This window comes from Schistocerca gregaria, chromosome 4, assembly GCF_023897955.1.
Source record: "Schistocerca gregaria isolate iqSchGreg1 chromosome 4, iqSchGreg1.2, whole genome shotgun sequence".
Taxonomy (NCBI): Eukaryota; Metazoa; Arthropoda; class Insecta; order Orthoptera; family Acrididae; genus Schistocerca; species Schistocerca gregaria.
Window position 1 is genome coordinate 32617680 of NC_064923.1, and position 288358 is coordinate 32906037.

General features: G+C 41.9%; 1 protein-coding gene and 1 non-coding gene across 5 annotated transcripts; both read right to left on the reverse strand.

The window, feature by feature from the left end:
• Window positions 1-69300: 69300 nt before the first annotated feature.
• On the reverse strand, window positions 69301-212422 carry LOC126267968 (probable ATP-dependent RNA helicase Dbp73D). Of its 4 annotated transcripts, XM_049973312.1 has the most exons (12): window positions 212028-212341; window positions 200075-200188; window positions 178279-178717; window positions 155065-155215; window positions 154804-154934; window positions 145865-146042; window positions 136136-136327; window positions 123221-123391; window positions 101033-101345; window positions 98817-98982; window positions 86024-86158; window positions 69301-69495 (listed from the first exon to the last, which is right to left on the reverse strand). In XM_049973312.1, exons 1-12 carry the CDS (start codon window positions 212048-212050, stop codon window positions 69370-69372), a joined length of 2139 nt encoding a protein of 712 aa, XP_049829269.1. In that variant the 5' UTR covers window positions 212051-212341; the 3' UTR covers window positions 69301-69369. The 4 variants fall into 4 exon arrangements, with proteins under 4 accessions (XP_049829269.1, XP_049829270.1, XP_049829271.1 ...); XM_049973313.1 differs by lacking the exon at window positions 200075-200188 and having other exon boundaries at window positions 212028-212422; XM_049973314.1 differs by lacking the exon at window positions 200075-200188 and having other exon boundaries at window positions 178279-178762; window positions 211902-212334.
• Window positions 79835-79909, reverse strand: Trnas-cga (transfer RNA serine (anticodon CGA)). Its single transcript has one exon. It is a non-coding gene; the product is annotated as a tRNA-Ser (tRNA).
• Window positions 212423-288358: the final 75936 nt, after the last annotated feature.

A 288358-nucleotide genomic window follows, 5' to 3' on the forward strand; every position in this document is an offset into this window, starting at 1 on the left:
CCTGCTCAACCTACCTGCATTATTTAGTGCTAAAAGTAACAATCTTATTACCTCTGTGACATCTAGTTAGTATTTCAGATGCCTTTCTAACTTCATACGAAGTCTTCGGCTTGTGATTATCCTTTAATTGCGTTGGCTGTGTAGCAAGCTTCTGGCAACAGAGATTTAAGTTGAATAACGCCAGATCTTGATATTTATAAGTAAACCTGCAGTACTGACTTAAGACTATTTGTTTTTATTTCTAATTAACACCTGATTTACTCCTGGCACGATGGAAGTTTACCCAGAGCATCAGATATAGAAAAATTCTTTGTTTTCTTAGACTGGTTGAAAGGTATTCCGAATGACAGTGTAACTTCTTGCCCGCGTTAAAATTGAAATTTTACTTTAAGAAGCCTTTCTCACGGTTTTTTTAACTTTACTAATCATCATCGCTGTAGTAACATCACGATTACTGTCTCTGTACTGACACCGCCGATGAGGCCAGGCCTGTCTGAAGCTACTAGCTCTAAAATATTTGCACTGCGTGTGGGCTGTCGAACCAGAAGCTCAGGGTAGATTTTAGAAAACGTGTTCAAAAGTGCTGAACAAGACTGCCTGTCTGTACCATCTGCAATGAATCCCTAGACGTCGAGTCTACACTCGGTAAGTTGAAGTTGCCTCCAACTGATTGATACTGCAAGATCTCGGTACTTCCGCGCTGCTGAGGATAGGCTTACTTTGAATGATTGTAAAACTGTCACAGCAGAGTCGGGTTGCTGGTAAAAACATCCGAAGTTCACCTAGAGCTGTTACACGCATCCAGATAACTTGGTAATGAGACTCAATTTCGAACTACACAGTCGCAATATTTTTATCGAGTGCAATGAACACTCCCGCTCGTTTGAAATCTAACCTGTATTTTCGCTACACGTTCCATGTCTCGATAAATATTTCAGAGCTTTATGATTTGGTTTTTAAGCCTCTGGGTTCAGAGAGCAATTTGAGCACAACATATTTCCTGGAGGACAGTAAATTGAGGAACTTTTTATGAATACTTGAACAGTTTTCTGTTAAAATTTTAAGTGTTTTTACTTTGTATTTCACTCTTTGTCTAACGACTGGCGAGCGTTCGACAGAGGAACTCAAACTGTAGCCAAGACTGTCACAGAATCAACGGAGCCTTTGGTTGCGAGCCTCCAGTCTGAACCGAACCAAAGAACCCGGATCGAATGAATTCCGCTTGCAACCCACGTGCGTTTGCTCTACTTACACCTGTTCGTATGTACTGAGGATGCCCTCAGAACACAAGCGACATGTCACTGGTGCCGGCGTGTGACCCAAGTCGCAGATGACTGCACCCTGTGCACTCGATAGTTGCAGGCAGGGCCTCCATGGAGGAGGCTCCCTGGAGGACATAAAGATTCCTTCCAGCCTCTGAATGCTATTTCCCTAACACTGGAGTTCCCGATGACTAGCAAATTACTCTTGCCTGTGTGCCTGCTCAAATCTGTCCAATCATAAGGTAAACAGGTTAGCTTCCGTATCGCCTCTCTTCCTCGAATGAGGTGGTCGTTTCCACCCACTATTCACCCTGTGGTGAAGGCAGATCCACCATATGGGGTCACTGCACAGTGCCTCAGCAGAAGAGCCCGTGGCCGAAACGAGAAAGACCTGAGGCGTCCCCTACAATGTGCCAGACTCCCTGTCAATGCTACGCCCCGACGCAGGGAGCTGAATATGGCTGACAGTATGCAAACGTTTCTTCAGCTGTCTGTGAACTGCGGCCACCTCTCCTGCATCTCCACGCAGCATGCACACGTCATACCCCCCCTCATACTACTAACTTAAGTATTAACTATAAAAGCACAAACAAAAAGCTTCCCATCTGCACGTACACAGTGCAGCGCGCACAGCGCCACGAACGCAACTGGCTATCAGCCAACACATACACATACACGCTATTGTTCGCAATGCTGAAAGGTGTGTTTAGTGTACGTAGCACTGCTCAAATTTCCCTGACCATGCGTTTCTGTGCATGCACACAAACGACAGGATATTTGACTACAGAAATGCTGTATTTTGTCATTTTGTCCTCATTCACATTGACATCTTGTCTTGCATTTTATGTTTCGAAAAATGAGTTAGGAATGGTGGTTAGTACCCCATTGTACAAACGTGGTACATCGTATGTCGTATTTAAGTATACGCTGGGACGTGACAGTCAATTCACACATTGTTTTAAGAGAGAAAGCCTTGTTTTGGTCTCAACAAGATGGCAAGGTGCCGGAGTACGCTGCTTCAGTGAGTGACTGTTCTCGGGCAACGCAATCTCCGCTTATTCTAACCTCCTTGGCTGCTGATTTGCACGCAAGCACGAAAGGTGCAGTCGATTTTGACCGGAAAGTCGTTTGTGTGGGGCGTTTTTAACAGTGGCGACCGACACGGCACGAGAGAACTGCTCGTTGGTGTTTACACAGCAATAACCGATAATACTTTGGCAGAAAGTCTCAACGCCGGCGATAACAAGCGCTTGATCAACAGATTAGTCTTTTCAATAACTTTCGAATGCTGTTGAGTAAATATACTGTCCCACATAAAAAAGCACTTGTTTAAATATTTCCGTTCATTCAGGAGGAATAGGTGTTAACCACACAACACAATTACGTGCGTGTAATACCATCTGTTGTAAATCTCGCCTAGTTTATCTACTTATTTATCTACAAAATACCACAGAACCACGACAACCAGAGCTGCTTGGTTCTAGAACGAACCAGTACGTTAGTTTAAAGAATGATGATGAGACAATTTATACATGCAACAATGAATAAAACGCAAAATAACTCTAAGAGAATACGTCAATAAATGATTTGCAGAGAAAAGTTCTCGGTTACTGCGAGGAACTCCAACACGGAACAGAAGGAGTGTGCCACAAGAAAACTTTTCAGCTTCAAATAGAGTGCTTGTCGTTTATCAGTATTTTTTTTTAGTTCAGCAAAAAAGCGAATTAAAAATGAAACCTGTTCAAGTGTGCACACTTTTCGGTACAACGCTCTAGGGACTGCTATTCGAGTGCATATCGCTTTTCCATCTAGTGTTGATTGCATGAATGTTGCAGTTTCTTCTGAATGAGTTAAAACAGGCACTAACGCGTCCTACGATGGAATATTAAGCGCAGCACTGGCCGACACCTGAACACTGGCCGACCCGGAACCGGCGAACTGGCACCCCCTTCCCTTGGTGTACCATTCAAAGTAACAGAGAACGCACGCACAGTGATAAGCTCTTGGAATTTCAGTGTCAGAGACCGTCGAAATTATTCTTATAATCAGATGTTGACCATGATACTTGCAACTATGTCTTCCATCTCCTTTCAGTCGTAAGAATTTAAACTGGTCGCTTTCGCTGACCAGCTGAACAGTTTGGGGCAGTAAAATTTCAGTTTAACAGGAGTTCCTTGTCAGGAAGTGTGCGTATTGCGGTGCTGATCTTACTGCCTACTCTATAAGCTACAACATTTATGTTTCATCCCACGCCTTTCAAACTAACACTTGCCACCTGCAAAGAGAACAATAATTGCGCCATCTCTTATATTTAGTGGCAGATAATTGATGAATAAGAGATGAGTACACTAAGCAGATTCAAAAGGATGTAGGTTGCAGTAGGTACTGGGAGATGAAGCAGCTTGCACAGGATAGAGTAGCATGGAGAGATGCATCAAACCAGTCCCAGGACTGAAGACAACAACAACAATTGATGAATGTCAAGAAAACAACACAGTCAGAGCAGAACGCTGTAGAGCCGACCAGCCTGCATGGTCCCAGCCACATTCACGTTCGAACTTCTTCCCTGCTTATTGACACTGGAAGACAACCTTCCACTTCCTATTTTCCAGGTGAGAAGTGAACACTGTTGAGCTTATTCCCAAGTTTCAAAACGTTCCAAGTTACGCACAAGTGCTGATCACCCACACAATCAAACGCTTTTGCCAGGTCAAAGAAAACACACCTACTGTGTCAAGCTATCGTTTAGCCGTGATAGTGCCTCGCACAGAAGAGAATAAATCGTGTTTTCTGTGGATACCCATTTCCAGAAATCAAAATGCGACTGTCACAGCCAATAATGTGTACTGCCATGTGCTGCTGCTTTCTCAAAAAATCTTTGAAAACACTGCTAGCAAAGAAATTGGCCAGTAAATGTCTACATTGCCTCTTTCACTCATTTATAAAATTCTTTCAGTAATGAGAAACCAACCACTTCTGACAGACGTATTATACACAGCTGACTGAGTACAGGACTAATATATAATGCACTGGTCTTCATACTTCCTCTTCGAATTTCACCCTCTTCGAATTTCACCAAACTCGTGACGTTCTTTACTTTTCAAGGATATAATAACTGATTCAGTTTTATCTTTGCTTGTTTCCTGTCGCTGCGTGTGATGCAGCTGTCCTACAAAAGGAGCTGTAAAGAGTTCTACGTATTTACAGATTTTGATTTAATCTCTAGAATATTGGAAAGACGTGATAATTCGCACACAAGAGAGGTACAATATTTTGAGAACCAATATTTTGGCCCAGTGCCTTTTTTACAATTGACCAGACAGTCTTAATTTCGTTCTGAGAGCTTTGTATTCTCTTGGAACAATGCAATTTTTTCGCCTTTTTGATGGCTTTCCTCAGTCTTTTGCAGTCTTGTCTGGATTAATACTCTGTTACCAGGCTCTGACTGACCTTGATATTACGCTGTTGCTCGCATTTCTTCCTACCTGATATACCGATACCATCAGTTACCCAAATCCGTTGTTTGTTGATACTGCAAGTGCGCCCGTAGTTCCTTTTACATGGGAAAGAGGTATTAAAGAAAGTCATAACAGTCATAAAAACTGTATTGTATTTAGAATGGATTTTCACTGTGCAGCGGAGTGTCCACTGATACGAAACTTCCTGGCAGATTAAAACTGTGTAGCGGACCGAGACTCGAACTCGGGACGTGAAGCTGTGAGGACGGGTCGTGGGAGTCGTGCTTGGGTAGCTTAGCTGGTACTGAGCACTTGCCCTCGAAAGGCAAAGGTGGCGAGTTCGAGTCTCGGTTTTAATCTGCGAGGAAGTTTTGTATTGTATTTGTCGTTCAAATTGTCTGTAATGTAGCCTTTTTACCAGGTTCGAGATTGGCTTTAAATGTCTGCAATGAAGCGGTGTCATACCTCTAGATGTTTTGTTTACTATTTTGAGATATGAAACTACCTAGTTTCCTTTTAATTTTTCTGTGTGTGCGTCATGGCCCGGCGGGCCATTACTAATTTTTTTCACGCTGTGCCCATCAAGCGGAGGACTGTCTACGAACACTTTCTCTATTGTCGTTCTGCTCTTCCCCCTCTTATAATGTCTGTAGCAGGTTGTAAGATTCAAATAAATTTATTTATATTCTTTTCTTTGGAGAATCAGTCTGAAAATTTACATTAAATCGTGGAAACGTTGACGGAACGAGAGGCGGGTTGCGTCTTACGGGACTCATCCTATTCGGTGCACAACAGCGACGCCGCCAACGTCACACTCCCGCTACACGGGATGTGGATGTGGCCGGACACGCCGGTGGGCAGAAGAGGGCGAGGCGGAAGGACAGCCCGCAGTGCACCGGCAGACGGGCTGCCCACGGAGCCTGTGGCACGATGGCTTGTCGGTGACACAAATGGACCACTGACCCGAGAAAAGAGCTTGAATAGTGTCAGCCCCGACGACTGTGCTGCAGGGCCTGTATGCAGGTGCCTGCTCAGACGTCGGCCTGGACACGTATCATGGCGGCGCCCGAGCCAACGGTCCCGTCAAACACTGATCGCTCTGTTCGTGCACGAAAGCCAGAAGGCGGTTTCCTTGACGTCCGGAAAACGTTCCATACAGATAACCGCATTGCCGCCGTGTGAACAAAATAGTTTGTGATGTGAAATCAAGTTTCTCGCGAATAGAACACAAGATGTCATTGTTAACGGAGAAACATCTTCAGACGTAAAAGTAACTTGCGGCGCCATACAACCATACTGTTCACACTATAAGTGAACTAGTGGATGACGTCCAAATCTCCACGAAAATGTTTGTAAATCATTCTGTTGTATACAGAGAAGTGGAAACGTCAGAAAACTGGAGCCAAGTGCAGGAAGACACGCTTTAGTGACGGTTACAAATGTAAACTATCGCACATAAATAGGGGGAAATGCGCATTATTGTATGAATACACGATGCAGAAAAATTACTGAAAGCAGTAACATCCATAAAATATTTAGGAGATGCGTTCGCAGTTATTTAAAGTTGAGCGACCACATAGAAGTAACAGAGGACTGAGACACCCCCATCTTACAAAACTCTCGTTCGACCTACACTTTCGTACTGCTCAACAGTCACGCAACTGTACCGATACCTGTTGATAGACCAAATGGAGAAGATCCAAAGAAAGACATAGCGTTTCGTCACAGGTTCGTTTTGGAGCCGTGAGAGCGTCACGCAGATGTTCAGTCAACTCCGGTGACAGACGTTACGAGAGAAGCGTTGCGCATCACGATGTGGTTCGCTTGTAAGATTCCGTGAGCGAACACGTGTACCTCGCGAAAAGCACGTGGACAGATTTGTGCTCGAGAGGAAGCTTACAGCTAGCCCGCAACTGGAAGGGATGAAGTGACACGAGCACAGGAAGTACATCTACGTCTACGTACATACTCCGCAAGCCAACACGCGGGGCATGACGGTCGGTACTTTCTACCACTACCAGTGTTCACATTTCCTGTTCCAGTGACAAATAGAGCGAGCGAAAAACGACCGTCTTGCTTCTGTGCAGGCCCTGATTTCTCTTACCTTGCCTTCAGGGCGCTTTGGGACATATCCACTACTGGCCATTAAAATTGCTACACCACGTAGTCGACGTGGTTCAGACGCGAAATTTAACCGTCAGGAAGAAAGTGCTGTGATATGCGAATGATTAGCTTTTCAGAGCATTCACACAAGGTTCGCGCCGGTGGTGACACCTACACGTGCTGACATGAGGAAAATTTCCAACCGATTTCTCATAAACAAACAGCACTTGACTGGCGTTGCCTGGTGAAACGTTGTTGTGATGCCTCGTGTAAGGAGGAGAAATGCGAACCATCATGTTCCCGAATTTGATAAAAGGTCGGATTGTGGCTTATCGCGGCTCCAGTTTATCGTATCGCGACATTGCTGCTCGCGTTGGTCGAGATTCAATCAATGTTAGCAGAATATGGAATCGGTAGGTTCAGGAGGGCAATACGGAACCCCGTGCTCGATCCCAGCGGCCTCGTATCACTAGCAGTCGAGATGACAGGCATCTTATCCGCATGGGTGTAACGGATCGTGCAGCCACCTCTCGATCACTGAGTCAACAGATGGGGACGTTTGCAAGACAACAACCACCTGCACTAACAGTTCGACGTTTGCAGCAGCATGGAGTATCAGCTCGGAGACCATGGCTGCGGTTACCCTTGACGCTGCATTACAGACAGGAGCGCCTGCGATGGTGTACTCAACGACGAACCTGCGTGCACGAATGGCAAAACGTCATTTTTTTCGGATGAATCCAGGTTCTGTTTACAGCATCACGATGGTCGCATCCGTGTTTGGCGACATCGCGGTGAACGCACATTGGAAGTGTGTATTCGTCATCGTCATACTAGCGTATCACCCGGTCTGATGGATTGCGGTGCTATTGGTTACACTTCTCGGTCACCTCTTGTTCGCATTCACGGCACTTTGATCAGTGGACGTTACATTCAGATGTTTACGACCAATGGCTCTACCCTTCATTCGATCCCTGCGAAACCCTAGATTTCAGCAGGATAATGCACGACCGCATGTTGCAGGTCCCGTACGGGCCTTCCTGGATACAGAAAATATTCGACTGCTACCCTCTCCATCACATTCTCCAGATCTCTCACCAACTTAAAACGTCTGGTCAATGGTGGCCGAGCAACTGGCTCGTCACATTACGCCAATCACTACTCTTGATGAACTGTGGTATCGTGTTGAAATTTCATGGGCAGCTGTACCTGTACACGCCATCCAAGTTCTGTTGGACTCTATGCCCAGGCGTACCAAGACCGTTATTACGGCCAGAGGTGGTTGTTCTGGGTACTGATTTCTCAGGATCTATAAACCCAAATTGCGTGAAAATGTAATCACATGTCAGTTCTATAAAAGAAATTATTCAGGTAGTGAAGGGAGACGAAAATTTATTGGTCATGGGTGACTGGAATTCGTCAGTAGGAAAAGAGAGAGAAGGAAACATAGTGGGCGAATATGAATTGGGGCTAAGAAATTAAAGAGGAAGCCTTCTGGTAGAATTTCGCACAGAGCACAACTTAATCATAGCTAATACTTGGTTCAAGAATCATAAAAGAAGGTTGTATACATGGAAGAACCCTGGAGATACTAAAAGGTATCAGATAGATTATATAATGGTAAGACAGAGATTTAGGAACCAGGTTTTAAATTGTAAGACATTTCCAGGGGCAGATGTGGACTCTGACCACAATCTATTGGTTATGAACTGTAGATTAAAACTGAAGAAACTGCAAAAAGGTGGGAATTTAAAGAGATAGTACCTGGATAAACTGAAAGAACCAGAGGTTCTACAGAGTTTCAGGGAGAGCATAAGGGAACAATTGACAGGAATGGGGGAAAGAAACACAGTAGAAGAAGAATGGGTAGCTCTGAGGGATGAAGTAGTGAAGGCAGCAGAGGATAAAGTAGGTAAAAAGACGAGGGCTGCTAGAAATCATTGGGTAACAGAAGAAATATTGAATTTAATTGATGAAAGAGGAAAATATAAAAATGCAGTAAATGAAGCAGGCAAAAAGGAATAAAAACGTCTCAAAAATGAGATCGACAAGAAGTGCAAAATGGCTAAGCAGGGATGGCTAGAGGAAAAATGTAAGGATGTAGAAGCTTATCTCACTAGGGGTAAGATAGATACTGCCTACAGGAAAATAAAAGAGACCTTTGGAGAGAAGAGAACCACGTGTATGAATATCAAGAGCTCAGATGGCAACCCAGTTCTAAGCAAAGAAGGGAAGGCAGAAAGGTGGAAGAAGTATATAGAGGGTTTATACAAGGGCGATGTACTTGAGGACAATATTATGGAAATGGAAGAGGATGTAGATGAAGACGAAATGGGAGATAAGATACTGCGTGAAGAGTTGGACAGAGCACTGAAAGACCTGAGTCGAAACAAGGCCCCCGGAGTAGACAACATTCCATTAGAACTATTGATGGCCTGGGAGAGCCAGTCCTGACAAAACTCTACCATCTGGTGAGCAAGATGTATGAGACAGACGAAATTCCCTCAGACTTCAAGAAGAATATAATAATTCCAATCCCAAAGAAAGCAGGTGCTGACAGATGTGAAAATTACCGAACTATCAGTTTAATAAGTCACAGCTGCAAAAGACTAACGCGAATTCTTTACAGACGAATGGAAAAACTGGTAGATGCGGACCTCGGGGACGATCAGTTTGGATTCCGTAGAAATGTTGGAACACGTGAGGCAATACTGACCTTACGACTTATCTTAGAAGAAAGATTAAGAAAAGGCAAACCTACGTTTCTTGCATTTGTAGACTTGGAGAAAGCTTTTGACAATGTTGACTGGAATACTCTCTTTCAAATTCTAAAGGTGGCAGGGGTAAAATACAGGGAGCGAAAGGCTATTTACAATTTGTACAGAAACCAGATGGCAGTCATAAGAGTCGAGGGGCATGAAAGGGAAGCAGTGGTTGGGAAAGGAGTGAGACAGGGTTGTAGCCTCTCGCCGCTGTTATTCAATCTGTATATTTAGCAAGCAGTAAAGGAAACAAAAAGAAAAATTCGGAGTAGGTATTAAAATTCATGGAGAAGAAGTGAAAACTTTGGGGTTTGCCGATGACATTGTAATTCTGTCAGAGACAGCAAAGGACCTGGAAGAGCAGTTGAACGGAATGGACAGTGTCTTGAAAGGAGGATATAAGATGAACATCAACAAAAGCAAAAGAGGATAATGGAATGTAATCAAATTAAATTGGGTGATGCTGAGGGAATTAGATTAGGAAATGAGACACTTAAAGTAGTAAAGGAGTTTTGCTATTTAGGAAGTAAAATAACTGATGATGTTCGAAGTAGAGAGGATATAAAATGTAGACTGGCAATGGCAAGGAAAGCGTTTCTGAAGAAGAGAAATTTGTTAACATCGAATATAGATTTATGTATCAGGAAGTCGTTTCTGAAAGTATTTGTATGGAGTGTAGCCATGTATAGATAACTAGTTTGGACAAGAAGAGAATAGAAGCTTTCGAAATGTGGTGCTACAGAAAAATGCTGAAGATAAGGTGGATAGATCACGTAACTGATGAGGAAGTATTGAATAGGATTGGGGAGAAGAGACGTTTGTGGCACAACTTGACTAGAAGAAGGGCTCGGTTGGTAGGACATGTTCTGAGGCATCAAGGTATCACAAATTTAGCATTGGAGGGCAGCGTGGAGGGTAAAAATCGTAGAGGGAGACCGAGAGATGAATACACTAAGCAGATTCAGAAGGATGTAGGTTGTAGTAGGTACTGGGAGATGAAGAAACTGGCGCAGGACAGAGTAGCATGGAGAGCTGCATCAAACCAGTCTCAGGACTGAAGACAACAACAACATGTCAGTTCTAGTATAATATATTTGTCCAATGAATACCCGTTTGTCACCTATATTTCTTCTTGGTGTAGCAATTTTAATGGCCAGATCCACAAGTGACATGATATTCACCGTGCGCCAACTACAATAGAAGTGCTGCGAACACAGAGTGCCATTGACGTCAACAAAGCCTTTGACACCGTCAGTAGGGAGGGACTCTACAGCACATTGGAAATAATTGGATGTGCCCCAACTTTGCTGTCTTTAATAACATCTTTCCACAATATGCGTGGCTCTGTAATCTTCGATGGCAGTACATCTAAATCATTCAGTATGAACTGTGGCGTAAGGCAAGACTGTGTGTTGGCACCTACACTTTTTGGAATTTCCCTCTCAGGTCTGATCCAAGTGGCTTTCGAGAATTGCAATGTTGGAGTACATCTGCATACTAGGAAAAATGGAAGGCTTTTCAATGTCAGTCTTCTGAGGAGTAAGACAAAGCACGGCGAGACAGTCGGTCGTGGTCTCCTGTATGCTGATGATGCTGCAATTGTTGCGAACTCCGCAGAATAGCTGCAACAGCTAGTATCAAGATTTAGTCACGCATGCCACCTATCCTCGATGGGTGTAAACAACAGTAAGACCGTAATTATGGGTCAGGATGCTAACACAAAGCCGAATATCTTGGATCTACTATAGAATGAAACATGTCTGTTGAGAAGGAAATTGATGCTCGCATTGGAAGAGCTGCGACAACTTTTGGCAAACTCTCTACACGTGTTTGGAAAAACAACAAACTCTCTTTGACCACCAAAATTCTTGTATATCAAACTTGCGTCCTCAGCATCCTTTTGTATGCATCGGAAACATGGACTATCTATGCCAAACAATAACGTCGCCTTAATGCTTTCCACATGCGGTGCTTGAGATCCATCCTCGGAGTAACGTGGAAGGACCGAGTGACCAACGAAGCAGTGCTATCTAAAACTAACTGCAACAGTATTTCAGGTATCTTGAAGCAGAGACGACTGCGCTGGCTGGGACACGTTCACCGTATGGATGCTGACAGATTACACGTGAGGTGATGCTCGGAGAGATCTCTATAGACAAAAGACCTGTAGGACGTCCTGTACTGAGGTTCGAGGACTCCTGTAAACGAGATATGGAGAGCTTTGGAATCGACACAAACAGATGGGAGGCACGGGTTAGCATGATACCAGAGTGGCGTGATGATATAGCATACGGAACGTCGAAGCACGATGAAGGCTTGTTAGACAGATTAAGGCAGAAAAAGCTTCGCAATGCTACCATGGCTCCTGCCTCAGCAGCCAGATACACTTGTGACAATTGCGGCAAAAGATGCCGTGCTGCCATTGGCTTGACAAGTAACATGAAAAAATGCAACCCATAAACACACCGACGCTGCAACAATCATCTACCAAGATGTCGTGGCAAATATATATAGTGTATGTTGGTGGCTGTAAGTTCTTTCTGCAGCGTGTTGCAAACGCCGTTTGTGTACTTTCTTTCAGTCGCGTTTACCGAAAAGAAAGTCTCTTTCTGTCGAAGGATTCCCATCGAAGATGATGGAGTATTTCTTCAATAAACGCCTGCTGATCTAACCTACTGGTTACCTACATAAGGATACCACTCAATTGCTTCCTTGTCTTCCACTATTCCGAATCGGTGGGAATTCCAAACACTCGAGCAGTACTCGAGAATGAGTCGTTTCAAAAGTTCTTCCAAAAATACTCAAGTCGACAACTCGTCTCCCCTACAAGCGTCACCGTTACTTCCCTGACACATCTCAAGGTGCCCTGCGGCTTACAGACGAGTATCTAGAGCAACTGCAGTAATCCTACAACTGGTCTCAAAATCATACACTCGTACGGTCTCTCGTTAATGCCAACAGGCTCCTTGCAATACCGCCAGAAAGCTACAAAACTCCCGGCATTGTCGTTATAAAGAAGCGGTGTGGAGCAGTCAGTTCCGCAAAAGTGAAGCCACCACTCGTCCCTGACGAGACCTGCAAACCGCCGCCTCCTGCCAGTTCTCCACTGTCCATCCCCAACGACTACAAATATTACCGAAGAACAGAAAATTGGTGAAGATTATTACCGTCATTTTGCGCTCCATAGGAAGATACTGACCAATCAGCCGCATATGTTTGTTGGCGAACAGTAGCTTCCCTGAGGAAATAGCGCTCATGTAATCTGGCCTTTCCGTATCTCGATTCGTGTCGGTTCTGCGATACGTCACTCCTATCACCAATGCGAAACGGCCTGCTAAGTGCTACCAGCTAGGTCTCTGTCCGTCAACTGCCTATGAGTTGGCAACAGCTTCAGCCGTTTTATGGTACGCAGATTCTGTAAAATAGAGGAAATTAGGGCGGAACAGGTAGCGCGGCACAGTGGGACTGTTTTCGAGACTGGAGAGTGCTCCAACCGGGCCTCTGAATGAAAGAGAAGGTGCGACCCTATTTTCACTTGATTTTGAGTGCGAGTTGTAAGTAGACTGTTGCCGTTCATGTTTCCAGTCGTATTTTTATAACTTTTGAAGAATTTCAATGCGATATCCACTGATCAGCCAGAACATTATGGCCACCTACCTAATAGCGGGTATCTCCGCCGTCGGCACGGATAACGGCGGCGACGCATTGTGGCACGGAAGCGATGTGGCCTCGACGTATGGCTGGAGGGAGCTGGCACCACGTCCGCACACTAAAGTCACCTAGTCCCCGTACATTCCGGGGAGGGAGCCGCTGAGCTCTGACGCCACATTCCATCACATCCTAGATGTATTCGACCTGATTCAGACCTGGTCAGTTGGGGGGCCAGGAGATCAACTGAAACTCGAGACTGTGTCCCTCGAACCAATCCATCACACTCCTGGACTTGTGAAATGGCGCAATATCTTGTTGAAATGTGCCACTGCAGTGAGGAAACATGATTGTCATGAAGGGGTGCACGTGTAACTATCATACGATACTCCTTGACCATCACAGTAGATGCACGAGCTCCACTGGAAGCCCGCGTGAGTGTTCCACAGAGCAGAACGGAGCTGCCACCAGCTTGTCTCTGCCCCACAGTACAGGTGTCGAGGAGCTGTTCTCCTAGAAGCCGACGGATTCGCGCCCTCCCATCGGCACGATGAACAAGGTATCAGGATTCATCATACGAAGCAACACTCTGTCACACCTAGTACTGATGGTCATAGCCGTAGTTACCGGCTCGTGGTGTTAACACTGGCACATGCAGGGGTCGCTCGCTGGCTGTGGAGGCCCATCATTAGGAGTGTTTGGTGCACTATGTGTTGTTCTCTACGCTGCACTAAAGGCTGATTTCATTTCCGCCACAGTTCGCTGTCTGTCCTGTTTTACCAGTACACCCAGCCTTTCGTAATGGCGGGTGGCAACCCAGCCCGACAACTTCTGCACGTGGTCTCATCTTGGTTCTGCTACGTGTTGAAGATGCTCCTCGGACACCCAATTGATCGTGCCATTTCTGAAATGCTCGTGCTGAGCCTCCAGGCCATCACATTCTGCCCTCGGTCAAATTCAGATAGATCACGCGCGTCCCCCATTCTACACACGGCCAGCGCGCTCACTGATACCACATGCACCGTGCGTGTGTCTGACGAGCAGCCATGCCTCAGTACGTGACGCTGCTATAGCCTGGACAGGTTTATATCAATAGTAGGTCGGTGGTGACAGCGTTCTGGCTGATGAGTGTAAGTCATTAATTGTTGCTTGTACGCTCTTAAATGACATGTACTCTTCAGTATATAATATAGTTACATCTGTCAGTTATTATGCTAAATGAAAGTCGACAACCAGAAATGCGCCGTTGGGGCAGCGTGGGTAGATAAATAGGTAGGTAGGTAAGTAGGTACGTAGGCAGGTACAAGGGGATACTGCACCTTTCTACCCAGTTATTTTTTATCGAGTATAATTTATATCAAATATTTCTTCTATTTCCCAAGCTTTCCCAGATGTCGTGAACTTACATTGGAAAGACTGGTATTAAAACAATGGGAATGGCAGTTTCAGCTATTTCATCTTCTCAAGCATTTAAAGAGTTTATCATCTCCAAATCAACGTTGGAAAAATACTTTCGTAAAGCTGGGAATTATCCCAACTACAGATTTGACAAATCAAATGGGAAATTTAAAAATGTCTTCACTGGCGACATAACTAAAGTCAATGGAGAGCACACTCTTGAGTCCAACGATGGAACGTTTTATCGCCGGATCATCAGCCTGTCGACCAGCGGACACAAATGGCTCAACACACGAGTCTGACGAAGATGCTTGCCTGGCTGGACAGGACTGCATCACACGATTTGTTACTAGACATCCTACATTGCCTATTCGCAAGCCAGGCAATATATCTTGTGCACGAGCGATGGGATTCAATAAAAAAAACAGTAATTTGGTATTAAGCTTTAAAATAATTGTACATTTTTCACAATGGCATACAAATATTTTCTTATTGTTAAAGTCTTTTTCGAAGATATCGTATTCCTTACTCTAAGCTGTTTGTTAAGATCACATTCCTGATCATTTCAACGTTTGTACAGTAATTTCACAAAAAGTTACGGTGCCCCTTTCCGCCCTTTTAGTGGAGCAGAACGGCAAATATGGAAGCATTTCTTCAGAAAAATGTAAAAAATACACAACATACAGTTTTGAGAGATTCTGAAGTCAGCTACACTAGGTTATACAACAGAATGATTTTTTTTCCTATCTTCAGGAAGCGTTTTCTTGTGTTTCTCTATATTAAAAAAATGGTTAAACATTAAATATCCTCTACTAACCTGAGTTCCCCTACATGATGTGGCCGAGAGTCGATGGATAATAACCGTTATTTGTTACAAAGACAAAAGCTAAGTAGCCGTCAGGTATTGCAATAATTACATAAATTTATGGAAAACCAAGGAAACAAACTAGAAGACAACATTATGGAGAGAGAAAAGGATGTAGATGAAGATGAGATGGGAGATATAATAGCGCGGAAAAAAGTCTAATAGAGCATTGAAAGATCTAAGTCGAAAGAAGGCATATTGAGTTGACGACATTCCCTCATAACTGTTAAGATCCTGGGGGTACATTCCATGACAAACTATTCCGCCTAGTACGCAAGATGTTTGAAACAGGAGAAATACCTTTACACTCAAGCAAAATGTAATAATAATCTCAATTCCAAAAAATGGCAGGTGCTACCGAGTTTATTAAGAAAATACTGACTAGAACTATCTACAGAAGAATGGGGGGAAAAAACTGCTAAATGTCAACCTTGTGTAGAAACAGGCGAGTCCATCCTGAACCTACGACTCATCTCGGCCGGAAAAAAAAATAATAAAAACTGAAGGTTGCAGGAATAAAATAAAGGGAGCGGACGGCTATTTAAAACTTGTACAAATGGTTCAAATGGGTCTGAGCACTAGGTGTATTAACTGCTGAGGTCATCAGTCCCCTAGAACTTATAATTACTTAAACCTAACTAACGTAAGGACATCACACACATCCATGCCCGAAGCAGGATTCGAATCTGCGACCGTAGCGGTCGCGCGGTTCCAGACTGAAGCGCCTAGAAGCGCTCGGCCACTTCGGCCGGCAGCAATTCTATGTATATTAATTTAAACTATTAACTTTCCCTGTTTGTGTGTTCGTGCTACGTAAAAGTGATGTTGCTGTTGGCTGACTACATCACGTGTTCTATGCTCTGAATATCCGCTGTCATCGGCTGCCGAGATCACGTTAAATCAGCTGTGACTGGCTTACAGAAACGCATTTTTGCAATCTCGATTTCAGTGATTCGGAAAGTAACATGCGGTGTTTGGTGGAATGTCAATGTATACTATCGTAATACGAAAATATGCAGCGTACATGTTGCTGCAAGTCGGACCTTTTGACGCCCTAACCTCAATTTCTTTATTCCGGCCGTTGGCCGTAGTACATCAGGAACAGCTTGGTGTTGCCTCTCATGTGAGACAATAGATATCCGGCATTGCTAACAGCGCAAAGAGTAGGGCCGAGTGTGATGACACTCTAATGCTGCTGTCAGTGACATCTCCAGCTGCGGCCGTGATGACAGCGTGGAGGTGCAGCTGACGATGGCCATGAGCTTCCTCCAGCAAACAGGTGGCTCTCCCGTGAGTGAGGGCAGGCTGCCCTGTCTCGTCGTCAAACAGCGGACTCCGTACTGCATTCAGAGATGTCACTCTGGGTGTTACAGGCTTGCGTAGGCGGTGAGAATGGTTTAGTACAAAGAGTGGCTGAGTACTTATACATTCGAGACTATGTTTGTTCAGGGCTTAAGGCACGTACTCTAAACACTTCCATGGTGGCAAGTGAGGAAAGGCATCCGTCCTTCTATTAGTGTACTGCAGCATCGCCTTTTTGCTATACCGTGCCGAGCTGGTTCCCCTTCGCAACGTCAGTTGGTCATGTTTTGCTTTGCAACACATAACAGTCTCGCCCGCCTGAAGCTGGCTCTGTTCGACTCACATCTGCTCTGGCGTGTTTTTAATTTGTGTTAAGATCTTATGGGACCAGGTCATCAGTCCCTAAGCTTACGCACTACTTAATCTAACTTTAACACTTATGCGAAGGACAACACACACACACACACACACACACACACACACACACACACACACACACAGTATATACCCGAGCTTTAACATATACCCGAGGAAGAACTCAAACCTCCGAGGGGGCAGTCACGCGGGCCGTGACAAGGCACCCTAGACCGCGTGTCTACCGCGTGCGGCTCTGGCGTATTTTTTGACTGGATACAGTAGGTGCAATGGCAAGGAAAGCGTTTCTGAAGATGAGAACTTTGTCAACATCGAGTATTGATTTAAGTGTCAGGAAGTCGTTTTTGAAAGTATTTGTATGGAGTGTAGCCATGTATGGAAGTGAAACATCGACGATAAATAGTTTAGACAAGAAGAGAATAGAAGCTTTCGAAATGTGGTGCTACAGAAGAATGCTGAAGATTAGATGGGTAGATCACATAACTAATGAGGAGGTATTGAATAGAATTGGGGAGAAGAGGAGTTGGTGGCACAACTTGACTAGAAGAAGGAATCGGTTGGTAGGACATGTTCTGAGTCATCAAGGGACCACCAATTTAGTTCTGGAGGGCAGCGTGGAGGGTAAAAATCGTAGAGGGAGACCAAGAGAGGAATACACTAAGCAGATTCAGAAGGATGTAGGTTGCAGTAGGTACAGAGAGGTGAAGAAGCTTGCACAGGATAGAGTAGCATGGAGAGCTGCATCTAACCAGGCTCAGGACTGAAGAAGACAACAACAACAACAACAACAACAACACTAGGTGCACTACAGGTAGCAAGATTAGTATTCAACATCCCGTCTGTGATGCTATAGCGTCAATATCATAGTTATATTCCACAATTACTAAGTATTACATAAGAGAAACCAACGAGGTCCAAATTAATAAGTACAAAATTTTGAAAATTAAACTGCTTTTCCAAACCAAAGACTGGCGTGATACAGATGTCCCTGCAGCTCGATGCTGTGCAAGCCTCCACATCTCTGCATAACTGGTGCAACCAGCACCCATTTGAGCTTGTTAGTTTATCCATCTCTCTTTACGATTTCCCCCCCCCCCCCCCCCCTCCCCCACACTTCCCTCCTGTTATAACTTGGTGATCCCTTGATGTCTCAGAATGTGTTCTATTAACCATTCCCATCTTCTAGTCAAGTTGTGCCATAAAGTACTTGTGTCCCCTGTTTGAATCCGTACTTCTTCATTAGCTACGCAGTCTACCATCTAATCTTCAGCATTATTCTGTAGTACCTCATTTCAAAATCTTGTATTTTCATGTCTGAACCTTCGACGTTACACTTCCACACAAGGCTGCACTGTAGATATTACATGTCAACAAATTTCTCTTTTTCAGAAATGCTTTTGATGCTATTGCCAGTCTGCATTTTATATCCTCACTGCTTCGACCTTCAGCATTTATTTTGCTGTCCGAATAACAAAACTTTTGTACTGCTTTTACTGTCTCATCTTCTAACCTGATTCCCTTAGCAGCACCTGATACAATTCGACTACATTCCATTACCCTTGTTTTACTTTTGTTGATGCTCATCTTATATACTCAAGTGATTATCCATCCGTAATTAAAAAATTCTGCAACAAGAATCGTCCAATTTATTTAGTTCAAACCATCCGTGAGGAATTGATGTTAGATTTTCAGCTTCAAGAATCAGATCTCCTAGACAAGGAGAACTGGAGCCATCTCAACATGATACGCTAAATATACTTGAAAGTTTATTGTAATCTTCAGTGCTCTCAAATCTTCATAAAAGACATGGCTTATTAATTTCTTGGACTGGAACAATACATGGAAGAAGGGGAGAAATTACAGCAGTAGGGTTGGTCAGTCAACTGTGCCTTCCGCTGAGACACTGTGTGATAATTCGAGTGCTGTGATGTTACAGCACCGCCTGTTTTTGCCTGTGGCCTGCTCGAAGAGTTGTGGTCTCTGCTTGTGATGTTTTTCATGCTCTCGTCGCCATTTTCTTTCTGCATCTGTTTCCGCACAATGGACAAGTCAGCAGTCCAGCTTCAATCATCATGTGGTGCATATTTAGAGAGTATTCCCCATACTAATGGGTATGTATGGGATACGCCGAAAAGCAGGCTATTTGGCATCAGTCTGTAACAGTTGGGACTGATGACCTCAGATGTTAAGTCCCATAGTGCTCAGAGCCATTTTTGTAACAGTTGGCGAGCTGCAGGCTGGTCTTTAAAGGTGCTTTCTCTGGACTCAGACGATGTCTCCGATATTCCTCAAGCATTGCCTCAGTACATCTTGCTAATTTTGATCGTGGATGGGCGACCAACTGAGTTTCAGGTAGACGTGGGAGCAATGGTCAGCCTAATTAACTTAGACACATACGGACTATTGGGCTGCCCTGCGCTGCAACGACCTCTCCATCAAGTAGTATCTTACAGTAAACAGTGTATTCCATTGTGGGGCCAATTATCTGTCTCAGCACATTAAAAGAATGTGAAACGGCAAACTGTTGATAGTCAGTTCACCATGAGCGCAAAATATTTTTGAGTTAGATATCTTTTCTGTTTCGGATTCCAGATCACTGACGAAGTCCTTTTAGTGTCCCAATCAGTCTTCTTTCAAAATTTGAACTCTTCGCTAAGGTCATCTGACAAACTGTTGGAGAGTACCATGAATTCGGCGAAAATTTCGAGGCTCGTATCTGCTTCTCCGTATTTCTTACTGCTCAACACTCCATTTGGGCTTTATGTTTAACTGCTTGCCCTTTCGAGTTAACGTGAGCTCCAACGAATTTATCAACCATATTTGGAGCAACTGATTAAGGACATTTCCTTTTGTGTCAGCAATCTGAATGCATGTGGGTCACAGGTTCCACGTGAGAGCAGCATTAATAAAATCAGCCGTCATGTTTCCAATATTTTCCAGAGAACAGACTTTGTTGGGAGCAGGAAAAACAGGTTTTTTTTGCCCCAAAGGTTCATTTTTTTGGGACATATGATAAGCAAAAAGGCCTCATCTCCTTTTTGAACAAAATTTCTTATTATGCTGACTTTATTCCTCAGGCTGCACACACCTGCTATTCTCTAAACTGGCTTCGTCAAAAGGTCATCGAATTCGTATATCTGCAGATTGTCATTAGCGATATCAGTGCCTCAACCAGTGTCTGAATTCCACTCCCTGTTTAGCTTCTTTTATGGGTTAGCCATTAACATTGGCCATTGACACGTCACAGTCTGGCGTTGGTGTGGTCCTGTCACACTGGAACCCAGATGGAAACGAGCAGCCCATCTTTTACGCAAGGAAGACACTTCCATCAGCGCAAAGTAACTGTTCTTTGTGGGAAAGGAGGTACTAACTGCCATTTTTGGCATTACAATGATTCATTTTTTTGTGTGACGGAAAGTTTCTATTCACCTCCAACCGCAGGCCACTGATTTCAGTATTCGGCCCTTGTTCTAAGCTACAGGATATGATAGCGCACTGACTGCAGAGGTGGGCACTCTTTTTCAGCAATTATTACTATGACATTCATAACTGGTACAGCACACAGCATCTGCACTTCCGCAGTTGCCAGTAGGATCCAATTTGGAGTTCCATTGATAGACTCTCTTTTTTTTGCACTGGGCAATACCTCGCAGCAGACATTGCTGGATTTTCTCTTGATGATGCAAGAGGTTGTGGGCATCACGGCTGCTGATCCACTTTTTCGGAAAACATCTCAGTAGTTCAGACAGGATGAACTGAGTGTGCTTCTCCAGGAGCAGATTCACCTTGATGTACATTATTCCTTATATGAGAATGACCCAGCTTTGTTCAGGGGTCCTCGTGCTTAACATAGACAAGTAAAGCGATCAAGTAATCATCCCTCTGGTGACAGATTCTCGCATACTCCAGATGCCCTATGCGTCGCATTAGGGGTCTAGGATATGTTTCCTATGAAGGCTTTGGCATGGCGACACTATCTATTGGTCAGTGATCGATCTCAACATTGAACATCTTGTGTGGGCTTGCACATCCTGTGCACAGAACTAGGCTGTGCCAGCTTGTCAGTTGTCCTCTGAACCAGCCCCAGAGCACCCTTGAGACGGGTACATGTGAAATTCATGGGCCCTGTTTTGGGTGGCAAGTGATTGTTAGTGATAGATGTGTTGTCCAATTTCCCATAAGTAACCAAACTGTCCTCCACAATGTTGACATCAACTATTTGCATTCTGTCAATTTTTACTAACAAGGGCTTCCCCCTCCCCTCCCTCAGACTTTGTACTCGATAATGGATGGCATCCCCCCATGAACCATGGACATTGCCGTTGGTGGGGAGGCTTGCGTGTCTCAGCGATACAGATGGCCGTACCGTAGGTGCAACCACAACGGAGGGGTATCTGTTGAGAGGCCAGACAAACATGTGGTTCCTGAAGAGGGGGCAGCAGCCTTTTCAGTAGTTGCAGGGGCAACAGTCTGGATGATCGACTGATCTGGCCTTGTAACATTAACCAAAACGGCCTTGCTGTGCTGGTACTGCGAACGGCTGAAAGCAAGGGGAAACTACGGCTGTAACTTTTTCCCGAGGGAAAGCAGCTTTACTGTATGGTTAAATTATGATGGCGTCCTCTTGGGTAAAATATTCCGGAGGTAAAATAGTCCCCCATTCGGATCTCCGGGGACTACTCAAGAGGATGTCGTTATCAGGAGAAAGAAAACTGGCGTTCCTCGGATCGGAGCGTGGTATGTCAGATCCCTTAATTGGGCAGATAGGTTAGAAAATTTAAAAAGGGAAATGGATAGGTTAAAGTTAGATATAGTGGGAATTAGTGAAGTTCGGTGGCAGGAGGAACAAGACTTTAGGTCAAGTGAATACAGGGTTATAAATACAAAATCAAATAGGGGTAATGCAGGAGTAGGTTTAATAATGAATAAAAAAATAGGAGTGCGGGTAAGCTACTACAAACAGCATAGTGAACGCATTATTGTGGCCAAGATAGACACAAAGCCCATGCCTACTACAGTAGTACAAGTTTATATGCCAACTAGCTCTGCAGATGATGAAGAAATTGATGAAATGTATGATGAGATAAAAGAAATTATTCAGGTACTGAAGGGAGACGAAAATTTAATAGTCATGGGTGACTGGAATTCGTCAGTAGGAAAATGGAGAGAAGGAAACATAGTAGGTGATTATGGATTGGGGCTAAGAAATGAAAGAGGAAGCCGTCTGGTAGAATTTTGCACAGAGCATAACTTAATCATAGCTAACACTTGGTTCAAGAATCATAAAAGAAGGTTGTATACATGGAAGAATCCTGGAGATACTAAAAGGTATCAGAGAGATTATATAATGGTAAGACAGAGATTTAGGAATCAATTTTAAATTGTAGGACATTTCCAGGGGCAGATGTGGACTCTGACCACAATCTATTAGTTATGACATGTAGGTTAAAACTGAAGAAACTGCAAAAAGGTGGGAATTTAAGGACATGGGATCTGGATAAGCTGAAAGAACCAGAGGTTGTAGAGAGTTTCAAGGAGAGAATAAGGGAACAATTGACAGGAATGGGGGAAAGAAACACAGTAGAAGAAGAATGGGTAGCTCTGAGGGATGAAGTAGTGAAGGCAGCAGAGGATAAAGTAGGTAAAAAGACAAGGGCTGCTAGAAATCCTTGGGTAACAGAAGAAATATTGCATTGAATTAATGAAAGGAGAAAATATAAAAATGCAGTAAATGAAGCAGGCAAAAAGGAATACTAACGTCTCAAAAATGAGATCGACAGGAAGTGCAAAATGGCTAAGCAGAGATGGCTAGAGTCCTCTAGGATGTAGAAGCTTATCTCACTAGGGGTAAAATAGATACTGCCTACAGGAAAATTAAAGAGACCTTTGGAGAGAAGAGAACCACGTGTATGAATATCAAGAGCTCAGATAGCAACCCAGTTCTAAGCAAAGAAGGGAAGGCAAAAAGGTGGAAGGAGTATATAGAGGGTTTATACAAGGGCGATGTACTTGAGGACAATATTATGGAAATGGAAAATGATGTAGATGAAGACGCAATGGGAGATAAGATACTGCGTGAAGAGTTGGACAGAGCACTGAAAGACCTGAGTCGAAACAAGGCGCCCGGAGTAGACAACATTCCATTAGAACTACTGATGGCCTTGGGAGAGCCAGTCATGACAAAACTCTACCAGCTGGTAAGCAAGATGTATGAGACAGGCGAAATACCCTCAGACTTCAAGAAGAATATAATAATTCCAATCCCAAAGAAAGCAGGTGCTGACAGATGTGAAAATTACTGAACTATCAGTTTAATAAGTCACAGCTGCAAAATACTAACGCGAATTCTTTACAGACGAATGGAAAAACTGGTAGATGCGGACCTCGGGGATGATCAGTTTGGATTCCGTAGAAATGTTGGAACACGTGAGGCAATACTGACCTTACGACTTATCTTAGAAGAAAGATTAAGAAAAGGCAAACCTACGTTTCTAGCATTTGTAGACTCAGAGAAAGTTTTTGACAATGTTGACTGGAATACTCTCTTTCAAATTCTGAAGGTGGCAGGGGTAAAATACAGGGAGCGAAAGGCTATTTACAATTTGTACAGAAACCAGATGGCAGTCATAAGAGTCGAGGGGCATGAAAGGGAAGCAGTGGTTGGGAAAGGAGTGAGACAGGGTTGTAGCCTCTCCCCGATGTTATTCAATCTGTATATTGAGCAAGCAGTAAAGGAAACAAAAGAAAAATTTGTAGTAGGTATTAAAATTCATGGAGAAGAATTAAAACTTTGACGTTCGCCGATGACATTGTAATTCTGTCAGAGACGGCAAAGGACTTGGAAGAGCAGTTGAATGGAATGGACAGTGTCTTGAAAGGAGGATATAAGATGAACATCAAAAAAAGCAAAACGAGGATAATGGAATGTAGTCAAATGAAATCGGGTGATGCTGAGGGAATTAGATTAGGAAATGAGACACTTAAAGTAGTAAAGGAGTTTTGCTATTTAGGAAGTAAAATAACTGATGATGGTCGAAGTAGAGAGGATATAAAATGTAGACTGGCAATGGCCAGGAAAGCGTTTCTGAAGAAGAGAAATTTGTTAACATCGAATATAAATTTATGTATCAAGAAGTCGTTACTGAAAGTACTTGTTTGGAATGTAGCCATGTATGGAAATGAAACATGGACGATAACTAGTTTGGACAAGAAGAGAATAGAAGCTTTCGAAATGTGGTGCTATAGAAGAATGCTGAAGATAAGGTGGATAGATCACGTAACTAATGAGGAGGTATTGAATAGGATTGGGGAGAAGAGAAGTTTGTGGCACAACTTGACTAGAAGAAGGGATTGGTTAGTAGGACATGTTTTGAGGCATCAAGGGATCACAAATTTAGCATTGGAGGGTAGCGTGGAGGGTAAAAATCGTAGAGGGAGACCAAGAGATGAATACACTAAGCAGATTCAGAAGGATGTAGGTTGCAGTAGGTACTGGGAGATGAAGAAGCTTGCACAGGATAGAGTAGCATGGAGAGCTGCATCAAACCAGTCTCAGGACAGAAGACAACAACAACAACAACAACAACAACAACAACAACAACAATGGATGGCAATTTGTGTTACAGAATTTTGAAGATTTTTTCATTCCCAACTATATCCAACATCTGATTGCTGCAAATGGTGGAGTGATTCACACCAACTTACAAGACCTAAAAGTAGTCCATGTCTGCCTCATCACATGACAGTGTACTGTGTAACTTTCTAGTTAATGGGTGCAGTCTGACGGAATGTCTGCATAGGCCCCAGCCATGGGAACTCTTAGATTTGTTACTCCCTGGGTTGCATGGTCTGGAACGTTGTGACCTGCCACGTTTTTCTCACGGGGCTGTCGTTCGGGCCCCATCTTTCAGCTGGCAGCAATGATGGCTGCTGGATACTGTGGTCAGCCAAAAAGGTCAGCAATTTTTTGTAGCGGATGTGGGTCAGAAGCAACTGAGCCATCAAGCCAATCAATTGTGCCCAAGAACCATTGGAGTCGTTCTACCATGGACTCTGCACCAGTTGGGCGATTAGGTCCATTTAGTACCTTTCTGGTAGGAGATTGCCAATTGTGACAGTGTGTGCACCCAACTACTGCCCTCAACACGTCCTCCATCGCAGTAATTTCGCCCTCAGAACAGGGTGCTGGTGACGATTGCTTCTGCGACTTTCAATGCTGAGTCCACAGACTTTACTTGTGCCCTCATTTTGCCACTCGCCCATTGATAAGTCCTCATCACTGGCGATGCAGGACTGACTAGCCATCATGCTAGCTTCAGTAGTCTTCCACCATTTTGGCAGAATCAGCCAAGTTGCCATTGCCTACTTCAGTGGTAGACGCGCTGCTCGGAAAACTCGCGCCCCCGCCAATTTTGCATCCAAGGTCGTGACAAAACCAGATCATTTTAAGGCCTACATGGCCTTCTCAGTAGTATCCCTGCCAGTGGATGCATATGAGCTGGTGTCTGTCTCACAGCAGAGTTGAGCGGGAAGCTATCAAGGACGCCATGCCCAGATCATCGTACAGGCAGAACTACTGTCACTCGCCACTGGCAATAGGCACGACCAGTCAGTCCTTGATCACAGACCTGGCCTTCACATCATGCAGTGCTCAAGGATCACGTGCAAGTTGTTTCTGTCACTCATGTTGGTAACGTTTAGAGCTTTTCTCCATGCCATTCTATATGCTGCCCGTAGACTAACTTGCATATCGAGTGTTTCCTCTTCCAGGCTCCTTCCACATGGCTTCTGGGTTGAGCACCTACCGTCAGCTAGTGACATTTGTGCCAACAGAATGGTTTCATGTCATTTTCATGCCTGTGCAAATACAAAACCCAGAAAATAATTCTCATGACACTTTAGATTAATGTAATGTACACGTAGCTTTAAGCTATGTGATGATGGAAGCATGCTGCTGAAACAAATCATGGTAATAAATATTTGCAAAAAGTGACTGAAACATTAAAAATTATTTCAAAGATTGAACATGTTGAGTAGGTATGGAGAAATTGTCGTGAGTAGTATAAGTGCTGAGAAAGTTGCAAAGAATACTTAGAGACCAGTATCTAGTTACTATACATCATGCTGCCTATGAACTAAAGCTGTGAAGTCATTCATCAGACTGTGAGGATGTGCTATTACTGCAAAAGAAACTCTCTGAACTAAATTCTGTCCAAACTGATCTTGGAAGGCCCAACTGTGCCAACTGATCTTCGTGACATCAGCTGGCTGGCATCATCAGATGCGGATAGTGGGTGGCGGGGGGAGGAGGGAGGTCAGTATAGAGCTCTCTGCGCTGTTGCCAGTTTTCGCGACCTGGAGCCGCTCTACTCGATTGGCACCATTAGGATGAGTACATCCCAGTAGGTCAACAGCATACGGTGGTCCGAATGGGCCTGTCTGAGTGCCAACCATTCCAGACATCGTTTAACTTCAGTGAAATGACGGGAACCGGTATGTCCACCATGCCATACCTGTTCACTACGGTAAAAGAAGGGACTCTGAATTATCAGATCGAGTAGGAAAGGAGCACTGCAGGCCACTATTCATAAATTTGGCAATGATGACTGTTTGCAGCCGTTATATATTATTATGCTTCATTCATGGCAAAGAAAACCTATGTATAGTCACCTAAATACATGAGATACACAACCACAGCTCTCAAAAGAAAGAGAACACGAACTTACCAAGCTGTCCATTGTAGAAAAGAAGAGGTGACTCCTGCTGACCTGAATTTTTCAGCTACATAATAATCAAGCACGAGAAGCTACGAGCTCTGGTATTTCCCTGTTTCCTACCATGTGATGTAAATAATGTAGATGATGTAAGTCTTGCATCATATGACCTCCTTTGTGAATTGTACTGAAGCTCAGTCCTTTGGTTTCCCAGAGTCTTAGCATGTAATGAGCTCCCTTGCTCTCTCTAGTGCAATAGCAGCCCCCTTCTTCCTCCTCTTCAGCTGACTTGGTCGGTGAGTGGACGACGGGCTCCCATCTCTTGCTAAGAACTCTTCACTGACAGGTTCTGCAAACTGAGACATCTCTGCTGATAATTCACATTCACAATATAGTCTGTCCTATTTTCTCACCACATATTATTACTATTGTTTGCCACTTATGTATCAGTTCGTTGATTATAAAAGCAGTAGCATTTAGTGTAATGTCTCTGGACATTCTTCTGTGTTTATAATGACTAACAATAATGCTTTCTATATCGGCAGGATTCATTATCACGTAGTTATGTTCACAGTGAGAGTAATGCGACTCGCTCCGAATTTGGTAACGCCACAAACGATCGGGTTAACTGATGAAGTTGATGCATCACAGACGGAGATTGTGCTCTTGTGATGATTGTGGGTATCACTGCCTCTTGACATATACATAGCCTCTAATTTTCATACTTGACCTTTAATTCTATGACACACTGAAATTTTATTTTGCCCCTGGAGTTCATTAGATAGATAACCTGTTGGTTGGTTGGTTTAAAAGCGTGGGGCAGGGACCAAATTACGATGTCATCGATCAATTGTTCCGAAGGAAACAATGCCACAAGGGTGAGATTAAGACAATGAGACTTACAACACAATAAAGAATGAAAGGAAATCCACAACAAAGACTAAGGGGCAACAAACACTTAAAGAGACAAAAGGGGACAAGAAAACCACAAAGACGTAAGAAAGAGGTAGATGAGGTTAAACAAGAAAGCAGGTTACCATGGCTGGCTGACCATGAGGGTAAAACGGAAAAACCAGCCACTCTGCAAGATAAAGTTATGGTTCCGGATAAACGGTACAACGCCGACAGAAGTGCATAACACACGACTTTGCCGCCGGAAACTGGAAACGTGAGCTGCACCTTGTGGATGGATCCCTGTAGGCGCCGCTCAACAATACCAGTACTGGTAGAGCATTTCGAAATGCAGAAGTCGTCTGCATACAGAGAAGGTGAGACGGAGAGCCCGACAGATGCTTTTAGACCATTAATGGCCACTAAAAATAGAGATACACTCAATACGGAGTCCTGTGGGACCCAATTCTCCTGTATACGGCGGGGGGGGGGGGGGGGGGGGGGGGACTGGGAGGGGGGGGGGGGGGGACTGTGGGAGGCATCACCTTGGACACGGAAAGTACGAAGCGACAGGAAATTGTGGACAAAAATCGGGAATGGGACTCAGAGACCCAACTCGTATAATGTGGCAAGGATATGATGTCGCCAGGTCGTGTCATACGCTTTTAATAAATAAAAAAGGACGGCAACCAGGAGTTGGCGTCTGGAAAAGGTTGTTTGGATGGCAGACTTGAGGGACACAAGGTTATCAGTGGTAGAGCGACCCTGGCGGAGCTGCCTTGACATGGAGCCAGTAGGTCACGTGACTCCAGGACCCTATCCAACCGCCGACACACCATATGTTCCAGCAGCTTACAAAGAACGTTGGTGAGGCTGATAGTAATCTACATCAAGAGGGTTTTTAACGGGTTTAAGCACCGGAATGATAGTACTCTCCAGCCATTGCGATGGGAAGACGCCATCGCACCAGATCCGGTTGAAGATGATGAGGAGATGTCGCTTGTAGTCAGATGAGAGATGTTTAATCATCTGACCATTGAGCCGATCTGGCCGAGGAGCTGTGTCGGGGCAATATTCAAGGGCACTGAAGAGGTCCCACTCAGTAAACAGGGCGTTATAGGGTTCACTGCGGCGTGTAGTGAACGAGAGGACTTTTCTTTCCATCCGCTGTTTGAGGGTGTGGAAGGCTGAGGGGGGGGGGGGGGGGGGTAGTACTCCGACGTAGAGGCTCGAGCATAGTGCTTGGTAATCGCGTTTGCGTCGCTAGATAACACGCCATTGATGTTAATGGGAAGGTGATGTATGGCACCCAATGGTCGAGACACATCTCTCCCAACGCACCAGCTTCCGTCTTTTAGTAAGCTGGCGAATGTGGGCATGGAGCCACTTAAAGGCTATGAGGTGCTCCACGGAAGGGTGCCGCTTATGCCACTGTAGAGCTCGCTGACACTCCTTAATTTCCTCAGCGAATTCCGGTAACCACCAAGGGACCACCTTTCGCCGGGGACGCCCTAAGATCGCGTTTTCCGCCGCAGTAACGACAGTTGTAGTCACCTGCTCAACCATCCACCGATGTTACAATGTGGTGGAGAGTCAATGGTGACCGCCCCAGAGGTGAAAGTTTCCCAGTCTGCCATGTTTAAAGCCCATCTGCACAGACGTCTGTGGTCCTGACGCCGGACAGTGACAGGAAGATGGGTCGTCATGTGCTCTTCAGTGGATAGATGGGAGAATTCTTGGGCTGCAAAGGGATAAATCAGTGGCCGAGTAACTACCACGAGCCATACTGAAATGTGTGGCAGCCCCAATACTTAAGAGGCAGAGGTCGAACTGAGACAGTAAAGTTCCGACATCTCTGCCTCGGCCAGTAAACACGGTGCCATCCCATAAGGGGTTGTGGGCGTTAAAATCTCCCAAAAGTAGGAAAGGTTTAGGGAGTTGATCAATCAGTGCAGCTAATACATTCAGGGGTACTGCACCATCTGGAGGAAGATATACATTGCAGACAGTTATTTCCTGTGTCGTCCTTATTCTGACAGCCACAACTTCAAGAGGGTTTTGAAGGGGCACAGTGTCACTACAGACTTAGGTCACAAACGCAAACTCCACCTGACACTCGATTATAGCCGGTACGGTTCCTGTTAATATCCCTTATAGCTGCAGAGGGCAGGGGTCTGCGCTGCCAGTAACCAGGTTTCCTGGAGGGCAATGCAAAAAGCAGGTGTAAAGCTTAACAGTTGCTGCAGCTCAGCCAGGCGGTGGAAAAAACCGCCGCAATTCCACTGGAGGATGACATCATCGTGAGTCTGGGAAGGTATGGAACATTCAATGAGGCAGTTTTCGCCTCAAGGTCACCTGCTGCCACCGCCTTATTGCCTGAGCACTCTATATCCATTGTATCTGAGGATCCGGCGAGATGTAGGTCCTCAGCAGACGCCAGAATCTCCACATTATCCCCAGACGCAGAGCTTTATGTAGCGGTGGTGTGGGTGCCACTGCAATTTCCTTGGTCTTAGAGGTCTTCTTTTTGGACTTTTCTCGCTGCTCCTTGGGTTTCTCTGGCAGGGAGGGCTTCACTGATTCGTTCTCTGGGGCCGAGGATGACCATGAAGCCTTACGACCAGCTGCTTTTGGGCACTTCAGCCACTGGCGGGCGTCTCTTTCCCATTAGCAGAAACCTGGGTAGGGAGTGACCCAAGGGACCCCTACCTGGCGAGAGGAGCCGAAGACTTACACTTCTCCAGCTGAGAAGTGGGTACTGGTGTCCCCAATGGTTGGGGAGGCAGTGCCCCCGAGGCAGGTGGTGTGGGAGCAACAGGGGAGGGAAGTGCCTCCCACCATCAAGGGAGACGGTGTAGCCTTCTGACTCAGAGAGCAGACTGGAATTTGCGGCACTGATGGGGCTAAAACTGTTTTCGTTGCAGCAGCATATGAGGAGGTCATAGCCACATTATGTAGGCACTCATATTTTCTCTTACCCTCAATATAAGTCAGCCAGTCCAGGGTCTTGTATTCCATGATTTTCCTCTCTCTCTGTAAAATCCTGCAGTCTGGCAAGCAAGGTGAATGATGCTCTCTGCAGCTGACACAGATGGGAGGTGGTGCACTTGGACAATCTCATCATGTAACGCTGGGAGCACAGCGGCAAGACAAATGGCCGAACTTCCAGCACTTAAAGCACAGCATCGGGGGAGGGATATATGGCTTGACATCACAATGGTAGATCATCACCTTGACCATCTTGAGTGAGGTGTCATTCTCGAAGGCCAAGATGAAGGCACCAGTGGCAACCTGATTATCCCTTGGACCCCGACAGACATGCCGCACTAAATGAACACCTGACCACTCTAAAGTGGCGCACAGCTCAGTGTCAGACTGCAAAAGAAGGTCTCTGTGGAAGATAATACCTTGGACCATATTTAAGCTCTTATGTGGCGTGATGGTGACAGAAACATCCCCCAACTTGTTACAGGCGAGTTAAGTCCGTGACTGGGCACAGGATGCTGTTTTTATCAAGAATGATCCAGGTTGCATTTGGGAAAAGCCCTCCATCTCCGCAAACTTATCCTCGAAATGCTGTACAAAAAGAAACGGTGCCGTCATCAAAACTAAGGATTCCCCATCAGTTCTACATACGAGGTATCAGGGTGAATAAGGTTTGCTGCCATCCTTAGTCTGGTGTTCCTCCCATGGTATGGCCATGGAGGGGAAGGGTTTAGGGTTGTACTTTCTTGCATTGTACTGAGACTTGGAACGCTTAGAGACTGCTGGTGTTTGATCACCATGATGACACGGTACACCTCATCACGTGTTATCCAGCCTGATGCCATCCACTCCGATTAGGGGCCCTCCTCACGGGCGCCACCCAGCCGCAGTAAAGGCCACCTGGCAGGATGGCAACTGCTGAGATTCCGATGCCCCAGGATGATGGGTATCTACTCCTTGGCATACATGGGGAGTTAATGGCGCAGGCATCAGCAGAGCGATCTCTGTGTTGTCACAGGGCTACAATCAACAGGGTACTTGGCAGCCCCACCACAACGGACTGGCTACCGAGCTGGATATGAGGTGCAAGGAAGTCCATGGTCATAGTTGGCGCAAAAAGCGACACTGCATAGTGGAAAACACCCAGGAAGGCATCTCACCCAAGAGATGGAGAATGAGCTGGACTGTAGTGCGACGATGAGAAAGTGGGAAAAAGATCTCAAGGCACAATGGACACCATGCACCATGTAATGCCCTTCCCTCTCTTCGGAAAAATTTTGAAAAATTGAAGTAAAACCCTATAGGGGACCATCACATAAAGGCTGAAATGTGAGAGACTCCTTTTAGTCGCCTCTTACGACAGGCAAGAATACCTCGGGGCTACTGTAATCCCCAGACCTGTAGGGGGGGGGGGGGCGGGGGGGAGGTAACTTGTAACAGGACCAGGTTTCCGATTTAGGCATTTAGTAATGCAGATGGTTCCCACAATCAAAATCATTACCCAAGTTACAAAATATTCCCAACCAAGTCACAAAATATTCACAAATGTAGTAATTTCTGCTTACGTTATTGTAGTAAGCAGCATCATGCCTCGAGGTAAATATAGCCAGTTCAGTGACAGCTCTTTTAGATATCCAATCTGTTTGCTACTTTTCCTGTACTGAGTTTTTACAAAGTTTAATGTACATGAGCTTTTCATAAATTCTTCGGAATACTAGCAATATCAGATGAGTCAGTGATTTTTTTACTAGAGTCAGTCAGGTAGGAACTTTCGTTGCTGCCACAGAGAAAGGTGAGTACACCATTTGTTTGTGAATTACAGTTATGAGCTTCAAACAGTAGTGACTTATTTTCATTTATCGCTGTGATTAGTAGAATAGCTTATTTGTGTGCTCACCAGGCACAATACAGTTTTCTAGTAACTGTGCAGTGTGCAGTTTTGCCTAGTTTCGTAAGGATCGTGACTGTGAATGCTGTGAGCTGAGTAGGTCAAACTATGCACACAGGTCCAGGTGGTGTTAGCCTCAGTTGTACAGCTTGAGGCTGTTGGCAATGGGCGTCCATGTGGGGGACCAGGGGAGGGGATCCGTGGGATGTCCAGCACGTCCCATGTGTTCCCTTACTGTGACCACCTCACGTACTGCCCACACTGAAGTTGACTCCTCACCCACAGTTGAGTGGGAGGTCGCTCCCAGTTGTCAGGCAGAGGAAGATTTTCCAGGAAGCTCGTCGGAGGGCCTCCGCAGTTTGTCTGAACAGGTAAGGATACGGCTGCAGAGGAGGTGAAGTGTGCACAATGGGAGAATTCATTCCAGATACGGAAAGGCTGATTCCGGAGGCCGTGAAGAGCACAGGGTGCAACCAACTGCAGGTGCTGGCTCGTATTGGAATTAATGGTGCGTGTTGCTTTGGATCAGAGCAGTCAGCTGAAATGGTCAAGAGTGCAAGTCGTGCTTGCAACATGAAGGCAGAGCTCACCATCTGTAGCCACGTCAACACAGCTGACTGTGGTCATTTGGTACAGGGACATATTAGGAGCTCAGACTAGTCTGCGACCGTGTAAGCTGCAGACTCCTCAGCTTGCACGTTAAGGTGGCGGGTTTCTGGGTTCCTCTTAAAAGATCAGTGGTCTGTCACTCACAGGAAGCGATTACACGTTTACCAGGGGTAGTTACAAAAACATAATTTACCTCTTTGTAACAAATAATCCTGAGCAAATAGGGAGTGTCATGATGATACAGGCACTAGCGGCCACAAGATTCCTGTAGTGGATCTAAATACCGTAACACTGAAACCCACAAAGAAGGCAAAATATAGTTGTTAAAAAAAAAGAAAAAAATTAACTTGACGTTTTCCTAAGAAACAGTTTCGACTCCTTACAATCTGACTAAGTAAGTGTAGACCAGAGACCAGTCAATTTGAAAAATCATGCCCGGCTCATTGATTCATAGTACACTTCTTTGCCCTGAAGCACACACCATAAATCTTGAACACGTATCTTACTGTCATGGTTTGAACCAATGATTAATAAGAGCCTTACATAACAAAATAACTCGTTTTCATCAGCGTGCTGTATAACTAGTCGAAAGCCTCTTTGAGTGTAGTTTTATTAGGGTCATAACATAAAGTCTAAAAAAGAACTCTAAGGCCTCTTTCAGAGATTCAATTTTTCCTTGATCTCTCTACCCTGTTCTTTCGCACACTATATTTTGCACAGAAAGTCGATAGTCTTGAGATGACTCCGTAACATACTTGCATCTACTTCTGGCAATGGATTTATCATATATAGTATTAGCAATCAGAGGAAGGCAATGGCAAACCACCTCCACTAGGACCTTGCCTAGTACGGCGGTGCGGGTCTCCCACATCATTCCTCTACACGCTCTCATGGAGTATGGGACTTCATCGTCGTCGTCGTCGCCATCATCATCCTCATCATCATCATCATCAGCAGCAGCAGCGGGTTCAGCTGAACCTTGTCTTCATTCTCAGGCAGTGAATCAGGTCCAATTTCTTCCACATCATCATCCACTTCACTTTCATCTAAATTTGACTTATTCTAGACTTCTTCAAGAACTCTTTCAATAGAACTACAAACGGTTGAATTCATAAAAATATGTTTGAAGACAACAATGCAAAAGTTAGTTTTGTTTTAAATATTTCAAACGAAAGTCTCAACCACCTGAAATAGTCCTTGGATATTAGCGATGATGGGAGAGTGGGCAGGCTTGTAAAGCTCACGGAGAAAAAAAATCAAATGAATGAATTTTAATTATAATCACTCAGTTTTAAATGCAGTGACATTTACCTCTGACTTCAAGTTCATATATCAAAGGATGTGGATTACAACATACGATCTCTGTCAGCAGGCCTATGAAATCCACTGGTAATGCTGGAGTTAATACTTTACAAAATGTAACTATGTCTCCAAATCTGGCAAAGATCCACAGATATAGTGGTTGAACATCAAGTACACCAGCAAAAACAATCAATACCCTCACTATGCAATGATGATGATGATGATGATGATGATGATGATGATGATGACAATGACAGTTTTCCAATATTCCTTCACCAAAGACGACAAAGTAAATATTCCAGAATTCGAAGCCAGAACAACTGCCAACATGACTAACTTACAAGCAGATATCCTCACTGTAGTGTAGCAGCTTAAATCATTTTATAAAGGTAAGGCCATCCAATCCAGGTTCTTTTGAGAGTACGCCGATACAATAGCTCCATACTTAGCAATCATATACAACTGCTCACTTGTCGAAAGATCCACACATAAAGGCTGGAATGATCAATATCCAAAAGAGGTAATACACGTAATCTGCTGAATTGCAGGCCCATATCACTACCGTGTATTTGCTCTAGGATTTTGGAACGTGTACTGTGCTTGAATATTATGAGTTATCATAATGCATGTTTAAGTCCCTCTGGGGCACTACCATTGTGAAAAAGATTCATTATGTAAGTAACTCAATATGTTGCTAAGTTCAAACAATAGAAACCAGAGGTTGGAATTTTAACAATGCAGAAGATAGATTGCTACTCGCCATAAAGATGACACACTGTATTGCACACAGGCATAATGAAAAATAAACTTACACGGTATTCTCATCCTCTCACCCTCTGTGTGTGTCGCCCTCTGCATATGCAACCACATGTCTGCATGTACACTTTTTAACAACATAAGAAAAAGAGAGATTGCTACTTACCGCAAAGATGGTACATGAAGTTGCAGACAGGCACAACTATAACACACTTCCATATTAGCTTCTGGCCACAGCCTTTGTCAGAAAAAGAAACACACACACGGAAAGCAACTGTCACATACAATGGAACCAACAATTTGGAGGGGCGAGGAATGGGAAGGGATAGCAGAGTAGGGGTAGGGGGAGAAGAAGAGTGCTGCCAAGCAGAACATGCAGGACCAGACTGCCAATGGGAGCAGTGTCAGGAAGCTGTGGCGCAGGGAGTTGGGGATGGGGAAGAAACAGGGACCAAAAAAGAAGAGGAGTGGGAAAATATAGGTGGGTACACTGGCAGAGGATGGCACACAAAGAGGGTGGAAGAGGAGACTACGGAGGAGGTGATTGGACATAAGGGCTGGAAACTATTGAGTGGAGGGTGTGGGGACAGTATGTTACTGCAGGTTGAGGCCGGGATATTTATAGGAGTGGAGAATGTGTTGTGAGGATAACTGCCGTCTCCACATTCCAGAAAAGCTGGTGGTAGCAGGGAGGATCCAGATGTCTCAGGAGTGAAGCAGTCACTGCAATCAAGCATTGTATGTTCCGCTGCATGTCGTGCCACAGAGTGGTCTACTTTGCTCTTGAGCACAGTCTAGCAGTGGCCATTCACCCTTGTGGACAGATGGTTGCTAGTCACAAGAATATAACCAATACAAAAACTGTGCAATGATTGCAACAAACCTGGTATATGACATGGCTGCTTTTACAGGTAGCTTGGCTTCTGACGAGGTAGGATAAGCCAGTGACAGGAATGAAATAGGAAGTGCTTGGCAGGTCAGTTGGGTAGGTCTTGCATCTACATACATACTCTGCAATCCACCATACGGTGCGTCGCAGAGGGTACCTCATACCACAACTAGCATCTTCTCTCCCTGTTCCACTCCCAAACAGAAAGAGGGAAAAATGACTGCCTATATGCCTCTGTACGAGCCCTAATCTCTCTTATCTTATCTTCGTGGTCTTTCCGCGAAATATCAGTTGGTGGCAGTAAAATTGTACTGCAGTCAGCCTGAAATGCTGGTTCTCTAAATTTCCTCAGTAGCGATTCACGAAAAGAACGCCTCCTTTCCCCCAGAGACTCCCACCCGAGTTCCTGAAGTATTTCCGTAACACTCATGTGATGATCAAACCTACCCATAACAAATCTAGCATTCCACCTCCGACTTGCTTCGATGTCCTCCCTCAATCCAATCTGATAGGGATCCGAAACACTCGAGCAGTACTCAAGAATAGGTCATATTAGTGTTTTATAAGCAGTCTCCTTTACAGATGAACTACATCTTCCCAAAATTCTACCAATAAACCGAAGACGACTATCCGCCTTACCCACAACTGCCATTACATGCTTGTCCCACTTCATATAGCTCTGCAATGTTACGCCCAAATATTTAATCGACGTGACTGTGTCAAGTGCTACACTACTAATGGAGTATTCAAACATTACTGGATTCTTTTTCCTATTCATCTGCATTAATTTACATTTATCTATATTTAGAGTTAGCTGCCATTCTTTACACCAATCACAAATCCTGTCCAAGTCATCTTGTATCCTCCTACAGTCACTCAACGACACCTTCCCGTACACTGCAGCATCATCAGCAAACAGCCGCACATTGCTATCCACCCTATCCAAAAGATCATTTATGTAGATAGAAAACAACAGTACATCTACCACACTTCCCTGGGACACTCCAGATGATACCCTCACCTCTGATGAACACTCACCACCGAGGACAATGTATTTGGGTTCTATTACTTAAGAAGTCTTCGAGCCACTCACATATTTGGGAACCAATCCCATATGCTCATACCTTAGTTAGGAGTCGGCAGTGGGGCACAGAGTCAAACACTTTCCGGAAGTAAAGGAATATGGCATCCATCTCATACCCTTTATCCATCCATCCACAGGGATATGATCATTGTGGCAAGGGGTTGGCATCGGGAGTGGCATTGGGGTGAACTATGATATTGTGGAGGTTGGGTAGGTGACAGAACACCACTTTAGGAGTGGGAAGGATCTTAGGTAGGATGTTCCTCATTTCTCAGGACATGATGATAGGTAATCAAAGCCCTGGTGAAGGGTGTGGTACAGTATTTCCAGTCTGTGGTGGTATCGGATGAGAAAGGAGCACTCCTTTGTGGCTGATTCTTGGGGATGATTGGGGGTGTGAGGGGGAAATGGCATGGGAAATCTGTTGGCAGGATAGGTATGGGGGTAGCACCTGTTGGTGAAGGCCTGAGTGGGACCCTCAGTGCACTGGGCAAGGGAGTTCTTGTCACTGCAGATATGCCATCGCTGGGTAGCTACGCTATATGGCAGCGACTTTTTGGTGTGGAGGGGATGACAGCTATCAAAATGTGTGATAGTGTTGGTGGTTGGGGGTTTAATGTGGACAGAGGTGTGGATGGGCCATCAGGGAGGAGGAGGAGGAGGAGGAGGAGGAGGAGGAGGAGGAGGTCCATGTCCAGGAAGGTGGCATGCTGAGTTATGATGACCAGGTGAAGCAAGTGGAAGAGATATTGAGGTTGTGAAGGAATGAAGATAGTGTGCCTCAGGCCCGAGTCCATATCATGAAGATATCGTCAAGGAAACTGAACCAGACTAGGGGTTTTGCATTTTAGGTGATTAAGAAGGTCTCCACTAGATGACTTACAAAAAGGTTAGCATAAGAAGATGCCACATGAGTGTCCATGGCTGTGGGATTTGTTTGCATAACTTCCCTTGAAAGGAGAAGTAATTGTGAGTTAGGACAAAGTTAGTAAGGCATATGAGAAATGAGGTAGTGGGCTTGGAGTCTGAATGACATTGGGAAATAATAGAAAGCCCATGGACATGAGCGATGTTGATGCATAAGGAGGTGGCATCAACAGTGACAAGTATGGATCCAGGAGGTAAAGGGATGGGGATGGTTGAGAGTCGGTGAAGGAAGTAGTTGGTATTTTTGACATGTGGGGCTAGATTATGGGCAATTAGTTGGAGGTGTTGGTCAATGAGGCAGTTCTTTTAGTGCGGGCACAATAACAAGCCACAATGGGGCATCCAAGATTGTTTGGGTTTGCGGATTTTGGGGAGCATGTACAAGGTGGTGCGCAAGGTGCCATGTTGGTGAAGACGAAATGGGTTCAGGCGTTCTGGGAAGGGCCGAAGGCTTTAAGCAAGGATTGAGATTATGTTGGACTTCTGGGATGGGATCACTCTGGCATAGGTGGAGTCAGATACTGGCAAAGACCTTGTGCTAGGTAGTCACTATGATCCACAGCAACAATGTCTGGAGGTAGGATGAATACTTCAGATTTTTTTTGAGGTTGTATATAATTATCTTTTCTTCTGCTGGAAGGTTGGTGTTCTGTGGAAGGGACATGGGAAAGGATGGTGAGGCTAAGTTGGAGGTAAGGAATTCCTGGAAGGTGAACAGCGGGTGATTTGGTGGAAGAGGGTGAGGTGTGTGTGTGTGTGTGTGTGTGTGTGTGTGTGTGTGTGTGTGTGTGTGTGTGTGAGTGTGTGAGTGGGGGGAAGGGGGGGAGGGGGGAGGGGGGGAGGAATCACAGTTGGATGGTGGCATGAAATGGGAGAAGCAGGGTTCAATGTTGGGATTAAGTTGGCTACTGTTGGAGGGATTGGTGGTAAAGAAGTGCTTCCACTTCATGGATTGGCTGAAGGAGAGCAGGTCTTTAACAAGTTCATCATGGTTAAATATGAGTGTAGGGCTAAAGGTAAGGCCTTTGGATAGGACTGAAATTTCTGTGGGGCTGAAGGTTTTTGCGGAATGGTTTACACCAGTGTTATGGTGGCAGTAGGCTGTCAGCATGTTAGATAAGTTGCGGAAGTTGTGTCTGGAATGCTCCTCCTGGTCCCGAAGCACTGAGGTTTCAATTTCAGACATGTGATGTATGGTACCAGATACCATAATCAATGAAATCATAAATGAGGATCTCTTCATGATCTGGAGTCAGGGCCGAGACCCCCTTTCTTCATTCCTTCACAATCTCAACATCTCTCCCACTCGCTTCAGATAATCCTCCTCGAGACAACATGCCACCTCTCTGGATGATGATCTCCTCCTCTCTGATGCCTCCATCCACACCTCTGTCCATATTAAACCCACCAGCCACCAACAGTACTTACATTTTGGCAGCTGTCACCCTCTACACACCAAAAAATCACTACTATACAACCTACCCATCTGAGGATGATGACAAATAATCACTTGTCCAGTCTGCTGAGCATGTCACCAAGGCCTTCAGAGACAGTTGCTATCTCCCCAGATCTAGTCCTCAAAACAGATCTCCCATGCAGTTTCTCCTCACACCCCAATTTTCCTGCCAACCACAATAGAGTGCCTTCTTCATCATCCAATGCCACCCCGGGCTAGAACAACTGAACCACATTCTTCACCAGGGCTTTAACTACTTATCATCATGCCCTGAAACAAGGAACATCCAACCTAAGATCCTTCCCACCCCTGATAAAGTAGTTTTCGGTCACCTACTTAAATCTCCAGAACAACCTAGTCCACCCTTATGACACTCCCAATCCCAGCCCGTTGTCATAAGGATCATATCCCTATGGAAGACAGAGGTGCAACACCTGCCCGATCCACCCACCTTGCATTTACTATTCCAGTCCTGTCACAGGCTTATCTTACACCACCATGGGTCATGCCATCTGTGAAAGTTGCCACATCATATACCAGCTCTGCTGCAATCATTGAACAGCTGTTTGTATTGGTTATATTCTTATGACTACCAACCACCTGTCCACAAGTATGAATGGCCACCGCATAACATAACATAACATAACATAGCAAAGCAGATCACCCTGTGGCACAATATGAGGCTGAACATATAATGCTCGATTTCAATGGCTGCTTCACTACCTGAAACATTTGGACCCTACCCACCAGCACCAGCTTTTCTGAGCTGCAGAGATAGGAGTTGCCCTTACAACACATTCTCCACTCCCATAATTACCCCAGCCTCAACCTACGGTAACATATTGCCCGCACACTCCTCGCCGAACAGATTCCATTGCCTCTGTCCTATCCCCTCCTTCCTATTCTTATCTCCCATCTTCTTTGTGTGCCACCCTCTGCCAATGCACCCACCCATATTTCCCCGTCCTTTTTTGCCCCCTATTCACCCCCCAGCTCCAACTCCCTGCCCCACTGCCTCCCGACACTGCTACCATTGGCAGTTTGATCCCTGCACGCTCCGCCAACAGCACTCGTCTCTCCCCCCACCCATGTCCTACTATTCCTTGCTCTCCCCTGGCCCTCCAAAGTGCTGGTTCCATTCTATTTGACAGCAGCATTCTGGTCTGAGCTGCCAAAGATGGTGGTCATGTGTGCCACATGTGTGCATGCTTGTGAATGGATGTGCGCACATTTCTTTTTCTGATAAAGGCTGTCGTCAAAAGCTAATGTGTAAATGTGCGTTAGTTGTGAATGTCTACAACTTAACGTGTCATATTTATGGTAAGTAGCGATCTATGTTTTCCTTACATTGTTGATATACCAAACTGGAGGTTCCATTGTTTGATTTTGTACTTATACATTTGTACATTATGCATATTTCTTTGTACAACTGTTTCATAATTTCAGAGGAGTTTTCATGACTACATGGAAACTATTTTTTTTTTTTTGATCCTACACTACAAACATAGTTCAGTTTTTGTTTTTGTTTACAATAGAAAATTGGCAAAACAAATACCTGGGCAATGGCAGATTGGTCAACTAGTACATTTACTACTAGTACATTTATTTTTTCATATCAGCGCACACTCCGCTGCAGAGTGAAAATCTCATTCTGGAAACATCCCCCAGGCTGTGGCTAAGCCATGTCTCCGCAGTATCCTTTCTTTCAGGAGTGCTAGTTCTGCAAGGTTCGTAGAAGAGCTTCTGTAAAGTTTGGAAGGTAGAAGACGGATACTGGCAGAAGTAAATCTGTGAGTACCGGACGTGAGTCGTGCTTCGGTAGCTCAGTTGGTAGAGCACTTGCCCGCGAAAGGCAAAGGTCCCGAGTTCGAGTCTCGGTCGGGCACACAGTTTTAATCTGCCAGGAAGTTTCATATCAGCGCACACTCCGCTGCAGAGTGAAAATCTCATTCTAGTACATTTATGTTTTTCGTTAGCAACAGGGCTGTTGTGTACATCTTTAAGGCCTTATTTTACAAATTCCTCAATTCCCTTTTATTTATTACTCTAGCAATTTTGCCACATTTTTTTAAATATTTGTACCATGCATTCTATTATTACTCCAGAGTTGACCATCATGATTTAAGAGAGATTTGTGGTCTTCAGTCTGTTTTGAAGCAGCATCCACACTAGCCTGTCTTGTACAAAGCTCTTCATCTCTACATAACTACAACCCACACCCATTTGAAACCACTTACTGTATTGAAGCATTGGTCTCCATTTAAAACATTTTCACCCCCGCCTGGGGCCCAATCCATTGATGCCTCAGGATGCATCCTGTCAACTGATCCCTTTTTTCAGCCAAGTTGTGCCCAAATTTATTTTTCCTCCAGTTCAATTCAATACATCCTCATTGGTTATTCAATCGACCAATCTGTTTTTTGACATTCTTCTGTTGCACTACATTTCAAAAGCTTCTGTTCTCTTCTGTTCAAGGCTACACTCCATACCAATACATTTAGAGAAGATTTCTTAACATTTATAACTTGTATTCAATGTTAGCTAATTTGTTTTTCTCAGAAACACTTTTCTTGGTATTGCACCTTATATCCCCACTATTTTGAACAACATCAGTTATTTAGTTGCCCGAATAGCAAAATTCATCAACCACTTTAGTGTAGTTTCTGCGTTTTATCCGTGCTACTTTCTGAATTTCAAACAGTCTATTGAAATAAACAAATTCTCTACAACTACAAATTATCTTAAACTACAAGTTCTATGAACATAGGTTTGTCTTTCTTCAGTCTGTCGTCTAAGAGAAGTCATGTGGTCAGAACTGCTTTTTGTGTTCCTGCCTTTCTCTGGAGCCAAAACTGATCTTCCCCCTGGTTGGGTTCTACCAGTTGTTCTATTCTTCTCGTGAGTATACTGCAACCACAACTATTTAAACTGATTGTATACATAATATCCGCATCTGCCACAACTTGCCTTCTCAGGAATACGAATTATTACATTCATTCTGAAGTCTAAAGATACAGTCACTGCAAAATCTAAGGGTATCAATGTTTAAAATCCAGAATGGAACAACAATGCATTTCCATACAGTTTTTTGTATTGATGTTCACAAACACAGATTACATCCCCATGATTTGCAGTCGCAGTTCACCTAAACAATTAGTTACCTAATATTTTGATGCAACAGGTTTAGTTTTAACTTCAAATATTTTAGGCTCAAAACTTTCAGTTGCTACTACTGCTGCTGCTGTTGCTACAAACGTAGATATGTTTGAAACCAATAAAATTAATATAAGGGTCTTTCTTTCATAGCATCGGGATTGAACTGTAGTGATAAAATTTTTGCTCTTCACTTTGGGGTGAAGTTCACTCATTATCTGTTATATGATAATTGTGGATTGTGTATCACTCTAAATGACTCTACTTGTTTTGAAACTTTATCAATTATTGAAAAATAAATCTGACATAAGAATTAAATTTTAATGCTACTTTCGCTCAGAGGACAAAAAATGTGACCATAAATTTGCTTTATATATTAAAACACTCTTCTTTGGCTAATCACTTTGTGTTTTACCCAAACAACTGCGAATCTTGTTTATAAGGGCTGCTTTGTGAGTTCTATACACTTGGCTATCCTAATTAACGTTTGTTTTCCCATCTAAAATTTCTGCGAGGCACAGTTCTAAAACAACCAGGTACATTTTCTCAATTCACCTGACTTACATTTGTACATACATGACATTTTCACACTGGTTACTTTTACGATCTCATCTGTATGATGCAGCAAATAGAACTGTGAAGCAGTATGTCACAAATTCATAGGTTAGCAAACACACACTTGCAACGATGACTTTCTCACTCCCCATTAGACTGTTACACATGACTGCTGCTGCGTGCACTGTGTCACAATGTTGCTGCATACCATTTACGTCACAATGTTGCTGCACTGTGAATGTTTGTACGTAAAAGGGTTGCTCGGGAAACGATGGTCAACTTCACCCTGATTCTATCAAGAATTTGCAAAATTTCCATTTACATGACAATGAATAGGTAAGTATAATAGATTAACTTTTGCTACTGCTATAGATGTTGCCTTGAAGGGCCTATGCATGTCAGACCTCAAATCCAGACACACGAGTTGTATTATGCCAGCACAAGGCTGGCTCCAGTGGGAGAGAGCGCAGTTGGGTAGGGGGGCCAATATGCCATCACCCAGAGTGTCAGGTTTTTTGGGGGCAGTAAATTCTTAAATTTTAATGTGGCTCCAAAAGAATGAATTATACAAGTCCATGCAAATACTGTGAAAAGGATAGATTGCTACTCACCGTCTAATGGAGATGTTGTGTTACATATAGGTACAACAAAAAGACTGTCGACCAACAAGGCCTTCGTCGAAATTAGGCAACCCCCACCCCCCACACACAAATGCAAATCACAATTACATGACTACAGTCTCTGGTTGTTTAGGCCAGAATCTGCCCTCAGAAGCCAGAGATTGTTGTTATGTGTGTGTGTGTGTGTGTGTGTGTGTGTGGTGTGTGTGTGTGTGTTGTGCTTGCATGAGTTTGAGTCTGTATGTTTTGCCTAATTCTAATTAAGGACTTATGACTGAAAGCTTCCTTGGTTGACATCTTTTTGTTGTTCCCATTTGCAACTCATCATCTCTACTATATGGTGAGTAGCAATCTATCCTTTGCATAAAATTGTCTATTCCATTCTGGATTTTCCCCCGTCTGAAAAGATAATGAAAGTTTTGCATAAACAGAGGGACCTGACGATAAGCTGGAAATGCAATTATTTGTAAAATCTATTGTCTTACTGGAAATTATCTATGGGATTGTGAAACAGATGACAAAATGAGGCAATGGAGTTGGTCATATCTCTTTCAAAATAGCAAATCTTAAGAGTGGTATTGCAGCCACCCCAATTTTTACCGCGTGCCTACGCAACCCTTGAAATCTACCTACATCAGCTTGAAAATCCCTACAGAAGTGAGAAACTTTATACTACAGTAATATAGAGAACTGTCAGCATATGGTGGCATAACAGTTCCCATACAACCACCTTAAAACACTGATAGCAATGCTATTGAGAAAAACAATTTGTAAAAAATAAATAAAGAATAAGTAAAACATGCCATAATCTTTTGGACACTACATTGTGATTAAGCAGCATTTAGACTTGATGAAATGCATGCCAACGTTACCCCACCACTCCTTTTAAGTTTTCCATAACTTCCTTTTCTTTCTCAGTGTTGAAGCCACAATCAATAGATATTCAGATCATATGGGAGTGAAGGGGGGCAGAGGTGGGGGGGGGGGGGGGGGGGGGGGGGGACCACTAGCAAACCTTATTTTGGAGCTGAAGCAACTAAACTGCACTACATGAACTGTTTAACCAATTCTGTCATACCTTAAATAGTTGCCATCCGAGAGCTTTATTTAGAAACATTTTTTTCTTTTTCACCACAATAAACGAAATTTCTTTCAAAATGGCTTGTTCCGAGCTATAAATCATGGTCACGCTATGTCGGAATGGTGATTTCCACACTTGTTTCTCCAAAAAATAAAGTATTTATATGTAAGTCACTCGTTGTCCTACGCCCTTTCACTTTGTACAGCAGAAGCACTGACAGTCAATAACGCAATATTTAGCTTTGCTGGTTGCTACAGGCCTTGTGCTCCTTATGGTGTCACAGTACTGCCCCTCCATCTCCATTGGCACTGTTGCAAATTCTCCTCTCCCAGTTGCCAGCATCCAACGGTTGACAGTTTCATCATAGAGAAACAGTGTTCATTTACTTTGTTTGTTAATGGACTACAGCCAATAATTAAGCAGCAAGTGCGATACAGTGGTCGAAATGTGGTTTGTGTCGGTGATATAGGTCTCTACATGCTGTGTTCCTTAGAAATGGATTTCTGTTGCCATAATTAATTTATTTTTGTCTATTAACATCAAACAAGAATCATGTAGGGGAAGAAGATTCTGTCACTGGTCTTATCATTCTTGTTGCAGGCTGTCCAGTAAAGACAACGACAACAATTGTATTAAAAGTGTCCAGGGATTAATGGTTTGATATAAAAAGGCTTTCTCACTGTATCATGGCATGTTTTAATTAGGTTATATTGCGAATGCTACAATCTCTTACAATGCCTGATGGTAGGAAGCATCTCTCAGGCAGTTAAGGCAGGAAAAGATGAACTGAAAGAGAAAATGTAAATAAAAGTGGGAATTTCCATTAGATGACTTTTTAAACCTAAAGAAAGCTTAGATCAAGATGATACATACACGAATGCAGATACAAATATAAATCAGAGTACCTTTGGCTGGTCAAGATGTACCTTCAACGTCAAACAGTAAACTGTACATTGTGTACAAACTCTCCAATAAATGTGAAACTGTTCCAGCTCAGTTTGGCAATTACATATCTCTCAGTCAAATTAGAAGTTATGTAGTTCATACAGATACCGCAAAATGGCCTGACTAAATAGACGATTTTGTTAGGACAATATTAGTCAAAAAGAGACCTGCAGAATAAATAATTAAATTCGATGAATAACAATGGTGAAACTGCTTAGAGAAAATGAATTGTCTATTCAAAAAGAGCAGATGATGGTTTTTGTTTCTGTTGCAAAATCATTTCTAACATTAAAATATTTCTCACTTTCGGTGGTTACAGTAACTGGCAGCACATTTCTGAGACATTAGTTAGCCACAGTAGGTCCTAAGAGCACTTATAATCACACCAAAAGTGGGAAGAGCTCTCCATAGGACTAAAATCTGGCAATAATGTCAATGCAGGAAATCTGTTAGTATATTTCATCAAAATATTGGGGGATTGAAGAATAAAATTGATGAGCTTCTGCTTTGTTTAGAAGATATAGAAACCAAGAATGTAATAGATATACTATGCCTGTCTGAGCATCACATTGTCACTGATATGCAAAAGGTTAGCATCAATGGGTACAAATTAGCTGCACATGTAAGTAGAGATAATATGATGAGAGGAGGAGTTGCCATATATGTCAAAAGCTCCCACAGTGCAAAAAATTTAGAAACTAAAAAATTTTGTGTAGAGCAACATATGGAAGCATGTGCCACTGAACTTAAACTAAATGATGGCACTTTCATAATTGTAACAGTGTATACGTCCCCCTCAGGGAATTTCCAGCTATTTCTAGAAAACTTGGATGCTTTGTTGTGCTATCTGTCAGACAGGGGGAAGCAAATTATCATTTGTGGGGATTTCAATGTTGATTCCCTGAAAGAGTGTAATAGGAAGAATGACCTTTTAGTATTACTCAGTTCTTTCAATTTGAGCTCCGTCATTGATTTTCCTACTCGGTTAACAACGAACAGCAGTACATTGATAGATAACTTTTTTATAGACCAAGATAAGTTTAAGGACATAAATGCTTATCCTGTTCAGAATGGTCTTTCAGATCAGAGTGCACAGCTTGTTACAGTACATGACATAGCTCCATGCAGTATAATAAATCAGACTTTCAAAGCAGTGCGTTCAATTAACAATATAAATATTGCAAACTTTAGGGAAAGCCTACAGCAGCTAGACTGGGATGAAGTGTATAAGGAACCCGATGCAAACTTGAAATATAACTTATTTCACAATACATTTTTAAGGGTATTTGAAAATTGTTTTCCCAAGAAAATAGTTAAACATAATTCCAAGAAAACATATAAAAAACCTTGGCTAACTAAAGGAATAAGAATATCTTGCAACCGTAAAAGAGAACTGTATCTAACAGCAAGAGGGAGTACTGACCCCGAAATTGTTCAATATTATAAAAACTATTGTGCGGTACTAAGAAAAGTTATTAAAAAGTCCAGAAGCATGTGTATCATGTCTGAGATCAGTAACTCTGATAATAAAATTAAAGCAATTTGGAATATTATTGAAAGGGAAACAGGGCAACCAAGAGCACAGGAAGACTTTAGTGCAATAAAACTGAATGACAAGTGCACTAACAAACAATCAGAAATTGAAAATATTTTGAATAATCATTTTTTAAATGTTGTGGAGAAAATAGGATCTAGATCTTCACTAGAAGAGGCAAGGCTATTAATAGAAGAGGCCATACCTGCGCAGTTTGAAACAACTGTAATTCCACCAACCTCTCCCTCTGAAATCAGTAAAATAATAAACTCACTGAAAAGTAAAAGCTCTTACGGAATTGATGGCATTTCCAGCAAAGTACTTAAAGCTTGTTCCCCACAGATAAGTAGGATCCTCAGCCACGTATGTAATAGCTCTTTGGAGCAGGGTGTTTTCCCTGATAGACTGAAATATGCCATTGTAAAACCATTGCATAAAAAGGGGGATACGTTGGATGTCAACAACTACCGCCCAATCTCTCTTCTGACAGCTCTATCAAAAATTTTTGAGAAAGTAATGTATTCAAGAGTAGCCTCCCATATTTGTAAAAATAAAGTACTAACAAAATGTCAGTTTGGTTTTCAGAAAGGCTTTTCAACAGAAAATGCTATATATGCTTTCACTGATCAAATATTAAATGCTCTGAATAACCGGACATCACCCATTGGTATTTTTTGTGATCTCTCAAAGGCCTTTGATTGTGTAAATCATGGAATTCTTTTAGATAAGCTAAATCATTATGGTTTGAGTGGCGCAGTGCACAAATGGTTTAATTCATACTTAACTGGAAGAATGCAGAAAGTTGAAATAAGTGGTTCATGTAATGTTAAAACAACAGCTGATTCCTCAAACTGGGGTGCTATCAAGCACGGGGTCCCACAGGGTTCGGTCTTAGGTCCTTTACTGTTCTTGATATACATTAATGACTTACCATTCCACATTGATGAAGATACAAAGTTAGTTCTTTTTGCTGATGATACAAGTATAGTAATAACATCCAAAAACCAAGAACTAAGTGATGTAATTGTAAATGATGTTTTTTCACAAAATTATTAAGTGGTTCTCAGCAAACGGATTCTCTTTAAATTTTGATAAAACACAGTATATACAGTTCCGTACAGTAAATGGCACAACTCCAGTAATAAATATAGAATTTGAACAGAAGTCTGTAGCTAAGGTAGAATTTTCAAAATTTTTAGGTGTGTCCATTGATGAGAGGTTAAACTGGAAGCAACACATTGATGGTCTGCTGAAATGTCTGAGTTCAGCTACGTATGCTATTAGGGTTATTGCAAATTTTGGTGATAAGAATCTCAGTAAATTAGCTTACTATGCCTACTTTCATTCACTGCTTTCGTATGGCATCATATTCTGGGGTAATTCATCGTTGAGTAGAAAAGTATTCATTGCACAAAAACGTGTAATCAGAATAATTGCTGGAGCCCACCCACGGTCATCCTGCAGACATCTATTTAAGGATCTAGGGATCCCTTATGAAATTTGTTGATAATAATCCAACCCAATTCAAAAGTAATAGCAGTGTGCATACCTATAACACCAGGAGAAAGGATGATCTTCACTATGCAGGGTTAAATCTGACTTTGGCACAGAAAGGGGTAAATTATGCTGCCACAAAAGTCTTTGGGCACCTACCAAACAGCATCAAAAGCCTGACAGATAGCCAACTAACATTTAAAAATAAATTAAAAGAATTTCTAGATGACAACTCCTTCTACTCATTGGCTGAATTTTTAGATGTGTAAAAAAAAAAAAAAAAAAAAAAAAAAAAAAAAAACTTAATCATTAGTGTCATGCAATATTTTGTGTAATGTAATTTCTTGTACTGACATCTTTTATTAACCTGACACGTTCCACATCATTACGAAGTGTTGTATTCATGATCTATGGAACAAGTATTAATCTAATCTAATCTAATCTAATCTGCAGACACTGAATGCAGAAAACTGACACTGGAAAGGTGTAATCGCAACTCTTATAGAAATTATTCATTTTTCGGTTAGAAAGTGACTTCCTTTGACACCAACTTCATACGAACTGTTTAATCACAACAATGGAAATTCCTTAAAGTTCGTTGAATTATTTGGAACATTTGATTCAGTTCTACAAGTGCATATAATGAGTATAACTAGTGGTGAAAGTAAGTCTCACCACTATCTGGGGAAAAATAGGCAACATGAAATAATGGAATATCCAGGCTGCAATAATGACAATATCACCAAAAGGATAGGGTGCTACTCACTGTACAATGGAAATGTTGTCTTTTGTCTAATTAAGAAGAAGGCTTTTTGGCCAAAAGTTTAGTTGTTCAGCAGTCTATTTCTTGAGCCTGTCTGTGACTCAACATTTCCACTATATGGTGAGTAGCAATGTGTCCTTTTCATAATATTGTCACAGAACAAAAAATTCACATACTCCATCAAAAAATTAAAAACAAAATATTGCCTTTACTGTAAGCTTTTAAACATTATACTACAATTTTGGATTGTACAGCAGATGTTTCTGGAGTTGAGCAAATGACAATTATAGTGAATACAGCCGTGTACCGCAAGTCTCTAAAGGAACGGAAGGTTCCAAATGATTGGAAAAGAGCACAGGTAGTCCCAGTCTTCAAAAAGGGTCGTCAAGCAGATGCGCAAAACTATAGACCTATATCTCTGATGTCGATCTGTTGTTGACTTTTAGAACATGTTTTTTGCTCGAGTATCATGTCGTTTTTGGAAACCCAGAATCTACTCTGTAGGAATCAATATGGATTCCGGAAACAGCGATCGTGTGAGACCCAGCTCGCTTTATTTGTTCATGAGACCCAGAAATTATTAGATACAGGCTCCGAGGTAGATGCTATTTTCCTAGACTTCCGGAAAGCGTTCGATACAGTTCCGCACTGTTGCCTGATAAACAAAGTAAGAGCCTACAGAATATCAGACCAGCTGTGTGGCTGGATTGAAGAGTTTTTAGCAAACAGAACACAGCATGTTGTTATCAATGGAGAGACGACTACAGACGTTAAAGTAACCTCTGGCGTGCCACAGGGGAGTGTTATGGGACCATTGCTTTTCACAATATATATAAATGACCTAGTAAATAGTGTCAGAAGTTCCATGCGGCTTTTCGCGGATGATGCTGTAGTATACACAGAAGCTGTAGCATTAGAAAATTGTAGCGAAAAGCAGGAAGATCTGCAGCGGATAGGCACTTGGTGTAGGGAGTGGCAACTGACCCTTAACATAGACAAATGTAATGTATTGCGAATACATAGAAAGAAGGATCCTTTATTGTATGATTATATGATAGCGGAACAAACACTGGTAGCAGTTACTTCTGTTAAATATCTGGGAGTATACGTGCGGAACGATTTGAAATGGAATGATCATATAAAATTAATTGTTGGTAAGGTGGGTAGCAGGTTGAGATTCATTGGGAGAGTCCTTAGAAAATGTAGTCCGTCAACAAAGGAGGTGGCTTACAAAACACTCGTTCGACCTATACTTGAGTACTGCTCATCAGTGTGGGATCCGTACCAGATCGGGTTGACGGAGGAGATAGAGAAGATCCAAAGAAGAGTGGCGAGTTTCGTCACAGGGTTATTTGGTAACCATGATAGCGTTACAGAGATGTTTAGCAAACTCAAGTGTCAGACTCTGCAAGAGAGGCGCTCTGCATCACGGTGTAGCTTGCTCGCCAGGTTTCGAGCGGGTGCGTTTCTGGATGAGGTACCGAATATACTGCTTCCCCCTACTTATACCTCCCGTGGAGATCACAAATGTAAAATTAGAGATTCGAGCGCGCACGGAGGCTTTCAGACAGTCGTTCTTCTCGCGAACCATACGTGACTGGAACAGAAAAGGGAGGTAATGACAGTGGCACGTAAAGTGCCCTCCGCCACACACCGTTGGGTGGCTTGCGGAGTATGGATGTAGATGTAGATAATGTGAATTCTACTGACGTTGACACTTATGACATATACTAGTGAACATTTTTTGGGCTTTGTACTTGTAAGAGATTCATCAGGTTTGGGCCTTAAAACAGTTAGGGGTCATTCCACATCAACTCACTTAAGAATCAAGGCTTGACCATCATGGATTTATGGATTTCAATCAAATTTTATGTGAACATGGTAAAGTTCAATGTTCGTCGAAGCAGTACCAGGTGAGACACAGTCACTGATTTGACTCATGTGGGACTTTGCACAGAGCGAATGTGGATTTCTGGTGACTTTGAACTGTTGTATTTTGGGCAATATTTTGTTGAAGAAATGCAAGTTGAATATATTGCACAACTTTATGCATTCTCTTATGAATAATAATGAAAAGAATTTTACAAGTCATACTTAGGCAGAAGAATTTAGGCTGAATAGTCAGAAAAATATGGTGCCATAGAAAATTTTGAAGTTTGGCTTCTTGTGTCACAGGAACTAAAGGTATGACAAAACATGAAACTTTCCATGTAGTAACCTAATAACACACTATTCTGAAATATATATAAAGTTTATTTTATGGAAGACTTTTCAATAATGAATAAATGAAAAGCAAAGTTGAAGATTTTGCAAAAACATAGAAAATGTGGTATTTTCAATCTATTTTTGCAAAATCCTGTGTTCTATAAAACTTTCCAAACTGGGCTTATTACAAAGATCATGGCTTTAAATGAAGGAAGAAGAAAAAAGATGAAGTATTTTATGATCCAATGTGGTCTAACAATGCCAGCTAATCTGAATCAAATTTTAGTGTGAAAAATGTGGCATGAAAAAGATGTAAATTTCAGATTCTTATACCTCATAGAGTAAACAAGTACTGAACATGGAACTTAATACACAACAGGTTGTTAGCACAAGGATATGGAATACAAAATTACATTCAGCTACTATCTTTCAGTAATCTATAAAATCATCGAAAAGATGATGATTTTTGAGAAAATGTGTTTTAAGAAGGCTAGAACAGTTGGTTTAAATTTATGCCGCGAACTAAAAATGCTACATAAATTGAAGCAAACCAGCCAGAAAAATCGTGCTGTGAATAAAGTTTTAACTTTGGCTGCTCATATCTCTTTCATTAACGGCATTGTGAACATAAATCTTTGTGCAAAACACTATTTACAAACTGCTTCCTAAATTTCTACAAAACAAATTCAAACCTGATATTTTGCATAAACAATTTTATGAATAAATCTCATTCAATTTGCTTTTAGAAAATCTGTTTACCATAACTGACTTCAAGCTAACCATAGTTGCAATGATCATATTTTCAAGCATTCAGAAAATCATGTTCAATTTTGCAATGTGCAGCAACAATACCTGAAAGTGATGGGCAAATTTGAAGGAACACGCTACAGTGCATTGCAGCAACCTGCTGTCCATGTTTTGTTGCACGTGGTTTCCATTTTTAAATTGACACATAATATCTCTCTATTTTGCACTGGTGCGTGGTGACACGAACCGGCAGTGGTTCAAACATTGGTAAAGCAAAGTCGCACGTCAATTGAAACTTATAAACTCAAACAATAATATGATTGACTAAGTGTAACACCTTCAGTGGTTTCAATATTTAACTATATGATGAAATTCCTGCAATAGGCTTTCAAGTCACATACAGTTCATGCAGAAAAATGACCCCAGGTTTAAATTAGGAATTTTCATTCATCAGCTAAGCCTGAGAGCATACTATAATTTCTGTCTGTCCCCTAAGAAGCTTGTGGTACTGCTGCAATTTTGTCGAATATTACTTCATTCGGTTTAAATATTAAATGACAGTCAAAGCTATATTGTTTCTCTGCTCATCTTTTTACTTCTTAACTGCAACCGCTCACACCACAGCCAGTCAGTCAGTCAGACCAGCTGGCTGACCCGTTCGATCTAAGTTAAATACGACGGTAAAGCTGTCGTCCCGTATTACTGCTCAGTCAATGTGCACATAATGCACTGCACAAAATGTATCCCCATTATTGTACTCAACTGTACTCGAGATAACTCAGCTTCCACTTCATGTGAAGTGAAATCCAATGAGATTCCACCAAATACATGGTGTAATGTTTGAATCAGTTTTACTCTTACAATGAATGTAGTACAGCTTTTGACCTCTTGCTCTTTTTCTACTACTAAAAGTATGCATATTCGCACAGCCAACCACACAGACATCCAAATGCGCACTCCCATACCCCTGATGTAACTCCAAAACAAAAGTTCTAATCCGCTATGAAGAAAGCTAGAAATTCTTTTGCAACAACACCAATAATGTCAGGGGATAGTAAAGTGCTCAAAAAGTTGGACACAAAAGTGTGGGCTGAAATTTCAAACTCATCTTGCTTAATCTTGAAAGGCTTTTGTTCTGATTTGCATTGCTAAAATTAAGAACAAGCAATGGGAACTCTGGGCTGGAATATCAACAGTGTAAGGAGAGGACACACGCTGCATCTTACCGTACAGATGACACTTCAAGTTGCAGTTAGGCACAATTAAAAGACACCTACACATTAGCTTCAGACCACAGCCTTTGTCAGAAAAAGGAAGAGAAAAACACATCATTCATTCACAAACATGTTAAAACTAACAACAGGTAAGAAAAATGCTAATGAACAATGCTGTAAACAAATGTCATTTGTTTTAAGCAGCATCTCCTGCCCTTTTCTCTCCTGGTAGTAGTATTGTAACTTACATTTTTAAAATAAATTTAGTATATACATACTTGAAGCATTGAAATTCTTCATTACACATAACTTTATCAGCTGGGAAAAGTCTGAGGTTCTTATTAATATTTTTGGCTTAGTCATTAATTAGGGTTCAAGAACACTTCTTCAGGGCACGCCTGAAATTTATTCTGTGTCCTCCCTACCTTACAATCGTCAGTTTGATCGAAGATTCCATCTGCTACGTCCCCTCCTTTCCCCCTCAATCAATCCTAGATACTTGTGTGTTACTTAGCACTTATTTCACCAGTGTCAATATTTGTCGATGTGAAAAATGCTGAGTTGCAGCATTCTAAACTGTAGATCCCCGTATAAATGTCTGCGTGAGTTAGTTCAATTGTCAGAGAAAGGCAGCAGCGTACCGCCTCCGACACGTCCGTGCCCAATAAGAAGCTGTGGTGTTCGAAACTATCTTTGCATTGATGACTGCTTTCCTTTACCCTATATGGTAATATTTAAAACAAAAAATGGAGTTGTGGTAAGGAGTTAATGCTTTCAAAAAGTCTGTACATGCTGCATCTAATAGATTTCCTCAACGTACTGTTTTCGTGATATCACACGAGAAAAATGCCAGTTAGGTTTCACACGATCGATATTTTCAGAACACTTGCTAGTTGGCATTGAGGACATCATTCAGTTCAAAATATCTGTAAGTTTGAACTCGGAACGTGTTTGAGAGATTCTTTGAGAAATGGATGCCAAGGATTGCGAATGCATGTTTTGTGGATAATTTCTGCTATCCTTCTTATAGATGTATGTAACGTGTGCTTTCACCTAATTCGCGGACACAGCTTTTCGTATTGAGCATCTACAGTATTTTATAGTTAAAAGAGGGGCTAATTCAGCTGCAAAATTGATAAGGAATCTGATAATGATTTCATTGTTTTCTGGAGATTTGTTCAATTTCAACCGTTTCAGCTGTGTCTCAATGTCAACAATGCAGATGTCTATGTCACTCATGTTTCCAGTGGTGCGAGAATTAAACTAGGGCAATACTTGACTCCTGTATTTCCCTTGGGACAGCACCATTTGAAAATGGAGTTCAAGATTTCTGCTTTAGCTTTGTTACTCTCAATTTTAGTTCTTGTCTCATCCACAAGTGTCTGGACACTACATTTGGTGCACTAACAGACTTTATGTGCAAGCACAGTTTCTTTGGTATTTATCAGAGATCTTTCGATAAAATTCTGCTACGGTTGTCATTGGAGGCTTGATGCGTACCCCTCTTGACAGCTAAACACATTTCACTCTGCAACTCTCTATTTATAGCCCTATTCTCTATTTTATATGTATTAAGCAAAATTTGCCGTTTCTTTATGGTGGCTGCATACTATGGAGGGCCCCTCCCATCACTAGGTACATATCTATGAAGTACAAGGTCAACTAGTCTTTTAAACTTGAACTATAGTTCTTCTATATGCTCCTGTGCAGAACTTAATGTTTCAGGTTTCTCACTCAGATATGACACTATCTAGTTTGCTGAACATGTAAGACTTTGCACTTGTTATGCAAAATCTGACATAATTTTACACTTTCTCTGATGTTTCACTCAAAAACTTGATGCAAAATTTCAACTGTTGTAACACTGGTAAATGGTTTATTTTGTTGACAGAATTCCAGGTTGGTATTCATTACGCAATTCACACTTCATTAATTTGAATTAGTTCTAACTTAAATCTCTCTATTTCTTATTTTATTTTCTCTAATCTATTTATCTTATTACTGGCTCTAACATTCGACACTCCGAGCCACAGAACACCCACGTAGTCAACACACATAGATCTGAAAGGGGAGACTATTTTACCTCCTGAATGTTTCACCATCATCATAAAGCCACACAGAGCTGTTTGTAACAGTTATAGCTTCCCACTGCTTTCGGTCATGTGCTGAATCAACACAGTGAGGCCACAGTGTCACAATGCTAGATGACTCAATCATTCAGACCGTTGCCCCTGTAACTCCTTACAAGGCAACTGCCACTATTCAGTGACTACACATTAATCTGGCCTCTATAGGGATACCCTTCTGGTGTGGTTGCACCTACAGCACATTACCCGTATTGTCAAGGCACACACATTGCTTTGCAGTGCCAAGGTCTGTGTGTCTATTTTACCTCTTAAATTACCTATGTTTCTGATTCATTTCATAAGCTATTCAACTTCTTAAAGGAATCTTGGAACATATACAGTTTTTTCTCCTGTCATTAGTTACTGATAATATGTGGTGTTTTTGGGCTGCTGGCCAATACTTACCTCCATGATGCAAAACATAAATAAGGGAGCAGAGAGTATAAAAATGAGGGGCAGGTCACTCAGAGTCTAGCATGAGAAAGACCCAAAGGAAGAACAGGTCACACAAGAGCCCAGCATGAGAAAGACCTGCTAGTAGGGAGGATGGCAGTGGGGGCGGGAGGGGGGAAATAAAGGTGTGTGTGTGTCTATCGGCAGTACCATATATTTCACCTCCTGGTCAGCAATTCTGTCTCTGAAGTAATTAGTTTTCTTGATTGAATTTTACTTTGATATGAGTAGGTTTCTGTTTTTTTAAAATCTTCAATTGTTTCTCATACATTGTTTTCACTAACTTGTCTCTCACCTTCTGAAAGACATTTATGGATGATTTTGAAAAATTCGGTATAATCTATCACATTCCTATTACTGTTTATGTAAAACTCACACTGTCTCTATAATAGTGCCTTCATTTCTCTTGCTCTCTTCATATTGGCAAAATTTGCTGTTATCACGAACACTGTATCTTTGTTAAATAATTACAGCTTTCATGTAGTAGGTATGATCTTCATGATAAACTTCTTGCTTAATTTGACCTATTTTAACTGCCTATTATTAAATAAATTTCATTAATTTGCTTCTTGCCCGAAAAATCTGCTTGTATGTAGTTGTGCTGTGTATCTTATTAAGCCAATGATCACTTGAAATATTGAACTGATTTTGGTCTGTCACACCCTGCATAATTTTTTTACTGTTTCATACAATGTAGCACTTAACATTTAGTTCCATTTGGTTCTTGCTATTCTCCTGGAAGAATTTTTAAGACAAATCTATTGTTCCCCTCAGCAAATTCTACTAACATTTGATATGTCATTACTGTTGATGCAGCAGGAGATTCCTATGGAAGAATCATTTTTTAGTTTTTCTGCTACTTTTTCGTTAAAGTCTCCCATTACTACTCTGTAATTCCTCCTCTGATTTTGTGTTGCTAATTTTGGATCCTAGATTTTTGAAACCCAATGTACTAAAGGGTGCGAAATTCATATTATTACATTTACAATAATGTCTGACATACATCCTAGTAAACCACCATTTGTTGAATGGGGAAGGGTGCCTTGTGCCAGTACTAGTCACTTCCTTTCCTGTTCCACTCAAAATCGTCTGTATGCCCCCACTGTTGTTTTTTGTTATGGTCTTCAGTCCGAAGACTGGTTTAATGCAGCACTTCGTGCTGCTCTATCCAGTTCAAGCCTCTTCATCTACGAATAAGTACTGCAACCTGGTTCCTTCCAAATCTGATTATATTCATCTCTGTCTCCCTCATGATTTTTACTACAAACACTTCCATCCAAAACTAAATTGGTGATCCCTTGATGTCTCAGAATATGTCCTATCAACCAATTTCTTCTTCTAGACAGCCTGTACATAAATTTCTTTCCTCCCTAATTCTGTTCAGTACCCCCACATTAGTTACATGATACGCGCATTTAATCACCAGCACTCTTTTGTAGCAGTACAATTCAAAAGCATCTATTTTCTTCTAGTCTAACCTGTTTATTGTCCATGTTTCATTTCCATACGTGCGTACACTCCATACAAATACTTCCTGAAAAGGCTTGCTAACAATTAAATCTATATTTAATGTTAACAAATTTCTCTTCCTCAGAAACACTTTTCTTACCATTTCCAATATATCCTCTCTACTTCATCCATCATTAGGTATTTTGCTGCCCATATAGCAAGACTCATCTACTACTTTAAGTTCCTAGTTTCCTAATCTAATTCTCTCAGCATCAACTGATTTAATTTGACTACATTTCATAATTGTTGTTTTGATTTTGTTGATGTTCATCTCATATCCTCATTTCACAACACTGCCCCTTATAGTCAACTGCTCTTCAAGCCCCGTCTGTCTTTGACAGAATTACAATGTCATTGGCAAACCTCAAACTTTTTCAATTCCTACTTCACATTTTGCTTTGGTATGCTTTAATGTTTGCTCAATGTACAGACTGAATAATGTTGGGGATACATGCCCCTCAACACATGTAACTGCTGTCTCGTTTCTGTACAAGTTGTAAATAGGCTTTCAACCCTGTATTTTATCTCTGCTATCTTCAGAATTTCAAAGAGACTATGCCAGTCAGCATTGTCAACTGCTTTTCTAAGCATACAAAAGCTATAAATGTAGCTTTGCCTTTCCTTAACCTATCTCTTTAAGCTATACAGTTAGTAATGCCTCGTATGTTCCTACATTTCTCTGCAATCCAGACTGATCTTCCCTGAGGATGTTTTGTACCAATTTTTCCATCCTTCTGTAAAGAATTTGTGTTAGCATTTTGCAATCGTGATTTATTAAACTGTTAGCACTTGCTTTCTTTGGAATTAGATTTATTATATTCTTCTTGAAGTCTGAGGGTATTTTGCCTGTCATATATATTGCACACCAGCTGTCTCTCCCAAGGACTAGTTCTGACAGAAAGTCCTCCACTCTTGGGGCCTTGTTTCGATTTAGGCCTTCTAGTGCTCTGTCAAATTCTTGTCATAGTATCATACCTCCCATCTCATCTTGAACTAACTCCTCTTATGTTTCTATAATATGCCACCACATACATCTGCCTTTTACAGACCCAGTATATACTCCGCCTATCTTTCAGCTTTCCTTGGGAATGTTTTTCCATCTGAGCTCTTGATACTCATATAGCTGCTTTTTTCTTTTCTCCAAAGGCTTCTTTAATTTTCCTGTAGACAGTATCTATCTTTCCCCAACTGATATGTGCTTCTAAATCCTTACATTTTTCCTCTAGTCATTCCTGCTTAGTCATTTTGTCCTTCCTGTCAATCTCATTTTTTTGACATTTGTGTTTAATTTCACCTGATTCATTTACTGCATTTTTGTATTCCCTCATTTCATCAGCTAATTTCTGTATCTCCTGTAGTTGCTACTGACCATATAGCAGAGATGCCGAGTGGCAGATGGACACAACAAAAAGACTGTCACAAAATAAGCTTACCACCAACACGGCCTTTTTCAAAAATAGACAACCCCCCCCCCACACACACACAGAAATGCAACTAATGCACACATGACCACAGTCTTTGGCAGCTGAAGCCAAACTATGAACAGGAACGCGTGATGGGAGAGGCAACCGAGTGGGGGTAAGGAAGAGGTTAGGGTGGCGAGGGGGAGAGATAGCACAGTAAAGGTGGGGGATGGTAAACTGCTTTTCATAATATTGTACATTCCATCCTGGATTTTCCATTGTTCAGTATCTCCTGCGTTATCCAGGGATGTCAATTTAAATTGCTCTGAGCACTATGGGACTTGGCACCTGAGGTCATCAGTCCCCTAGTACTTAGAACTACTTAAACCTAAGGACATCACACACATCCATGCCCGAGGCAGGATTCGAGTCTGCGACCATAGTGTTCGCGCGGTTCCAGACTGAAGCACCTAGAACCGCTCGACCAAGATGTTAATTAGGTCTTGCCTTTTCACCTCTGCTACCTTCACTATTTTATCTCTCAAAACTACCCATTCCTCTTCTACTGTATTCCTTTCTTCTGATACTAAAATGTAGACTTCCACAGCCAAAAATGTCATGACTATTATAATTATCCGGGCTGTTATGCTGTGGTCGGTTGATGAATTCTGTGTCAATTCCCAACGCTTCGTCCCCGTCTGTGGAGGACATCTTCAAGATCTTGAAGATGTCCTCCACAGATGGGGATGAAATGTTGGGAATTGACATGGAATTCATCAACCGACCACAGCATAACACCCCAGATAATTATAACGGATATTCCTTTCTTCTGTTCCCTAACATACTCTCCCTCTGGAACTCTCAACAACACCTGGTTCTTTCAACTTATCCAGGTCGCATGACCTTAATTTCCTAGATTTTTTGCAATTGATTCACTTTTTATCTACCGTTTATAACCAACAAAATGTGGTCAGAATCCACATCTGCACCTATAAATTTCTTAAAATTTAAAATCTGGTTCTGAAATTGCTGTGTTACCATTACATAATCAACCTCAAACCTTTCAGTGTCTCCAGGTCTCTTTCCAAGTACACAACCTTCGTTCATGTTTCTTCAATCCAGTGTTAGTGATAATTAAACTACGCTCTTAGTAAAATTCTTCTAGGCCTTCCTCTTTCATTCCTTTCCCCCAATCCATATTCATGTACTACTTTTCCTTCTCTTCATTTTCCAATTATCGAATTCCAGTTCCCCACCACTATTTTAATTTTCACCTCAATTAACTATCTGAATAATTTCTTTTATCCCATCATACATTTATTCATTCTCTTTATCATCAGCCAAGCTAGATGGCATACACATTTTCACAACTGTGGTGGGCATGGGCTCGGTGTCTATCTTGGCTACAATAATTTGCTTACTGTGCTATTCATAGTAGCATACTCGCACTCCTATTTTCTTAGTATTTATTAAACTTTCTGCTGCATTACATCTTTTTGATTTCGAATTTATAACCCATACCACTGGGAAAAATTATGGCTGTTTTTTTGCCCCCCCCCCCCCTTTTTTTCAGCACAGTAAGGCCATTTTGGTTGTGTTGTAAGTCTAGATCAGTCAATCTCCAGACTCTTTCCCCTGCAACTGCTGAAAAGGCTGCTACCTCTCTTCAGGGACCACATGTTTGTCTGCCCTCTCAACAGAATCCCTCCACTGTGGTTGCACCTACGGTACAGCTATCTGTATCACTACCTCTGTACAAGTGGTCCTTGCGAGAAATATACGCTGGCAGCTGTAGAATCGTTCTGCAGTCTGCTTTAAATGGTGGTTCTAAAAATTTTCTCAATAGTGTTCTGTGAAAAGAATGTGGTATTCTCTACTGGGATTCCCACTTGAGTTCACGAAATATCTCTGTAATACCTGCATGTTGATCAAACCTACCAGTAACAAATCTACCAGTCTGCCGCTGTATTGTTTCAATGTCTTCCTTTAATTCGAACAGGTTGAGATCCCAAACACTTGTACAGTACTGAAGTATGGGTCACACCAGTATCCTACAGGAGGTCTGCTTCACACATTTTTCTAAAACTCTGCCAATAGACTGAAGCTGACCATTCACCTTCTCTACTACTGTCCTTAAATGCTCATTCCATTTCATATTGCTTTGCAGTGTTACTCTTAGATATTTAATCAATGTGACTATGTCAAGTAATGCACTACTAATGCTATATTCAAACATTACAAGATTGTTTTTCCTACTTATCTACATTATCTTACATTTTTCTACATTTAGAGCAAGCTGCAATTCATCACACCATCTAGAAATTTGTTCCAAGTCATCTTCTATACACCTACAGTCACTCAATGATGATGCCTTTCATACACCACAGCACATCACCAAACAGATGCAGACTGCTACTTACCCTGTTCATCAGAAATTTGTGTATACAGAGAGCAAGAACAGACCTACCACACTTGCCCTGGACACCTCTGATTATATTCTTGTCTCTGATGAACACTTACCACCGAGGACAATGTACTGGGTTCTACAGCTTAAGAAGTCTTTGAGCCACTAACATATCTGGGAACCTATTTGGTATGCTCATACCTATGTCAACAATGTGCAGTGGCCCACTGTGTTGAAGGCTTTCTGGAAATTTAGGAATATGGTACCCACCTGTTGTCCTTCACCCACAGTTTGCACAACTAACTGAGTTTCATATAAGTAGTCCTTTTTGAATCTGTGCTGAACTGCAAACACAAGCTCTTCTGTCTCAAGGAAATTTTTTATATTCCAACTCAGAATATGTTCAAGAATTATGCAGTAAACTGATCTTGGTGGAGGGGGAAATGCAGATGGGAGGTTGCTTTCTTATTGATGCAGCAAGGGCCACACTGTGCATATTAAACATATTGGTCTGTAATTTTGAGGTCCCATTCTCTTACCCTCCTTATATACAAGTGTCACCTGCAATTTTTCTAGTCATTTGGGACTTCACATTGGGCGAGAGATTTGCCTCTGTCTCTATAAGGGGCCAATGTAATAGAGTAATATCTATAAAACCAAACTGGGATTCCACCTGAGCCAGGGGACCTATTTGTTCTCAGCTATGAGTTTGTTCTCTATACGAGCAATGTTTATTACTATGTCCTCCTATGGGACTCTGTACAATAGTCAAACAATGGTATGTTTGTATGATTCTCTTGCATGAATGCTTTCTTAAATGTGAGATTAAAACTTCGGGTTTCCTTTTGCTCTCTTCTATTGCCACACCAGACAAGTCAAGGAGTGACTCGATAGGAAGCCTTCAACCTGCTTAACAACTGATATTATGGACCACAATTTCCTCAGGTTGTCGCAAGATCTTATGCTAATATATGACAGTGGTAGCTGTATGTTTCATGCTTCGATCTTTTAACAGATGCACAAATTTGTACAAAATTTTGCCTGTTGTCATTTACAGATTCCTTCTTGAACCACGAGTGCCATAGTCTCTGCTTCCTCAGCAGTTTCTGAATTTTGTTAATAAACCGTGTGGGTCTTATCCACCCTGAATTCACTTATGCAGCATATACTTCTCCAAGGCATAATTTACAATCTGCTTAAGCTTTGGCCACATTTCCTCTATATACATCATACTGGAATTAATCCTGATATGCTAACAACTACTTATCTGATTTTGCTATCAAAAACACTCTCCCACTCGTTTGATGGATTTATTAACTTTAGTAACCACTGTTGCTATGGTACTGTGACCACTAATTCTTGCTCTACATTGACACCGCTGATAATGTCAGATCTGTTTGACACCACAACGTCTAAATTTGAGGTCTGTTCAAAAAATTATAGAACATTCATATTTGTGTGCCAATGCTGTGTTGGAGCAAAATGCAGCTGGCATTCCTGGACACATCTGTGTTTAATGTGTAACTGCCAGAAGTTTTGTTGTGTTGTATGTAGAACATTGTGTTACACACTTTGTGAATTTTGAAATGGCAGAGTTCAAGGAGCAAAGCGTCTGCATTACATTTTGCGCGAAACACACCTAATGTTGCAGGAAGCCAGCAGTGATGAATTCTTAAGCCATTCTCGGGGTTAAGAATGATTCACATGGTTTAAAAATGGCCAGACAGAAGTTAAAGATTATCCTCATTCAGGATGCCCTTCGATGTCTACAGACTACAGGAATGTCAATGAAATTGTGCATGCCAATGGAAGACTGACTGTTTGATAGATTGTAAAAGAATGTAACAGATCAGTTGGATCATGTAATAAAATCCTGGCATAGTATCTTAGAATGCACCATGTTACTGTCTAGTTCATCCCACAGCTCATGAGATAAGACCAGAAAGTTCTTTGCTTTTTAATCTGTGAAGAGCTTTTGGATCGTACAAATGATAACGAGATGTTCCTTAAAAGAATCATAATGCGTGATGAGACGTGGGTCTATGATTACGATGTTGAGAACAAGGTTCAATCTTCACAATGGGTCGAGAAAGGTTCTCCAAGACCAGAAAAAGCTTGTCACGTCAGGTCAAATGTCAAAGTCACACTGATAGTTCTCTTTGATTTTTAAGGTGTAGTTCATCATGAATTCATGCCAAATGGACAAACTGTTAATCGATGGTACTATCAGGATGTATTGCAATGCTTGCAAGAAAATGTGAGAAGGAAACAGCCTGAAATGTGGTGAGACAATTCATGGCTCTTGCATCACGATAACATACAGTCATCCCTGTTGGTGTGTGACTATTGCACAAAAAACAAAATCACTGTGCTGCCTCATCATCTGTACTCGTCAAACCTGGCCCCTGTTGACTTTTTCCTGTCTCCCCCCCCCATAGTTGAAAACCCACTTGAAAGGACCAAGATTTGCAACAATAAATGAGATAAAAGAAAATCTGCAGACAACACTTTGTGCAATCCAGCAAGAGGTGTACTAAGACTGCTTCCATAAGTGGAAGCAGCCTTGGGAGTAATGTATCAATTGTGAATGAGAGTGTTTTTGAGATTATGCACAAGAAGTAAAAGATAAGTGTAGAAAAATTTTGTGGAAAAAGTTTCAGAATTTTCTGATCAGACCTGATATTTCCACTGTGTGTGGGCTCTTGAGCTAGCTGTTTTCAGACAGTTTTAGGAAAATTTGTTCAAAAGCACTTCACAAGACTGCCTGCTCATACTACCTGTAATAAATCCACAGATGTTCCAGTCTATACTTGATAGGTTAAAGTCACCTCCAACTAATATTACACTGGCTGGGTATTTCTGTGCTTGAATGATTCCAAAATTGTCACAGCAGAATTGGGTTGCCGGTAAAAAACATCTGATATTGAACATAAGTTCACCTACACCTGTTACACGGGTCCAGATAATTTCACAGAGACTCAAACTGGGCCTCGATAGGCAGAATATTTTTGTCAACTGCAATGAACACTCCCACTCCTATGGCGTCTAATCTGTCTTTTCGATATACCTTCACCAAATATTTCAGACCTCTCTACTTCATGTTTCAGATAGCTCTCAGTTCCTGCAATAATTTGAACACAGCGACTTTCATGAAGAGCAGTAAATTCGGGAACTTCCAAATACTTTGGCAATTTACTGGTGAATTTTGACAGCTGAAGAGTCTTTACTTTGTACACAATCCGATTTTGCTCTCTGCATAACAATTAGTAAGCGTTCACCAGTGAACCTTGAACTACTGCCTAGCCTAAAAAACACTGTGAGCACTCAACAAGTAGTCTGCTACCCAAGTAGCAGCTTCTTTCATGTACTGCACACCTGACCTAACAATGGAAGTCCTACAGTTCTCCACCTTACGGGAAGATCCATAAATCTACAGCCAAGATTGTCACAGAATTGATTGAGACCATTTACTTGGCTCCAACTGAAAGCACCCCGATCAATTCTGGGTGTAGTAATACTGTTCACGTTTACGTCGCACTTCACTTAGCGTAGAACGGGACTGTGTCCTGGGCATACCCGATGTTAACTGACTGGGCACTGCCCGTGCTGCCTGAGTTGTTGTTGTTATGCTGGCAGAGGTCGCGTCCAAATTCTCGCGTGCCCTCTGGTGGATGGGACTCGACTTGCGGCAACTACCGTCCGTGATGCGCCATGCTGATGTGCGCTGCCCGCGATCTTTCTGGTGGCTACTGCACTCCTCCTCCTTCAGGGGGAAAAGCCACTGTGATGGAAGGTGGAGTGTCGGGCAGGAGCGATGACCTCCACATCCATTGGAAGGCTGGAGTCGAGCGGATCTGCCAACCCTCGAGCCGGAACCTTCGAATACGGCTGAAGTGACCCACACGAAGAGGCCCCCGTTGTCCCACCACTGGAGCCCAAGACAGAATGGGCAACATGCTGTTGAACTCCGGACCCTGTTCCACCTCGGGAGGGGCAAGACCCAGTGGCGGGGATGATTGGGAAGGGACGACCATAGGTGAACCAGCCTCCTGAGAAACCGGGCCTGCGAGGGGGGACGGCTCTCGCTGGAGCATCGCTAACGATGCCGATGCCAATGCTGGAGCTACTGGAGGCTGCCAAGGCTGAGAAACATTGTGGTGCGGCAGAGTCACAGCAGGGAGAGGTGGTAACGTTCCCTGAGAAACCAACACGGGTGCCGGCAATGGGGAAGCCGGTGCCCAAGAGGTCGGAGGGTGGGTGGCCAGACGTGGTTTTGGTGACGACGTACCACTCGGTCTCTTGCTTGCAAGGTATAGAGCCGGTGGCCATTTCGGCACAGGACCACTGCCGATATCCAATGTGGATTGCGACCAAACCCATGTGCCCAGACCGACATACCTAGTGGAAAGCCAGGTACTCCGTTTCGTGAATACTGGCGAGGACCAGGCCGGAGGAGGTGCAGCAGAGTCCTAGGTTGGCGCCCGTGGAGGAGCTCTGTGGGGCTGCGTTCTCCCATTGGCGTGGTCCGGTATGCCGTCAGGAAAAACGTCAATGCCTCCTCCGCAGGAAATTTGTGCACATATTTTTTCATCTGCGTCTTAAATGTGCGCATCATGCGCTCGGCTTCCACATTCGATTGTGGATGGAAGGGGGGAGAGCAAACGTGAGGAATACCAAAGCGCCTACAAAAATCCTGGAAGGTCTGTGAAATAAACTGCGGTCCATTGTTTGAGACCAGGGAGATTGGCAGACCTTCCACAGAAAAGATTTTTGCTAGTGCCTGGATTGCAACTTCTGAAGTGGTTGAGGAGCAGCGAACCACATATGGGAATCGAGAATAAGCATTAATGCCAATGAGCCAAAAGCCATTGAGAAACGGGCCCGCAAAATCAATGTGAACACGTTCCCATTCTCGGGTTGCCAGCGGCCATGAAGAGAACGCAGCCCTGGGAGATGCCTGTTGGCGTGCACACTGGGAACAGGCAGCCACCAAGTGCTCAATTTCTCTGTCAACACCAGGCCAGTACACGTGTCTGCGAGCCAAGGTTTTAGTACGGGAAACACCCCAGTGCCCTGCATGTAATAACGTGAGGATCTCCCTTCGTAAACTTGCAGAAACAACCACGCGAGGAGCTATATCATCGGTAGCCCGAAGGAGATCACCTTCCAAGACCGAGAGGCGGTCTCGTAGAATAAAATTACGAAGAGGGTCTGAGGCCCGGCCTGGAGGGCGGGATAACCACCCTTGCTGAATGGGGCGAACTACTTGCCGGACAACCGGCTCAGCTGCCGTTTCCCTGGCGACTCAAGAACTAGTGATCGGGAAGCCATCAACCGCTTGGCGGGACGCCACATCCAAATGAAAACACACAATCTCCTCTCGATCGAACGTAGGATCCGGGCCCACCGGAAGACGGGAAAGAGCGTCGGCGTTGGCATGCTGTCCAGTAGGGCGAAAATGATTGTCATAAAAGACAAGGACGAGGGTTCCTGCAATGGCGCTAGCTGCCGCAAAACTTGATACAGCGAGGGAGATATTCAAGAGAAGCAGAGAGCACGACATACCTCTGCATCGGCAACATGAAACGCCTGGAAATGCTGCTGAAGGCGATGTTCATATGTGTCCCAATCCTCCGCCGTCTCGTCATACGGGGGAAAGGGAGGAGGGAATGGCGCTGGAGCAGACTGCGTGGAGAGCAACGCCAGAAGCACTTGTTTCATGGTGGCCATGAGCTCCGTCTGCTGCTCAACCAAAACCTGCACTAAATTCTCCATGCCGTGGAGAAGCTTCGAAACCGGAACAACGACGCAACACGTTAAAGAACGACCCTACTCGTCGCCAATTGTGTAGTAACACTGTTCATGTTTACGTCGCACTTCACTTAGCGTAGACCGGGACTGTGTCGTAGGCATGCCTGATGTTAACTGACTGGGCAAGGCCCGTGCTGCCCGAGTTGTTGTTGTTGTTGTTACGCCGGCAGAGGTCGCGTCCGAATTCTCGCGTGCCCTCTGGTGGACGGGACTCTACTTGCGGCAACTACCGTCTGTGACGCACCGCCCGCGATCTTTCTGGTGGCTACTGCACTGGGAACTATGCTGCATACTGAGAATTATGCTTGCACCTTGTACAAGAGGCCAGCAGTCTTCACCGCTTCTACCACCCGCCCACAAAATTAAGTACAGGTCCAGATCCCAAGTGACAGATGCCACAACTTGCAGATGACTGCACCCTGTACACTCGACAGCTGAATGCAGGGGCTCCTGCAGATCCCAGATGAGACCTAACCCGGCAGGCATTCTGAATGCACACTGGGTTTCTTTCTGGTCCTGGGCGCTATTTAGCTGTAGGACTCCATAACGTGATTACCACTGGAGCTCCTGAAACTATCCTCCCCCCCCCCCCCCCCCCCCCCACCCCACCATAGCTAGCAGGACACTGCTGAAGCAGTGGCCAACTGTTCACTCACAGGGCAAATGGGCAAGACCAGACGGCCAGCCTCCACACTGTCTGTTTAACAAAAATTTGTGTAGCAAGGTGTGTGCATTGACGTAGCTAGGTGTGGTCAGTAAAACCATACAAATAGGGAAATAAGATTTTACTTAAAACAGAGCTTGAGACTGGAATTCAAATAATTAAGTTCAAACCACTGATTTCATCTGCCAGAGTTGGAAAACAAAAAGGGGGTGATTATCTTTGGAATAGAGGCAGAGGTGTATGAAGAAATCAAGCGGAGATTACTTTTCCAAAACTTTTAAAAAGGATGCCTGAGAACCAGTCGAAAGGGTGACTTTGAGGGATCTCCACCACAATAAAGTATATGATCACAGCTTTGTCTAAAAGATATCTTGTGAAGTTCCAAGTCCAAATTGAAGTCTACGTATGGCTGTATTTAATTTATTCTCATTTTGAAGACAGGAGGAAACAATAATTGGACACTGTTTTAATTTCTATAAAGTGTCTGTATCTTACCCAAGAAATCACATTTTCGAGCTTCCACTAACAGATTTGATAGAGGGCACTGGCACATGTAGAATGAAGGACAATACTTTAAAAACACTTAAATTTTTGGAAAGCAGTAATTTACAAAAATTCCTTTAAACTTTCAGCGTGATTATTATGTGTCTTTTCCTTCTGTTGAGAACTTTATATAAAAAGAAAAAGAGATCACTGAATATTAAATGAAATTCTCCCATTACCTTGAAATGGAGTCTAAATGCAACTAAGACAAAAGAGAATTTGATAATTTGTCTAACTACTGTAGAAACAAACAGAGATGGACTGAAACCTAATACTGAATGCTGAAAATTTTGAACTTCATAAAAAAGTGATAACAAGCTTGTCGTAATTACAATAAGTTTGTTACATCCTACAAAACTAAAATTCATGAACATATTTAAGGGAAAAAAGAAATAAAGCAACAGAGAAAAAAATATAAAATTTAATAGGAATAACATGCAAACATACAACATATTATGAACAATCATTATACTTAGGTCTTGGTAGTCATCACCTTTTTTGGTTTAAATTGTTTGAGTTTTAACTTCTTTCTTCTAGGTGCCATAACTTTTTTTGTTTTCTTCTCCTTCATTTTTTGCAGGAGACTATTCCTCTCATCCTATAAGAAAGAATAAATGTTGAAAAAGTCAAGAATAGTAAACTCATGTCACATAAAACAGAGTGATGTTACACGGGATATTTTTAACACATCTATAATTTATAAGCCACCCTTTGGTTTGTGGCAGAGGGTACTTCAGGTACCACTAACATCCCTCCTTACCTATTACATTTGTATATGGTGAGAAGGAGAATGATTGTCAGTTAAGATTCTGTATGAGCAATTCCTTGATTTTCCACTCATTGCCATTTTGAAAGGTGTGTGTGTGTGTGTGTGTGTGTGTGTGTGTGTGTGTGTGTGTGTGTGGGGGGGGGGGGAGGGGCTTTTTGAAATTCACAAACTTTGAATTTTTATAGTATACATCTTTGGTGGTGTGGTGTGGTGTGGTGTGGTGTGGTGTGGTGTGGTGTGGTGTGTGTGTGTGTGTGTGTGTGTGTGTGTGTGTGTGGACGTGGGGGGGGGGGGGGGGTGGGGGGGGGCTTTTTGAAATTCACAAACTTTGAATTTTTATAGTACGCATCTTTGGTGGTGTTTGATGAGCATCCCCTGCTCTGATTATGAAATGATCCCTGACAAAATTTTATGCTCTTCTTTTAGCTCCTCTATTAATCCTATCTGACAAGGATCCCAATCGAAGAGCAATATTCAAGAATGGATATTTTTGTAAGAAACCTCATTTGCGGGTCAACTACGTTTCCTTCGTATTCTTCCAATGACTCTTGATATGACATCTGCTTTTCCAACAGTTAGTTTTATGTGATCATTCCAATTTAGATCTCCCTCGACATATAATCCAAGATATTTACATTTGTGGTTGTTTTATCAGTCAGAATTTAAAAAAAAATAATGTCTCTTTCCACTTTTAGTTTATGATGAAACAATATTAAATTCAGCTACCAATTTAAGACCATTTGGTGAAATATTTGCTGTGGATGGTAAAGGCTACAGGCCAGAGATGTGTATGTTGTCACGGTGGCTAACTACCATTCAACAACAAGTAGGACAATTTTGAGATAGCAATTTGCATGTTCCATGGGATACATAAGTTTCTTATGTTGCTTGTATCAACTGTCAACATGGCACTTCTAAATTAACATTATTTATTCAACTAAACAAAATTGACTCTTGTCTCTTTTTTCATGTTTTTCTAATGACAAAATTACATTGTAATGTACTCAAAATTTTCCTGGGGACCCGTTCTGTTTTTTCCTTACTGACTGTAATGGAGAAAACTGAATTTCGGTTAAAATCTTTATCTTGATCAAATAATAGGTATGAGGGTGTGCTGAAAAGTAATGCCTCCAAATTTTTAATTTGAGAATTCTTACGAGCTTTTTTAAATAAAACTAACTTTATTACAATTCTACATCTTTGTTCTTCACATCTACAGATTTACTTCTCCACACAGCAACACTGTATGCCAAATAAATTTCTCCCAATTAGAGGCCAGTTCATTGACATAGTCACTGTAGAATGTTTGACTTTGTTAATGGAGCCACAATGTCACCTCTGCTTGCACCGCTTCATCACTATCAAAGTGAAGTCCTCAATGGTGTTCTTTAATTTTTGGAAATGGATGAAAATTGGATGGGACCAAGACAGGACTGTACAGAAGATTATCAATGAAAGTGAAGCTGAGGCACCAGATTACTGCAGATACAGCAGCACTAGTGTGTGGTCTGGTACTGTCACGCTAAAGGAGAGGGTGCTCCACGTGTGCAAAGGCTCTTCGAAATCGAAACTCGTTTACAACACGCTGTTTCTCACACACCAACACGGTTACATAACATACCGCCATGTTACACAGTATAATTCGGAGCACTCTAGCGGCAGAGGGTTGCAACTTACATCAGCGAGGTGGGCAAGTCAACTGAGTAATATGAATGACGGGTATTGCCTCAACTGATACTGAGAACAGAATAAAAAAAACTGGAGGCATTACTCTTCAGCATGCCCTCATATATGAGGATAGGCTACAATTCACTTAATTTTTGCATAATGTCCTCCGCAGAAGCTAACAACTCGTACAAATAAGATACACAAAGGTTCTGCTATCTTTTCTTGAGACGCCACAATGGATGTGTTAGTTCTGAGGTGGGGATTTCCATCTGTGTTTCCTGTCTGCTGTTCAGAACAGTCCTTCTTTGCCAGGTATTTATTGATCTGTCCTCATACATGTATTGTATTATGCCCTAGATTTTCCATCGATGAATGAACTCATCAAAGAAAAACTTTGTCACTCCCTAAATATCAGTACGCCCAGATGGATCAGAATAATTTTTGTTAAGTGATAGCTAAGTTTCACAGAATGACTGTAACAACACTTCCTTTTATGAGTTTTATTCATCTGAAACTTACTGTCATTATAATGAAAAAACTGATTATGATTCTTTACAGGGTTCAAGGTTTCACCCTTAATGCACTGAGTGGTCATACTGGCCCTTTTAAGATAATATTTAATATTGTTATTGGCATGCCTTACATTTATTTCATGCACTTCCAAATAATCAGCTATTTTACTTAATTTTTGTTCATACTACTGCGGTTTGAATGGAAAACAATGGATTCAATACCATTTACCTTTGTTTGTCATTCCCTTGCAAAAATCAGTTAATTTCATGCACTCCATTATTGAAATAATTTTATTTTATGATATAATAATTAACTTCCTTATTAATATTTTTGCGGTATAAAGATTTTCAAGTAACAGAATCAAAGATTAATATTTTACCGGTTCAGTATGTATGTATTAATATATAACATATAAGCAACCACCAGATTTACTGTTGCAGTGCTTTTGTGTGTGTGTGTGTGTGTGTGTGTGTGTGTGTGTGTGTGTGTGTGTGTTTTGTTAGTGTTGAGTTCTTATTGTTTTGTGACACCAAATATGGCTTCTTATACAAAAAAAAGAGGTCTAGACAGATGGAGAATTGTTCTTACTCCTGCTATTTTTCAATTGAGCATGGTGGGAAATCTGAAGTTAAGTCATCATATTGAAACCCAAAAGCACAAAATAACTCACAATTTTTTCTTGTGAAAGCAAATTCTGGTGAGGAAATGCTCATTGCTATCGCTGAATTGGCAACAGCATATAGAACTGTAAAACTTCACCATTCATGTAAGTCACCTGGGTGCACGATGCAATTTTATTCAGTTATGTATTCTGATTCTTACTAAAATACAGCAGACATTTTATCCCTACTTTTTAGATGACAAAAACTCAGTCATTGTTTTTTGGCGTAATGAAGACAGCTGTGCCATCATCTCAGAAACATCATATCAGCATGTGTAGCAGTGGGCTGTTGCACCAAATAACATAGTGCGAGGTCAAGGACTTCTGCTGCGTCACTGTGTGGCACCTGATCTCCTTTGTCGCTTTCAGGCTCATTGTCACTTCTGTCACAGCAGTCCACTTCTTCCTGGTCTTGAGTCACAGCAGCAACTAAATTAGAATCAGTAAGGTTCTCCACACATGCCCCACCCGTTGCCATCCACTCACCTACATCTCCTTCACTAGCTTCTTCACATCTGTATCATTTGTGGTAGATTTTCCTCTTCATCTCCAACTAGGTTGTCCTGAAATTCAAGAGATGTCCACAGTTTTCTCCACGATTTTCTCAGAGTATTATCTGAAATATTCTGCCATGCCTCAGCAGACCAATAAACATCCTTCACACAGGTCTTTTTTATTTTGTGCACTAAAAGTATGCTATCATCTTGGATGTGGATTCTTAAAAATTGTTTTCTGTAAATCAGTTTTAATGTTTGCATTATGCCATGGTATATCGGCTGTAGCAGCAGTGTGATATTCAGTGGCAAAAACTTCACCACAATTTCTCCATCACATAATTCTTCAGTACTGGGGTGAGATGGCGCGTTATCAATCAAAAGGACTACACAGCGAGACAAACGGTTTTCCTTAGAAAACCGTTGAACAGAGGGGGCAAACTGGTTGTGAAATCATTCTTTGAACAGCTTACCATCCATCCATGCTTTTTTCTGGTTGCAATAATATACGGGCAAGGACTTTATGTTGCAGTTTTTAAAAGCTCTGGGCCTGGCAGATTTATCGATCAGCATTAACCGCAGCTTGTGATTACCAGCAGCAATGCTGCATGCTAATAGTCACACGATCTTTGCACATTTTCAAACCAGAAGCATGGTCTTCTGCTTTTGATGCCAGGCTTATTGTTGGTAATGTCCTAAAATTAAGGCCAGTCTCGTCAGCCTTATAAATTTGTTGGGAAGAATATTTTCCCTATCTTATCATTTTTTCAAACTCCTCCAAGTATTCCTTTGCTGCATCATGGTCAGAAGAAAGCTTCTTTCCAGTAATTGTTAGCTGATGGATTCGTTTTTTTAATCTGTCCAACCAACCCGTACTCACACTAAAAGACTCATCACCATTCATTAACTCGTTCAGGTAAACAGCCTTCTCCTGAACCGGCACTCCACTCAGAGGAGTTCCCCTTTCCTTTTCCTGTGTAAACCAAAGGAAAAGACCTTCAACCACTTTATTGTACTGGGACTGTTTTAAAGTCTGCTGAATTTTGAGTGTTTTTTCTAAAAAATGTTGCACTGGACTGTTCAAGCTTCACTCAGTTCTCCTTCCAATCACAAATGGTTGCTTTACCAACACCCAGTTCCGTTGCCAGTTTAGATACATTCTCACCATTGTCTGTCTCGTTTAAAGCACTCAGTTTTTCTTCGAGAGTTAACGTTATATGTTTCCGTTTACTCATGATGAAAATACATATACCACAACATCTGAATAAATACAATACAACTGTTACGCGCACCAGTGATCAATAACTAATATAACCAAGCGCTTTGAGAGCCAACTGGCAGTGCACTGACTTCAGACACTACAAAGGTCTCAACAATGCACAACAACAAGGGCAGCGAGTGAGAGTGCGCCATTGTTCCCACATTTGTTCCCATTTGTTACCATGGTGTACCTATTTATCTGCTTGGTACACTTCATTCTACAAACTCATCACAATTCCGGCTAATCCGAACAAATTGGTAATCCAAACAAGGTCTGGTCCCAATTAGTTTGGATCAATGGGACTGTACTGTATTATTGCTCCTCATTCTGTATCTATTTGCACCTTGGATTTGAAAAAAAAAACTACATTTTATGCACTAGAAACTGATGGCAGCAATCACAAAGCAGTAAAATTATTTCCTATAGTTGTTCAGTATTTTGATGCAGGTAGAGGGAAAAAAAGCAAACTAATTAAGTTGGATCCTGTAAAAAATGAAACACTGGAGTCTATATCCAACTTACGTGTTTCAGCACTCACAGATCTCAAAATTAATTCAGAGGGTTGTATTGTAGAGGTGAAAACAATATATTCAGTCACTAAAAACAAAACTTAGGACAAACTTGTAAGGAACGGGATATTCACCATGCATTTTGCTTAACACTGTTTCAACTGCTGCAGACTTTTATCTGTTGATACTGAGTTGACTGAGCCGAAACTTCTTAAGTATTTTTCCACCTACACAATCAGAACCTCAAAACTTGTTGACTTTTGCGAATTGCTGGTATAGAGAACTTTTCTCACACACTAAAACTAGATGAATGTTATTAATGCCTGGGTCGAGAGAATCTTACCACTGTGGGAGACTGAGATCTTTCCACTTTTCAGAATAAAAACTATCAAAGAATGTGGTACACCTTGTCTCTGTGCCCTTAAACGAGGGTTATCTTTGGAGTAGGTATTAAAGTCCACGGAGAAGAAATAAAAGCTTTGAGGTTCACCGATGACATTGTAATTCTGTCAGAGACAGCAAAGGACTTGGAAGAGCAGTTGAACGGAATGGATAGTGTCTTGAAAGGAGGATATAAGATGACCATCAACAAAAGCAAAACGAGAATAATGGAATGCAGTCGAATTAAGTCGGGTGATGCTGAGGGAATTAGATTAGGAAGTGAGACACTTAAAGTAGTAAATGAGTTCTGCTATTTGGGGAGCAAAATAACTGATGATGGTCGAAGTAGAGAGGATATAAAATGTAGACTGGTAATGGCAAGGAAAGCATTTCTGAAGAAGAGAAATTTGTTAACATCGAGTATATATTTGAGTGTCAGGAAGTCATTTCTGAAAGTATTTGTATGGAGTGTAGCCATGTATGGAAGTGAAACATGGACGATAAATAGTTTGGACAAGAAGAGAATAGAAGCTTTCGAAATGTGGTGCTACGGAAGAATGCTGAAGATTAGATGGGTAGATCACATAACTAATGAGGAAGTATTGAATCGGATTGGGGAGAAGAGAAGTTTGTGGCACAACTTGACCAGAAGTAGGGATCGGTTGGTAGGACATGTTCTGAGGCATCAAGGGATCACCAATTTAGTATTGGAGGGCAGCATGGAGGGTAAAAATCGTACAGGGAGACCAAGAGATGACTACACTAAGCAGATTCAGAAGGATGTAGGTTGCAGTAGGTACTGGGAAATGAAGAAGCTTGCACATTGCACAGGATAGAGTAGCATGGAGAGCTGCATCAAACCAGTCTCAGGACTGAAGACCACAACAACAACAACATCTTTGGTATATTTACCATCAGAGTATTTTTTATTAAGGAAATAAAGAAAATTGAGGGTAGTGACATATCTGTGATTGAAGTAAAGACCATTATTAAAAATACAATAATTTCACTGCAAGAGGAAGAAAACTTGTTATTTGGGGATGAAAACTAATGAAATTTTTAAAAAATGCAGATCATTGCTCTGAATTAATCATCAAAAAATTTCACAGAGATATAAAAGAGTTTTATAAAAATGCCATTACTTTATATTACAAAATTGACTCATCAACTATCTGGTTTTGACATTTTTAAGTGAATGTTTTTGATTAAATTAGTGGAATGGGAAGGGAGTTACTTTGTTTAGTGAGTCAGTAATGTTTGATCAGTATGTGAATTTGAAGAATTTTCTGGCTTCAAAAGTTTCAGATGATAATTGGAAGTCTTTGTTACCTGCCCAGAACAAATGGTGAGAATTTTTTCAGAAATACAGAGTTTAGCATTCAGAAATGAGAACAGCTAAAACTATGCCAATATATGTTTTGAACTGTAGCACCTAATTCTAATGTTAAGATAATTTTTTCATTAATGGGAGCTCAATTGACTCAGGTATTGAATTGTTTGGATGTATTAACAACTGAGAACATCTTGCAGTGTACTTATAACTTTGAAATGTGCTCTGCAGAGTTTCTGAATTATGCAAGTAAAAACACTGATATTGCAGAAGACGTCAAATCATCTGAGAAGTATGACTGGTCTATAAAATAGTCTGTGTAAAGTGTTATGCTCAGTGATTATCCATAGGTTAATTTTTGTAGGTGTTTGAAGTCCCTCCTCAGCTTCATCTTATGATTTGATTTCTGTGGATTTTTGTACTGACTTTACTACCAACATTTACAGTAAACTCATAGTGAGGTGAGGGTTGAACTGCACCAGAAACTGTTTATGTGAAGGGGAACTACTTTCAGAGTTACAAAGAGTTCTGGAGGATGATTCAGACGATGGTGAACTTTTTTCTGATTACTCACAAGAAGAGTTTGTACCAAACCACAGAGAAGTCGAATTATCTAATGATAATAATACTGGCTGTTCAAATATTGAAAATTGAAACATACAGCATAGGAAGTATATTAATATTATTACTATTCTTATTGCAGATAATTTATTGTAATTATATCCTTATCTAAATATAATTTTACAGCACTTAATGCCTAAATCACAAAGTGAACATCTTCATAATATTTTGAGAGATTCTTCTGGATCTACACCACAAGCAAAAAGAAATGTAAGTGATAAATATATATCAACAGCTTGGTACTCGTTCATGATAGCCATATAATCAAACATATGAAGTGTATTTAATAAGTAATGTGCCACTTTTTTGTCAGCCAGTTTTGGTTCAAGAAAAGCAGAATGTGTAGTGTGTTCCCACTTCAGCCTCTATAGTTTCACGAAGTTCTGCTAGACGGCAGTGCTACATGTAGCCTTCAAAAAGTTGTTTGTAATGAAGGTGCATTCCAAGCAGATAGTTAACATTGTGTTTCTTTTGGTGGGAAACCAGAGCAGTGCAGATATTCATAATTGCTTTCAGAGTGCCTACGGAGACCTGACGGTGAACAAAAGTACAGTGAGTCATTGGGCAAAGCACCTATTATCATCACAACAAAGTCGAGCAAATCTATCTGATTTCCCACATTCCGGCTGGCCGCACACAGCTGTGACTTCTGCAATGTTGGAATGTGAAGACACTCTCATTCGAGGTGATCAACAGAGCACAGTCAAACATCCTCTGCTCGACTGGACATCTCTGTTGACAGTGCTCAAACACTCGATCACCAGTTGGGGTACTCAAAGGTGTGTGCCCGCTAGGTTCCTCACTGCCTAACAGAAGACCATGAAGAGCAACGAAGAACCACCTGTGTGGAATTGCTTGCGCATTACAAGGCTGACAGTGGTAATTTTTTGACGAATATCATCACGGGCAATGAAACACGGGTTCATCACATCGAACTGGAAAAAAAACGGGCAATCTGTGTTTTGTCCCACATCACCTCTTCGTTGAAGAAAAAGCTCAATAGCTGCACCCTTGGCCAGTAAGGCCATAGCAACAGTCTTCTGGGTTTCTGAAGAGGTGATTCTGTTTGATGCCCTCCTTCACGATGCAATGATCTACTCTCAGGAAATTGAAGAAATGACTTCAGCATGTTTGTTGCCACAAAATTGCAAACAAACTTCTCCTTCTCCGTGACAACACAAGGCATCACACAAGTCTTTGCATTTGGAGGAGATCACACAACTTCACTGAACTGTTCACACTCATTCACGATCTGGCACCTTCTGACTTCCATCTGTTTAGCCCAATGAAGGACACTCTCTGTTGGAAGCAGTACGAGTAAAGTGGTACCATGCGGGAATACAGGCCCTCCCAGAAACGTGGCATAAGGCCATCACATTGAACGGAGATTAAGTTGAAAAATAGGATTTTGTAGCCAAAAAAGTGGGGAAAAGTATGGCCTAATGGAAGCACGACAATGGTTTCAGGCAGAATTGTTTTGCATTACTTACTGAATGCTCCTCATATTTTGAAATGTACTGTAATAAGAGGCAAACAGATTACTAGGAAATGACTCTCTTCAATGACCATTGCAATTATTTATGCTCGTGGTGTGAGTGGCTGCAGAAGTACAAAGATCCACAGCTTATGGTCAGACTCCTGGCATCTATTGTTTTATGTGGAGACCATGAATTGACATAGATTCTGTGAAATTATGAGATTCCTGAGGTTTGGCGATAAGTCTAAAAGCTCTGTAAAATTACAGACTGATGTATCTAAAAACAAAGATGCTGTAACGTACCAAACGAAAGCGTTGGTATGTTGATAGAGACAAAAAACACACACACATATTTCAAGCTTTTGCAACCCACGGTTGCTTCATCAGGAAAGAGGGAAGGAGGGGGAAAGACAAAAGGATGTGGGTTTTAAGGGAGACGGTAAGGAGTCATTCCAATCCCAGGAGCGGAAAGACTTACCTTAGGGGTAAAAAAGGACAGGTATACACTTGCACACACACACACACATATCCATCCGCACATACACAGACACAAGCAGACATATAAGTGTGTATGTGTGCGCGCGCGTGTATACCTGTCCTTTTTTCCCCCAAGGTAAGTCTTTCCGCTCCCGGGATTGGAATGACTCCTTACTCTCTCCCTTAAAACCCACATCCTTTCGTCTTTCCCTCTCCTTCCCTCTTTCCTGAATAAGCAACCGTGGGTTGCGAAAGCTTGAAATTTGTGTGTGTGTGTGTGTGTGTGTGTGTGTGTGTGTGTGTGTGTGTGTGTGTGTGTGTGTGTGTTTTGTCTCTATCAACATACCAATGCTTTCTTTTGGTAAGTTACAGCACCTTTGTGTTTTTAGATATACTGTTCCCACGTGGAATGTTTCCCTCTATTATATACAGACTGATATAAATATATTACAATTGTGAAATAATAATACAGAACATTACTGTTACAGGTGTATATGTGGACAAGGGAAAAAAAATTTCCCGCATTTTCCGGTAAAAAATACAGTTTTTTCCAGGTGAAAATACAACTTTTTCCATTTTTAAATGACAGTAAACTTTCCCTTGGAACTGTAAAACTTATCAATCTTTTAAATGGTTACAGTGTAGAACTTATAGGCACTTTAGAAAATGAACACTCTCACTCCTCCCGGAGGGGAATAAAAATTTCCATGTGTTTTGGGAATATCTTCGATCTGCACCAACATATATGCTGAAACTTCCTGGCAGATTAAAACTGTGTGCCCGACCGAGACTCGAACTCGGGACCTTTGCCTTTCGCGGGCAAGTGCTCTACCAACTGAGCTACCGAAGCACGACTCACGCCCGGTACTCACAGATTTACTTCTGCCAGTATCCGTCTTCTACCTTCCAAACTTTACAGAAGCTCTTCTACGAACCTTGCAGAACTAGCACTCCTGAAAGAAAGGATACTGCGGAGACATGGCTTAGCCACAGCCTTGGGGATGTTTCCAGAATGAGATTTTCACTCTGCAGCGGAGTGTGCGCTGATATGAAACTTCCTGGCAGATTAAAACTGTGTGCCCGACCGAGACTCGAACTCGGGACCTTTGCTTTTCGCGGGCAAGTGCTCTACCAACTGAGCTACCGAAGCACGACTCACGCCCGGTACTCACAGCTTTACTTCTGCCAGTATCCGTCTCCTACCTTCCAAACTTTACAGAAGCTCTTCTGCGAAACATGCAGAACTAGCACTCCTGAAAGAAAGGATACTGTGGAGACATGGCTTAGCCACAGCCTGAGGGATGTTTCCAGGATGAGATTTTCTGCATGTTTCGCAGAAGAGCTTCTGTAAAGTTTGGAAGGTAGGAGACGGATACTGGCAGAAATAACGCTGTGAGTACCGGACGTGAGTCGTGCTTCGGTAGCTCAGTTGGTAGAGCACTTGCCCGCGAAAGGCAAAGGTCCCGAGTTCGAGTCTCGGTCGGGCACACAGTTTTAATCTGCGAGGAAGGCATATCAGCGCACACTCCGCTGCAGAGTGAAAATCTCATTCTGGAAACATCCCCCAGGCTGTGGCTAAGCCATGTCTCCACAGTATCCTTTCTTTCAGGAGTGCTAGTTCTGCATGTTTCGCAGAAGAGCTTCTGTAAAGTTTGGAAGGTAGGAGACGGATACTGGAAGAAGTAAATCTGTGAGTACCGGGCGTGAGTCGTGCTTCGGTAGCTCAGTTGGTAGAGCACTTGCCCGCGAAAGGCAAAGGTCCCGAGTTCGAGTCTTGGTCGGGCACACAGTTTTAATCTGCCAGGAAGTTTCATATCAGCGCACACTCCGCTGCAGAGTGAAAATCTCATTCTGGGAACATATATGCTGCATATTTTCATATTACGAAAGTATATATTCGAGTTCCACCAAACACAGGAAGTTAGTTTCTGAAGCAAATTGAAAAAAATTACTAGTTTAAATTAATATACATAGTATAGCTACAAGAAAAGTTATCTTTCACATATAATATTGGATTTTTTTGCGTGTTTTACTCTTTAAGATACATTACGCAAATGTGCTGGTAAAATTTTAAATAATGATGTAAATGTCTAGCCTTCTGGGCTCGAGATTATTCAAAGTGGCTCGACTTCAAAGTGTTAAGATTTAAATGAGAGTCAAATGCTCTATGATTTAAGAAATTCAAAGAACATTCTCACACATAACATGAGTACCAGTTTTGTATAATCTCATGTTTGGTTCTTTATTATGGTATAATGTCATACACACTGGATGATGAAAACCTGCATCTGAAATTCAGCAAACAGTTGAAACTAGCCAACGGTGGGGAAAGAAAAACTGTTTTCAAAAAAAAAATTAAGTGCCTCTGCAAAAAAGATTAATCAAAGTCAAATTTCTTTAGCAAAATGACACAATTAACTTCATTGTTCTGTGAGGCGATTAATGCTTAACTGCCAAAAATGTAGAAATAAAATAAAATCAGATAACTGAAAGTAATAACATATTCTAGCCTTCCGTAACTATGTGAATGTATTTTAATTCATTTGATAGCTCCTGGCTACAGAATTCCATTTTGTTTTCATTTGACGTGAGAGCTGTAAATCAAGAGGAAACAGCAAAATCACTAAAAGTAAAAACTAGTCACATGGAAACTACTCCCCCTCCCCACAACAACTCAGACTGCTGTGCACGTGTGCGAATCTGACAGCTTGGGCGTGCCAGAAAAAATTTTCCGGGTAGCATCTGGCTGCTTGTTGCTATTGCTGATATAGTTTAACAGCCACACTTTAAGTAGCCAGAAGCAGGAGAAGGTACTGCTCATACACGACTCAGCTGTGCATGCACTGGCAACTGTTCAAACAAACTTAATGGGAACAGTTGTGGCGCCATGCTCGTCGGAAGCAGTTTGTTGTTATGAAGAATTGCATAGTCCTTGTCCTAAACCCTTTGACACACAGTATTGTTCTGCAGTGGCTGGATGCAGTAAAATTCTTTATAGAATACAAGAATTTAACTGAAAACTAAAAAAATGAAAAATTCCCAGCATTTTAAAAATTCTTGGGTTTTTTCCGGTTTTCTCCTCATACCAACAATCCTTCTTTCCACGAACAATACGAGACTGGAACAGAAGGGAGAACCAATAGGTACCCTCCACCACACACCGTCAGGTGGCTTGCGGAGTATGGATGTAGATGAAAAAATTCCCTTGATTGTATGGTTGTCTCGGGGCATATACGCCCTGTGTTATATGGTAGGCCTGAAAATGACCCCTCTAAATGTTACACAGGGCATGGAAAGGCTGGGTGGTCTAATGTTAAAAGATCATAATGGTCACTTTGGAATACTGTAGATGCTATCAGGCAGTTATTTGAAGGCTGTGACATTTACCCATCAGAAGTAACCTAAATCTGAAGCTATATTACACATTGGTCTGTCATCAGAATAAAGATTTCAGTACGAGCTGACGAGAGCTGGAGGGAGGGGGAGAAAGGGAGGAGGGGGCAGGCAATATTACACTGCAGCATAAAGTTCAACTACTAAATAACAATGAAATTAATTTCAAGACAGACTCAACAAGTAGTGTATTTATCTGTTGACTTCAAATTTCCTGACAATTTATCACAACAAATCGTACTATATGACATATTTTTGAGAGATATTTAATGCTATGTAGGTTAGCTTTGTTGCATGTTTAATGTTTTCAATTCTGAACCCAAAACATTTAATGTTTTACATATGTTCAATGCACAGCATCTATGAGTTTGTGAGACGAAAGAGCAATGTTTCCATGACGTCCCGGATCTTGGGCTGTGACTGTGTTTTTTGGATGACTAAATAAATATTGAATCAAATAGTGACATAGAAAACTGGCCCTATTCTCATGTTTACACAATGGAACAATCTCTCTCATGAGAGAGAGCTTTTCTACACATGTTAACATGTAATATTAAGAATATACTGCTAATAAAGTAATGAGACAGTTTCAGAAAATGCAGAGGTGAATAACAAAAATTTGGAGAGAGCAGGAGGCAAACTCATGAATTCTATTTCCATAACTCCATAGATTACGGCTACATCAACTACACTAACATGATCTCACAAGCTTAGGGTTTTTTTTTTTTTTTAATGCTTAACTGTCGATATGTCATTAATTGTCAGTTAATTATAACAAATCATATCAAGAATGTTGTATACTTGATACATCTTCAATGCACCACTGCCTTGATATGGGGTACTTTCATTACAAACAGATTCTAGCTAGCCTATCAAAACAATGAAAATTCTTTAAACACCAATAAGGTGTTTCCCATCATTTTCTTACAATTGCACCAAATATGATGCATTTTTGAGAGGTCCTGAATGTGCTTGCACTTTAAAACAGCATTTATTCATACGATATTACAATATAATATAAAACCACAAAACCCACAGAATACGAGCTTCAACTAAAGCTAATGTTGAGTCTGCCTAGTTCTATACACATATACATATACACAATGTAAACATGGTATACGATGGGCATACTGAACCAACTGAGCCTTTGGGAGATCCGTAAGAGCTGTACTCCTGCGCTAGTGTCAGCCCTAGTCACAGGAAAGGGAAACTTTATCAAAATTCAATGAAGGCGCAGTTGGGCCATGAAATCTGGGGCAGCTAGCAGAGTGTGGTAACAGTCGACAGCTAGTGGGGCAGGAAAGGTAAACATGGCACTTGCAGGCACGGAGCTGTGACGGCGGTATTGCATACATGATTTTTTGAGTGGAGCACGAACGAGGCACGAAACTGCAGCGTTGCTTTACGTTATTGTGAAGTATGAGGCGGGGCACTAGGCCACAGCCAAGAGTGGCGATTTGTAAGTGGCTGAAAGTGGGAATTTATCCCTGCCATAGTTTCTGTCTCTCTCTCTCACACTATGTCAGAAGTGAGGGAGAAACCAATATAAATAGACGGGCAATTTTAGCTTGGGACAGAGTGTGCCAGGTCAGTCGAGCATCGGGACGGACCTGTGATGGTCTTCATTTACAGTAGCCAGCCTGGCAGCAATGTTGTAAGTATTCTGCATAAACTTGTATTCTGGTTTCTATGTACTTGTTTGGGCTGTATTCCACCTCCATCGGCACAACACCGGGGCGGGGCGGAATGGCAGCCTGGAACTTGGAGATCGCATGGTCTGCCTGAAAGAGGGCAGTGACAGTGGTCTGCAGTGGGTTTAGGAGGGGCTCGGTTCCACTCGAGTTTCTGGGCCACGTTCACTTCCCACCTAGTGTACTGGGGTCCGGTAAGCTGCAGGAGGCGCAGCAGCACTGCAACAGCACCAGAGAGGGCGGTGGTTGTTGCCATCCGACAAGCACCACTAGCGGCAAGTTGTGGCACAGCACCCAGGAGGGCACAGGTTCGAATCCGGTCCTATTCTGGGAGCAGGGGCGGCTCAAGGACCACTGGTGACCAGTAGAACCACCTCTGTCCCACGGCCGGACAGAGCAGGCCAAACAGGGTGGAGGGCAGCAAGGACCAGGGACTATAGCAGTTTCCGGAATCGCGGGCAGCAGCATGGCGCAAGTCACAATGAATCGGCGGGTGGCGACTGGGAGAGCGGTGGCTGACTTCTATCGGCAGTCGGCCTTTATGACGGCAGCAGTGGTGTCAGCATACCAGGAGTCTGCTGAGCTGGCTGGACTCGTGGGCAGCACGCCAACACTACGCTTCACCCATCGAGTACTGTAAATTACCTGAACAAACAAATGTTACCGAATACTGCTGTATCACTCTGCACTGCCCCTTGACACTCTTGAACTTTCTCGATCTCATGACAAAATACAGCGCGGTGGGACCCAGCTTCAGCTCAGCAATCTGGAGTCCCAGGTTGACCCGCAACAGTACTCTGTAGAAGCCACACTCCCAAATCTCTGCTACACGGAGCTCGACTACCACTTGAAGGTTCAGCCATAGCTGCTACCTTTTCAAAATAGTCGATATTAACAGTTCTAAAAATGCCAGCTGTCATTATGAGGGAAATATTCGAAGTATGTTCTGATAATTTAAATTCTGTCTTCCATTTATTGTAACATATATTTTTTGGTAGTCCACCTCAAGAGCTTTCAAATATGGGCTGTGTCCAGTCTGACATGTCTACGAGGAACAGAATACCATTCTTAGCCACATAACACAGCACAAGAATGGTGGATGTTAAAAGAACCTAGCTGCCAGGGCCCGAAGACAGGTCACGCATCACACTGCCAGGACTTTTGAACATAACAGGAACTGAAACTGTCCAGCGAATGCACAGCCATGTAAATCAGTTTCTGAGTGATCACTGTAAAAGGAACTGAATGCACTGGATATCTGGAGTCAGGCACCTTACAAATGGCCACTGCTGACAGCAGCACATAAAGCTTCACCTCTTCAGTGGATCAAACTACACAGAAACTGAACGCCAGCTGATTGAACCACACGGTACAGTGCGACGAGTCACGATATTGTCTGTTTTCAAATGATGTAATTTAGTGAGTGCACAGATGCCCAAATGAGGCATGAACCACAGTGTCTATTTTGAAATTATCAACAACCAAGTGTCGACCTTTTTTGTACATCTTTATGATGAGAAAGTGTTCCGAGATGATAACAGCCACGTTTGCAGGGCCGCAGAAACGCATTCGTGGTTTGATGAACACGAGTCCCCCAGCACACCTTGACTGACTTACTAAGTCACCCGATCTCAATCCCACAGAAAATGTCAAGACTGTTTGGAACAGTGTGTGAAACACAGTACTCGCTATCCCCAAAGTTCTGTAGCTTTACACTATCTAATCATCAAAGAGTGGCTTCAGCTGTATACAGCGTGTACACTCTTCCTGAGGCTGTAGTTGGTGTTACATGCTATTAGTGTAGTTTTTCCTGGTGGGAAGGGGTACAGTGTCATTATCTCGAGAAACAACATTGACAAATAATTCAAAATCAACACTCACCTCCATATCCTGCTTCAGTTGCCCCAGAGCTGATTTATATTGTTCTTCAAATGGGAGTAGTGTGTCTTCTGACACGACCAACTCACGCACAGAATTCTTCCCTGCAGTCTTTAACATATCTTGAAAGGTGGAAACCTGAAAGACACATTTATTTGTAAACCTACTACAGTGGGAAAGAAGGTATGAAATGTATTGTATTAACATATAACATAAGATTATTATAGTTTATCAGACTGAAAATAGCTTAATAGAACAGAAACTAAAAGTAATAATCCGTAAATTTGTGACTGGCTGCTCATTTACAAGTATCACACTAAGCCATAATCACGAAAAATTTAGAAAAATTGAACAATAATGAATCATAAACAATAAAGAAAAAGTGTTTGCTCCATTTAGCTTGGTGATAGTTAAGATAGAGGGAAAACAAGCAGGTAACCACTTTTGACAAAATAAAATGAGGCTTATAGATTATGAGCACTCTTCTTCCTGGAGGAGTAAACTACATGTCAATGGACATTGACATACTCTCAGGGACTGTGAATCTTTTCACGGGTGAATACTGAGGCACATAATTCCATGGGGGATTGGTGCAGCTTTTAATCACTCTCTACTGTTCTCGCACCCAGTCACACATTGTCCTATACTCGCACAGTGAGATTATGAGATGTAAAGGAAAGTACAACATGCACCAATTTCAAACATCTTTCAATGCTGCATTAACTGATTAATTAATTAATTAATATCCCTCAAATTCTCGAAGTGCACCTACACTTCCTCTTCCTGCAGAGGCGGTGATGTGTGCCCTATATTCTACTGTGGTCACTCCCGCAAATTTGGGCAAGTAGTTTAACAGAAGCTGCAAGTCTGCTACCTTCATTGTTGACATCTGCTAAAGTTCAAAACTGTGGACAAAGCTTGCAGACAACCCAAGGAGTTCAAGAACATTGGCAGGACATGGGAAAAAGTACAAGATAAAGTTAGTAATGATCTGAGGCTTAAAAAGTCCATGAAGACAGTTCTGCTAGAGAGTAGTTGTGGGAATGGCTGAATTAACACTGAAGTCCCTTGGTGATAAATAACAGGTAAGTGGTATTTGTAAGCCAAGGGTAGGGCTCAGTGATATCACCTTTGATTTAGGATGCCAGTAAAGAGCATTCTGGGGAGAAGAGATAACAGTTTATACTGTAACATCAATTACAGAACTGACATCATTGAGCACATCGTCAAGAATGCTTGTAATAGTAATGTGAAGGTCATCTCACTCTTTGAGCCCTGGATGAAATGTTCCGTTAAATTAGTAAATGCAGAGCAATGTCATGTGGGTGTAACTGATATACTGCCCCTCACATGGTTGCACCATTTATGGCATGGCCAACAACTTAATGGTCCTGTTAAGATGGTACTTGCACAACTAATTTCCAGAAGCATTCGACTAACGAGAACACAATTTATCTAATTTCTTTATGTCCAATATTTACTTATGGTAACTGTTACGAAAAGACAGAGCTGCTGAATAACTAAACCCGCAATAGCAATAATTAATGGGAAGATAAATAGATAATAATAAATCCAGCTTGGCACAAACGATAATAATCAGAATACATTCAGAGTTTTTCATCGAAACAAAACAGGATATATGAACGTCTTATGTCACCGGAAGAACTGAAAAATCCAAAGATAGATTTACAGTTGTGCTACACAATGCAGAGTGTGATTTGGAAGTAACAGAAATTGAACTGATGAACTTAGATGGATACTGTAGTAACACTGTTCACGTTTACGTCGCACTTCACTTAGTGTAGACTGAGACTGTGTCCTAGGCACGCCCGATGTTAATGGGCCCGCAAAATTGATGTGAACACGTTCCCATGCTTGGGTTGCCGGCGGCCATGAAGAGAACGCTGCCCTGGAAGATGCCTGTTGGCTCGCACACTGGGAGCAGGCAGCCACCAAGTGCCCAATTTCTCTGTCAATACCTGGCCAGTACACATGTCTGCGAGCCAAGGTTTTAGTACGGGAAACACCCCAGTGCCCCGCATGTAATAACATGAGGACCTCCCTTCGTAAACTTGCAGGAACAACCACGCGAGGAGCTGTATCATCAGTAGCCAGAAGGAGAACTCCTTCCAAGACCGAGAGGCGGTCTCGTAGAATAAAATAATTACAAAGAGGGTCCGAGGCCCGGCCTGGAGGGCGGTATGACCACCCCTGCTGAATGAGGCGAACTACTTGCCGGACAACAGGGTCAGCTGCCGTTTTCCTGGCGACTTGAGAACTAGTGATCGGGAAGCCATCAACCGCTTGGCGGGACGCCACATCCAAATGAAAACACACAATCTCCTCTTGATCGAACGTAGGATCCAGGCCCACCGGAAGACGGGAAAGAGCGTTGGCGTTGGCACGCTGTCCGGTATGGCGAAAATGATTGTCATAATGGTACATAGAGAGGAACAAGGCCCAGCGCTGTAGTCTGCAGGCCGCCCTATCCGGAATCTGAGAGGCGGGGCCTTATAACGATACTAATGGCTTATGGTCAGTGTCTAACTGAAAACTTCGTGACATACAAGAAAGGGTGAAACTTGGTAACAGCGTAGACAATGGCCAAAGCCACTTTTTCCACCTGGGAGTAATGAGCCTGCGCGGGACTAAGAGTTGTAGAGGCAAACGCCAGTGGTTGCTCGGAAGCGGGCCGAGGAAGGTCGACGATACCTTGGACCACACTTTCTAGTGGCTGGACGCCGTGCCGAGAGATGGGATTGGACGACCGGAAGAAGTTTGAATTATGCAGGTTGCAATGCAAGCCCACAGACCTGAATTTGAGAAAGAGGGTGTGAAGGTTGTGCAAGTGTTCCTTCGTGCTGCGGCCTGTGACAATTATTTCATCCAGGTAATTAATACAATGAGGGATTGTCGACGTGACGTGCTCAAGTTAACGCTGGAATATCGCCGGGGCACTGGATATTCCAAAGGCCAATCCCTGGTATTGGTAAAGGCCAAACTGAGTGTTGATGACCGCCAGCTGTTTGGAGTCCTCACCAAGTGGTATCTGATGATAAGCCTCCGAAAGATCGATTTTCGAAAAATATTGGCCTCCCGCCATGGTGCGCTGGAGGCAAAGGATAGGTGTCCACCACCAATTGGGAATTAATGGTGGCCTTGAAATCGCCACAAAGACTAATTTTCCCGAGGGCTTCCTTACAATAACGAGGGGCAAAGCTCAATAACGAGAAGAAATGGGAAGAACGACCCCTAGGGCTGTCAGCTGGTCTAGCTCTTCCTTTACCTGAGGGCGGAGAGCCAAGGGGATCTGCCTCGTCCGTAGAAAACGCAGGCGAGCCGACGCCTTCAACGTTAAGTGAGCTTCAAAATCTGAAACACACACCAGGCCCTCCTCAAAGATATCTGGAAAGTCTAAGATCAAAGATTCCAATGATTGATAAGGAACGTCTTCGGAGACCAACTGTATGGTGTCAGCAATAGAAAAAACGAAAGCTTGAAAGGCATCCAGGCCAAAAAGGTTAGCGAAGCTCGCATCACTGACAACAATAAAAGTAATAGGCCGAGTGACTGATTTGTAAGTCACGTCGGTAGTGAATTGACCCAGTAGGGGAATGAACTGTTTACCATAACTGCGTCGACGCCGGTAAACTGGCGCCAATGGCGGCGATCCAAGGTCGGAATAAGTTTGCGCATTCAACAACGAAACTGCCGCACCCGTATCTACTTGCAGTTGTAGCCGACGCGACCGAACCGACAACTCGATAAAGAGCTCGCGTGCTGATGCATCGGGAGCATGGCCTGATGAAACTTCCTGAATGTCAACGTCCATGTCCTCTGTACCTGCTTCCTGCGATTCTTTGGAGGCTGAGCGGCAAAGTTTAGCAATGTGACCTTATTTATTACATTTGCAACAAACGGCCCAACACTGGGGGCACTCCGACCGATCATGATGTATATAGCACGATGCACAGGACGGCAACAGGGACCGGCGGCCGGAAGTCTGCTTACGCGCCGTGCGGGAGCAGCCGTAACAGACGGATTGTACTGCTCGCACATCGTCCACCCCAGACGCAGTTGACGCGGACGCGCTGCCCTGAACCGCTGCGACGTCGCAGCACGCTTCCAACTGTTGACCTGTGGCGTGAGAGGCTTCATACAATTGAGCAATGGACAGGACTTCCTCAAGGGAAGGGTTTTCTAACTGCAGGACCCGTTGCCGGACCTCCCTATCAGGGTTCCAACGAACAATGATGTCGCGTACCATAACGTGGGCATACGAGTCTCGTGACTGCTCCGTGACAAAATGACATTTGCGACTAAGACCGTGCAGGGTCGAAGCCCACACCCGGTAAGACTGATGGGCCTGTTTCTTGCATTGATAGAACTTGACCCTAGCCGCCACAACATGTGTGCAGCGGCGATAATATGAAGACAGCAATGAACACAATGTGTTAAAAGACAAGGACGAGGGTTCCTGCAATGGCGATAGCTGCCGCAAAACTTGATACAGCGAGGGAGATATCCGAGACAAGCAGAGAGCACGACATACCTCCGCATCGGCAACATGAAACGCCTGGAAATGCTGCCGAAGGCGATGTTCATATGCGTCCCAATCCTCCGCCGTCTCGTCATACGGGGGAAAGGGAGGAGGGAATGGCGCTGGAGCAGACTGCGTGGAGAACAACGCCGGAAGCACTTGTTTCATGGTGGCCATGAGCTCCATCTGCTGCTCAACCAAAATCCGCACTAAATCCTCCATGCCGTGGAGAAGCTGCGAAACCGGAACAATGACGCAACACACGAAAGAACGACCCTACCCTTCGTCAATTGTGTAGTAACACTGTTCACGTTTACGTCGCACTTCACTTAGCGTAGACCGGGACTGTGTCCTAGGCATGCCCGATGTTAACTGACTGGGCACGGCCCGTGCTGCACGAGTTGTTGTTGTTGTTACGCCGGCAGAGGTCGCGTCCGAATTCTCGTGTGCCTTCTGGTGGACGGGACTCTACTTGCAGCAACTACCATCCGTGACGCACCGTGCCGATGTGCGCCTCCCGCGATCTTTCTGGTGGCTACTGCAGATACAAACTAGACAATGTAAATAAAGATATAAGGATTACATATACAAAATTGGAATGAAATTCCAGGCCATATGTCTAAACAAGTAACTGATTGATCAGTTCTGAGAGCTGTATTTCAGTAACAGAGAGCCAGACTTGGCAGCTGGAGACAATGGTCACGTGTGTGAGAGTTATCGTTTGTGTGAATATCTGTATGGGAGTATGCATATGTTTTGTCTAATTCAGAAGAAGGCCTTTTGGCTAAGAGATTACTTATTTCCCAGTTTTTTGTTGTGCCTGTCTGCGACTAACACATCCATTATGTGGTGAGCAGCAATTTATCCTTTTCATAATATTGTCATAACTAGGTCCTGGATTTTTGATGGCAGAAATTAATCTCTGCATTTTTGTGTAGAGGAGGTGATCCACTTCTACTTCACCATCCTCATTCAGAGATCATTTTTTGTGCACTCGTGAGATAACAGCAGAGTTTATAGCGAAACAAAAACATGCACATTTGTGCGATCATAATACTCATAATGATGACTGGGGTTGAGCAATTGTTGAGTGTCTCAAGAAGATAAACGATTTGATAGTAGCCGATGTGCAGTATCACAACTCGTATGAAGAAATTGTACCAAGCACCAATGACTGGAGAAATTAACGAAAGGGGCCTGTATGCAAACAAAATCAATACTGCAATGCAGTATATTTACTCTTATCTGAAGCAGAATGCTGGAGAGAGTTGGTTTTGTCTGGATGAACTACTGACCAAAACTAAATGTGGTAACCAGCCACACAAAAAAAACTGTGAAGGCACAAATTCTCAAAAAATAGGTCGACAATATTTTAATTGTCTACACGGCCAATAAGGCTTTTGTGATATGCTTCCGAAATACAGCATATAAATTATGGACAGTAGCCTGGGGGGGAAAAAAAGCAAGATGGAAGAATGTTGGTGTATAGTAAAGATAACTTGAGCAATACAGGGTACTCACTCCAAGATCTATGAGGCAACACATTATTCTCAATCATCAGATAATAATTAAAAAAAAATAGAATCTGATATACCTGAGAATTTAGTCATTTTCCTGCGTGATATTGAAGAAAAAAACGCTGAGAAGTGGACACTGCTCTTGGACAATGCTTAAATACTGCAGCAAGGTCATAATATTTTGCATCACCAATGAAGTTGGAGTAGCAGCGTTTTTGATTTTAAGTTTTCCTGGTGTACAAAAATCTTGAATATTCTATTGGTGTTCAGCAGGATGGTGGTGTTCACAGGTGAGACATTTCGGCAAGCTGATTTCTTGTCATCTTCAAGGGTTCCTGGAGACTGATTGCTCTATGATGGATGCTGACTCTACATAGTCTTTACCTCTACAAATAAAGCTTTTGGCCACTTGCGGTTACAAGTTGTGTGTGCGTTTATTGTTGACGAAGGCCTTCATGGCTGAAAGCTTTATTTCTGACAGTCTATTTGTTGTGCCTGTCTGCGTCCGTCTGCTTAGCTGAGTGGCTACGTGCTTGCCTCCCATGCAGCGGGCCTGGGTTCGATTCCCAGCCAGGTTGGAGATTTTCTCCACTTGCGGACTGAGTGTTGTGTTGTGTTGTCCTCATCACCATTTTATTCTCATCACCAGCACACGAGTTGCCCAATGTGATGTTATCTGAAATAAGAGTCGCACTGCACCTGGCGAATGAACTTCCCTGGTTGGGCCTCCCAGACAGCAATGCCATACGATCATTTCATTTTTTTTCACTCTTTGGTAAGTAGCAACTTTTCTTTTCATAATATTGTTACATTCCATACTGGATTTTCCATTGTTTGATTAGTCTTTTTCCCCCCTCCGCAGCCACCGTCTCAGTGCCTCCATGCAGTCCGCGACAGGTGGTGGGGGAGGCTGGCGCTGGGTGGTGGTGGGAGTGCGGCACTCCACGACACATCATGAACCACAATCTTTTCATGGTCATGGCCACGTGCAGATATCAGCTGCTGAGGTGACAATACGTCTTCTTCAGACATCCTGACGCGATCGGATTTCTGTGTAGAATGCCAATGTGATTTGATCGTACTCAAGGCTGGATCCTAGGCCTTGCTTAACTGAAAGCCACTGTCCTTATTTATTAGCTCGTCTTACACTTTGATCTCAATTGCCTTTTTAAGAGTACAATCCCAAAAGGTATTCGACATATAACGTTCTGTGCCCCATGTGCAGATGTTGTTGTTGTTGTTGTTGTCTTCTGTCCTGAGACTGGTTTGATGCAGCTCTCCATGCTACTCTATCCTGTGCAAGCTTCTTCATCTCCCAGTACCTACTGCAACCTACATCCTTCTGAATCTGCTTAGTGTATTCATCTCTTGGTCTCCCTCTACGATTTTTACCCTCCACGCTGCCCTCCAATGTTAAATTTGTGATCCCTTGATGCCTCAGAACATGTCCCACCAACCGATCCCTTCTTCTAGTCAAGTTGTGCCACAAACCTCTCTTCTCCCCAATCCTATTCAATACCTCCTCGTTAGTTATGTGATCTACCCATCTAATCTTCAGCATTCTTCTGTAGCACCACATTTCGAAAGCTTCTATTCTCTTCTTGTCCAAACTAGTTATCGTCCATGATTCACTTCCATACATGGCTACATTCCATACAAATACTTTCAGAAATGACTTCCTGATACATAAATCTATATTCGATGTTAACAAATTTCTCTTCTTCATAAACGCTTTTCTTGCCATTGCCAGTCTACATTTTATATCCTCTCTACTTCGACCATCATCAGTTATTTTGCTCCCCAAATAGCAAAACTCCTTTACTACTTTAATTGTTTCATTTCCTAATCTAATTCCCTCAGCATCACCCGACTTTATTCGACTACATTCCATTATCCTCGTTTTGCTTTTGTTGATGTTCATCTTATATCCTCCTTTCAAGACACTGTCCATTCCGTTCAACTGCTCTTCCAAGTCCTTTGCTGTCTCTGACAGAATTACAATGTCATCGGCGAACCTCAAAGTTTTTACTTCTTCTCCATGAATTTTAATACCTACTCTGAACTTTTCTTTTGTTTCCTTTACTGCTTGCTCAATATACAGATTGAATAACATCGGGGAGAGGCTACAACCCTGTCTCACTCCTTTCCCAACCACTGCTTCCCTTTCATGCCTCTTGACTCTTATGACTGCCATCTGGTTTCTGTACAAATTGTAAATAGCCTTTCGCTCCCTGTATTTTACCCCTGCCACCTTCAGAATTTGAAAGAGAGTATTCCAGTCAACATTGTCAAAAGCTTTCTCTAAGTCTACAAATGCTAGAAATGTAGGTTTGCCTTTTCTTAATCTTTTTTCTTAGATAAGTCGTAAGGTTAGTATTGCCTCACGTGTTCCAATATTTCTACGGAATCCAAACTGATCCTCCCCGTGGTCTGCATCTACCAGTTTTTCCATTCGTCTGTAAAGAATTCGCGTTAGTATTTTGCAGCTGTGACTCATTAAACTGATAGTTCGGTAATTTTCACATCTGTCAGCACCTGCTTTCTTTGGGATTGGAATTATTATATTCTTCTTGAAGTCTGAGGGTATTTCGCCTGTCTCATACATCTTGCTCACCAGATGGTAGAGTTTTGTCAGGACTGGCTCTCCCAAGGTCGTCAGTAGCTCTAATGGAATGTTGTCTACTCCGGGGGCCTTGTTTCGCCTCAGGTCTTTCAGTGCTCTGTCAAACTCTTCACGCAGTATCTTATCTCCCATTTCGTCTTCATTTACATCCTCTTCCATTTCCATAATATTGTCCTCAAGTACATCGCCCTTGTGTAAACCTTCTATATACTCCTTCCACCTTTCTGCTTTCCCTTCTTTGCTTAGAGCTGGGTTGCCATCTGAGCTCTTGATATTCATACACGTGGTTCTCTTCTCTCCAAAGGTCTCTTTAATTTTCCTGTAGGCAGTATCTATCTTACCCCTAGTGAGATAAGCTTCTACATCCTTTCATTTGTCCTCTAGCCATCCCTGCTTAGCCATTTTGCACTTCCTGTCAATCTCATTTTTGAGACGTTTGTATTCCTTTTTGCCTGCTTCATTTACTGCATTTGTATATTTTCTCCTTTCATCAATTAAATTCAATATTTCTTCTGTTACCCAATGATTTCTAGCAGCCCTCGTCTTTTTACCTACTATATCCTCTGCTGCCTTCACTACTTCATCCCTCAGAGCTACCCATTCTTCTTCTACTGTATTTCTTTCCCCCATTCCTGTCAATTGTTCCCTTATGCTCTCCTTGAAACTCTGTACAACCTCTGGTTCTTTCAGCTTATCCACATCCCATGTCCTTAAATTCCCACCTTTTTGCAGTTTCTTCAGTTTTAACCTACAGGTCATAACCAATAGATTGTGGTCAGAGTCCACATCTGCCCCTGGAAATGTCCTACAATTTAAAACCTGATTCCTAAATCTCTGTCTTACCATTATATAATCTATCTGATACCTTTTAGTATCTCCACGATTCTTCCATGTATACAACCTTCTTTTATGATTCTTGAACCAAGTGTTAGCTGTGATTAAGTTATGCTCTTTGCAAAATTCTACCAGATGGCTTCCTCTTTCATTTCTTAGCCCCAATCCATAATCATCTACTATGTTTCCTTCTCTCCCTTTTCCTACTGACGAATTACAGTCACCCATGACTATTAAATTTTCGTCTCCCTTCAGTACCTGAATTATTTCTTTTATCTCATCATACATTTCATCAATTTCTTCATCATTTGCAGAGCTAGTTGGCATATAAACTTGTACTACTGCAGTAGGCATGGGCTTTGTGTCTATCTTGGCCACAGTAATGCTTTCACTATGCTGTTTGTAGTAGCTTACCCGCACTCCTATTTTTTTATTCATTATTAAACCTACTCCTGCATTACCCCTATTTGATTTTGTATTTATAACACTGTATTCACCTGACCAAAAGTCTTGTTCCTCCTGCCACCAAACTTAACTCATTCCCACTATATCTAACTTTAACCTATCCATTTCCCTTTTTAAATTTTCTAACCTACCTGCCCGATTAAGGGATCTGACATTCCACGCTCCGATCCGTAGAACGCCAGTTTTCTTTCTCCTGATAATGACGTCCTACTGAGTAGTCCCCGCCCGGAGATCCGAATGGGGGACTATTTTACCTCCGGAATATTTTACCCAAGAGGACGCAATCATCATTTAATCATACAGTAAAGCTGCATGCCCTCGGGAAAAATTACGGCCGTAGTTTCCCCTTTTTTCAGCCGTTCGCAGTACCAGCACAGCAAGGCCGTTTTGGTTAATGTTGCAAAGCCAGATCAGTCAATCATCCAGACTGTTGCCCCTGCAACTACTGAAAAGGCTGCTGCCCCTTTTCAGGAACCACATGTTTGTCGGACCTCTCAACAGATACCCCTCCGTTGTGGTTGCACCTACGGTACGGCCATCTGTATCGCCGAGGCACGCAAGCATCCCCACCAACGGCAAGGTCCATGGTTCATGGGGGTCCCTAATTGATATGAGGCAAAAAAAAGTCAAATGCAATGCAAATAAACATGGCAATATTACTTGTGTACATACAACAATAAACAAATTTAAAGTCACAGCAAAAATACAGAAATGTCATTATTTATCAATTAGTGTAATACTCTAGTGTTCTATTGTACAATATACAGTAAATGAACATCTACTGTGCAAGAGTGAAGGTGTGTAAACACTTGCATAACTACAAACTTATACTCTTGTATATTCGCTCTGCTTGGAAAGTTCCAGACAGCCTTCCCCCCCCCCTCGATTTTGCAATACTATAAAGGAACAAATGTTGCTTTTATGTTATCTTCTTGTGCACATCCTGGAAATTACCTTGGCCACGTTTCCCAGTTATTGCGACAAAATGGATACTGATTGTGCACAAAAAGTGAACATTAAGTTCTGTGTTAAGCTCGAGAAAATCTCTAGCAAATGTGGACAATGATTATGCAAGTATATGCAGGTGAGGAACTTTCAAGAAATCGTGTTTTTGAGTGGCACAAAAGTTCTATGTGAAGGCAGAGATTCAGTGCAAAACTATCCCAGAGCATATACCGAAGCAAAAGTGGAGGGTGTACGGCAGTTATTGCAAGAAGACCACCAAGTTTTATGTGTAATGTCAGAAGAACTGTCATGATGTGTCATAAGATTTTATGAGAAAATTTGGGGAAACTTATGCAAAACCTTGCCAGATGAAAACAAAGCATATAAATTTGTAATTATGCATGTATTTACATACCTTTACTCTTGCACAGTGGATGTTCATTTACTGTATATTGTACAATAGAACGACTGGATAGAGCTAGACTTGATCAAACATTTCTGTTACAGATTACTGCTGGGGATTAAAGTTGGTGCTACCAGTATGACCACCACATGAAGTGTCAAAGTGCTGAATGGCAGAGTCCTGGATCATCAGCCTTGAAAGGAGTCAAATGACAACTTTTGAGGACAAAGACAATGTTGACCACATTCTTTGATAGTACAGAATTAGCTCACCAGGAGTATGTTCCTCCAGGTCAAACAATAAACCAAACTCTTTATATCCCTGTTGATGAGATTATCGGCTGTATGGATATGTATTTCTTCCTTAATGATTGGGATTGCATAATTGAAGAAGCAATACATATCCGTACAGCCCATAATCTCATCAACAGGGATGCGGGATTTCAACTGAGCACAGACTGGAACCCTGCATTGGCTGCTATTACATCAGGACACAGAAATCAACATTTTTCAACAACACACCCATCATAATGTTGGTCTAGTATGGTCCTTAATGAGTGAAGTCTGGCTGCACTGTTAGTTAACGCAGCACACAGTGCACACGCAGGAGATCCGCTCTGCAATTTTTGGCAGAGGGTGTTTGAGTGTGGCACCATCTATTTGCAGATCATTGCGCATGGGTGATTTTCGCACCTGTGCATTCTTCGCGCGCGTGTTCTAGAAATGGGGGGTTGAAGTGCAGATACCATCATTCGAACCTAGCCACAAGCAAGGTTGGACCACCTGAAAATGTCGGACAGTTGCTCCGAAGAAATATTGTGCAATTTGCACAACGTGATCTAGTGGCAAACCCATGAAGGCTGTTTACAACCTATGTTTTCCTTACACTGCTGAAATAGGGATGAAGGTGGTGGTGGTGGTTTTGATGGTGGTAAGGTAGGGGGAGAAACAAGTGCAGGGGTGACTAGGGAGGCAGTGCACAGAGAGTGCTATTGCGGAGGAGTGTTTGGGGATTATATGAGACCTGCAAAGGTAATTACCACGCACTAGCAAGCACAAGCATTTCAGCTTGAAGCAGACTACTGTCTGAAGGTAATTTTAGGACAAATGGTTCAAATGGCTCTGAGCACTTTACATCTGAGGTCATCAGTCCCCTAGAACTTAGAACTACTTAAACCTAACTAACCTAAGGACATCACACACATCTATGCTCGGGGCAGGATTTGAACCTGCGACCATAGCGGTCGCGCGGTTCCAGACCAAAGTGCCTAGAACCGCTCGGCCACTCTGGCCAGCTAATCTTAGGACATTCCAGCACTATGTTACGACATGAATGGAATTCTTGTCTCCATATTACAGTTTAAAAACTAGAAATAAATGTTTAATGAAGAAAAATATATACAGTTTTACAGACAACTAACCTAAAGTTAAGCTGAAAGTCCAATACCGCAATTAGAATGAACTGCTTACTTGATTTTGAAGGATGAGTGTAATTGCTTTGCCTGATTTTCCTGCACGCCCTGTTCTCCCAATTCGATGAATATAGTTCTTGATGTATTTTGGAAGGTCATAGGATATCACATACTTGACGTTAGGCATATCCATACCACGGGCGAGAGCGTCAGTACTGATGAGACTGGAAATATGAAACACATACTCTTTTACAGTGATATTTGGCAAGAAATAGAATTTTACAAATAATTATTCAAACTGTCATTAACATTAAAATAATAATGTCAACTCTGTCACTATTCTCCATAGTAGTCAAACATGAAGCTGTAGATTGACCACTGAAATGGCTCGTTAACTGCTAAGTGTAAAAATGAAGGCCCCCCCCCCCCCCTTAAATGTTCCAAGTAATAATTTTACTGATATGAATGCATAACTCTTACTACCTCAGTGACAAAATACAACTCTCAGTTGGAGATCAACCTCCTTGTGTTGAAAAATAAGTGTATTACAGATGTCAACTCTAGTATGAAAATTTTCTCACTACTGGCATTTAGAAACTTACTGTTAATTACTGCACCATAGCACTTAACTGTACAAGACCGAACTGAAGGAAATGTGGATGGTTATTATAACTTCACTGAAGAATGACAGCTATCAAATTTAGGCTCTTCTGTGAACCTGTGTCATGCAATCTCTGATTCAATAGTGTTCTGAGAGCTCTGCTGTGAATGTCATAGCCAGTATGAGTATTAAACTTGATAGTAGTGAGATATGTAGTGAATTTTTATTCCATTTGTTGTGAGTTGTCAGGGCTGATGATGATGGTAAGCGAGAAATTCTACAAAAGGAAACAAGAGACAAAACTTCCAGGATATGTGCTTACTTCAAGTACAAAGCTCATGCATGGGTGTGCCACAACTGACACTTGGAACCTGCATGAAATCCCATCATTCATGAATCAGATTAAATCACTAATGAATCAGGGATCAAACCTCAGATACTGAAGCTCAGTTCTTCAATGAATGTCAAAAAGACTTCCTGATCTCCACTTTGGCATAGCAAGAATGTTGACATTATACCACTGGTCACAAATATATGCCACATAAAACAGGATGCCCATGCTGAAATATGAACTAACGGGGTGAGGTTCACAGAAAAACACACAATGAAACTTTAATTTTCAGAATTCTTAATTTCTTCATTGAAGAATATGATAGCGTAACTGTTTAGGGGAGAAGGTGGTTGCAAGCTGTGAATTAAACTCAAATTCTTTTGTCAAGCAAAACATAAGCAGTCACAATCAGCATAACAACTCCTTTGGCATTTAGCAAATATATTGACCTGAGGACAGTTTAAACCTTAACATATGTTAAAGCAGCTGTCAGTACTGCTGGTACACTGCCTTGTTTAGGCTGCACGGTATTCGCTTCTTTTTGTAATGTTATAATTGGAGTATTATTGATATTATGTACATAAATTCTTTACTATTTATGGTATGAGGCAAAGGTAGTGGCCTGGATGACAAATTTGCTCTTTACCAAGACCACCACAAAACTACAGCTGCCCAACTCCAAATAGCACACTGTGAATGTACAAATGACCAAAACGTAGTGGGTACTTCTTTACAGCTCACACCTGGAATCTTGTTTTTTTAAATACACTGTACAGAAATAACTGTCAATTTAACTAAAATGAAATAATATTTTAATACTGATGTGTAGCAATTGCCAAACATGGGTTTATAATTTCTATTAGTTTCAATTGGTTTTCTATAAAAGTGGCCAGGAAAATGGCTTTAGCATGAAGAGATTGCATCTGATCAAAATAATGTTAACAAATTTTGTTAATTGAATTACTGTTGCTAAATGGCACATTTAAAAAGAATATAACACATATAAAAGCACAGAGAATAAAAAAGTAAACACAAGAAAGTAAAGCTTCTGTTTAAGACGGTACTAAAGTGGCCCAGGACTCTCTCTCTCTCTCTCTCTCTCTCTCTCTCTCTCTCTCTCTCTCTCTCTGTGTGTGTGTGTGTGTGTGTGTGTGTGTGTGTGTGTACGTGTGCGTGTGTGGACATTTTCCAAGTCTCAGGGATTCATTTATTGATTGTGGTATAACTGAAAGAAGAGTTAAGAAAATATTGGTGACATTCCTATACAAAATGTTTTGTGTGTGACTACTTGATAGAACAAAAATGTCAATATAATGTTCAAGCACTGATACCATGAACTTACATATCAATCTCACCATCAACAAATCTCCTGATGACTTCATCTCTTTGTTGACGCCAGAGTACAGATGACATTTCGGCACATGTGAGATTTCCCTGGCTCAAATGCTTCAACAGAAGAGACAGGCGATGTGCTGCCCGCTGTGAGTCAACAAAACATAACACTTGTTTCCACCTATGACTTGTAATCAAATAGTACAGAACCAGCGGCTTAGTTTCTGGCGTTACTACACAGAATTTTTCCTTTAATTCTGCTGGTGTGGTGTATTTTCCAATAAACTCTCCTCTTAATTCTCCAACCAGTGGCTCATCTGGGACTGAAACACACAATTAATTTTAAATATTGTTGTACAATAACAAGTAATTTATTGTTGATTATCTTGTAGATTGTATCCATCAGATTAACAAAATAGATGGTCTTTTGATAGGTAGGTAGCTGTTACGCCACAGTGATTCCTTATGGACAGTAAGTGATATGTGTATCAAGTTTGACTGAAATCAGTCCAGTGGTTTCGGAGGATATTTGGAACATACATACATTTTTATAATACTATGTACGAATACCTTTTTTGCTGTGACCCAATTTTGATGAACTAAAGCCTATACAGTGCCCCAAACTATGCTCAAGTTACCTGCGTGAAAATTCATCTAGTTGCTTTGGGGATTAGCATGTTCAAGGGCAAACAGGCAGGCATCGTAGTTCCAGACATTTATTATTAGTGTAGACAAGTGGTGTACTACTTAATATGAACTATAAATAGTTATAACACTACCCATGCACCTAAAACAATATGTACGAGAAACAATGACAGACACACAAATTTAAAAACATGCTTAACACTTCAACTATCTGAATATTTATCAAAATTCCTTTCCCTATATAATGCAGAAATGAGGTAAAATAGGGCTTAAAGATACGCTAACAATAGACTGTTCAAATTTCTGAACATTCTAATAATGAGCTTCTGCAGGCAAGAAATAAAAGTGTGAGCTGAAGCCCTAAGTATAGGGCAAAATAAATTACATTATTATCACAAACAAATGAACAGGTTGGATTAACCACGTGTTGTGGAACAACTGACAATTATCTTTTCAGTGAGCCTGAGTCATCCTAACAACTGTTTGCTGTGGTTTAGTGTAACCACAGTAAAGTGGACACCCAGAAAGGAATTTCAATCCAGCTCCTGGTAATATGGGTAGAGGCTATACTTTATCTTTTAGGAAAAGTGAAGCAGGTAGTTGCTGTGAGGTAATATGGGTAGAGGCTATACTTGACAACAGAAGTAAATTAAAATTTGTACCAAGGCTGGGATTCAAACTGTTTGCACAGCTCCTCAATTCAAATTCCCATTCATGGTCAGCCCACATGGTATTTCCTGGGGGGAAAATCCTGAGCAAATAGAGAGCATCACGATGGGTATGGGTATTAGTGACCGCAAGATAATTCTAGTGAGACCGTCCACCGAAATATCCGAATCCATCAAAAGTACGAGGGTTGAATGAAAAGTAATGCCTCCACCTTCATTAATTGGGTTCAGATGGGAATATTTTAATGAATCAAACACAGAAACAATCCTTATAATGTCATCTTTAATTACCAATATTCACTTTTCCACACAATCACCATCCAGTTGGATACATTTCTGACTCCTGGGCATTACTTGTGGCCACAGTTTGCTTGCTTTGAGCAGTGACTGTGGAGTATCCAAGAGTCTCAATTATAGCAGATGCATTTCCAATGTTGACCAGCAACTATAGAGCTAATTGTAGAGTTGTGAGGCACTGGTCGGCACAAATAGTGGCCTGCGCGTGATTCAGCATGTCTGGAGCAGTGGCTGTTGTGACAGGACATCCAGTGTGTGGCTGACCATCGAGCTCTGTTTCTGCATTTCATGGAGCTGTAACTTTCTTTGCCCATTGCCCAACTGCAGCATCACCATACACTGCACAAAAATGTTTATGGATGTTCATCATAGTTTCCTTTTCTGCATGCAAGAATTCAATAACATCATGCTGTTTGTAACACGAGTAGTTTGTAGATGCCGTTTTGATACCACACTACGGTGGTGGTGGTGAGTGTTTAACGTGCCGTCGACAATGAGGTCATTAGAGACGGAGCGTAAGCTCGGGGTAGGGAAGGATTGGGAAGGAAATCGGCCGTGCCATTTCAAGGCAACCATCCCGGCATTTGCCTGAAACGATTTAGGGAAATCACAGAAAACCTAAATCGGGATGGCCAGAGATGGGATTGAATTGTTGTCCTCCCGAATGCGAGTCCAGTGTGCTAACCACTGCGCCACCTCGCTCGGTACCACACTACGGCTCTGCCATCAGCCAGAACGGTTCAAAACTTCACCAGCGCACAGAACCAACATCAAACGAGAAGCACCAACAAGTATGTTTGTCTCTAACTCAACACACAACTAAGTTTTATTTTATTTTTGAATGTGCCTGTCGACAGCTCAACACATCTGCTATTTGATGAGTGGTCTTCTTTACTCCTAAATTATTTAAAGTATTTAAATTCAGCTACAACTTTTCTACTACATCTATATTGTTTTATCTATACTAAAAATGCTGCCAAACTTATATCCCTGTATAGAAAATTATTGTCCTTTCAATATTACACAGCTTATTTTCTACATTGAAATTTATGATCCTGTAAACCAAACTAGCCTGATATCTGATGCACACAATTTTCAAGTATAACCTTTAATATGATATGTAACAATATAATGAAAAGGATAGTTGCTGTTCACTCTCTCCTGACGTTTCGTCTCCGACTGCGGGAGACATCCTCGGAGGTAAAGCGGCGAACTGCGAAGAGAACTCGAGGGTGGATGTAGCCCACATTGACCGAGATGACTGGCACACTGAAATATGGTTCCTGATATAATCTGTTGCATATGCTTTACATATGCAGTGTACTCTGCAAGTCGTGGCAAAGGGCGTGGCAGAGGATACTTTGCATTCTAACAGACGTTAAAGTTTGTACAGCTACATGATTTGTACTCCTATATCTACACAATTACTCTGCAATTCGCCATTAAGTGCATGGCAGAGAATTTATCGAACATCTTCAGACTATTTCTCAACTATTCCACTCTCTTAACAGTGTGTGGGAAAATTGAACACTTAAATCTTTCTGTATGAGTTCCAATTTCTCTTATTTTATTACGATTATCATTTCTCGATACGTAGGTTGTCGACACTAAAATACTCTTACATTCAGAGGAGACAGCTGATGTGAAATTTCATGAGAAGACCTCGCCACAATGAAATGTGCCTTTGTTTTAATGATTACCATCCCAATTTGCTTATTAATCTGTGACACACTCTCCCCTATTTTGTGACACACAAAAGCTACCCTTCTTTGGACTATTTTGATGTCCTCTGTCAGTCCTTTTGGATAAGGAAGAAAAACTTTGCCCTTCGACCACTGTTGTTCGTCGTTACTCCTTATTCTGTGCCTAGAGTGCAGTGCTCGATCTATATCCTTGTTAGAATAGCCATTCTTCACGAAAGTTGTGACCTTGGATGAATTAATGAATAAGGTGTAAGAAAATAACTGGGGAAGACAGGATGAAAGCAATGGTGTTTGCAGAAGATTTGATGATCTGGGGGAACAGGAAGGAGAAGATACTGGAACAGCTGGATGCTTAGGAAGAAACTGTGAGACAGTATGGAATGAAATTTTTATATCACATAAACAAGATCCTGGTTACAACTAGAGATAAAGATAGACCAACTGCTGGAACAAGTATTGGAGGTGAGCAATTGAAAAAGGTGGAAAATGTTAAGTACTTGGGAAGTGTGACAGAGGAAAATGAAAGAAATGACAAAGACATCAGTGAATGTGGCAGATAGACAGAAGCATTCCTGTGAAGTAGTCGGCACCTGCTTTTGAACAAATATGACCCACAAAAAAGCACAGTGGTACTGTATATTCCAGTACTGGCCTGTGCACTTAAAACGTGGGTTATGAAGGAAAGAGATGTAAGCAGATTACAGGCACGCGGAAACAAGTTCCTTAGAAGTGGGGTAGGAGTAACAAGGAAAGATAGGATGAGGAATGAAAGTGTAAAGGAAACAGTGAAAGAGGGTCCCTTGCAGAGCAGGATAGAAACATCATGGTTAAGATGATATGGGCACTTAAAGAGAATAGAAAACAATGAGATCACCAAGAAGACACAAGAAATGGAGGTGCAAAGGAAAAGATCAAGAGGAAGATCGAGGGATAGATGGCTGAAATGTGTGGAGGAGAGTGTTGGAAAAGGAGGTGAGGACTGGACCAGAGTGAACACAGAAAGATGATGGGGAAACAGACTTGATGGCAAGGGTCACTTTCCAAACAGACACAGCCTGGGGCTGAAAACTGTTCTAGATGATGATGATGATGATGATGATGATGATGATGATGATGATCAAATACTTGCCCTGTAGATATTTGAAGAGGGATTTTACTTCATAGCGTCTGCACCCTGTAGATTCTTGAAGAGGGATTTTGCTTCATAGTGTCTGCAGTAAAAGTATAGAAAGAGGAGAAAACTTCTTGCTTCTTTCCATTACAATGAAGTTTTCCTACAGATGCAGCTTTCAATAAAAGCAAGCACTATATTTATGTAACCATAACACAATAAATCCCCAGGGCCCCGAGCTGAGTCCTGGCATTGCTTCCACTTACTTATGCCAGGCTCCTCACTTTTCTCTATCCTATCTGGTCATCCTCAGCCAACTCTAGTTCTTTTCCAACCCTGACAATATTAGGTTTTGAGGGCTAGGTGTCTTTCATTTTTCAACCTATACTTCTCATGCATAGGCAACGTCTGTTCTCCAGAGGAGCGGCCAGACAAACGCATCTGTATCCCATGTTAGGGGCGGCTTGGAAAGTTATATCGCCAATCCGTTCTGAAGCAAGCATGGTGGTTATGCTTATCACCTTTGCGTCATGATGTGTGATAGTCAGGTAAAATGTTCCAGACTTAAAATAGCATCATGTTCAGATCTCTGGGTGGGAGCTGCTTTAGTGTCACAAAATCCTAAGTCTATAAAAAAAGAGAACCATTGCCGTCAAATATGTACGTACAATTGTCGTATGCTAGTGGGAGATGACAGATTAACAGAAATAGAAGAGGAACTAGAGAAAATTAACTGGCATCATTGGTTTAAGTGAAGTGCGCAGTAAAGGCAAATACTGCCTTTGCTTGAATTCAGGGTACAGTTTGGAAAATGCATGAAAACTGCTATTATGAATACGTTTTTTTAAGAAGCTCTCAAGTCGCAAATGGACTTGGAGGAGTCCTAACTTTGAAGTAAAAAACGAGAGAGACTCCAGTCTCACCAAGAGGCCACAAAACATTGAAGACGTCGCTGTGTTAAACAGGTTCAAGACAAGCAGTGATCATTGATTGGTAAGAGCAAGATTTGAATTTAATACAAAATATGGAAGATAAAAACTAATTAAATGAAAAAGTAAAATTTTAAATGTCAAAAATCATGAAGAATGGAAAGAGGAATTGCAAGAAAGAATTCAAAGAAATTTAAAAAAAAAAATGTGAAGCAGAAGAAGTATCAAAGGTGCTAATCACAACAGCTGAAGAAGTGGGTGGCTCATGTAAATCTCAAAACCAACCCAAGAAACTGACAATTAAAACAACAGGTTTGATGGACAAGAGAAGAAGAATGAAGTTGATACACACAATGATACGACAGAATATGCAGAGCTGTGCAAAGCTTTGAGAAAGAGCATGAAAGATGACATGAAAAAGTATGAGGAAGACATGCTAAAAGCCAGTCTTGAGAATAAATCTAGTTTAAAGAAAGCCAAGCGAATGCTTCTGATTGGAAGGAATCACCTAATAGCATTAGACACAGATCAAGGCTGAATTATAGACAAGGAAAAATACTGGAATATATTGGAAATTTATATACTAACCTATTGTTGTTGTGGTCTTCAGTCCTGAGACTGGTTTGATGCAGCTCTCCATGCTACTCTATCCTGTGCAATGTGCAAGCTTCTTCATTTCCCAGTACCTACTGCAACCTACATCCTTCTGAATCTGCTTAGTGTAGTCATCTCTTGGTCTCCCTGTACGATTTTTACCCTCCATGCTGCCCTCCAATACTAAATTGGTGATCCCTTTGTGGTGTCGCAACTAGTGCGAGCGCACAGTTTTCTATCAAATATTTACTGTGAAATGTAGACAGACTGTAAAGTAGCCATCAGATTAGCATATGTGCTGTAGCGGGCAGATTACCGGTGTCCGTTCGTCTGACGTCACGACCATATGGCATGTCTGTACCGTGAGAATGTAAGACCTGTGCGCTAACTAGCCGCGTGTATAACGTGGAACTTTCATCTTTAATAACTTCTAACTGAGGAACCTGAGGAAATTAAAAGTTAATATACTAGTTTCTGTTATGAATAAAAATAAGTCATCCAAATTTGAGCTTTGAAACCTGCATATTTTGGAAATTAGAAAAATCTTACAGAAAACGCAAATTTCTACAATTTTCGAGTCTAAATAAATACCATTATGTATAGATCACCTTCAGTGACCATCCAACTATGAAACAAAATCACCTTCCGTGCTTTTGTATTTATTTTGAGAATTTTACTTTTAGAAATTCACCTATAACTTTGTTAAAACCATAAATGTTTTGAATTTTTGTGAACAGTTATTTTATATGAGTAGGTGAGAGTGAATGAGTGTGCCTGAGTGAATGAAAGAGGGACATTCGCCATTCTTTGCAAGTGTATAAAATCTAGGTTGGAACTCGCAAGTGTTCAGACGATGTAACCGTGGGAACAGAGTCGCCAGTGGTTCCCCATCTTAGTGAATGTCGGATGTCCAAGAGTGTATGGTATTGTACAAGCAGCCAGAACGTTCGCGAGTATTTAAATAATTTCTGGAAATAAAGTAAAGTCTAGTTTTCCTTTCGGTTTGTTAAATTATACAGTAAATTTTGTGTAACAAGAAATCATGACGTAAATGATTCAGAAGTCATGACTGGTGCGTGCTAGATTTTGGCGCGAGGCGCACCCAAAGAGTTAATTCTGATTGGCTGTGTGATGTGTGAGCCAATGAGATGCGAGGACGGTTAGCAGACTAGGAGAGTGAGTCGCGAGTGGATGAGGAGTCGCGAAGGAACTGTGATCGAGAAGAGACATGCTTGATGTGTCCTCGCGAATAATGTGTAAAATGAAGTCATAAAACGGCTTCATCGGTTCGGTACTGTGCGATTTGAGACTGGAAGAGTCCAGTAACGCGTAGTGTGAGTTTGAGCGAGTTGTGACTTTTCGTTCCGCGAAAGACGCGAGTAACTTTAATAATTAAAAGCGTGGCGGTACTTCGTAAACTTTTACTAAGTGCTTATGGCGAGCATTAACGTTAAAAAACGAACTATTATTGAACATCGACTGCAAACGTGTATGTTAGAAAATCGTCTGTGTTGCAGTTAAGTAAATTCCGTAACTTTGAAAGCTAATTCTGGCGGGGTTTGAGTGTGGATAGAATTGTGAACTGAACTTTCTTCAAACGTAGATTAGCGGGCTGATGATCAGGCTTAAAGACAATAAAGAGCTTAAATAGAATTACCAACTTCGCGTTCTCGTTTGAGTAAACAATTACTACCATTCCAATAACTCAATTTATTTAGGAAGATTGCTCATAGATTGTATTTCAGCAAACATGTATCGCGGCCTCCGGTGAGCGGCTATTAAATTGCAGTTTCTTCAACACTGCTTTTCTGCAATTTTTCCAGTAGCTGCTATCAGGAGAGGCGAGTGCAGCAACTACCTAAGAAACGAGGTAGGTGGATTTTCTTTCAGGGAAAGGAAACTGCGCGATAAGAGCCCGACCCGTCGCAAGTGGTGCATCGGCCGGGAAATAAAAATAGTAAATTCCAGTGAATTTCAAAAAAAGCAGTAGTGACAATTACCGGACAATACAGAAGTGCTCGCTATGTGTAGGAACTGTGTAGCGTACAAATTGATATCGCCACGTGAATAGGAAGGACAGTGAAAGTGTCCGTGAACTGTAATGTGTTGTACGGAACGGAAGAATTTTTCGGTGACTACGCGCCGATTGGAATAGCAGTCTACGACGGCTTCTGGCAGACGACGAGCTACGGAGACTACGCAGAGGCGACGACAGCAGTGGCAGTTGGCAGCGCTGATTCGAGCAGGGGCCCGGAAACTGGTACAGCATTGCAGTGTATGGTGAACGGACCCGCAGTTTCATCTAGCAGCAACGCAGCACGCCGAAGCACAAAGTTAAGTACAGTGCTTTTGAAAACTTTGTGTGTTTGTGGAGTCAAACTGAGAAAAATGGCTGAGTTTCAACCAAGTGACAAAAAGGCGGAACTAAGTTGTGATAGTGGGATGGAGACAGGGGAAAATGACCCCATGAATTTTAGTTTAGACGTGTCTCAACCCAATTTCAGTAGTAGTTTGACTGATTCATCCTATGTTAATTATAGTTTGGAGTCAGATCCAAATATGTCAGTGCCCAGTGAGTTACAGTTACCCATGCTGGTAGTTAATGTTAATAGGGACATTGTATCAGCAAATGAGGGGGCGAAGGATAATGTCGCCAGTATGCTGATGAATCTATTAACTAAGATGAACGTGTTGGATTCCAATATGTCAAGTAAGATGGATTCCAGTATGTCAAAAATGGATTCCAGTATATCAAAATTGGAAACTAATATGTCACAAATGGAAACTAATATGTCAAGTAAAATGGATTCAAAAATGTCTAAATTAGGATCTGATTTAAGTAATGAGATGACTAAAATGGGCGCTGATTTAGATTCCAAAATATCCGATCTCAGAGACTGTTGGAAGCAAGATTTAGCAGTGCTCAGTAGTAAAGTAAATGTTGAAATACAGCAGGTTAAACTAGAATGTACAGAAAATATTGTTCAAGTGCAAAGTGAATTGACGACACGAATCGAACAGGTTACTGAGGATCAACAGCAATTTAAATCCCATGTTGATGCAGAATTAGATAAAGTATGTGAGCACATAAAAGTGGTAGAGAATTCCAATGAAATTAATCATGCCGCCTTAGAATGTAAAGTAAATGATACCAAAATTCGGTGTGAGAAACTTGGAGAGCAAGTTGTAAATAAGGTCAATAATTTAGAGACTCACATAAGCCATTTCAGTGAAAGTGTGAATGAGCAACTTTGTGGGCATGAATGCAGACTAACCAAAGTAGAACAGTGTGTTTCTAACCATAGTGGTAGTATAATTTCCAGTGGAATAATTGAATCTACCGAGGTTGCGTATGTTACCCACAGACAGTTTTTAAAATTTGACCCAAGTAAGAACATGCACCCCAGAGAATTTTGGAACGATTTTGAAGACGTTTTGCCGAAAGTATGGAGCGATAAACAAAAGATAGGCTTTATCACTTCAAATTTGATGGGAGAGGCCAGAGTATGGGGGAATTTAGCCTCTGAAAAATACGCGAAATTGTCAGAATTTAAATTAGCGTTCTTTGAGGAATACTGGGGAAAGAGAAAGCAGATGGATGTTCTTAATCGGTTCTGGTCGGGAGAGAAGTATGACCCCAAGAGAGAGGGCATCAAACGATTTGTTCAAAGGTGGGTAACAACTCTGTCCTACCTTAGTAATAAGTTAGAAACAGAACAGATCATATTAGGGGTAGAAAATAAGCTACCGTGGAACTGGAAAACTAAGATCATATCTGCGCCCCGAGATAACATTGACAAGTTCGTACAGTATTTAGAAAGGGTTGAATCCGTCCAAAAAGAAGAAGAAAACATGAGGAGGGAGCATCGCCCGCCTGCTAGGCAGAATGACAATCGCGCGGATGTAAACATTAATAGGATGGGTGTTCAGAGAGGCGGCGGATACCGTGGCAGTTCACGTGGTAGAGGAAGAACATATGTTAACAGGTTCAATGAACGCGAGCAGTATGACAGCGGCCGACAGATGTCAGGAGGTGAGGCGGTCAGCTGGAGGCATAGTGATGACGCACCGCGCTCGGAAAACCATTAATTGTCTACGAGTGTGCTGGCGATCGTAGGCAACAGCGTTTAAAGTTAAATCCGCTGGCAAAACCATTCATAAGAAAGCAGCCTGAACGACCACCTAACATAAATGTTGTTGCTACAAAATTTAGGGAGGATAACGTAAAACAGACAGAGATAGTAGCTTTAAGTCAAGTGGAGGTTAATGAACCAATTAACTGTAAGAATAATCATAAGAAGCCACTTATTGAAGAACTAAGTACTAGTTATAAGGGTAATAATCAGAAAGACATTATGCACAGTAAAACTAATGAAGAGCTGTCGGATAGGGGTGAGAACAGTAATAATGGCAGGGTTGTGACTGTGCTTGATAAGATAATTGATGTTGTAGATAGTTACGAAGAAGAGGATAGATTAGAGGAGGAGGTAGAGGTTAATGACGACGCCTTGGATAGGGTCGTAGAAAAGGAGGTTAATGAGAAAGAGGGGGAAACATTGGAAAAATGTTTTGACTTAGCAATAGTGGATAGGCTGATAGGAGCTGCCACTAGAATTGAGGGTGATAATAAGCATGAAATAAACCCTGTAAGTGTGAATGTGATTGCCACCCAAAAGACAGGCTTCGAAAGGAGAGAAATTGTGCAAGATTTATTGGAGGAAGCAGAACCCAAAATAAATAAAGAGTACTTAGGGCAACCGATAGTAGAGCTAAGAGTATTAAATGAACCAGTTAAATGTTTGATAGATACTGGATCGGAAGTCTGTGCAGTATCCCAGAACTTGGTAAATGAACTCCCTAACAGTAAACAGATTGTTAAGATGCCAGTAAGTGGCTTGAACATTGTAGTAGCAACCGGTAAGACTAAGAAGACAGTAAAACAGGAAGTGTTTCTACCCATAGCATTTAAGGAAGTAGAAATAAGACAGAACTTCTTAGTTATAAATGGACTGAGTGTAGACATATTGGTGGGGGCTGACTTTTTGAATAAATATGAAGGATGGGTGAATTTTTCTACCAATGATGTTATGGTAAAAATTAAGGGTAAACTAATTACTATACCTTTCATCGGTAAGCAGCTATGTGAGGATCCTGAGCAGAATGATTTTCCTATATGTATTTGTAAAACAGAGAAATTCTTGGAGGGCTATAATGAGTACGGTGGCAAAAAAGTAGAGGATCCGTCTGAGCTTGTGAGTGTCAGAAATAGGATCGAGGAGAAATTACTAGAATTAATTGATATTGATGAAGCAAGGAAAAACGATTTAAGACAAATACTAGTCAAACATGCCGAGGTTTTCTCAGATCAACCAGGGCTAGTAAAGGATTATGAGTGTTTTTTGACAGTGCAGAAAGACGCTCATTTCTTCAAAAAACCATTTGCAATCCCAGAAGTACATAAGGAGGCAGTACGTGACTTAATTCAAAATATGTTAGAGTGGGGAATTATTGAAAGGGCTGTTAGTGTGTACAATAACCCGCTAGTCATAGTTCCTAAGAAGGATGGCTCAATTAGACTAGTGTTGGATGCTCGAGCATTAAACAAAATAGTACTACCTGAGAGTGACCGTCCGGAGAATATTGAAGAACTGCTACAAAAGTTTAAAGGTGCTAAGTTCTTTACATCCATGGATGTGACCTGTGGATATTGGAACCTACCGTTAGCAAAGGAATCAAGAAAGTACACGGCATTCTTATTCGAAGGTAGATGTTATCAGTATAAGGTGGTGCCGTTTGGTTTAAATATAAGTGTATGTGCCTTTGTAAGAGCTATGTCGCAGGTATTAGGGGACCATCTACTAAGAAGAATTACAGTGTATGTAGACGACGTTTTGATATCGACACCAACGTGGGAGGAACACTGTATGTTATTGGATGAAGTATTGAGGGCCATAAAATTGGGGGGTATGAAATTGAAGCTAGACAAAACTGAATTTGTGAAGAAAGAAATTAAATTCTTGGGGCACATAGTGAGTGGCGATGGTATCATGCCGGATCCAGAAAAGATTAGAGCAATAAGGGATTATGCTGCACCTACAACACGTAAAGCATTAAAGGGGATGTTTGGTTTGTTTGGGTTTTATAGAAAATTTGTGTCTGGACAATTATTCAATGCACCGTGCCTGCGAGAACTCTTAAAGAAAAATGTAGTTTATAAATGGACTTCTGAGTGTCAGAAGGCGTTTGAAGAATTGAAAGAAGCTCTTATTAATAGTAAGATTTTGAACCATCCCGATTTTTCGAAACCATTTTGTCTGGGATCTGATGCTTGTGGTTACGGGTTAGGAGTTGAACTATTTCAGTTGGAAAAAGAAGGAGAAGAGGAAGTCCACAAGACCATAGCCTTTGCGAGCAGGTCATTGCAACAATCCGAGAAAAATTATAGTATATCTGAACTTGAAGCATTAGCTGTTATTTTCGGCCTGCAAAAATTTGAAAAGTACCTTTTAGGACATGAAATTTGGATCTACACAGACCATAGTGCCCTTACATATTTAGACTCATGTCAGCTAAAACATGCTAGATTAAGAAGGTGGTCCCTGTATTTACAGCAATTTAATTATAAGATGATATACATTAAGGGTTCCGAGAACATCGTGGCGGACGCCTTATCAAGAAGTGTGAAAGATACAGGACAAGAAGGGAAATCTTTAAGAAATACCGATAATAATGAAGTAATGTTGGCCATCATGCAGCTCCAGGACGATGGCTTAATTAAGCGCATTTGTAAGAACCTACGGAGGGAACAGAACCAGGATGACAACATTAAATTAGTAAAGAGTAGATTAGGTCATCCAGACTACCCAAAATTACTGGTCTACTATAAAGTGCATAAAGATGTCTTATTTAGGCGCAGGAAAGACAGTGAGGAGAATTGGAAAATATGTTTTCCGGAGCAACATGTAGATGCACTTATAGACTACGTACATTGTAAGTATGGGCATTATGGCGCTCGTAAATGTATAGCTAAGTTAAGTGAAGTGGTAATTTTTGATAATATGTGGAGAAGGGTGCAACAGCGATTAGAATCCTGTGATCGTTGCCAGAAAGTTAGGGCCAACAATAGAACTATCCAAGGACAGATGTATTCAGTAGAACCACAAAATCGGCTGGATTTAGTAGCTGTAGATTTATTTGGTCCACTACCAGTGTCTAGAGGGGGATGTGAATATGTGTTTGTGATGGTGGATGGGTTTACTAAGTACGTAAAATTTTACCCAATTAAGAAAGCCAACTCTAAAGTATTAGTGAATAAGTTGGAGAAGGACTATTTTGGGAAGATAGGAGTGCCAAAGGCAATATTGTCAGACAATGGGCCCCAGTTTATCTCTAAGAAATTTAGTGAATGTTTACAACAGAGAGGTATCGATCACATAAAAATCTCCGCGTACTTTCCTCAAGGGAACATGTGTGAGCGAATTATGAAGGAGTTAAACAGATTGTGTAGAACATATTGTCATAAAAAAACACTCCGCTTGGGCCAATTATATTGAATACTTCGAAGAAGTAATAAACCATCTGAAGCATGAAGCCACAGGATATGCACCAGTAGAGCTAATGTGTGACATTAGGCCGAATAATATTTTATTCGACCTGGTCGAGTTTCCAAATCTCACAGACATAGCCATCGAAGAGAAGGAGAGACTGGCACGTATTAATATAAGAAAGAAGGCCCTGGAAAGAAAGAGAAGGCATGACGCAAGAGCTGATCCCACTAGTTTTCAGGTAGGGGATCTAGTGCTAGTGAAAACTAGGGAAAGATCTAAGAAACTTACGTCAGAAACAAAGAAGTTTACCGATGAGTACGTGGGCCCATTTAGAATCGTAGAGAAGCCTCACCCAAATGCTTATAGACTGGAGTTTGTGAAATCACATAAGGTGTTAGGGCTTAGGAACATTGTGGATTTGAAAAGATATGTTCAAAAGAGAGACGTGGCCAGGAGTGAGTAGATACCTCAGAGAGCTTTGCACTCTTTGCAGAGCTAAGTGCGTGACGAGCACTAGGTCTCGAGTCGTTTGACAATATTTCTTCCACTTTCTTTTCCGTATTGTCAACCTACCTCTTCTTTCATTCAGAACTAAAATTCTATCGTCTTTCCTTCTTCTCTATCGTAGTTTTTAAGTGATAAAGTGTTTAAGTAATGAGTAGGAAAGAACCTCAGTGCAGTATTGGTTAAGCGTAAGGAATGAGTGTAAGAGAAAATCAAAAAGGATTAAGATACCTCAGATAAGTAATAAGTCTCAGTAAAGTAAATGTTTGGCCTAAGGTGTGAGTAATGCCCTTAGAAAGGTAAAATAACTAAGAAATGTAAGAGCCTCAGAAAATATGGTGACGAACATTGAAGCTGTTTGTTAAGTAACAGAACGATATGTTAAGACGTAGCATTAAGCTAATGTTTAGGAAAGGAAATGGAGCAGTACAGCAAAACTGTCTGTTCAATGAAGTCAGAGCCTCAGGAGGTGATTTAGTGGTAAAATGAGTAAAGGTACAGTGCAACAAGGTTGACTGTCAAAGGGGTAAAGGAAGTTAAGTTAAAGGGACAGTGCAGCAGGACTGACTGTCAAATGAAGAGAAATATGTGAGAAAAGGAGAAAGAATGAGCATAGTGTTTGGCTAGCTCGATATTAGGAAAAAGTGAGGCTACGAAGGTGAGTAAATAAAAAGCTTAATGTTGGTAACCAGAGGTGGCGTTTGATGGTAAACAGAGGAGATGTTTGTAAACAAAAGGAAGTGAGGCTACGAATGTAAACAGAGCTGAGGCGACGTTGGTAACTCAGGAGGTGGATGTATGTTAGAAAGTATGGGTAACGAGGTTTCGCAGATTAGTAGGAAACGCTTTAACAAATACTAACCTGAGTGTGTGAAGTATGAGTATGAGAGTTGTAAATTAAACCCGAATGTGACTAGAGAAAACCTGATGTTGACAAGAAATTGAAGTAACTCCAGATATGTGAGATGAGGAAAGTACCCATGACATCGATTCCATTTTTGACCAGAGACACACAAAGCTCCCCAAGTTTGTCGTAGAGATTAGTATAAGGATTGTAGTGTTGATAAATGAATAAGTAAATATGTATTTTTCAGTGTTTAATTTATGATACAGGACTACAGGAGATTGCCTGGAGACAGAATTGTAATATTGATAATTTTGTGTATATTTTATATTGTTGTGTATTGTACAGGAACTGGAGAGTCACCAGTGCTGGCGGAGATTTATTATGTATTTGTGAATTATTTGTAGGAATTGTTTTTCTTAGTATTTCTTATGTAACCATAACATGTTTGATTATGAGATGAAGAAGTAATTAAAGAGTAAATGTGCCACTTCGGTACTGCATTAGGAAAGTCAATTCACTTTTCATTTAAAAAAAAAAAAAAAAAAAAAAAAAAATTTGAAAATTGTACATACTGTAAAGTAAATTTTATCAAAAATATGAGACTTTAGAGTCAAGCAGATAGCGCCATTTATCGCTGCTGTAGGTTAAGACGTAGCAGTTAGAAAGGGAACTGAGGCCAGCTGATGTTTCAGGTGCGCCGAAGTAAACAGAGGTGGTAGCACGAGACTTGAAATGGACCTCCCAAGCAGGACCCGGTCGAACTACGAGTGCTATCAAAATCTTAAGTGTAAGTGGTAAAAAAGTGACGCTCACCATAGCGATAGTAGTGTTAGTGTGCGTGTGACGTACATCAAGATAGTATTTAGGTTTGTTTTCTCTTTCAGGAATTTGTAAATAGAATTTTGTAATCTGAAAAATTTTTTTTTTGAATGATGATAAAAGTGCATGTTTAGATATAAGATGTTTTGTAGGTCGTCAGCCCTAGGTATAAGTGGATGATTGATGTACAGGAACTATAAATGTTAAATAGCTGTTTGAGTAAATCTTTAATGGAAATTTTTTTAGAAAACTAAAAGTTTGTCATGAATGAAAAAATTTAGTTTCCTCAGGAGGTGTGTGGCGTCGCAACTAGTGCGAGCGCACAGTTTTCTATCAAATATTTACTGTGAAATGTAGACAGACTGTAAAGTAGCCATCAGATTAGCATATGTGCTGTAGCGGGCAGATTACCGGTGTCCGTTCGTCTGACGTCACGACCATATGGCATGTCTGTACCGTGAGAATGTAAGACCTGTGCGCTAACTAGCCGCGTGTATAACGTGGAACTTTCATCTTTAATAACTTCTAACTGAGGAACCTGAGGAAATTAAAAGTTAATATACTAGTTTCTGTTATGAATAAAAATAAGTCATCCAAATTTGAGCTTTGAAACCTGCATATTTTGGAAATTAGAAAAATCTTACAGAAAACGCAAATTTCTACAATTTTCGAGTCTAAATAAATACCATTATGTATAGATCACCTTCAGTGACCATCCAACTATGAAACAAAATCACCTTCCGTGCTTTTGTATTTATTTTGAGAATTTTACTTTTAGAAATTCACCTATAACTTTGTTAAAACCATAAATGTTTTGAATTTTTGTGAACAGTTATTTTATATGAGTAGGTGAGAGTGAATGAGTGTGCCTGAGTGAATGAAAGAGGGACATTCGCCATTCTTTGCAAGTGTATAAAATCTAGGTTGGAACTCGCAAGTGTTCAGACGATGTAACCGTGGGAACAGAGTCGCCAGTGGTTCCCCATCTTAGTGAATGTCGGATGTCCAAGAGTGTATGGTATTGTACAAGCAGCCAGAACGTTCGCGAGTATTTAAATAATTTCTGGAAATAAAGTAAAGTCTAGTTTTCCTTTCGGTTTGTTAAATTATACAGTAAATTTTGTGTAACAAGAAATCATGACGTAAATGATTCAGAAGTCATGACTGGTGCGTGCTAGATTTTGGCGCGAGGCGCACCCAAAGAGTTAATTCTGATTGGCTGTGTGATGTGTGAGCCAATGAGATGCGAGGACGGTTAGCAGACTAGGAGAGTGAGTCGCGAGTGGATGAGGAGTCGCGAAGGAACTGTGATCGAGAAGAGACATGCTTGATGTGTCCTCGCGAATAATGTGTAAAATGAAGTCATAAAACGGCTTCATCGGTTCGGTACTGTGCGATTTGAGACTGGAAGAGTCCAGTAACGCGTAGTGTGAGTTTGAGCGAGTTGTGACTTTTCGTTCCGCGAAAGACGCGAGTAACTTTAATAATTAAAAGCGTGGCGGTACTTCGTAAACTTTTACTAAGTGCTTATGGCGAGCATTAACGTTAAAAAACGAACTATTATTGAACATCGACTGCAAACGTGTATGTTAGAAAATCGTCTGTGTTGCAGTTAAGTAAATTCCGTAACTTTGAAAGCTAATTCTGGCGGGGTTTGAGTGTGGATAGAATTGTGAACTGAACTTTCTTCAAACGTAGATTAGCGGGCTGATGATCAGGCTTAAAGACAATAAAGAGCTTAAATAGAATTACCAACTTCGCGTTCTCGTTTGAGTAAACAATTACTACCATTCCAATAACTCAATTTATTTAGGAAGATTGCTCATAGATTGTATTTCAGCAAACATGTATCGCGGCCTCCGGTGAGCGGCTATTAAATTGCAGTTTCTTCAACACTGCTTTTCTGCAATTTTTCCAGTAGCTGCTATCAGGAGAGGCGAGTGCAGCAACTACCTAAGAAACGAGGTAGGTGGATTTTCTTTCAGGGAAAGGAAACTGCGCGATAAGAGCCCGACCCGTCGCACCTTGATGCCTCAGAACATGTCCTACCAACCGATCCCTACTTCTGGTCAAGTTGTGCCACAAACTTCTCTTCTCCCCAATCCGATTCAATACTTCCTCATTAGTTATGTGATCTACCCATCTAATCTTCAGCATTCTTCTGTAGCACCACATTTTGAAAGCTTCTATTCTCTTCTTGTCCAAACTATTTATCGTCCATGTTTCACTTCCATACATGGCTACACTCCATACAAATACTTTCAGAAATGACTTCCTGACACTCAAATATATACTCGATGTTAACAAACTTCTCTTCTTCAGAAATGCTTTCCTTCCATTGCCAGTCTACATTTTATATCCTCTCTACTTCGACCATCATCAGTTTTGTCAGTACTGGCTCTCCCAAGGTCGTTAGTAGTTCCAATGGAATGTTGTCTACTCCGGGGGCCTTGTTTCGACTCAGGTCTTTCAGTGCTGTGTCAAACTCTCCACACAGTATCGTATCTCCCATTTCATATTCATCTACATCCTCTTCCATTTCCATAATATTGTCCTCAAGTACATCGCCCTTGTATAGACCCTCTATATACTCCTTCCACCTTTCTGCTTTCCCTTCTTTACTTAGAATTGGGTTGCCATCTGAACTCTTGATATTCGTACGACTGGTTCTCTTATCTCCAAAGGTCTCTTTAATTTTCCTGTAGGCAGTATCTATCTTACCCCTAGTGAGATAAGCCTCTACATCCTGACATTTGTCCTCTAGCCATCCCTGCTTAGCCATTTTGCACTTCCTGTCGATCTCATTTTTGAGACGTTTGTATTCCTTTTTGCTTGCTTCATTTACTGCATTTTTATATTTTCTTCTTTCATCAATTAAATTCAATATTTCTTCTGTTACCCAAGGATTTCTACTAGCCCTCGTCTTTTTACCTACTTGATCCTCTGCTGCCTTCACTACTTCATCCCTCAAAGCTACCCATTCTTCTTCTACTGTATTTCTTTCCCCCATTCTTGTCAATTGTTCCCTTATGCTCTCCCTGAAACTCTGTACTACCTCTGATTTAGTCAGTTTATACAGGTCCGATCTCCTTAAATTCTCACCTTTTTGCATTTTCTTCAGTTTTAAGCTACACGTCATAACCAATTGATTGTGGTCAGAGTCCACATCTTACAATTATACTAACCTATACAGTAAAATCAATGATGATACCTTGATCCTAGACAAATTGGATGCTTCTCTTCCCAAAATTCCTTAAATACTCCCATCAGAAGCCAAACACGTAATAGACAATATGAAATAAGGGATTGCTCCAGGTAATGATGACCTCCCAGTTGGTGTTCTAAATCTGATGTATGAGGAATTCACAAAGCATTTAAATAAGATATTTTCAGGTTGTTTGCACTGTGATACAGTACCAAGAGACTGGAATAAAGGTGTACAAAGTTTTCACTGGATCTTGACTACCTAATTGAGCACTACACTCGACCAGCCTCAACCCGTTGAGCAAGTCAGTTTCTGATAAGGATTTAGCACATTTGACCATATATTCACACAACGGGAAACAATTAGTAGAACAAATGAGTACCATCTACCCCTTTGCCTTGCTTTTATAGACTTTGAAAACACCTTTGATTCAGTCAGTCACCCAGCTATGTTTGTGGCTCTAAAAGAACAAGGAGTAGAACAGGGCTATATCAAAATCCTACGTAACATTTACAAAACCTCCACAGTCTTTGTGAGCATTGCCAAAGTGACTAATGAATTTCACCATTGAAAAGGGTGTAAAGCAAGGTTATTCTGTCCTCTCAAACTATTTTCAGCAGTAAAAAAAAAAAAAAAAAAAAAAAAAAAAGTCTAAAATGAACTGGGGAACTCAAGTTCTCGAGAAAAGACTGGACAACTTGAGGTTTGCAGATGATATTGTCCTATTTACAAATGTCATAGAACAACTTCAAGTATTAGTTAACAAACTTGCATTAGTGTGCTCTGAAGTTGAACTAAAAATGAACATTGATAAAACCAAGGTAATAAGCAATGAATGGACACCCGAGGGAAATATATCAGTTGGAATTACACAACTCCAAATGGTCACAGAATATATCTATCTGGGTCAACTGATAAACATAAGAGGAGATTTAAAACCAGAAATATTACAATGAATTAAATTGGGCTGGCAAGCTTATGGGAGGCACTATTCAATTTTGAAACCTAAGAAGTCAGTTGAGCTAAAGAAATCTATTTTTGACCAATGTACATTGCCAGTAATATCTTACGGCTGCAAAACATGGACATTAAACGAGTTCATTGTTATGAAGCTAACAGTAGCCCAAAGAGGAATAGGAAGATCAATGTTGGGTTACACGAAAAAAAGACAGGAAGACAGCAATTGAAATAAGATGAAGAAATTTTGTCAGAAATTGCTACTTAAAATATCGTATTACAACCATTTTTCCATCTATATTAGAATCTCCCTTCCTGTATTTAGACTTTTTCACCAAAAGATTGGACATTCTGGAACGTATTCTCATTACAAACTAAATTGTACTAACAAATCCACATAATGGAAAGAGTGAATACATTGAAATGGCAGTGGGCTGGTCATGTTGCTCGAACGACAGATGGTAGATGGTCTAAACAAGTCGTTGGCTGGAACCCAATTTACCAAAAGAGACCTAAAAGAAGACCACCAGACAGATGGGACAAAGATATAATGAAGACAGTGGGATTCAATTGGCAACGGGAAGCTTAGGATTGGAAGAATTGAAAGATCTTACTGGGATGCTTTGTTACACGCCGACTCAAAGAGCCACATCATTAAGTGATTGAACTGGCTGATGATGATGATGATGATTATCCATTCTACAGCAGATACAATGAAAAGGATGTAATGAGTTTGCACACTTGAATTTCAAGGCAACTTTGTTGGAAATCGCTATTTAAAATATCATATTAAAACCATTTTGCCATCTATATTAGAATCTCCCTTCCTGTATTTAGACTGTTTCACCAAAAGATTGGACATTCTGGAAGGTTTCCTCATTACAAACTACATTCTACTAAGAAATTCGCAAGTTTGATCCCAAACATGTACATGTGCTAGCTTCAATGTACCGACAATAATCTGAGTGTTTTATGTGCAGATACATCTCTTACTACCGAGCTCATTAGAATGGAGTTAGAAAATATTGATCAAAGAATCAAACGTGAATTACTGTCATTTAGCTGTGTGATTCACATAAAATGTATGGATACATTTGAGATATTACAGATACTTCATCATCAAATGAACACTATAGCAATCGAGAAGCACAGCAATGAGGTTCTGACAGAGGAGACACAATCACCCCCTCTGCCGAGGTGACTGTTCCGACACGGCACTAATTTGTCTATACTTTCTGAGAAGGACGAATGCCGGCACTGGAATCACTCTTCCAACACGCACCACTCCATCACAGACAAAGAGCTGATACTTCAGGTACAGGCGAGCCGAAATCATTAGACAACAGATGTGAACTGTAAGATAGACAATCCCACACCTCACATGAAAACAATGCAGAGTATTCTGTGTGACACAGGCAGTGTCTGGCCTCACGTTACTATGAAGCAAAATCACCCCTTGTCACAATCTGACTGGTCTCTCACTATTAATAGCCCCTCAGAGGTTCCGTAGTGAGTCGCAACAGCACTGAGCGTCGACAGCTGCCCTGGTGGACACCAAAGGACAGCGTCGACACGGGCTTCCTTAATGTAGTAGGTGAACAGGCTGTGCAGTTTGTCACTAGTTGGAAGTGACAACGCCGAGTCACACCCCTGGTCACAACGCTCTCCCATATGGCTCAGATCAGACGAGCCAGGCATGTTTCCAGGCATGAGCCTATTTCGCTTGTCTGAATACTCTCGTGGCACACTTTCCGACATTCCAGTTCTCTTCGCACGTATGAATCCCTTGCTCCTCAATCGACAAACAAAAACAAGAAACTGTTTTGCCATTGACTGTGTGCCAATCCGGAGTGAGCATCTGTGCTATGTCGGCCCCTTTGACATGGGGCAACAGGTCGAGATTATGATATGTTTAAAGCACATTTCTCGGTGCAGTTGAATGTCATTTGCAACAACCAAAAATGAATCTGAATTGCAAATTGGCTCACATTTATTCATTTAAAGATAATTCTTCCTTAAGTAGCTCTTAGTAAATATAAATCTCAGAAATACTGATCTTAGGGCATTTTTACTGAGCCTCATGGAAATATTTGTTACATGTGGGTTCATTACAAATGGTTCAAATGGCTCTGAGCACTATGGGACTTAACATCTGAGGTCATCAGTCCCCTAAAACTTAGAACTACTTAAACCTAACTAACCTAAGGACATCACACACATCCATGCCCGAGGCAGGATTCGAACCTGCGACTGTAGCGGTCACGCGGTTCCAGACTGAAGCGCCTAGAACCGCTCGGCCACACCGGCCGGCGGTTCACTACAAAGTGGTTGTCCCTATAAAAGTTTTGGATGGCTGATAATGTAAAATTTACCTTTTTCCTGTGAAACTACTGATGTAAACAACTTAGGTTGGAACAATCCCAGCAGCTGCAACTTCTCAGGATCCTGGGAAAGTGTAGCAGAGAAGAGAAGTTTCTGGGGTGGAGGTCGCATTGTTTTAAGAGTTGCTGGTGTAAGTGGTGGAGGGATTGGCTGTTCGTCATCTAAAACATAAAAAAAGAGCATCCCTTATTTCTACACAGCAAACAATGAAGATGAGCAATTAAACAAACACATGCAACAAGTGGACTTGTGGCTTACTGAACGATTAATACTGTTGTTACAGAAAATATTGAAAACACATTGTGTACATAAATAAGAACAACTACGCTAATGCACTAATCAGAACAATTATCAAAAGCGTGCAAATTAACCCACATGAAACATATATCCATTACAACAATTGTGGAAAGAATAGAAGAGTGCTAATCACCGTAAAGATGACACATCGAGAAGCAGAAAGGTAAAATGAAAGACTGCCACACAGTTTTTCATTTTGAGTGTCTTCAATCCAATGTGTCATCTTTACAGTGAGTAGCAATCTATCCCTTCTGTAATTGTTGATATTCCAACCTGGACTTTTCATGGTTTGATTTACCCATTACAACCAGGTGAATTTACCTTGTCTACCAATATACTTGTATTTCATCAAATCAATTAAGTGATAAGAGTGGATAAAAAAAACTAATTAATTTTGAGAAATAGAGCAGCCTTGCTGAGTAAAACATATGACTGAGTAAAACACGGGACAGAACAGTTCTGCAATGCTACAGCAGTCACTGAGGCTAACACTTTATAGATCAAGCCCGAGAAAGCTCATGCCACAACTATGTGTTACAAAGACTGCACCAGAATATAAGCTGAGCCGCTTTTTTATGCATTAGCCATCTATTGTTCAAAAACCTGGATTATGCATATAAGAACAATGTACAGATGTCTCACTACCTGTCCCTTGACAGGTGCTGTCTTCTGTTGTCAATTTCTAGAATTACTTGAAAGAAAAATTAGTGAACATAACAGATGTGACGTGAATGCTGAGCCAATACGATCGCATTAATGCAATTTTGTGACTTAAGTAATTGTGTTTCATAGTCTGTTTTAATTCTGCCACAAATACTTCATGTATGATGAGTGAACAAGACATTTTGAAAGCTCAAGGGGAAGAAATTGCTCAATGCTCACCTCGTACTTTTCACTGTCAAAGGACTGCAGTATATATGAAAAGTATATCTTGATGTTTGGTCTTCTCTTTAGCAGGTATCACACTTGAAGATACATCAGTTACATACAGGGTGTTTCAAAAATGACTGGTATATTTGAAATGGCAATAAAAACTAAACGAGCAGTGATAGAAATACACAGTTTGTTGCAATATGCTTGGGACAACAGTACATTTTCAGACGGACAAACTTTCGAAATTATAGTAGTTACAATTTTCAACAACAGATGGCGCTGCAAGTGATGTGAAAGATATTGAAGACAACGCAGTCTGTGGGTGCGCCATTCTGTACGTCGTCTTTCTGCTGTAAGCGTGTGCTGTTCACAACGTGCAAGTGTGCTGTGGATAACATGGTTTATTCCTTAGAACAGAGGATTTTTCTGGTGTTGAAATTCCACCGCCTAGAACACAGTGTTGTTTGCAACAAGACGAAGTTTTCAACGGAGGTTTAATGTAACCAAAGGACCGAAAAGCGATACAATAAAGGATCTGTTTCAAAAATTTCAACGGACTGGGAACGTGACGGATGAACGTGCTGGAAAGGTAGGGCGACCGCGTACGGCAACCACAGAGGGCAACGCGCAGCTAGTGCAGCAGGTGATCCAACAGCGGCCTCGGGTTTCCGTTCGCCGTGTTGCGGCTGCGGTCCAAATGACGCCAACGTCTACGCATCGTCTCATGCGCCAGAGTTTACACCTCTATCCATACAAAATTCAAACGCGGCAACCCCTCAGCGGCGCTACCATTGCTGCACGAGAGACATTCGCTAACGATATAGTGCACAGGATTGATGAAGGCGATATGCATGTGGGCAGCATTTGGTTTACTGACGAAGCTAATTTTTTACCTGGACGGCTTCGTCAATAAACAGAACTGGCGCATATGGGGAACCAAAAAGCCCCATGTTGCAGTCCCATCGTCCCTGCATCCTCAAAAAGTACTGGTCTGGGCCGTCATTTCTTCCAAAGGAATCATTGGCCCATTTTTAAGATCTGAAACGATTACTGCAACACGCTATCTGGACATTCTTCGTGAATTTGTGGCGGTACAAACTGCCTTAGACGACACTGTGAACACCTCATGGTTTATGCAAGATGGTGCCCGGCCACATCGCACGGCCGACGTCTTTAATTTCCTGAATGAATATTTCGATGATCGTGTGATTGCTTTGGGCTATCCGAAACATACAGGAGGCGGCGTGGATTGGCCTCCCTATTCGCCAGACATGAACCCCTGTGACTACTTCCTGTGGGGACACTTGAAAGACCAGGTTTAACGCCAGAATCCAGAAACAATTGAACAGCTGAAGCAGTACATCTCATCTGCATGTGAAGCCATTCCGCCAGACACATTGTCAAAGGTTTCGGGTAATTTCATTCAGAGACTACGCTATATTATTGCTACATATGGTGGATATGTGGAAAATATCGTACTATAGAGTTTCCCAGACCGCAGCGCCATCTGTTGTTGACAATTGTAACTACTGTAATTTCGAAAATTTGTCTGCCTGAAAATGTACTGTTGTCCCAAGCATATTGCAACAAACAGTGTATTTCTATCGCTGCTCATTTAGTTTGTATTGTCGTTTCAAATATACCAGTCATTTTTGAAACACCCTGTATGTGCCTATAATGCTTTAGATAACAGCACAAATGTCGGTTTCCTAGGCTCGATATTCTTCTCAGTGGCTAGTCTCCAAAAAGTTAACAAAGTATATTGTTTCATTCGACTATCAACAGACACACTGATTTTGTACGAAATGAGGTGAGCTTCTGCTGTCATCTCTGTTCTAACTGTACGAAGTCTTTAAGCATCTATTCACCTCTGTTTCTTAGATTTCATGTTGGTAGACCTTTGCATAAAGCAGGAAGCACAACTGGACAATGTTCTTACACGGATTAGAGCTAGCACCCTTATCTCAGTTATTCTAGTCAATCATCACACTGAAATGTAGTTTAATGATGCATTCTGGAAGCAGCACAAAACTTACACAGATCGTACATAATTTCAGGTTAATTCTGTTTAAAAATCAGTTGTGATATATTTTTTACGAGATACTGTCCGCCCCTGATAGCTGAGTGGTCAGCGCGACGGAATGTCATACCTAACGGCTCGGGTTCGATTCCCTGCTGGGTTGGAGATTTTCTCCTCTGAAGGACTGGCTGTTGTGTTGTCCTTATCATCATCATTTCACCCCATTGACACACAAGTCGCCACAGTGGCATCAACTCTAGAGACTTGCAACAGGTGAACGGTCTACCCGACGGGGCCCTAGCCACACAGCATTTCCATCTTACGAGATGTTTAACAAGTGGCAGCACACATTTGTTTATATACTTGGTTTCTTCTTAAACAGAAATAAGTGGTGCAAAAGTTGCAGACACTGTGGAAAACGGCGCAAGTGAATAATAAGTCTGAAGTGTCATTTCATGTTTACTTAGCTTTGGAAATCATATTTGGACATTGTTGTATAACAAAACTAGTAAGTGAAGCATCTAAAATTTCTCCGACATCCTATACACTGCTTGAGGAATGAAATGAAAGAGTGAAGAAAAAGGTGATTGACTTGAGGGAGAGACGGCTACATTTTAATATGTTGTTGTTGATGGATGATGACACAAGGCACGGAGAACAGCCTGGCACTTGACAACCATCTGAACTTTGTACATGAATCAGCCCAACATTTTCCTTAAAAAATTTGTAAAACTAGAGGCAACCTAAATCTGGATGGCTCTGCCCAAATGTAAGTACAGAGCCTTATCATTATGCAATCATGACAGTCAAACAGGCCATGTGCCAAATTCGCAATTAATTTTCAGTTATTTCTACATACAATAGAAACAATTGAGAACAAAACATATTTATTTCTTTTACTCCTTGTCCTCAACAACTTGGTGCTTTCAAAGAGAGACTGAATTCAGCTGATGACGGACTTCTTGAAGTTTTGTGGGGATGAACCAGTAGCTGCTCCATTTTGCACAGTGAACTGCTCACAAAAAGTTCAGCACCAATTTCGCAACTTCCACAATTTGTGTTCTTTTGATATGAAACCTCTCTCTCAATTCGCTTCCGGACACAGGAAATTGCTATGTACAGCCAAATGTGACAGGACAATTTGGCTCTGGTGCACTATTCAGTCTGTGTCATTTCATCTAAGAATGTGTGCACATACTTACTTTATGGCAAGTGAAGTTGCTTACTAAATTGCTGTACACTTACGTAATGTCACTTCCTTAGACCACTGCAATGAAACACACAATACAGAGTGAAACACACAATACTGAAAGTCTGTCTCTCACTGGTTACTCCGCAGACATACAATGTGCGCTGACAAACTGCTACCTGCAAATTGTGGAACTTACCTACCATGAGGAGAATGCAACAGAACAGTAAGCTGGTTTTTTTGCAGACAACTACGAAAGCCTGTGCCATATGGATCCTTCCCACCAACTTCAGCTTTTCTAATGGCGCACGTGGGAACTTTTCCTGCAATATATGGTACTTTCCTGTAACCCTCCTGGCCTCAACTTTCGTTAGTCCTCTCCCATCCAGCTCCTTCTCTGTTCCTATTCTATCACTACACAGCCCTCATTTCTCCATCGCACTGTCTTTTTACTTCTCTCCTCTTCTGCTACCTCCCCCCCCTCCCCCCCAACACCCACCTCTCCGCTACCTCCATCAAACCTCCCGACTGCACATAGCTCCCTGCCCTCTTTCCACCTCGTCCTGTGCTCCCCCACAGCACATCACTGCCCACCATGCCTACCCTCACTGTCCTCCCTTACCCCCAGTTGCCACTCCCATCATGCACCAGTACTGCTGCTCGCAGTATGGCCTCAGTTGCCTGAGACAGCAGTCGTGTGTGTGTGTGTGTGTGTGTGTGTGTGTGTGTGTGTGTGTGTGTTTGCCATCTAATTCCGACGAAGGCCTCCAAAAGCTATTATCGATGACAATCTTTTATTGTGCCTATCTACGACTCAGCATCTCCGCTATAAGGTGAGTAGCAACTTAGCTGTTCACACTACTATTCTGTGTGATCATTCCTATTTAAGTAACTTGTAATTGTAATCCCCAAGTATTTAGTTGAGATTAAAGCCTTTGGATTTGTGTGATTGATTGTGTAACTGAGATTTAGAGCACTGTTTTTAGCTCATGTGGATGACGTCACACATTTCATGATATAGAGGCAATTGCCACATTTTGCAAAGTGCAGATATCTTGTCTACATTGTTTTGCTACTTGTTTTGATCATCTAATGTCTTTATAAGGTGGTAAATTGTTTTGTTTCACAGCCCAAAACAACTAAGGTCATACATGCCCATGTCAGAACTTGGAACACGAATATGAAAATAGGAGTTAAAAGTGACTACACTTTAAGCCCAATGAACGAAAGGAAGCCCCACAAGATACACCAAGAGGCAATGGAGGTCCTGAACTAAAGACTAAATGTGCTTTATCATATTGCTATGACGGATAAAACTTAAAACATGATCGACGGCCTGCACGCCGTTCACTAAAATGGCATAACTCAGATACCAAACATACATTAGAACATAAATGGTTTAAAAAAGGGCATTAAGTCAGAAAATAGTGAACCGTCAAAGGTTGATGACAATGAGTACAAAGTGGTGAGGGATCATCACTTAACAAATGATGATGACTAAAACAACAGTGCCTAAAACAGAACCTCTCCTTGTGGCGAGAGGGATGAAAGGAGCTCTGTCAAGCAGTCGGTAGAGGTTTAATCCCCTGGAGCTTGTTCCCATGAAGGGAAGCCCAGTGGTGATGCCAAAGTGACACCACCTGCCAACAGATGGCAATGTGGAGATAATAGGAAGGAACGGGAGAACTAATGAGTCAATGTATGAGAATTGTAGCCTTGGCAGCAGTGTCAGCAGCCTCATTTCCCATCAGACCAATGTGACCAGGGACACACATAAACATCACAGTGGCTCCCTCAAGAGCAAGCAAATATAAGCAAATGAAGTCCAAGAAGAACACAGGCTGCCACATGAAGCCAAGATGGTGAAGGGTTCACACCCATTGGGAAAGTGGCAGGTAGTGTGAAGAAAAGCTGCTGGAGCAATAGCTGAAAGCAAATTCCAGGAGGTAAAAGAGAAGTGTAAAGTGCCCATAAAAGTCATCAAAGAGAGAGACATGGGATGGGTGACCAGGAATGGCAGACAAACGGTTGTGTATCTGCCAAAGAGAACATCACATAGGTACGACAGGGCTAGTTTGGCTCCTTCTGCATAGATACTCTCAACCAGGCTAGTGTAAAAGGCACCAGTGGCCGAACAGATTCCACAATGGTGGACTGTATTTGCATAAGTTGGATGGATGGGAAGAAGCACAAACGAAACACAGAGTCTAATTTTGAACAGACAAGTGATTGGTACAAACCAAAGAAAGGTAGTCCGATCTACTCCCCGGGAAGTACTGCTGAGGACATGTAGGACAGCGAGGCACTGGGTATAGCGGGCGAAACTTGGGACGACCAAGGAAGTTTCCTATCAAGCATGAGCATCAGGAATTTCATAGTTTCAGCAAACAGAAGAACAACAGTCCCAAGGTGTAAAGACACTGGAAGAAACCCACTGTCCTGCCACAAATTCATACAAACAGTTTTGCCAGTGGAAAAGCGAAAGCCATTTCAACACTCCACAAGTAAAGACGATCAAGACATTTCTGAAGATGCTGCTTAAGACTAGTCTGTGGAGACCTGCAACAGATCACAAAATTGCCAACAAACAGGGAGCCACAGATGCCTAGCAGGAGACAGGCCATAACAGGGTTAATGAGGATAGCAAAGTGGGCAATGCTCTGTACATAGACCTGAGGCACTCCACTTTCCGGGATAAAGGTGTCCCACAATGCAGAAGCCACACATACCTTGAAGACTCTTGTCTTTTAAAAAATCCTGAATGAAATGAGGCTGGCGGCCTTGGAAGCACCATTCATAGCGAGTACAGATGATGCCAGTCCTCCAGCAGGTGTTGTGGGCTTTCTCCAAATAAAAGAAACATAGCCACAATCTAGTAGTTCCTCAGAAAACCGTTAATGACGTGGTTTGACAAAGTGACAAGATGGTCTACTGCAGAACAGTGGGCTCAAAATTAACATTGTGCAGTGGTTAGTAAATTGTATGCCTCTAGCTGCTATACCAGCTGGGCATGAATCATACATTCCCTCACTTTGCAAACACATCCAGTGAGAGAAATGGGGTGTTAGCTAAAAGGGAGGTGTTTGTCCCCAAACACGCTTAAGTATGGGTAAAACAGTGGCTTCACACCAGTGTCCGGGAATGTGCCATCCGCCCAGATGGGATTGTATGTATGAAGGAGGAAGTGCTTGCCCGCAAGAGAAAAACATTTCAATATGAACATCGTCTGGCTCTGGGGCAGAAGATCAGGATGAAGTGAAAACATGATCTATCTCTTGCATAGTAAAGGCAGCACTGTAACATTCACAAGTCTGAGAGGAGAAGGGATCACCCGAGCCACCTCCGCTTGTTTCTGATGAAGGAACACGGGGCGATAGTGCGTGGAGTTCAAAAGCTTCACAAAACAGAAGCCCAAGGTGCTGAAGATAGCGATGGGGTTGGGTTCCATAATGACATGATCTACTACAGTCAGGCCAGAAGTTGGGAACGGGTCATGGTCCCAGAGAGATGTCGGAGGTTGGTCCCCACTACGGAAGGGGGAGTGGAACAGTTAAACGAACTAGTAAACAAAATCTAGCTAGCTTTTTGCTAATCCGAAGAATGCATGACACTTCACACGTAACTGTTTATAACAAATGCAGTTCACCATCATAAGACGATGTTTCAAAATAGGGAGAACACATCTCTGTGCGCGAATTGCATTGCTGCACACCTTAGTCCACCAAAGGATCAGGACATGGCAAGGTAAAAGTGAAGTGCAAGGAATGGAACATTCTGCAGTAGTAAGTAAGTATTCTACCTGGTCATCACAACTGGGGAAATGTTGTCCGTCAAAGGTTGCCAGGGAGAAGTAAAGCCTCCAGTTGGCCTTAGAAAGTGGCCAATTGGGTGTAGATGTAGGTGGAGTAAGAGTTAACAAAGAGATAGCACACAGGAAATTGTCACTCGAGTACGTGTCAGAGATAATGGACCACTCGAAATGACGGGCAAGCTGGGCTGTGCAGAACGAGAGGTCGAAATGGGAACAGGCGTTTGTGGAGTCTGAAAGGAACATGGTTGCTCCAGTGTTAAGTGAGATGAGGTTGAATTGATTGAGAAGGTCAGCCAAGAGGGCACCTCCTGGACAGGTTCTGGGAGAATCCCAAAGGGGATGGTGTGTGTTAAAGTCACCAAGCAGCAAAAAGGGGTGAGTATCTTGCCCATAAGCTGGAGGAGGTCTGCCTAGTGACACTGAATGAAGAGACATGCATATGGTACAAAAGAGACAAGATGAAGTGAGGAAGGAAAATGTCGACAGAAACAGCTTGCAGCTGGGTGTTTAGCGAGATGGTTTGACTGTGAATGGATGAGGAGCACGACTCCCCCAACAGATGTAATGCCGTCCTCAGGGGGAAGGTTGAACTGGACCAGACAGAAATGTGAGAAGTCAAAGTGGTCTTGAAGTTGTAATTGTGTTTCCTGGACACAGAAAACAATTGGACACTGTGATTCAAAGAGCAGCTGTAATGGCTCCTTGATGGATCTAATGCTGCAAAAGTTAGATTGGAGGAACTGTGAACATTGCATAGGAGGAGAGTAATGACTGACAATCTGAACGGGTTGGCCTGTGCATTCCAGGGTAGAAAATGGTTTGTGGCGTATCAAGCGGCACCACTGTGGAGAGGAATGTAAGAAGTATTCACAGGAGTATTCCTTCTGTTGTTTCTAGCCTGTCGGTTGTGTAGCAGGTGGTTTCACTGTTGGTGGCTTGTTGCACAGCTGGAGGAGAAGACGGGGATCCTACAGTGACATTGGGTGCTTTTACAATCATGGTGCTGAATTTGAGGTCACAAATCTGATGGTCGTGTCCTTCGTGGAGCAAGGTGTAACAAGAACGGTATTCTAACTGCCAAATGGTAAAACACAGAGCTTTTGACTTCGCAACAACTTGCGAGCGACAACGGGGTAAGGCACTTTTTCCTTCACCCAGGTCTCCTGGATGGCCTGCTCACTGAGATTCATGGGACGTTCTGAGACGAAATTGCATTTCAATTGATACAGCAGGGAGGAAGAGGCAAGTGATGATCCTCGTGAACATCCCTCTTGCCTTTGGACAGGGTTCGACAGGACACTTGAGTGTGGTTATAATGTTGACACTGGTAGCAGTGTATCAGGCTCGGAATGTACATAGGACCTTGATGACTTCATAGTCTGCTTTGATCTTTGATCACACCACCATCTGCAAACAATCCAAGAAGACAGCTGACACTGTCTCCTAAATCGTTTATATAAGTCAGGAACAACAGAGGGTCTATAAAACTTCCTTTGGGAACACCAGCTATTACTTCCATTTTACTCACTGATTTTCCATCAATTATTACAGACAGAGACCTTTCTGACAGGAAACCACAATGCAGTCACGCAACTGAGATGATACTCCATAGGCGAGCAATTTAATTAGAAGTCACTTGTTAGGAACAGTGTCAAAAGCCTTCTGGACATCTAAAAATAAGGAATCAATTTGATGTCCCCTGACGATAACACTCGTTACTTTGTGACAATATAGAGCCAGTTGTGTTTCACAAGAATGGTATTTTTCGAACCCAGGTTGGCCATTTGTCAAAAAATTGTTTTCTTTGAGGTGATTCATAATGTACAAGCACAGTAATGTTGCAAAATCCTACTGCAGATCGATGTTAGTTATATCCAGCATGTTACTCCTATTTCCTTTCTCAGGTATTGGTGTGACTTGTGCAACTTTCCAGACTTTGGGCATGGATCTCTCAATAAGCTAGTGATTGTATACAACTGCTAAATAAGGAGCTATTGTACCAGCATACTCTGAAAGTAACCTGACTAGTATACAATCTTGACCGGGAGCCTTGCCTTTCTTATGGGTTTTAAGCTGCTTCGCTACACTGAGAACATCTACTTCATAGTTACTCACATTGGCAGTTGTTCTGGATTCGAATTCTGGAGTGTAGCTCTGATTTAGTAGTACTATCATCAATAACATGATCACTGTTATCACGCAGTGGAGGTATTGATAGTGCCTTGCTACTGGTGTACATTACATATGATCAGAGCCTGTTTGGGTTTTCTGCTAAATTTCAAGAAAGGGTTTTGTTGTAGAAATAATTAACAGCATCTCACATTGAAGTTTGCACTAAATTTTGAGCCTCTGTAAACTTCGCCAAGCTTTGGGATTTTGTATTTGTTAAATTTAGTGTTTTTTTTTTTTTTGTTGCTTCTGCAGCAGTGTTCTAACCTGTACCATGGCAGATCAGTACCATCTCTATTAATTATCTGGTATGTAACAATATTGTGAAAAGGATAATTGCTACTCACTTTACAGCGGAGATGCTGGGTCGCAGATAAGCACAACAGACGCACACATGTGCCTTCAGCTGCCAGAGTATGCAGTCGCACGTGTGTGTGTGTGTGTGTATGTCACACACACACACACACACACACACACACACACACACACACACACACACACACTTGGCCAAAAGCTTATTTTGTGACAATATTTTTGTTGTGCCTATCTGTGATTCAGCATCTCCACTGTATGGTGAGTAGCAACTATTCTTTTCATAATATTGTTACATTCCATGCTGGATTTTTCAATGTTTAATTATCTGTTAAATATCTCTTAATTGCCATTCATTCTCTTTCTTGGAATTTAAACCACATCTGGTTCACACATACATAGTCAGATTAGAAGGAGTAAAGTCTGTGTCTTAGGAAGGTGTCAAATGAGTTTTTATCTGCTTTTTTTACATAGATGTATTTTTAGTTTATTTTCGGTGGATTTGGATGCTACAACATTCAGTCTAGCTATAGAAACCTTGGGGTTACCAATTTCTGTGTCTGCCATGATGATCCTTGTTTGGTCAGGATTATTTGTTTGTAAGAGGTCATGTATGTTTTCACAACCATTTACACTTCAAGTGGGCCCGTGAACTAGCAGTTCAAAATCATTTTCAGAGAAGGTTTTTAGTAAAGATTTCAGATGACTTTTATGCCAACCAAAGACTTTAAACATGTATTTTCGCCAACATGTCAAGGTTGGATTGAAGTCACCATCAACTGTAACTTTATAACTGGGGTACCTACAGGGAAATGACACTCAAGTTTTCTTTGAACTGTTCAGCAACTGTATCACATTTGTGACGCCAGTAAAAGCAACCAATTACCAATGTATCCCAGTTGTCAAGTGTAGACTCAACCAAACTAGCTCAAAGAAACTATCTACTTCAATTTCACTACAAGGTAAACTACTTCTGACAGCGATAAACTCTCCACCAACTGTATTTAATCTAGCCTTTTGTAAAACTTTTGGATGAATTTATTTCTGGCTTCAGCCAGCTTTCTGCACCTATGAAGATTTGAGACACAGAGCTTTCTATGAGTGCTTGTAGCTGTGGTTCTTTTCCAACACAGCTACAACAGCATACAACTACACTACTAGTTGTTCCTATGTCTATCTGCTTCTGTATTTCTCCAGCACCCTTTGAAACTGAAGCCCTTTCTGCACTTTTCCAAGACCACCCTAGCCTAAAAAGCAGCCCCCCCCCCCCCCCCAACACACACACACACAGCCCCCACTACCCGTGTTGCCATTTCCTGTCCTATTTAGCAGAACCCGGAAACACTCCACCCTAAGATGCAAACCGAGAAATCTGCAACCTACATGGTTGCAGAACTGTCTGAGCCTCTGATTCAGTTGGATGTATCCAGTGCTCTTCATGGCTAACGGAAAGCACTTGTTTCACATCTGAAATGACTTCTCCCAGTACAGACACTGAGAGCACGCTGGATTACTTCTGTCCATCGCAGACATATCCCTAAGTGGCCACATTAAGCGACTAACATTGGAGCTCCCAGCTTCCAGTAATCCCACACTTTGTCAATGCCCAGACCTTACAAACTAAGTGTATTCTCTGGAACAGTGCAAGTTACTTCATCTGGCACCGGAACTTCGTCAGCCACAGATAGTGCCTGAAATCTGTTCATCAGATGTATCAGGGAGGCTATCCACTTGGAATGACCTCCCACTTGACTGCAGGTGAGGGATCAACCTCAGTATGGGCACAACCCAAGGCAGCCTCAGTAGTGGACTGATCAGGGTACACATGGGTCATGCTGGATGTCCCTCAGATTAACTGAAGCCAAAATTGCCTGGAGCTGTAAGCAAAGAGTCACCTGAACATAGCAATCACAGTTCCCATTCATACTAAAGATGGCCAATAAATACACAGACACACACAAAATATAGGATTTGAAGCTAAAGAACACTGACAAAATGTAAAGTAAGTAGCTTTTTGTGGAAGCTGTGTCAACTCAAAGTACTCTGATGCACTGCTGCTAGGACAGCTATCACTTGACCTGGGTGATCTAACTACTGCAAGTGGCTCTTGAAACACAAAAACAAATGTCTGGTGTGATGCAAATAGTGGTTCTATGCACTACATAGTTAATAGAGCATTTTTTTAAATCAAAGTTTGTGCTATTTAAAATGGAACAATATGTATATATACTTACTTCCATAGATGTTTTTGTTCACATGATACAGCCAGTCATTCTGAATGCACTCCATTACTCTGTCAGCTTCATCAATAACCAGAAACCTCAGGTGCTTCAAGGAGAAATTTGGTGTGGATTTAAGATGGTCGACTAGTCTGCCAGGTGTTGTGACAACAATATCAACGAGACTCTGTGGTCCGAAAGTGGAATCTGGAACAATATAAAAGAAGGTCCAGTAATATTAGTGGCTTAGCCAAAGGATACTTCGTGTCCACACAACTGACATTATTTGACTTATGGAGAATCAAGCATTAAAAGTGAATGAACAGTGGAATGTAATGAAACATAAATGATGCCTTCAGAGACAGAGTGCTACAGTTGGCAACAGTGTTAATGGTGTCTGGCCACACAGCTCATGAGAAATGTTGTGTTGTTTACTCAGCTGAAAGTGTGTAAACAGCAAATACATTAGGTTTATGGACTTCAGCAACATCATAGACCAGCTCGCCTGAATCTGCTTCACGTCTGAAGAATGAGTACACTTTAAAAATAAGGTCCTTTGCCTGTTTGTGTAACACTTGGTGCCTCATAGGTGTTTCGGCTACTATGGGAAAAAATCAAATATGATGGAAGTTTACACAGTACGGAATGCAGTAACTGACAGAGTACCAATTGGTTAGCCATGAAGCTGTCTACTGCACATCCTCGGCTCAACGGTCATAAATGCTGTTGTAGACTATAGCACAGATTGGACAGGGATGAGGAAGGAAATTAAATGTTGTGTCTTTCTAAAAGGAACCATACTGGTATTACTCTTAAGTGATTAGGAAAATCTGAGCCAGTGGCCAGATGGTGATCAAACCTATGAATGCAAAACATATGCAAGGCATTCCATTAGATAGGAGGGGTGCAAGCTATGAAGAAATAACTAGTAGTACAAAGCAGTACAGAAAACCAACAAATAACTAACAGATCTAAGTAATTAATGGATAATCTCTAATAAAGATGTGAAACAAATACTAACAAAGAGATAGAGGAGCTGGCCAGTACTTACCTCAGCTCAGTACAGCCGATAGATACACAAAAAACAACTGAAAATTTAAGTTCCTAGCTTTCGGAATAAATGTTCCTTCATCAGGGAGGAGAGAGGGGAAAGAAAGGGAAGAAGGGAAAGTGGATTTAGTTACTCACAACTCAGGTTATGAAGCAACAGGGAGGGTATCAAGGATGGAGGCATGGTTGTCAGAGGGAAGCCAAAGATATTCTACTGTAGGTACTGTGCCAGCTTCAAACCAAAGAGGATGCATACAGAAGTAAAGAGGTATATAGCATAAAGATGTAGGATGAAAAGATGCATGAATGGCTAAAGAGGAAAGGGAAAGAGGAGAAGACTGAAGAGTAAATGGGAGTGAGGTTGTTTAACGTAGGTTCAGTCCAGGGGGATGGAGGGATGAAAGGATGTGTTGGAGTGCGAGTTCCCATCCCCGCAGTTCAGAGGGACTGGTGTTGGGTGGGAGAAGCCAAATGGCACATACGGTGTAGCAGGTTCCTGGGTCCCTAGAATTATGCTGGAGGGCATGCTCCGCTACTGGGTATTGGACATCTCCTAGGCGGACACTTCGTCTGTGTCCATTCATGCGCTCAGCCAGTTTAGGTGTTGTCATACCAATGTAAAAGGCTGTACAGTGCAGGCATGTCAGCTGATAAATGACATGTGTAGTTTCACACGTGGCCCTGCCTTGAATTGTGTATGTTTTACCAGTAGCGGGGCTGGAGTATGTGGTTGTGGGGGGATGCATGGGGCAGGTTTTGCAGCGGGGTCTGTTACAGGGGTAGGAACCGCTGGGTAGAGAAGGTAGTCTGGGAATGTTACGGAGGTTAGGGGGGCGACGAAAGGCAACTCTGGGTGGTGTGGGGAGAATTTTGTCAAGGGATGATCTCATTTCAGGGGTTGACTTGAGAAAGTCATATCCCTGGCGGAGTAATTTATTGATGTATTCGAGGCCAGGATAATATTGGGTGACAAGGGGGATGCTTCTGTGTGGTCTGAGGGTAGGAACATTGTTGTTGGACGGGGAGGAATGTATTGCTCGGGAGATCTGTTTGTGGACAAGGTCTGCAGGATAGTTGCGGGAGAGGAAAGCACTGGTCAGGTTATTGGTGTAATTCTTGAGGGATTCGTCACAGGAGCAGATACGTTTGCCACAAATACCTAGGCTGTAGGGAAGGGAGCGTTTGGTGTGGAATGGATGGCAGCTATCAAAGTGAAGGTACTGTTGTTTGTTTGTGGGTTTGATATGGACAGAGGTGTGGATATGAGCTTCAACAAGATGAAGGTCAACATCTAGGAAGGTGGCTTGGGTTTTGGAGAAGGACCAGGTGAAATCCAGATTCGAAAAGGAGTTGAGGTTATGGAGGAAATTAAGGAATGTTTCTTCACCATGAGTCCAGACCACAAAGATGTCATCTATAAACCTATACCAGGCGAGGGGAAGCAGCTGTTGGGTCTTCAGGAAAGCCTCCTCCATGCGGCCAATGAAGAGGCTGGCATAGGACGGAGCCATCCTGGTTCCCATGGCAGTTCCCCTGATTTGTTTGTAGGTCTGGCCTTCAAAAGTGAAGTAATTATGGGTGAGGATGAAGTTGGTAAGTGTGATAAGGAACGAGGTTTTTGGAAGATCTTCGGGTGGGCGTTGGGAGAGGTAGTGCTCAAGGGCAGAGAGACCATCGGTGTGTGGGATGTTTGTGTAAAGGGATGTAGCATCTATGGTGACAAGAAAGGTTTCAGGTGGGAGAGGAGTGGGAATGGATTTGAGGCGTTCTAGGAAGTGGTTTGTGTCCTTGACGTAGGATGGGATTCTGCGGGTGATAGGTTGGAGGTGTTGGTCTACCAAAGCTGAGATACGTTCTGTTGGGGCTTTGAAGCCTGCTACAATGGGATGGCCAGGATGGTTCTCTTTGTGGATTTTGGGTAATATGTAGAAGGTAGGGGTACGTGGCTCAGTTGGAGTGAGTAAGTCTATGGAAGCCGTTGTGAGGCCTTGTGAGGGACTTTGGATTTTTAGGATTTTCTGCAGCTCAGTCTGGATGGAGGGAATGGGATCCTGGGTAACAGCTTTGTAGGTTGAGGTGTCGGAGAGTTGACACACTCCACACGATCAAGTACCACAGATGTGGAGCCTTTATCCGCCAGGGGGATTACAATAGAGCGGTCTGTTTTCAGCTCCTTAATGGCACGGGATTCAGCTGGGGTGATGTTGGGGGTTGTCGGGATGTTCTTCATGAAGGACTGGGAGGCAACCCTGATGTGAGGAATTCCTGAAATGTCTGCAAGGGATGGTTTTGGGGGAAGGGAGGAGGATCCCTTTGAGAAGGCTATGACAATTTAGGTGCATGACAATTTAGGTGCATTAATACCTACTGAAAGAATCCTTCTATAGGCTTAAGTTCTCCCAGTACCTAAAGTTTCTCAAAGCTGTGAGTAGTACCGAGACTTTAAAACTTTGTAACAGTATTACACCTTGTATCAGAGGAGAGCAGCAATGTGTAATGCCAAACAGCACAGTCAATGTGGTAACTTATTTACGATGTTAAATACTCCTGTTGTACAGTACAAACTCCAGATGGGAAAATTGACTTTTTCTATAAACCTATCAAGATTTTTAAAAATTAAAATAAGAAAAAATGACAGTGATGTATACAGATGAAGGAGAAAAAAGACACAAATGACTGCAAAACTGCTTGCTCTCTACTAGCCGACACATGATGATGACATTTGCCATATCTCAATGACCCTGAATTCTCCAAGAAGAGTGATGCAATGTTAGAACTATGGCAAAGATACTGCAGATGGCTAAAAAGCAAGTCCTTTGGTTTCCATAATGCTCAAAATCTATTTCCAATCGAAGCAACAATAAGAATTTGTGAAGAAATATTCCTAGAACATGCCACAACACTGTACAACACTGTTCACTGGCATCCTTGTGGAAGGCAGGTCAGTGCTTCAGGTTGCACCTAATGACGATGATGTGGATCATCAAAAATGTGCAAAGAATGGTATCTGAATGCACAGCCAAAAACTTACCACACAGATACAACAGGCAGAGAAAGAGCATCTTACCTACATAGCACCAGATGTTAAAATTCAGGGCGAACTAAGAAATTTATACCTTTGCTTTGGAGAATGGAGGGTGGAGGAAGAGCAATTGGCCTAACAAACATTAAACATTTGTCACCTGTTATTTATGGCAAAATATTAAAATACTCTATTTCTGAAACAGTATGAGACATTCTCTTGCCCTTTTTTATTTGAAAGACAATAATTTCCTTATTAAAATGCCATTCTCAGTTTAGAAGTGTGACACATCTCGTTTGCTGTAGCAATCTATTGTTTTAAACTGAAATTCAATAAATGTTTTTCTAATATGCTGGCTCCAAAAATTTTGATTTTTTCCTTTGATCAGCATGATATTGTATGCCATTCCCTGAAAAGAAGAACTTCCACTACTTTCTTTAACAGATGTTATGAACGACTGAAAATTTTGTCATACATTAAACCTGTTTCCTTTCCCACATTCAATGTTTTGGTCTCACAATCGAAATCTGGCTTGTCATTTTAAGCCTTCTTAAATACATATAACAGAGGCACCTTTGAAACATACAAAAATCTAAAATATATGTCCAAATTTCACAACATAAAAGTTCCAAAGCATAGCACTTTTGTGCACACTGCTTTAAGCTAAAAATTCAATGAACTAAACATGTGTTCAGGTGTGTCACTGTTTTCCTCTGATATAGAGTGATGCCTTTCCGTTGAACCAATAACAAATTGGAAGCCCAGAATCGTCCAACATTATGAAATGGAAGTGAGCACTTTTCATAGTGCTACCGTCTTTCAGCTGGAAATTTATATCCAGTACGGTCTGTGTGGCAGCATATAGTTCACGAGGTATGTATTTGACGCAGAACTGATATCTGCAAATCACCAGTCACTGTCACACATGTATGTTGTGAATCCGAATATTTTTCTGCCATTTCTGTAGTCTTTATTGGAAAATGAAGTTTCTTCTTCCTTGATCTTTAAATTTCATCACCTTTGAATCCAGAGGAGTCTTTTGAATTCTTTTCACTAGGGTTGTTTCCCTGAAACATGCGTCCATTTTATGATAGCAGAATTCTTGCAACTTTCTCTTCGGGAAACAGGATGAGGGCTATTTATGTGCACAGCTTCGGCACTTTTGTAACATTGTCAGCATTTTTTTTTTTTTTTTTTGTGTTTTAACTTATTCAGCACACATTTTTCTTCTTTTTCTCTAAATATCTCAGTATATCTTCCAGATAAAACTAGTATTCAATACGAAAATGTGATTCATTCATTGGATGATTATATAAGGATATTATTAAGAAAATGGTAGATTGCTACTCACCAGAAATGGTAATGTTGAGTTGCATATAGGCACAATAAAAAGACTGCTAAACAAATAAGTTTTTATCCATAAAGCCTTCTTCTGAATGAATCACACACACACACACTGGCCTCAGCAGCTTGGGACAGTGATCATATGCAGGAGAGTTACATTTGTGTGAATGTGTGTGTTTGCTGTCTAATTCAGGGGAAGAATTTTTGGCCAAATCCTTTCTTGTTTAGCAGCCTTTCTGTTGTGCCTATCTGCAGCTCAACATTTCCATTATCTATCTTTTCATAATATTGTCATTATTTTCTCCTGGATTTTCCATTGTTTGATAATAAGGATATTGTTTTACAAAAACTCCTTTTGCAGATCTTACATTTCTTCCTTGGTCCACCATGTGTTTTAGCACACATGGAATGTGCTACACGTTTTTCTCTGACAGGGAAAATGTGATGAGTTCTACAACGTGTACCTTCCTCATAGGATGCCCACAATTCAACAGCTCTAAATGTTCACTACTTAGAAGTAACTAATTTTATTTCTGTGTATTCACTTCTGAAAAAAGAATTTCTAATTTGAAGAGTAACCACATATGTTTTGATGTTCAGTCATTTCTTTATGCCGTCTTGCTAACTTAAATGGCCATTGTTTCTTAATAGAACTGATAGCAACCTCTAAAACCGACCACTTCATTCACAACCATAGGAGGTGACTACTTTGTCTCATTACTGTCACTGTTGATTTCATGTCATCACAGGAACCATATTTACTTTCAAAGAGTGTCTTGAAATGAACATTCATATTCACACCTTTTTTAAATTCTTATATATCACTCTTTTATGGATATGTAATCAGCCTACACGTTTCACTCTCCTGTTGCCTGCAGCAGAAGACTTTTCAAACACAATCCTTTCCACAAACGACCCTACAACTTAATAAATCAGCAGAATGTTCACAACGGCTTACAGGTATTGCTGGACAACAAATTTGGTGAATTGCTATATTTGTTTTCCTGTTACCAACGGAACTGTCAATTTTGAGTCCTCCCTTGGGTAAACATGCAGGACTAGTTCATTGGTTCCAGATTGTTCTAGAAAAGTTTTTGATATAAAAACTGCAATCTTAAAAAATAATATATGTAGTATACAAAGGGTCCAGAAAAATGTACACACTCTTTGATAGTTAACATACTTGGAACAAAATGACACATCGTTGCAATTTTGTGTGGTAGTAAGTGGATAGTGTACATTCCAAGATTGCTGGATGCTGTGAAACAGGATGGCCTGGATTGAAGGATGGAATACTGTGAGTGGCTTGAAAGCATGTTTCGCGTTGATGACTGGTTTGCACAGATAGTTGTCAGATCTGACAAGGTTCAATTCAAACTGAATGGTACTGTAAACCATGACAACTGTGTGTACTGGGTTCCTGAAATGCCTCACATTCACATTAATCTACCAGGTGTTACTATGTGGTGGGGCCTGCCATCACATGGTTTGATTGCTCCATTCTTCTTTGAAGGTAGCATAACTGGTGAGGTGTATCTTTATATGCTGCAAACATCAGTCTTACCTGCAATGTGAAAGATGTTTTGAAATGAAAATTTTTACCTAAAACGAGAGTGCGCACCACCTCACTACCACAGACAGGTTGCAACCTACTTTGATTGAAATCTACTTGGAGGATGGATACGTTGAAGAGGAGCTGCTGAGTACCCATCACAGACTCCACAACTTACACTTCTTGATTTCTACACATGGGGGACCTTGAAAAATTAAGGTTATGAACAGAAGCCAGCTACACACAATGAGCTACGCGAAACCAGCGAAGCATCCTGTGCGGCTATCACGGCATCAACAACGTCAGCCGTAGTTTAATCAACAGTTCACCAACATCGACACTGTTTGGTTGCCCCCCCCCCCCCTCCCCCCAATGCAAGAATTGTAATGGTATGTCATTTTTCATTAATACTGACTATCAAAGAGTGTTTAAATTTTTCTGGACCCTTGTATATGTTAGTTATTTGAACATCATTTCTTTTTCACTTGTCGTTTTCCAGACTTTTCTGGCGAGTTCCTTGTAAAAATCTGGAAGCTTGAACATTGTTTCAGAGGGTATTACACGATTTGGAAGACTCAACACAGTTCAACTGATAATCATGCCATTTTATTAGTTCCAACTTAGTTTTATTTATTACTTCTTTTCAATCACCCACTGAGGTGGGGGGAAAATATTAAAAATTTCAAACTATATTTTTTTCAGGCTACTTGGTACACTTAGGAAAGTAGTCATTGAATTAAAATAAACAAAAACCTTGAACCATTCCACATACAGAACACTTTAATATGCGTTAAATGGCACATGACAAATGTTGATGGATGTACCATCCTTGGCGACCAGGAACTTTTTTCTGAACTAAAAAAAAAAAAAAAAAAAAAATCATGTTTTATATTTTATCCTGAATTTTAATATATGTTAGAACACAAGAACATCTGTGATTATGAAGGTAGCCCCTGCCTGAACTGATGTGGAGTATGCAAAAATTTATTCCAAAGAAAACAGTATAAAAATATCAGCATTTACTTTTCTAAAGCTGATCCCATAACAAATGCAAATACATAAAATAAAATGAAAATGTCCCATATTTTTGAAAAGTTTTGTTTCTTGTCACAAAGAATAACAATATAGGTTGAGATATGGAGGAGAAACAGCTATCAATCACAAGCACTTAAACCTAACAACCTGCTGTAAACTTTTATCTTTCATGTAAGAGAACGAGAGGGGAGGGGAGGGGAGGAGGGGGGGGGGGAAGAGTTCCCTTAAGAATTAAAATTTTAAAAATCATATATAGAATTACTTTAAAACTATGCTTTCCTAAGAGAAAAAATGCACATTACAAGAATCATATACTTCCATTCTGCCGCAGACCAAATGGCCCGAGTCTGTTGGAGTGACTTTGGGTCTGTCGCATCGAGTGAGCTCCAGTGTGTCACAGAGTCGGAGCCGCAATCACAGCCTCTAGCTCAGAGACAGGCAGCACATAGAACTATAACCGTGTTCATAGAGGACTTTGTACTGCAACAGCAGTGAGGCTAACGTGGACTATACAGAAGAGCTTGTACCACAACTTAAGTGACTTCTATTCTTATGTTAATATAGAACCCAGGCAATAACTGTGTGCAGTTTGTGTTAAGAGACAGAGGATACTGGCCACCAAACAACCTCTCCTTGCTTCTCATGGTACATCTCTACAGAGACAACAAGATGACATAAAAGAATTCATCAATTATATGCTAATTAACACATATCTAATCATTATTTTTCATGAAAAATGTACACCATCTTGTTTACAATTACATGTTGTTGTTGTTGTTGTCGTGGTCTTCAGTCCTGATACTGGTTTGATGCAGCTCTCCATGCTACTCTACCCTGTGCAAGCTTCTTCATCTCCCAGTACCCACTGCAACCCACATCCTTCTGAATCTTCTTAGTGCAGTCATCTCTTACATGTCACATGCAAATTCCAGTTTCCATTGCAAATGTAACTTCTTAATTATTGATATTTTATAAAATTTTATTAATAAATTTATAATGTAATTTTAATTTAAACAAAATTTACTATCAACCATTTATGTAAGGACAATAATTAAGAATATATATTTGCAATGAAAACCAGAATCTCGAATGCATGATGTAATTAGAAACAAGAAAGCATTTTTCATAAAAATAATGATTAGGTATGTGTTAATTAGCATATATTTGATGAATTTTATATTTAAATGATGTACGTTTTCAGAGGAGAAAGGGGGAGGGAATACGATCATAGTGAGATTCGAACCAGCAATCCTTTAATTACATAATTACTATCCTCAAACACTACCCATTGAGCCACAGTGCCTGTTGTGAAAAATCCCCTTCATTTTATAGAGTTAAAGTTCCAGAAGTTCCTCAGAAAACTACAAAGTTGATTTTCTTGAGAATGTTTGAGAGTCACATTGAACTGCTAAAGTGTATGGATACTTGAGTTCTGAACTTTACATATCATATCATAAATTTAAGAAAAATACAAAGATCTGAGTGTTGGGTGGGCTCCTACTAAAAGAATGCCCTGGTCCTCCATTAAATATCCTCCACCTAATTAGGAGATTGTTAACAAACAGAGGTACCTGCTTATTAAAGGAGAAACTTGTTCATCAGTAATTTGCTGCACCAAATGCAATTCTAATTCAGGCAACAGATTTTTCACAGAAAGGCATTATGGGAAATATAGTAAAATCAGAAAAAAAACTACAGTTTCTCACTACTGACAGGAAAATACAAGAAGTGGAATATTTACTTATTTTAATTAATTGCTGCTGTTCCATTACAAATGACTTCTGCCCAGTTATTAATGCCACTTTAAGATTTGTTACTGAGCAGTATGTTTTAAAGACTTTGTAAACTTGTGTCGCCAAATCCTGTACAGGCAAAATTATGAGAGCTCTGATACACGGAATGACTCGTTTCCGTAAAATCTGGAACAAAAATTAAAATAGTTATTGCCCAAACCTGAAGACATGTGACTATTATCAATATTTAAGCTATTACTATACCAGGGAGCAGTGAAAGTGGCGGCTAGGAGGGTAAGCCCAATTCTCCCATCGTCATGTTCTCCTCTACGGAAACTGCCAGTGGAAGCCCTCTGCTGGGCCTGTTACTGCTCACTATTCTGATACTCATTTCTGGTGCAATCATCTTCTCAGTAACACCTTGATTTATTAACAGATGCTTAGTTATGTCAGGTTTTATTGGAATTGTTCAACTCATACAAATACATAGGTGTAATACTTCGTAGGGATATGAAATGCAATGATCACACAGGCTCAGTCATGGGTAAAGCAAGTGGTAGACTTTGGTTTACTGGTAGAATAGGGGGGAATGCGATCTGTTCACATAGGTGATTGCTTACAAACCACTCATTCTACCCATCCCAGAATACTGCTCACGTATGTGGGACCCATATCAAATAGGACTAATAGGGGATATTGGATGTATATAGAGAAGGGCACCATGAATAATAACAGGTTTGTTTAATCCACGGGAGAGTGTCACACAGATGTTGCAGAAACTGAACAGGCAGACTCTTGAAGACAGACGTAAAATATCCTGAGAAAGCCTACTTAAAAGTTTCAAGAATTGGTTTTAAGCGGTGACTCTAGGAATACACAGGACAGATATCGCCCCCATAAGGATTCTGAGGACAAGGTTAGGTTAATTACAGTATGTATTGAGGTATTTGAATGATTTTCTTCCCCTTTTCCATACCTAAATGGAATGAGAAAAATACCTAAAAACTGGTACAGTGGGACGTACCTTCTGCCATGCACTTTACAGTTATCTGCAGAACAAAGATGTCTTTGTACCATTGCAAGTTGTAACAGCAAGAGAATGCAATATTTGACTTTGAACAGAACATAAAATGGGTGCAGAAAGGGAATGGAAACATGTGATGCAAGAAAAAAGTATCACTCCAACAGGAACATTATTATTATTATTATTATTATTATTATTATTATTATTATTGTAATAATAATAATAATATTTATTGTTATTGTTAACAACAGTCTTAAAGAAAAAGTTCCACAATGATTAAGACACATTCTGGTGGAGAGATCTGACAGGACAACTTTTCTGATAAAATGCACCACTTCAAAAAAGGAAATCATCATTGGCCTCCACCACCACCACCACCACCACCACCACCACCACCACCACGAGTGTGTGGCATTACAAAACATAAACAAACAGGTACACAATATGTTAACAGGCAAAGCAAACTGAAGACTTGGCCAGAGTTGCAGCACTATTGTGTTTATGCCCGAGAAGCTATAGGAGGGGAGAGGTCAGGTAGTAACTACTTACAATATGTTATCGTTCAAAGTGGACCGCCCTCACACACTACAAGTCTATATGCCACAACAATACCCTCTGCACACTATGAATTCAAAAATCAAGGAAGTTAGAATCCATGGAGATGCCATAATGCTGAAATTGTGTAGTCACACACAACTGCAGTCCACCATGTTGTTGAGCTTAAAACACTTGGAGTCAGGTGTACATATTCAAGTGTTATTCCTGGGGGGAAAAAAAATAGTTCTGCAGATTTATGAAAAACAGCTGTACGTCAGCTGCTCCCATCCACAGAGAAATGCTTTAGCGATCAAGTAAGAAACGTTTTGTTTAAATATTTGTTTTCATGTTCTCACTCAATGGTGTCAAATTTTTATGTTTACAATATGCATGCACCAAAGGACAGTGTAAAGAAAGTCTGGCAGATCAAGAGATTGGGACAAAAAGACTGGGAAGCAACAAAATTTTTTAGAAGTAAAGTACACCATTCACCGAATAGCAGAAGTGTTGAGTCAGCGACAAACACACACAAAAGAAAATGAAACCTTTGCCAGCAAGAGTACACGCACACAAACACACACGAAATCTCTGTGCACCTACATTGGAATATACCCCCAATGTAAATACTCAGGTGTGTGTGTGTGTGTGTGTGTGTGTGTGTGTGTGTGTGTGTGTTTATGAAAGTTAGGAAATCTTTCATTTCTGTTGTGTGTCTACTGATAACTCAGTGCTTCTGGTATTAATTGTGTGGTCTCCTTTACTCCTACACAATTTACATTCTGCCAGAACTTTCCGTACCATAAAAATATAACACAATATGTTCAGATCTTTTCCATGAATCTTATATTGATTGGACAAGTTGTGTTTGTTTCAGACAGTAACAAATTATTTTAATGTTTCAGTATGTGATAGCTATTTATTTGACAGAATAATATGTCAGACTTGTTTTCCTGTGGTGCTGGCTTAAAATATCACGACACTCATCAGTGCACTGTATCTTTCCACAAAGACAATTATGTTCTGAGCAATTCCTGTGACTGAATACTGTCACCACGGAAGAAATAATGCTTTTAAAAATTTCAGCAATTTGTTTGTTTGTTTGTGTGTGTGTGTGTGTGTGTGTGTGTGTGTGTGTGTGTGTGAGAGAGAGAGAGAGAGAGAGAGAGAGAGAGAGAGAGAGAGAGAGAGAGAGATTGCTCTGCTCTGAGCTGATTTCTATGTTGTCAGATTGCTCTCCTTCCCAGCAAAGATTAATACAGAATTTTTTGTCATTTGCAACAGGCGGTTATAAACTGATGGTGTCCCGAGTGCTGCAGTGTGGCAGATTACAGGATGCTAAAACATCATAGGTACAACCATTAGTTGGTGCACTCGCGGAGTATGCTATTTGTCACTTGGTGACGTGTTGATTTCACTTGTGAAGTGACTGTTGACGTAAAGGGTTCAGAAGGTTGACGTCTGTACCAAATGCAATGGCTATTAAGAAGAAGAAGTTGTCTGCACCAAATGTAACGACCACTGGGAAGAAAGACCATTCACTATTCGTGAAGTTGTTTTATCAGAATGGCAGCACTAGCAGCACTGCATTCGGGAATATTGCAGACAGAAACAGCTGCAAAGACGCTGTGTGTCAATAAATGGGCTACAGAAATATGATCAAGAAATCTGAAGAAACAGATGAAACTAGGTGGTGCTGCAGCGAGAGAGAGGCGGCTGCTTCCCCTTGTCAGTTACTGATGAAGTTGCCTCAAAATCTGCAGCAAGTACTCGAGCTGTCCCGGGAACTGTTTCTCCCCTGAACAACAATTCAAAAGATTCATCAGGTTACCCTTCATTCAGAGGCTGTTGCACGCAGCGACTGTTATTTTAACTTGTAAATAATAGATTTCAGCTATCAGTCGTCCTTTGAAATTTTTACTGGCAGATATAGATTTCAGTTAGAAACTAGCCATTCTTAATGCCCTGTCATTTTTGCTCAATGTATGTAATGCCTGTTGGTCAGGCTCTGTCCACGGTTCAATGAACCGACAGGCATTACATACATTGAACAAAAATGATAGCGCATTGAGAATGGCTAGTTTCTAGCTGAAATCTAGATCTGCCAATAAAAATTCCAAAGGACGACTGATAGCTGAAATCTATTATTTACAATTCAAAAGATCTTGCAGCACATTTTACATTGTTATCCCTACATGATTCATCATGTGCAGCAAATGAAGCCCTGAGATAAGTTACAAGGCCGTGACTCTGTACTTTGTTTTTTTGGCACATATGGAAATGGATGAAGTGTGGCTGGAGAATATTCTCTGGATGAACGAGGCACATTTTACTCCACACGATGCCACGAATGCCCAGAACTATCGAATATGGGGTTCTACTCCACCACATGTTGTCCTTGAACACTCACTGCACTGTGTGGTGTGGCTTCTAAGTCCGTTTTCTTCAAGGAGTTGCCTCATGTGCGTGTCAGGTGTATAAGTGACACCGCACATTATAAGAACCTCCTTATACAAAACTTGATTCCAGCTTTGCAATAACACAATTGTGTCCAGACCACTATTTTCAAGGAAGGTGAGGTGACACCACATGTCGCATGCCAGGTGAAAGGCTTGCTTTGAGAAACTTTCAGTAACAACTGCATCATCTCAAGGCAATTTAAAGAATTTGTGGCCTGCCAGACACGCCGACCAAAATTTGTGTGACTTCTGGCTGTGGGGATATCTGAAATAACATGTCTATCAGGGATGTGTCCAGACTCTTACCGATCTGACGGACAGCATACGACGTGCCCCGTTTCGGATGCAGCATGTTGCTGAGTCAGGAAACCGTACTGAACACGTAATGACCATGTTCCAAAAAACATGCCAGAACCAGTATTACCATGTGTTTGATCATTCCTACCCTTTTCCTGCAGCAACACCACAATCTGACTGCTTACTATGCCATACTTTCACCTGGTGGTAGAAAGTATAACTATTAGTTTTTTCAGCATTCATAGCGAGCACAATGATTAATGAACATACCTACAATGTTTCAGTGTCTTGCAATGTATATGGCTTGCACTGCAGCAGTCACAACACAGTCAGTTCGGTATGTTTTCGTGCAAAAATTATAAGGAAGATGTTTAAAATACAATTTACTAAGGCTGTTGGGAAGAGGTTGGAATATTATGTTCTCACTTGAAGTGCACAGGTGAAGCAGCCCAGAAATATTTCTACAAATGTTTCTTTGAAGTGTGTGATGTAATGCCTAGTGGAGGCCAACTTATCATACAGTGATATAATTCAGCTGGTATAGTCTTACATCCAGTTTTTGTTTTGGTAAATTTAAAATTTCATTTCACCTGACAATGTATCTTGTTATGCTTAACAAAGGGTGCAGCAAAACTAAAATTTTCACCTGCCTGATGATAGGTGTTCTCCATGTATCCAAAGACATACTCGTAAGTAACTGTCAGTTCATTGAACTTAAGCTATGAGAGCAAGTTTCACACAGGAAAGTAGACAAACATGTTTTGGTCTCACCAAGAGTGTGTGCTGTCAGAAGCCTCGGATTCACCCAATGGGTGTGCTCAGCATTGCTAATGCCATCTCCGTATGTTCTAACTACCTTGTCAACATTTATCCAGTGTCACAGCATAATTTTCAGTTCGTCTGAATAAAACAATGGCTACTTTAAATCTTATGCCTTTTTTCTTTTTGGAAAATTTCAGTGTACTATGCCTTTTGTGAAACGATGTCACGTCATTTGCACAGATTTGTGTAATAAAATTTGTACATTTGTATTTCTTCACATTGCTCATAAAACTGCAGAAATTGCTAACTAATTTATTTGTACTGTCAACGGGGTATTTGTCGTGTGGACTGAGCTGCTTTTTTTCTTTGAGCGGGTATCTGAATCCTACTCCACTCAACACTGTGTTCCTCCTTTTGTAATTTGTACACAACTTCCTCAAATTTAATATTTTGTTCTCACGGTCCATCACTTTTCCATCAGCACTGTCCCTTATTTCGCTTTCGTATCTTCAATAAATTTAATGATGTCAATAACAAGCCATCGCAGTAATCACTTATAGTGCTTCCAATGTGAGATGACAATGCACGTTACTTTCAACTAATATGTGGGTGTACTTGGTCGCACAGCTGAAGTAATTTTTGCTACGAAAATGTCTATGGTTTGCTGTGTCAAGAAAAATAGTCACATGAATGTTTAAATTTTACAACTTGATGGCAGCACTTGGTATAACTTCTTTCACGTGTTTCAGATCGCCTTTACATGTGTGGACTAGGCAGTTTTTCCACAGTCTTATTGCCTCTTCCTCCACACCACAGTCATGCACAGCATTTCCATAAAAATCCATCTCTTCAAAATCTACCTCATCCTGTCGGGATGCAGTCAAGTCTCGGCCACATACAATGGGAAAGATCAAACCCTGCAATCTTCTTAATTGGGTTGGGAATGAGATGGTGTAATTTACAATGACTTCATGTGCATAGCTGCTGGATTCTGGAAAACACTACAAGGAACTGAGTGAGGGTACTCTTGTCTTCTTTAAAAATTGCAACTTACCAGCATTTCTTCGAAGATCCAGAGAACTGATATGGAATAAAACTGGTATCTGCTGAATTGCAGTTGATCTGACGGTGATAGTAATTGTCCTCTTTCAGAAGACGTACACCCATCTTATTTGCATGTGCACTGCTTTCCCATGTATGGGCTCAATATTCGGCACCTGAATCACCTTCTGTGCAGTCCAAGGATTTGTTAGCAGCAGATCTTCACTTTTCACACCTACCAATGTTATCTTCATTTCTTTGCACACCTTGCATCCAATGCCTTTCATAATTTGGTATATGTATCTTAGTCGCTGTCTTCCTTTAGATGTCTTCCCATTAACATGCCCTTCTATTACTGTTTTCAGGATTCCATTTTGTCTCATCATACGGTCAATAAGTTGCACTCCTCTCTGGGTAACTGATTTCCACACACTTCCCAGTCAGTCTTTTAATGATCTCTTTGTCTGTAACCACGAGACACAAGTTTATTTTGAGCACATGCGGCTCAAAAGAATTTAGTTTCTTCTCTTGCTCAGTCAGCAGGGTCCAGGTTTCACAATAATATATTATGACTTTGAAAACATATTATGTTTTTGTTTCAAGACTGGTGATTTTTAAGATCTACTTCATCTTCTTGTTGAAGTAAGTTTTTGCTTTTGACTTCTGCATTGCTCTGTTATTCCCTATTGATCTTCCTTACTAAACATGTAAATGAGTAAACTTGCTCAAGTAGGTTGTTACCTAGATAAAAAATTTGGACTTCAGCTTGTTCTTCTTTATCACGAGTCATAATTTTTCTTATTGACTAATTTATCCATTTTAATTAACATGGTTTCAAGATTTTGCATTTTCAGCTAGGACAGCTATATAATAAGTATATTTTAAGATATCTATTCCTTGACACTATATTGTATACATGTCTGTAGATCTTTCCTGATGCTTTTAAGAGCCCATTCGGTACACAGGTTAAACATAATATTTGAAAGTGCATAATTTTGTTTGTTTTTCCATCAATAATAACTGTCTCATTTTTGATAAGGTTCCATATTATTCTTCAATATTCATAGCCTATTCCTGCTTTATTAAAACCACAAATGATTTGTTTCATTTGTCATTATCCAAGTCTTCTATGCACATAAAAGCTATAAATGTAGCTCAGATTATTTCAGAAGAAGTGTTGCTTCTCTGGTTACCCTGTTTTTCCTGAATCCAAACTGATCTTCTGAAAGTGTAGCTTCAATTTCTTATTCTATGCATTTTAAGAAAAGGAAAATTGCAGCTTTTTGTTGCCCCTTTGTTTCTGGATATTTTGTGGAGTAGATGACAAATTTATCAAAGTAGTTAAGGGAAACTTTAATCCCATCAAATAAAAAGTGTAATATCCTGTGTGCCTCTTGCCTCTTTATTATCAAGATGAAACATTGCAACCTCAATTTTACTTGGCTTTGGCTACAGTACCAATTTGCAAAGTACTAAATTCAGTGTGGCAAGGTCACTTGAGAGTGTACTTCTAGAATGAGTAATATCTTTGATCTGTCATCTTAATGTCCGATCATGTGCGAAACTGATTTTCTTGGAGTTAGTAGCTGGTATGTCACAGACACGCAAATTAAACACAATGGGAGTCAGAACTGCCTCTTGGGGCATATTATTGTTCAAGGTCCAGGGTAACCTGAGTTCCTTCCAGGCATGGTTTCAAAATTGTGATTACATTATCTTCCTAAAACATCATACGTCAGTTGGTCACTTATTATTATTATTATTATTATTATTATTATTATTATTATTACTATTTTCTGTTGGAATAACAAAATTATTTATGTGGATGAGGCTTGACTCAGCCAAAGTCATGCCAGGAGGACATCTGGCAGTTTCTGAAGGGCAATTACCATTTGAAAGGTCCAACTGGAACAAACAAACTTATGAGTGCATATGCAGAACCATTGGAACATAGCTTAACCCTGATCTGCAGTTCTAGCAACTTTTCTGAACCCTCTCCATTTCCTAAACCTCACCAGTCCTTTTCCTTCACCCCATTTTCTTCCCCTTCAAGCCTTCTGCCAGTAGGAGGAGCTACTGGCTCTGGAAGCTTGTAAATATCAATACCTTTATAAATGTGCAGTCTCTCCAATCTATCCAATAGTTCTTCAGAATAAGGTAATTAAAAAGTATTCTAGCTGTTATTGTTCCTTCTTTTACACTGGACTTGTTAAACCTATTCCTTCTCTCTTCATGCCCAAGATGTTGCAGGGCGAACACTGTCTGTGTTGACATATCAGTAGATATTAACAATGGGAAGCAGATAACCGATATTTTATGCATTGTACTGAAGTTAAAACAGATAAACAGAACTGATGAAAGATTAATTATTTATGCTTCTAAAGTTAAACTGAAATTAAAAATAGAAATATGTACATTAATGATACATTTTGTCATAACCTTCATTAAAATTATTTGGAAAATACAAAAAAATGACCGTTACTCTCTTCAGATTTCTTTGCCTATTCATCAATACCGTTACAGAATTGGTATGATGTAGCAGTGTCAGTGTGATGGTATGGGCATGGCTCATGGTCCATTGAGCACTGAGGATCAGCACAAGAAAGTAAGTGGTGGAGGGGGATGGGCGAGTGGCCTTGTACACAAAAGGCTAAAGAAATATTCTTCTAATTTACTCCTCCAGCGGCCACTGATGCTGCTCCCAGTATGGTATTAATTTTTTATATAAAAAGAAAATGCTGGATCCCACAATAGTAGTATTTTTTTTTATAAAAGGAAAACTATGGAGAAATGTAGAAACTCAGAAGTATGTATCTGTATACCTACTCACCTGCACAATGGGAAGAACAAATGCCAGTGTCTTCCCACTCCCTGTCGGGGCTGACACACATATGTCACTAGGCCAGTACATTGATGGCTTGTTGGCAGATGAAAGCAGCCAAGGAATAACCTGTGCTTGAACTGAAAAGTATTAATTTTTTATGTTAGTGAAATAAGTAACCACAAATTATGTAATTTATAATAATTCATAATATGTATATGTGCACATAAAATTACACTCAACTAAATGTGTACAAACATTAGTACCAACCAGGAAATAGGTGGGTAATATGATTTTCTTTCATCTTGGCAACAATATCCTCATCCAATCCATCAATATCATCGACTGTTGTGTGAAGTTCTTTCAAGTTAACAGAAACAACTGAAGGATTAGCCAACCAAGATGGAAGCACACGTTTCACCTGCAATGAGGCCAGATATATAAATGAAAATGATTCTAGATAAGCACCCTAGGAATTAAAATAATTGGTAACACTTGACAGGTCAATCACCAAGACATCTGTTTGGAAATAGAGGTTCACAGATACACTTTGTTTTACTTTATTTATTTGCATTTAATTTTTTCATGACTAGATTTGGGGTTGCAGCCCCCTTCTCATGTGCTCTGGAACTTCCCTTTCCAAAACAAATACTTTAACAGCTACGGACCTGCAAACAGAATTGTCCTCCTAAAAATGGAGAACAGCACTGACAGGACACATTACTGAAAAAAAAAAAAATAATAATAATAATAAAAAAAGTGAACTTTCCTACCATATGCCGACGACAAACAACTTTTTGTTGTTTAAATAGCATGTAAGTGCTTCCAGTGAATTTTTCACATAGATACGAAGGGTACACGCACACAAAACTTCCTGGCAGATTAAAACTGTGTGCCAGGCTGGGACTCAAATGCAGGACTTTTGCTAAGTGGTCTGCCATCTGAGCTACTCGAACACGACTCCCAACCCTTTCCCACACAGACTTAAGTCACCAACACCTCATCTCCTAATTCCAAACCCCACAAAAATTCCCTTGTGTAGCTTGTGGAACTAGTGTTCCTGAAAAGAAGCATTCTCCAGAGACACAGCTTAGCTACAACCTGGGGGACATTGCCAGAATGAATTTTCCACTCTGCAGCTGAAACTTGTTGGCAGATAAAAACTGTCTGCCAGTGTGCGACTCAAACACAGAACCTTTGCCTTCCGCAGAACTTTTATGAGACTTGGAAGGTAGGAGACGAGGTATTGGTGGAGTGAAAGCTGTGAGGGTGGGTCGAGTGACGACTCTGACAGCAGAGCACTTGTGCACGAAAGGCACAGTCCTAGTCCTGGACACCACTTTAATCTGCCATACTGGCCAAAGGGGTTTGGAGTAATGTGACAGCAAACGCAGGCCTGACAAAATGCAAACTGCAACAAGACATACCAGTGAACCAGAACAGCAGCTCTTTTCCCAAACAGAAACAAAGGCACAAGAAGGACCACTTTTTGAAGTGTCATAGGCTGAAAGGAAGAAAGAAATGACTACTGCTAGAGAACAATGAGATTTCTACGTACCTCATTTGCACAGTAGTGTTTCTATGGGGAGTTACTTATGAAAGGCACTGAGAAGCAGTTGTTTTCAAGAGTACACACACCATTGCTACAGGAGCTCACAGCTCGCAGGTCTGGGACAATCTCTCATGGCCAGTCTATAGGGTGTGCCCTCAGCATTTTGTTGGACATGGAGACACTCAATTCAGAGTGAAACGGCTCCATACAGTTAATAAAAAGAAGGGCAGGTAGAGGGTGTCATCTGATTCATTATGACTTTAGTAGAGCAGCAACTGGATGGGTTGAGATCAGTCCAAGTATCACCACCACTGCAAATGCAACAGGAGTGGCACAATGTGTGATCCCACAACTGAAGCTGTCACCTAGCCAAAGGTCTCTTTAAGCACCACATACAGCAGTCTACCAGGCACTGTCATATTGAAAGTGATAAGCCCTCGTCTAACTCCAAACTTTCGCTACGCCATTCATAGAGGGTTCACGAATTCTCGATTACACTGAAACTTAGCATTTTATGCATATGTATAGTAGTGACAGAGGTTGGACAGGGGCAGGGGCGGGGGCAGGTGCGGGTCGGGGGGGGGGGGGGGGGGCACAGTGAGGGGGAGGTGGAATTCTGGATTGAATCCCCATAACTTTGGATCTTATATTTGATAAGCTCGTCCAAGTCCTTTATAAGCATGGATTAGGTGCTGATCCTAAAGCTCTCTTCAATCATTAACCCATTACCGCACACTGTCTTTGGCTGGGGAGTCAGTTTTTCCATTACTATAACAATGTGTGCTACTTCAAACCAACAAAGGTCACTGTTGTTATTTCTCTGTTACAGTTATTCAGTTCAAGACTGTTAAGAAGACTTGGGTGTTTTTGTAGAGCATGCTGGTTATTTCTATTTTCATTGGTGTGGCCGCATCTAAGGTAAAGCGATTGTCATTTTCTTCCTCCTGCATAACGTAATACTGTAATAGTGTTTGGTACTAGTGGAAGCCAAAACACTTTACTGCATTTTGCGTTCAAGTGTTTGAAAACATGCTGCCCTCTTGCACTTCCGTGGTAAATGTTACATTTTCCAAACTTTTCAGATTTATTTATCATGGGTCGCCAAAATTTTAAAACTCTTTAAGAGGTAATAGAATACCTATTTCTGAAGCAATAGAAGCAGCACATATGGAAACTCTGTCCCCATAAGTAGATGAGCAGACTGATGACAAGATATTGAAGGTGACTCATTAGGAAATACCTATGTAAATGATATTGTAGATACTACAGAAATTTTACATGAAAGAGACAACAAAAAGCCCATAAGACGAAGTTAAATGGTATGATCAGGTTACGAAATTTTTGATTTCCTGACTTGGGGAAGAAAGTTCATTGTCTGTTGGATGAATTGAAAGAAAAGTTACATGGCCTCAGTCTCGTACAAGCTATTGAAGAACTCGTTTCAGAAGAAGTTGTAAGCATGATTGTAGAGGCACACTAGGGAATGTAAAAATAAAATATATTTTTCTGTTGTACTTGATGAAATCTGTGTATTCGTTGGGTTCCTGATCCTCACTGGCTACCACAAATTATCCAGTGAAAGGAGATAATTGGTCTGAGGATGATCATCTTGATGTTCAAATAGCGACAGATGCAATGAGTTGTAGGAGGTAGCTTAACTGAAATCTGTATTATGTTTCAACAATAATGAAAAGGCCAACAAAAACAAAATCTTTCAAAACGAAACCATAAGCAGAAGCTCTGGTTCAGAATTATCAAAGATGGGAAGTCTTTCAAGAAAATGTAGCAACTGATGAGATGATTGTGAGATAAATGTGGACATCACTTTATATAGCAGCTTATCAGCCTTAAGCCCATGCACTTTGGATACAAACTATGGGCCTTTTGTGGTACAGATTGTTACCGTAACAACTTCTTACTATACTGTGGGAACGATCACATGGATGATAATGAGGATCTGCAACTGGATTCCAATTTTTTTCTGAAAATGTTGTCCATTATTGACGAACCGAACAGTCACAATGTATATTTTGCAATTACTTTACTAGTTGCAATCTGCTCATCCAATTAAAGGAGCTAGGATTCCGTGCATGTGGAACCATATGAGAAAACAGAACAAGGAAGTGCCCCTGTTACTAGACAAAGTAATGGAAAAACAAGGGTTGTGATATTCTGAGATCAGATTTGAAAGTGGGAAGGAAATTTTGGTCACAAAATTGAATGTGTTTCACTAGCAACTAACTTTGACACCCTGCTCCCTACTGTCGAAGTCCAACCTTTGAATTCACCATGGAAGAAAAGCTTAGTGTTCCACAACCATTTGGACTGAACACATACAAAAATTTCATTGGAGGCATCAGTCTTCATGATTGGCTAATAGAGAAACATACAATAGCAGTGAATGGTAAAAAGTGGTACTGGTGCCTTTTTACAAGCATTGTAGATCAGAAAACAGGCTGCCAGAATATACCTGAAGAAAGGTCTTGAAATGAGGTCAACTAAGGGAAGACCAACAAAACTCATCTCATCTTTCACGACTAGTGTACCAGACATACAATATGAGTAGGAACTGTGTGTCATCCAGAAGTGCGAAAAGCACAGAATATACCAATTTGAGAACTGTAAAGGAAAGCCTAGAACACATTGTGGGAAGTGTAATATTACACTGTGTGGAATGCTTTCCCAAATATTGTATTAGGTGTTCACTAAATTTTGGTTCTGGAAAGTTTTTGGGTAGAAGCTTCCGTGAATTTGATTTATTGTAAAATAAATAATAATTCTGAGATGTTATGAGTTTATTATTTCCTTATCCTTTATCATTTTTCCAATAGGCAGTGTAAGGATAAAACAACAGCCAAGCACTCAAGTGTTATCAAATGAAGATGGCCCAAAATTTCACATTTAGGCCCTAACTGAACAAAATTTCCTCATATTTCCATAAATTGCATTTCCAGGATACAATTTTCCAAAAATTATGAATATATGTTAATAAAAACTAAACTGGAAGCTAATGGGTTAAATTGTGTTGGTCCATTGTGGCTTTTGTGCCTATCACTCTAAAGGAAATGGTATTCCCATCACCAAAGGGCGACACCGGCCACATGTGTGGCACTTTTTCGAGGTTTCTTGGCTTACTGCAATTTCCTTGAAGAGATTCCCAGGTTTTACAGTGACCTGCTTAGCCAACATTACCACACTTCAGGTGGATTGCCTAATGAGCGTCAGTCTGGAATTTAGTCACTTATCAATGTCACAACAGTAAAAATTTTGCATCAATTGTTTAAATGAAACATCTTGGAAAGTGTAATGGTACCTCAGACGGGACGATTCAGGAACTAGCTGCTTTACTTTGAGTGCCAACAAGTAGCCCCCCTGAGAGGAGAGTAACACATACATGAAGGGTCACAAAGATCCACAAAAATAATCAGAACATAATGTTCTTTGAATGAAATTTCACAAACGTTACCAATCTACCTACCAGCTATAAATGTACAGAACATACAGGCCAAACTGGAAAGCTGAACCTTCCAATTTAGCTATTTCCCACTGAATTCAACGCTGTGGCAGCAAATGACATCAAGTCTCCAGATTGTTGTTTTTCTGGAATCCTTTGCAAATTAACTGGAATGCACTCACAATTTTCTCTTGTTCTAGTAAATGCTAGATACGGAAGAAAACTTTTCTGCTTGCCCCATTTTAGCTGATTCTATCAGAGCATTTTCAACAAATGTGAATTTTATTGTTGCAGAGTTTTGGTGGAAAAATGTGAGGGAATTACACTGTATTCAAATTTTGTTTTCTTTAAAGTGCTGCAAGTAGCCTTCACAGCCTATCATTTGGGGACAGAAAGTTCGCTGAAACCAGACGTATACAGTAATGAAATCCTAAACTCAGATTGTAATGTATACCGCAGAGACAGGCTGGACAATGAAGGGGGAGGCGTGTTTACAGCAATAAGAAGTGAAATAGTATCGGAGGAAATTGAAGGAGATCCGAAATGTGAAATAACTTGGGTGAAGGTCATGGCTAAAGCAGGCTCAGACATGGTAATTGGATGTCTCTATTGGCCCCCTGGCTCAGCAGCTGTTGTGGCTGAGCACCTGAAGGATAATTTGGAAAATATTTCGAGTAGATTTTCCCACCATGTTATAGTTCTGGGCGGAGGTTTTAATTTGCCGGATATAGACTGGGAGACTCAAAAGTTCATAACGGGTGGCAGGGACAAAGAACCCAGTGAAATTTTTAAAAGTGCTTTATCTGAAAACTACCTTGAGCATTTAAACAGAGAACCGACTCGTGGCGATAACATATTAGACCTTCTGGTGACAAACAGACCCGAACTATTTGAAACAGTTAACGCAGAACAGGGAATCAGCGATCATAAAACGGTTACGGCATCAATGATTTCAGCTGTAAATAGAAATATTAAAAAAAGATAGGAAGATTTTTCTGTTTAGCAAAAGTGACAAAAAGCAGATTACAGAGTACCTGACGGCTCAACAAAGAAGTTTTGTCTCAAGTACAGATAGTGTTGGGGATCAGTGGACAAAATTCAAAACCATCGTACAATATGCGTTAGATGAGTATGTGCCAAGCAAGATTGTAAGAGATGGAAAAGAGCCACCATGGTACAACAACAGAGTTCGAAAACTACTGTGGAAGCAAAGGGAACTTCACAGCAAATATAAACACAGCCAAAGCCTTGCAGACAAACAAAAATTACGTGAAGCGAAATTTAGTGTGAGGAGGGCTACGCGAGAGGTGTTCAATGAATTCAAAAGTAAAGTTCTATGTAATGACTTGGCAGAATATTCCAAGAAATTTTGGTCTTATGTCAAAGCGGTAGGTGGATCAAAACAAAATGTCCAGACACTCTGTGACCAAAATGGTACTGAAACAGAGGATGACAGACTAAAGGCCAAAATACTAAATGTCTTTTTCCAAAGCTGTTTCACAGAGGATGACTGCACTGTAGTTCCTTCTCTAGATTGTCGCACAGGTGACAAAATGGTAGATATTAAAATAGACAACAGAGGGATAGAGAAACAATTAAAATCGCTCAAAAGAGGAAAGGCCGCTGGACCTGATGGGATACCAGTTCGATTTGACACAGAGTAAGTGAAGAAACTTGTCCCCCTTCTTGCAGCGGTGTACCGTAGGTCTCTAGAACAGCGTAGCATTCCAAAGGATTGGAAAAGGGCACAGGTCATCCCCATTTTCAAGAAGGGACGTTGAACAGATGTGCAGAACTATAGACCTATATCTCTAACGTCGATCAGTTGTAGAATTTTGGAACACGTATTATGTTCGAGTATAATGACTTTTCTGGAGACTAGAAATCTACCCTGTAGGAATCAGCATGGGTTTCGAAAAAGACGGTCGTGTGAAACCCAGCTCGCGCTATTTGTCCACGAGACTCAGAGAGCCATAGACATGGGTTCACAGGTAGATGCCGTGTTTCCTTACTTCCGCAAGGCGTTCGATACAGTTCCCCACAGTCGTTTAATGAACAAAGTAAGAGCATATGGACTATCAGACCAATTGTGTGATTGGATTGATGAGTTCCTAGAAAACAGAAAACAGCATGTCACTCTCAATAGAGAGAAGTCTTCCGGAGCAAGAGTGATTTCAGGTGTGCCGCAGGGGAGTGTCATAGGACCGTTGCTACTCACAATATACATGAATGACCTTGTGGGTGACATCGGAAGTTCACTGAGGCTTTTTGCTGATGATGCTGTGGTGTATCGAGAGGTTGTAACAATGGAAAATTGTACTGAAATGCAGGAGGATCTGCAGCGAATTGGCACATGGTGCAGGGAATGGCAATTAAATCTCAATGTAGACAAGTGTAATGTGCTGCGAATACATAGAAAGATAGATCCCTTATCATTTACCTACAAAATAGCTGGTCAACAACTGGAAGCAGTTAATTCCATAAATTATCTGGGAGTACGCATTAGGAGTGATTTCAAATGGAATGATCATATAAAGTTGATCGTTGGTAAAGCAGATGCCAGACTGAGATTCATTGGAAGAATCCTAAGGAAATGCAATCCGAAAACAAAGGAAGTAGGTTACAGTACACTTGTTCGCCCACTGCTTGAATACTGCTCGGCAGTGTGGGATCCGTACCAGATAGGGTTGATAAAAGAGATAGAGAAGATCCAACGGAGAGCAGTGCGCTTCGTTACATGGTCATTTAGTAATTGCGAAAGTGTTACGGAGATGATAGATAAACTCCAGTGGAAGACTCTGCAGGAGAGACGCTCTGTGGCTCGGTACGGGCTTTTGTTAAAGTTTCGAGAACACACCTTTACCAAAGAGTCAAGCAGTATATTGCTCCCTCCTACGTATATCTCGTGAAGAGACCATGAGGATAAAATCAGAGAGATTAGAGCCCACACAGAGACATACAGACAATCCTTCTTTCCACAAACAATACGAGACTGGAATAGAAGGGAGAACCGATAGAGGTACTCAGGGTACCCTCCGCCACACACTGTCAGATGGCTTGCGGAGTATGGATATAGATGTAGATAGAGATGTAGATTTGACAGTTGCTCAAAACCCGTCACATACAAACTTGCCAAGGCTGGCTGTAAAGAAATTCAATTCAGTCTTTATATCAGAATCATGGTGATGTAACACAAATAGATATGACTTTTAAATTGTTTGTACAGGCCAGTAGATTCCTCACTACAGTACAAAATTTTCTGTAATTATATTACCTTCAGTTTCGAGAAGTTCTCCTAACTGTTACAAAAATATTGAACAGCTGTTATGCTGTACCCACAATACACAAAATGTTTTATTATTATTATTATTTACAGCATTTGAGCATTTTCTGACACATAAATTACAATGAGGTGTACAGTAGCTTGACTGCTTACCCTATGGAAACATCACAAAGAAACATGAGCAACAATTGAGTGGCTTTCTGCAAAATTTTAATTTTCTTTCAAAGTTTTAAGATGATGTGCTTGGTTTTTCAAAATGAAATGCTGAATAGCCAACTCAGAAATGGCTGTATTTCATTAGGAGAAACCACTTCAAAGTGCAACTTCATTAGCTATCAAGTTCTGTGTATGGCAAACTTCATTTTATGTAACTCTTCAGCAGTCATAAAACTAGTGCTAAGTATTTGACACATGGCCAATTATAGATCTACATAAGAAGCTGAACGAAAGTGCTTGCTAATTTTTGCCAGTCTGTGGGCAGGCAAAATATGTAAGTCAATATTCTCAGTTTATTTGCTAGTCTGGTCAACTGGGCACTAAATGATGAAGGCAAAATATGCCAGTCAATATTCTCAGTTTATCTGCTAGCCTGGTCAACTGGGCACTATATGATGAGGACAAATGGTCACTTCATCACTGAGTAGACACCCTGTGTTGGACTTAAAAGTCAATAGGTGTCAGCTGGGATTTTTAAGCTGCTAAAACTGAGTTATGTGGCTCTTCAGCTGTTGGCTCCATTCATACTGAAGTGCAGCACAAATTCATACAAGAAGAAACATTATGTTCAGAAATTCATAACCATGCAATATAGTAATTTATTTTGTATTTTATTTTGATGAGATGGCTAAAAGTATGTTCCATACAAAGCTAATGAAGCTACTGATTTCTCGAATCTCTAAGTAAATACGACGCTACTGTAGGCTTCTCTTGCACAGCCACTATTCAGATAATGATACGACTTCAACTTCAGTGAAAAAACAATTGAAGGTTTTGGCCACTGGCCTTCATCAACAATACACACACACACACACACACACACACACACACACACACACAGACAGACAGACAGACTGCAGGCTCAGGCAACTGAAATCACATTGCTAGCAGCACCACCAGTGCATGATGGGAGTGGCGACTGGGTGGGGGTAAGGAGGCGGCCGGTGCACGGATATGAAGGGATAGAATGGTGGGGATTGTGGACAATTAAGTGCTGCACGTTAGACAGAGGGCAGAGGAGAGGTGGGGGGAGGTGGGAAGGAAGTAGCAGAAATGAAAGACATAAGAAGACTGGGTGGTTGTGGTGGAATGAGGCTGTATAGTGCTGAAGTAGGGAAAGGGAAGGGGCTGGATGAGTGAGGACAGTGACTAAGGAAGGTTGAGGCCAGGAGGGTTACGGAAACTAGAATGTATTGCAGGGAAAGTTCCCCACCCGTGCAATTCAGAAAAGCTACTGTTGGTGGGAAGATTCCACATGGCGCACACTGTGAAGCAGTCATTGAAATGAAGGATATCACATTTGTCAGCGTATTCAGCAAGAGGGTGGTCCACTTTTCGATGGCCATTCATGTGGACAGACAGCTTGTTAGTTGTCATGCCTACATAGAATGCAGCACAGTGGTTGCAGCTTAGCTTGTAGACCACATGACTGGTTTCACAGGTAGTCCTGCCTTTGATGGGCTAGGTGATGATAGTGACTGGACTGGAGCAGGTGGTGGCGGAAGGATGTATGGGACAGGTCTTTCATCTTAGTCTACAGGTGTATGAGCCTTGAGGTAAGAAATTGGGAGCAGGGGTTGTGTAAGGATGGACGAGTATATTGTGTAGGTTCGGTGGACGGCGGAATACCACTGTGGAAAGGGTGGGAAGGACATTTATCATTTCAGGGCATGATGAGAGGCAATCAAAATGCTGGTGGAGAATGTAATTCAGCTGCTCCAGTACTGGGTGGTACTGAGTTACAAGGGGAATGCTCCTCTGCGGCTGGATAGTGGGACATTGGGAGGTGGTGGGAGACTGGAAAGATAAGGCGTGGGAGATTTTGTTTTGAACAAGGTTGGGAGGATAATTACAGTCAGTTAAGGCTTCAGTGAGACCCATGGTATATTTCGAGAGGGACTGCTCATCACTGCAGATGCAATGATCATGGGTAGCTAGGCTGTACAGAAGGGACTTCTTGGTACAGAATGGTTGGCAGCTGTCTATGTGGAGGTATTTCTGGTGGTTAGTGCGTTTGACAAGGACAGAGGTACTGATGTAGCTATCTTTGAGGTGGAGTCAACATCTAGGAAGGTGGCTTGTTGTTTTGAGTAGGATAAGGCGAAGCAAATGGGGGAGAAGTTGTTGAGGTTCTGGAGGAGTCTTTATGATCTGGCTATCTTTGACTCAGCATCTCCGCTGTATGGTGAGTGACACTTTCCTTCTCATAATAATGTTACATCCATCCTGGATTTTCCATTGTTTAAAGTTAATTTATAACTTGCAGAAGGAGTCATTGCTAACAGTTTCAATAACATGTACCAACAAAAATTTATAACTAGTGCTAATCACCTACTCATAGTACTAATTATGGTAATTACTCTATATATTTATGTTATGAGAAAAACAACTGCTTTGAAAAAGGCCACTGTTTATCCTTCTGTACTTTTCAGCTGCTGTTTTTATCCAATACTTCAAATTAAGCATTTATGTAAATTTACAAACACTCCTAACAGCTGTAATGGTTGAGCTCTGTCTGATACAAAACTGACAGCGTATGGGTCATGGTGTGAAATATTTGATCCCTTAATCAGCTGAATAGGTTAGAGAGTTTAAAAAGTGAGTAGCAATCTATTCTATTCATAATTATTGATAGTCCAACCTCGAATTTCCGCTCTTTGATTTTGCGTAACAGCTTCTTTCATCCCACAACCATGTAATGTTTTCCTTTGTTACTACTATCTAAAGTATTGTTCTACTCATTGTCAATTTTTTTCATTCTTTTCTATTTTTTTTTTTCACAGCCTTCCAAACTGAACATCGTCCGACATCCGAGTTGCATTGCATCAATGGTCTCGTGTGTGCGCAACACACCACTGAGTGACTGAGTGGATTACTGGTGCAGCTTCTTGTGCCCCAAATTCTTCACAGCAATAATTATAATTATTCCTATTGATCACACTTCTTCCCGCACCATTGTGTTACATCCCTCAAACACCCTACCAACACTACCCTACATCCAGAGCCGAAACAATGCTGTTAACTTTTCCACCAAAATTCCCAGTCCCACAAAAAGTTCAATCCTATCCAAGGGCCTCACCTTCAGTCCTACATCCAAATTTAGCCACTCTCCTTCTCCAATCCCAACAATGGTAACACTCCTTTGCCACCAATCTCTCCAACCAAAGCCATCTAATCCCGATACTGAGCTCTGCCTCTCCCACTTCATACCACCTCCCCCTCTCACAACTAACCAACCCCTGGTCTCCTTCCAGGAATTCCTTAACTCCAACCTATCCCCACCATCTTTCCCCAAACCCTTCCTCCGAGCGCAAACCTTTTGGGAGAAGAAAGGTTGGCCATTCACAACCTCAAAACAAATCTTCATTTAATCATTCTATTGGCACGCGAAAGTTCCAGCACTGTCATTATGAATTGCAATGACTACCTGGCACACGGCCTTGGCTATTTGTCTGACTCCTTCACCTATACACTCTGCCATCCCAGAAGCCAAACATAACCTCCAATCCTCGCTTAAAGCCTTAGGCCCTTCCCAGAACCTCTTCCCTGAATCTATAACCCTCCCCACCACTATGACACCCCACACACCCACCTTCTACAAGCTGCCCAAAAATCCACAAAATCAACAATTCTGGACACCCCTTTGTAGCTGGCTATTGTGCCACCACTGAAAGAATTTCTACCCACACTGGACAACACCATCAACCAACTGCCAAAATCTAGCCTCACACGTCAAAGATACCAACTAGTGAAGGAAGCTTCACTGACTCTCCACATCTCCATCACTTTTACCTCTTGGATCCCTACTCGTCTTTCCCTAAATCGTTTCAGGCAAATGCCGGGATGGTTCCTTTCAAAGGGCATGGCCGATTTTCTTCCCAATCCTTCCCTAACCCGAGCTTGCGCCCCGTCTCTAATGACCTCGTTGTCGACAGGACATTAAACACTAACCATCACCATCATCATCATCCCTACTCGTCAATGTTGACACTACTCCACTACACACCAAAATCCCTCATACCCATGGTTTTGCTGCTACTTCACAACCTCAACACCACCTATCCTTTCCCATCCATTTTGCATGGTCCTCCTCAACCCAGCTGCATGTTGACCATCTTCTTTCGGATGACTCCATCCACTCCTCTGTCCACATTGAACACACCAACCACCAACAGTGCCTATGTTTTGACAGTTTCCATCCCTTCCAAACAAAAAAATCCTCACTGTACAACGGGAATGACATATCTGCAGTGAAAAGAGCTCACCTGCCCAGTATGCTGAGAGTCTCACAAAGACATTCACAGACAGGCACTATCCCCGGATATAGCCTGCAAACAGATTTCTCATGCCATCATAACCCCCCCCCCCCCCTACCTCCATGAACCAGCCACAAAGGAGTGCCCCTTTGTTATCCGATGCCATACTCAAATGGAATAACAACCACATCCTTCATCAGGGCTTTGATTATCTACAATGGGGCCTTAGACGGGGGGAATCCTACGCAAGATCCTTCCACCTCTCATAAAATGGTGTTCCATCACCCACACACCCTACACAACATCGTAGACCATTCCAACGCACCTCCCAGATCCAGTCACTTACCACAGGGATCATATTCCTGCTGAAATCCAGGTGCAAGATTTGCCTAATGCCAGATGAGATGAGAAATATGATTGAGCAAGAAGAACTTGACACAGCATTGAAAGACCTGAGTAAAAACAAGGACCGGAGAGCAGACGAGATTTAATCAGAAATACTGATAGCCTTGGTACAGCCAGTCATGAAAAAAGTATTCTACATATTGTGCAAGATATAAGAGACAGACAGAATACCCTTGCATTTACAAAAGAATGTAATAATTTCAGTTCCAAAGAAAGCATGTGCTGACAGGTATGAATATTAGCAATCAATGTAAGAAAAGATAAGATTGCTATTTACCATTAAGAACACACATCAAGTTGCAGACAGGCATGATTAAAAGACACTCACTTATAGCACTCAGCTACAGCCTTCATCAGTAAAGAGGACAACACACACACACACACACACACACACACACACACACACACACACACACACAAACGACTGCCAATTGCAGCATCTTGGGCCGGAATGCAACGTCATGTGGGAAGCAAGCAGCAATCTGGAGGAGACAGAAATGGTGAAGGCAATGGGGAATGGAAAGTGTATAGGTACATAATGAAAAGCCCCAACAAGCTATGACAAAAATTTAAAACCAATGATAATAATTATTAGCGCGGCCGCTGTAAGCGCCGATAAAGATATATTTTGCTACGCCAGAAGGCGGATAACAAATGATAAAAAATTCTATTAAATTTTTTTTGTTAAATGAGAGACCCTCTCTTTAGTTCTCAAGTAGAGAGGACGTATTTTTGTAAGATGTGTGTGGTAGCCATTTGTGTTGCCTGAATAATAATTATTATTGAAACAAAACCAAGAAGTTATTCAGTTATCTTCCGTCCAATACCTAAATGCCATGTCACATGATGTGCACCTGCGTATTGATCGTGACCGGACCAAATATCTCACGAAATAAGTGCCAAACGAAAAAAACTACAAAGAACGAAACTTGTCTAGCTTGAAGCGTGGAATCAGATGGCGCTATGGTTGGCCCACTAGATGGTGTTCCATAGGTCAACTGAACCAGCTATTTTTTATTAAATATTCGTGTAGTACATCAAGAAATATGAATGTTTTAGTTGGACCACTTTTTTCGCTTTGTGATAGATGGCACTGTAATAGTCACAAACATATGGTTCACAATTTTAGACCATCAGTTGGTAATAGGTAAGTTTTTTAAATTAAAATACAGAAAGTAGGTACATTTGAACATTTTATTTCGGTTGTTCCAATGTGATACATGTACCTTTGTGAACTTATCATTTCTGAGAATGCATGCTGTTGAAATGTGATTACTTGTAAATACCACATTAATGCAATAAATGCTCAAAATGATGTCTGTCAACCTCAATGCATTTGGCTATACGTGTAGCGACATTCCTCTCAAAAGCAAGTAGTTCACCTTCTGTAATGTTCGCACATGCACGGACATTGCGCTGACGCATGTTGTCAGGTGTTGTCGGTGGATCACGATAGCAAACATCCTTCAACTTTCCCCACAGAAAGAAATCCGGGGACTTCAGATCCGGTGAACGCGCAGGCCATTGGATGGTGCTTTGATGACCAATCCACCTGTCATGAAATATGCTTTTCAATACAGCTTCAACTGCACGCGAGCTATGTGCCGGACATCCATCATATTGGAAGTACATCGCCATTCTGTCATGCAGTGAAACATCTTGTAGTAACATCGGTAGAACATTACGTAAAAAATCAGCATACACTGAACCATTTAGATTGCCATCGATAAAATGGGGGCCAATTATCCTTCCTCCTGTAAGCCGCGCCATACATTAACCCACCAAGGTCACTGATGTTCCACTCGTCGCAGCCATCGTGGATGTTCCTTTGCCCAATAGTGCATATTAAGCCAGTTTACGTTATCGCTTCATCGCTAAATAGAACACGTGCAAAAAATCCATCATTGTCCCGTAATTTCTCTTGTGGCCAGTGGCAGAACTGTACACGACGTTCAAAGTCGTCGCAACGCAATTCCTGGTGCATAGAAATATGGTACGGGTGCAATCGATGTTGATGTAGCATTCTCAACACCGAACTTTTTGAGATTCCCAATTCTCGCGCAATTTGTCTGCTACCGATGTGCGGATTAGCCGCGACAGCAGTTAAAACACCTACTTGGGCATCATCATTTGTTGCAGGTCGTGGTTGACATGTCAAATGTGGATGAACACTTCCTGTTTCCTTAAATAACTTAACTATCCTGTGAACGGTCCGTACACTTGGATGATGTCATCCAGGATACCGAGCAGCATACATAGCACATGCCCATTGGGCATTTTGATCGCAATAGCCATACATCAACCATCAACACGATATCGACCTTTTCCGCAATTGGTAAACGGTCCAATTTAACACGGTTAATGTATCACGAAGTAAATACCGTCCGCACTGGCGGAATGTTACATGATACCACGAGCTTATACGGTTTGTGACTATTAAAGCGCCATCTATCATAAAGCGAAAAAAGTGGTCCAACTAAAACATTCATATTTCTTTACATACTACACAAATATGCAATAAAAAATGGGGGTTCCTATTTAAAAAACGCAGGTGATATCCGTTTGACCTATGGCAGTGCCATCTAGTGGGCCAACCATAGCATCATCTGGTTTCCCCCTTCAAGCTAGATGAGTTTCGTTCTTTGCAGTTTTTTTGTTTGATGCTTATTTCATGAGATATTTGGCCCGGTAACTATCAAAGAACCACCCTGTATAGGAGTAGTCCAATAAATGAAATTTACATTACCTACATGGTCAAGAAGAATAAGTTTTGTGGGGTCAGAAGAAGAAGCACCTAACATGGAGTGTGCATATCTCTACTACAAGGAAGTAAGTTCAGCTTAAGAGAGACTCAATGGGGAGAAACTCCAAAAACTAAAATTTGGGCATTAACTGAAAATAATTGGTGGGTTTAATGTGGACAGAGATGCGGGTGGAGCCATCAGAGAGCTGGCGGTCAACATCTAGGTGGCATGCTGGGTTGAGGAGGACCATGTGAAGCAGATGGAAGATAAGATGTTGAGGTCGTGAAGGAATGAAGAGAGGATGTCTTGGCCCTGGGTTGAGATCATGAAGATATCATCAATGAAGTTGAACTAGACTAGGAGTTTGGTGTTTTGTGAGGCTAGAAGGTCTCCTCTAGATAGCCCATAAAAAGGTTGGCATAGGAGGGTGCCATGTGGGTGTCCATGGCTGTGCCGTGGATTTGTTTACACACATTCCCTTCAAATAGCAGTTGTGGGTTACAATCAAGTTAGTAAGGTGTAAGAGGAATGCGGTAGTGAATTTCGACTCTGAAGGACATTGGGAGAGGTAGTGTTCAATAGCATGAGGGATGTTAGTGTGTGGAGACGTGGTGTCAACAGTCACGAATAGGGAACCAGGAGGTAAAAGGGTGGACAATGTGGAGAGTCAGTGAAGGTGTCTTTGAGGTGGGAGGCTAGATTAAGGCCAACTGATTGGAGGTGTTCAGCAATGAGTGCCGAAATTCTTCCAGTGGAGGCACAATAACCAGCCACAAAAGGGGATCCAGGATTGCTGGGTTTGTGGATTTTGGGGAGCAAATAGAAGGTGGGAGTGCGGGGTGTCATAGGGGTGAGGATTCAAATGGATTCAGGGGAGAGATGCTGGGAACAGCCTACGGCTTTAAAGCAGGGGCTGGAGTTTGTGTTGGACTTCCGGGATTGGATAACTCTGGCAAAGTTTATAGGTGGAGGAGTCAGACAACTGATGGAGGCCTTCTGCCAGGTAGTCACTGCGATTCATAACAACTGTGGTGGAACCTTTGCCTGCAAGTAGTATGAATAGGTGAGGATTTGTTTTGAAATTGTGTATGGTTGTTCTTTCTTCTACAGAAAGGTTGGTGTAGTGGGAGAGGGACCTGGGACGGATGGTAGAGGCTAAGTTGGAGGTAAGGAATTCCTGGAAGGTGACCAGCAGGTGGGAGCAGGGGGAGGTGGGGGGAGATCACACTTGGATGATGGTGTGAACTGGAAAGGCAGGATTCAATTTTGGCATTAGAGTGGTTTTGGTAGGAGGGACTGACAGCAAAAAAGTGCTTCCATAGTAGGGAGTAGGAGAAGGAGAATAGGTTTTTGACAAGTCCAGCATGGTTAAATTTGGGTGTAGGGCTAAAAGTGAGGCCTTTGGATAGAAATGAAACTTCTGTGGTGCTGAGGGTTTTGGTGGAAAGGTTACCAACAGAGTTACAGGAATGTTTTGGCTCTGGATTTGGTGGAGGGTTGGTAGGAAGTTTTGAGGGATGTGGCAAGTTGAAAGAATCAGCTAGGCAGAGATTAGCTGCTATGAGGGGTGGATGAGGAGGAACACTGTGGGTATGATACAGGTTTGATAGTGGTTCCCTGAGGTGGCAGTAGGATATCAGCAAGTTGGATAATTTATGGAGATGGTCTCTGGAACACCCATCCAGGTGCTGGAGAGCAAGGGATTTAATTTCGGAGATGTGATGCATGGAGTAAGGATTGCAGAGCAGTAGTACACTGCAGAGGAAGCAGGGATGGTTCTGGAATGCCTGTGCCCTGGAGATACGTTTTAACAATCAGTCAGTTTAATAAGACATGGTTGCAAAATACTTACAAAAACTATTCACAGAAGAATGGAAAAACTGGCAAAGGCGAACCTGAGTGAAGACCAGTTTGTTTCTGGAGAAATGCAGCTATATAACAGGCAATAACTGACCTTATGACATATCCTAAATGCTAGGTTGAAGAAAGGCAAACCTGCATTTGTAGATTTAGAGAAAGCAAATGACAATTTTGACTGGACTATACTCTTTGAATTTTGACTGTGGCTGGGATACAACATGGGGAGTAAAAAAAAAAAAAAAAGGCTCCAAGTGTTGAAGGACACAAAAGGGAAGCAGCAGTTGAGGAAGAAGTGAGGCAGGGTTGTGGCCTAGCCCCAGTTTACAATAAGCAAACAGTAAAGGAACCTGATGAGAAATTTATAAAGGGAATGAAAGTTATGGGAGAAGAAATAAAAACTTTGAAATTTGCAGATGACATTGTAATTTTCTCAGAGACAGCAAGGGACTTGGAAGAGCAATTGAATGGAACTGGTATGTGTCTCAAAATGAGACTATAAGAGAAACAAACGTTGCTATCTTGGCAATCAAATAACTGAAAATGGTCAAAGCACAGAGGATGTAAAATGCACACTGACAGTACAAAAAGGATGTTTTGGGGAAAAAAAACCTGCTATACAATATTAAAGTGTTAGGAGGGCTTTTTTGAAGGTATTTTTCATGAGTGTATGCTTATACAGAAGTGAAACTTGAAAAATAAGTAGTTCAGGCAGGAAGAGAACATAAACTTATGAAATTTGATTCTACAAAGGGACGCTGAAGAAGAGGGGGGATGGCAGGATAACAAATGAAGAGATACTGAATAAAATTGATGAGAAACTAAATTCATGACAGAACTTGACTGACAGAAGGGATTGGTTGATAGTACACATTCTGAGGCAATGTGGTTATCATAAATTTGGCATGGGTGTAAAAATTGTAGTGGGAGATCAATGCTTGAATACAGAAAGCAGATTCAAATGAATTTAATTGCAGCAGTTACGAAGAGGTGAAATGATTTGTACAGGGTAGCCTATTGTGGACAACTGCCTCAAACCAATCTCAGACTGAAGAAGACAATAACAGCAGGCAGATGGCTACGGTCAAAAAAGTGTCACAGTGCGCACACACACACTGTGGTCTACACAAACTCTTGTTTGTACACTACAATGGAAATGGAGCTGTAGCCTGGTCAGGAGCCACGATCAATTCACTACTGCATTATCTTCATGCCATGGTTACTAGGGAATGAAATTGGTTGCAGTCAGTGCAACAATATGTTACACACAGGATACAGACAAAATTTTTATGGACAACACTTCCTATTCTCTCAGAACTGCATGCACTAGAGAGCCGTTACTGCTACAATTAACGTAGATTGTCCACTGATAACAATGCCGTCACAAATGGAGCAACGAGGTCAGACTGGGATTGGTAATCTCTCATTGTTTGACTGGTTTTCTTTCTTTGTTTTTTTTGTGAGGGTGGGAGGTGTCAGGTGGGGGTGGGGTGAGGGGGAGGTGGTTGGGTTGGGGATGGGGATGGAGTAGTGGAATAGGAATAAACAGAGTGATCTGTGTACTTCCTCAACCTGACTTTCAAAGTGAATGTGTCTCTTTGGTAAACATGTGTGTTGTGCAGAGAACACGAGTGTCTCTGAAACTTTGGACATTCCTGATTTTCACTGAAGGGAGAGTGGGAGAACATATATGGGGCACTCAATAACTTCCATTCAAAGGCTGTACAGTCGAGAATCGGTATGCCACTTGCAAAAAATCACTGTGAGCACTGAGGTAATCATTCCACCAACCCACAGTGTTGAAGGTACCTGCACAAAGAAGTCTGTAACTGTGTAGTGTACACACTCGGCCAACAGGAACTGTCGACCCTTCGAGGTCTTTTTTAAGAGACCGAAGGTGTGATACTCACATGGGAGAAGATTGGGACTATAGGGTGGGTGCACAAGTGTACCACAGTTGGTGTTAGTCTCTCCAATCGACCGGTGTCTCGTATCAAATTGTGAGCAGCATGGAACTTGGCACAACATTCCACAATGGTGACTGCTGTCCCATAGACTTTCTTCATCCTCAGATGCCTACCTTTGTTTTTCCTTCAAAAGCTGAGAAAAAAATAACACATTGGACGAGTTTTGAGGCGTTTGGTAAAGACACCTGATAGTTCACGTTTTTGCATTTCCTGCTTGCATGCTGGAAAGACACGAATGCCACACTAATCTATTGCCTATATGTTGATGCTAATATCCTCCATCAGAGTCTACTACATTGCATATATGCTGCAGCAATGTCCTCAGATACTTTTTGATTGCCCCTTATATCTACGGCCTTGTGAACAATTTCATGTAGTGTGTCTCAACAGATTCAGATTGTGCACACTTGGTGTTGACATACACGGCATAATAAGTATTCTTTTCATCACAACATGCCAATTTACAACAGAAAATTCAGGAATGATTGATGAAAATATATAAAATTGACATGTTGTATAGATGTTAGGAAATTCTAGTACAAACACCACACAATACACAACTCTGTAGGGCATAAATGAAAGAAAAGTCCTAGACTTCACTTTTTTCACACTAGTCTGACAAGTGATGGAAGTATATAACTGACATAATTATAAAAATAAGGGTTCCTGTGTTGTTCTCAATGCCATGATTATTCTACTTCCAAATTTACTGAAGGTTGGAGAGATAAGGAAATACAGAAGGAGAAAGGGGGGATGGGCAAGAGGACAGTCACAGTTTTCACTTCTGTGCAAGCACATTACTCAGCTTTCCATCAAGTGCCCCTCAAAATAATAATGAAATTTTAGCCATTACTGCTACAGTGAATAAGGATAGCCAACTGACAATGAAGTCATCACAAATGGAGCAACAACGAGGTCAGATTGGTATCTGGTGATTTCTCATTCATTGTTTAACGAATTCTTTTGAGGGCAGGGAAGGGTGGGGGTTGGTTTGGAGTAGTGGAATAGAGAACTGGTCTGAAGCTACAACTACTACCATCCTTAATAATATTGCAAGTTTATTTTGTATTTAAAATTAATTAAATGATTGTGAAAACAGAGGTTAGTACTAAGAGAAGAAAAAGACCAAATATAAAAATAAAGAATTAATAATTTCTTACAACAGGATAGCACATTGTAATGACTGAATCATGAAAGATTGAGGGGATGATAATAATAATGATGATGATGATAAAATAACAATAATAATCCAAGTTTGAATATTAGCTCTAAGATTTGTAACTTTGAAAGAGGCCCACAAATCACTTTTATCAGTTCATTAAGATAACACACACATTGAGAAACCACTGATTTCATGCTCACCGATTGCGAATTGGAGGTAAAAAAGTGACACAGCCATATATCACCCATAAGCAAACAGCCTCAATCCCATATAGAGAGGTCTTCAAATGCCACACAAGGCAGAGCTTCATGAGTTCCAGCAAACAGAAGAGATCCAGTGACAGTTGCCTAGGATAAACAAGCCTACAGCAGATCCTATGTAAGTATACCTTAAGGACTTGCAAAACTTCCTTGTATGTAACGTACCTCTGGGCTAGGGTTACTGGTTTCCATCATACATTGTCTACATGTACCTATGCCTATATGTCACTTACACCGTGATGAGCATTTGAATCTAAGGGTTCAAACAAAAACAGTAGAATTGGCACCATCATGGCTTGTGATCTGTCATATCATACTGATGTACCTTCACTCATGACATGCGCAATTCCAGAGACTGTGCATCCATACAGTTCAGAGGCTCGGTTATAGAAGCCACCTGGAATGCTCCAGTGAGCTGCCAAAGAAACAGTATTATTTAAGCGATCGCAAACACATGCTTGGCCATAGCAGATACGTTACTGTGTGCACCCAAATCTTATAAGCCAGGGTGACCGTTTCTTCCACTAACTGACTTGAGAATCTAGTAAGCCTCATCTATGTACACTTACGTATGTATTCTGCAAGCCGCTGTACAGTGCTTGTCTGAAGGTATCCTGTACCATTACTTGTCATTTCCTTTCCTGTTCCACTTGTAAATGGAGCAAGGGAAAAACAACTATCTACATGCTTCCATACAAGAGCTAATCTCTCTAATCTTATGTTTGTGGCCCCTACACAAAATGTACACTGGCGTAAGTACAATTGTTCTGCAGTCTGTCTCAAAAGCTGGTTCTCCAAATTTTCTCAAGAATGCTTCTCGAAAAGAACGTCGCCTTACCTTCGGTCAGTTCCCAAATCATCTCTGTAATACTTCCATGTTGTCCATCACAACATAGCAACTTAATTTGCTTTCAGCTACAGCAGGGATGCCAATTACTACGCCCTCAACATGGGAATCTGTGTGATGCTCAAATGACACAGCGTTTGTAAAATTCTCCTGTACAAACAATTTCTTAAAAATGAAATTTAAAACATTATCTTCATATTTGATATCTTTTACTGCCACCACAGACTGATCAATGAGTGACTGGATGGAAGCCTTAGACCCACTCATCAATTTTACATAGTACAAGAATTTCCTTGGTTTCTCACTAGATTTATTATTAAGGTATGGCAATGGTAGTAGTTGCATGGTTTGCACATCAATCTTTTTACAGACGAATTAATTTCTATTATCTTTTGCCTGTCGTCATTTAAGCACTGTCTTTTGAACAGAGCATGCAACAGCTATTGCTTCCACAGCTTCTTTAGCTTAACACCTGAGTCATTCTGTACTGTTTACAATCCCAGAGACCGGAAAAATCTCAGTTTGACCCCATTTCCATTTCATTCCTATACATAGCCCCTTGTGTACCAAAAAACTGGATGACTTCAAAATCCCACATCACGTCTGAGCCGAGAGTGAGTTTCTGCAATTATGTCGTAACACATGTTGTGTTATGACACAATTAACTGCTTATTGCAAATATCTGTTTAACATAAGTTACGATGTACTGTTGAGTGTATCTAACTCAAAACGCTATTAAAAGACAAACTTCTTAAATTGGAGCAACTACAGATCTGTGACTGTATGTTCACTGAAGGCATTAAAACTGGCTGTCTGCAAGCAATTTTGTAATGGAAAACTTTCACTTTACCTTACAATTTTATGTTTGGCTGCATTCAATAGTGGCTTAGTGGTGAGGATACACGAGGAACAGCTTTTACCACCCTGTTGACACTGATGTTACTGGAGGTGGACTACATGTTCAGATTTCAGGATGGAGAAAGAAATATGGTGTGGCAGTTTTGAAGAAACCAACGCATAATTTACTTACATTGATTTATGGAAACTGTAACAATACTAAACCTGGATATTGGGTAGGGGTTTAAGTCCCACTCCTTATGAACAGAGTCCAGTGTTTTACCTGTGTACCACCCTTCTCAGGACTTTAATAACATCTAAACTGTGTTGTCCACTACATCTAATAAATACAAGCACATGTAACAGCTTCATGTTAGAGCAAGACAATAGTCGGCAGCTCAAAATCACATTCATCATCCATTAGCCAGCAAATGTGATTATTCCACTTATGACATTACTGACAAGGTGAAATACCTGGCCATGCGTTACTCACTGCCATGGAAACAAAAAGAAATTTAGTAAGTATTGTTCTAAAAGTTAGAAGTAATGCACCACTGAACTATGTAAATGCAAATATCGAGTAACGTGAATTCGGGCAAGCTAGTAACTCTTATCAGACATGTGGCTTTACTTTCCAAAATTACCTTTTGTTTCTTTGCAAAGCTATCAGATCCAAGAACAGTGAATTCACTTTCAGGTAAATTCTCTCCATTATCCACTTCATTTGAATCTTTTATTTCATTTTCAGTCTGATATGACTCTTCAAACTTTATAGGATCAGTTTGTGCATCATTAGAGATGACATCTACAGTCTCTGTGATTCTCACGATTTTAACATCCTCGCTATCTGCTTCATTTGTATCTGACATCTTCCGCTTCTTTTTCTTTTTCTTGTTGACACTTTCACTTTCATTTCCTCCTTGTGGCACTGTAGAACTCTCAGTGATATGCCCAGTTTCATTTTGCAGTGTATTCAGTATAGTTTTTTTCTGTTTCCGCCTCTCTTCAATTTTTTGAAGTAGCTTCTGTAAATTCTCTTTCTCTTTTGTATTTTGATCTCCACTGCTATCCGCAGCCAGGTACCTACAACAAAGAAAATGATTGGATTACAAAAGTAATATTTCGAGACTGATAGCTGATTCTACACACTGTGCTTTTATTAATTTGCATAACTTCATAACAGAGAGATATAAAATATGTCAACAATTACTGTCTTCTCCGAATATTACATATACGACAAATCACTGCAAATATTACACGTTACTGAAAATAAGACAAACTGATCATAAAAGGTTAATGTCGAAACACATCAGCTCCCTCTTTTGAATTTACCTTTTTTTCTTTTCTTCTTCTACTTTAAACCATTTTAATGGAACAGTTACTTGTGCATTATAAATGCAATGGCCTGGGGCTGACAAGTCTATGACGGGTGGCAGACAAGCTATCCTTTGGGCCTGTCAGGATGACAAAACTGTCCCACCTGGCTGTCATGGATCAGACTAGTTGGCAGTGAATACAGGACCTGTCAGAAGTGAAGGGAGCGGCCACAATATAAGACAGTACTCGGGGAAACTCTCTACTGTTCCAAGAGCTGGAGCAGACCTGGTGGCACGACCCAATGTCGGTTCTCAGTGTCCGCATCCTGTGAGCACGGTGAGAAGTAAGACCCTGGCTCAAGTGAAGCGACGCTGCACTGCAAAAGGGTGGTCGGTTGGCGCCAAGATGACAGCTGGCAGCTGACGTTCCCGTGGCTCGACCGGTGCTGGCCCGCCAGATCCATTCGTAGTGTTCGGCGGAAGTGTGCAGGCGGGGCGACACAGTGCTCCAGACACTGGACCTCAGCGTACGAGTGGTGGGCAGAGGATAATGGCAGCCGAGACGCCCAGTGGGGGGGACTGGCAGCACAGCTGGCTCGAATGTGATCGACGGTCTGATCAGTAACTATTAATAACACCCCAGTGACTCGTTTCTCTGGCCGTCTGCGATGCTGTGTCGACAAGTCATTAAGAGTATCTCGCCACAAAGTGACATAACTTGAGGGGCATTTTGTGAGGCGCCCGTGTCGCATGTCACGTGCCTTCAGGGTGGTAATTGGAATGCTGTGTCCTGTCTATACTGTAATAAAAATGTCATACACTGTAGTGCTTCGAGAATTTCAGCATAAATTCTAGAATCACTCGGTCTTCTACTGCCTTGAACACATGATATTTTAAATATAAGTGTGAGAGAGCCTATCTGCTGTGAGTTGCCTGTCTGTGTGTGCAGGTTCAAAGTACACAGTAAAAAGACCGTAGACATGGAGGTCGAATGGCACCGACAAGTGTATGCCGGTCGCACCACGGAAGCCGTACTGAAAGAACTAGGAGTGTTTAAGTATTCTCTGCTGTTGTATAAGTTTGACTATTGTAGTGGAAAAAAAAGTTGAAATATTGTTAATTGTTGTTCATCTTGGACATGGAGAGAATAAGACAGGTGTTCAGATTCAGAATAAGAATGGACTTGAGTTTTAAGCCAACCTTTTCTTATGTGTAAATGAACTCTGTTTTTAACCTTTGGACAAGTGAAGAGACTTACTTGATAGTGTTTGTTTATGTGGAAAATGAGTTTTGTAAAAGTTTAATGTTCAAATATATGTCATGAAGTTAAGAAAAGAAACTGTGTATGTCTGCTTATTCTTATAAGTAGATAGAGTCTTGAGAAATTCCTGTTCCTAGCAGACGTACTTTGGAGAAGAAGAGAAAAGGAGGTTGCAGCAGCAAGGAAAGTTGGATGACCATCTCAAGTAAGTCTATCTTTAAAGAAGTGGGATTTTGCACACGTACTTCGCCACTTTAAGTCATCCAAAGGGTTAGAGCATGGCAACCTGATGAAACGACATGAAAACAGGAATTTTGAGACGAAAACGAGAGAAGATGCTATTAGGTGTTGACATAGCAAGTGAGCATAATAAGACAATACAACCAGTTCACGGAATTGGATTCTGCCTAAAAATTCAAATGCTGAAAATTAGTAATTTTTACAATGTTATTATCATACATTATATATTACTGTTATACTGCAATGTTATTATTACAGCGTTACAGGAACAGAGAGAAGATCTTGATGTATTAGATTAAGAAGAGATATACTGAGAACAATTCGACCGAGAAGATCTGGTGAAGAGAGAATAACAGCTCTCACACACGGTGGGTAAGCAGACACAGAAACCAGCATGCAATGCTGCCGGCACCATTTGTTGTCCACCGGTGCTCACCTACTTCCACATCCACTCACCAGTGCCTACGTAGAAAACAACAACCGACGCCCCCAGCACCAGTTGCTGTTCACCGGTGCTGGTTACACATCAGCTCGCCGATGTAGCCTAAACTCTATGTCGGGTGAGCATAAAACAGAACTTTATTGTTTTAGTAACAACTGTTAAGTGAACAATACTACTGTAGTTACGAGGGTAAGCCTAAAAGTAAGGTCTCATATTTATTTATAAGTACATAGACCTGTTTATTTCTACAATGGTTTACATCTGTTTACAGCTTGAACATTTAGCTATTTTTTGACATAATCACCATTTCTGTCGATGCATTTTTGTAGACACTGTAGCAGTTTTTGTATGACCATGTCACACCAGCTCGCCGCCAGGTTGTTCAGAGAGTTATGAACCTCTCCTTTCACCCTCGTTGAAGCTGAATCGCTTTCCGGCAAAATGCTCTTTTATCTTAGGAAACAGGTGATAGTCACTGGGCACCTATAAGGTGGGTGGGTGATTATGTTCCACTGAAACTGTTGTAGGAGAGTAATGGTTTGCCGAGCGATGTGTGGGCGAGCGTTGTCATGGAGAATGTGTACGCTCTTGCTCAACATTCCTCTTCTCTGGTTCTGAATTGCCCATCTGAGTTTTTTCAGAGTCTCACAGTACCTGTCAGCGTTAATTGTGGTTCCAGCGATTCAGCTCCAATGACGAGGTGAAACAAGAGATTCATAACTTTCTAAAGAGCACAGCGGCGAGTTGGTATGACATGGCATACAAAAACTGCCACAGAGTCTACAAAAATGCATCGACAGAAATGGTGATTATGTCGAAAAATAGCTACATGTTCAAGCTGTAAACAGATGTAAACCATTGTAGAATTAAAGAGGTCTATGTACTTATAAAAAAAAGAGACCTTACTTTTGGGATTACTCTCGTATTATACTCAGAGTTGAATTTTTTTTAAATGGTTACTAGGTCTAAAGCTGATAAGAATATGGATAACTTAGGACAAATGGAAAAAACTCAAGAATCAGCTATGGTTGTCAAAGTTAGTAAAGAGATGTCAGATTGGTCTGAATTAGTAAATTTAATTAAAGCCTAGAGGGCAGATTCAGCCGGTTTAAGAAAGCTTCTAATGCTCAGAATGAAACTCTACAGAAAGGACTTGGCTCAGTAAATTCTCAATTAAATTTGCTAAATGCCAAAGTAGAATTGCAAAGCAAAGAATTTGGTAGTTTATGCCGAAGCATGGGGACTTTAAAGACTGAATTTGACGATTTAAACAATAAGGTAGAGGATTTGAAATTAGAATTAAAGAATGAATTAACTAACTCTTTAAACCTCAATGTAAATCAACTTTTCACTGACTTTAGTCACAAACAGAATGATCAAATCCAGGGTTTGACAATGAAATTAGAATTTGATATTGAGATGATCGAATCTGAAATTAATGAAAAGTTAGGATCATTTAAAAATGTATGTAATGTTAAGTTTGATGCTGTAAAGCAGAGGTCGCATACTTTAAAAGAGTGCGTCGATAAGCAAGATAAGTTAATGGCAATAATCCAATCGGAAGTTACACGGGCAGATAATGTAGAAAGAAACCTCAAAGATAAACTAACAAACTCAGACATTATAAATGTAAGTAGTTTGCAGGAACAGGCGGAGGAAATGATAGATTGAAAAGTTGCTGCGAGAGTAATCTCTGGGAATGCATCGCCTACTGTTTCTTCCGAACTTTGGGATACCCGACAGGTAATAGATGACTTGTGGAAAAACAGACAAATTCACTGAATGTTGTGTTAACTAGTAAAGTAGTTACCAATTTACAATGGGGAGTCAATTCGGGATTATCGAGACAATTTCCTATACTTAAGCCGGACAGGGATGTACATCCAACTCGTTTTTTTTTTTAAAGATTCAATCAAGCTTTGCCAAAGAACTAGGAAGATTCTAAGAAAATTGATTTGCTGTGGGGTACCTTTTAGGGGAGGCATCAGAATGGGGTACTGTAAACATTGAGAACTTTTCTTCTTGGGAAAACTTCCAGAAGAAATTTAAAGAAAAATACTGGTTGTCTAGTGCACAAGAAAGTTAATATCAGATTTGTGGGACCCAAAATATTACAAAAATACGTGGGGTTCTATGAGAAAATATTTTGACTGGCATTTAACAAGCGTGAAGTATTTATATAAACTGATGGAGGAAGAGGGATTGGTTAGAATTTTAATTACATGTTTACCCATCTATGCAAGGAAAGACATCTTGTGCAGGGGCTGGAAAACGGTTGAAAAATTGTTACCTTTCGTTAACACTCTAGATGCAATAAATCAAGACCATAATGAAACTCTGCATCAAGGGGAAAATCTGAACTACAAAAGGAATAGTGGTAATAATTTCAAAAAGCATGAAGTCAACCTAGCTAGAGTACACCAGTGCAATAGAAAAAATGGCGATGACAATTGTCAAAAGAAACATCCACCTTCGAATTTAGGTCCAGTAACTTCGCAGGAATTTGTACCGAGTAATAGCAGAACACAAAGTGGTAACAATTCGGTAACCTACCTGTGATTACTGATCATGAGGAAAACGTCATGCGATCTGGATCCAGGGCCGGGGCACAGGTTGTAGATATACACTAGGAGGCCTAGTTCATAATAAGTATGTTAATTTCACTCACAGAATACCTACTAAAGAATGGTTACTGCTGGAAGACCAAAGCCTAGTTATCAACAATCCACAACCTATAATAGCAGGGACCATGGAGACTTCTGAAGTTAACATACTTATAGACTCAGGGAGTGTAGTGTCACTCATATCTAGTGCATTCTTTAACTTACTACAGACTAAAAAAAAACACTTACCACTGTTACCAGTAACTGGAGTTTACATAGTTGGTATAACAGGAACGAAAAGTAAAATTGTGAAACACAAAACTATAGTGAACTACAGTGTTGGAAATATTTTATTTCGTCAAACGCTGTTAATTGTAGAGAATATAAATAGAGATGTTTTATTTGGTTTACATTGGTTATTAGAATTTAAAGTCATCTTAAACTCTGAGGAAAAACTTATATGTTTGGAAAATGGGGTCAGTAGATACTGGATACCATTTGTGAGGCACTGCTACATTGGTAAACAAACAACTGAATGTCAGTGTCTACGATTAACAGCTACCGCACAACTGTCATCAGAGATCAATAGTGTAGGTCATGTATCATGTCGAGCTGACTTACAAGACAAGGTAAACGAGTCTATAATATTAACCAGTGAACAAAAACAAGATTTACATAAAATTCTAATGGAATATAAAATAGTATTTTCCAATTGTCCAGGCAGTATAAGTGACTACATATGTAAGTTTAAAATCAAAGATGACATTCCATTCTTCTGTAAGCCATATCCAATACCGGTAAGTTTGAAAGAAGCAGTTAGGGAGAAAATCAACAAAATGATTGATAACAATATAACAGAACGCCGCTCCAGCGTCATGAATAACCCTTTGGTCGTGGTGAAGAAAGCTACAGGTGGGGTATGATTAGTGTTAGATGTGCGGACATTGAATAAGCATATAGAGATAGAAAGAGACAGACCAATTACCATTGACGAATTGTTATGCAAATTTGAAAAAAGCAAGGTTTTTAGCATGATGGACCTGACTGCGGGATATTGGCAAATTAGGTTACATCCAGAATCAAAGTAGTATACAGCATTTTTGTTCGATGGTAAATCATACCATTTCAATGTATAGCCATTCGGACTTAATATTTCTGTATCCGTATTTATATGTGTGCTGAATGAAGCATTAGGGAGAGATTTATTGAAGCTTTCCTTCTCTGGTATTATTGCATTCCATCCTGGATTTTCTATTGTTTGATTTTTGCCTGACGGCTTTTCTTCACTTCTAACCTGTGCTGTTTTCCTTGGTAACTACTTTCTTTTGCATTGCTATACTCAATGTCCGTCCTCCTTTCTTTTCTTTCTTGTGTTTCTCTTGTTGCCTTACAAACTGCACTGCACGCTCTACTTATGAGCCACACCGTATCAACCGCCTCGGCCGCGCGCAACAGACGGCCTCAAGACCACGCTGATTGTTGGTGCAGCATCTTATATCTCATATTACTCCCGCCGATATAATTAAGCCTATACCTTCAAACTGATCACGCTCCCTGTGTCAGTTCCCGGATATTTGCGTATTATCTACCGCACTTTTCCGGTGCCACACGATCTTGCATCTCTATCTACAAACCCCTCCCCACCCCCCACACTTTCTCCGTTCTATCCCTGTTCGCATCCACTAAATCCACCTCATCCAGTCACATCTGCTGCCCCCCTTCTTTACGCTTATCCACCCTCAAACATGCTACCCACAGTAATATCCATATATCTATCAACGATTAGTTATTCACTACTTTGACCTTTGTGACTTCTCATGAATTTTAGTGAGTTTTCACCTTCCACTATCGTTGTCTTCCTCAGATTGCATCTTTTTTCCCCCCTGTGCATCCATTTCGCTCTTTTCGTACTTTTCACACATATTTGGGTGTATTTTTTCGTAATTTCTGAGACACAATTGATTTTCTTATGTAATTTTTCGCATTTTTGCACCACCATGGATCCTTGCTCTTTCCATCTGCGTCAATACAGAAAAGTTTCCTTATCCCTAACCAGATCCCAGTCCCACATACTGTTCCTGCATTGTTGCTGCACTCATGAAAACCCTCCTAATGGCCTTACCATCAAATTACCCATCTCTGGTTGCCACCCCTCCTTCCACAATGACCTCCACATGTTCAGATTTCGCCAATCCTTAGCCCTCACCAACATAGTCCTGCAAAACCATATCTACCACGCCCTATCCTCCTTGCAGTACCTTCTCTCCATCCACAAAATTCTCCTGCTATGTAAACCCCAAATTCCTGGAACCCATAACACACACTGAAACTCATGCCCTGCAGGAACTTGAGCAACATGCACAACACCACCTCAAAAAGCTCTCCATCCTGCTCACTTCCTACTCCTGCCTTGAAGTACCGTCCACGACTTCTAAAACAACCTCCACCATGCCTCCTCATAGTTGACAAACCCTGCCTCACAGATCTACTACACTTACCCCACCCTTCAAAACTCACTCCCACCACCACACAGAACCCAAAACCTAAACAGACCTGCAACACAGTCATGAACCTTCCCTCCAGAAGCCTTAGTCCCACAATAATATCAGTCCTTTCCAAAGGCCTCACCTTTTGCCCCACTCCCAAATTCTACTATACAGGATTTGTTGAAGAACTTCTCTCTTACTCCCGGCTCCTATAGTGGAAACACTTTTTCACCACCAACCCGACTAATCAGACTCAACCAAAGACCAATATTGAACGTTGCCCAAGTCAGTTCACTCCTCCATCCAACCGTGATCCACCCCCACTGCTCCAAACCACCCCCTGTTGACTTTCCAGAATTTCTTATTCTCGAATATTGCCTCACCACATTCCTCAAATCCCTCAACATGCATACTAACCTTACATCTGCAGAAAGAACCGCAGTCCACAATCTAAAAACTGATCCCAATCTTATAATCCTACCTGCAGACAAAGGCTCCACCACCGTTGTTTTGAACCGCAAGGATTACGTGGCATAAAGATTCCATCAGCTGTCAGATACTTCCACCTACAAACCATGCCACAGTGATCACATTCCCGCAATCCAGCAGGACCTCCAGGCAGTATTCAAATCCTTAGGCCCATTCCAGAACCTCTCCCCAGAGTCCATTTCTCTACTTACCTCTACCACTCCCTGCACTCCCATCTTCTACATGCTTCCTGAAGTCCATAAGCCCAACCACCCAGGACGCCGGTTACTGTGCCTCCACTGACAGAATCTCTACTCTCATAGACCAACACCTTCAACCTATTACTTGGGACCTATCCTCCTATATAAAAGATACCAACCATTTCCTCGACTGACTCCACAGTTCCTTTCCCTTTACCACACAGTGCCCTGCTAATCACTATTGATGCCACCACCCTGTACACTAACATTCGTAATGCCCATGGCCTTATTGCTACCGAAACTAGCTTTCCAGACGCCCTATGGATTCCATACCAACAACCTCTGTCCTAGTCTCCATGACAAACTTTATCCCCACCCACAATTACTTCTCCTTTGGAGGCATTACCTGCAAACAAATCCGCAGTATGGCTATGGGCACCCACATGGCACCATCCTATGATAACCTATCCATGAGCCATCTACAGGAATCCTTCCTAAAAACCCAGAACCCTAAACCCCTCACCTGATTCAGATTCACTGATGACATCTTTGTTATCTGGATTGAAGGTGAGGACACATTCACATTCCTCCAGAGACTCAACAACTTCTCCCCCATTTGCTTCACCTGGTCCCTCAACCCAACAAACCACCCTCCTAGATGTTGACCTCAACCTCAGAGATGGCTACATCAGTACCTCCGTGCAATCAAACCTATTAACCACCAGCAATACCTCCACTTCGACAGCTGCCACCCATTCCATACCAAGAAGTCCCTTCCGTACAGCCTAGACACCTGTGGTTGTCGCATCTGCAGTGACGAGCAGGCCTCCTCTAAATATACCGAGGGTCTCACTGGAGCCTTCACTGACCGTAATTATTCTCCCATCCTTGTATAGAAACAAATCTCCCGTGCCTTATCTTTCCAGTCTGCCACCACCTCCCAAAGTCCCACAGTCCGGCCACAGAGGACCATTCCCCTCATAACTTAGTACCATCCGGGACTGGAGCAACTGAATTACATTTTCCGCCAGGGTTTCAATTACCTCTCCTTGTGCCCTGAAATGAGAAATGCCCTACCCACTATCCTTCCCACCCCTCCTACCGTGGTATTTCGCCGTCCACTGAACCTACACAATATACTCGTCCATCCTTACACAACACCTGCTCCCAGTCCCTTACCTCATAGCTCATACCACTGTAATAGACCTAGATGCAAGACCTGTCCCATACATCCTCCTACCACCACCTACTCCAGTCCGGTCGCTAACATCACCTATCCAATCAAAGGCAGGGCCATCTGTGAAACAATCTAAGCTGCAACCACTGTGCTGTATTCTATGTAGGCATGACAACCAAGAAGCTGTCTGTCTGGATGAACAGCCACCGACAAACTGTAGCCAAAAAAACAAGTGGACCACCCTGTTGCTGAACACACTGACAAACATGATACCCCCATCTCAACGACAGCTTCACAGCCTGCGCCATATGGATCCTTCCACTGCAATACATCCTACGTTTCCGTAACCCTCCTGCCCTCAACCTTCATTAGTCACTGTCCTCACCCACCCAGCCCCCTCCCTGCTCCCATTCCAGCACTACACAGCCGTCATTTCACCGCCACACCCAGTCTTTTAATTTCTTTTTATTTCTCTGTTTTCCACTACTTACCCCTTCCCTCCCTCCGAACCTTCTCTCCTGTCCTCCGTCTAAACTGCAACACTTCACTGTCTGCCAATCCCACCATACTATCCCTCCCCTTCCCCGCCTCCTCCTTACCCCCACCCAGTCACCACTCCCATCATGCACTGGTGCTGCTGCTCGCCGTGTAGTTTCAGCTCTCTGAGACTGCAGATGTGTGTGCAAGTTGCACGTGTGTGTGTGTGTGTGTGTGTGTGTGTGTGTGTGTGTGTGTGTGTGTACTGCTGACAGAGGCCTTAATGGCCGAAAGCTATGATTGTGTGAATCTTTTTATTGTGCCTATCGCGACTCAGCATCTCCACTATATGGTGAGTATCAGCTTTCCTTCTCTGGTATTGTTGCATTCCATCCAGGATTTTCCATTGTTTGATTTAATAATATATGTAGATGATATCCTGATAATCACCTTCTTGGGAAGAACATTGTAAAACATTGCGCAAGATCCTGAAAAAAATTTAAGAGAAAGTTATTACGGTGAAGCTATCTAAATCATATTCTGTGCATCAAGAGCTTAAGTTTTTAGGGCATATGGTAGGGGTGCAGGGAACTAGACTGGACCCTGAATGCATGAAAGCTATTAAAGAATGTCCACATCCTAGAAACGTAAGAGAGCTGAAGGGATTTATAGGAATGGCCGGATACTATCAACGGAACGTACGAGGACAAGAACTAAATGACCCGAAAATTTTATGTTTATTAAGGAAGGGAGTACAGTGGATTTGGGATAAAGAGGTGAATGAAGTGTTTGAAAACATCAAAAGAGCACTTGTCGAATCACCCACATTACACCATCTGGTTATGGGCAAACCATTTAAAATTTCAACGAACCATTTAAAATTTCAACAGATGCATCTGATTATGGTATTGCAGCAGAACTTTGCCAAGAAGAATGGGATCTAAATCACGTAGAACACCAAACAATAGCTTCTGCTAGCTGTAGTCTGAATAAACATGAGTTAAATTACATGGCTACAAAAAAAACTGTTAGCAATTATATGGAGTATCCAAAAATTTCAAACAACCCTCGCAAACAAGTGTGACTGATTCTTCATCACTTGCCATTTCCATAGGGTTGCTAAGATTTCCTTTGAGGACCTCGAGGGTGAAGACCGGAATGTCCGTTCTGTAGGAGACGATTTAACACCAAACCTCCTCCAGCTTGTCATCAAGTACCTGCGAAGTAGGGATCCTAGAGAAGAAGAGAAAAGGAGGTAGCAGCAACAAGCTAACCAGTAGGAGAAGTTGGCTGACCATCTCAAGTAAGTCTATTGTTAAAGAAGTGGGTTTTGCACACATACTTCACCACTTTAAGTTGTCCAAAGTGTTAGAACACCACAGAAACGATTTTCGTGGGGTAATACATGGCTGTGTGCTTGCTGAAGAACTGTACAAACAATATCAAAAACCATTCAGTGCACATCATAAAGGAATCCTTCACCACAGGTTGCTTCACAGAATCACTAAAGCAGGCAAAAGGTCCTCCCTCCACATAAACAGTTGACTTGGAAAATATAGAAAATTATAGGTCCATCTCTTTACTGTCATCACTTTCCAAAGTAACAGTAACCACAATGGAAAATAGACTAATGGGTAATTGTACAGTCTTCTGTGTAAATAACAGCACAGCACATGATCAGGTAGAGCTCAATTTACATTGTCCTGGGAGGTACTAGATGAAGGAAATCATATAGTGGCCAGCTTTCTTGACTTTGCTGAAGCCTTTGATACAATAGACCCCACAATTCTGCTAAATAACCTTGAAACTCTAGGTATAAGGGGAACAGCAAATGTGTGGTTTCATTCACACCTGAAAAACAGAGTGTCATCGGTGGATATCTCTCAAAAAAAAAAAAAAAAAATCTCCACCCCATCATGCCATAATACACCTTTCTAACTCAGAGTACATTAAAACTGGAGTTCCCTAGGAAGTGTGCTGGGCTCAATACTTTTCTTGTTATATATCCGTAACTTTCCTCAGAGTATCATACACAGTGAAACAGCATTGTTAGGTTATGATAGTCACATACTTATAACCACGAGTGCTGTACGAAAAAGCTGAAGAAATTCTAATCAATGGATGCAGATAAACACTGAAATCATAAACTCAACCAAAAAAAGTTTTAATTTTTTACAAAAGCAGGAAACTTAAATTCTCTAAAAGTAAAAGATGAGCTCATATAACATCTATCAATAACAAAATTCCTAGTGATGCATGTCTATTGACAACTAAAATGAGCTGCGTATATAATAACTGCGAAAAGTGAATAGCTCCAGCATAATATGCACTTAGAACAGTACATTCAGTGTGTAATAACTTGTGCACTAGAACAACACTTTTGCGTATGTTCATTCTATAATTGGTTACAGCATAAGTAGAATATACAAACTCTATTCAACAAGGGAAGGTTGCCAATGGGGACATGCCGTTTTCACCCAAATTGCGTGTGTAGAAGGAGGTGGGTCTCCACATAACACGCCTTAAATATTTTGCCAGAGCGGGCCTTAGGAAAGGAGAAAATGCTCTCGAAAGTATGGGAAAGCGCATTGCTTAGAAAACAGGCGACCTGGGATCAATCCCAGATGCTTCCTGATTTTTTTCCCATGTTTATTTTACTTCATTTCTTCCGATTGTTCAACTATTTACCATAAAAATTAAACACATTCAAGCAGTATATTTATACACTAGGCAAAAGTGTTAATGAAAATAAAGTTTCCAAATATTCTTGTGATTACGTGCACTAGTTTTTATTCATCATTACAGTAGGTGGTTTGGAATTTTTATGTTGACATCTATCATAGAAACATATGAAACATATATATGTTTCACACCAGGCACATTTTATGAAGGCATTGTTTGAGCACTTACATTTTGCCGAAACTTGCGTCATTGGAAAGGACACTTCATTCAAGTTTTGAATTGACGGTTTGTCTGCTATCAGTTTGGATGCAAACCAAGCGTACTGGATCACAGGGCTGAACACAGGAGCACTGAATTGATGCTGCACGATCGAATGTATTTGAACTGCATCATCCCTTGATGATATTTCTCCCTGTTGTCGGAGCAATTCAGGAGCACTTTGTTAGTTTTTTAATTAGAATTTTGACTTGGCAACAGAAATATACATCACACGGTTGAACCAGCTGTGTACATTATGGTGGAATGACCTGCACGGTATACATTGCCTCGCCTAGCTCATTCATAAATGTCTCATCATACAATGTTGAATCTGTTCTGCCACTCCAAGAATCCATCAACAAGAAATTTATTGTCTGCAACGTATGGCTTCAATGCTGTTTCCCTAGAATGTTGCATAAGCTCTTTTGTTAATTTCCCTGATATGGAACAACTAACGATAACATTTTCGAACTCGTCTTCTAATTTTTTGACAGTGGCGGCAACTCAAGGAGTGAATTTATTCGCAGGCTCTTGGAAACATAAAAACACAAGGGGTAAAAGTTTCCCTGAAGCAGTTAAACTGTACTGAGCTGTGTAAGAGTGGGTGGCCTTCGATAGATTGAGTTTCTTCACCATAACAGAGACCTGTTGTACGTTGACTCTTACTGGCATCCGGTCTGGTCAGTGTTAATTATATACTCGATGTTGAAATGCGGCATTAACTGTCTCATATGCATATGAAACTTCTCTGCGGCTGCCACTGTTTCGTCCAAAGTTGTGACATCATTTCTGCTGACGAATTTAGTGATTTTTCACTGCCGTATCTAATATTTTTTCTTGAAGGATTTTGCTCATGCATTAGAACCATGGAAGTGAAAACTCTCTGACAAATACAGGAATGCAGTGGTCATTAATCATTGCTGTAGGGTTCTAGTCGTCACCTGTTCATAGCAGTGTCATGCATCTTGAAATTTTTCCCATGTTTCCGAGCCAATTAAGGACAACTTTTCAAGTCCGGTGCCACCTTGGTGTACTTCTTTCTTCCAAATTTTAAGGTAATCAGTTTTCTTCAGGATTGGGAATCTTGACTACAATGTTGCAAATTTCCATTTCGGATGAGCGTCAGCAAATTCCAGGACCTTCTTGTCAGCCAATGTTGCTGATGTATGTGAGGAACTCGTGGAGAAATCTTCAGGTGTATAATCCTCATCTGTACTGGAAGAAGTAACCTATGAGAGATAAAAAGAGACTACATTTGGTAAATATGTGTGTGTGTGTGAGAGAGAGATATATGTTCCATGTACCGCTTCATAAATATTTTCATCAGGCTCTGTGCATAGTATCACATCTTCGCCATGCTCTATGAAATGCATGTTCATAATGTCGATAACTGCTTCTGCAATTGCTGCTTCAACTACGGATATTACTGTAGGACTGAAGGTTATAGGAGGATTGTCAGTGATCATCCCCTTTTCTTTATAAATTGAGAAAGTGTACAAAAGAGCACTTGTGAAGTTTTTTTTTAATCTTCATCAAACTTTTTGAAGTTATCAGTCACTTTTTGTTGGGTTGCAGCGTTTGATTTTGGCACGTCGATACTAACAGCTCCAAGAATAGTTGTGAACTGACGATAGAAGCACATTCAAATACATACAGTGAGTGCACTGGTGAGAAATCCATTACTGTCTGATAGCTGATGTGACACTTGCAATTCCAGCAGTCAGGTGGGGTAACGTCTGTTAGCATCATTATGTAATAAGAATAATATTTTATTTTCTAATTTACAATAAATGTATTTAAATTCTAGGTTAAATAGTCGAACAATATGAAGAAACAAAGTAAAATAACAATGAGAAAAAAACAGAAAAAAAAATTAAAAAGCACCTAGGATTGAGTTCAGGTTGCCTGTTTCGTAAGCAATGCACATGACCATTATGCTATACCGTTAACGATGAACAGAGCGCTGAATAAGGTATATAATGCTATTGGAAAAGCTTTCGAGAGCATTTCCTCCTTTCCTAAGGCCCACCCAGGCGAAATATTTAAGGCACGTGATGTGGAGAACCACCTCCTTCTACACACGTAATTTGGGTGAATCGGTGTGTCCCGATTGGTGACTTCACCTTGTAAGTTATAGTAAAAGGGCTGTATGAACATAACAAAAAGCAACAAGATAGTGAGGTGTTTAGATCTATAGGAATACTGACTGTTCCATGTTAATAAATTTCAAACAGTGGTTCACAAAAGAAAGAAATCTACCTGTACCCAATGAACTGTTCTCTACATGAACATGCAAACAGATCCAGCTACCATTTACATCTCAGTAGGAGAAACAAAACAAAAACCCAAAATGCTGTGCTTTAGAATGGAATTAAACTGTATGACATAATGCCACAAGTGTTCAAAGACATAAGTGAAATCATGCCTTCAGGGACACCCTAAAAATTATTATAAATGCATAGTCAATAAATTCAAGCTAACTAGGAAAAAATCTTACCACCATAGTCTCAGATGTTATAGAATTTTACATACATTAAAATTAAGGACTAAGTAAGGAATACATATTTTTTTTATTTCCTCCAAAAAAATTTTTGCTCTGAGATACAGTTCTCCAAAGATGACACTGCGCATATCATTTTGAAGATGTGAATTTTGGAACTAATTTTAAAATACTTTATCTCTGGAACAGTTCTAGATATTTTGTTGGCTTTTTTTATTTGAAAGATAACTGCTTTATGATTACAAAGAAATGCTCCATTTGGACTTATCTGTCAAAGTTATTTTATTATAGCGTTCTAACTTTTTTATAATTTACAGAAAAAAAAAATTAAAAAATGGCAATCCATATTTTTTTTTCTGTTGGTTAGTACCGTATAGTTCTACATTCCCTGAAGAGGAGAGCTTCCACTTTTAGGTTGACCAGGTTTTATAAACAACTGAAATTTTTGCCATACGTAAAACCTGTTTTATTACCACATTATCACATAACAGGCTCAGAAAATCAAAACCTAGCCTCATTTAACATAGTGCATTTTTGAAGCATTTTAAATGGTTCCAAAATGTATGTGAAAGGTCCAAAGACTTAAAGGTTTCAATTTATACAACTTCTGTGCACTCTGTTTTGTACTTAAATTATCCAGTCAATGAACTAAAAATGAATTCCACTGCTTCAGTACCTTCCTTTGATATAGAGTGATGCCTTCTTGTTGAACCAATAGGAACTGTAGCACTTACAGTCTTCAAAACATTGTGAACAGGAAGTGAGCACTGATGGTGTTGTCCTTCAGCTGGAAACCTATATCCAGCAGCTGATCAATGCAGTAGCATAAAGTTCACTACAATTTCATTTTACTCATAACTGGTGTCTATGATCTCTGCAATCTGCCAGTCTGCAATCACCCATACACACACACACACACACACACACACACACACACACACACACACACACCACAAACATCCCCCTTCTCAGGTTGTGAATCTGAATATTATCCTGCTGTTTCTGAGGTGCTGGCCGAACAAACAAAATTTCTTCTTTCTTGCTCTTTAAAGTGCGTGCAATATGAATTCGCCCATCACTTTGAGTCCAAAAATGTGTCTTCTGAGTTCTTTTCGCAGGAGTAATTTGTTTGGACCATTCTTTTTTCTGCTCAAGGAATTCTTCGATTTCCTCTTTGGACAAAAGAATGAGGGCTGTGGATGTGTAAGATTTCATGACTATCATACAATTCTCAGCATTCTGAATTGCAGCTGTATTTGGTCTGAAAAGATTACGTTTTGTAGCACAGTGCTTCAGCAGGCCTCCTATACCATCACAAGGCCCCTTCACATGACCTGTAGCACTGTATACACAGTCAGTTGGCACAAGTGACTTACTTGATTCAAACAGCAGGTAATGATTTTTAAAATGACAAGGAGCACCATCTGAAATAATGATGATCTTCTCTGCCCCTGGTGTATTGTATTGTATTGTGTTGTCCTGGCTTAACCCAGAATTAATCCAGAATACGAAAATAAACAAATTTGTTTTGGCTGCTTACTACTGCAGGAAAAACAGCAAGCAGGGTGGGGTAACAATTTACACAAAGGATATTGTAGATTTTATTACACTACCTGACTTAACTACGACAAATGTCGAAAAGGATTATGAATCTGCGGCTATAAAAATTACTCAGTTCAACCTGGTTATTGCTACAGTTAACCGATCACCATCCGGGAATTTTGAACTTCTCTGAAACAAAATGGAGTCATTGCTAAATAAAGTAAATAAAATGGATTGTGAATTGATAATCTGTGGTGACTTCAATATTGATTTCCTCACGAATAGTGGAAACAGGAAGACCATTTTGAACCTTGCAACGTCCTACAATTTAAAGGCTGAAGTAAAAGAAGCTACCTGAGTAACAGAAACTCACCAAACAGCTCTTGATCAGTTTCTAGTCAAGAAGAGTTTACACAACACCTCACAAAAATTTTTCAATGCTGGTTTCAGTGACCATCTTGCTCAAATATTAAGCATAAAAGTACACGGCAGTATTATTAACAACATTTCTTTCAGAACAGCATATCGAAGTTATAATAAGCATAATGTAAACTACTTCAACAACTTATTACAGAAAGAAAAATGGCCGGGAGTGTACAAAATGAACGATATAAATGAAAAATCCAACACGTTCATCGATACATTAACCCATTTCTTTGAACTTGCATTCCCACTGAAATCATTAATCATACGGAGGAACTCTAGAACAAACAGCTGGATCACAAAGGGAATAACGGTTTCATGCCAGAGGAAAAGACTACTTCATGAAATATGTAACTCAAAAAATTCCTCACCTGAAGTATGCGCATACTATAAAAAATACTCCAAAATATTAAGAAAAGTAATAAAAGCAGCAAAAATAATGCACAATGATGAAATTATTTATAATCAGCTAATAAATCAAAGGCTATGTGGAGTGTTATAAAAAAAGAATGTGGAGAATATAGACAATCTTGCAAAAATATAACACTATCATATAAAAATAAAAGAGTAGCAAACGCCTTAGAAGTAGCCAACACATTTAACAACTTTTTCACAGGTGTTGCTGATAACATGTTACAATCAAACTTTAAGAGCACCCAGGCAAATGAATATAAAATAAGTGCATGTGGAGAATCAATGTACATCAGTTCTGTTTCACAAGACGAAGTAGGCCTAGCTAAAGCAATAAAAGGACTAAAAAATTCCAAATCAGCAGCTATTGATGGTATACCTGCAACAATGTTAAAGAAGAGCGCATTAAACTTGACTGAAGTACTCACACACTTATGTGACTGCTCACTTCAGGCAGGCACTTTCCCCGATGTGTTGAAAACATCAAAAGTTATTCCTGTATATAAAAAAGGGGATAAAGAAAATGTAAACAACTACAGACCCATCACAATTTCCTCCTGCATCTCTAAAGTACTGGAAAAAGTTATGTATGGCAAACTTATGAAATTTATAAATAGAAACAGCATCCTATGTAATGAACAACATGGATTCAGAAATAAGAGGTCAACGACAACTGCTGTCTATGAGGGCATCAATTCCATCCTAAACCTGATGGACAAAAAACAAGAAACAATAGTATTTATTGACTTGTCAAAAGCTTTTGACATGGTGGACCATAAAATTCTGCTATCAAAGCTTGAAAGATATGGTATTCAAGGTCTGTCCAACAAGTGGATCAGTTCCTTCCTGACTAATTGTAAGCAGGCAGTGTGCATCAAGCACACAAATATTGAACTAAAAACCGTTTCTAATCACTGATCTGACTATAAACAAATTAAATGTGGTGTACCCCAAGGATCAGTAATGGGACCCCTTCTGTTTCTTCTGTACATAAACGATCTTAGCTTCAATGTTGATGCACACAAAACAAACATATTTGCAGATGACACCACGATTCTACTAAAAGGAGATGATGAGGAACAGTTACAGCAGACAGTAAACATAGTCACGAAACAACTTAGCCGCTGCGCACAGAGTAATCAGCTTGTAACAAACAGTAAGAAAACCATTGCTCTAAAATTCCACAATGTTCCTAACAGGGACATGTTTATCCTATTAGTTTCTATCAATGACGAACCAGTTGGTAAAAATACTGAAACCAAATTCTTAGGACTTCAGCTGCAAAATAACATCAGATGGAATAAGCATATACAATATCTCAATGCAGAACTGAGCAAAACATATTACCTTCTCTGTTCATTAAAATCATGCTGTGGTGAGCAAACAGTATTGAATGCATATCATGCGTACTTTCATTCTTGTCTTAGATATGGGGTCACCTTCTGGGGAAACTCTAAAACAGCTAATAGCACTTTTAAACTACAAAAAAGGGCCATTAGAATCTTGTTTGAGTGCAAGCCTAGAGACTCTTGTAAACCCCTGTTTAAGAAATCTGGTTTTCCTCCATTACCTTGTGTATACATTATGGAAACCCTTTTGTTCTTTAAATCAAATGTAATAGGTAAGGAGTGGAGACTGCAAAAAAACTGTGATATACATGACCACTTTACCAGACAAAAAATAAACTTATATATGACTCAAATCAGCACAGCACTGTGCCAAAAAGGTGCTTTTCACATGGGAGTTAAGCTTTATAACAAACTTCCTGAAAATATAAAAGCTATCACAGAGGTCAATACATTTGGAAAATCTCTAAAGTCATATTTACAGCATCACTGCTTTTACTCCATTGAAGAATATTTAAATTTATGAAATGTGTTATATAAATACTTATGTGTAAAGTGTATTATTGCAACCTTAAATATGTATGCCTTGAAATGATTTTCAGCCTGTATATTTATAACTTGACTTGTCCAATGTCTTATGCTTAAGCTGCTATGTAGACAACAGGACCAATAAAAACTTACGTCTACTGGTATGTCGCTCTTAAGCCTGGCTACCAGTTCTCTGCGTGCAACGCCTTCTACTTCATCGTAGTGCGCTGCGTGAAGACGTGTATAATGTCGTTGTATATTGTACCTCTTCGCAGAATTAAATACTTTATGACATACAAGACACTGCGGACCTCTCAATGAATAGAAAGATATCCTCTTATACAGGAACAGGGCTCCCGCGGCTAGTCGTAGCTGTCATTGAACACGGATTATTGTGTGAGTTGCGGCTGCATGCGACCAGGGGGTAGTGAGTTCGCTTCCCCCCTCCATGCAGGCTCCGAGCTGCCGCAGTGAGCGCTCCGGCTCCCTGGAGCTTGGTTGGAACAGCCTGATGTAGTACAATGCAATACAAAACAAAGTGCAATTGTGTCAACTGGCAAATAATTCGCGAAAACACAGAACTCACTGGATGGTCTCAGATTTCTTAGAAGCCTCTTCAGGAAACAAATTAGCATTGAACAACTACAATACAGAAACCTGCAATGAACAACCATGACAAAGAAACTGACAAGGAACTACAACAAAGTGTAAGAAATATATGCAACAATGAAAGTGAAAAGAAATAACTGCAACGAAGACAATAGAAATAAACATTGTAACACAAAGAAATTAGTATGAAACAACTTCAGTGAAAATATACATTACCCTTGAAAGTAAAAAATTGATTTTTTAAAATAAAACCTGTCCTACTTACAAGTGGAAGCTCTCCTTTACAGAGAATATAGTACTACATCAGGCTGTTCCAACCAAGCTCCAGGGAGCCGGAGCACTCACTGCGGCAGCTCGGAGCCTGCATGGAGGGGGGAAGCGAACTCACTACCCCCTGGTCGCATGCAGCCGCAACTCACACAGTAATCCGTGTTCAATGACAGCTATGACTAGCCGCGGGAGCCCTGTTCCTGTATAAGAGGATATCTTTCTATTCATTGAGAGGTCCGCAGTGTCTTGTATGTCATAAAGTATTTAATTCTGCGAAGAGGTACAATATACAACGACATTATACACGTCTTCACGCAGCGCACTACGATGAAGTAGAAGGCGTTGCACGCAGAGAACTGGTAGCCAGGCTTAAGAGCGACATACCAGGAGACGTAAGTTTAAAAATGGTTTTGATATATGGAGAGTATCAAACATGCAACATAGTTCGTGTTCTGTAATGCGTTTATAATTTCCAGGTGCATTAGAGCGGAGAATCAGCAATTCAAGCAAGCTACAGGGTCGCTCACATCATTGCGGTGAGTGGCAAGCTGTTTCCTGTGGGATCACTTATAAAATTGTGCATAGTAGCACTTGCAGAATGTTTGTTTCCAAGGGAGGTGCAGGCAATTATGGGGGTTTGCCTGTCGAAGCAAACAATGTCTCGTCGAATCCTGGACATGGCAGCAGATTTACAGACACAGATCAGGAAAAAGGCACTCAGCTTTGTTGCATTTTCACTAGCGCCTGACGAAAGCACCGACATATCAGACTGTACTCAGCTTACAGTCTTTGTGCGTGGTGTCGACATGGAGCTGCAAGTAACTGAAGAACTCTCGGATGTGGCACCACTCGATTACACCGCAACAGGATGTGACCTTTTTGAAGATGTTTGTGAATCAGTGGACAATATGAATTTGCCGTGGGATAAGCTCCATTCTATAGCGACAGACGGTGCACCACAAATGATTGGGTGTCACCAAGGTTTTGCTTCTCGTTTGAAAAATAAACTCAGGGACGAATTCGGGAAAGACATTTTGACTCTTCATTGTTTTATTCAGCAAGAGGCACCGTGTGCTGAAACAGTAGGGCTAGGTGGCGTAATGAAATATGTTGTGAAGTGTGTGAATTTTGTGCGGTGTCATGGTATGAATCATCACCAATTCAAAGGATTCCTGAAAGATATGGAAGTATGGGTATATACCTTACCACAGCACAGTTCATTGACTGAGTCGGAGAAAAAGTTCTTGATGTTTTCTTTGCCATTCGTGAGGAAATATCCCTTTTTCTCGAAGTGAAAGGGGAAGAAATGTGTTGCCTGAAAGATATAAAATTGATATCAGACCTGGTGTTCCTAGCTGACATAACTATGCATCTGAATAATTTTAAGTCTGTCATTGCAGGGCAAAGGGTAGCTAATTGTTGATATGCACGACCAGATCAAAGCGTTCCAGGAAAAGTTATATTTATTTGAGAGGCAGATGAGTAATGGTCATTTAACGTTCTTCAATCTTATTGCTTCTTTAAAACAACCTAAAGGTACTACTTTCGGCGATTAGCAAGCAAAGTTAAAGCAGCTCATCACGTCGTATGAAACACGATTCTGAGACCTCACTAGTTTGGAAATGGAACTTAAGGTGTTCAGCACTCCTTTTCCAGTTTCCCCCGATGACTTGTCATCGTCACTTCAATTGGAGATTATTGATTTGCAAAATTCACAGTTGTTGAAAGAGAGGTACTACAACACGTTGGATTTGTCACGATGGTATCATTAATTACAGAAAATATATATATATATATATATATATATATATATATATATATATATATATATATATATATATATATATATATATATATATATATATATATTTCCCACGCTTCACAACAATGCCTCTCAGATCAAGTGCATGTTTGGATCTACGTATTGTTGTGAGTAGCTTTTCTCAGCAATGAAAAGAGTAAAAAGTAAGGAACGATCATTTCTTCAGGATGCAACAATGAAGGCCATCCTCTGCATTAACGCTGCGAACACTTTGACGCCTGATATTTCCGATCTTGTAATGAAGAGAAAATGTCAAGCTACAGAGGCCCAATAAATTTAGTATGCAATTTCTTGTAAAACAGTTGATTCTTATTTATTTCCTGAACATCGTATTTCCTGGTATAGCATGTCACCATGTCTTAGCAGCTAGGAGTATGAGGTTGTCGATCTTGTAAGACGCAGCTGGCACATCAAAACGCTCGTCTTGCCGCCTGCCTCAGCCAGCCGTGCCGGCCCACTTGAATAGTCACAGCGAGCGACACTGCTCCCTGGAGCAGGGAGCGCTCCGTGGCTCACAACGGAGCCAACAAGCTGGAACAGCCTGTACTTCATGGTACTAATCAACAGGAAAAAAATCTAACTTTTCTGGATTGACATTTTTGAAAAAAAAAAAAAAAACATCTGTAATGTATAAAAAAATTTCAAAAGGTGACAGTAAAAGGACTTTGACAGATATGTCCTTATGGAGGATACCATTGTAATCAAAAAGCAATTATCTTTCAAATTTAAAAAAAACTAACAAAATGTCTAGAACTGTTACAGAGATACAACATAAAAAAAATCTGAAATTCACATCTCTAAAATGGTGTTCACAGTGTCATCTTTGGAGGCCTGGATCTCAGGGAAGGAAATTTTTTGAGGAGGGGGGGGGGGGGGGGGGGGAGGAAGAAGAAGAATAAGAAGAAGAAGAAGAAGAAAAGTGTTTCTTACTTACTCCAAAATTTTAACATCACTAAATTCAATAACATTTGAGACTATGAAGGTAACCCTCTCCCCTGCCTGAAATGATATGGATCATGCCTATAAGAGTTTTTACACTGTCAATGATTACCTGAAATATTATGCAAAATTTGTTGATAATTGTGCTGATGATTAAGAAACATTTTACAATATGTTCAATAGCATAATGAAATATGATGTACAAACATTTCACATAGTAAAGGAGGAGGGGATTTCTGTTCCCTTAGTGGGCAAGTCCCTGGTGATGTATACAGGAAGGCTCTGCTGATTTGCAGAGTAGGTGGGAAATAAAATAACACCCATGGACCAAAACAGATATCAAAATCCAAAGGTGGCTTCTCCAGATTGGGCAGCCTTTGGTCAGCGTCTGTTCCCCAGGTTAGAGGTGGCTGGTTAAAACTTCCAGAGCTAACAACCATGGTTGCAAACCAGTGGCTCTAACAATAAGAGTCACTCCGAACATAATCTTATCCACCATGGAAGAGTGCATTATGAAATAAATACCCTGGTGGACAATCCACCACAAAAAAGTGCTCAAGCACACAATCGGATTCTGGGGAGTCTGCAGCATTACACAGAGATGAGTTCAAGCAAGATGAAGTATAGAAAATGCAGTTAAATAGCTACTTTCAATGTACATTCTCTTCTAAAAAACTGAAAATTAAAGTATCTTACAGACACCCTCAAGAATTGCAAAATTCTCGTAACAGCCATACAAGAAACTAGAGTCCTGTATGACAACAAATTTGTTCCTGGAGGCTTCAGAATACACAAATGAAAGATAGGCAAAAAAAAATTATGAATTGGCTTCATAACAGACAAAAATTTTTTGGTCTCCGCAATCTGAAAAACACTCCACACTTACCTTCAAATCTGTTAACAAAGTGTACACCAATGTGAATGCATATGGCTCCATAAATGAAGGCAACTGAAAGGATAAAGAAAAGCTGGAACATTTTTGGGACCAACTCAATGACGATCTTAAAAAAAATTACAGAAAAACATAATGTCCTACTTATGGTGGATGTCAGTGCCCAGACAGGGAAGGAGATGTCGGAAGCTGCCCACGACATAACAGAACTAACCAAAATCGCATCAGACTGATAGAATTATGTCAAGCACACAACAAGATCCTGAAATCCACAGCCTTCAAAAAGCTACCTCGGAAACAGAAAAAACAGGACTCCTCAAACTCACACCTAGGTGCATTCCAATTTAATCACATGGCAATCAAATGTTCCATACGGAAATACAAATCGTCAAAGTCCTCAGAAGACCCAACCTAGATTCTGATTACCACCTTTCTGAATTAAAACTCAAAATCATTCCCAGAGGGTAAAATGCAAATGACACCCCCCCCCCCCCCAAAAAAAAAAAAAAACAACAACAAGAAAAGATAATAAACTCTAAGAAGTTTCCCCTTGTAACTGAAGACATGCAAAAAGCCAGACTGGGATGAAATAAAAGGAAGCCTACTAAGTAAAGCCGAACAATTAGCTCTCAAAACCAAAGCCAAACAAAGTAACTGGTGGATAGAAGAATGTAACACACTCCTTGAAATAAGAAGAAAAGCATGGAAACAGTGTGAACCACAGAAAACTGAACATAATGGACAAAACTTCTTAAACATAAGAAAATTGGTGAGTAAAAATATCAAAAGCATAAAAAAGCCCAAGAAGACCAACTCCTCTTTTATATCAACACTTCATCAAAACCAACACAAGGAACTTTTATAAGACTTTTTAACAAAAAAATAATCAAATACAGCCCTACAGTTCAAGACAGAAATGGAAATATTGCACACACCAGGGATAAGTGCATAATATTGGCAGAATGTTTCAGAAACCTTCTCAACTGTGAAGACCTGATTGAAAAATGGACTTTAAGAACTTAACCATGTTACCTCTGAACAACCCTCCGCTGAGGAACTAGAGTTAGTCATTTCAAATCTCAAAAACTATAAATCTCGGGAGAAAACCAAATCACAGCTGTACTTCAGAAAAATGTCAGCAAAAGTGATACAGACTCCCTCCAAAAACCTGGGTAAATGAAAGAATCTCAGATGAATGAAAGGCGGCTCTCATCCACCCACTCCATAAGAATGGGCCCAAAACTGACCCCAACAATTACAGAGGGATCTCATTCCCTAGATGTAATGTACAAAATATTCTCTATTGTCCTACTGAACATGCTGAATCCCAATTAGACCATCAACTCGGAGAGTACCAAGTGGGTTTCAGGAATGGAAGATCCTGCCCTGAACAAAACCTAAACCTCAAAAACATCATGGCACATTAAAAAATCAAGAGGAAAATCATATGTTAGCACTTCAACTGACTTTCAGAAAGCGTATGCCTCAACAGACTGGGAATCCATCTCCATACTAAAATAATTAAACCTTGGCAACAGAACCGCAAACCTAATCAGGGATACTATTACAAGCACATACACCAAAGCCAAATACATGGGACAGCTTTCCAAGCCTTTTGAGGTAAAAACTGGTGTATGGCATGTAGTCAGAGAATGGAATACTAACATCCATAGTGGAATTCTAGGGAAACAAAAAAAGGAATCAAAGTCAATTTACTAGTCTTTGCAGATGATATGCCCCTACTGCCAAGACCTGGGAAGAAGCCAAAGAATAGACTCTCGAACTACAAAAACAAGCTGAAAAGATACATCTCAAAATCTCCTTTTAAAAGACCAAGATAATGACAAATGTAAGAAACCACCAAAACATTTATAGTGGGTGAACAAGAAATAGAGGTGGTCAAAGAATTTAAATATCACAGAGAAGGGATCAACTGGAATGCCCCCGAGAAAAAAATAATGGAATCTGGAAGAAACAAAGATGAACCGGTCTTCCACCTCACCAAAAACACATATAATTGAATGCAAAAATAAGATATATTACACTACAGTAATCACACTGAAAACCATTTATGCAGCTGAAACCTTGTCGATCGCCAACTATGGCCCAGTTGAAAGTCTGGAGATCAAAGAAAGGAAGATGTTGAGAAAAAATATATTATGAAAAATCCTTGGTCCCAGATTCCACGACAAGAAAATAATTCATAGGGAAAACCCTTTACCAAACTATTAAAAAAGTTTCATTGAAGGAATCCAAATAAATTAACAAAAACCATTTGACTATTCTGCAGCAAAAAAACACCTACCAAATTGGTTTAAAGAAATGGAGAAAAAGTCGAGAGAGCTCCAAATCACAGAAAATATGCCCATAGATAAGACAAGAAAGGTTCCAAGTCAAAATGAAAACCAAACAAACAATCCAAAATTCTGAAGAAGAAAGGAAAGCAAAGTATGGTAAAAGAAAGGTGTGTGTGTGTGTGTGTGTTGGCTATTTTCGACAAAGGCCTTCTTGGCTGACAGCTTATATTGTGACAGTCTTTTTGTTGTGCCTATCTGCAGCTCAGCATCTCCGTTATATGCTGAGTAGAAACTTTCCTTTTCATAACAAAGGAAGTAAAATGTTGGTCTCTGATTCTCCAGGTATGCTACCACGAAAGTTTGACTGCAAGGCTCACTCCACAGTGATGACAAAGCCAATCTTACGGTGCAAAGTTCATTTGATTTTAGCTTTCCTCAAGTATATTTGTGGTGGGGCAATGTGTTTGTTTGGAGTGCACAACTACATTATTTTTAGCACTGTCTTTAGCACCCGTACAAAATTTTTACAAAACAAGTGTGCACATAAGTTACAGGACAAAACAAGTAACACAATACTTTCTAGCCTAACGTGGTGGTGGATGGTCCACAACGGCAGCAACTACAGTGTCACACTATATACGGTAAAATCTCCAGTATCCAACTTGCACAAGATAGTGGTTTATCACATTGCATAAGGCCTTTCCTACACAGCTTGAAAATAAATATACTAAATAAATAAAAAATGGAGATATTATCCTTCCTCACTTTCAGGAGGAATATCATAATGGACTCCATCCACCAATCTGGTTACAGTCTCTCAAATCGTATGCAGTTGAAAAGATGAAAGAGGATTTAACTATTTAGCAGAGAGAGACCCACATATAGCAGCAAGAACAAGAAGACTGTCTCATACACGAAATATAGACATGAAGGAATGGGAAGACCACTTCAGTAAGATACTGAACAAACAACGAATCAAAACACCCCCCAAAGAAAGAGAAACAACATCAAACAAAGGAAAAAGACAATGTATGGGAACCTCTAAATGAAGAAGATGTAAAAGAAGTAATAAAAACACTGAAGAACAAGAAAGCAGCAGGACCCAATAATATACATAATGAAACAGTGATGAGCAGTCCCTCTCAAAGTATACCGAGGGTCTCACTGAAGCCTTCACTGACTGTAATTATCCTCCCATCCTTGTAGAAAAACAAAATCTCCCACGCCAGTCTCCCACCACCTCCCAAAGTCCCACAGTCTGGCCACAGGGGAGCATTCCCCTTGTAATTCTGTACTATCCGGGACTGGGGCAACTGAATTACATTCTCCACCAGGGTTTCGATTACCGCTCGTCATGCCCTGAAATGAGAAATGTCCTGCCCACTATCCTTCCCATCCCTCCTACCATGGTATTCTGCCGTCCTCCGACCATACACAATATACTCGTCCATCCTTACCTCATGGCTTATACCCCTGTAATAGACCTAGATGCAAGACCTGTCCCATACATCCTCCTACTCCAGTCTGGTCACTAACATCATCTATCCCATCAAAGGCAGGGCTACCTGTGAAACCAGTCATGTGATTCACAAGCTAAGCTGCAACCTCTGTGCTGTATTCTATGTAGGCATGACAACCAACTAGCTGTCTGTCCGCATGAACGGCCACCGACAAACTGTGGACAAGAAACAAATAGACCACCCTGTAGCTGAGCACGCTGCAAAACATGATATCCCTGATCTTAATGACTGCTTCACAGCCTGTGCCATATGGATCTTCCCACCAACACCAGCTTTTCTAAATTGCACATGTGGGAACTTTCCCTGCAATACATCCCACGATCCCGTAACCCTTCTGGCCTCAACCTTCATTAGTCACTGTCCTCACCCATCCAGCCCCCTCCCTGTTTCCATTCCAGCACTACATAGCCGTCATTTCACCACCACACCCAGTCTTTTAATTTCTTCTTTTTATTTTTATTTCTCTTCTTTCTGCTACTTACGCACTCCCCCAGCCCCCCTATGTCTAAATTGCAACACTTCATTGTCAGCCACTCGCACCATACTACCCCTCCCTTCCCTGGCCCAGCCTCCTCCTTACCCCCACCTAGTCACCACTCCCATCATGCACTGGTGCTGCTGTTCACAGTGTGGTCTCAGCTCTCTGAGACTGCTGATATGGGTGCAAGTTGTGTGTGTGTGTGTGTGTGTGTGTGTGTGTGTGTGTGTGTGTGTGTGTGTGTGTGTGTCCTGCTGACAAAAGCCTTAATGGCCAAAAGCTTTAATTGTGTGAAATCTTTTTATTGTGCCTATCGCGACTCAGCATTTCTGCAATATGGTGAGTAGCAACTTCCCTTCTCTGGTATTGTTACATTCCATCCTGGATTTTCCATTGTTTGAACATATAAAAGATGTGAGAGAGGTTCTCCAACATTCAACAACTCTCTACTCAACAAATGTCTTGAACTTGGAAGAATTCTGACCCAATGGCGACACTCGATAATAAATGGTCTCTACAACGGTAGAGGAGACACAACGGACACAAACAAGAACACAGGCATAGCCCTGGAAAACTCAGTTCAAGATGTTTCCAAAGATAATTACACAAAAAATTAAAGCCTGTGTGGACAGCCATCTCCCAGAACCACAAATGGGCTTCAGATCTGGAAGGTCAACACATACGGCAGTCAGGTTTCTTCTAAACAACTCCGAGGAAGTGCTAAAAAAGAAAGAAATGTTCTACACAGTGTTCATAGACTTTACCAAAGACTTTTACCTACTGGAAAGAGATATCATAGTCCGAAAATTGGAGAACACACTGGGAGAAGATAGCGTATGGGCAAGAATAATCAAGTCAATCCTCGAATACAACTTAATCACAATATCAGACAACCTCTCTTTTTCGAACCGCATTCTGCAATCAAGCAGTCTTACAGGGTGACCCAATGAGCCCTTTGCTGTACATTCTTTTCACAGAAGAAGTACAGCGAGTTGCAAAAAATGAAGACGCTGACGACATAGCTGTAGGATCATCACATATGGGTGACATTGTAACCAACAGCCAAATGCTTCACAAAACATGCAACATAACATGCAGCCCAAGCAATAATAGCAATACAGGACATCAAAATCATCCACCTACTCAGTCTAGAAATGGCCATGAAATTATTCAACACAAAAATCTTGCCAACCCTGGCCTATGGGATGGAGGTTATATGGGACCACCTGACCAAAAAAAAAAAAAAAAAATCTAGACAAGGTAAAATCGACTTATCTAAAGAGAGCACTAGGTCTCTCAAATACAACAAGATCTAGACTAGTGTACCTGCTAGCGAGAGAGACATACCTAACTGAAGAATATATGATGGCACACACCAAGGCTTCCAGAAATCAACTGAAGATCATGGGAGGATAAACGAGAAAAAGTATGAGCGGAGTTCTATGGAACCGAAGCAATGACGAACTGCTCATGGACAGCATCAAACTTCGAACTGTGACATGTTGTAACTAGATTACCCATTCATGGCTTTCATCATCTAATTTGCAAAAACAAAATTTATCACGACCCAACCACAACATGTGTGTGTGAACTGTGTAATGAAGCCTGTGAACAATATCACATAGAATTGCGCAGTAAAAGAGTGAAATCTATAAATGAAAATACAAAAATGCAAATGTAAAATGTTAAGCAAATTAACTGTATATGGCTATTTGGCTACAATTTTATTAAATAAAAAATTTAACTATTTAAACAGCTGCTGCAAAATGCAACACATAACAGCATTTGGTCCATGGCTAGCTACCAGTAAGGAGCTATCAGTAAGGAGAATTTTACAATTTGGCGTAACTGGAAACATCCAATTCCAACTGTTATTTATTTTTGGGGGAAGGTGGGGGGGGGGGGGGGGGGGGGGTGTATATTCTGATAGTTTTTTCAGTGTTTTGCAGGGTTGTAGTAAGAGGGAACTAGTAGAGCTAACTGAGGAATATACTGAGGACTGCAGCACAGTTATGTCAGATTAGTTTTCATTGTACAGGGGTTATGAATACTTAGTAGTTAACCATGGTATTCAGTTAAAGATTATGACACTGGGGCTTGCACTAATACTGTAAGGACTTTTTTTGGGGGGGGGGGGGGGCAATAAAATCTGTTATAGGGAGGGGAAAAGGTGCTCTTCCAGACTGCAATCTCATTTAGACAAGTATTGCCGGCAAAAGAGCATCACTGAGATTCTTTATGTTTGTCATATTTGAGAGCTGTGGGAGAGGACGTGTAAGGCAAGGTTGATGAGTTGAGTGGGTTGGATTTTGAGGGGGAAAGTGACATTGTGGGTATTGTTCGTGAGGCTGATGGGACAAGTAATGGATTGTGTGTGTGTGTGTTTGTGTGTGTGTGTGTGTCACATAAATTGGATGTAGGTAGCATCACGTTCCCACACAAAAGGGTTCATAAAGCAAGGTGGTGTAGCCCTGGTCAGCGTACCTTCAACCAAATTGATCATGTAATTATTGATGGCAGGCATTCATTCAACTTACTAGATGTACGAACTTACAGAGGAGTTAATGTAGATTCAAACAACTAAATTGTAATAGCGAAACTAAAAGCTCGAATATCCAATGCAAGATAAATCAAAGGAACACCTCAATGTAAGTATATGGTATCAAAGTTAAAAAATGAAGACATGTCTGAAACGTACTCTGAGAAGGTTGCTGAGAATCTTGCATTATACACCCCTAGTGTAAGTGATAACCTGGATCAGGAATGGAATGCTTTCGGGGATGCAGTCATTAAAGCAGCAGAAGAAGTTCTGGGGAAAGAAGGAAAATAACAGACATATACTCGTTTAGCAGTAAGAAATTATCAAGATAAATGGAAAGAAGAGAAGAAACTGCATTGGAGAAAGAAATCAGATTGAAGAACTGGAGACAACTGGAAAAACAAATGATGTTAGAAAATTTGATCAGAAAATTAATAGTAAAAGAAGAGCATCAACCTGTGTAACAGTAAAAATGGCACACTACTAACCAATGACCAAGAATACTGAAGCATTGGGTAGAGTATTTCAGTGACCTGTTAGATGCTTCAGAGTCCCCTATTGAAGATATCCCAGTCGCTCCAGAAGATGATGACATAGTACCTCCTCCTTCCTATGGAGAAGTGATCAAAGCAATTGCCCGAATGAAGAACATGTAATGCGACTCAATGAGACAGATCCCGCAAGGAAAGCCCGCTGCAGTGAACCTGTAGGAGAAGAGCAAGAGGATGACCTAGGTTGAGATGTAGTGACGGGGTTGGAGAGGATGCTGCCTGAGTCGGTTGCCATAACAGGAGGTCCAAGACAACGTCCAGAGAGGAATGGCAGAAAACTAATGAGGAACCCAAGTCCCATCCTCGGATGTAGTGCCAATGGAAGAAGACGATGTAGGTTTGTGAAGTTATGGTTGTGATTTTTATTTTTTTGTGGTTTGTTGGTAGGCATTGAGGGCTGCATTTTACCTAGCCTATATAGGTTGACTGACATGGATGATTCCTGTTGGTTTTGTGGCTCTGTCATTATTTCATAAGCTGAGATTTTTTTTACAATATTTGTTTTGGGATGGTGAAGTGTTTCGTCTTGTTGCACAGTTAGCTTGTCTTTGGCCTAAACCCCTAGCTTCCCACAGCTGTCACATTAGTTTCATTTTATTATTGGAGTGAGAATTCTTGTGTCATTTTTATTTTTGTTTATGTTTGTTGACGTGTGTACATACTGATGTAACTGGCACCATATTGTATATGCCGGAAGGAGGTTTTTCCACCATATTGATGATCAAGGGTCAACGCAGATGGGTGGAATTGGATGCTTCCCTAAAGCCTCTACAATGATGTATAAGATCACTCAGCTTAACACCAGGAAAAATACAAGTTATATATGCACAAGTGTTTAATGGTCAGCATTAATATTGTTGAAGGGACAATTCCAGCATTTGCCTGAAATGATTTGGGAAAATCACAGACAACATAAATTAGGATGGGTGAGCAGAGCAATAGCCTTGATCCTCCCAAACGTGACACCAGTGTGTTAACAAATGCCTCGCCTCATACAACTGAACCCAATGTATAGTTCTGTCAACATGGTCTGTTCAATAATTTAATTACCAGTACTTGCACTTGGTTCAGAGACCATGTTGAACTGTATGGACTTCTATACCTCTTGTATAACATAAGTTCAATGGATGGAGGAAGGAAATGGCACACTATCTCCAGGAAGACCATGTCTAGTAAAGCATTCTGGTATTCAAACCCATCTGCACACTCATGACAGCCTTTCTTACTTTACCATGTACACTTGAACAAAATACAGGCTCTGTAAGACAGCAGTTGGGCTGATACAAGATCTGGGGAACATAGAGACCTGCTGTGACACTCTTATCCAAAATAAATATCTCACTGTGCTCTCTCTGTATACAGGTCATATATACATATCACTTCTTTTTTTGTAAATCATCAGGTTGGCACACCTAAATGTTATAAAATACATAACTGCAACACAAGAAATAAACACAATTACTACAGACTAAAAATAAAAGTAACTTATCATAGTCCATACTCAAGTGCATTAACAAGGGTACAATAAATTGCGAGTATCCATTAAAAGCACAAAATGTACTAGGCAAGCATTTGAAACAAAATTAAAAATCATCTCTCAGTGGCTCTAAACAAATGTCTGTATACACTGACAGAATCCTAAGCTCCTTCAAGTCCCTGCTCTGGACTGTAAAAGCAAATTTTACTCGATATCAAAAGCTGCAATCTACTGTAGGATGCAGATCTTTGCAAACAGTAAAAAGAAGGGACAACAATAGCTGTAGGGTTATAAACATTTATAAAATGAAACACACCGTTATATGCACTCTATATTTCTTCAAAACTCTTGTTTTTATTTTAACATTTGTAGATAAATATGTTTTAAATGTTTGTACACAAACACATGTATTAATTTTGCACATAATCTGATGCTTGCAAAGGTCATCATTTGATGGTTATAGGTTACAAGAAATGTTATTAAATGAAAATAAAGTGCTCTGAACAGTACAACAAGGTACGGCGAGTACAGTTAAAAACGCAATATTGCGCAATAGGTAAAGAGCTGCAATATATCCTACAAGTTAGAACACTCGGCTACGTTTACATTATAATATGAAAAATTAATATGTAACATTACCTATTGATGACAAACATGTCCATGCTGTAGTTTCCGTAAGTACTACTTTTGTCTTTCAAGTTAGGTACATTACGCTTTATTCGTACATTAATTACGTTATTCTATCATACAAAAAACTTTATTCGTCAATTACGATCACGATAAACAAAAATATTCATCCTAACATCCCAACAAGCCGTATTCACCGGCACTACAATTTCAAAACAAAACGGTCTAGAACAACACCCCGGTATCAGCGTTCAATGATTATACACACAATTCACCAAAGATTGTCATCGAACAAGACACAGGTCGGACGGGAGTGTCTCGCGCCAGTAAAACGTCTGTCAGAGTACATGTTTCGAAGCGAAAATTTATAACACGTGATTACACCCACCCGGTTGCAGAGAACAGCTGGCTGTGGGTGTCTGCTGGTTGGCTGGTTGATTTGGGGGAGGGGACCTGACAGCGAGGTCATCGGTCCCACGAGATTAGGAAAGAATGGGGAAGGAAGTCGGCCGCGAGCTTTCAAAGAAACCATCCCGGCATTTGTCTGAAGCGATTTAGAGAAATCACGGAAAACCTAAATCATGATGACCGTGTCTCGAACCCAGTGTGTAAACCATTGCACCACCTGGCTCGCTGTGTGTCTGCAATTCTGAAAGTAGTTACTAAGACGTTTTCTACGCTTGTCTACTCCAATATCGCTTACTTATTCTTATTTCACTTTCTTTTTTTGTAATTTTTTGATTTTGTTTCTGTTGATTTGTATTTGCTGCTGAAATTAGTTCTTTTTGTATAGTTTATGCTACTGAAGTGGCGGACACAGTAAGCAGTTTCAAAATGATGTAGGTTGCAGTAGTTATTCGAAGATGAAAAGGCTTGCATGGGATAGGCAGTTTAGAGAGCTGCATCAAAATAGTCTGTGGACTGAAGATCACTACAATATTGTTAAGGTGATGATTACATTTAAATAGTTTGCCATTTCTTGCCCATTGTGTTAGTCTAGGAAAAGAAAAAAAGAAGAAGAAACAATTAGACTCTCCATAAACTAAAATGCACAGTAAAAGTATACAATACAGACTACCTCAACTCTTGAACAGAAGCTTACAGGAGTTTCTAGGTTTATATCCTTTATCATTCTAGTGGCTTTTTAATGTATTCTGAACGCTTAGACCTTGCCAAATCATCCCAGAATATGACATTATATTTAGGGTGTGGAAGAAAATAGGCATAATAGCTACTCTTAATTATTTTTTCACATTACATCACTATTTTAAATAACTCTGAACCAAATGCCAAGTACGTTTTCCACTACACACTCAATGACAAAGTTGATAAGTATGCTCTACCAGATGGTTGTTCATACACCTAGATCTCAAACTGACATTGTAGACACACATTCAGCAAGTGGATGCCTGTATAGCAAGCTATTAAATGTGGTTTCATCTTTCACAAATTAGGAACCACTGCAAGTGAAAAGCAGTTGCTTCATGCTACACTTTCTTCTGTTTACAGTTTCTTCTTTCTGTTAGTCTCTGTGGACACTATATTTTACACTAACAGTTTTTCTGTGCGAAAAGAACAAAAATAGAGCTATCAAAGGAATATTGAATATGTAACTGAATCATAAAGGCCACCCTTCTAAGCAGTGACTTACAACATTAATTGTATTATCGTTGTACACTAAAAAAAATGTCTATTCCAAAAGATTAGATTAGATTAGATTAAATTAATACTTGTTCCATAGATCATGAATACGACACTTCGTAATGATGTGGAACGTGTCAGGTTAATAAAAGATGTCTGTACAAGAAATTACATTACACAAAATATTGCATGACACTAATGATTAAGTTTTTTTTTTTTTTTTTTTTTTTTACTTACTTTATATCTAAAAATTCAGCCAATGAGTAGAAGGAGTTGTCATCTAGAAATTCTTTTAATTTATTTTTAAATGTTAGTTGGCTATCTGTCAGGCTTTTGATGCTGTTTGGTAGGTGCCCAAAGACTTTTGTGGCAGCATAATTTACCCCTTTCTGTGCCAAAGTCAGATTTAACCCTGCATAGTGAAGATCATCCTTTCTCCTGGTGTTATAGGTATGCACACTGCTATTACTTTTGAATTGGGTTGGATTATTATCAACAAATTTCATAAGGGAATATATATACTGTGAGGTTACTGTGAGGATCCCTAGATCCTTAAATAGATGTCTGCAGGATGACCGTGGGTGGGCTCCAGCAATTATTCTGATTAGACGTTTTTGTGCAATGAATACTTTTCTACTCAACGATGAATTACCCCAGAATATGATGCCATACGAAAGCAGTGAATGAAAGTAGGCATAGTAAGCTAATTTACTGAGATTCTTATCACCAAAATTTGCAATAACCCTAATAGCATACGTAGCTGAACTCAGACGTTTCAGCAGACCATCAATGTGTTGCTTCCAGTTTAACCTCTCATCAATGGACACACCTAAAAATTTTGAAAATTCTACCTTAGCTACAGACTTAAGGAAACAAAAGTTTGGTTAGTCATTATCACAAAGATCTTATTTACAGAGACATGACCCTAAAGTTGGTAGTAACCTAGATTTCGCTGTTAGTCTGAATAAATTTCAATACTTTTAACTTTACTGAGATGACAATGTTGATAAACGTCCTTTAAAAGTGATACAGACGCCTAGAAAATATAAGTGTTTCATGTCATATACCAAGTACTAACAGAGAAGCGTCTAGGAAATTTGAAGGTTTTTTACTTGGTTTAAACATACAATTATACAACATTATAGTAAACTATGAGCACAGAATTAGTATAACATTTAAAATAGATTTATAAATTTATTTAAAGTAGCCCCAATGTGCCAGTGGTGCACAGTATGGTTTCTTGTATTAATTTTGTGAGTAAAGCTTCAATAGTATAATGCATTTCTCATTATTAAAAGCACAATAATAATCAACGTGGCCACATACATTACCATAAATGTTGACTACTATTTAATCCTGCGTCTACTTCTACAAGGGAGCTCACACACATGTATTACAAAAATAGCGATGACACACTTTCTTTCTGCTAGGCGAAATTTCTTAAGTGCAGCTGACGTGTAATTAGCACCATATTTTCCTTTCAATAGCAGTCAGCTATTTCATAATAAAAGCTAATTTGTTTTCGTGCATACAGATAACAGAGCGATGAAAATGAGGAAAAGTATATGAATTTTAAAGCTGCAAAACATACAATCATATACCACTCGATCACAGAGTTTCACAGCAGCTGTTCATCTGTCATTGCAGCCAGGCATGTACAACAGCTGATTTCTGATCCAAAACGACAATGCAGTCAGGTGTTTTACTGGTGTGAGACACTCCTCAGGCCAAACAACCATCGGTCAACAAGATCTGTGGTAACCATAAGTTAACAAGCAACAGATTTCTCATGGTCCTGATATTTAGTAGAAATAAATAGTAAAAGTTTATATTCAGTGACTGAATAATAATTGCCCTTATAATACAACTTATTCATCAACTTTGAAATAGGCTATCGCAACATTGAATGTGTGAGTGGAAAATATCTAGTATTAAATGATTTTTCAAATGAGAGTATGTTCCATTCGTTGCATTTGAGTGAGCACTGGTGTAAGGGAAATGAAATTTCTTTTCACATATTAAATGAATTCCAATTACTTAATAGTTCCAGCAGAGAGCAGCATGATCATGGGGGTGTGTCAGTTTATATTACGAAAGTTATAATAAGTGGTAGTAGTGCATTAGGTCTAGTTTTTTCGTCTAGTGAGTTGCACTCAGAAGATATGGGCATAAAGTTTGAGTATTTAAACTTGTTATTGTAATTCTTTACAGGTCACCCAGTGGTGATCCACCAATTTTTCTAGAAAAATTTTAGAATTTATTAGATTTGTTTTCATAGTCCTCAGTGGAGAACATTTAGTAAAGAGATTAGTGGCGACATAAATGGTGTATTTGATGTAATGAAGGTAAACACAATGTAAATGAATTTAAAAATCTATTAAGACAAGGAAAGTTTAATTGTACTAACTGTAAACGTACAAGAGCTACTACTTGTCTTTATGACATACTTACAAATGTTAGTAGAGGTTTAATGTGTTGTGATGTAGTTGTTTTTACTTTCTCAGATAGTGATTCACTGTCAGTAGACATAAATAGGCTTGATATGAAGTCTAAAGAGCTCAGAGAGCCTAAAGTGGTCATCACAAAATCAATAATACAGGACAAAATTTCTAATTTTATGGTTTCATCTGAGAGTTATGACTGGAAAGATTTGTTTAACAATAATAGTCAGTGTACTATTAATGTAGTCTTTGATAAACGTTTTCGTGCTTTCTTAAATGCTCTTGAGACCAACTTTCCTCAGTACAAATGTTAAGTCAATACCAATACATGTAAAACACATAAGCATATACATAATAATATATGATATAATAACCAATATGTCAAAGAGATCGTTTATATATTTAGATTTTTAAAGCCAACATAAAATGGACATGACAAAGCTGTGAGACATGAGAGCTGAAAAGGATTAGAAGCACACAGTCAATGAGGCTAAGAAACAATATAACTTGTTTGAAATAGAATAATCCAAAAATAAATCAGGGAAGTATGGAGTGCAATAAATTCAGTGGCCAAAAGTGAACAAAAACAGGCTGTAAGAGTGCCATCAGTCGAATTTAATAATTTTTGTATATAGCCTGTTAACGAAATTTGTGAAAACAGTGTTAGGCCTTATGAAACTGTATCTTATAAAATCTGATAATGTAAACTATGCTTTGAAAGATAATTCTTTCTCAGAGATAGCACCAGATGTTGTTTTAAGTACTGTAAATAATTTTAGGCCTTCTCACAGAGTAGATATATGTGATCTTTCTAGTAATATGTTAACAAAGATAATTGTACAGAACTTACATTTATTTATTGTATAAATAAATGTTTAAATGAAGGCATAGATGTATTAAAATTATCTAGAGTTGTGCCCATTTAGAAGAAGGGGAAAATTGCTTCTCTAGTTATCGCCCAGTATCACTGATCCCAGGTTTATCTGGAGTTTTAGAATCTGTCATCTATTACCAGCTACATGATCAAGATCATTGAAAAATAATAAAATTTTCTCTGACGCATAATTGTGCTTTATGAAGGGCAAATCTACAGTTCATGCTATTGAGTCTTTGATTAAAAAATTGCTTAGTGCTTAAGAGGAGAAAAACTTTGCTCAGGCTACGTTTTGCACCCTTAGCAAGGGCTTCGACCGTTTAGAGCTGTGATCATCAAGCTATGGTACGTGGGCCGCATGCAGCCGAAATATACAGTCCAGGACTCACAGCCATATTTTATAATAATATGCATCTACCAGCTAACAGCCAAATCCCAGATGTCAGCTAACATCAGAGCTTCTTAAGAGTGTAGTTTTCTTGCTGAGTAACAGAGAAAAATACTTACAGAGACAGTAATATCTTGAGACATGCTTCATATTAATGGATATTGGTTAATTTGGCCCTGAGCTAAGTGAAGATGGCCAGTTACCTCAGGGGCAGTGGCATAAATAGTGTGGCCAGTGTGAGGTTAGATGATGTGACAGGGGGAATGTTTTATTGTTTGTCTGCTAGTACTCACAAATCATGGACATGAGCGACTTATGCAGATCAGCTTTTATGGTGTAAATTTGGCATGAAAGTAACATTGATTTGTGAATGCGCGTTACAGAGAGCGCCATCTTCAAATGTGACAATTTTTTGTGGGAAGGAAAATGAAATTAAATAAATGCTGTTGTAATATAATGCAATTGCTCAGGAGTGAAAGTGTATCTGTATCTGGGAGGGGGAAGGGGGAGGGTTGGTGGTTTCGTGATGGGTTGGGAGGAGGTTGGGAGGGGGCAGGGTGGGGGAGGTTCCTCAGATGGACTCGTTATCCCCATGGGGTCATAATCCACTTAGGAGAAGAATAGGTTAAGGACTTTTGAATCAAAAGAGAACATTAGGTTTGTCCCTGAATGTATACTTTCCCTCATGAAGGCAACCTGCTATAACAAAACACGTTCATGCCACAGGTGCCCCTCTACTATTATGGCACGCCATCAGTACGCTGCCATATCCATCTTTGCATCCGTCCTCTGAGAGGAAGGGTGCAAACATGGATATGGCATTGTTTATTATACAATTTCTTTGCGTTGTGCTACACTTTAATGTGGTCAACCATTACCTAACTCAATGCTCTCTGCAGCAATTCTGCCCGTTGTTTCATCATAATAGGAAAAATAAGGTAAGAACGCACTGAATTAAGTTCAGTCAGGAGTTTCTTTAAATCATGCCTTAACTGCAAAGTAAACTTGATTATTTGCACTCATGCTGCCGCCTTTGTGATTGAGTCCACCTCAGAACAATTAGTTCTCCCAGGAACCTTCCGTGAGGTCATGTGTAGCGCACATGGGACACGCTGCGGCCCTTTCTTTCTTCACAGGCTGCATTCCCTTCCCCATACACCTCCCTCCCTGTCCATGCTCCTTCCCCTGTCTTCTTTCTTACCCACCCCCCCCAATTCTCTCTCCCCTTCCTGTCCTTCATTACATTGGCCCAGCTACCGTCCTGGTTTCTGCTGTCTTGTTTTGTTGTTTTTGTATTTTTTCACTTTTCATTTTCGGCGACTTCGGTCTCCCTTTGGCGTTTGGTCCCCCATTTTGTCTCAGTAGTGCGAACGAACTGGAGAGGAACTCCTTACTTAGCGCCTTTGGCGTGTGCCCTTCTGCCTCTTCCTTCTTTTCCTTGACACCTTTGTCCGTTTAACGCAATGTAACCAGCACAGTAATAAGTCCATGTGGTGGGGTCATTATGTACAGTCTTGGTTGAGTCCCCTGACAACGCAAGTATCACACTTTTGATACCTGAGCTGCTGTCTCCCTTTGCATGCCTGGGAGTGGTTGCTCGTCATTCTGGAACATTGGTACTCCTGACAACGGCCACTGTGCCAGACAGTACTTGCTGTGGCTGGGTGGCGTCTGTGGAGGGAGCCCCTGATCGCAGTGAGTAGTATCATGGCAGGCACTTCGCCAACGAAACGTATTAAACTCTAGGATGTGGCAGTTCTTCTATATGTCTTTATTTCGTTGGCAATGGATCTTTTAATGCTGCTCTTTATGACCCTGCGGCCCTCTCTTCCCTGGCTATCCTTGGGAGGAAGGCCAGGCCTGTCACCTTGGGGTGAAATCCTTTCTCCGCAATCTGCTCATCCTTCGGGCTGACAGGAACACTATCACCATTTTTTTTTTGGTAATCGGTTTGACTGATTTGATGCGGCGCGCCACGAATTCCTCTCCTGTGACAACCTCTTCATCACCGAGTATCACTTGCAACCTACATCCTCAATTATTTGCTGGATGTATTCCAATCTCTGTCTTCCTCTAAAAATTTTTCTCCCTATAGCTCCCCCTAGTGTCATGGAAGTCATTTCCTGATATCTTAACAGATGTCCTATCATCATGTCCCTTCTCCTTGTCAGTGTATTCCACATATTCCTTTCCTCCTCATTCCTCACCTTATCAGTCAACCCAATTCTGAACATCTGTCTATAGCACCACATCTCAAATGCTTCGATTCTCTTCTATTCCTCTTTTTCCACAGTTCGCGTCTCACTAACATACAATACTAGCAGACTTCTCTTGGCCAGGAATGCCCTTTTTGCTTGTGCTAGTCTGCTTTTGATGTCCTCCTAGCTCTATCCATCATTGGTTGTTTTGCTGCCCAGGTAGCAGAATTCCTTAAGTTCATCTAGTTCATGAGCATCAATCCTGATGTTAAGTTTCTCACTGTTCTCATTGCTGTTACTTCTCATTACTTTCTTCTTTCTTAATTCATATTCTGTACTCAATGGGCTTTTCATTCCGTTTAGAAGCTCATGTAATTCTTCTTCATTTTCAATCAGGATAACAATGTCATCAGCGAATCATGTCACTTATATCCTGTCATCCTCAATTTTACTTCCTCTCCTAAACCTTTCTTTTACTTCCATCACTGCTTCTTCGATGTAGAGATTGAACAGTGGGGGCGAAAGACTACATCCATGTCTTACACCCTTAATCCTAGCACTTCGTTCTTGGTCGTCCACTCTTATTATTCCCTCTTGGCTCTTGTGCATATTGGATATTACCCATCTTTCCCTATAGCCTACCCCTATTTTTCACACCGAGCGGGATGGCGCAGTGGCTAGCACGCTGGACTCGCATTCTGGAGGACGACAGTTCAATCCAGCGTACGGCCATCCTGATTTAGGTTTTCCATGATTTCCCTAAATCGCTCCAGGTAAATGCCAGGATGGTTCCTCTGAAAGCACATGGCTGACTTCCTTCTCCGTCCTTCCCTAATCCGATGAGACTGATGACCTCGCTGTCTGGTCTCCTTCCCCAAACAACCCAACCCCTATTTTTCTCAGAGTTTCGAACATCTGGCACCATTTTACATTGTCGAACGCTTTTTCCAGGTCGACAAATCCTATGAATGTGTCTTGATTTTTCTTTAGTCTTGCTTCCATTAGTAACCGCGACGTCAAAATTGCCTCTCTGGTGCTTTTACCAGTCCTAAAGCCAAAATGATCGTCATCTAACACATCCTCAATTTTCTTTTCGATTCTTACATGATTGTGCAATAATTCTCGCACTTGTCAGCTCTTGCTGTCTTCGGAATTGTGTGGATGATATTTTTTCGAAAGTCAGTCGGTATACTGCAAGACTAATACATTCTACAGACCAACGTGAATAGCTATTTGCTGCCACTTCCTCTAATGATTTTAGAAATTCTGATGGAATGTTACCTATCCCTTCTACCTTATTTACTCTTAAGCCCCTCAAAGCTTACTTAAATTCTGATTCTAGACTGAATCACCTACCTCTTCTAAATTGATTCTTATCACATCAGACAAATCTTATCCCTCATAGAGGCCTGCAGTGTAGTCTTTCCACCTACCCGCTCTCTCCTCTACATTTAACAGTGGAATTCGGAATTCCCATTGTACCCCTAATGTCATCACTTTTGCTTTTAATTTCACCGAAGGTTGTTTTGACTTTCCTATGTACTGAGTCAGCCCTTCCAACAATCATTTATTTTTCGATGTGCAGCCATTTCGTCGTAGCTTCCCTGGACTTCCTGTTTATTTCATTCCTCGGCGACTTGTATTTCTGTATTCCTGAATTTCGGTGGGCATTTTTGTACTTCCTCCTTTCATCGATCAACAGAAGTAGTTTATGTGTTACCCGTGGTTTCTTCACAGTTATCTTCTTTGTACCTATGTTTTGCTTTCCAACTTCTATGATTGCCATTTTTAGAGATGTCCATTCCTCTTTAACTGTACTGCCTACAGAGCTATTCCTTATTGCTGTGTCTATGGCCTTAGAGAACTTTAAATGTATCTCGTCATTCCTTATTACTTCTGTGTCTCACTTCTTTCTGACTTATCGCTTAAACTCCAGCCTACTCTTCATCACTAATACACTGTAATCTGAGTGTATATCTGCTCCTGGGTAGGTCTTACAGTCCAGTATCTGATTTCGGAATCTCTGTGTGACAATGATGTAATCTACCTCAAATATTTCTGTATCACCTGCCTTTTCCAAGTACATCTCCTCCTCTTGTGATTCTTGAACAAACTATTTGCTATTACTAGTTGAAATTTGTTACACAACTAAGTCAGTCTTTCTCCTCTCTCATTCCTTGTCCCAAGCCCATATTTTCCTGTAACCTTTTCTTCTACTCCTTCCCTACATCTGCATTCCAGTCCCCCATGACTATTAGATTTTCATCTCCCTTACATACTAAATTACACTTTCAGTATCCTCATGTAATTTCTCTATCTCTTCATCTTCAGCTTGCGACGTCGGCATGTATACCTGAACTATCGTTGTCGGTGTTGGTCTGCTGTCGATTCTGATTAGAACAAGCCTGTCACTGAACTGTTCACAGAAACATACTCTCTGCCCTACCTTCCTACTCCTGTTATAATATTTTCTGCTGCTGTTAATATTACCACATACTCATCTGACCAGAAATCCTTGTCTTCTTTCCATTTCACTTCACTGATCCCTACTATATCTAGATTGAGCCTTTGCATTTTCCTTTCCAGATTTTCTAGTTTCCCTACCACGTTCAAGCTTCTGACGATCCATGCCCCAACTTGTAGAGCGTTATCCTTGGCACAGAGTTGCTTAAAATGATCGTTATTTGCCTTTGCCTCTCCCTATACTGAGTGACATGTTGCGCAAGCTGTTCAGCTGATATGTGCCCCTCTTGCTCTAAAATGAACTGGTTTACAGATCTCAAAAGACCTGACTCCAGAGTTTTATTTAACAAGGTCAGATTCTGCCTTGGCAAAAACTCTAAAGTAGCTTCTGGCCAGTACAGCTCGGGCTGTGTAACATTTAATTGGGTGATTCCTAAAATTGTCGATGGCAGGTGGGAGGTTGGTCCTATAATATTATACTTAGTTCCATTGATTAAAATTCCGCTCCCCTCGAGCTCTATACGCTTCGCTTCTGCCAATACTCCCCGCTCAAAACACCTTCCTACTACTACCAAATTCTCATAGGTGGAGAAGATCCAATGCATCCCGACCCGTTGCAAGTTAAATTTTGGCTCCACGATGTCCCTTCGGCAGTCTATTCTTTTCCTCTGGCTAAAAATAACTGCACCGTGCATGTGTCCCATACTTGTAGCTTAACAATTTTCCTTCAACATTCACTATTTTCGATCCAAACTGAACACCGATTGTGTGACTACTTTCATCCTTAAATTTACATTGTATGAACTTGTAACATACTCCGCCCCCCTCCCCCAGCATTACTATAATATTCGATACCCAGAATTTGTAGCTGGGTATCAATACTTTCTGTTACACAAAGAATAAAAATCGTACCACTATGGCACCTTTTCCTGTTATGTAATTGTACTATATAATACTCTGAATGATATTTAAACAAAATTACAAATAATTAAATAATATGTAAATACATAACATAATAATCACTATGAACCATCAACATTTACTCAGAACTATAATAATCAGTATTAATTCATTTGATTAGAAGTAGTTATAAATGTTAGCATCATTATTACTTTCGTTAATAAATTGCAAATAGATCTCGAATGTTCAGTTTGGAAATCGTTATTGTAAATCGATCAAAAAGGAAGAACCAAATTTAAATTCACGTAATTTCAAGTCATATATAATTTCAAACCAAAATTTGTAAACCAGAATTAATACCATTACTAAAGTAATTAATTGATCATTGTTAGCACATGTAATTAGCTCCATTACTTACGTTTGGATGCATATTTCAAAGTTATGAGCCATTAAAGAGGTTAAACAACTTGTGTATATATTATGTAAATGTTAGCAATCGATAATTGATTTGAATTTATTAAATTAATGAAATGCATTGTTGTAAAAAAAATCATATTTAATTTTCAATCTTAAATTGTACAATTTCTAACCTAAGATTAATCTGTAATGAACTAATATTTTATGCTGTAAGTAATCTGATTGTCAACCTTTTGTATATTTGTAACTTTCAATTGTAACTATTAATTTCACGATGGTGTAATAATTGAAGCAATGAACTCTCATTGTCTGGAATATATATAAGAGAAAACGTGGCAATGCAGCGTCAGTTCGCCTAGGGGCTCACTTTGTAGTCAAGTCTTTTCGGTCAGTAAGTCAGTCTGTCAGCTGTTGGATCGTCAAAGAGACTATATGTGAATGCAATGACTTTGGAAAAATGCTATCATCAACAAATAAACCTTTGCAAATTGTATGACCTGGAGTTTTAATTAGATGGAATCACCAGCTACCCAACTCAGGCAAACTACAAGATAAGTACAACAAAAATACTTTGTTATGCATCGCCCATACTTACGCCAACTCCAGGTGCAAATATATAAGTAATTATATTAACGCACGGCTAAATAAATCATATGCATTCATAAAGTAAGGGAGATGTCATAAACTGGTGCAATAAACACGAATTTCCTGACCGAGCTCGGACGAAAACTAAAAATTTAAACGGCAGATCGTACGACTCTGACATCTTTCAATACCTATTTATTACGGCAAAATTTACTGCGACGCATTTATTTCTCCAGAACTGCATTCGATTTCTCCCCTGACAACACTCCACATACGTCAAACGCTACACTTCCCTTTTCAGTGGCCTGAGGACAGAGATCACCATTACCCTTCCTCCCTCTTCAAAAGGACTGCTGTCCGCAGCAGCCAATATTCGAAAATACATACACAAATGCAAATACAATGCCTAATTACTCTACTCAAACCCAATGACAGATGACACGAAAAAAACTACAAATACTTTTCCCAATCCTGCATCGCAATGCATACGGTACTTCATGCTGTACTCAATCTTCCTGGTTTTCTTTGGGCTTAGCACCTCTCTTCACTCTCTCTTTCTTCCTCTTTCCATCCTGTGACACCCCTGGAATGACATCTGGGCAACCCTTAAATGGCCGTAACTGCCCAATGTGTACTATCGTTGTTCTAGTTGGCAGCTGAAGCTTAACATTTACGGCGATGTGGTTTGAACCACTTGGTATGGCCTTCTCAAAAATAGATCAAGTGCCCTTTTCTCGGCCTCCTGCAACAGAACACTATTCGCTTCATCACTCTGACCCAGCTCGTAAGTATACTCATTAATTTACCTTATCCTGTCCGCAAATTTCTCCATCATCTCCCACTGTCTCTTTTACATTGTACTTAACCTCTCGCTAAAGTACCGAGCGCTATTCTGTTTTTTGTACCTATGTAAAAGCCTCTAAACTGTCTGGCCTTCCTTAAGGCGTCAGAACACCTGACATATGTTTTTGCTTCACTCATTAATCTAATCTTGGCTACATGCGAAAACTATTCATCAGACCAACCATTCATCACAGCTGAAATTTCGAAGTCCTCCACAAACGAACGCACATCCTCAGATGTCTTGCCAGAAAACAGAATAATCAAACTCACGGCAGCTCGATCAATCTTCTGCCATGGCATCCTAGGCAACAACGACTGATTTGATGCAGTTTCTCGCTCACGTCTAGATGTTAATTCACTTCTCGACTGCATATTGTCCGCTGTCAATTGTGCGATGTTTCCCATCAAAATCCGCACCGCTTCTGGTTCTGACACACCTTGCGTTCTTGACTCTGCCACTGTGTTGCTTTCCTTCCCAGTTAGTCCTGAAACAAAATATTTAAGTACAAGAACAGCCTGACTTCCTACAGCTCTGTATTATCACACTCAGTATCATCATAAACCAATACAAAATTAGTCAAATGCCACAAAAAAATAATAAATGTTAATGCCCCAAATGCATAACACTTACTCTGACAACAAAAAATACTATGCTCACGCAAAACATCTAAAATGTGGCTATTGGCAGGCCATACTCAAAACACAAACAAAAAAGAAAACGTCCAACACTCAAAAGAAAACTGCTCAAAACTCACCATATCCTGTGACTGTAATGCAAGCAGTGGGCTCATACATCATGCTGCGCAGATGACGTCTGCTATTCTGACACCAAATGTAGTGGCGACGTCTGCCACCGAATGTATCAGGACGGCCAAATGTAGCTGGGCCCCGCAATGCTGAGGCCACCGACCCAGCTACCCAGTCGGCTACCTCATAGGGCCACACCGTCAGGACTGCGCCGGCAGCTGCCTCGGCGGCCTTCTTCCCCGGCGACCCACCGCTGCTGACTGGCAGCCGCCGGGCAGCCCACTGCGTCCTTCCCAGCTGGTGCTGCTGGGATCACGGAGACCACGACCGCCCGCGATCCGGTGTCTGAATCTGCTGCCCTCACTTTGGGATGCCACTGGCGTGTGTCGGAAGCCAGGACGACCGCCCACGGTAGCGAGCCGAAGAGTGGCCCACTGCCGGCTGGCTGCCTATGGACCCCACATCGGCCTCAAGGGCTCAAACCGGCGAACCCTGTGGACTGGAATGCTGGCACCCCATCTGCTGCTGCGAGTAGCTGGTGGTGTGACACGCTATGGCATCCAGGAGAGCTGCCACACTCGAATGTTTCTCGTTAGAAAACGGCACCTATTTATATTCGGTTGTGCACCCCCGTTTTGCTAAGGCGCCGCTCTGAGTCACGTATTCACAACACGTAGGTTGCGCCAGTGGGCCCCTTCTGCCTGTAACTTGGGCCACAAAAACCGCTGCATTTACACAGTGGTTTGACGGCCCTGTCGCCTCCATTCTACTTCGCAACCGCTAGTCAGCATAACTTACTGTCAACAGGAAGTGCCTGGCTGTAACTTGTGGGCTCAGACATGTTGCGCCGAATCTGCCTTTCCTATCTTAAACTGTGGTACCGCTGCAGCTGGTTGGTAGTCATACCAATATAAGAGCCTGTGCAATGGGGCACCAGAGCTGTAAATTACATGGCTGCTTTCATAGCTGCCCCTGCCCCTGATGGGGTAAGATAAACCTGTGACAGGACAGGAATAGGAAATGCTGGATGGGTTGCTTGAGCACGCTTTGCACCTAGGTTTTCGACTGGGATGTGATCCTTGTGGCAAGGGGATCGGATTGGGAGTGGCATAGGGATGGACAAGGATGTTGTGGAGACTGGGTGGGTGACGGAACATCTTTAGAAGGCTGGGAAGTATCCGGGGTAGGATGTCCTTCATTTCATGGCTGAGTGTCTTTTAATTGTGCCTGTCTGCAACTTAATATAGAATGTGTCAGCCTTTGTACAAAAGTTTGAAGTGTGCTGGGGACACTTTCAATGTGTGTGAATGACTATGGAGGAATGATGGGCCACAGTTCCTCAAGTGCCGACACCAGGGAGAGTAGTGATGTTGGACGCAGGGATCTGGAGCGAAGTCGACGTTCTGACTCATCCTGAAGACGTGCCATTGGGTTCAGATCGGGACTCAGGGCATGCTAGTAAATTTAAGGAATGTTATTGTCCACAAACTAGTACCTAATGCTCTTTGACAGGGTGCCCTGTCGTGGTGATACAATCATCATCTCGGAATTGTTCTTCTGCTGTACACGGTAGACAGTGCTGTAAAATTACACTGTAGCACACACTTTTGAAACGATTTTATTGAACAGGTATTAGTTTTGGAGCTGAACACAATCTCAGATGGTAGCACTGACTTCTTTGCAAGTTTTACACTCGTGTCTTAATGAAAAGTCCTTCTTTATATGGTATGAGACAGCGGTTTGTCAATGCAAAAAAATGTATCTGACATCTTGTTATCGGTTCAGTTCGTCGATCAGTATAGATCATACAAGAAAACCAAAACTCTTCGTTATGATACGTAAAGGACTAATTTTCAGTAAGACAAAAGTATAGAACTAGGTCATTGGCCTTTGCTCCTGTTAAAACATTCTCACAAGGGAAAGAATAAAACAAACGAAACGTAGAGCAGAGTACTGACAGGCACGAAAAACCACACGAACGACAGAAAGGCAACAAACACTACAACGAACAAAATAGGACAGAAAACCACAAGAGACGCAAGAAACAGGGAGAAGAGATTAAAACAAGAAAGCAAATTACCATGCCTGGCTGATAACGAGAATAAAAAGAGAAGCTAGCCATTCTGCAACACATTAAAACCTCCAGCCTAAAAGCACTGGCGTGGACGACGCAGAGGGACAAAGGACATGTACCAGAACTTAGAGAGAATGATAATCCCTCCCCCCTGACGCATAAAACGTAAAAATAAATCAGCCGATGTGGCGTTGTCAGCTAAAATTAATGGGAACGAGTCCAGTAACCGAAGATTTCGTTGCAGGGCAGCCAAAGTAGGACAGTGCAACAGGATACAGGCCTCTGGCAACCAGTTTCCACACCGACACAGAGGTGGGCCTTCACGGCGCAGCAGATAGCCACGTGTGTCCCAGGCGTGGCCAATGTGGAGCCGGCAAAGAACCACAGAGTCCCTGCGAGAGGCCCACATGGAAGACTTCCACACATTCACAGTCTCCTTAATAACACACAGTTTGTAATGCGTACTGTTATGCCATTCCGTCTCCCAAACCCGAAAAACGTTGTGGCGTAATGAGGAATGCAAGTCAATCACAGGAATGCCGATCTCCATAAGCGGTTTCTGTGTAGCCTGTTTGGCCAGCCTGTCAGCAAGTTCATTGCCTGGAATGCCGACACGTCGTGGTATCCACACGAACACCACTGAACAACTGGACCATTTCAGGACAGAGATGGACTCCTGGATGGTCGCTAACAGAGAATGGCGAGGGTAGCACTGGTCGATAGCTTGGAGCCTGCTCAAAGAATCAATATAGAGCAGAAAACGACTCACCAGGGCATGAAAGAATATGATCAAGAGCACGAGATGGCCACCAGCTCTACAGTCAAAACACTGCAGCCGTCTGGCATGGAGTGCTGTTCAGTATGCCCTCTGTGAATGTAGGCGATGCCAACATGACTATCAGCCACCAAGCCGTCGGTGTAAACCACTTCAGAGCCCCGGGACATGGTAAGAATCGAGAGGAAGTGACAGTGTGTAAGTAGGCTGTTTAGGTTTTTTTTATTGGTAACGGCGCTGCCACGTAGCGCTCTGTATGAAAATCACTGGCTGTTCCGTGTGCAGTCTGTGGCTGGTTGGCATTGTTGTAATACTCGCCATTGTAGAGTTGGGCAGCGGCAGCTGGAAGCTAACAGCGCGTAGCGTTGAGCAGTTGGAGGTGAGCCGCCAGCAGTGGTGGACGTGGGGAGTTTCGAAATTTGTAAGAATTGGTATCATGAACTGATATATATATATATATATATATATATATATATATATAATGACTATAAAGGCAAATACATCGTTTGTTCTCTATTAAAATCTTTCATTTGCTAACTGTGCCTATCAGTAGTCAGTGCCTTCAGTAGTTTGAATCTTTTATTTAGCTGGCAGTAGTGGCGCTCGCTGTATTGCAGTAGCTTGAGTAACGAAGATTTTTTGTGAGGTAATTGATTTGTGAAACGTATAGGTTAATGTTAGTCAGGGCCATTCTTTCGTAGGGATTTTTGGAAGTCAGATTGCGTTGCGCCAAAAATATTGTGTTTCATTTTAAGCACAGTCTTGTACAATTTTTTCTAAGGGGACGTTTCATATGTCGACCCTTACCCAAGGATACCTCACTGGAATCTTCTGATTTTTTCCTTGTATTTTGTGTAATTAGTGTAGCTTTTGTTTATTGCTAGCGCGTAATCATAGAGAGAATTTCCTTTGTAGTTGCAGTCTTTCATTGTTGTACAGTAAAATAGTTGTGGCATGCATGTAGTTTTGCGCAAAGTATTTCGCAGCTGCGCTTGCAATTAACTAGATATTATTTTCAGTGCTATGTTAATGAGTTCTCTTATTTTTGTTCTTCAAATTGTGTTTTTCTGTGTTGTCGTGTGAAAAATTGTGACAATAATGGCGTGTGAAAAACGTAACACTAGGCTCCAAAGTAAACTGAGAAATGACAGTGAAGACGAAAGCAGTATGTTAGCGTCACCATGTAATGAATTCACTAACGTTCAAAGTAGTAATTTGGTAATAGCGCAAAGGGAAATGGAGCGGGGTGCAAACAATGGTGTAGGCAGTGAAACAATTAGTGAACAGGGAAGCATTATCGATCGATCGGTCGGCAACAGCTCGCCTCAGGATTCCGAAATGACAGGACACAATCTTGCAAATACTGTAGATTCAGATTTTGCGTCCTCACCGTTTTCTCAAATAAATCAAGACACATTTTCTGCTTTTCAAAATGCGAATATTGCCGGTTCAAATGCACTGCCGAAAAGCACTGAGGAACATGTTTCAGACACCAGTGCACTGTTATTACAGTTAATGCAACAAATGGGACAAAGGCTACAAAAGTTAGACACAGCGCTTGAACAAAATCAGAAACAAATGGGACAAAATCTTCAAAAGTTAGACACAATGGAAGAAAATCTTCAAAAGTTAGACACAATGGAACAAAATCTTCAAAAGTTGGACACAATGGAACAACACCAGAGACAAACACAGCTACAGTTAGACACAATGGAACAACACCAGAGACAAACACAGCAACAGTTAGACACAATGGAACAACACCAGAGACAAACACAGCAACAGTTAGACACAATGGAACAAAATCTTCGGAAGTTAGACAGCACACTTGAACAAACACGTGACGATTTAACTACTGAGTTACATAACATTGAATCGAAATGTCAAAAAATCTGTAATGACGTAAAAACACAAATTTGTGAGCATTTTCAATCTATTTATTACAGAATCATGAAGCAGCCATAAGCTAAAATGGACTCAGTTGCATCCACCGATTCGTTTACGCAACTTGCAAGAACTCACGAAAACTTAAAGGTCACAGTAGATTCGATTTCAACACAAATGGACACTCTGAAACTTGGTTCAGAAAAACACACTGAGGAAATGTGTTCACTATCGGAGAAAGTAGCCGAACTTTCAGATCAGTTCACTAACTTATCTACAAAGGTAGATGATGATCTGAATGATACAGAAGAGTGCGAACAAATTAGGAAATTCAAACAAAATCAGAATCAAATTAATACACAACACCAAAGAGATATCCGGGAAGTGCAAGATCAGCTGACACAGGTAATACAAGAATTACGTATTTCAGAGGACAGTCGCGCTCCAACACAGGAAGAGGGACTTAGAAATACGGAAAAGCCACAAAATAATAACACAGGGCATTTCGGAAATTGTGAAAGAAATTGGCAAGGTGCACCGAATTTTGAGATGGAACTGCCGACACGACGTAACAATGAACGATATGCTGCCCGCCGACACGATGATTTTGACTATAAGCTGTTCATTACTGCACGTAAATTCAAAACATTTAAGAATTCTGGCAACGACATTCATCCACAAGCGTGGCTCCATCAATTCTCTCATTGTTTTCCTCCCAACTGGTCATTAGAGCACAAATTAGAATTTATGTGTGGCTACTTGGAGAATGAACCAGCTGTAAGAATGCGGTCGGTCATTCACGATTGTCATAGTGAAGGAGAATTTTATCATGCCTTCCTCTCAGCATATTGGTCTCAAGCTACACAAGACCGAGTAAAACATAGCATCATAATGATGAAACATTTCTAACAATCTGAATTTTCCAGTCTTGTCAAATATTTTGAAGACATGTTACATAAGAATCAGTATCTTTCAAACCCATACAGCCCCTCAGAACTCATCCGCATTTGCTTAATAAAATTACCTGAACATTTACGACAGATTATTTTAGCAGGACGATGCAAAGACGACATTGAAGCTTTTCAGGAACTCTTACAAGAATTAGAAATTGACACAGACAGTCGCGGGAATGCGAAAACAGGAAAACAATCACTACAGGTCACATCCGTTGCAATTCCGCGATGAAAGAAACAATAACTGGACACGACAAGGCCATTCTCACAACACAAATCGTGACCAAAACAGACACCACCCATATGACAACCACTGGCAGAGTAATAGTTACAGAGAAAGATCGCATTTCCTTAGTAATGAATATCACAGAGACAATAAGAGAAACAGACAATACGGGAACCAAAATAATTATTATCAAGGGAGACGGAATAACTTCAGACGCAACGGTCCAGCGCGCAGTTACGATTCAGGGAGAAATTCTCCACCACGTGACCGACAAGAAATTAATTACAGAAATTACCGACATGACGACAGACGATATGATCGTAACGACAGACCTGAATTGCATCAGAACTGGCGGGATTCAAAGAGAGCAGGGCCCTCTCGGCAAGGTTTATTTGTAGAAGTTAGGTCTCCTAATCCCAATAACGACGCGCTCCAACTAAGAAACAGACAATGACTCGCATCGCAGGCATCCACCTGCGCCTGCTGGCTCAGAGAAAAATAACATAGGCGCTAACCTTGAGAAAAACTCCAGTATTCTTTACCGACGTTTACCACATGATAATTGCGTTGAAGTTGAAACTCTGCGTACTGGGAAGAGTAAAGGTTTACACCACATTTCACATGTAAAACCGTTTATTGAAAGATAATCTGCTTTTTAACTTTGTCTTTGCCATAAAACATTTCACTTCACATTTCTAGTATGCTTTGTCACACTGAGAAACTGTTAACATGCATTAATGTTGTGAAGTTAACTATCCAGTCTAGAATCTAGAGAACTTATTTAGACAGTATTTACGAGTGCATTGTTATAGTGAACAGAAGTCACAGTGTTATTGTGTGTGTACATTCTTGCTTGTTAGTTGCACGATTACGTAACGACTATAAGGCTTACATACTTAGAACATTTACCAGTACTGCTAATGAGATTTTAATGCAACATTTTGGTTTACTTGAAAACACATTCTTTATTTGACGTACTTTCTGTGAGATTAAAGATGACTTAGCGTTTGCTTTCTTTGATAGCTAAACCATTATATAGCGACGCTACTAATGTGTGACACAATTTACATTGTGCTTTTGCGGTGTATCTGTTTTATATCTGCACAGTTTTTCTGTATTATTCTGGAAAGTAAAACATGTTTTAGTAGTAACTTTTGTGGTATAGCTACAATGAGACAGCCTTTATCGTAGCACAACAATACGTTACATTATAGTACTTTCTTGATCACGGTAAGGTACGTAATAACTACGATATCTATACGGAAAGCATTTCACCTTCGTTTATGATGAGGTAAGTACATTGACTTCAGCAGAAGTTTGCTTACAGAGGACGATAACTACGACAGTTCCACAGAATTATCTTACAGCAAAACGCACATTTAGCACTACAGGACACGCATTTCAGTGATTAATTTGGTACTTAAACCATTTATTTATCAATATTGTTGAATTAAAAAGAAAGTTTTTTGTGATACATTTCATTCCATTGCTGTAATCTGTAACACCTGAGGGTATAATTACATTAATCCTCAGGGGGGTACACGCCTACTTTGTGTACCATGTGTTTGGCAAGCACAAGGAGCCCTTGCTAATATGGTTTTTGCTTATACAACTTTACACATCGGTACCATATTTCTCTAACACATAAATTACACAGCTATCTGGTCATTTAACTGAGAGAGACAAACATTTATTTTACTACATCAATGACAGATGTTTACATAATTGCACCGTTGGATAACTTCACACTTATGAAATTGTATTTTGTCTGTACTGTGTGAACCCTTCATATTTTTCAGAACCATTGTGATACTATGAGAGCTTTGAATGATGTATTTGGTATGAGATCATGATTTTTAAAGTACGTTTGAGGTAGATGACACTATTGAAATGAGCAGAGAATTTTTTTTAGGTTTTGAAATTATTGGAGGAAGCTACAACGTTTTTGAGAATTGACTGAGATGTTATGATATTATTACGACGACGATGTGTATTATGCTGTTGCGGTATGTTTATGATAAATAAACTGATGCTATTTGATTATGCTACGTATCTGTTATGATGAAAAATTGAAGAAGTGTCTACGAATATGTGTATATGTAATAAAGGTAAGGAATAACGAGTAGTGGTTAGGGACTCTGGTTTGTGAAAAAGGATATTGGAAACCGAGAATCGTACTTTAAGTGTTATGAAATGTGTGTATATGCGTGAATGTATCAGTATGCTGGTGAAAAGTTTTCTACAGATTTCCAACCCAAATTTTCAACCTGTGAAAATATTTTTATATGAGACTGTCACTGTAGCGGAAACTGCTGTCGTAAATTTTTCAGTAAGAAAGGTATGTGACCACCTGCACGTAATGCGTCGTGGGCACCCAGCTGCGCGACAACCATCTGACAAAAGAAAGCCATTAGTGTGTGCCTGTCAGAGGCACAGGTGGAGATAAAAAAAGGGAAGCCATTATCCTCGCTATTGGCATTCCTTTGTAGAAAGCATCGCAAATACGACACCCTCAAACTTAAAACATGATTAGACTGTAGAGTTCTTAATTTATGATATTTACTGAAATGAAATGATGAGAAACGTTTCATGCCTATTGTCTTGCTAGTTGAAAGATTGTTTACTGCACTATGAATTGCCATACGGCTAGCGAATGACGTTTCACGCCTTGCTTTGCCTATTTTGTTTAATATCTAGTTTATAGCTGCACTGCAGCATTGGTTACTATAAAATTTAATGGAAGTACTAATATAAATATTTTATGCCTACAGTACATGTAAATAATAACCTTATGATGCACTTAAAAAAAACGAAGGAGCTCAAAAAGACATTTCCCTTGACAGGAATTGCAAAAATAATTTTTTTACGATTTGGTAACTTATCTGCGAGCGTATGTTCTCGTGATACATCACTCTAGTGTTAAGATGTGACATAGGTATTAAACATTTTTACTGTAATATTTTTTCTGCTTCAGCTTTGTCATGTTTAGATATAAGTTATTGCATTTGCTGCTGCTTGCTTTCACAATTTCCATTTTTGTCATTGTTGTTTGTGTTAATTGTTTTGTGCTGCTGCATTGCGTCGTCCCTTTGTTTAGCATCTGAGCTCAGTAGCTTTTAGTTAGCTTAAGAGGGGGTAGACTATATAAGAAACTAACTATGATGAATTGCTAGAAAAGCATTGAGAAGCTATAAGAAAATGGTTTGGCCAAAAAAAGTAGTGTACAGTGGAGAAAAACTATTTTTGAAAGAGGATGTGAACAGAATACAGAAAGAATGCTAGGATAGGATTTTTTTTTTTGGCTGGAGCAAATGTTGAAATAAGAGGGACGATCTATGGAATGATTTCTGGGTTGGACTGCAGTACCAAATATTACCCTGAAAAATAAATCCTGTCCTTTTCTTTTGTGTTATCCCACTATGTGTTTATGTACCCTTGTGTATTTGTCTTTTTCCTGTCTTTATGTGTTTAGCTAATAAGATTTATGTTGTAGAAATTTTCAAATACTATGTTATTTTCTTTGTAAATATGTACAGACATTATTTATTGTGTTTTGTTCTAATGCTCATGTGTGAAGTTCATGTTTCAAAAGTTATTCTGATCTTTTATATATGTACTTATGTCATAATTTTTATAACACTGATGTATTTGTTATTTCGATTCTTTTGTAAAGCCTGTATTACTGCAAAAGTTATCTGTACTGTTATGTTCTTTAATGATATATTTTGTACCTTTGTTATTGTATTCTTATGTTATAAAATTGTAATTGACACCAGTGCATCAAATTAAGTAACTTGTAAGTTACATTTCACTGCACACGTTTCTGTTGGTCATAGTATATGGACAATATGTGAGAAGTAGGGACTGATAGTGTTTGCACATGTGTTAATAATTCAGTAAGGGACTGGATAACAGCATTGCTGGTTGTAAGGACATTTCAAAAACAATTTTTGTGAGTGCACAAGTGGTGGTTATGGACTTGCTATATTATCCGCAAGACTCTTCAATGGTGATTGTGCGCCTGCACAGTCAAACAGATGGCTGCTGGCCATCTCTACAAGGACTACAGTGGGTCTACACCTTTGATGACCCACCAATACCATTATTTCTACAAGGACTGCATTGGGTCTGCGCCTCTGGTGGCCCACCAATAGTAATCTCTACCAGGACTACAGTGGGTCTGCTCTGTGATGACCTACCTACCAATATTCTTTAAAACTTTGACTGACTCTGCTGTGGGTTTGCTCTGTTGTGGCCCATTACCTGTCTACCATGTCAAGAGTCAGCACTGTCTTTCCGTTGGAAGGACAACGCTACTTCTTCAAGACTGCATGGAAATCCACTACTTCCGTGTGCATTTTCTTTTATTGCTCAGACTTTGAGAAAAAATCCGCAAGACTCTTCAATGGTGATTGTGCGCCTGCACAGTCAAACAGATGGCTGCTGGCCATCTCTACAAGGACTACAGTGGGTCTACACCTTTGATGACCCACCAATACCATTATTTCTACAAGGACTGCATTGGGTCTGCGCCTCTGGTGGCCCACCAATAGTAATCTCTACCAGGACTACAGTGGGTCTGCTCTGTGATGACCTACCTACCAATATTCTTTAAAACTTTGACTGACTCTGCTGTGGGTTTGCTCTGTTGTGGCCCATTACCTGTCTGCATGTCAAGAGTCAGCACTGTCTTTCCGTTGGAAGGACAACGCTACTTCTTCAAGACTGCATGGAAATCCACTACTTCCGTGTGCATTTTCTTTTATTGCTCAGTCTTTGAGAAAAACACAGCAATTTTACTTTGATGAATGATCAGGACTGTCTTTATGGAATGTGAGAAAATTTTAGCTTTTGACCAACATTGTATCGATAAGTGTGTGCATTTGATATCTTTGTTATTGTAATTATGAAAAAAATTTTCAAATCTGTATTGGCCACTGCCCAAAACAATTTGTAATTTTTTTTGTGGGGAGCATGGGGGCTATGTAAGTAGGCTGTTTAGGTTTTTTTATTGGTAACGCCACTGCCACGTAGCGCTCTGTATGAAAATCACTGGCTGTTCCGTGTGCAGTCTGTGGCTGGTTGGCATTGTTGTAATACTCGCCATTGTAGTGTTGGGCAGCGGCAGCTGGATGCTAACAGCGCGTAGCATTGAGCAGTTGGAGGTGAGCCGTCAGCAGTGGTGGACGTGGGGAGAGAGATGGCGGAGTTTCGAAATTCGTAGGAATTGGTATCATGAACTGATATATATATATATATATATATATATATATATATATATATATATATATATATATATATATATATATTATGACTATAAAGGTAAATACATTGTTTGTTCTCTATTAAAATCTTTCATTGGCTAACTGTGCCTATCAGTAGTTAGTGCCTTCAGTAGTTTGAATCTTTTATTTAGCTGGCAGTAGTGGCGCTCGCTGTATTGCAGTAGCTTGAGTAACGAAGATTTTTTGTGAGGTAAGTGATTTGTGAAACGTATAGGTTAATGTTAGTCAGGGCCATTCTTTTGTAGGGATTTTTGGAAGTCAAATTGCGTTGCGCCAAAAATATTGTGTTTCAGTTTAAGCACAGTCTTGTATAATTTTTCTAAGGGGACGTTTCAAGTGGAGAGCCGTCGGAGTAGCTGAGTCCTTAGGGCCACGTGAAAGGTCCAGATGAAGCTGTAGCCTAGGTCTACACCATGGAGGTGTATATGAAATGGCCTTGAGTAGAGGTGGTAAAGGGAAGGACTCCAGTTCAGATAGAAGGGATTGGATGCGAACTGCAGCCGTAAGCCTTGACCTGGGAAGCTGATGTGGCAGATGAACTGCTGTGGTTGGGAAAAGAAGATGGAAATCTGGATGCTCAGGAGAACTACAAATGTGTGCAACGTAACTGGCGAGCAGCTCTGCAATGAAGCGACTCCAGCCTCCACCAGTATGCTGGTCACTGGACTTGTCCTAAAAGTTCATGTCACAGTGGTGCACTGGGTTGAGCAACTGCAACGCTGAGGGTGCCACTGAACCATAAACTAGACTAACATAGTCAAAGTGGGACTGTACAAGGGTTCTGTAGAGTTGCAGCAGTGTAGAGTGATCTGCACCCTAGGTGGTGCTGCTCAGGTAGCGGAGGGCATTGAAGTGGTGCCAGCACTTCCACTTAAGCTGACGAAGGTGTGGGAGCCACGTCAATTGGGCATCAAAAATCAGGTATAAAAATTGATGTGTCTCCATTAATGTGAGTGGATCGTCATCAAGGTAAAGTTCTGGTTCTGGGTGAATGGTATGACGCCGACGGAAGTGCGTGCACGACACACGACTTCGCAGCTGAAAACTGGAAGCCGTGGGCTAGAGCTCATAACTGCACTATTTGGATGGCTCCCTATAGGCGTCGCTCAGCGACACCAGTACTGGAGGAGCAGTACGAAATGCAGAAGCCGTCCGCATAAACAGAAGGTGAGGCGGATGGCCCTACAGCTGCTGCTAGACTGTTAATGGCCAATAAAAGTAGACACACTCAATACAGAGATCTGCGGAACTCCGTACTCCTGAATATGGGGGGAACGATTGAAGGCATCAAATTGGATATGGAAAGTATGGAGTGAAAGGAAATTTTTGATAATAATAGGGAGCGAGCCTTGGAGACCTCACTCATACAATGTGGCAAGGATATGATGTCACCAGGTCATGTCGTAAGCCTTTCGTAAATCCAAAAAGACGGCAACCAGTCTTGGCATCTGGAAAAGGCTGTGCGGATGGCAGACTTGAGGCACTAGATTATCAGTGGTAGAGCGACCCTGGTGGAAACCGCCCTGGCATGGAGCCAGGAACCAACACAACTGCCGACTCAAGATATGTTCTAGCAGCTTACAACAAACGTTGGTGAGGCTGAAGGGCCGATAGGTATCCACATCAAGTGGGTTTTTGCCAGATTTGAGCATTGGAATGATGGTACTCTCCTGCCATTGCGATGGGATGACGCCATCACACCAGATCCGGTTGGCGATGTCGAGGAGATGTCGACTGTCGTCGGACGAGAGATGTCTAATCAACTGACTGTGGAACCGATCTGGGCCAAGAGCTGTGTAACAACAATGTGCAAGGGCGCTGAGGAGCTCCCATTCTGTAAGTGGAGCATTATAGGGTTCACTGTGATGTTCAGTGAACGAGATGACTTTCCCATCCATCCACCATGGCTGTGGGGTAATTCTCCAGCTCAAGCATAGTGTTCAGCAAAGTGCTCAGCAATTGCATTTGCATCGGTAGCTAACACACCATTGATGTTAATGCCGGGGTCACCTGTCTAATTTTCGTCCAGACTTGGGAAGGGGACGTTAAGCACCCAGTGGCAAAGACATACCTCTCCCAACACTCTTGTTTCCAACTTCTTATATGGTGGCGAATGTGGGCATGGAGCTGTTTAAAAGTTATTAGGTGCTCCAGTGAAAGGTGCCGCTTATGTCACTGTAGAGCCCGCCTACGCTCTTTAGTGACCTCAGCGATGTCCAGCGTCCACCAAGGCACTGTCTTCGCCTGGGGCACCCTAAGGAACAAGGGATCACGTTTTTCGCTGCAGAGACGATCGTCCTGGTGACTCGCTCAACCATCACATCGATGTTACCATGTAGGGGAGATTCAACAATGACAGCAGAGGTGAAAGCTTCCCAGTCTGCCTTGTTTAAAGCCCAACTTGGTGGCGTCCATGGGCATGGCGCTGGCGGAGTGACAGGAAGATCAGGAAATGCTCACTACAACACAAGTCGTCGTGTGCTTTCCAGTGGACAGATGGGAGTAGTCCTGGGCTGCAAAGTGATAAATCAATGAGCCACACTCAAATGTATGGGGGCCCCAGTATTTAAGAAGCAGAGGTCGAGTTGTGAGAGTAAATTTTCGACATCTCTACCATGGCCAGTAAGTATGTTGCCACCACACCAGGGGTTATGGGCGTTAAAATCACCCAAACGTAGGAAAGGTTTAGGGAGTTGATGAATCAGTGCAGCCAATACATTCAGGGATACTGCACCATCTGGAGGAAGATATAAGTTGTAGACGGTTATTTCCTGTGTCGTCGTTATCCTGACAGCCAGACCTTCAAAAGGAACTTGAAGGGGCATAGGTTCACTACATACCGTGTTCAGGACATAGACGCAAACTCCACCTGACACTCTATTATATTCTCTACAGTACTTGTAAAACCCCACAAAGCCATGGAGGGCAGGGGTTCACATTGCCAGGAACCAGGTTTCCTGGAGGCAATTTAGAAAGCAGGTGTAAAGCTTAATATCTGCTGTAGATCAGCCAGGTGGTGGAATAGATCACAGCGATTCCACTGGATGATGACATTATCGTGAGGCTGGGCAGGCATGAACCATGCAAGGAGGCAGGTTACCCCTTAGGGTCACCTGCTATCACCGATTGAGCATTTGTATCCATTCCTATTGCGGATGAGGCATCATTGAGATCCAGATCCTCAGGGGACACTAAGATCTCCACCTCATCCTCAGATGCAGAACTGGTAGGGGGTGGGGTGTTGCGGCCACCAGAGGGTCCTGTTTCTTTGCAGACTTCTTCTTGGTGTGCTTGCCCTCTTGCTTCTCTTTAGAGGCATGCTGGGAGGACTTTTCCAAAGTAGCTTCAGGCACAGAGGAAGATCGTGAAGCTCTTTATCCAGCAGATTTTGGCTCCTTTAGCCACTGGCAGGTGTCCATTGTGGCATTAGTGGAGACTGTGGGAGAGAGGGTCCCAAGGGACCCCTTCCACACGAGAGGAGCCGGCGGAGGCTGTAGCTTCTCCAGCTAGGGGGAGGGGACCGATGTCCCCTATGTCTGGGGGCAAAGGAAGAAGATTTTGCCTCTACCATCAAGGGGGAAGATGTATTCTGGCGGCTCGGAGGGCCTACTGTTCGTGGCACAGAGTGTGGAACGACTGGCACTTGTGATGGCGATGTTAAAGTAGCTGCAGCATATGTGTACGTTATCCGAATGGGTCGTAATCTCTCAAAATTATGTTTAGCCTTTGGTAAGTCAACCAGTCTAGGGAGTTTTACTCCATGATTTTGTGCTCCTTTTAGAGTACTTTTTTAGTCTGGCAAGCAGGGGGAGTGGTGCACTCCACAGTTGATACAAGTGGGAGGAGGTTCACATGGAGTATTTGGATGCAGTGGACATTCGCAGTCTCGACATGTGGCACTGGAAAGGCAGCAGGAAGACAGGTGCCAGAATTTCCAACACTTTAAAGTGCCACATAGGGGACGGGACGTATGGTTTAACGTCACAGCAGTAAACTATCATCTTTTCAGACAATGAATTACCCTCAAAGGCTAAGGTAAGGCACCTGTAGCAATGCTGTTGTCCTTAGGCCCCCTGTAAACACGCCAGATGAAAAGAACACCCTGCTGTTCTAAATTGGCGCGGAGCTCGTCGTCAGACTGCAAGAGGAGGTCGCGATGGAAAATAATCAGCTGGACCATGGGGAGTGACGGAAACAGGAACATTACCCAGCTGGTCACGGGCGAGTATCGCGCGGGGTTGGGCTGGGGATGCTGTCTGAATCTAGACTGCATTGTTTCTCATCTTGGACAGCACTATCACTTCCCCAAACGTATCCTCAAAACGGCTTTGTAGGTAGAAAGGAGTCACCATCCATTCTGCTACAGACTAAATGCTGAGGCGAATATGGCTCTCTTCTTTCTGTAGCCCTACGTTCCTCCCATGGCGTAGTGAGGGAGGGAAACGATTTAGGGTCATACCTGTCAGCATTGTATTCGATCTTGCCCTTCTTAGACTGCTGACGCCTTTTGGTTACCAGCGAGAGATGACTTGGTCCACATCAGCCACCCTGATGCGACCCGCTCTGATCAGGGGCTCTCCCCACAGGCACCATGCAGCCACAGCAAAGGCCACCTGGTACGATGGTCATTGCCAGGAGTCCTGATCCCCATGAAGATAGGTGTCTAATCCTTGGCATACGTGGAGAGTTTCCAGCTCAGGCGTCAGCAGTGGGATCCCTGTATTGTGGAGGGGGGAGGGGCTACCAATAAATGGGTGCACGATGGCCCGACCACAACAAACTGGCTACCATGCTGGATATTGGGCACAGAGAAATCCAATATTGTCATGGGGGCGAAAGGGCACAGGACGTAACAGAACAAGATGATATACCCCGAAAAGTGTCCTCGTCCAAATAGTTGAATTTCAGGTGGAGATGCAAAGCCATGAGGAGAAGAGGTTCAGGAGATCGAATCTAAGAGTACTATGTATAACTCGTGCACCACGTAAGGCGTCCTTCCCCATATGGCTCGCACTTCTGTAGAATTTGGAAAGTTACAGGTCAAACCATAAAATGGGACCTGAACTTATAATGCTGAAAAGTGTGAGACTCCTTTTAGTCGCCTCTTACGACAGGCAGGAATACCGGAGGGCTATTCTAACCCCTGGACCCACAGGGGGCAAATATTTAGACATCAAGTTGATCTCCTGTAGTGGCATCTTTAGCTAAATGGTCGGGAAGTTCATTTCCTCGAAAGCGTTTGTGGTACAGTGTCCAGACGAAGAACACTGTCTTTCCAGAGCTGTAGAGATCAATCAGTAGGTCCTGAATATTGGCGACCAAAAGATTTTTTCGGTAGTACAGGGTACAGGGATACACCTTTTACGCAACTCATGCAGTCACTACAGATCAGGAAGTTCGTCGTGGCAACGGATTTGACCTACCGCAAAGCTGTAAGCCTGTGCCCAGATGTCAGGAGCGGAACACCCACTGGGCCCTCTCAGTGAACACAGAAGTGATGGGGGGTGGGTTCCGAGTGTTGGTCTGTGTTGAAGCTGGGAGCTCGTTAGGACAGTGGCTGGAGGGACTGTTATCCTGCCATTACTTGATCTAGTTCAGCACGTGTTTGGTGGGTGAACTCCTCTTAGAAGGCTTCGTCGAATGGTGACACACTCTGCAGTGTATACACTGCCTGCACTCGGCAGAGAGTGCTTTTCTTGTGCCCTTGCATGTCCAAAACCGTAACCAACCCTGTCATTGACTTTCGATCCATCCGTGTAGATGCATACCGAAATAGAAAAATCGTGGAGGATCTAACGAAACAGGTGTCAGGCAAGGGTAGGATCAGCATCCTTCTTGGGGCCACAAAAGAGGTCCATCTGTATCACAGGACAGGGTACAGACCACAGGTGATATCGAGAGGGAGCCCTAGGAACACAGGCTAAAGGAGGCTATCGAAGGTCCTTCAGCAAGGTATCGAGTCAGATCCCAGCCGGTTGGGCGGTGTACAAACAGTCTAAATAGTTGGTTACGGAACAGAGTTGAGTGACGTGGTTGAACAGGTATCTGGCAGACTATTACAGCGTAATTATCCAAAAGGTGCTGGCTACACGGTTAGCTCTCGCGTGCTCGGTAGCACGTGTGACAGCTCCTGGGCTGTCGGCACGGTGAGCGGCCGGTCGGGTGAAGTAACTGTCGTAGGACGGCTACTAGCGGGTGGCTCAGCTCTCGCCTATTTACGGCGGCCGTAAGCTCTAGCGCAAAGTCTGTTGTACGCGATGGGGAGCTTTGGAAATTAATTAACCCGGCCGTCGCGCAGGCGTGTTTTACGCCGCCCCGGCCACGCGGCTGGTTAATAACTCGGCTCAGTGGCGCCGCCGCACTGGCGTAAATAAACGTCTGCCCGCGAGTGCGCGCTTCCGTGCCCGGCGTAGCCCAGCCTCAAACAGCTGCGTCGCAGTTCACGGCACACACGGCAGGCACTCCCAGTCAGCGCCTGAAGTGTTTGAGCTTTGCCAGACAGCTGAAAAGTAGCGGTCGCAGTGCGGTTTTTAAAATAAATGTTAATAAATGTCAATGTTGTATCTACTCAATCACTCCACCATTGGAACAGGGAGCAGAGCTCGACTAAACTAAGAAGGAAACCAGAAGAACAAAAAATAAAAGCACTCTTGTGGAATACATGGGGAATAAAAGGTGCTCTTAATCTAACGCCAACAGACATTCTGCAAAACTCGGATCTTGCAATTCTAACAGAAACATTCCTGATAGACAACTGGCAAAATTTCTGCAATTTTTATCTAATGGCAAAGAAGGGAGAAAGAGGACGACCCATAGGAGGAATGTCTATCCTACTGAAATCCTGGATGAACCCCACCAAAAAAAATCATAGAACAAGAAAATACTATGCTAATATATACTATGCTAATGCTATGCTAATATAATGACAGCCTATTTACAGCCACACACAAATGCAGTGGAAATAATTGTCGACGTAGTCACACTCATCACACAATCCGACAGCAAAGTGTGTTGTCACCGCCAGGCACCACACTTGCTAGGTGATAGCCTTTAAATCGGCCGCGGTCCGTCAGTATACGTCGGACCCACGTGCCGCCAATATCAGTGATTGCAGACCGAGCGCCGCCACATGGCAAGTCTAGAGAGACTCTAGCACTCGCCCCATTTGTACAGCCGACTTTGCTAGCGATGGTTCACTGACTACATACGCTCTCATTTGCAGAGACGACAGTATAGCATAGCCTTCAGCTACGTCATTTGCTACGACCTAGCAAGGCGCCATATTCTTGAAGAATGTATTCTGAACTGATAACATTGTGAATGATGTACCGTCAAGAGCGACGTTCATCATTAATGGACTAAAGTTAAGTATGAAACTAATTACGTCCACTTTCTGAATTCTAATTCCTTGTCATGTTCCAGACCTCACGTTAGTAGAGTCCTCCCCTCCTGCGTGAGCTAAAACGCATGCATTTCGGCCTTCCCTAGTAACACAGTGTTGACTATTCTGCGAACACAACACAAACCCACCATTATTGCAGGAGATCTCAACTGCAAAATAGACGCTGAGAACTATAAAACAGGACTAGTCATTGAAACCCTAGAAGAAGATGGTTTCACCCTACTGAACGATAGACAAATACCTACATATATATGCCACCATGGGAAAGGCACCATTGATATCGCATTAACAAGAGGAGAAACAAAAGGAAGTATTCAACCAATATGGCATGACTCCATCACTCCGATACGAAAGCACATTTCAATGAAGATAAAAATAAATAACGTCAACTCACTACCAGCAAGAAAGACCCACCAAATCACACAAAGAAAAATAGATAAAGAGAAAATAACAAACCAACAAGACAGACTCATACACCAAATATAGACATGAAGAAATGTGAACGCCACTTCAGTAAGATACGGAACAAACGAGGAATCCAAATACCCCCAAAGAAAGAGAAACAACATCAAACAAAGGAAAAAGACAATGTATGGGAACCTCTAAATGAAGAAGATGTAAAAAAAGTAATAAAAACGCTGAAGAACAAGAAAGCAGAAGGACCTGATAATACGAGGTGCATTCAAGTTCTAAGGCCCCCGATTTTTTTTTCTCCGGACTGGAAAGAGATAGAAACATGCGCATTGTTTTAAAATGAGGCCGCGTTCATTGTCAATAAGTCCCAGAGATGGCAGCACTGTACGGCAGATGCAATTTAACCGCCAGCGGCGAGAATGATAACTGTTTTAAATACTTAAAATGGCGACGTTTTCCTTACTTGAATAGCGTGCAACCATTCGTTTTCTGAATTTGCGTGGTGTGAAACCAATTGAAATTCATCGACAGTTGAAGGAGACATGTGGTGATGGAGTTATGATTGTGTCGAAAGTACGTTCGTGGGTACGACAGTTTAATGAAGGCAGAACATCGTGTGACAACAAACTGAAACAACCTCGGGCTCGCAGAAGCCGATCTAACGACATGATCGAGAAAGTGGAGACAATTGCTTTGGCGGATCGCCGAATGACTGTTGAACAGATCGTCTCCAGAGTTGGCATTTCTGTGGGTTCTGTTCACACAATCCTCCATGACGACCTGAAAATGCGAAAAGTGTCACCCAGGTGGGTGCCACGAATGCTGACGGACGACCACATGGCTGCCCGTGTGTCATGTTACCAAGCAATGTTGACGTGCAACGATAGCATGAATGGGACCTTCTTTTCGTCGGTTGTGACAATGGATGAGACATGGATGCCATTTTTCAATCCAGAAACAAAGCGCCAGTCAGTTCAATGGAAGCACACAGATTCACCGCCACCAAAAAAATTTCGGGTAACCGCCAATGCTGAAAAAATGATGGTGTCCATGTTCTGGGACAGCGAGGGCTTAATCCTTACCCACTGGGTTCCCAAAGGGCACTACGGTAACAGGTACATCCTACGAAAATGTTTTGAAGAACAAATTCCTTCCTGCACTCCTACAAAAACGTCCAGGAAGGGCTGCGCGTGTGCTGTTTCTCCATGACAAAGCACCCGCACATTGAGCTAACGTTACGCAACAGTTTCTTTGTGATAACAACTTTGAAGTGATTCCTCATGCTCCCCACCTGACCTGGCTCCTAGTGACTTTTGGCTTTTTCCAACAATGAAAGACATTCTCCGTGGCTGCACATTCACCAGCCGTGCTGCTATTGCCTCAGCGATTTTCCAGTGACCTGGCTCCTAGTGACTTTTGGCTTTTTCCAACAAAGAAAGACATTCTCCGTGACCGCACATTCACCAGCCGTGCTGCTATTGCCTCAGCGATTTTCCAGTGGTCAAAACAGACTCCTAAAGAAGCCTTCGCCGCTGCCATGGAATCATGGCATCAGCGTTGTGAATAATGTGTACGTCTGCAGGGCGGTTACGTCGAGAAGTAACTCCAGTTTCATCGATTTCGGGTGAGTAGTAAATTAGAATAAAAATCGGAGGCCTTAGAACTTGAATGCACCTCGTATATATAATGAACATATACAAGATGCGAAAGAGGCTTTCCAACATGTATGGATCAAACTATTCAACAAATGCCTGGAACTTGGAAGAATTCCGACCCAATGGAGACACTTGATAATAAAAATTTCCTACAAAAGTACAGGATACCCAATGGACACAAACAAGTACAGAGGCATAGCCGTAGAAGATACTTAGTTCAAAATGTTTTCAAAGATAATTACAGAAAAAAAAATCAGAGCCTTTGTGGACATTCACCTTCCAGAACCACAAATGGGCTCCAGATCTGGCTTCTTCTAAACAACATCGACGAAGCGCTACAAAAGAAACAAATGTTCTACACAGTGTTCACAGGCTTTACCAAAGCCTTTGACCTCCTGGAAAGAGATCTCATAGTCCGAAAATTGGAAAACACAATGGGAGAAGATAGTGTAATGGCAAGAATAATCAAGTCAGTCCTCGAATACACCTAACCACAATATCAGCCAACCTCTCTTTTTCGAACCTCATTTTGCAATCGAATGGAGTCTCACACGGTGACACAATGAGCCCTTTGCTGTACATTCTTGCCACTGAAGAAGTACTGCGAATTGGAGAAAATGAAGGAGATGTACACATATATGCATACAGTGAGGACATAGCTGTAGGATCAACAGATATACAGAAGCTCCAGAAAATCATTGAGAAAATAGATAAATGGTGCATTGAACACAAACTACTCATAAACATAACAAAGACAGAAATGGCGATTTTCAGAAAAGGGAGCAAAACACTGAAGAATGCGGAAATCAACTTCAGAGGACAAAAAATAAAAATCTCATCAGGCTTTAAATACCTAGGTGTGCCGTTGCAACCGACAGCCAAATGCTTCACAAAACATACAATAGAGCGTGCAGCCCAAGCAATTACATATAAGTATCGCAATCAAAGGGTGACATCGGAAATAAACAAGCTTCTTCAATGTAACGCTTGTAATACAGGCGAAGGAGCGAGCTCTCACGCTTCCAGTCAGCCTGCTGGTGGCGAAGCTTCTCTGCGACTGGGCCGCTACCAGTCGGGCACTGCGCTCGTGTCCTCTTCCAATAGAGGCCGCTAGTGTCGCGTTGTGGTCCTAGAGGCGGGTCGGTAGGTGTGCCACTGGCTGACGTTGTCTCACAGCCCCCTCTCCCCTCTGTCGTTCCCGGCTGGCTTTCCGGCGCTCGACCTTACGCCGTAACATAAATCATTGTGCGATGCACGGCACAACAATCATTCACTTGCACAGTACTGTCCAAACAATTGTTTTTTGTATGCCACGAATTTGGCCTGAATTCTACTCAAGCCTATAGGTGCAATCAAATCTAAGATTTTATAATTACTGGCTCAGTACTTACACACTTTGTTACAGGGGGAATACAGCCATTGATGCGTTGCTCCACACATATTTGTAGTATGCTCAACATATTTATAGTATCCTCCTCTCACATATGGACGCCAGAGAGATAGTCTGTAGCAACAATGCACAATACAGGTCTTTCAGTTTAATAACATTTCAACGTCTTAAATGTGTATTAAAGTGACACGAGATTAATTCCAGCATTGCCTCACGATGCTCATGTAGTACGTGTGGACACTTTACGACCAAACGTGTGAATTTCAGTAGGAGTATGCGACGGGTCATGCTCGTCCACCATCTTCCTATCTATATTGCGTAAGTAGTTTCGCTCATACCACGAACACTGCAATTTAGCGCCTGCAAGTTGTGCAGGCTCTACCTCTACAACGAGTTCAAAGACGTTGTCAACCAGCAGACCTACATTCGCTCGTCTAGAACGACTCACAGACATAGCGCACGCGCCAGCTGATAGGAATACTCTTGTGGGGCTCGGCTGCTGCTGTTGTGCTGTGGCTTAGTCGTACAACATCAGGTCCTAGAGGACGGGGACTGTAGTCCAGGTGGGAACACCTGCGTGACCGCGCGTGCTGCTGTGGATCAGGTAGGGCCCCGTTGCTGCTCAGGTTGTGCTGGTGCACAGTCGAACGACACTAGGGTAGCAGGACACAGGTGCAGTTAGGGAGCACACAGTGGCTGTGTGGCTGTGGCTGTAACAATAACAGCAAAACCTGAAGTATAACGACATAGACACATAATAATACTAATAATAATTAGAGATGATGAGACAGAATCAGTTATTCTGCCTCATTATCTTATTACGAGGGCATAATAGTTTTGCTGTCTCAATGACGTAACTGGTCATTCTATTTTATGTTATTCCGTGAACCTCTGGTGCAGGAAGGTACATCACTGTGTATCTTTATTATAAATCACTTTATGCACACTGTATCCTTCTCCCTCTGTGTTGCCATGTATTATTAAATGTTAAGTTGTGGTATGGGTCATCTGCTGGGTTGCAGAGTATCAAAGATAAATTAGGTGCCGAGTTTCTGGTGCCAACCTAAATGCTTGCGTGACTTGGTGCTCGAGGGGACGGCAGCGGTTCCCCGTCCCCCCCCCCCCCCCCCTTCGGGGAAAGCAGAGCGACCGCTGGGAGTCGTCCCCACCTTTTTATTACTCGTTTCCGGGAATGCAGGGGTTCAGCACGTGGCCAGTCTCTGCCATGAGAAGATTTCGTACTGCGCCACGCTTTAGGTATCACTAACACCAACTTTCTACTTGTTTCAATCGTAGGAGATATACTGTACGAACAAGCTCTATCGGCACTGCAATACATAAGTGAAAAGCTTGATGGCTCAGTTGCTTCTGACCCACATCCGCTACAAAAAATTGCTGACCTTTTTGGCTGACCACAGTATCCAGCAGCCACCATTGCTGCCAGCTGAATGATGGGGCCCGAACGACAGCCCTGTGAGAAAAACGTGGCAGGTCACAATGTTCCAGACCATGCGACCCAAGGAGTAACAAATCTAAGAGGTCCCATGGCTGGGGCCTATGCAGACATTCCGTCAGACTGCACCCATTAACTAGAAAGCTATACAGTACACTGTCATGTGATGAGGCAGACATGCACTACTTCTAGATCTTGTAAGTTTGTGTAAATCACTCCACCATTGCAGCAATCAGATGTTGGATATAGTTGGGAATGCAAAAATCTTCAAAATTCTGTAACACAAATTGCCATCCATTGTTGTTGTTGTTGTTGTTGTTGTTGTCTTCAGTCCTGAGACTGGTTTGATGGAGCTCTCCATGCTACTCTATCCTGTGCAAGCTTCTTCATCTCCCAGTACCTACTACAAACCTACATCATTCTGAATCTGCTTAGTGTATTCATCTCTTGGTCTCCCTCTACGATTTTTACCCTCCACACTGCCCTCCAATGCTAAATTGGTGATCCCTTGATGCCTCACAACATGTCCTACCAACTGATCCCTTCTTCTGGTCAAGTTGTGCCACAAACGTCTCTTCTCTCCCATCCTATTCAATACTTCCTCATTAGTTATGTGATCTACCCATCTAATCTTCAGCATTCTTCTGTTGCACCACATTTCGAAACCTTCTATTCTCTTCTTGTTCAAACTAGTTATTGTCCGTGTTTCACTTCCATACATGGCTAGACTCCATACAAATACTTTTAGAAATGACTTCCTGACACTCAAATATATATTCGATGTTAACATATTTCTCTTCTTCAGAAACGCTTTCCTTGCCATTGCCAGTCTACATTTTATATCCTCTCTACTTCGACCATCATCAGTTATTTTGCTCCCAAAATAGCAAAACTCCTTTACTACTTTAATTGTCTCATTTCCTAATATAATTCCCTCAGCATCACCCGACTTTATTCGACTACATTCCATGATCCATGTTTTGCTTTTGTTGAAGTTCATCTTATATCCTCCTTTCAAGACACTATCCATTCCGTTCAACTGCTCTTCCAAGTCCTTTTCTGTCTTTGACAGAATTATGATGTCATCGGTGAACCTCAACATTTTTACTTCTTCTCCATGGATTTTAATACCTACTCCAAATTTTTCTTTTGTTTCCTTCACTGCTTGCTCAATATACAGATTGAATAACATCAGGGAGAGACTCCAACCCTGTCTCACTCCCTTCCCAACCACTGCTTCCCTTTCATGTACCTCGACTCTTATAACTGCCATCTGGTTTCTGTACAAATTGTAAATAGCCTTTCGCTCCCTGTATTTTACCCCTGCCACCTTCAGAATTTGAAAGAGAGTATTCCAATCAACATTGTCAAAAGCTTTCTCTAAGTCTATAAATGCTAGAAACGTAGGTTTGCCTTTTCCTAATCTTTCTTCTAAGATAAGTTGTAAGGTCAGTATTGCCTCACGTGTTCCAACATTTCTACGGAATCCAAACTGATCGTCCTCAAGGTCGGCTTCTACTAGTTTTTCCACTCGTCTGTAAAGAATTTGCGTTAGTATTTTGCAGCTGTGACTTATTAAACCGATAGTTCGGTAATTTTCACATCTGTCAGCACCTGCTTTCTTTGGGATTGGAATTATTATATTCTTCTTGAAGTCTGAGGGTATTTAGCCTGTCTCATACATCTCGCTTACCAGCTGGTAGAATTTTGTCATGACTGGCTCTCCCAAGGCCATCAGTAGTTCTAATGGAATGTTGTCTACTCCAGGCGCCTTGTTTCGACTCAGGTCTTTCAGTGCTCTGTCAAACTCTTCATGCAGTATCTTATCTCCCATTTCATCTTCATCTACATCCTCTTCTATTTCCATAATATTGTCCTCAAGTACATCGCCCTTGTATAGACCCTCTATATACTCCTTCCACCTTTCCGCTTTCCCTTCTTTGCTTAGAACTGGGTTTCCATCTGAGCTTTTGATATTCATACAAGTGGTTCTCTTTTCTCCAAAGGTCTCTTTAATTTTCCTGTAGGCAGTATCTATCTTACCCCTAGTGAGATAAGCTTCTACATCCTTACATTTTTCCTCTAGCCATCCCTGCTTAGCCATTTTGCACTTCTTGTCGATCTCATTTTTGAGACGTTTTTATTCCTTTTTGCCTGCTTCATTTACTGCATTTTTATATTTTCCTCTTTCATCAATTAAATTCAATATTTCTTCTGTTACCCAAGGATTTCTACTAGCCTTCATCTTTTTACCTACTTCATCCTCTGCTGCCTTCACTACTTCATCCCTCAAAGCTACCCATTCTTCTTCTACCGTATTTCTTTCCCCCATTCCTGTGAATTGCTCCCTTATGCTCTCCCTGAAACTCTGTACATCCTCCGGTTCTCATAGTTTATCCATGTCCCATCTCCTTAAATTCCCACCCTTTTGCAGTTTCTTTAGTTTTAATCTACAGGTCGTAACCAATAGATTGTGGTCAGAGTCCACATCCACCCCTGGAAATGTATTACAATTTAAAACCTGGTTCCTAAATCTCTGTCTTACCGTTATAGAATCTATCTGAAACCTGTCAGTATCTCCAGGCTTCTTCGATGTATACAGCCTTCTTTTATGGTTGTCGAACCAAGTGTTATCTATGATTAAGTTGTGCTCTGTGCAAAATTCTACAAGGCGGCTTCCTCTTTCATTTCTTTGGCCCAGTCCATATTCACCTACTACATTTCCTTCTCTCCCTTTTCCTACTACCGAATTCCAGTCACCCATGACTACTAAATTTTCGTCTCCCTTCACTATCTGAATAATTTCTTTTATTTCATCATACATTTCTTTAATTTCTTCGTCATCTGCAGAGCTAGTTGGCATATAAACTTGTACTACTGTAGTAGGTGTGAGCTTCGTATCTACCTTGGCAATAATAATGCGTTCACTATGCTGTTTGTAGTAGCTTACCCGCATTCCTATTTTCCTATTCATTATTAAACCTACTCCTGCATTACCCCTATTTGATTTTGTGTTTATAACCCTGTAGTCACCTGACCAAAAGTCTTGTTCCTCCTGCCACCGCACTTCACTAATTCCCACTATATCTAACTTTAACCTATCCATTTCCCTTTTTAAATTTTCTAACCTACCTGCCCGATTAAGGAATCTGACATTCCACGCTCCGATCCGTAGAACGCCAGTTTTCTTTCCCCTGATAACGATATCCTCTTGAGTAGTCCCCACCCGGAGATCCGAATGGGGGACTATTTTACCTCTGGAATATTCTACCCAAGAAGACGCCATCATCATTTAATCATACAGTAAAGCTGCATGCCCTCGGGAAAGATTACGGCCATAGTTTCCCCTTGCTTTCAGCCGTTTGCAGTACCAGCACAGCAAGGCCGTTTTGGTTATTGTTACAAGGCCAGATCAGTCAATCATCCAGACTGTTGCCCCTGCAACTACTGAAAAGGCTGCTGCCCCTCTTCAGGAACCACACGTTTGTCTGGCCTCTCAACAGATACCCCTCCGTTGTGGTTGCACCTACGGTATGGCTATCTGTATTGCTGAGGCACGCAAGCCTCCCCACCAACGGCAAGGTCCATGGTTCATGGGGGGAGGAGGGCAATAGTAATAAAAGATAATGATAATGAATGATAATCAGTAATAATGAATAATAATAAAGACAAGTACGGTTTTGCATGCATTATCCTGTTGGAATTTGAATTTCACGCCAATTTTTTCTGGAGTCTTAGGTTAGTGGACGTAGCCCCATTGGTGTATTTGCCCGCCAAAATTCAAAATTCCCGCCATTTTTTAAGCTTAGGTTAGTGGATGTAGCATAATTGGCCTATTTTCCCACTAAAATCCGCCATCGTGGATGACGTTATGCGCTGTTGACAAGTCTACATGCCGCCATCTTGGATAACGTCATCGTGGCCATCTTTAATAAATTTGCCAACAATGCAGCGTGTCGTCGTACAGAGGTCGCTCTACTACTAATGGGGTCAGTGATATCTATCTGGATACTAATCACAACAATGCATCTGAGTGTTGGGGTTCACTAGGTTCGTAGCTAGCAGCAGTCACCTGAAAAATACTAAATGGTAGAGCTTACGGGGAGTAGGAACGATGTATGTACTTCACCAATAACAACCACCTATATTGGAGAATACATTCACTGGACAAAGACATAATTTTATGCTGTTTATGTCTCACTGTCAGTCAACTATAAGTAGTGTCTTACTACAACAACATCCTTGATTCTACTGAAATTTTATCATAATAAACTACTTTATTAATCTCAATCTTTCGGGATTAAATGGACTAGCATCTAAATCAGCTCCAGGTACAAGTCAGCGTTTAATTTTTCTAGTGTTGGTTATCTATTGAAAACCGCACTGCCACCGCCACTTTTCAGCTGTCTGAACTTCAAGTAATCAGACAAAGCTCAACACTTCAGGCGTTGACTTTCGCGACCCACTAATATTTAAAATTCCAAACCACAGTAGTCGATGATCTCTTTCGGAGAGAATTAGCACGTTCTCTTTTAAATGGTTCTTGATTTGTCCTTTAAGGCCAAAGAGAAAAGCTGTCACATTTTCAATAAACTACCGATTGTTTCTCAATAAATAACTATTCTCTTCACATACACCATCCAACGGAAAATCTCACAAATATATTGAAATACAGTTCTATACCATTGCGTGGCCATTAAATAGCACAACACACCATTAATCACAACTAGGAGAAAGTAACCTCACACTTCAAAGAATCGGAGCTTTTCCTATACCTGGTGAGTCTACACTCTACCAGAAACCGGCGTAATAATCATTTCCTACGTAAGACGATAATCTTCTCAAAATACATTTCTAAACAACTTAGAACTACTCTGAACACATTTCAGTTCTATCACCATTGCAGACTAGCTCTAGTATTGCATGTGTGACTCAATCTCTTGACCCTCGTGAGGCTCACTACCTGAACAATACTCGGAAACTATTCGAAATGTACGGAAATTGTAAAAGGACAAGCCAAGAACCATTCTCTGCCAACAAACATATCACGCTAATTCTCCCTTTAACAATAAATGTTTCTTCATTGCACTCGCCAGCGAACGTTTGCAGTGGCCAGCTGCATCGTACTAGTTAACTTTGGTGCACGCCGCGATTCAACAATCAGCTGGGCGATGCAAACTCGCTGACTTGACAGAACACAGCTTTTCTCGACCATCAAGTGTCACATATCTAAACACAAAAATTTACGAAAAGTAAAAAAAACAGTTTTCACTCCGCCACTGCCGCTTCCAAGCCCGGGGCCTCATCTCTCAAGTGATGAGGAAGGAGGAGGGGGAGGAGTAACACCTCGTAAAAAATCCTGCGTCCATCTGGGTTCGGATGGTAGCACCCTGTGAGGGCCCCTGCCTAGGGTTACAGGTGAAGCCCAAACATCCAGACACGTCTGTGTGGCAGCCACCGGAACTCTGGTCAGCGTCTGTTGGCTCTGTGAGCTCGGCTATGATTGAATTTTTTGGAACTCAAAACTCTAGTCGAAATTATGTGAGATCCTTCTTGATTTCACCACCAAAACCTGAACACAAACCAATAATCATGACAGAACAGTGGGAAAGAATCCGCTACCTTGGGCCCCAGTCAGCCAGACTGATCATCGGATTCCAGGGGATCAGGCATGTCATAAAGAGAAGAATCGGAGCTTCTCAAAAACCGTCAAGACGAAGAGAATATTTTACATTGGAACACTCAACATAAAGACACTACTGAAGCCTGATAAATTGAAACAATGAACAAACATCATGGATAAATTTAACATCAAAATTATGGTAATACATGAAACACGATTCGCAGATGAGAACCACTTTGATTCGGAAAATTACATAATATATAAGGGGAAACCGGCCATAACCGTGCCAGGAAGTATTCTCAAACTCTTCGGAACAGGATTTGTAGTACATTAATCGATACTGGACTCTGTAACAGAGTTCATCTCAAGATCAGAAAAAACTGTCAACACTCACGATACGATCTGAAAACAAAGCCTATACACTAATTAGCGCACATGCCCCCACAAATAATTGTAACAAGAAGAACCCACAGTTGATAGAGGAATTCTGGGAAGATCTGTAAGAAACTACCAGCAAAATCCACAGGAATGAGATAAAAGTGTTACTAGGGAATTTCAATGCCCAGTTAGGCAAGGAAAGAAAATTCCGAGACACTACAGGGAAACACACGGCCCACAAGAGAACAAACAAAAATGGAGAGAACTTGATAAATTTCTGCAGGAATTTTGAGCTGGAAAACATGTCAACGCAATTCCAGAAACCACAAAGAAAACTAGTAACTTGGAAATCCCCCAACAATGCTGTAGGAGTATTTCAGATAGACCACGTAGCAATATCCATGAAAAACACTAGAGAAATAATTAACGTAAGAACTAGGAAAAGAGTTTTTGAGTCTGATCATCATCTTCTCCAAATCAAAGCAAAATTTATACCCAACAGACAAATCAAGAGAAACAACAGGCCTTTCAGAACAAGAAAGAAATAATAGAAGAAATTGTGAAAATCAACTGCAACAATTAGACGCAGGTTACCTGTAGTGGTAGCCCGTTAACTGATAGAGGACAAGAACTGTTAGCGAATACGACTAACTGCCAGAGAAAACTACCGACCTCTGACAGTTATTTCCAGAGTCGGTCGAATTTCTTATGCTAACTATTTGTATTACCCGCCCAAACTAAATTGACACACAGATCGGTGGAACGATCGTACATGTGTATTGCCGTAAAGTCTCATATTAGCCACCGCTCTGACGTTAACTTTGTTAGCGCTGAAAGTACTGAGAGCGCACGAAATACACTCCTGGAAATTGAAATAAGAACACCGTGAATTCATTGTCCCAGGAAGGGGAAACTATTGACACATTCCTGGGGTCAGATATATCACATGACCACACTGACAGAACCACAGGCACATAGACACAGGCAACAGAGCATGCACAATGTCGGCACTAGTACAGTGTATATCCACCTTTCGCAGCAATGCAGGCTGCTATTCTCCCATGGAGACGATCGTAGAGATGCTGGATGTAGTCCTGTGGAACGGCTTGCCATACCATTTCCACCTGGCGCCTCAGTTGGACCAGTGTTCGTGCTGGACGTGCAGACCGCGTGAGACGACGCTTCATCCAGTCCCAAACATGCTCAATGGGGGACAGATCCGGAGATCTTGCTGGCCAGGGTAGTTGACTTACACCTTCTACAGCACGTTGGGTGGCACAGGATACATGCGGACGTGCATTGTCCTGTTGGAACAGCAAGTTCCCTTGCCGGTCTAGGAATGGTAGAACGATGGGTTCGATGACGGTTTGGATGTGCCGTGCACTATTCAGTGTCCCCTCGACGATCACCAGAGGTGTACGGCCAGTGTAGGAGATCGCTTCCCACACCATGATGCCGGGTGTTGACCCTGTGTGCCTCGGTCGTATGCAGTCCTGATTGTGGCGCTCATCTGCACGGCGCCAAACACTCATACGATCATCATTGGCACCAAGGCAGAAGCGACTCTCATCGCTGAAGACGACACGTCTCCATTCGTCCCTCCATTCACGCCTGTCGCGACACCACTGGAGGCGGGCTGCACGATGTTGGGGCGTGAGCGGAAGACGGCCTAACGATGTGCGGGACCGTAGCCCAGCTTCATGGAGACGGTTGCGAATGGTCCTCGCCGATACCCCAGGAGCAACAGTGTCCCTAATTTGCTGGGAAATGGCGGTGCGGTCCCCTACGGCACTGCGTAGGATCGTACGGTCTTGGCGTGCATCCGTGCGTCGCTGCGGTCCGGTCCCAGGTCAACGGGCAAGTGCACCTTCCGCCGACCACTGGCGACAACATCGATGTACTGTGGAGACCTCACGCCCCACGTGTTGAGCAATTCGGCGGTACGTCCACCCGGCCTCCCGCATGCCCACTATACGCCCTCGCTCAAAGTCCGTCAACTGCACATACGGTTCACGTCCACGCTGTCGCGGCATGCTACCAGTGTTAAAGACTGCGATGGAGCTCCGTATGCCACGGCAAACTGGCTGACACTGACGGCGGCGGTGCACAAATGCTGCGCAGCTAGCGCCATTCGACGGCCAACAGCGCGGTTCCTGGTGTGTCCGCTGTGCCGTGCGTGTGATCATTGCTAGTACAGCCCTCTCGCAGTGTCCGGAGCAAGTATGGTGGGTCTGACACACCGGTGTCAATGTGTTCTTTTTTTCCATTTGCAGGAGTGTAGTAGACAGTCTTATCAACAGACGACGTGCAGTCTTACAGTTATTTCCATGACGTGTAGAGCACATGGAAACGCAACCAGATCTCATATGTGTTGACGTAGTACGATCTTCGGTAAACAGACGGCGCGAGGCACTCCTAGTATCAGAAAAAAATGGTTCAAATGGCTCTGAGCACTATGGGACTTAACATCTGAGGTCATCAGTCCCCTGGACTTAGAACTACTTAAACCTAACTAACCTAAGGACATGAAACACATCCATGCCCGGGGCATGATTCGAACCTGCGACCGTAGCGGTGGCGCAGTTCCAGACTGACGCGCCTAGAACCGCTCGGCCGCATCGGCCGGCGCTAGTATCAGATGAGCGGTTATCACAGTAACTGCTGCTTCTCAATAACATGTTATTTCTATCAGTTACGTTAATTTGTGCCAGCTCTAGTACAGGCCGGCCTCGTCTGTCTGCGACGGAAACTGCACCGAAGCCTTCAGATGTCCCTTTTCGGCCCTCTGAACGCTGCTGAGGCCGCCTCCTGTGTCCTGTCCACATTAGGGTGTTGACGGCTTCAGAATCACGTCTCTGCTATTAATTTCAGTAGGAGACTGAAATCTGGTCCCAGTAAACGTACACACGCGAACGCAACCTTTAGGATTCAGTGCTTCAAAGTGTAGAGGGTTGCATTTGTAGAGCGTTAGAACAGTTTCATCTAGTGCGATCGTTACACGTATTATTAGTCTGTGTTTAAGAGTTAAGTATATGTCAAACTTTTAATGTCTTTAGTTCAGAGTTAATTTAATTGAAATATCACGCCAATTACAATACTAGAATACTATCATCGTTTTAACCGGTAAACTGAATACTTGTGCAACACTTGCTTTGTGACAAGTTTCGCATTGTCTAACACGGCTGGGTAGCCCAAGGAAACACGGTGAATTTAGTGTCCTGGAGGCTTCTGAACCTCCCAGGCGGAGGGATACCAGCTGAAGAGGAAAGTTTGCCTGCCAGAACACTCCGTGGGAAGGACGCGGCCACTTTGTGCCTAGAAACACCACCATCTGTTTCTTCTTGCCGTGGAATGACCGTCACGGAATGCGACTTATTGCTCGGGCTACTAAAGATCGATACATTTTTTACACACCATTAAATGTTCAAAAATGCTGAACAGAAAGGAATTTGAACGCGATAAGAACCCATGCCCCGGAGAAAGAGAGAAAACGAAGATGGGAGGAGTCATCGGTGTCCGCAGTTAACCGCCGGCCCTGGCACAGGTGGTGAGCCGTGAGCCGGACAGCTGCACGCCGCAGCTGCTGGCAACACCGCTGAACCACTCCGCCGCTCGTCCTACAGTGCTGCTCGACTGCCCGCTGGCTCAGATCGAGGGCCCCCAACTGTATGTATCCACTGCGGCCAGTTCTGCATATCGTACGTCCCTGTTTTCTTATGAATTTAACAAAACCTGAGAGACAAAAACTCAATAGTAACACATATATATTTTTTTCTAACCACGGTCACGTGAGATTCAAATTGAGTAACGTTTTTACATCAGTACGTGACAGCCCATAGCTTATCGAGATAGTCTCTGCTAGGGTACCGTACTTGAAAAGGCCAAAGCGCTACCTAATCATTTTGCTTTTAGGGACGACCTGTTTAATGGTATCGAATAAATGAGTATTCGCGTACTCCGCAGACTCATACAATATTTCTCACTTCTGTGCCATTTCACTATTGGCCGCTACGGTTCAGCTTTTGCTGAAAATGGCTTCTTTATTAGCAAAGGATGGAGCCTGAGGAATGTTGCCATGGGTAAACCGTTGAGCCCTGCGATTTCCAATTTTTACATGGAGAAATTTTAACAATTACTGTTGAATAAAGCAAATAAGAAACCATGTTGTTGGTATCGTTATGTAGACAACACAAAATGGTTCAAATGGCTCTGAGCACTATGCTACTTAACATCTGTGGTCATTAGTCGCCTAGAACTTAGAATTAATTAAACCTAACTAACCTAAGGATATCACACACATCCATGCCCGAGGCAGGATTCGAACCTGCGACCGTAGCAGTCGCGCGGTGTAGACGACACATTCGTGGTTTGGACACACGGTAAAAAAGCCTTAGACGAATTTTTTGATTATCTTAATAGCATAAACCCTAAAATTCAGCTTACCATTGAAGTGGAAAAAGACCAGGCTATTTCGTTTCTCGATGTGTTAGCCATGAGACAGAGCGATGGCAGTCACAAACATCAAGTGTTTCGGAAGAGCACACATACTGATAGATACTTACATAAGAACTCCAATCATCACCCACAATAACAAAAAGGTGTAATCAAAAGTTTAGTGGACAGGGCAAAACAGATTTGTTCGCCGCAACATCTGGATACGGAACTGAATCATCTGTAACAGGCCTTCGAAAAGAATGGGTACTCAAATATAGAAATAAATAGAGTTTAAGACCTAATTACAGCAGGCCAAAGGACAAGGATGGCACACAGCAATGGAAGAACACGGTGTCTTTACCTATCATTAGTAACGTTACAAATCGAACCGGCAAAATTTTGCTGAAACATAAAGTGAAACCGGTATTCAAACCTACCAGAAAAATGGGACAAGTACTTCGTTCTGTTAAAGATAGAAGGTCACCATCTAGTGGTGTGAATAAAATTCCGTGTACTTGTGGCAAGGTCTATATTGGTACTACGAAAATAAGTGTGAATACGAGGGTAAAGGAGCATAAAAGTCTTTGCCGACTGGGAAAAATAGATAAATCGGCCGTTGCGGAACATGCACTTCAGTCAGATGTCCATGTACTTATGTTTTCTGAAATTACAGTTTTAAGTGCTACCACGAACTATTATCCACGACTGTATAGGGAGGTTGTTGAAATTTATAAACATGAAGATAATTTTAACAGAAACGAAGAGGCCTTGAAATTAAGCGAGATATGGACAGTGGCGTTAGAGAATCGATAAGTGATTTTTATCTATGACGGACTATTATCGATATTAACATTTTATCTTTGACTAGTTTTCTCTCTGATACTGTGTGCCAGCTAGACCACGCCCACTTTCCTCGGTACTTAGGCCGCTCTCCGACGCTCGACTCGTCAGTCGTCACGACTCAACAGGACCAGCCATACCTCTGAGGATGTCCAACGTAGTATTGGACGAAACGTTAGGAATAGAAGTAGTCCATGGACCACGACCATAAAACTCGGAAGAATTATCAACAAAAGTACCATCCGGTCGTGAAAGCCTTCATTGTATGATCTGAGGAATGATTACTTCTGTCCTACAGTGCTGACTAACGACGAGGGGCTTCAGCTTGAGATCGCAGTGGGCGCCGACCATTCCAAAAGTTAGTTCTCCCACGAGGCTCAGTATTTCGGCAGCACAAAGCCCTGATGCCAGCGCCCACCTGAGCACGGCGTGGCCTCCTCCTCCTCCTCTAGCGAGATCTCTGTGCTGTTTGGTGTCTCTCAAGATCTCGCACAACCGGTTTACCGAGAAGAAAAAGGGCACCTCAAGACGACACCTCGTAAATTAGAAATAATCAGAGCATGAAAGAGGCAACTAAAGACCGTAGCGAGCGCTTTTATTTTTCTCCCTAGCAATATTGCGCTCCTTTACTATACGAAACGCCGGCCGCAGTGGTCTCGCGGTTCTAGGCGCGCAGTCCGGAACCGTGCGACTGCTACGGTCGGAGGTTCGAATCCTGCCTCGGGCATGGATGTGCGTGATGTCCTTAGGTTAGTTAGGTTTAAGTAGTTCTAAGTTCTAAGGGACTGATGACCACAGCAGTTGAGTCCCATAGTGCTCAGAGCCATTTGAACTATACGAAACAAATGCCACAACGACGCCGACCAATAACAACCCAGACCGGTACGGCCGGTGGTCCAGTAGTTTACTTTGCAAGCCGGCGTAATGAAAAATAAACGAACAGAGTTAATGGAAACCCCTGCTCCCTCTAAAGCACGAAAAAAAAAAGAGGGTGCGGGAATCTTGCCCCCGCCTCGATCCAATATCCGGACGTTGTCCTCCAGGGGCGCGAACTGTTATTACTTGTTAAACGAACCACAGGTCACGTTCTAGCCAAATCGGGAAATTCTGATGAAGGCCGTAGAGTTTCTCGTATAAGCCACAGGCGAATGTACACTGGATGTAAAGTCTGTTTATCGTCTGCATTGTCAGAGTTGTACGCCACAACCCCGCCGTTCCCTCAGGCTGGGCGCATTACGTCAGTTGTTACCCCATCGGCGGAAATGGTCTTATGTGTGTGTACACACTCTAGGAAGGAGGGGTGGGGTGGGGGGGGGGGGGCGAGACAGTGCTGGGCACGGCGGGGGCGGCCGTGTGCCGACGCTGCGAAGCTCAGAGACGCGCTGGTTGGGGAATTCTGTAGACACAGGTGGCTTCTCGTGGTTCACCGGTGGAGCTGCATATGGTGTTGTGATATCTTAACTTAGACTTGGTCCACGAACTACGATATGGTGGACAGCCTGCAAAATAAGAATGTAGTGCACAGATACAGATACGAGTATCTTCAGCATTTATTTCGTAACGATTTAATTATACTCCGCCACTGTATGTATGTTCCCGCCTATTGGGAGAGTAATACGATAACTAGGTACTGAAGTATCTGATTATCGAATTTCGGACGGATAGCCGTCACCGTTTGTTACATTTTGTTTCATTCAATATGGCTGCTGAATTTTGCAACAGCTATTTCACTCAAACCTGCCTACTTGCCCACCTTTGGCAGGTGGCCTGCAGCAGCCCAAGGCGGGGCGACGCTGCCTCTCCCTGGTTACACAGTGGAAGATGCCGCCACCTCTACGTCTTGTGATGAGACATGGACGTCCAGTACCGTACGGCCTGCTCGTTATTCCACCACCCTTCAACCACTTTCCATAGTTGCTCACGACAGTAGCACGGCAACAGGAGACCAGCTTCGTCGATTTAGAGATCTTTGTTTCCAGCAACAGCGCCAAAACAATGTACACATTGTCGAAACATCTTACATCTGTGGATTTCCGTATTTTGGGACCGTATCTTCGCTAGAATGACAGCCCATTCATGTCTCTTCCGCTCACCTTCTTTCTTTACTGTGTCGCGTGCTCGCTACATCACCAGCAGACATTCAACCTCGCACTGGGCAGTGGTCATGAAGTTTTGCTTCATCAGTGCGTACAGGGTGATCCGAAACAATCTGTGAAGCTTGCAACGGTGTTGCAGCGGAGGTTGGCTGAGATGTGATTGCCAATTAAAAGACGTCACACGCTATTCAGCAAAAGAAGTAAGCCAATCACACCGTCGCGCGTTCAAATTGAAGCAGCCCGCCTCAGACAGTGTTGTGAAGCGTGTTTTCGTTTGGTTTCCTCAAACCGAATAACCGTAGGTTCAGCCTACTTAAATTTATCACTTCCGAAAAAGATACACTTTAACTGGTGATGAGCATTTAAATAAGCGGTAAAGTCACGTACCCACAGCTGTACAGCAGTTTAGCGCGTGAAAGTGCTCGAATTTGCGCTCGAAATGACCTGCTCGGCTAATTTCAATGCTAAACAACTGCGAACCGGCGCAACGTATAGAATGTTTTTCCTTAAGAATTATTTCTCCGCGCAGTCTCCCCCAAACATCTTTACAAGCTTTTCAGACTGTTGCTGACAACACTGTATATTCGTCTACTAGGTATGATCATATTGTGCACACTGTATTCTAAATAATAGGTTGTACACGGAAGAAACTGGAAACTCTGGAAGAGTTTTTAGATAGGTTATATAATGGTATGATAGAGATTTCGAACCCAGACTTTAAACTGTAAATCTTGCGGGGCGAGGTCTCTAGTTATAATTTATTGTTTAGAACTGCGTATCAAAGCTGAGGAAACTGCAGAGAGAAACTTTACAATATGGAACCTCCATAATATGATAGAACCAGAGGTTGTTTGGTTCAAATGGTTCAAACGGCTCTGAGCACTATGGGACTTAACATCTGAGGTCATTAGTCCCCTAGAACTTAAAACTACTTAAACCTAACTAACCTAAGGACATCACAGATATCCGTGCCCGAGGCAGGATTCGAACCTGGGACCGTAGCGGTCGCGCGGTTCCAGACTGTAGCGCCTAGAACCGCTCGGCCACTCCGGCCGGCAAGAGGTTGTTTAAGAGAACCATTAGACAGCAGTTAACTAAAAGGGTCCGAAGAAGACAATAGAAGACGAATGGGTAGCCCTGAGAGTTGAAATATTGAAGGAAGCAGAGAATCAACTGACCAAAAGCACCCGGCTCGTTTTTGAAGCCCTTGGATAATAGAGGATATCGAATTTACACTGTCTGGTATGAAAGGTGAATCATCCATAAGACACGGTCGGACATCGATGTAACTTTGTGCATGTACACATCTGCCACAGGTAGGATGGAACCCACAGTAGACGGGTGCTGTTTGCGTTTAGTGTTGTTACCAGGCCTGATACGGTATACAATGGGCACGAACAGCGCCACGAGTTGAGCGAACACTGCGTAGGACCGGCTGCTGATGACCGCGCAGTTGAGCGCCCCACAAACCAAACATCATCTCTGTCATGTAGGACACGGAGGTGCCAGGTACTCGTCTGAGACTGCGTTATCAGCACCTGACAAAGAGATAACCATTTAGGCGGCTCGTCGAATCGTGCAGTATCCAGATTTGTCGGGCATTCGAATGTGTCAGTGGGCTGACGTCGGACTGCACGAGAACGTGGGGGCAGGCAGACTCCTCGTCACGTTACCAGGCGATCGAGTCTGACCACTAGGAGGAGGGACCGCCGCAGCCCCTCCACTTGGGCGCGTCTCGCCCGAGAACGAGTAGCGGCTTTCCTGCAACGCTGTGCGTCATCCCCCACTACGGGTCTGACACCAGCAGGAGCCGGGCTGGGGAATTAAGCGACGTAACCGTAGGGTGCTGTTGGCACCGCGACACGAACTGCTGTGTCTGGTGTGCTGCCGCGACCGACAACCCTGAACTGCTCATCAGTGCCATCCCACTGTGTTCAGAGCTCGGTACTGCGCTTTATGACCGTCCTTGGCGAGTATGACGGCTCCACTCCACCGTTTTAGAGGGGCACAGCGGTGTCGGTTCTGGCGTCACGGTGTGGGAAAGCGTCGGCTATGGCTCCAGGTCACACTGACAGCACAGAGAGACGTCGCGGGCGTCCTGCGCCCTCTCGCTCCACAGCACTGTGGTGTAGTTTTTGAACGGGACACTGCCTGTCGACGTGTGGCACCTGCCTGCGTGACGCTGAGCTACTCCTGCGGCCAGCCACGTATCCAGACCTATCTCCGACAGAATCGGTGTTCGACCCATTCGGAAACCAAATCCGTCCCAATTACAGTATCGAGGATGTAGAGGCCCAGTTACAATAATTGTGAATCAACTTGCATTAGTTGAGGATACAGTGGCGCTGTGACACCCTCCCCAACTGAGTCGGTGCATACATCCAGGGCAGAATCGATGAATCTCATACTCATGACAGGGATAGCACTGTCAAGTTATTTGTCAAATTTGACTCATTTTGTAAACGCTATAATAAAATCACTTACCCTCTCTCCTCATTTGCCGGGCGCTCTTCTCTTTTTTCTCAGGCAGTGTAATTGTCGAAAGAAGAGAATATAAAAATTAAGGAAATGGAGCAGGCAAAAAGGAATACAGACGACTAAAAATGGGATAGACAAGGAGTGCAAACGGCTAAGTACGTTTCCCTAGAGGACAAACGCAAGGCCGTAGAACACATCACGAGGGGGAAGACAGATGACGCTCGTAGCAAAATTAAACAGATCTTTGGAGAAGCGGCTCTATGAATATTAGTAGCCCATACACTAAGCCAGTGCTGAGCGAAGAAGCATTAGCTGAAAGGTGGAAGGACTACATAGAAGGGCCGTACAGCGGAAATAAACTTGAAGGCAGTATTACAGAAAAGTAAGAAGTTGATGAAGATGAGTTGGGAGGAATATTACTGCGAGAAGAACTGCAAAGACAGCTGAAAGACCTAATCGAAACAAGACACAAAATATCCTCAGAATTCAGAAGATATATCAATTCCAGTTTCAAAAAAGGCAGGTGATGACATATGTGAACGCTACCGTTTTATTATTTTCATAAGTCGTGGTTGTAAATTACAGACACGAATCATTTACAAAAGTCTGGAAAAACTAGCGAAGGCCAAGTTGGAGAACATCAGTTTAGAATACATTGAAAAAGGCGAAGGGTGGGTTAAGGAGGGTGAAACTTTTGTGTGTAGAAAAACTAGCTGTACCCGCCGGTAATGCGTTCCTGTCATTCAGTCTGGTTAGCCCTTGTGTCCACACTGGGTAACCCAGGTAACCTTTATAATCATAACTACAGATTAATCCGGTGTACTGAAGCTAGCATACAAAAGCCTCAGGTTATTCCTCATTTGCATCTTTATAAGTATCAGAGACAGTCATAAACATGTGCAAAACATATAAATTGATTACTAATTGTGACAGATTAAGTAACATAATATTACATAGATACTAAATTTTGCTGCTCGTTACACGGGGATGATAAGATTGGAACTATTATTTATTACTGTTGCAGTAATGCATTGATCATCACATTTTTTTTATATTTCTAGCAACTTTTTCTTATTTTCCTCTTCCTTTTGTTGGACTGAGGTTCATGTGCAAAACAGTCACCAAAGATTTTGAGCCGTCTAGAGGCTGAGCCCTCACTCGTTCAGGATCCAAATCCGAGGTCTTCCCTTCGTGCACTCAGTATCTGATTTCACGGAAAAATTTCTGAAACAGTTAGGATTTGATGATCTGCAGTAATGGAAGACCTCCTCGTCAAATGTTTTCCTAGATGCAGTAGAAACAGTCTGCGTCTATTATTTACGAGTATGTGTACACAGAGACCTAAACCAGAAACTGTCGTGTAAAACTAGTTGCATGAATATCAGATACAAGAGTCATTAGAAAAATGTCAAGCAACGTAATTCGCGCACGAGAAAGGTACAGTAGCGCAGACCCTTGACCTACTGAATGCTGCACATCAGTCAGCCACCAGCACCATATGGGTTAATAGTGGAGAGGGAGAAAGTCCACATAATACCACTATGTCTCATCAAGGATTCGTTCCATAAGCGTGAGAGTGTTACTGAAATACTAAAGAAACTTCATGCATTGGCGGACGCTACGAGGGAGGTTTACCGTTGAATTTCAGGGGGCATACATTCAAAAAATGGTTCAAATGGCTCTGAGCACTATGAGACTCAACTTCTGAGGCATCAGCCCCCTAGAACTTAGAACTACTTAAACCTAACTAATCTAAGGACATCACATACATCCATGCCCGAGGCAGGATTCGAACCTGCGACCATAGCGGTCGCACGGTTATAGACTGTAGCGCCTAGAACCGCTCGGCCACTCCGGCCGGCTAGCATACATTCCAAGAGGGCTTGAGTGGCAGCTCACTTTACGCCACACACACAGATCAGAGGTTCGAGCATTTACGCGGTGACAGTCGTTCTTGCGGCATTGCATTCGCAAATGGAATAGGCTGAGGGGGCAGGCCACTGTGTTACTTGGATTTCTCTCCGCCTCACTCTCTAGGGTGGTCTGCTGAAGGCAGATGTGCAAGTAGCAAGACTGTACAATGAAAATCTATGTATTTCGATTTTAGACAGTTTTCTTCCGCTGCAAAGGCAGCAGTATAATGGTAAATTGGTCATTATCGCCATCAATGCAGTTGAGTAAAGCACAACACAGTGACATCAAATTAATGCTCAAAAATACACGTCGCTGTATATAAGTGTAGCATTTTGATACGATTTCGAAAAAAATGTGTGAAATCTTATGGGACTTAACTGCTAAGGTCATCAGTCCCTAAGCTTACACACTACGTAACCTAAATTATCCTAAGGACTCGAACCTCCGCTAGGAACAGCCGCACAGGCCATGGATTTCGAAAAAAATGAAATGTAATTCTATATAATGGAAGTTAATATAGAACTACATGCAAATGCTACCTGCAATATTTTAACGCCGTTGCTTTGATAATGAATGTTTATTAGAAATTTAGTTCCGAATTTAACTGCAAATGCAATAAAAAGGCTCCAGACGCAAATTTAATTGGAAACGCATTGCTGTGTTCTTCCACGATAATATATAGAAAATATGTTACTGCACAGGCAGGGAATTAGTCCTTTTTTTTTATTAAATTTCCGCAATGTGTAGTTGGAAGGTTGACATAGGAACAGTTTTTTAGCTATTTAAAAGTTACGTGTTAAAGAAACGACACGAAAATGACGAATAATGTGCAATTAAATTGTTGCGGCCAGTTTTCCACAGAAAAATACACGAAAAATTCACAGTACTGTAATTAAACTTCCAATATCGCATTAATGACGTCTCTTACCAAGGATACCTGTAGTTCTTATGAGTTCATCCTACCAATATCGGAAGCGAAAACAGTTAATTTGCCTATAGCGTCTACTTTTGTGTCTGTAGATTTTACGTTTCGTACAGGAGTGATGTCTGAGGACGTTGACAGTAAGATGGAGGGAGGGGGTCGGGGGTGTAGGTGCAGATTTCTCACCAAACGGGAGCTGCACCGCTGAGCTCACCTCACCTCGTCCGTGAGGCAATTGTAACGGCGGGCGAGTGTAGGGAAGCCTCCTGCTCGAGGCGACGCCGAAACCAGCGACACTCCTTCTGAGAGCTCATTCCTCTCGTCGTCTCTGTGTATGAAGTCTGTCTGGAACGACAACACATCCAGCTAACAGGTATCAGTGCCAGCCATGACCAAAGTGGTCCACCTAGTGTACACTGACGAGCCAGAAGATTATAATTACTGCCTACAGCGAGGTCGTTTGCTGCCTGGTGTCGATGAGGGCACGTTTCCCGGCAAAAGAAGTATGCGAACGGACCAGAGGCAAATGGGGATTCATTCTAGCGGCAATAAGTGGGTCAGGTGGTGAAATGCACCGACCTGAGCGACACTGACGAAAGCCAGACCGTTGTGGCCCAGTGCCTGGGGGCGCGACTGGTCGGCCGCTCGCGTGCCATTGTCGTCAGCAGCCGCGCGCTGTTAGGCGCTGCAGTCATGGACTGTGCGGCTGGTCCCGGCGGAGGTTCGAGTTCTCTTAGGGACTGATGACCTTAGCAGTTAAGTCCCGTAACATTTCACGCACACCTTTTTTTCACCTAACTTTTTTTTTCTACGGGAACTGCCCGAATACTGCAAGAAGCTGGACGTCCATACCTCGTCAGAGAACACAGGGATTGGAGGCTTGCTCGTTTTCTAAAACGGGATAGGCGGCTACCTGCGGCACGTCTGGCAAAAGAGTAAACTGCTGACGCAGGCGCGAGTGTTTCGGGTCATGCTGTCCAGCGCACGATGTTCCGTAGCAGAGCACCCAACGCCTTCCTATGCTGATTCGACAATATGGTCAGTTATGATTACAGAGGCACAGGATCTTCGACATTGGAGCGTGGATCAATGGTATCGTGTCACATTGTCTGAAGAATCCCGTTTGTTGTTAAACCAGCTGGATGGTAGTGTCCAGATACGCCGTCACCCTGGCGAAAGGCTATTCGAAACGTGCAGCGCGCCACGTACGCAGGCCGGTGGGAGCAGTGTTATGTTACGAGGGTCTTCACTTTCTCCTCCGTGGGACTGCGGTAGTGATCGAAGCTCTGGACTACGTGTAAATTATTAGGGACCACCAGCACGCCTTATGCTTGATGTGTTCCAAAACGGCGGTTTCATATTGCAGCAGTATAACTGTCCTTGTGACGAGTACAGTGTGCTGCAATGGTTTGAGGGGCACGATACGCTGATGTCTTGGCCATCAATTTCGGCTCTTCTGAATCCGACGAAAGCCAACTGGGACGCTGCAGGGCGCCACAAACCGACCGCCGGTAAATTACGGGAAGTGCGTAGGCGTATGGTGCCACAGACCTCTAGAGACCTACCACGTACGTGACGAATCCACGGCACGCAGAATCACTGCTGAATTGCGTTCCAGAGGTGGTCATAATGTTTTATCTCATCAGCGTATCAGACGGACGGAATACCTTAGATTTCAAAAAGAATGTAATAATTCCTATACCAGAGAAGGCAGATGTGAATATAACCGAAGTATCGATTTTACAAGCCACAGCTCTAAAACAATGACACGAATTGCTTACAGAAGAATGGAAAAACTGATGAAAGCGGACCTCGGACAAGATCAGTTTGCTTTCTGATCAAGTTCTGGGAACATGCGATTGGTACTGACCCAACGATTTACGTTAGAAGATAGGACAAGGAAACGCAAACCTACCTTTATTGCTCTTGTATCTTTAGAGAAATATTTTGACAATGCTGACTAGAATACACTTCAAAAATTTATCTATAATTTGTACATAAATCCGACGTTCGTTACAAAAGGTGAAGGAGATGAAAGTGACGCAGTCGAGAAGGGAGAAAAACATTGAGACCCTTCAGTGGGATAACGTTTCCAAAAGCTAATTTCCCAGAGGGTGTTCGAGAACACTGGTCATCCTGTGGAAAGCACTCGCCTTTGTGAACAGCGCCCAGATCAGCACCCATTTATCCACATTGAGGAATTCACCAGACTGGAGGCCTGTTGGGTTACAGCTGGACTACAGCGGTGCATTTACACTGAACGTGGTGTAGCATGTACACACGTTACCCTTGTCAATGGTGTATACTGTTCCACTTTGCTGTATTTTAACGCACGACAACGTAACAATTTCTGTTTTGGGACTTATATCTCTTTCGAGCAAACATCTAACTTTTAACAAATAATATCGTATTTACGACTGTTGTGACACTGGTGGTCATAGATGTCATAAGACAATTGATTTAAAATGTCGAATACAGAACTCGACACGTCATCGACAAATGGCTACAGAGTTTGCACATCACGAATAATGTGTGATACGCTGTTCGTTAAAGGGTCCAGAAAATGACGTTCTGTACGTAATCCAGTTCTCAAGTTTTATGGGTGAGGTTTTCGAAACATGTTGATGTAAATCTAGCTGTACGTTCTGCCAGGGACACGGGGTGAGCGTAAGAGGCAGTGAATTGGGGGTTCCTCACATTATACTTTGTTGGGTAGCACTGGGCATCGCGAGGCCAGCGGAGGAGCTAGAGTCCACGAGGGGCGCGGCGGCCGATGTGCAGCGATCAATTTCCGTTTTTTCAGAAGGAGAGAGCGGCAGTGTTTGCCATCTTCCGGCCGGTCTACGCACACTGTGCAATCTTTCTCAAACAATTTTATTGAAACTATTGCTCTTATAATTATATTTTTCCCTGAGACATTTAAATCTCTTCTTTATCTGCTCCCTCATCAGCTTTGTCACCTTTGTTATACGGTAGAAGATCTGTAGGCAAAAGACGTTGTTTAAAGGTTGCTGTCGAAAAACTACTACTACACGTGTGAATAAAGTGACGACAGTCATATAAAGGTGTCCGCTAGAAACAGTTTAGTGACTTACAGGCAGCCGCCACAGCTCTCAGGGCAAAAAACATGCGAGGACCACTTTTCTCTTCCTTCTCCTATAGCTTTCTTCAGGCATCTCTATATTACAGATGTCTCATCTGCGACAAGTCTGAAAGTAAAGATAACATTTTCTGTCATCTCAGTGAATATTAAGTGCAAGGACCCTGAGACACTACCTAAGGAACGGCTGAAGTTACTTTAAAGCGTCGACTCCATCCAAGACAGGATGCTGCGCTGTCACTACCAAACTCTTTCCAAAGCTGTTTCACAGAGGAAGACCTCACAGTAGTTCTTTCTCTAAATCCTCGCACGAAAAAAAAAGCTGACATCGAAATAAGTGTCCAAGGAATAGAAAAGCAACTGAAATCACTCAAGAGAGGAAAGTCGACTGGACCTGACTGGATACCAATTCGATTCTACACAGAATACGCGAAAGAACTTGCCCCCCTTCTAACAGCCGTGTACCGCAGGTTTCTAGAGAAACGGAAGGTTTGAAATGATTGGAAAAGAGCACAGGTAGTCACAGTTTTCAAGATGGGTCGTCGAGCAGATGCGAAAAACTATAGGCGTATATCTCTGACATCGATCTGTTGTAGAATTTTAGAACATGTATTTTGCTCGCGTATCATGTCATTTCTGGAAACCCAGAATCTACTCTGTAGGAATCAACATGGATTCCGGAAACAGCGATCGTGTGAGACCCAACTCGCTTTATTTGTTCATGAGACCCAGAAAATATTAAATACAGGCTCCCAGGTAGATGCCATCTTCCTTGACTTCCGGAAGGCGTTCGATACAGTTCCGCACTGTTTACTGATAAACAAAATAAGAGCCTACGGAATATCAGACCAGCTGTGTGGCTGGATTGAAGAGTTTTTAGCAAACAGAACACAGCATGTTGTCCTCAATGGAGAGACGTCTACAGACGTTACAGTAACCTCTGGCGTACTGCAGGGGAGTGTTATGGGACCATTGTTTTTCACAATAAATATAAATGACCTAGTAGATAGTGTCGGAAGTTCCATGCGGCTTTTCGCGGATGATGCTGTCGTATACAGAGAAGTTGGAGCACTAGAAAATTGCAGCGAAATGTAGAAAGATCTGCAGCGGATAGGCACTTGGTACAGGGAATGGCACCTGAACCTTAACATAGACAAATGTAATGTATTGCGAATACATAAAGAAGGATCCCTTATTGTATGACTGTATGATAGCGGAACAAACAATGGTAGCAGTTACTTCTGTAAAGTATCTGGGAGTATGCGTACGGAACGATTTTAAGTGGAATGATCATATAAAATTAATTGTTGGTAAGGCGGGTGCCAGGTTGAGATTCATTGGGAGAGTCCTTAGAAAATGTAGTCCATCAACAAAGGAGGTGGCTTACAAAACGCTCGTTCGGCCTATACTTGAGTATTGCTCATCAGTGCGGGATCCGTACAAGGTAGGATTGACAGAGGAGATAGAGAAGATTCAAAGAAGAGCGGCGCGTTTGGTCACAGGGTTATTTGGTAAGCGTGATAGCGTCACGGAGATGTTTAGCAAACTCAAGTGGCAGACTCTTCAAGAGAGCGCTCTGCATCGCGGTGTAGCTAGCTGTCCAGGTTTCGAGAGGGTGCGTTTCTGGATGAGGTATCGAATATATTGCTTCCCCCTACTTATACCTCCCGAGGAGATCACGAATGTAAAATTAGAGAGAGGCTTTCCGGCAGTCGTTCTTCCCGCGAACCATACGCGACTGGAACAGGAAAGGAATGACAGTAGCACGTAAAGTGCCCTCCACCACACACCGCTGGGTGGGTTGAGGAGTATAAATGTAGATGTAGATGAAATCTTCTATCCAGTCACAAATCTTATTTTATAAATAGTGCGATGGCACGTTCGTTAATAAACTTGAATGTGGCGCCGAGTCACATGATTTTCGGAAGCCTAGAGGTGCTGCACCTACGTGCTGACTGCCACTTGAGACAGGTGCGAGTTAGCGTTCGCGTGGCCAGTGTTTTCGTAATCCACGAGCTCATTCTTTCGAGACATCTCACTATATTTCAGTTCGGAACATGTTCTAAGATTCTACAACATAGGGACCCCAAAGTTAATGGTTGGTAGTCCTGTGCATGCGCGACTGAGTTCGGTATCTACACTGACGATCAAAAGTATCCAGGCAACTACTAGTGGACATTAACTTGAGATGTGTCCATTCTCGGGCTTTATGACCGCTGGGGGCACTTTCAGTGAGGTTTCTGAATGTCTGTGGAGGAACGGCAGCCCTTCCATCGAACTGCAACAAGTACAGTGTAATTCATCGCTCCAAACCACTTGTTTCCGATCATTCACTGACCACTGACATCGACCTTTACAAAGTACCACTTGGCAATAACTACAGAAATGTCTGCAGAAATGAGCTGCTCTAACACTGTACCAGATTCTTTTCAACACTTTATGCACAGCCTTGGGCTAAGTGGACTGCTGTTTCAGAGAAAACCTCTCAGCCTGCAAGATCCGGGTAATCACAAAGGGTGAGATTACTGGTGGTTGGGAGCTCCAACGTCAGGCGCGTTATGAGCCCTTACGGACATGGGTGGAAGGAGCGGAATAAAGTCAATGTGCACCCCGTGTGCATACCGCGTGGAGTCATTCCAGACGTAAATGGGTCCTTTTGGATGCCATGAACACCACGAGGTGCAACCAGCTGCAGGTGGTGGCCCACGTGAAAGTCCGAACGGTTACAGATAGGAGATGCTAAACACAACCGACGGTGTGGCTTGTTTGTTGCTGTCGGAAGTAGTTTATCTTTTAGCAAATTTGAAGTACATAGTTTCTCCGGGTTAGTATGGGTAGCGGTCATCCTTGGTTTCCGGAATAAAATAATAATTGGATCCTTTTACCGACATCCTAACTCAGATGATACAATTCCTGAAAAGTTTAAAGAAAACTCGAGTCTAATTTGAAATACGTACCCGACTCGTATAGTTAGTGGCGATATGAATTTACTCTCGATATGTTGGCGAAATACACGTTTACATACAGAGATAGCATAAAACATCATCCGAAACTGAGCTAAACGCTTTCTCTAAAAATTATTTCGCGTGGTTAGTCCACGGCCCACTCGAAAAGTAAACGGCTGTGAAAACACACTTGATCTCTTAGCAACAAATAATCCTGAACTAATAACGAGCATCAAAACGGATACAGGGATTAGTGAACATGGGGTTGTCGTAGCGAGACTGTGTACCGTAACTCCCAAGTCCTCCAAAAATAAATTAAAAATATACCTATTCAAGAAAGAATATAAAAAATTCTGTTAACGCTTTTCTGAGAGAGACTGCACTCCTGTCAAGTTAACAGTGTAAGAGTAGACCATATGCGGCTTGATTTCAAAGAAATAGTATCGATAGAAATTGTGAGACTTATAGCAAATAAATTAACAAATGACGTAGCTGATCCATCTTGGTACAAAAAAACGGGTCAGAACACTATTGCAGAAACAGAAGCAAAATCCCGAAGATTGGCGATCTTTTACAGAAGCTCCAAATTTAGAGCGGACTTCAGTGTGAGATAATTATAATAGTTTCCACAACGAAATCTCATCTAAAAACCGGGCAGAAAATAGAGATTCTGTTAGTATGTAAAGTATGCTAGCGGCAAGACAATCAATGCATTATCTGCGCGAAAGCAATGGAATTGCTATCGTCTGCAGTAATGCTGAAGCAGAATTATTAAACACAGCCTTCCGAAAGTACTTTGCCACGGAAGACGAAGTAAATATTCCAGAATTCGAATGAATAAGAGCTATTAGCATCATTATCCGCTTACATATACATATCCTCGGAGTAATGAAGCAACATAAATCACTTAACAAAATGAAGTCTTCCGGTCCAGACTCTATACCAATTAGGTTCCTTTCAGACTGTGCTGGTGCAATGGCTCCATTCTTAACAATCATATACAGCCACTGTCTCGACGAAAGATCCGTAACCAGTGTTTGGAAAGTTGCACAGGACACAGCAATACTCAAGAAAGGCAATCCACTAAATTACAGGTCCATATCACTGACATCGATGTACAGCAGGATTTCGGAACATCCGCTCATGTTCGGACAATACAGAAAACTTTGACGACTAGAGAGAGATAGGACGTCCATATTCACGGGACGTGTATGTACATCAGTATGTTCTGCAGAAATGATTAGCATTGGAACCGTGTCGGCCCGCGGATTCTAGGTGAACAATGATATGGTAGCGCAATACCACCCCCCAGTAGAGTGTGCCTGCGGCTCTTGTAGCTGTAAACCAAAGATGACGGATCAGTGTGAGTTGAGCAGACGTGCAGGATGCCTCGCAGATGTATGCGTGAACTGTACCGTCTAATCAGTGAGTTCTGTGGCGCATTATTGGCACGAGAGAATGTGATGTATCCCTCGGCGAAATTACTGCGCGTGTGGACCAAGTGTTTCGGCAGTGCAGCGTGTGCGTGCAGAATATTTTACGGAAGGTTGTAGAACTCGACGAGATGGGTCAGGTCGTACCACCCAGACCACCGCCAGAGGAGATCGACACCTCATATTAATGACACGGCAGGGCAGATCTGCGTCCTCCTCGGCTCTAGCGCAGCAGTGAAGCAGCGTAACACATCATACGCTGTTAGGTGTGGCAGTCCGTCGCCGTTTGTCGTGGCACTAGTTATGTGCGCGTCGTCCACTTCTCCGCCTGCCCTTGACGAATGTGCAGGAACATGCTAGACGGCAGTGGTGTACGGGGACAGGAATGGGATCACATAGTGTTATCGGATGAATCTAGGTTCTGTGTGTTTGAAATTGGTGGCCGCATTTTGGTTCGCCGCAGACAGGGTGAGCGGCATCACAGTGACTGCATTCACGCAAGACATACAGCACCAGTTCAAGGCCTTATGGTGTGGGGTGCTACTGGGTAGAACCGAAAAATCACAGTTGGTCCTTTTCCAGGGTACTGAGACCCGTGTGACCTACGCGAATGACATCCTGTGAACGTAGCCATACCGTTTCTGCACAACACCCCAAATATCACTTTTCAGCAAGACAACTAACAACCGCAAGTTGCTGCACGAACACACGTGCCTTCTTGGTAACACAGGATGTAAGCCTTTTGCCCTGGCTCACAGGATAATCAAACTTGTCGTTAATCGAAAATGTGTTGCATATGCTGAAACGATGGGTGCAGCTCTGTTGAAACGCCTGGTTAAATCCTCAGGACAGAACAGATAGTTGGAATTGTGGAACGGGGCCAAAAATGAGCGGCTGTCAGTTACACTTGTTGACATATAGCTTTATTTACTTGCCTAAATATTACAGCGCAAAATGAGTTTAACTATCGACTGAATATATCACACAATCTTATGGCTTAAGGGCACATTTAAAACGGCTGATGGCCCATGATTTAAAACACAACTACAATAAATTTTCAAATGCAGAAGGTCCAAAGATTCGAAGACTTAACAAGTCAGAAATTTTAATTTTAAGACGGCTGAAAGCCCATTATTGGAAAACGCAACTACAATGAATTTTCAAAGGACAGAAGGCCCAAAGCTTTATCCAAAACTATTTAAAATGAGGCTGAAGGGCCAAACAATCTAAGACTTAACAAGCAAGGAATTTTAATTTCAAGACGGCTGAAAGCATATTATTGGAAAACACAACTACAACGAGTTTTTAAAAGACAGAAGCCCAAAGATTTATAAAAAAAAAATTAAATGAGGCTGAAGGCCCAAACAATGCAAGACTTGACAAGTAACGAACTTTCAATTTTAAAACGGCCGAAGGCCCATTATTTAAAACCCAACTAAGGACATACAAATTCATACCATCGGCTATGAACATACACATTCAAACACCAACAATGTTCAAATGGCTCTGACACTATGGGACTTAACACCTGAGGTCATCAGTCCCCTAGAACTTAGAACTACTTAAACCTAACTAACCTAAGGACATCACACACATCCATGCTCGAGGCAGGCTTCGAACCTGCGACCGTAGCGGTGTCGCGGTTCCAGACTGCAGCGCCTAGAACCGCTCGACCACTTCGTCCCGCAAACACCAATAAGAAAAGGCAGTACAACCAGTGGCTCTCAGAAGTTTCCAGGGGTCGGTCTGCACTTGAAATATTAGTGTCCGCTTAGGGGAGACAGGTAGCCGGCCCAACCATATCCTATCCGCCGGTAACCCAACCAAGAGACAGTCAACGAATCCACCGACAAGAGGGCTTGCCTTCCGCCTGACCTGTACACAAGGAACTCCAAAGCTAAAACTTGTAAGGCGCAGCCGCCCACAACTAAGTATACATGAGCTGTCAAAACTACACACACGTATTCGACAGCGACAACACGGTGAGGAAAGGACACTGCCTGAATTTTACGTCAGTGGCCAGGGCAGGTAACCGGAATGCTAACGGCCACAAGGCAGAAAATTCCGCTGGTGCACTTCAAATAACCGAAGTACAGTCAGACTCCACCGGATGGTGGCCAAACTTTCGCCAACTCGAACACTCGCTGTTTGCTCACGGGAATACCCCCAACAGCCAACCATGAAACCCAATGGCACAATGTGAACAGACTGGCTTTAGTGATTGAATCACCACCCAACTTTAATGTCCTGGCTCGGTGAGCCACGAAGCCCGTAGCAATCGGAACAGCTCCCACACACTCCGACAGTGCGTACAGACCGCCAGCGGGCCCGGCCCACTGCACAGCGCGGGGATTTCCTGGCTGATCCACGCCAACCGACCGACTGCCGCACACCGGCTTGCCGGAAACAATAAGCACCAGACCAAAGATAGTACGAGGTGCGAATATCGATACGCACCGCTGCTGTCACACGTAGAAAGAGGAAGAACCACGGCATAACTGCAATAACTGCGGGAAACCAAACGCAGAGTAACAGTTAAGGTTAAAACCAACGCATAAGCTGGGGCCAGCACGGCTCAGCTGTGACCCAGTGCCAACCACAACAAATGAATTTTCGACCCTCGTGAATACAGCTTGGATGGCTATGAAACAGGACGCTATTCGTGCGATATACGCGTCGATGCCATCACGCATGGAACAAATTATCAGAGCCCATGGCGGACCCTGTGCCTACTAGGCAACATGACACACGCTCAACCAAGGTGACTGAAATACACTCCTGGAAATTGAAATAAGAACACCGTGAATTCATTGTCCCAGGAAGGGGAAACTTTATTGACACATTCCTGGGGTCAGATACATCACATGATCACACTGACAGAACCACAGGCACATAGACACAGGCAACAGAGCATGCACAATGTCGGCACTAGTACAGTGTATATCCACCATTCGCAGCAATGCAGGCTGCTATTCTCCCATGGAGACGAACGTAGAGATGCTGGATGTAGTCCTGTGGAACGGCTTGCCATGCCATTTCCACCTGGCGCCTCAGTTGGACCAGCGTTCGTGCTGGACGTGCAGACCGAGTGAGACGACGCTTCATCCAGTCCCAAACATGCTCAATGGGGGACAGATCCGGAGATCTTGCTGGCCAGGGTAGTTGACTTACACCTTCTACAGCACGTTGGGTGGCACGGGATACATGCGGACGTGCATTGTCCTGTTGGAACAGTAAGTTCCCTTGCCGGTCTAGGAATGGTAGAACGATGGGTTCGATGACGGTTTGGATTTACCGTGCACTATTCAGTGTCCCCTCGACGATCACCAGAGGTGTACGGCCAGTGTAGAAGATCGCTCCCCACATCATGATGCCGGGTATTGGCCCTGTGTGCCTCGGTCGTATGCAGTCCTGATTGTGGCGCTCACCTGCACGGCGCCAAACACGCATACGACCATCATTGGCACCAAGGCAGAAGCGACTCTCATCGCTGAAGACGACACGTCTCCATTCGTCCCTCCATTCACGCCTGTCGCGACACCACTGGAGGCGGGCTGCACGATGTTGGGGCGTGAGCGGAAGACGGCCTAACGGTGTGCGGGACTTAAGCCCAGCTTCATGGAGACGGTTGCGAATGGTCCTCGCCGATACCCCAGGAGCAACAGTGTCCCTAAGTGCTGGGAAGTGGCGGTGCGGTCCCCTACGGCACTGCGTAGGATCCTACGGTCTTGGCGTGCATCCGTGCGTCGCTGCGGTCCGGTCCCAGGTCGACGGGCACGTGCACCTTCCGCCGACCACTGGCGACAACATCGATGTATTGTGGAGACCTCATGCCCCACGTGTTGAGCAATTCGGCGGTACGTCCACCCGGCCTCCCGCATGCCCAACTATACGCCCTGGCTCAAAGTCCGTCAACTGCACATACGGTTCACGTCCACGCTGTCGTGGCATGCTACCAGTGTTAAAGACTGCGATGGAGCTCCGTATGCCACGGCAAACTGGCTGACACTGACGGCGGCGGTGCACAAATGCTGCGCAGCTAGCGCCATTCGACGGCCAACACCGCGGTTCCTGGTGTGTGCGCTGTGCCGTGCGTGTGATCATTGCTTGTACAGCCCTCTCGCAGTGGCCGGAGCAAGTATGGTGGGTCTGACACACCGGTGTCAATGTGTTCTTTTTTCCATTTCCAGGAGTGTACTCATTATTTCTGCAGACGCTCTAATGTACTTGCCCTGTGAATATGAGTGTCCTATCTCTGGTCATTCAATGTGTTCTGTTTTTTCCTGAACATGAGTGTGTATTGTATTCGAACATTATGAATTACCTCGAAGAGAATAAATAGTCTGCTGACACAGAGTAACACGGATTTAGAAAACATCGTTCTTGTCAAACACAACTAGCTCATTACTCACACGAAATGTTGCGTTCCCAAAGGTAGTGTTAGAGGTCCTCTGCTGTTCCTTATGTATATAGACCTTTTGAGGGATAATCTGGGCACCCATCTTAGGTTGTTTGCAGATGATGCCGGTGTTTATCGTCTAGTAAAGCCATCAGAAGATCAAAACCAATTGCAAAAAGATTTAGAGAAGATACTTCTATGCTCCAGAAATTGGCAGTTGACCCTAGATAATGAAAAGTGTGAGGTCATTCGCATGAGTGCTAAAAGGAATCCGATACTCTTCGGTTACACGATAAATCAATCTAAAGGCCCCAAAATTCAAGTAAATACCTAGAAATTACAATTACTAGCAGCTTAAACTGAAATGAACAATCAGAAAATGTTGCGGGGAAGACCAACTAAAGACTGCGTTTTATTGACACAACACTTAGAGGATGCAACAGATTTACTAGACTGCCTATCCTACGCTTCTCTGTCCCCTTTTGGTGTACTGCTGCACGGTGTGGAATCCTTACCAGACCGGATTAACGGAGTACATCGAGAAAGTTCAAAGAAGACGAGCGCGTTTTGTGTTATCGAGACACAATAAATTTCAATAGCCAGCTTTCCCTTTCGATTGCGAAAACATTTTGTTGACACCGATCTACTTAGGGAGAAACGCTCATCATAATGAAATAAGGGAAATCTGAGCTCGCACGGACAGATACAGGTATTCGTTTTTTCCTCGCGCTGTTCGAGAATGGAACAATAGAGCGATATTGTGAAGGAGGTTCGATGAACCCTCTGCCAGGCTCTTATGTGTTATTTGCAGAGTGTTGATGTGTATATACACAGATGCCGATGTAGCACTGTCGAACTCGCGAGTGACTCGTTTCACTGATATCATACCATTTTTTGCAACGAACCTGCGCGTATCTTGAAGGTTTCTGCCCTTCACTACTTGAGGCGAGTCTGGTCTCGGATTAGTAGTAGTGTTGTTCCTTTGGCTGGCCCCTCTAAATCACATCATCTGGAGCTGACTTGGGCCGCTTCAGTAGGGCTGAGTCTGTTACTCAGGCGACATCCAGTGACTAGCGCACGTTCCGAGTCACTGAGCTCCTCTCAAAGCCCCATTCTGCTATTACCTTTCTTTGCCCTGACAGCCCAACACTCTCCGGCTCACGTTAAACTGGTGCGTTCTCCTCTCGTCATGTACAGTCAGTGGTCAGGTCCGCATTACGTAGAGGTGCCCGCTTACTCATGATAAGGCAGCAAATTCCACTCGTCTCTGCTGTGGTGTGAGAACTAAACTGGGCCGCCCAGTGTGGCCGAGCGGTTCTAGGCGCTACAGTCTGGAACCGCGCCACCGCTACGGTCGCAGGTTCGAATCATGCCCCGGGCATGGATGTTTGTCATGCCCTTAGGTTAGTTAGGTTTAAGTAGTTCTACGATCCAGGGGAGTTATGATCTCAGAAGTTAAGTCCCATAGTGTTCAGAGCCATTTTTGAACTAAGCTGGGACAGCACTCCTGGTTGTTTTCTTGCCTTCTGCTTTGTGGGCCGGACGCGTGTAATGTTATTGTATCAAATCCTTTATTTTGCGCAAACTGTTGGGTAAGGTCTGCCTCTCTCTCCTTTTTTTTAAAGCGTTTATTTTGCGCGTCACATGTGAGCGAGGGCGGCTAGCCTCGCTGCCCTGTGGACGGACCGTGTTCCCGGTCGGCCCTCCCTCCGCTCAACAACACGCCGCCATTGTCTCCCGTACAATGGGCTCGCTGCATCGCGCCAAATAAACGCTGCGAAATTCGCAGTGGGGCGTAGTCTGTTAAAATACTGTTGCCAAAGTGTACTCAGCTGCCAGGTAAAAACATCGGACACGCCTCTTCTGCTCACACGGTCCAACCTGCGGGCTTCACGAGCGAGCGGACTTGTCGGTGTGACTCGAATTGGGTTACAGTCCGTGGAGTTTAGCAGAAGTGGCCGAAATTTGTCGCTAAGTAGCTTAACGTGTGGGCTCGTAACGCGTCGCGAAGACGTCTTTAGTATGACTGTAGCTTTGAATCTTATTACACTGACTGAAAATGCAGAAATAATACGCAGTAGCTTATTTGCGGTCTAAAGTGATCGTTTCATAACGTAATACAGGTGGGCCATGTTCCGCATTCAGGTCCTAGACGAGCCACTAGGGCCCAATCGACCACCGTGTCATCCTTTGGCAATGACGTCATTGGATGCGGTACAGAGGGACATACCGTCGGCACACCGCCCTGTCGGTCGTTGTCAGGTCTGCTGCTAATCGCTCGAAGAGGCTGCGTGCAGAATAACGTGGCAACGTGGCCGGCAGGCGAGCAGTCGGCAGGGGACGCGGGGCGGTAGTGGTGGGGGTTGGGTGCTGAGCGCCGGAGGGGAAGGCCGTTCTACACTGAAGCCTGCAATCGCATTTCCTACGCCCACACTTGCACGTCGACTGCTCAAAAGCACCTGTTGTTACCTCTGCGTTTGCTTAGTATCTAAAACGAACTCCGGAAAAAAAACAGCCGCGATTTATTTTCGCCTGACATGTTAACGATTCATAACTATCAGAGAAGCGTCATTAGTGGTGAATTTTGAGTTAAACCCACATTTCCCTCATTGCCCCGGGTTCCTGGGTTCGATTCCCGGCGGGGTCAGGGATTTTCTCTGCCTCGTGATGACTGGGTGTTGTGTGATAGCCTTAGGTTAGTTAGGTTTAAGTAATTCTAAGTTCTAGGGGAATAGATGTTAAGTCTCATAGTGCTCAGAGCCATTTGAACCAGCCAACCCTCATTGCCATTTTAAATTTTCTCCTTTTGCCAAAACGCAGTGGAGTTTACGCAATGTCACCTCACTAACACATTCTGTGGACACAGTTGCGAGAGATTTCTGAAACAGTGGTTAATTGAATTTATTAAGGGAGGAACATAGGAAAAGTAAGGTTAATAGCTTATGAAAAAGCACATCCTGGGTGAAAAAATAAACGTGTAACGTGTTCACTTATGATGTTCCAAAGTCCACAGTGTTTTCGTATCACCAGCTGATGATGACCACTGCAAATGACTTTCTTTCAACGAAAAATTTGCAGTTAGCAGAATAACATGATAAATAATGAAGTTGTGGGTAATAACTAGATGACAAAATACTCTCATCTTTTCGTCTTATTATTTACCAAAGTCTCAGTTCGACATCTCGAACCGTTTATGAAAAATGAGGAGTGTTAAGGATATTTCACTCAAGCTTTACCGCTGGCAGTGGCGATCGCGAATGAGTCAGCTACATCAGATAAATTTTCTCCAGATTGGTGACAGAGAGAGACCTCAACCAAAGTCTAAAGAAAAATTCAATATGTTTGCTAAATTTCATATGCAGCAACATATTACGTGAAATGCACCGAAAGAAAAATCATTGTGACCCCTATTTTTTATTGCGAACTTTTTCCAATTTCGGGCAGTGTCTTATTTAAATGGAAATATGACAATAACTAAGATGATTAACGGAATCATGAGCGTGTCATCATGAAGCGGCCAGATAAAGCTATAAGCAATGCAAAATGATTTTTTACCCAATAGTTTCAGCGATAATGAGTGAAGCAGAGTGAATAAAATTTGTGGTCGAGGCAGGACTCGAACCTTCTTGTTTGCTACGCAGAAGTGCTAACGATTTTTTCCCCCTTTTCTTCGTTGCGTTTGGTTTGGGCGAACGTCGCAAGACACCCGTTGAAGTTAATCGTTGATTCCTTTACCCAGCCTTTTTTTTTTTTTTAAGGCACTGCATTCGATTAAACCTTTACAGCACTATGTTTAATGTTGCTAATCATTAAACTACCGCCGGCCGGGATGGCCCGGCGTTCCTAGGCGATACAGTCTGGAACCGCGCTGCTGCTTCCGTCGCAGGTTCGAATCCTGCCTCGGGCATGGATGTGTGTGGTGTCCTTAGGTTAGTTAGTTTTAGTAGTTCTAAGTTCTAGGGGACTGATGACCTTAGAAGTTAAGTCCCAAAGTCCTCAGAGCCATTTGACCATTAAACTACCACAGCACTATGTTTAAGCGTTGCTGCACGAAATACCCAGGTTGAATTCCCTCACCAAAAAAAACTTAAATTAATATCTTCTGCTTATTTTCCCTTACATTATCAGTACTGCCAGGTCTCTCCGGTATTGGAATAGCACCCCAGCGTTGGACGTAATGGGAAAGTCCTGTACCATAGCTGATCTTATAGATCTTCAATCATTATCGCAGATAAAGACGAGACTTAAATGCCTCAGGGAAAAATATAATTATAAGATCTATAATATCATCTATGGTATGTTCAACGCTGGGGTGCTGCTCCATTTCCGGAGAGCCCTGGCAGTAGTGACAATGTAAGGGAGAATAAGCACTCAACCTGGGCAGTTCGTGTAGCGCTGTTAATCATAGTGGTGTTATGGTGTAATGGCCGCCCGCACGGTAGCACGGTTGTTCGGTCGGAGGGCTGCTCGCACTCTGTAATAAACAACTGAGTAAAGGAATCAAAGATCAACTTGAACGGATATCTTGTGACGACTGCCAAGACCAAACGCAACGAACAATACCGAATGGTTAGCATTTCTGCCTAGCAAGCAAGAAAACCCGGGTTCGAGTCCCAGCTGCAGCACGAATTTTAACCCATTTCTTCTGCTGCAATCATTATCGCTGAAACTACCCGACATTTAGGAACTTGTCCCAGCTAATCATTCTGAATCTGCTTTCCTCATTCACAGTTGGTTAATTCTGTACAACACGCGTAGTACTGCAGGTTGACTCCCTAGTCCGTTTATATATAAAGCTGTCATTCGCCATTCTGTCCGATTGAAACGATTTTAAGTAATTATTACACATTATTTAAAACAATATCTCTTCTGCTATATTAAACTTAATAGGAAATCCGATATAAAACGGTGTAGTGATCTTAGACAGCCACTCCGTCCATATTATGGAGGTAAATTTCATTCATAACGCCAGGGAAACCGTACAACTATTGTGTGCTTGACCACCTAACCACAAGCGCCACTATTTGGGTGCGCTATTAGCGGCATTTTCTAAAACCTTCTGCACAGTATTTGAAGTTCCTTCCAACAATCCAACAAGAAGTATAACCGGCGATCAAAAGTTTCCGTTCGAAGGCCACACTAGCCCTCTACCCGCACTGTGTTGCTTACATGGCCACATCGGAGTCGCGCTGGATTGCGTACACGCTGCAGCAACGTCCTCAAAAGGAAACTTTTTGGTCGCCCCTCATGCTATATAGTGTAAAACAATCGTAGGTGGAGAGATGACAGAAGTGTGGAATCTTCCCCTAAGGCGACACGTGTTTACTGGTGAAGACCATGCCGACTGACACTGTTTTGGATTCTGAAGGAAATGTGTTGCCTTGTGCGAGTAACGATTCCAGTGCCTTCCTCTTGTTGCTGCTGCTTTCAGCACGAAACAGATTCGTTCTCTTCAAAGTCGGACCTTCTTCACATCCTTCACGTAAAAGTTCCCCTCGGCGTGTAACCACTGAACTTAGTTCTTTTCAAGATTCATCTGACAAGTAAGATTCGAGGACAAGTTGCCATCAGCTCCCGACCTCAGAAGAAAATCTACAGGAAGGTTCCACATAAGTCCAAAAAAGTACAGTCTCTTCATCAGGCGCAGAATTTGAAACAAAGATGAACACAAAAGGAAAACATCCATAATCACCACAAGTCATTATAAAGCTGCTACGCCTAAAGAAAAAGAAATAAATATAAGGGCGTGTTGATAAGTAACGATTCCGAATTTGTTATGTGAAAACTGTGACAGTATTTTAAATAAAATAAACGTTATTAACATTCTTCACTTGTACATCTTAATTTACGACACGGTCGCCGTGGCGACGACAACATTGCTCCCAAAGAGAGATCTGTTTCTCGATACCGTCACTGTAGAGTGTTTGACTTGGCTGACGGAGCCACAGCCTGACGTCTGCTTGCACCGAGGCGTCACTATCAAACACAGGTTCTCGAAGACATTCTTTAAGTTTTGGAAACAAACAAAAATCGAATGGGGCCAAGCAGGGACTGTACGGAGGGTGATCGACGACAGGAAACACGAGGTACAGGATTACTGCAGATGTCGCGGCACTGTTGTGTGGCCTAGCATTGTGACGCCGAAGCGGGAGGTGCTCCGTGTGTGGAATAACTCTCTGAACTCGAAAATCGACTGTTTCTCACGCGCCAACACCGGCACGTTACACACTGCCACGTTACACGCTACAATTCGGAGGCCTCCAGCGACAGATGGCTGGAAATATTTAGACAAGAAGAGTAAAGGTGCAGTATGTAAATAACGTTAGTTTGAATTTAAAAACCCGTTCGAGTATTCAGATAAAAAATCCGGAAGCATTACTTTTCAGCACGCTCTCGTATGAAGAACTTTTAATGAAGAAAAGGAACTTTGAAGAAAAACAAATCAAAAAGGCTAACACAGAATTTAAGGAGCCACAAAAAAAAAAAAGAGTTAAGAAGATAAGAAGACAAAAGTGGAGCCAAATACTAGAGGGATTCAGTTAAACAGAAAGTTTTTGGAGAATGAGTCCGAGGAGAACGTTCCGATGGTAAAGATGACGGCACAGTTAAACTAAAAATACTTTTGAATGACGATGCTGAATGTTGCTTCCATGAGTCGGAAAAACCGTCGCCACGGCTATAAAGGGCCGACGGGAGAGCGCTCTGGGGGCGGGCAGTCTCTCGCTGGACACACCTTCGGGCAGTCCTTTGTTAGAAAGTGTAAAGAGTGATACACGGAAAGTGTGACGAGACGTGCTGGGAGATGAGTAGCGCCAGTGCCGCGCTGTTGGACTCCCGAGCAATTATGCTACGGCGAGGAAATAGGAAAAAAATCTGGCAGTCTTTGGACAGAATATTTCTGCAGTTGTTGGACTTGGAAAACTCCACCAGTTGCTCGACTTGGGATCATTTCATGTCGTGGGGACTTCGATTTTTCACTACTGACCGTTAAATTTGCTACACCAACAAGAAATACAGATGATAAACGGGTATTCATTGGACAAATATATTATACTAGAACTGGCATGTGATTACATTTTCACTCCATTTCGGTGCATAGATCCTGAGAAATCAGTACCCAGAACAACCACCTCTGGCCATGATAACGGCCTTGATACGCCTGGGCATTGAGTCACACAGAGATTGGAAGGCGTGTACAGATACAGCTGCCCATGCAGCTTCAACGCGATACCACAGTTCATCATAAGTAGTGACTGGCATATTGTCACGAGCCAGTTACTCGTCCACCATTGACCAGACGTTTTCAGTTGGTGATAGACCTCGAGAATGTACTGGGCAGGGCAGCAGTCGAAAATTTTCTGTATCCAGAAAGGCCCGTGCAGGACCTGCAACATGCGGTCGGGCATTATCCTGCTGAAATGTAGTGTTTCGCAGGGATCGAATGAAGTGTAGAGCCACAGGTCGTAACACATCTGAAATGTAACGTCCACTGTTCAAAGTGCCGTCAATGCGAACAAGAGGTGACCGAAACGTGTAACCAATGGCACCCCATACCATCACGCCGGGTGATACGCCAGTATGGCGATGACGAATACACGCTTCCAATGTGCGTTCACCGCGATGTCGCCAAACACGGACGCGACCATCATGATGCTGTAAACAGAACCTGGATTCATCCGAAAAAATGACGTTTTGCCATTCGTGTACCCAGATTCGTCGTTGAGTACACCATCGTAGGCGCTCCTGTCTATGATGCAGCGTCATGGGTAACCGCTGCCATGGTCTCCGAGCTGATAGTCCATGCTGCTGCAAATGTCGTCGAACTGCTGGTGCCGATGGTTATTACCATGCAAACGTCCCCATCTGTTGGCTGAGGGATCGAGACGAGGCTGCACGATCCGCTACAAACATGCGGATAAGATGCGTCACCTCGACTGCTAGTGATACGAGACTTTTGGGATCCAGCACGGCGTTCCGTATTACCCTCCTGAACCCACCGATTCCATAATCTGCTACCAGTGATTGGATCTCGACCAACGCGAGCAGCAATGTCGCTATACGATAAACCGCAATCGCGATAGGCTATAATCCAACCTTTATCAAAGTCGGAAACGTGATGGTACGCATTTCTACTCCTCACGCGAGGCATCACAACAACGTTTCACCAGGCAACGCCGGTCAACTGCTGATTGTGTATGAGAAATCGGTTGGAAACTTTGCTCCTGTCAGCAAATGTAGGTGTCGCCATCGGCGCCAACCTTGTGTGAATGCTTTGAAAAGCAAATCATTTGCATATCACAGCATCTTCTTCCTGTCGGTTAAATTTCGCGTCTGTATCACGTCATCTTTGTGGAGTAGCAATTTTAATGGCCAGTAGTGTACATAGACTTTGTTGGAGTTTGAGCTTATTTGCTGAAGTTTGAACTTGTTTTACTTGTTGTTAAGCGGGAACACGGTAGTGAATTGAACATTTGTTCATAGTTTAATAGCCATCCAGACAACATGTGTGACTCGCAATTTGCTGTTGTGTGTTGGGACTACGACAAATTTAATATATTTTGATAAACAGTTCGAGCTGAGCGCGGTGGTCTCGCGGTTAAGGCGCTCAGTCCGGAGCCGCGCGACTGCTAGGGTCGCAGGTTCGAATCCTGCCTGGGGCATGGATGTGTGTGATGTCCTTAGGTTAGTTAGGTTTAAGTAGTTCTAAGTTCTAGGGGACTGATGACCACAGATGTTAGGTCCCATAGTGCTCAGAGCCCCTTTGATTAACAGT

Excerpts from the sequence above, each read along its gene's own strand:
- LOC126267968 (XM_049973312.1), bottom strand. The coding sequence starts at position 212,050 with ATGGACATGTTTGTCATCAATAG. Across the intron at positions 146,043-154,803 it reads TTGTTCTTCCCATTGTGCAG|ATTTTACGGAAACGAGTCAT; the intron begins GTGAGTAGGTAT and ends TTTTTGTTCCAG. Across the intron at positions 136,328-145,864 it reads GCAGCAATTAATTAAAATAA|ATTCCACTTTCGGACCACAG; the intron begins GTAAATATTCCA and ends ATATTGTTCCAG.